Here is a 288,358-nt window from a genome sequence, read left to right as displayed (position 1 = left end):
AGTGTCTTCACTAGCATATTTCTCTACTCTATGAAATGGTTTTTGGAACTTTGGGGAAGAACATAAATATAGTTGGGTGAGAAAAAGTGGCTGTATTGGCGTCTACAAAAAAAAGATAGAACCTAATCAATTGATGGACACCCATCAATAATTGTGACCTCAGTTTCTTCAAAATATAGAATTGTTCCTGGAATGTGTTTTCATGCTCCTCCCAGGTGTAGCAGAGAGGAGTGAGTTTATGTCAGCTGTTCTTATTTGAATGCCTCTATGTAAAAACATGTTTTTGGCATGAATGTCTTGTACTTGTGACTGAACATGTTACTTATGTGACTCTTCTTAACACATAGATTGTTAATTGTGTGATGCTTTGAATAAAGTTGGCTGTTTCGTCAGACTTCAATGAGCCTCATTGTTAAGCCACACTCTCCCAGGATCATATATCATAGAGAGGCATACAATAATCTACTGGTAAAATCAGTAGCAGAACATGAATTCTAAAGTGACCATGGAGGAGAAACAAGCACATTACTTTCTCCCTCATCATCATCGTTGTTATTATTATTATTAGGATTAGGATTTTTGCATAAAGTCTGTGTCATCTAAAATTCTGAGATAATGAAATCCTTTGCTATGTTAGGCTTTAGGAAATGTAATCATTTGCTTATTACCTTATCCCCCTTTTAGCTGTAGTTTGACCCAAACCTAGGATAAACAGAGAAGCTTCATATTATAGCTTTTCTGTTTATTACTAATTAAATATCTTTGAAAAGGAAGATCCACAAATTTAATTACCATTGTGATGACCACCACACTCTGCTCTTTTAAAATAGGAAAATTCATAGTGTAAAATGTGGTAAAAAAAAATTAATCTTGAATATTTAAAAATTAGATCAGTAATGAGATAGGAGACAATACTGAGAGAAATTCTGCATAAAATTTATCTGTGACATATACTGGATGATAACACTAAATTCACCCTGAGTTCTCATTATTTATAAAAGAAAAAAAAGGTGATGAACAAAATTTAGCTAGGCATCATGTATGCTGCTATAGATTTAATGTGCTTTTTAAATAAAGCTTTAAAATTTTTCTTCCATGCATATTTAGTGAGTTATATGTCACATAGATCATCAGATTGCTGAGATATGTTATACATACATACATAATATTTGTGTGTGCTACCTACACATATATACACCTACACACACACTCATACATATGTCACTGAAGTTAAAGCCCCAAAAACCTTTCTTTTGTTTCAAGAACCGAAGCCTTCCAGGAAAAGGCATCATAGCAATTACATAGCAAAATGAAAGAAACAAAGTCTGTAATTGGCCAAGGAACGGATAACATCTGATGTACACAACTATGACGCTACACAACTCCCTAAACTTTCTGCGGTATGTGGCCTTACCTTTCCCAGTGAGATTCTCTTTCCATTCTAAGCAGAAAAGTCTGTGCTTGCAATAGCTAGACCTAAGCTATGCCTTCTGAGGGGCCTAGTGAGAGAAGGAAGAAATATGTTCTGGTTCTGGCCTCATCATGTGAACTAAATGGCAGTATCAGTAAGTAAGAAATTTTCGCTGAAATAAAATGTAAATTATTAGTTATTCTCATATTTCTGTGCTTTTTACTAAATAGAAATGGACACAAAGAATAAGTAAAGCTTGCTAAGTCACATGGATAGTTCTCTACAATTAAAAGACATTAAAGATTTCCTTATCTTGTTTTCCTAGCAGATTGTCAAGGTTTTCAGAGTTAATGACAGACAACCACAGCTGTTAAATGATTAGCTTTCTCATCACATGACAAAACTTCATTAATTTATATTAAATTACAACTGTCTTTCCATGCATACTTATCGCATATTCTGGTCTCTCTCTGCCTTTCTCTCTCTCCTCTCTCTCCCCCCCTCTCTGTTTGTGTGTGCGTTCTTCACCTTTTCTTAAAGTAGTCAAATAATCGGGACACACATTTCATTCCTTAAGAATACACACTCAAACCCTCAACCTGGAATTCTTGGCTTGGAGATGCCAGTAACATGGATCCCACACAAATTAATCTTCCTGACATCTTCTGCTAGAATTGTATTTCAATAATGAGCAACCTCAGTGAAAACTTTAACATTTTTTTTTGTTATTATGGAAAGAGTTTAAGAAGTCATAACTTTGAGCCTGAAGCATCAGTTTGTTTTCAAAAGTCAAATACGCTCTAATTTTTGCCATTCCTTTGCTCTACAACCACTAACTCCAGTGTGGTCAGGTTGTTGAAAGTCAAACATTAAAGCAGCAGATAAGTTACAACCCATAAATTGTTTGCTTATAATTAAAACTGCAAGCATCTTTTGGCTTCTTAAGATTCAAGATTATAAATGATGCCACTGTTAAACTGTTTGCTAAGTTAGAATATTTCATAGTGTCTGTAATCACACTGCTGATTTTATGTCTGTTAAACGCACACTCAGCAGATTCTCAGTAAGTTCACAGACTGACTGCTGGGTGCATAGCACTGTACTCAACACAGCACGTCTGCAGATGATTCATTTTGGAATCATTATTCTTTCCTAAGAGTGGCTTGATAACCTCATGGAGAGCTCTGCTCTGTTCAAAATCTTCCTAAGCTGGAATTGTCTGGCCGCCCACATGCACCAATGAAAAAGATCATTCTTTTTCTCTAATTCCTGTGAATTTTTGGTGAAAACCACAGGACAAACTTAGAGTAAGAAGACAGATTGTTGAGTAGACTGTGTGGAATAATGCTCTTCCAGATATGCAGATTATGCTTCTGAAAATATGAAGGGTTCATGTGTGTGTGTGTGTTTGTGTGTTTTGCGAGAGCTTTGCTTTATAATTCTTAAGTTAACTGAGAAGAAAAAAATAATGGTATAGATTTTCTTTCCTGTTACATTAAGGCATGTATTTTTCTTGCCCTGAACTTGCTGAAGTCATGTAACAAGGATGCATGTCTTTGTTGCCTTATATGATGTGTGTTGATTTCCACATAGACACCATCAAAGATTCATGGCCAAAAGCCTGTTCATTTGACAATGAAGAATTTTTTTAAAAGAATATTAAAGAACATACACATGTATCTAAAATTCTAAGACTGTCTCCATGAAGCTAACCATATGATCATAGAAAAATCTTTTTCTCCTAGTCACACATGCCAATAACACTGATCACCCATAATATTTAGATTACTAAACATGAAGATAATAAAAAAATTAACATTCCAGTTGTTCTATCATCTTTTATCACTATGAGCTTAGTGATATGAAAGATATCTCTAGAGCATTTTATTAAGATCAATAACATCAGGAAACAGAGCAAATTTCTCTGTCTCCATCTATTTTCTTCAGATACTCAGAGAAGTCAGCAGAAAATTTCAATATGAAGCAGAAGATTTATAAGAAAGAATTAGATGTGATCATTTTGAAAATTTTTATGTAACTAATCACAAAGTAAAAAATAAATAAAAGCAACTAATCGTCCAATCATGGTTCTACTAAAACAAAAACAATAAACAATAAATAAGAACTGATAGGGGTAATATGAACAAATATTGGTCAAAAGAATTACATTTCAACTCCATTTTCTGTATACGTGATAATCTAGTATTTTCTGAATGCTCTCTTGAAAATTACATCAAATAACATCTATCCATTTTTCTGATCGTATCTAAACTCCTGTACATCCTGGCTTATTTGATGCTGGTTTTGCCATCTAACCATACCCATGGACTTACTGTGTGTCCTAGATTGCAAGTCCACTCATCAGAAACTCACATTTGATTTTGAATGTTCTTATCTTTTTTTCCAACCAATCAATCCTGTTGTGCTCGGGAGTCTATTGCACATATTTGAAATTTATTGCATGTGTTTATAACTGCCGTAATTTTTGCCCCCTCAGTTCCCTTGTATAATATTCCATATATTCATACACATGTCATTGCTACTTGATTTTTCTAAAATAGTATTCTCAATGCTTTAAAATTGATATAGCATACGAAGCATAAGTTCTGTTACTGACTTTTGCATATCATTTGAAATTTTGTTCATCCTATTTTGGCTCAGTGACATCGTTGCTTTATTTTAAGCAGATTAAGAAACAAATTAGGCAACACGTAACAAAATCACAAATGCAGTTAGCAATCTTAATGTTTATTAATAACCATTGTATCAGCTCAGATACAAATACCAGTTTCCAAATGGATCCTTCCATGTGACCACAGCATCAGTTACACTACTCCTGGGGAACCCTCTAATCTTGTTCTTAGATCACTTGCAATGCACTGAACTTATGCCTTTACATAACACTATATTATAAATTTCCCTGGAGTGATAGTGTAGGTATTTATGAATTCAACATGACTCCTGGTACAAAGTGAACATCCAATAAATATTTGTTAAACACAATTGCACCTTTATAAAAGTGATCAAGAGGTTTTGAGACATCTTATTAATATACTAAAAGATGAATAAATGAATAAATATGTAAGTCAATTAATCCTTATTAAAAATGTTTGTGACAGGTACTATGCTAAATGCATAACAAAAGAAATACTCATGATTTTGGAAGTGATTGTTGTCATCTGTGATTTACAGATGAAATTCATTACAGTAAAAAAAAATTGCCTATAATCGTTAACAAGTCTAACTCCAGTTTTTAACCCCAAACTAAAATCGCATATTATGAAAGATGGAAGGTGACAAATGGCTATATCCCACTGTTCAGGATGTGCTTAGGCAAAATTATCACAAATTCAAGGCTACCCTGTTCTACATAGAGAAAAATAGTCTCCAAAACTTGAGGAAACATAACTGAGTTATAAGTTAAAGTCAAGTTGTTAGAAAAACCTGTCAATCCCTTCCTATGACTGATCACAAATTTTGACCCAATTCTGAAAATAGCCTTCAAAGTGGCTATGAAGCCTGTAAGCACATAGACAATTATGTTCTTATGCAATTACAGAACACACATCCTCTTATTTTATAATGGTCATGAAAAAATTCATAATTGGAGTAGGGGTGAGAGGTACTGTTTTGGATGATGATTTTTCCATTGCTCAAGATACTTTATTAAACGATGTTTTCTGCTTTACTGTTATTTACTCAGCATCAGGATATTTATACAATGAATACCAAAGATAAGAATACAAAAAAAAGTTGAACTGAATTTCATAACTATAATACAATTAATTAATTTGATACCAGTTTTTATAAGTGAAATGTAGCTATAAATATTACTTGGCTAAGTAATTAATAAATGGCTAAGCAATTTATAAGTGGCTATCCCAGTGAAATAAAACACTTGACTTCTAAGATTCCCTTATTTGTTCAAAAGAGATATGTTAAGTTTTATAACCTACTATTTGTTAAGACACATTTACAGTAATATGTTTAATAAGGTTTAGTTAATGGTTAATGTTAGTTAATTGGTAAAAAATTACTTAAACATTTTTATTTTTACAACATATCTCCCTTATTTTTTTTTTAAATCTCTCCAGCCCATATACCCCTTCCCACTGTCCTTCAAATTAATGGTCTCTCTTTCAACTGTTAATGTATAAATATTTGAGTATACATATACATTTTCAAATGTAACCTGTTGAGTCTACATATTACCTGAATGTATATTTTCAGGGTTGAAAATTTAGAAATGGGCAACAACTTTAATATGGTCTTTCCTGGGGTACACTACTTTTCCCATTCCCAGGTTTCCTCTATTGGCTATGTAGGGTTGAGCTCTATAGTTCTTAGGTAGGGTTGAACCCTCAAAGATTTTTTTTTTCTCATTAGTTACATTTTGTTAATTCTGTATCCCAGCTGTATCCCTCCTTCCCTCCCCAATCCCACCCTTCCTCCCTCATCTCCTCCCTGCCCCTTTCCAAGTCCACTGATTGGGGAGGACCTCCTCCCCTTTCATATGACTCCCTTTTGTCAGGTATTTTCAGGACTGGCTGCAAAGTCCTCCTCTGTGGCCTAACAGTACTGCTCCTCCCTTGGGAGGTGGGGAGGTCAAAGAGCCAGTCATTGAGTTCCTGTTAGAAATAGTCCTTGTTCCCCTTACTATGGAAAGCCAATTGATTACTGAGCTATCACGGGTCACATCCGAGCAGAGGTTCTAGGTTTTATCCTCTCATGGTCTTTGGTTGAGTGTCCAGCTCAGAAAAGACCCTGTGCCCAGATATGTTTGGTCCTTGTGGAGCTCCTATCCTTTCCACATCAAACTCCCCTTCTTTCATATGAATCCCTGCACTCTGCTGAAGGTTTGGTTATGAGTCTTAGTATCTACTTTGGAACACTGCTAGGTAGAGTCTTTCCGATGCTTTCTGCAGTAGACTTCTGTCATACGTTCAATGCATATCCCATTTGTCTTTCTAAATGAGGATTGATCATCATACCCTGTGTCTGCTTTCTTGATTATCTTCTTTAGGTGTATAGATTTCATTATGTTTATCCTATCTTTTAGGTCTATATAAGCAAGTATATTCCATGTTTGTCTTTCTCCTTCTGGGATACTTCACTCAGAATGATCTTTTCTAGATCCCACCATTTGCCTGCAAATTTCATGATTTCCTCTTTTTTGATTGCTGAGTAGTATTCCATTGTGTAAAAATACCACAACTTCTGTACCCATTCCTCCGTTGATGGATATCTGGGTTGTTTCCAGGTTCTGGCTCTTACAAATAAAGCTGCTACAAACATGGTTGAGCAAATGTCCTTATTGTGTACTTGAGCAAATTTTGGGTATATGCCTAGCAGTGGTATAGCCGGAGCCCTCAAAGATTTAAAAAATATTTTAATAGAGGTGGTTTTCCTAGCTAGCCTGAAAAAATCATTTACAGTGTGACTTTTTTTTTTTTGAGGTAAGGTTTTCTGTGTAGCTCCGACTATCCTGAAACTCGCTCTGTAGACCAGGCTAGCCTCAAACTCAAAGAGAGAAATCTCCTGCCTCTGTTTCCCAGTGCTGAGATTAACGGTATGTGCCACCATGGCCCAGCATAAAAAGTCTATATTTTAGTTCTTTATATATATTAAAAGGCAAAAAACTTTAACCAATTAAATGGAAATGTGCTCTTAAAAGAATCTTAGAGAATACTATATTCAGTTTGTTCAATAAAATATACCCATTTTACACTTACTTGACATTGATCTGCCTTTGAAAGGTCCTTTATACATTGTTCCCCTTTCTCAAGTCTGAGAAGCCGGTAATCACACTTTCTTTGAATGATAAATCTTCCCTTGTTTTCAAATAACCTCTGCCTTGGGAAGATTAGGGCAACACCCATTTCCAAAGCCATCTAAATTATTTCCTTCTATAGATGCTGAAGACATCTCACACCTCCTTTATATAATCCTGTAGTTTCTCTACCTTGCTCTTTGACTCTTCTGAAGACCCTATTAGCTGGCCAGCACCTCTTTAAGAGAGCTCCATTCTTAGTTAGTTATAATGGAATTTGTTTTCTTCACCTACTGTAGTTCTTACACAGGATACAGTCTCTTCATGATGTCTTGTACTCAGAAACAGAGGCACTTGAAGTCACATGTGTGCTTCAGCCTGCATGCTGCATGTAGGAGTTAAAATATGTCAACCATGAATAAAACAGTACTGTTGAAAATATTGAACCACTTAGATATGAGCAAAGAAAAGTGGTGTCTACACTTCACCACCTTTCTTCTGTTCACCTAAATGCCTCCTCATCTTAAAAATATGGCATGTGTCTGCCTTCATTGATTGCTCTTCTGGGCAAGTTCATTTGATTAATTCTCTCCATGAAACTAAAGAAAAAGCAGTACATGTCTCCTGATGTCAACGGCATTGCAAAGCTCTGCATATCTCTCTACTTCTGTTGGGTCTTCTTCTTTTTTTTTTTTTTTTTTTTTAGCACTGGCTATCTTGATATCCTGATACTCACTATGTAGATCAGGCTGATCTTGAAGTCACAAAGACCCACTTGCTTCTGTTTCTGGAGAGCTAGGAGCAAAGGTAGGTGCTTCCATGCTTTGCCCTTGTTGTTTTTAAATGGCTCTTCTGACTGCTGAAGTTTTCTTCAGAGAGCAGAGCTTAGTAACACAGTGCTGAAGCCTTCAGGTGCTCATCACGGAGGAAGAAGAGTGCTGTCTACCGGTGTCCTTCAGACCTGTAATAAAAACCTTCTAACTGTTATCAGGTCACAGCCTTGAGTAGCAGAGACTTCTAGCTTGGAAGTCATAGAACAGCAGTAGCCTTTCCCGTTAGGTCTGATCTGCCCAGACAGAAAACACTCATATTAGGGTAGAAAAACAAGACTAAATAAAAGTGCTGTTCCCAGACTGTGTCGTTTGGGTAGGTATCCAAAGCAGAGGAGAGTGAGATGATGCTAAGCAACAGAAACCCATCCACAAAGACTGACCAGTTCAAATTAGGTGCAGCAGCCTGACCTAAACTAGCCATCCCTCCCTAAATTAGGGTAAGGCAGAGGGATCATGAGTTGGAGGCTACCCTGTGCTATATAAGGAGAACTCATTCAACAAAGCAAAATAGAATGAAATAAAATAAAACATTTAAAAGTCTAGTCACTGTCAAGATTACGTTCTCACTAGCTGGTGTTTATGATGATAGGCACGCATAAAGAATGCCGGTGGCAACATGTGTTCTTAAAGCTGGGCAGGAAAAAGCCGAAGATCGTTGAACTGAGTGTGAATGGACTTTGCTCAGCTCTGTGGGAATGCTTTCAGGTTCATCTCCCACTGACTGTTAGCTTTACGGCTAATTGGTCTAGGCCAATAACTCCTTTGTCTTTCCACACAAGTGATTCTTTCAAAGAAAAGTAAGGAGCACAATTCATAAAGTCACCGGATCAACCAGTTTGGTTAAATGGGGGCATTTATACTGCCATTCAAGTGACTTCAACAAACATCATTGTAATTGCCAAGATGAACTTGACCTTGAGAAGCAAAGCCCTTGAGGATTACCTTGTGAATTGTTCAGTACTGTATCATCAGCCACCCAGACAGCAAAAGAAATAGGTTGTCATCATGCCATTTTTATATCCTGTTTTCAGGATGATCAAACATTTCTCTGTGCCATTTCAGAGGTGCCCCTTTCTTGGCTATATTATATCCCAAGAATGACTGTTTATTTAGACAAGTGTATTTTATAACTTGTCTGTTCAGTAAGTTTGGAACACGCTACCGTTCTGCCAACAAGAAACATTTTACTTTCTCTATACTCACACAAAAGAAACCATGGCCAGATCTGCCAACATTCTGTTCTCTGAAAACTTGCTGAATACAAAAGTCTTATTCAATGCCATAAAGAAGAAAAGACACTCAAAAACAACATTTTCAGTCTGTGGGATGGAAGCCAGGACAGACCAGAAGTGTTTATTCAAAACAGTGATGCATCCTCTAAGGACCTCACCTGAAAAATGCATTCGTTCCAGCAAGAACTTCAATTGACGGGACCTGCAGCACTTCAGTTTCCTAATCAAGACTAAGGCCTCTTTATTAGGAGCAAGGCAGCTTTCTTCTCTATCGTTCTACATCCATGCACCACAAAACTATGAGTTTCCAAAGAAAGCTGTGAACCATCACATTTCATTGAACTTTGTTTCCTATAATGCCCCCAGGTAGAAATTGTCATTTTTAACATACTGCAGTTGATTTAAATGTTACCTCAAGGAAGGCGTGTATGTCGGTTTCAAGCAAAAGTCCTTTAGTCATGACTTTTCCCATTATGGCTGATACTCACAGGTTACCTGAGAGCTGCCTAGGAATGCAGATTCTCAGGTCTTGGTCCCACACTTACTCAATCAGAATCTGTAATGTAACAAAATCAAGTGATTTGTAAATCACATTAAAATTTGAGCTCCAGACTAAACAACTTCATGCTGATTCCTCCACAGCTGACTGGCTTGTGTGTTCATTGGATCAATGACACAGAATCTTATAGAAGAAGGCTCCTAAGTGCATTAATTAATGCAATCAAAACAAGAGCAGTTCCCATCTGCTGGACACTCCGCCAGAATGCTCAAAGCATGCAAAAAATTTTGCTTTAGCAGAGCCTCAGAGTTTAAATGCTAATAGCCTTAAGCAAATAAGATGCATGCTTTCTACAGAAATGTTGACATTTTACTCTTGTTAAATCTTTGGTGGCCCTGTACAATTTAAAGAGTTGGGGAACTCTTGTAGCTGGCCTGCACACCACAATCTACCTGAGCTCTTCACCTGCTCCTTAGGTAAATGTTGCTATTCATAAGTAGTGTAAATCTATAAGGAATTACAGTCATCGTTTTTCTCTGCATACCTGTTTTCAGGGCAATCCCTAGAGAAACAGCATTAAACCATTTAATTAACAAAAGAGAAAATAAGAAAATAATTGAAAAGCTATGCTTTCTAGTGAAGACGATAAGTTCTAAGCCAAAAAACATGTAGTTATATTCTTTAAGAACTAATTTGTCACCTTCCATTGGCCTTGCATCTTTAAAAGTACATACATAAAGTAAAAGACTTGTGTATAAACTGTAAGATAAACCAGAAAGAAATCTATGATGACAGACACCTGAACTTAAAATGTGTATAATCTTAGTATCTCAATTACTAAGTATGTATTAGGTTACAGGCTATAAGTCTCAGTCTAGTTTCTGAAGAAACACACACATTAGAAAATAAAAGTAAATTACCCATACGCACACAAACATAAGATGCCTGATGTTAAGTACGTTGGTGATTATGATAATTATCAGAGAAAGAATTAGTTGTCCATTGACTATGAACCATAGATCTATATATTTTTTTAGTAATTTATAAACTAGCCTTTATTTCCCCATATCTGCTCAGGATAGCCTGGAACTTTCCTTAATTATTGTAAAGATCCTCAGAGACTATACTTTATTTCAAAAGCTCTGACTTTTGGAATCTACAAGGATGCATTAAATGTCTATATGCTATAAGAACACAAGGAGTATAAAAACACTTAAAACACATCACCTGAATTTGTTAATCACTCTCCTAGAATCAGTTGTCAATACCATTTGTATAAAACAGGGACAATAGCATAAAGATCACTGTTAAATTTGGTTGTAGTACAATGTAAATTGTGTTTGGAAAAGACAACTTTTACATTTATTAAACTCAATATGAGCCAGGTTATTTTCTCTAGACAGAGTAACTGATAGACCCTGTCATTCTTCAAATGGCATCAGCTGGCTTGTACTGCACTATTTACAAATCCTAGAACTCCGTGTTTCTTCCAAGCCCCATATGAATTTTTTATCCTTCATACGAGATTTTTGCCAGCCTATCTCACCCTGAGCTTTTTATTTCAAATGTTGAATGGTGGCCCAATCACGCTTTGCCTCTAGACAGCATATTGCCAAAAACTAGAAATGCACCCAGCAGCTCCCATAATGCTCTCTGCTGAATGATGGAATTCACAACCTAAGTCTATTTTGTAAAACTGAAATATTTTTACTCATGAACCAATTCCAGATGTGTTGACTAGAAGCTCCTGCATTCAGTTCTGTGCATAATGTGCAAGCATGCTAACATTGAAGAACCATGATAGCAGTTGCAGTATTACATAATACTAAGTGAGGACTTGAACTCTTGTACAGCCACCAACTAAATTCCACTTAGGTGTTGCACTTAACTCTTTTGCTACCGCTTCCAGTATGATGAGGGGAAGGATAAAGTACTTAGATTTTATAGATACTGTGAAGATTAAATGACATGGGATTTTGAAGCATCTATCCTGGCACTGTCAGGGCAGACACTTGCTAATTACATTGATGGCCATTAAATAGTTAAGCTGTACGTAAGTAGGGCTGGGAGAGAACCCAGCTGGTGAAGTATCTCACATGCAGCAATGGCAATCTGAGTTTCAACCCCAGAATCCATGTGAAAGTGCCAAGCATCTTAGTATGCACTTATAAATCCAGTATTGGTTAACAGAGGCAGGTGGATCTCTGATCTCTGGGGCTCATTAGCCAGCCAATCTGGTCTAATAATCAGGTCTCAGGCTAGTGAGAGACCTTATCTCAGAAAAACAAAATAATACAAACAAACAATAAAACGAAAAACAAGGTGGCTTGCTTCTGAAGAACAACATGAGATAGACCTCTCACCTCTCCATGCACACACATGCACATACATATAGACCCACACTCGGGAAACCATCTACAATAAGTAGCACATTTAAGTATGTACAAATTATTTACCAAAAAAATCAGTATTATTTTGTATGGCTACTTTCTCTGATAAATAATTATCCATAGTTAGAAAATACATGTTAATTACAAAAAGTTAGAGATCTTAAAGTAAGATTATATATGTTTAGAAATAAAGACCTAAGAAATGCCCAAATTATCCCCTGCCAGGATTTAATTTTATTCTGTTTTACTCTGTTCCAGTCTGTCTGAGGCCCATGTAAATTGTAAATTAACAGTTGAAGTGACAAGCAACAGGAACAGAAGCTAAATATAGCCTAGGCTGGTTTGCTTGAGCACAGCTTTAATTCTAGCACTCAGGAGGCTGAGACAGGCAGCTCTCCACAAATGCCATCTCAGATGGTTCAACCCTCCCCCACCAAAAACCCCAAAACAGCCAGGGCTAGAAACAACAGAGAACAAAATCAATCAAACAAACAAACAGAAGCAAAATGATGGCCTATAACCTGTTGAATGATAGGAGCTCACTGACATTTGAACTTTCTATTTACAACAGATACACTGATACTAAGGCCATCATCATGTATCAATGGGGGCTTCCTGATCCTTATCTGGTAAAGGTGCACAATGGGAATATGATTAAAAGCTCAAGTATTCACTATACCTGCAGCAGCAACACAGACATTCCCAGACTTTTGGCTGCTGCTCGTGTTGTATGCTCATGCTTGTATAGCTCCTTATTGTAAGCCCATCACTGGTTCTGTCCACCACTTTCCAGCAATCCATTGCTGATCCCTGTAAAGCTTCAGCTTCTGCTTAATCCATTTTTATCAGCATACATCAGACAGCCTCTGCTGTTATTCTTCTTTGTGCATTCTTTTACTTTAAGCTATCCTGAAAAATAATAGGTTGACTGTGAAAAATGGAGACAGTCATCTAAGAGTATTGTCATCTAAGAGTCAGTCATCTAAGAGTATTGTGAAATGAAAGCAACACAATAAGTTATACAATGTTATTTTAAGAATTTGTAGGAACTGTTTTTTAATCCATAGTTAGAGAACAAATCAGTTCTACCATTAAAAAGCGATGTAGCTATTCTGGCCATAGTTTCCATTTTTAAAGCTCATCACAATTCTCAGAACAGAGTGGTTGAAAATGGCTTGCTTTCCTGTAGCTAAATAAACTTTGCTCTTTGGTCTTTACATTGCTGCTGATATTTGCTAATTGATGATCAATGGCATCTGGTTTGACTCTGTCTGAAGCATTTAAATGTGCTTGTTCTCAGGTCTTTTTCTTTTCTTCTTGTACCTTCCTCCATGAAAGTCAACTAATTTACCTAGACTTTTCTTTTGCCTATCATTATGAGAAACTCTTTTCTGAGTACCACTCTGGTCTTATACAGAAAGTTCTTAATGAATGAATTCTCAATGCTGGCCTGAAGTCACAGCACCATAAGTAACAATATGTTTGTTTTTCATGTTTTTATTTTTAACTGTACAGGATCAGAATAGATCAGTAAGTGGCCTTTCTCCAAGAATTTTGTCAATGGTGTTGTCTTAGTTGAAGGGGCTTTAGCATGTTCTTACAGTGATATTTAAACATGTTTCTACAATCACCAAAGCAAGAAAAGCAACAAGGATTCAGTCATCAGTAACAAGTGCTTCCCAACAAATAACACATATCACCAGTTGTCACTTTTCAAGGTCTAAACAGAGCTAATTGCCATAGTTAATCTCATAGTGACAGGAAACTACAATCTTTGTGGATGCCCCATAGGCAAGGAAACAAGTTATCAATAAACCGAAGTCCTGCTGGCTTCAGTGAGTCACCTGTGTCACTGTCACAGTCTTTGTTGAAGAATGAACTTGTCTAGCACATAACATCTTTCACACAGCCTTCTCTGGGGCTCTCTGTTGTTCCAGTGTCCATTTTCTAACACTCTCCTTTCAGCTTCTCTTTCTCTGTCATTCAATCACCATGTTCCTTCGCACTTGTAGTATGCAGCATAACTGCAAGACAAGGTACTTGTCACTAACCTGCAGCTAACCATGGTTCCCTTGGGGTTGATAGAAAACTTCAATGGATATCAACACAACCTCATTTCTAAGGGAGGAGCAGCATACATAATCTTTTCCATGCAAATACTAGGGTTCATACTCTGTTATGGCTCATTAATCTACCCTTTGATAACTGTCACCATTACATCTCAGTCTTCATTGTTGTATGGTGTATAGTTCATAGTCTCAGTCTTCCAAAATCTAAAGTATAAAAAAAAAAAATGGGGACAGAAAGACATGGAAGGGACTGGAGTTCCACAAGGAGAACAACAGGACCAAAAAATCTGGACCCAGGGGTCTTTTCCGAGACTGATACTCCAACCAAAGACCATGTATGGAGAAAACCTAGAACCCCTGCACAAATGTAGCCCATGGTGGCTCAGTCTCCAAATTGGTTTTCTAGTAAGGGGAACAGGGACTGTCTCTGACATGAATTCAGTGGCTGGCTCTTTGATCACCTCCCCTGAGTGGGAAGCAGTCTTACAAGGGCACTGAGGAAGACAATGCAGCTAGTCCTAATAAGACTTGATAGGCTAGGGTCAGATGGAAGGGGAGGAGGACCTCCCCTATCAGGGGGCTAGGAAAGGGGCATGGGCAAAAAATAAAGAGGGAGGACAGAATTGTAAAGGGACAAGGGAGGGGGCTACAGTTGGGATACAAAGTGAATAAATCGCAATAAATAAAATAATTATAAAAATTAAATTATAGAAACCAGACAGAAAAAAAAAGTTTAATATAGTACACTTGGGCTTTAGATAAAACAACAAACAAGAAGGACAGCAAACCTTTACCTTAAAAATATGATTGTTAGAAGGGAAAGAATGAGCAAAAAATATTGCTGTCATATATCAGGAGGAAAGCCATTTGTGTGCCTATTCTATGTTTTAGCAAAGCATTTTAGACAAATCCATTAAAGCATGAAGTGATTCATATTTTCTAAGTTCTGCCTACTCTCCCAAGAGACCAGTACTAATAAAAGTTCTTCAAGGATATCTGAGTAGGGAAAGGAGTGTACTTTCTGAATAGATATTAGGAAAGTAGAGGGATGTGCTGCTATGGGTGACCTCTTATAATCCCTGTTAAACAGAGACATAAACAGATCACCAAAATGTAATAAATTTAACTTTGCTATCGCTAAATACTTGAAGGGGTTGTTTGATTCAGTTCAATAGCAGGCATTAATAAACTGTTTATGTGAATGTGTTTAAGTTATTTAAAAGGTCAATGCTGTCATGTATAACCACAGAATAAGGATATCAGATGTCTAAAGCTAATTTTGGCACCATTTTACTGTCTCTATCTCTTTCAAGTTGCCTTTTGAACACTGGTGTCTTTGTCCTTTTCTTTATTCAAAGTTAGTTTTTAACTTGCGATCTCCTATAAGTACTACGGGAAAGGTTGAGAAAGAAAATGGGAACTGCAGAGAACAGCCTTGAATCTGCACAAAACTGCCTTTGCCTTGAGATTTCCCCCACTGAAAAATAGGAAGGAAAAGAAACACAGTGCTTCACCTTTGCTCAGAGTCTTCTTACGTTTTTCACAGAAACTGGCAAGATTTATAAGATTTATAAGAGGTTGGAATTCTTTCTTCTGGAAGAAACCTAATAAAATCCTAAGATCATTATTTTTTTTATAGCAAAGTTTCATAAAACATGGTCAACACCTCACATGGATACACACGCATAAAGTGAGAACCAGCCGTAAGTTTACACAGATACCTGGTGATTGCCATGTTTTCCTTGGCTGTTTGCTTAACTCAAACCACAACATGTGGCCGTTTGCTTCTGTTTGACTTTATGATTATTGTAGTTCTAAAACACTGGCTGAATGCTTACAACAAAATTCCTCACCTTCTGTAGCCAATGTAAAAATTTGGTGTCTTTTTTTTTTGTCCTAGTTATATTTCTCAACAACTCTACACTAAAAGTCACATAATTTTATGACACACAAATATCATTATCTTAAATTGTCAAAATATTTATTGGGAAACATGAAAAAGTATCAAAGTATATATATTTTGATATTGAAAAGAGATTTTTCTCATACAATACATCTGACCACAGTTTCTCCTCCCTCTACTCCTCCCAGTCTATCCTCCACCTCCTATCAACCCTGAAACGTCTTCCCCTTGTTCCACATCCCAGCTAGCATGAGCTCTCATTTTTGTTATTGATCTTAGCTATTGTGACATGTGTAAGATCAAATTTCAAAGTAGTTTTTATTTGCATTTTTCTGATGGCTATGGATGTTGAGCATTTATTTCAGTGTTTCTTTGCATTTGAGATCGCTCTATTGAGAATTCTGTTTAATCCTGTGCCCATTTCAAAATTGGATTCTTGGGGGTTTTGATATCTAGTTTCTAGTTATTTTTAATTTTATTTATTTAATTACTTTACAGCCTGATTCCTTCTCTCCTCCCAGTCCTACCCTCATGCTCCCTCTCCCTCATTCTATCCTATTCTACTTCTCAGAGAAGGGGAGGCCCCTTGGAGGTACCAAACCACTTGGTACCTCAAGCCACAACAGGAATAAGAGCATTTTCTCCCACTAAGGCAAAACAGTGTAGGCCATCTAGAAAAAGAGAATCCAAAGGCAGACCACAGAGATAGGCCCTATTCCTGCTGTTAGAGGCCCCACATGATGACCAAGCAGCACATCTGCTATATATGTTCAGGGGGTCTAGGTCCTGCCCATGGAAGCATTTGATTGGTGGCTCAGTCTCAGTGAGTCGCCAATGGGCCCAGGTTAGTTTACTTTGTAGGTCTTCTTGTGGTATCCTTGACAACACCAGCTCCCTCAATCTTTCCTCCCACTCTTCCACAAAACTCCTTGATCTTGGCTTATTATTTGGCTGTGGGTCTCTGCATGTTTTCATCAGCTGCTGGATGAAGCCTCTCAGAAGACTGTTATGCTAGGCCCCTCTCTGCAAACATAGCAGAGCATCAATAATAGTGTCAATTGTTGGCTCTCTCCCAAGGGGTGGGTCTCAAGTCATTGATTTACCCAATACTCAAATCTCTACTCCATCTTTATCCCTATACTTCTTGTAGGAAAAACAAACTTTGGGTTGAAGGGTGTATGGGTGGGTTTGTGTCAACCTTCCTCTACTGGAAGTTCCACCCACCTACAGGAGGTGGCAACTTGAAGCTCCATATCACCTCAGCTGGGGTGATAGACTCCTATAGACTCCCAGGGGCCTCCCCTGTCCCAGAGATGCTCCTCTCATTCTCTCTCCAGCTCCTCCCCCTTATCCCCTAGTTTCCTGTTCTCTATAAAACCACATGATATTGTCATAAAAATAAGTTGATGAAGGAAATTGAGTTGAAGACCCAGACAAAAGCCATACCTGATTTTTTTTTTTATGAAGAAGCTAAAAATACACAGCGGGAAAAAGACAGCATCTACAAGAAATAATGCTGCTCAAACTAAGTGTCTACATGTTGAAAAATGCAAATATATCCATACTTATCACCCTGCCTAAACACAAATCCAAATCTCTCAAATACCTCAACATAAAACCAAATGCACTGGACCTGACAGAAAAGAAATTGGGGCATAAGCTTGAACACATTGACACAGGAGACAACTTCCTGAACAGAATACCAAGAGTACAGGCTCTAAGATCAGTAATTAACAAATAAAGCCTCATGAAACTGAAAATCTTCTCTAAGGCAAAGGACATTGTCAGTTGGACAAGAAAACAGCCTACAGAATGGAAAAGATTTTTACCAACTCCATATATAAGACGGGGCCAATATCAAAGTAGGTTCTCTATCTCAAGTGCTTATGCTTAGCTTACTCCATGTAGCTGCTATATCACAGAGCCAACCTCTCACGTCTACAGCCATTTGCCAACCAGTTTGGTCACGCAGTCACATGACCAATGAGAAAAAAAAATCCATGTTGTCCTACTGCCTTCCCTATCAGATTCCTTCTACAAGTTCATCATTCCTAAGCCTAACTTGAGAATGCTTTATGGATGAATATCACTTTGGGGATGCTCAACACTGAACTTTAGCTAAATTATCTCCAGCTTATCTGATTTGGTTTAAAAATTTTACATTATTACCAGCAAATAGAAAGCAGACTATTCTCTTTTGATTTGTTATTTTGTATACTTGGATACCAACTTTCTGTGACTCTGAGCCAACCACTATTCTCAGTGCAACAAATTTATAAAGTAATAGATTCATTAGAGCCATTCCCATCCTCAAGGAGATCAGAATGTATGTGAAAAGTGAGAGAAAGAGAGTTTGTATGTAATAGTAAACATAAATATAGCTAACTATAAAATAGCAAATATGCTTATATTAATCATATGGAAAATACCTTTCTGATTTATTCATTTGGTCTAATGAAATAGAGTATTCAAATACCATAATTTTCTGTTACAGAATCACCTCTCTTCTCTTGTCTTCCTAGTTTATTGACTCTTTGTCTCTTTAATTATCTCCAAGTGAATGAAGATGTCTGTGGTAGTTCAGTGACCTTTGTTAGTTTGGGTCATAAGAGTAACAAACCCCTTTCTATAAATATTCAAATCGTGGATGCTTAACATTTTTCTTCTCAGGGCTGAAGTTTCTTTCATTTATTTAATGCTATGTTTTCACATTTAAAAAGCAATTTCATAGTTTAAAAAAAATTGAGGCATAAAAACCTAGGTGCCTGGGAGAAGAAAGGAAGAACAGGGAAACAGTTTGAGGAAAGCATAGAGAATATCCACTGAATGCAGGTGGATCAGGGAAAATTCCCTCACAATAGTCAAACTTAAGAATAGTGTTCCAATTTGTACACAAATCTACTTTATTATTTTTTATTTTTTATTTTTTTATCAGTTACATTTTATTAACACTGTATCCCAGCCATGTCCCGATCCCTCATTCCCTCCCAGTCCCTCCCTCCCTCCCTCATCTCCACCCTGCCCCTTTCCAAGTCCACTGATAGGGGGGACCTCCTCCCCATTCATCTGATCCTGTTTTATCAGGTATCTTCAGGACTGGCTGCAAAGCCCTCCTCTGTGGCCTAACAGGACTGCTCCTCCCTTCGGGGGTGGGGAGACCAAAGAGCCAGTCATTGAGTTCCTGTTAGAAATAGTCCCTGTTCCCCTCACTTTGGGAAACCAATTGGTTACTGAGCTACCACAGGCTACATCTGAGTGGAGGTTCTAGGTTATATCCATACATGGTCCTTGGTTGAATGTCAGTCTCAGAAAAGACCCTGTGCCCAGATATACTTGGTCCTTGTGGAGCTCCTATCCTTTCCCCATCAGACTAACTCCTCTTCTTTCTTATGATTCCCTGTACTCTGCCAAAGGTTTGGTCATGAGTCTTTGCTTTGAAAACACTGCTAGTTAGTCTTTCAGATGCGCTCAGTAGACTCCTGTCATACGTTCAATGCACATCCCATCTGTCTTTCTAAACGAGGATTGATCATCTTACCCCATGTCCACTCAATTGATTATCTTTTTTAGGTGTATAGATTTCATTATGTTTATCATATTTTATAGGTCTATATAAGTGAGTATATCCCATGTTTGTCTTTCTCCTTCTGGGATATTTCACTCAGAATGATCTTTTCTAGGTCCCACCATTTGCCTACAAATTTCATGATTTCCTCCTTTTTGATTGCTGAGTAGTATTGCATTGTGTAAAAATACCACAATTTCTGTATCCATTCCTCCGTTGATGGACATCTGGGTTGTTTCCAGGTTCTGGCTATTACAAATAAAGCTGCTATAAACATGGTTGAGCAAGTGTCCTTTTTGTGTTCTTGAACAAACTTTGGGTATATACCTAGCAGTGGTATAGCTGGGTCTGGAGGAAGCACTATTCCTATTTGTCTTAGAAAGCGCCAGATTGATTTCCAGAGTGGTTGTACCAGTTTACATTCCCACCAGCAGTGGAGGAGGGTTCCCCTTTCTCCACAACCTCTCCAGCATGTGTTGTCGCTTGAGTTTTTCATCTTGGCCATTCTCATGGCTGTAAGGTGATATCTCAGGGTCGTTTTGATTTGCATTTCCCTGATGGCTAATGAGGATGAGCATTTCTTTAAGTGTTTTTCAGCCATTCGATATTCCTCTGTCGAGAATTCTCTGTTTAGCTCTGTTCCCCATTTTTTAAGTGGATTACTTGGTTTGCTGCTTTTCAGCTTCTTTAGTTCTTTGTATATACTGGATATTAGTCCTCTGTCAGATAAAGGGTTAGTGAAGATTCTTTCCCAATCTGTAGGCAGTCGTTTTGTTTTGATGACGGTATCCTTTGCTTTACAGAAGCTTTTCAGGTTCATGAGGTCCCATTTATTGACTTTCTATGCTTCATTTGATAAAGTTGCCTTTAATTTTTGTAAAAAATGTCATCAACAGCAAATAAGAAAAGTTTTTAAAATATATTTCATTACAGTTTTAGATATTCAGGAAGGAGTCATCTGAACCTCAGAACAAAGTAGATGGTTATGATCTGTGACACATTATACTCTGTAAATTATTTGTAATATCAGAAAAAAGAATTGAACAGATTGGGATGGATATATACTCCCATATACATATGCATAAGCGCTCCATAATGATTTAACCTATTTTATTTGTAACTTTGTAAATTAAAGCCAAAGAATGTGATAGGTGTCTGTATGTATGTGCATGTGTGCATGTGTATGCTTGTGAGCATGTGTGTGTATATGTGTGTGTGTTTGTGTGTGTATGTGTGTGTGTGCATGTGTGTGTGTGTTGCTGATGACAGAATCCAGAATTTTTCTTATATTGCTCAAGTGCTCCACCACTGCAGTACAGATTTCTTTCCAAAATCAAAATAATTTAAATTTTCTATTCAAATCACACTTTGTTTATGTTTAAAACAGCGAATATTCTTTCTTTTATCCTTAAAATATCCGTAGCTAGTCTAGAAAAGAAAGCTACTTGTGTTCCATAATCATTAATATGTGTTCACATTAATATTATAATTACAATATATCACATGCATACACCAGTAAAACAAGGCATGATTTTGTATGAAGAGTCTATTGTAATTTGGGACATCCAAAAACGTGAGGTTAAATGGAAGAGAGGTAAATAAATAAAATAAACCAAAACTCCTTTCTTAAAATGTGCATAGCTAAAGCAGAACAATTAAGTGAATCCTTTAGCAATTGACTTCAGCTCTCCTAAAATTCAGCTATCATTACTCTGCAATACTGTGTCTCCACCAATTCTGACTTTATATTATATATATATATATATATATATATGATATGTCTTAAAAGAAAAAGTTTTGAAAGTTTTTCTCAATTTACGTTCAAAGTGCAAAAAAGTGAAACCATTTTAGCTATGAACTAGTCTTGTTGCCATTTCATTTTCAAGTTAAAATACAGAAAAGCATCTTATGTTTCTATAGATAAATTGAAGAACCATTTCTGCAGCCACCTACATAAGTGCTTTACACTGAAATATAACCAAAGGAAAAAGAATTGCAGAACTTATGAAGTCAGATTTTTTTTTTTCATCATTTCTGCCATCAGCAACAGTTTAGGGAGAAAGCCTTTAACTCAGATTAAAAATACCAAGTGTTCTATTAGGTGATATTAAGTGTAGTGTAATCTCGGGGCTGAATTATTTCATTGCCTCTTTTATCACTCTAAAGAATACGACCTCAATAACTGGCATCAATACTCAATGTAAGAAGACAGAAATAATTGGTAATCAATCATGACAGTTGGGTAACCTTATTCTTTCCAAACCTTGAAACACAGATGTATTATTGAGAAAAAGTAAGTAGTGAAATACAGCTAACCTAAATTTAACTTGGGTATTTACAAGTATAGGCTAACAAGCATTGTAAATTGTTACTCTACTGTGCCAGCAGTACATGAGAATTTTACTGGTAAGATAACTAGTGATGTAGGAATGTTTCAGAATGGTTAACTGCTAGTCAAACAACATCATAAAATTCTCCAAGATAACACTTTCTAAAACTTGGACCACAGTGGGGGGTTACAATAATTCATCTCAATGAAACTTCAAGACAAGAATTGCATTTCTAAGTGAAGTAGTTTCATGTAGAAGTTACTTCATTTTGAAGATTCAAAATTGAAACAGAAGTTCACAGTAGGGAAGCATTCAACAAATTTTATTCTCAAGACCATCCTCTATAAAAATAAAAATATTTGCACATGTATTTGATCAGTGGCGCACAGAGTGGAAGCCATCTGGTCATTTGAATGAGTGTAAACCGCCCAAAAACTCTTGTCTAAAGAGAAAGCTCATCAAATCCAATGCTTATTTTGTTTTGGAGCTAAACAATTGTTCCAAACTGTAATCATAAAATCCACATTTGTAGTATCAAATAAACAAAAGCAAATCAGTGAAGAAAAGTTGTTTTATGTAGTAATTGCCATGGGGATTAGCATTTCAGTGGATCAGATTTCCTAAACCTCCTTATCATGATAACAGTTTCAGCAGTGAGGTGACAACACCAAAAGCATAAATTATCTAAAGCTGGAGATAAGCAGAGGCCATTCAGGGACTCTGAGAGTAATATAAATAGATACAAACCTTAGGAGAGACAGCCCCTTCCTAACCTCCCAAGGATTAGCAGTGTGAGCACTGACTCCTTTGCTCTGCTTAGCTGTGATTTATTATCAGACAGTAAAGGAGACTGCCTGATAATTCAGTGGCTTAATGGCTACACCTTTATCTGGAGGCCATAATTAAGCTGGCTTGTTCAGGCTGAGAACAAGCACCTAGCTGTGCTTTACCCCTAACTATCACATTTGATGTCAGGCATATAACGTAGTGGAACTATGACTAAATATGGTGATTAGTCATGTTCAACTTCTTGGAGTTTATTTCTCCATGACCAGGTTCCCTCAAATTGCAGAAAGACCACCATTCTCAGATTAAAATTTTGTGTGATAAAGAGTTTAAAATGTTAGCTGGCTTTGGTGTTAGGTGCTTGGGTCAAGACAATTTGAATATAAACCAAAAATGAAGAAATACTATTGCATCGCTTTCAAATAAATTTCAAAAACATGCCTATTAAAAAAGAAAATGAACATTTTGTTCATCTCATATTTGAAACACTTAGAAAATGCCACTGTTTCTTCAGAAGTAATAGAACTTATACACATTGGTTGAAATGGACCTAATAAACCTCATTAATCTGGAATTACTGATAGAAGTATCATTTGCTTTAAGAAACATCTGAACTATTAAAAATTGTAAAAGGCCTAGTTCGTCACCATAAGGTACCCAGCATAATTTGAACTACTTTCTAAATATTTATAAAGGAGGCCATCCCAGATCCAATTTAGTGAAGTAGGTTTGGACTTAGCAGTTCTAGTTTGGATCAAATGATGCATATGATAAAACATGGGACAAATTGGGTATTTGTAAAGGATACACTAATAGGGATTCACAGATTTCTTAGTTACATGTACATAAAATTTGCTGAACAGATGTCTCACTAATTAGAATTTATAAATTAGGTATAAAAATATACCACTTAATATTTGACTTCAAATTTGTTACTTCAGAATTAGCTTTTGAAGTTAAAAAAGAGCTTCTTTATTTTGTATTCACATAAATCAATATTTTTTTTCAAAAACTTAAAAAACATTTCCTAGGAATGGATACAGAAATTGTGGTACATCTACACAGTGGAATACTACTCAGCAACTAAGAACAAGGAAATCATGAAATTTGCAGGCAAATGGTGGGAACTGGAAGAGATCATCCTGGGTGATATATCCCAGAAACAGAAAGATACACACAGTATATACTCTCTTATAAGTGGACACTAGACATATAATATAGGATAAACATACTAAAATCTGTACACCTACAGAAACTAATTAAGAAGGAGGACTCTGGGTAAGATACTTAAACCACATTCAGAAAGGCAAAGAGGATGGACATCAGAAGAGGGAGAAAACAGGGAACAGGACAAGAGCCTACCACAGAGGGACTCTGAAAGTCTCTACCCTACAGGGTATCAAAGCAGATGCTAAGACTTATGGCCAACCTTTGGGCAGAGTGCAGGGAATCTTATGAAAGAAGTGGGAAATAGTAAGACCTGGAGAGGACAGGAGCTCCACAAGGAGAGCAACAGAACCAAAAAATCTGGGCACAGGGATATTTTCTGAGACCTATACCCCAACCAAGGACCATTGATGGAGATAACTTAGAACCCCTGCTCAGATGTAGCCCATGGCAGTTCAGTGTCCAAGTGGATTTCATAGTAATGGGAACAGGGACTGTCTCTGACATGAACTGATTGGCCTGCTCTTTGATCACCTCCCCCTCAAGAGGGTGCAGCCTCTTGAGGAAGACAATACAACCACTCCTGATGAGACCTGATAGACTGGGATCAGAATAAAGGAAAGGAAGACCTCCCCTATCAGTGGACTGGGGGAGGGGTATAGGTGGGGAGAAGAAGGGAGGTCAGAGGGAGCTACAGGTGAGATACAAAATGAATAAAATGTAATTAATAACAGAAACGAAAATGAAAAATAAAAAAATGTTTCTTATTGTTTAATTACTTGATATAAACCAAATATATCCGAGGGCTAAGTTGGATGATATGGATTTAAATCATAATTCTCTAATAAGTTAAAGGACCTCATCTATATCCTCTATATCCATCTATATCCTTGATAATTCTTTAGTGTTCCCGATTTAATACCATTGTCATATTGTGAGACTTTGAAAGAAGTTGACTGTCCACTAAACTTCACAATGAAAGCTACCTCAGGTAATTTTTCCACCTCTCTCTTTATCTTTATCCAACCAAGGCTGATTTTTAAAATGAGGAAAGTTAGATATTAAGAGTGACCATATAGACACTGTATTCAAGACAAGAGTTGAAGGTAACAAATTAACTCTACTGAAGTATCTATTTATACTGTATAAAGGGAGCATGGAAAATCTTCTTTTGCTGATATAGATCCTTTTTTACTGTCAAACACTATACTTGTAATCTTTTTAAACAATTATAGCATGAAAATATGTGTACATATTTATATATATTTTATCTGTGTTAGTACGTATGTATATATATATATATGTGTGTGTATTTCCAAATATAACCTTTTACACTCAATATTATGAGGAATTATCTAATGCTGTGTTAAGGATGACATTAAATCACCATTCATATACAATTCTGCGCTTTTAAATCTATTAATCATAAATCATGCAATGGAATTTTCTGAGTTCTGGTATAGAATTCTTACCTGGAAAACCCAAACTCAAGTGAGAGTTTCAATAAGTAAAAGATTCATCTTTGTCCATACTAAACAACTGAAAAAAAAAAAATCTAGAACTTCCATAGGTATACACAACCTCATCCAATGTTTATAAGACCTGTCTGAACATTACACATTTTTATTATATTTTGTTTAATTTATTATTTTTTATTAATTACAGTTTTTTTCACTTTGTATTCTAGCTGTAGCCCTGTCCCTCTTCCTCTCTTTTCCTCCCATGCCCCTCCCCCTGTCCACTGATAAGGGATTTTATTAAATTAGTCTAAATAAATTAACATCAGTATCACAAGGGAGTAAAGGAAAACATCCATTCTATTTCAATACTGAAAGCATTTTGCTTTGTGCCCCAGTGTGTAACATGTTTTTGTTGATCATTCTCCTTAATCGGAAATCAATGAAATGTTGTAACTGAAACAGTATTTGGGGCTATGTATTTTTTATTTTCTGGTTACCACCACTTCAGAAAGAAAGAAAGGAAGGAAGGAAGGAAGGAAGGAAGGAAGGAAGGAAGGAAGGAAGGAAGGAAGGAAAAGAAAGAAAGAAAGAAAGGAGGGAGGGAGGGAGGGAGGGAGGGAGGGAGGGAGGGAGGGAGGGAGGGAGGAAAGGAAGGAAGGAAGGAAGGAAGGAAGGAAGGAAGGAAGGAAGGAAGGAAGGAAGGAAGGCAAAACTCAGTCAGGAGTTCTTAGAAGCAAAATGAAAGGTATGGGGAAGGTCAAAAGGAAGCCTAGACATTAACTAAAACAAGCTTTTTTAAATATCACAGTTATATCACAATCATAGGTTATTTTAAAGTCATCTATTCCAACTAACAAGGTAATAACCTGATTCCTTTTTTTTTTTCTTATTTTTTTGAAAACCCTACCATAATGCTATTCACCTTCTGCTTGAACATTTATCAAATAAAGCTCTCCTGGACACCATTGCTTTTATGTCAGTAACATGCAAATTTTAATTAAATTTTTATTTTTTTACATTAATTACATTTTATTGGCTTTGTATCCCAGGTGTAGCCCTCTCCCTCATTCCCTCCCAATTCCTCCCTCCCTCCTTCATCTCCTCCCATGTCTCTCTCTAAGTCCACTGATAGGGAGGTCTTCCTGCCCTTCCATAATATTGCTCTGTAGTATAGCTTGAGATCAGGGATGGAGATGCCTCAGAAGATCGGTTGTTGTACAGGTTTGTTTTTGCAATTCTGGGTTTTTTTGGTTTTCCATATGAAATTAAAATTTGTTCTTTCAAGTTCTGTAAAGAATTGCGTTAATATTTTGATGGGAAATGCATTGAATCTGTAGATTGCTTTTGGCAGGATGGCCATTTTCATTATGTTAATTCTACCAAGCCATGAGTAAGGAAGATCTTTCCATCTTCTGATATCTTCTTCAATTTCTTTCTTCAGATTTAAAGTTTTTTTCAAACAGGTCTTTCACTTGCTTGGCTAGAGTCACACCAAGGTACTTTATGTTATTAGTGGCTATTGTGAAGAGTGTTGTTTCCCTAATTTCTTTCTCAGCCCTTTTGTCTTTTGTATACAGGAGGGCTACTGATTTTTTTTGAGTAAATTTTGAATCCAGCCACTTTGCTGAAGATATTCACCAGCTGAAGGAGTTCTCTGGCTGAATTTTTGGAGTTACGCATATATACTATCATCTCATCTGCAAAAAGTGATACTTTGAATTCTTCATTTCTGATTTGTATCTCCTTGATCTCCTTTAGTTGTCTTATTGCTCTAGCTATGACTTCAAGTACTATGTTGAAAGATATAGAGAGAGTGGACAGCCTTGCCTGTTCCCTGATTTCAGTGGGATTGCTTTAAGTTTCTCTCCATTTAACGTGATGTTGGCTATAGGCTTGCTGTAACTTGTCTTTGCAATGTTTAGGTATTTGCCTATTTCCTTTGAGAACATAAGAGTATTTAATCTATTTACCTGATCTTGATTTAATTTTGGTAGATGGAATCTATCAAAAATTGTCCATTTCATTTGGATTTTCAAATTTTCTGACATATAAGTTTTTGTAGTAAGACCTAATGATTTTCTGGAATTCCTCTGTGTCTGTCTTTATGTCTCCCTTTTCACTTCTAATTTTGCTGATTTGGATAGTTTCTCTCTGCCTTTTAGTTAGTTTGGCTAAGGGTTTGTCTATCTTGTTGATTTTTTCAAAGAACCAGCTCTTGGTCTCATTGATTCTTTGAATTGTTTTCTTTGTTTCTAATTCATTGATTTCTGTTCTGAGTTTCATTATTTTCAACAGTGTACTCCTCTTGGGTGTGTCTGCTTCTTTTTTTGTTTTGTTTGTTTGTTTGTTTGTTGTTTGTTTGTTTTTCCCCTAGGGCTTTTAGTTGTGCCATTAAGTTGCTTGTATAAGATGCCTCAAACTTCTTTCTGCTATGAACTTTCTTCTTAGCACTGCTTTCATTGTATCCCATAAGTTTGGGTAAGTTATGCCTTCATTTTCATTGAATTGTAGGAAGTCTCTAATTTCTTTATTCATTTCTTCCATGACTAAGCTGTCATTGAGTAGAGAGTTACTTAGTTTACATGTATATGTAAACTTGTTACTTCTGTTGTTGTTGAGGTCTAGTTTTAGGCCAAGGTGGTCTGATAGAATACAAGGGATTATTTCAATCTTCTTATATCTCTTGAGGCTTGCTCTGTGCCCAAATATGTGGTCAGTTTTTGAGAAGGTTCCATGAGGTGCTGAAAAGAAGGTATACTCTTTTGAGTTTGGGTGAAAAGTTCTATCGACATCTATTAGGTCCATTTGCATTAGGACCTCTGTAAGTGTTATTATTTCTCTATCTGTTCCGTCTAGATAATCTGTACCCTGATGAGAGTGGAGTGGTGAATTCTCCCACTATTAAGGTAATGTGTGATTTAAGCTTTAATAATGTTTCATTTATAAATGCACATGCTTTTTGTTTGGGGCAGAGATATTCAGAATTGTGATGTCCTCCTGGTGCATTTTTCTTTTAATGTGAATGAAGTGCCCCTCCTCATTTTTTTTGATTAATTTTGGCTGAACGTCTGTTTTATTAGAAATTAAGATAGCTACTACAGCTAGTTTTTTGGGTCCAGTTGTTTGAAAAACATTTTCCAGCCTTTTACTCTGAGTTAGTGTTTATCTTTGTTGCACAGGTGCAGCAGAGTGTTGGATACTATTTCCACAACCATTCTGTTAGTCTGTTTCTTTTTATTAGAGAGTTGAGTCCTTTGATGTTAATAGATAATAGTGACTAATGAATGTTAGTTTCTTTTATTATGGAGTTGGTGGTGTTACTGTGTTTCAATGCTTGTTTTCTTTTAATTTTGTTGTGACACGATCTATATCCTGTGTTTCCTTGGGTATAGTTGATTTCATTGGATTGGAGTTTTCCTTCTAGTATCTTCTATAGGGCTGGGTTGCTGTGTAGATATTGTCTAAGTTTAGTTTTGTCATCTTTTCCCCATCTATGTTGATTGAAAGCTTTGCTGGGTCTAATAGTATGGGTTGACATCTCTGGTCCCTTAGAGTTTGCATGGTATTTGTCCAGGCCCTTTTGGCTTTCATAGTTTCTGTTGAGAAGTCTGGTGTGATTCTGAATAGGTTACTTGGCCTTTTTCCCTTGCTGCTTTTAATATTTTTCTTTGTTCTGTAGATGTAGTATCTCAACTTTTATGTGACATGAGGAAACTCTTTTCTGGCCTACTCTATTTGGTGTTCTGTAAGCCTTTTGTATGTTTAAGGACATCTCTTTCTTAAAGTTGAGAAAACATTCTTCTATGATTTTCTTGAAAACCTTTTCTGGACCTTGGAGCCTGGATTCTTCTTCTTTTTTTTTTTTTATCTATTCCTATTACTCTTAGATTTCAACTTTTCATGGTGTCCTTGATTTCTTGGATGTTTTGTGTTTGGGACTTTTCTGATTTTATTTTTTCTTTGAGAAAAATATCAATTTCTGCAATTGTATCTTCAGCACCTGAGAGTCTCTCTTCCATCTCTTGTATTCTGTTGGTGATGCTTATTTTTGTGGTTCCTGATCTTTTCTCTAAGTTCTCCAGCTCCAAGGTTTTCTCTGTTTGTTTTTAATTTGTTGGTTCTAAATCTTTTTTCATGTCTTGCACCAAATCTGTTTTCATGTCTTGCACCATTTCCTTCATCAGTTTAAATGTAGATTTCTGTCTTTCCATGATGGCATCTATTTTGTTGTTGTTGTTGTTGTTGTTCATTTCCTATCTATATGCCACTACTTGTGCCTCTATTTGTTTGGCTGTAGTTGCCTGTATTTCTTTGAGAGCTTTGTTTGTTTTCTCTTTATGTGCTTCTAATAACTGGATAAGCACAGCTTTAAAATCATTTTACTCTGTTTCTGATGAATTTAGATATCCATTGATTTTGGGGGTTCCCATTGAAGCCATAATATCCTGATTTTTGTTGGATGTGTTCCTACACTGACTTCTAGCCATCTGCTTATCCATAACGTTTTCTTTTTTTTCCTGGAGTCTGTACTTCAGACTGTGACTGTCTGTCTCTGGTGTCTGGAGTATTCTTCAGAAAAATGAGAGAGATCCACTGGTTTGAGAGTGGATGTTGGAGTTTCAGCTGTAGCTAAGGGAGGAAGGTCACAGGCACAGGTAGGTGCACAAGTGTGGGTGAACAAGCACAGGGGAGCAAGCATGGGTGTGTGCTTGGAAGTCTGCCTTAAAGGACCGGGTGCTAGAGTGTATAGATGCCTGGAATGTGGGGCTTAAGTGCAGGGGGCGGTGTGGGTGCTGGCGCTGTTCATGGGGGCAGTGTGCATGTGCAGGTGCCCTAAATACCTCAGTGGCCTGCAGACCTGTCTACTGATCTTCTGGTGTTCAGATTTGTCTGGGATCCAGAAATTGTTTGCCTGGATTCCACTAGTAGACCCACAGAACAGTGGCTTCAGTGTTGAGAATGCTGTCCCAAACATACCTTTGTTTCCCAGAGTTGGGGTGTGGGTGGGAGGAATCAAGTTTCTAGCTGCTACAGTAGAGAGACCCTTGATCTGGGGCTCTGCAAGCATTCACTTAAAGGCGCACTCATTTGCTTGCCAGCCTAATCGGAAAGCCAGGGGTTGCCCCTGTTCCCTACTCTCAGATTTGGGCCCACAGAGGCAAATGAGAGTATAGGAGATCCATCAGCTCGATGGTGTCCACTGTTTGGCTGCCAGGCAGGGAGGTCTGTACGTGGGGGCAGCTGCCTCTGCAGTCTCAGTCACAGAGCACGGCGTCTCCTGCTTGGGCTAGCTGCCACCCTGCTGCAGCCACAGCCACAGCTCCCGGCGGGCCAATTCTACCTTTCCAGTCACTGTGCCTGGAGACTTGTGCTTGGGGCAACCACTTCTGCCTTGGCAGAGCAGGGAGACCAGTACTTGGGACAAGTGGAAGTGCAGGGAGTTTGAATATAAAAACCTGCTATCTAACAACCTTAGAAAATAATAATTGGAAGCATAGTAGAATACATCTCAAATAAAGTAGGAGGGGAAATACTGAGAGGTAACTGGTTAAATGAGAGGGCAACAGGGGTGTTGCGGACGTGAGAGGGTAGTCAGTAAGTTACCCAAATTATGTATGAATGAAAAAACCTTCAGTAAGGCCTTTTCAAGTTACAATGTTAAAAAAAATATTCAACTAGAATTAGTCTTCCTGGGTAGATGATTTTGCTCCTAAAATGCATGAATTAGTGAATGAAAGTTGAAGCACAAAGCCTGGTCTACCTATTTTTATATTTTTATATTAAGTGCAGTTTATTAACTTTGTGCCCCAGCTGTAGCCCCTCCCTCATTCCCTCCCAATCCCACCTTTCCTTCCTCACCTCCTCCCATGCCTCTGCCCAAGTCTACTGATAGGAGAGGTCCTCTTCCCCTTCCATCTGATCCTAGCCTATCAGGTCTCATTAGGACTGGCTGCATTGGCCTGGTATGAGAAAAATCCTTTCTAATTTTGTTTTTGTTTTTCTGGTTTTTATTACTACTTCAAGTTAGGGAAAAAAATCAAAGATTTGAAGGTAGGATCTGCTTATGGAGAAAGAACCTCCATCACCGTCTTTCTGGACCTGAGTTATCTCATTCAGTGTCTTTGTTACTGTCTATTGCTGTGATGAAACACTACGAGCAAAAACAACCTTGGATTTGGGGCCTTCATTTCCTCTTACAACTGTCATATGGGGATGCAGAGGTCTTCAAAACAACACAGACTACTGTCATTGCTGTGGGTTACCCACAACAGCTGCCTGGGACAGACACTACACACCCTGACTGCAGCACATAGAGAAAGCAACCTAAAACTAACCAGAAAGTGCCCTTAATCATGCTGGAAGGTGATCTACAAGTTCCTGAGGTAAAGAAAAAATCAGTGGTTTTACCCAGAGGCAGTTCCTGCATGCTGTTACAGAGATCTTCTAAGCAGGATGTGTGCGCTGGTGCCAAACCACATGACTCACATGGGTACCTAATCGCTTTCTGACTGGGAGGGGTCCATGCCTGCCACTGTAACCCCAGTCACAGGCCCAGAGCCGGGAGGACATATGCTCAAGGAGAAGATTTCCTACTGAAATTTAGCTAAATTGGCATATTGCCAGGTTGCCTTGTTCATGATTAAACCCCTAAAGCTCACCTACTCTCAATCTTTTTCAAAGAAACTTCACTTTCCAGTGAGCAGCAGTCAACAGAGAGACCCATAACCAGTAAAAATAGTGGGAAAAATATATTGAATGCTGCTCGGTCATAAATGGGACATCTATATCAACATCCCTGTCCTTCCAAGTTCAGGGACCATCACTGTAGAGGAAATGAAAGAGGATGGGGGTTTGGAAGAGTCTGACATGACTATTACATTAATAAAATGACAGCATCTCAGACTATTAGCACAAAACCTGCACATGATCAAACATGTCAAAAATCCTAGATTATAAATGGTATTAGACCCCTTACTAAAGAGCTGTCAGATATGAATATTTTCTTGGGGAGAGAGAGTCATTTCCTGCTCTCAGCACACCTGATCCACAGCTGTTACCCATTCCACACCCTCCCTAACCAGTTTCGTCCATCCATCTACTTCAGATGTCTATTTTCTTTCCAATTCTGACTGAGGTTCAAGCGTCTTACCTTGGGCTCTCCTTGGGTCTATGGGTTGTTGCATGGTTACCCTGTACTTTCTGGCTAATATCCACTTATAAATGAGTACATATCATGCATGTCTTTCTGGGTCTGGGTTACTTCACTAAGGATGATATTTTGTAGTTCCATCCATTTGTATGCTAATTTCACAAATTCTTTGTTTTTAATAGTTTAATAGTATCCCATTATGCAAATGTGCCACATTTTCTTTATTCTTTGGTGGAGGGACATCTCAACTGTTCCCATTTTCTGACTATTATGAATAAAGTCGCTATAAACACAGTTGAACAAATGACCTTGTTGTATAGTGGAGCATCTTATCTTTTTGGTATATGTCCAGGAGTGGTATGCCTGGATCTTGAGGAAGAACTATTGCCGATTTTCTGAGAATGTGCCAGATTGATTTTTCAAAGTGGTTGTACAAGTTTGCATTCCCACCAGTAATGGAGGAGGGTTCCCCTTTCTCCACATCCTTGCTAGCATGTATTGCCACTTGCATTTTTTGTTTAAGCCATTCTGACCAGAGTAAAGTGGAATCTCAGAGTCTTTTTAATTTGCAGTTGCCTTATGGGAAATTGACTAATGATGGATGTTGAGCATTTCTTTAAGTGCTTCTCAGACATTTGAGACTTCTTTGTTGAAAATTCTGTTTAGCTCTCTTCCTCATTTTATAATTGGATTATTTAATTTCTTGGTTTCTTTGCATATTTGGATTAGCCCATTGTCAGATCTAGGGATGGTAAAGATCTTTTCCCAGTCTGTAATCTGCCATTTCATTCTATTGACATTGTCATTTGCCTTACAGAAGCTTTTCATTTTCATGAGATCCTATTTTTAATTGTTGATGTTAGAGCCTGACCTCTAGGTGTTCTGTACAGAAAGTTGTCTCCTATGCTAATGTGTTCAGGGCTGATCTTCGCTTTCTTTTCTAATAGATTTAGTGTATCTGCTTTTATGTTGAGGTCTTTGATCCACTTGGACTTAAGTTTTGTTCAGGGTGATAAATATGGATCTATTTGCATTTTCTACAGTTAGACATTCAGTTTTACCAGTACCATTTGTTGAAGATGCTTTCTTTCTTTACACCAAGATACTTTATATTATTTGCACCTATTGTGAAGGGTGTTGTTTTTCTTAATTTCTTTCTCAGCCTGTTTGTCATTTCTATGTAGGAGGGCTATACTGATTTTTTTGTTGTTGTTGCTTTTAATTTGTTATTCGGCCACTGACAAGACATTTTCTAATGTTAAATAAATGATGAAATTTTTTAATGATTGGTATGCATTTACATTTAAATAGTGTGTTCTTTCTTCCATTCATCTCTGCAGTGAAAAATTCAAGTAATTAAGGTAAATTATTTCATTAGCACTCTGCTGTTCTTGATCCACTAATATTAATTTAAAATTTTGCATCTGTATTTTCAAATTTCCACATGACTAGTTTCTTAGCTACTTTACAGATTAAAGCAAGACATAATTAAATGATTGAACATTTTTCTCTATTTAATACATTGACTTAACTTACAGAAACATGTTGGAAAATAAAAGTAAATGATGTCAATGACTTTCTGATAGTATTTACTTGTAATTGTCATTTCCAGGGCTGGAAATACTTGTAGAAAGTGCCTTTAACTATATTAGGTTGGATATTGGTTGTTAGCCTATTTAATTTTATCATTTCTTCTTCTACCAGTTTGGTCATTTTACCATACTCCCAAATTTATTTGTGTTTTCAAGTATATTGACATATTGAATATAATATTTTTATTTTTTATCTATTTCACATGTGGTTGTTTTTCCTTTTTATTCAATATTTGGTCTATTAAATTTGTTTTATGAGGTGCTTAGTGTACTAAATCTGCTTCATGGAGCATTCCATGGAATTTTAATGTCCTTTTCGTGACACTGACATTTTATGTGACACTGATATTTCTTAGTTATAGCTAACGTTCTGCAGCAGCTTTCTTTTTATCTTGGCCTTTGGCCAGCACAAAAATACCACAGTACAAAGTATCTTCTCATATTAGGAATTCCGTTTAGAAACCAGTTCTCAGGAACCCATGGTTATCATTTATCTGTTTTTCAAAAGTGTGTGGAGAATTAAGGAGAAGTTCACCTTGTGTAAATGATAGCACTGATTCTGTCTGACATAACTCAACTTAATATTTGCCAAATGTTAATGTGGATCCACTGGTGTGCAGACATGTGCAATCCCATCTCCTGTTCCTACTGCTTTGATGGTTAAAATATAGGTATATAGGGTCGACTGTCTCAGTGGTTAAGAACAATCGTTTCTTTTCCATAGCTCTCAGGTTTATCCTCAGTACCCACACAGCGTCTCAAAACCATCTGTCAGTCTACTTACAGGATCTTATATCCTCTTCACAACTCTATTGTGTCAACCATGGTCCACAGACATACATGCTCTCAAAGCATACATATATATTTATTTGAGTAAGAAGGCCCCTGACCCCGCCATAGGAGCACATATTTTCATGATTAATCCCCAGTTGATGAGCTGTTAGAAAAGCATTAGAAATCATACCCTTGTAGGAGTGGGTGTGGCCGTTTTGGAGCAGATGTGTCACTAGGGTGGGGTTTGAGGATCAAAAAGCCCATGACAAGCTGAGTGTCTGCTCTCTCTCCACCTGCTCCGTGAGGGTCAGCATCTAATTCTCTCGGTTGCTTCTCCAGCATCATGTCTACAACATGTCACCATTCTCCTTGGCATTATGGTAATGGGTTCACCCTCTAAACTTTAAGCAAACTCCCAGTGAAATGCTTTCCTTTATTAAATTCTTATTGGTCTTGGTGTCTCTTCACAGCAATAGAACAGTGACTAAGCAAGACAAAGTTAACAAAAAATGTTTGAATTTGAAGTAGATATATGTACGGGGAACCTATGTCTGTAGTAAAGTATAACTCATTGACAGAACAGGACCTCATGTAGATGCTTTTAAAATTTTTAAAAACTAAATTGTACCAGACTTTTATATTCTGATTCATTGCTCCAGACCATATTTTTCTATTCATTAGAGATTAAGTACCTTATTGGTTTTTTTTCTTTTCATTTTTTAAAACAAGCCTTCTGATAAATGTTTAGGGAAATATGTCCTAGGAAAATATTTGCATTTTCATGTACATATAAATTTCACTTATAAACTGACAACTTATTCATCTAAAATTGTTAAATTATAGTTGCTTTTGTGAGTAATTCAGAGTATGCTCAGTCCAGGAATAGCTGAGTTACTTGCGTTCGTTCATTATCACCACAAAGCTGTGAGCCTTCTATACCTTTTCTTTCTGACAGGACTTTCCCATTCAGAATACAAGCTTTATTAACTGTATGTGCATTTCTAAAAGACATGTCCAGATGTGCATGTCCAAATCTGATGCCTGTTACTATAATGACACTGAGCAAACCAACTTAGTGAAGAAGAATGTTTTATTTAGCTTATACTTACACATTACAGTCCATCATCGAAGGATTTCAGTGCAGGAACTCTAGCAGGAACCTGGAGGCAGGGAGCATGGAAGAATCCTGTTTTTTAGCTTGCTTTCAGGCTCATGATCATCTAGCTTTTTTATATAGATCAGGATCACCTGTCTAGGTGTGGGCTGGTCCTCCCTCATCAACTGGCAAGACAGAAAACGTCCCACAGACTGTTACACAAGTTGGTGTGACAGAAGCTGAGGTAGCCTCCTCCCAAGCATTTCTAGTCTGTGTCAAGTTGACAAAACTAAACAGCAAAGATTAAATTATTTTGTACTATTAGTCAAAACCTCAGTCTAAGAAAAGATCCCTGACGGTATGTGTAGACAATCAAATAAACCCAGAGTTTCATTTTAGAAAACTCTATGGATCTAAACTATGACCCTACTGCTCAGCATACCAATACTATTTCTGATTGTAATTCAAGAGTAAGAGAAAAAATAATGTTATAGTAAAAGCTCTTTATTGTGTCAATTTTTTACTGTAATGTACAAACTATGTATCATAGGGTATTTCATTCACTTTTGTGGTTATGTCTCTAATTAATATTAACATTCTATTTCCATAATACATTATTACTCTATTAATTTAGTAATCTCTGCCATGACAGGAATAATATTTGGACATTACCAGAGGTGTGATGCCAAGGATGGTTTGAGAACACATTTATCTGTCATGCACCAGGTAGGCCCTCAGCACACCGCTATAATGCTCTTTGAGTCTTAAAGGTTTTGCTGGTTTCCTCTTTACCTCTAAGCTCAGTAACTAGGACTGGCCCTGGCACAATGACATTATTCAGCAAATACTTAGTCAACAAAGTATCTGTTGCTTTCCTTCTCTTGGCATAAGAGAATAGATTTCTGTTCACCCCAGATAAAGCACCATTACAAGATCAAAGAAATGCCCCTACCCACGTCTAGCTGAGTGAATCAATCAATAGTCTGAAGAGGAACTGCTTACAGAGACATGTGTATAGAAGCATGAGCAGCCCCATTACGGTCATAGCTTCCTCCAGCAGCTGCTAATGGTTTAAATGTAATGGGGGGTGGGCCTCTCCTGCCTGGGCAATGCTCCTATCTTCGAAGCCCACCACACTTGCCCCAATCTCATTCTCATGAGTAAATTCTATTGGGCTAAATCTTGTGATGATCTACAGCTTTTATTCTCAGGTGACAGTGTCATGCCATGATCAGAGGTCATAACCACAGCAGCCAGTTTGCTAAAGCTCCTTTTAAATTCTGATTTTTGATGCAATAGCTGGAAATCTGAAATTGGTCATATTGGACAATTTTCTGTCACTGGATTTGTGTCAAGAGGTGGGATCTTTCAGAGACGAAGTATGATTTTGCTTTTAATTTTCTTAAATTAATAGAGAGAAAAAGAACTGTAGAGCAGGACAGTGCTAACAGTGGAATGCATAATACCTACCAAACTCCTCTCTGGAAGACTCCCCTCTTCACTTATTATTATTCTATTGTTATTCACTTGTTATTAATCTATTGTTGTTTGTGTAATGGTTTTTCCAGCAAACATGCCTGTGTACCATGTGTTTGCAATGTTTGCAAAGGCTACAAGGATCTGATAGTTTCCCTGAAATTGAAGTTACAGATGGCTGTGAATTGCCATGTAGGTGCTGGAAATCGAATCGCAGTTCTTCAGCAGAACCCCCATCTCCTTAACTGCTGATACATATCTCCAGCCCCATTGGTATCTACTTTTGAAGCCATGAGAACTGTGTGGACAATTACGGTTGGATACAGTGACAGTGCTCATTCAAACCTATTAAAAGAGGGAGGAAGGCCTTATGTGTGTGGAGCACTGGGGATGGTTTCAGCAAAGCTCCATGCTTATCACATGTGGCCATTTATCACAAGTTTTGAATAAATTTCATGTATACAGACAAGGAAAAGAAATCAACTAATTCTTTTTTATTGATTTTTTTATTTTAATTTTTTTTATTAATTACACTTTATTTACTTTGTATCCCCCCTGTAGTTCCCACCCTCCTTCCTTCCTTCCTAATCCCTCCCTTTCTCCTCCTTCTCTACACATGCCCTTCCTCAAGTCCACTGGTAAGGGAGGTCTTCTTTTCCTTCCTTCTGATCCTAGTCTGTTAGGTCTCATCAGGAGTGGCTGCATTGTCTTCTCCATGGTGGAAAGAGTGTTGATTCTGTGAAATTTGGAAAAGATGATTTATGATTTATTTATAATTCATTTTTACTGCAAAATTTAGAAAGAAACAACAAAAAAGTGCTCATATACCCTTGAGAGAATAAACCTTACACAGTTTTACAAAATAGGTGTGTTAAAAGTGATCTACTACCAAACTTGCAGGCTTTTGACAGAAAGATATAACTCACGAAGGTAGAGAATGGACTTACTTGTTCAAGAAGATGCAGTTCCCTTTAGCAGGACAGACAGGATGACACCTTTGATCCCAGCAACATCAAAGTCATTGCCCTGAGAAAATATCAGTTACTTCTCAGAAACACTGTTAAATTTAAATTGATTGACATAAGAATTTTCATTTTATACCCAGCAATGTCCAATATTTTATGGGTCAAAGCAAAAGGAGCACAGGTGGAAATTGCAGTTGAGGTATTTCTGGCTACGCTGAACTTGAAGATGCTCTTTCCAAAATTTTCATTAAAAGAATGCTTTAAATTGTTCTGTGAATTTTCTTTGCATTAATCCCATTAATAGAAAACTCCATTTTATATCCTGATTTCGTAGTTCAATGAATGAAATTCATTGCAGCTTGAAGAATAATGAAGGGAAAGTGGAGGAGAGTGTAGTGAAAAAAAAGGAGTAAAGTCAAAAGAAATGGAGCAGGAGGCAGAGACAGCTTTTACGAAACAACCTGCTCCCAAGGCTCTGCTGTAAATATCAGGAGTGAAGGTAAGCCCTACTCAATAATAAGAATCAACCCAGGCAAATTAATTTCAGTGATAATATAAAACAAAATTAATCTTCCTCTTTTATAATGTAGGTTTAGACCTTTTTCTTCTGCAATTATTACCAAAAAGGAAATTATAATAATTAAATTTTCTCTTATTGTCTAAAGACTAATTGCAAGAGGTAAAAATGCTTCTTGGTATAGTCAAATTAAAATCTGAAAGAAAAATTTAATCATAAGATTATTATTATCATTTTATACATTCTATACAAACAATTCACAGTCTACATTGGAGTCTTATTTATTTCTTAGTAACTGAGTACTGTGAAAGAAAGGCTCATGAAGACTTTTACTTTAAATTTCCGTTATTCATGGCAGTGTTATGCAAGAAAAATATACATGTATCTTTATGTAAAAGGCTTGATTAATGGACAGAAGAAACCAGATCAAATCACAAATGTCCCATGCACTTCTCCCATGCCAGTTCCTTGTTGTAGTATCAGAACAGATCACCGTACAATGACTGCCTTTATTCCTCTCTATTAATACATAGACACCAGTACATATAGTATTCATAGTAACTTTGCTTAATTGATTTGATAGCTCTCCACTGTCAACTTCTTTACTGCTGCATATAATTCTATTGTGTTTATGTACTGCAATCTACAAAATCAACCCCATAAATTCACAAATGTATCACACTCACACATATATCAAACAACTTTTGGACAAAATATCCATCAATGATATTTGATATTCAGTGTCAACTTGACAGAATCTGAAGTCAACCAAAAAACAAGCTGCTGGACATAGCCCATGGGGGATTCTTTATAACAGCTTATATTGAATAGGAATGATACAACTAGCACACGTAAAATAAGGTTGTAGAAAAAAAAGCTTTGTTTTCACCTGTTTCATGTTATCTACTTTACTACTGCTATGCTCCTGCTGCTACCAACACCCTTTCTTTGGGTTTCCAATGTGGCTCTCAAGGAATCCTCCATGCCTTCGGCTCCAACCTCGAGATACTCAGAGTAGTGAACTGAGAGAAGCTATCCTGTTGTCTTTTCCAGCAGGAAAAGTATTTTTGGTGGACTGTATCTTGTATGTAAATCTAATAAACCCCTTTTGAGTATGTATCCATTCTGTCGGTTCTGTTCCACTGGAGACCGGTAACTACCACAGCATACTTGTACATATTCATTTATAAGGACATCAGTCAGTTTGTAACATTGAAATAAAGGTAAGCCTTGGAATAAATTATAAATACACAATTCCCATGTTTTATTTTAGAAGAAAATGCTAGCAATTTTAAATGAATCTTTTGTGTATTATAAAATTTTATTATAATCATAAGTAATAATTAATATTATTACTTAGGAAATGATAAGACATTATCTATACATTGTTTATTAATATTAACACATTATCGACATTTGTAGATGACTTATTCTACATTATATACTTTATAATCTACATTATATACTTTATAATCTACATTATATACATTATATAACACTTACATATAGACATATATACTATTAATTTCTAAAAGGGGTCAAAATATTTAAGTAAAAATGAAAAGATATGCAAATATCAGAAAAAAGAAGCCTGTGAGGGATGAGTAGAGGTAGTTCCAGGGCAGAGTGTACAATTGTTCCTTTACCCTATTTCAGAGGAAGAATTCCAACAGAAAAATGAGCTATGGATGGAATTCCTGCTGGAATCTTTGTTAAATGTTTAAATTATTTCAGAGTTTTTTTCTTAAATACTAAGTAATTGGCAGCTTTGTGTTCATTTATTATGCTTGTTTGTTTCTCAGTTTGCAATGGCATTTAAAAAAATTTTACTATCATTTATTACAATTTATTCAATTTGTATCTCATCTGTGGCCCCCTCCCTCATCTCCTCCCAAGCCCACCCTTCTTCCCTCTTCTCCTCCTATGCCCCTCCTCCTCTAGTCCACTGATAGGGGAGGTCCTCCTCCCCGTCTATCTAACTCTAGCCTATCAGGTCTCATCAGGACTGGTTGCATTGTCCTACTCTGTGCCTGGCAAGGGGAGGTGATCAGAGAACCTGCCACTGAGTTCATGTCAGAGAAAGTCCCTGCTCCCCTTACTTGAGAACTCACTTGGAGACTGAGTCTATGGGCTACATCTGAGCCTGGGTTTTAGGTCCTCTCCATGCATTCTCCTTGGTTGGGGTATCATTCTCTTCAGGACCCTCAGGGCTCAGGGGTTTTTGTTGTTGTTTTGTTCTGATTTGGAGGGGGGGGCTCTGTTTTTCTCCTTTTGGAGCTCCTGTCCCTTCCAGGTCTTTCTATCTCCCTTTCTTTCAGAAAATTCCATGCATTCTGCCCAAAGTTTGGCTATGAGTCTCAGCCTCTGCTTCAATACCTCAATCAGTAGAGCTGTTCAGAAGCCCTCTGTAGTAGGCTCCTGTCCTGTTCCCTGTCTTCTCCTGCTTCCGATGTCTATAGTATTTGCCATTCTGAATGAGGCTTAAGCATCTTTCCTAGGGTCTTCTTTGTTGTTTAGCTTTTTTAAGACTGTAGATTTCAGTATGTTTATCCTATAGTATGTGTCCAATAAACACTTACAAGTGAATATGTACTATGTGTGTCTTTCTGTTTCTAGGATACCTCACTCAGGATGATTTTTAGTAGTTTCCACCATTTACCTGCAAATTTCATGACTTCCTTGTTTTTGATAGCTGAGTAGTATTCCATTGTGTAAATGTACCAAATTTCTGTATCTATTCCTCCATTAAGGGACATCTAAGTTGTTTCCAGATTCTGGCTATTGCAAATAGGGCTGCTAAGAACATGGCTAAGCAACTGTCCTTGTTGTATAGTTGAAGATATTTCAGATATATGCCTAGGAGTGGTACAGCTGGATCTTGAGGAAGCACCATTTCTAATTGTCTGAGAAAGTGCCAGATTGATTTCCAAAGTGGTTATACAAGTTTAAATTCCCACCAGCAATGGAGGAGGGTTCCCCTTTCTCCACAACCTCTCCAGCATGTGTTGTCACTTGATTTTTTGATCTTAGCCATTCTGATGGGTATAAGGTGAAATCGCAGGGTTTTAATATGCATCTCCTTGATGACTAAGAACATTGAAAATTTCATTAAGTATTTCTCTGCCATTCTATATTCCTCTATCGAGAATTCTGTTTTACTTTGTATCCCATATTTTTAATTGGATTATTTGGTTTTGGTGTTTAACTTCTTAAGTTCTTTATGTAATCTGGATATTATCCCTCTGTCAGATGTAGGTTTGGTGAATATCCTTTCCCAATCTGTAAACTGTCATTTTGTTCTGACAACAGTGTTCTTTACTTCACAGAAAATTTCAGTTTCTTAAGGTCCCATTTATTGATTGTTGATCTTAGAGCCTCTGATATTGGTGTTTGTTCAGGAAGTCCTCTCCTGTGCCAATGAAGTCAAGGCTCTTCTCCTATTTTTCTTCTGACAGGTTTAGTGCATTTGGTTATATGTTGAGGTCTTTGATACACTTAGACTTTAGTTTTGTGTAGGGTAACAAATATGGATCTATTTGCATTTTTCTACAGGTGGACATCCAATTAGACCAGCACCATTTGTTGAAATTGCTGTCTTTTTTTTTCCTCTATATGGTTTTGGCTTCTTTGTCAAAAATCAAGTATTAGTATGTGTATGTATTTATTTCTGGGTCTTCTGTTCGATTCCTCTGTTCCACCGTTCTGTTTCTATGCCAGTACCATGCAGTTTTTATTTCTGTTACTATATAGTCCAGTTTGAGATCAGGGATAGAGATAAATTCAAAAAGATCTTTTATTATACAGGATTGCTTTAGCAATTCTGGGTTTTTTGTTTTTCCATATGAAATTGAGAATTGTTCTTTTAAGGTCTGTAAAAGAATGGTGTTGGTATTTTGATAGGAATTGCATTGAATCTGCAGAATTTTTTTGGTAGGATGGCGATTTTTACTGTGTTAATCTTATTAGTCCATGAGCATGGGTGAGCTTTCCACCTTCTGTTATCCTCTTCAAAGTTGTTCTTCAGAGACTTAAAAGGTTTTTGTTTGTTTGTTTGTTTGTTTGTTTGTTTTCATATAGGTCTTTCACTTGCTTGGTTAGAGTCACACCAAGGTACTTTATGTTATCTGTAGCAATTGGGAAGATGTTGTTTCCCTAATTTCTTCCTCACCCCTTTTGTCTTTGGTAAACAGGAAGGCTACTGATTTTTTTTTTTTTTGAGTGAATTTTGTATCCAGCTACTTTGCTGAAGGTGTTTATCAGCTGACGGAGCTCTCTGGTTGAATTTTGGGGGTCATTCACCTATGCTATCATATCATCTGCAAATAGTGATACTTTGACTTCTTTCTTTCCAGTGTTATTCCCTTGATTTCCTTTAATTGTCTTATTGTTCTAGCTAGGCTTTTAAGTATTGTGTTAAAGAGATACGTAGAGAATGGGCAGTCTTGCCTTGTCCCTGATTTCAGTGGGATTGATTTAAGTTTCTCTCCATTTAGTTTGATGTTGGCTATAGGCTTGCTGTATATTGCCTTTACTATGTTAGTGCATGTGCCTCATTTCTCTGGTCTCTCCAAAACAGATTAACTAAGAGGGTTAAGAATAGAGTAATAATTGTTCAGTTATTTTGATGTGAAGATTATTATTTAACAAATATAAAAGAGACTCAATTATTTGTGTAATAGCCAAGTTAAGAGAGAATCTAAGAGAAACAAATATAGCTTAATAAAAATAGCATTAACAGTACAGCAGGCTCTTAGATTTGAAGAGGTCAAGATAACATACAGGAAAGACCAAGCAGCTAGAGTTTAGAACAGAATTAGTCAAGATCATATTTTTTTCTGAGGGTTAGCTACATTTCTCAGAAAGTTTTTTCATAAACCTTGTAAACATATATATATATATATATATATATATATATATATTCATTCCTTTATAAAACTTAAAGTCAAGACCTGAAATAAACTATTCCATTTAGCTTGAAAATTTTCCTTAAATATACCTACAAAAATATAAAATATTCATAAAGCATAGTTCATAATTATTAATATTCACTAAAAACGATCAGGAATGCCAAAAAGAATATAAAACATGTAATGCAAAAAATAATCAATTAATAAAACATATAACTTAAATAGATGTAAAGGTGTAAATACTATAAAAAGTAATTACCATTGTAGTCCATATGTTAAAAATTATGTAGACACAAAGAGTTTTTAAAGTTCACCAACATTCTACTTTGAAAATGAGAATAGAAATGCATTGGATAAGACAAATGGAAAATTAGACATCACAGAAAAATATCAGTGAACTAAATATATATAAATTAGGCTCATCCAATATGAAGTATGAACATAGGCAAAACAGATTTATTTTTCTAAATGAATGCAATAAATGGTAATATGTGAGGACCAATCAGCCTATAGCTACATAGGTGAAAGATAAAGATGGAGATTCTTAAAGAAATGAAGTTTAGATTTTTCTCCAAATTTGATTGAAATTGTAAGTTGCACATATATACAATCTCTCAGACAAAAATGTATCATACTGACTATTATCAAATCACTTAAAACAAATGATATAGTGAAAATAAAAGAATCCATTTGAGAAGAAAGTATATGTCATTGCATAACAAAGATGATTAAAAACAATATAGGTGTGAAAAAATAATACTAACCATAAAATAATATAAGAAAAAGACTGCCAGCTTATAACTCAATGCCCATTCCAATGTGATGGAAAAATAAATGCATGCTCTCTCTTATAAAAGCAAAGAAGGTAAATAACATCAAAAGAAATTTGATTCTTCAAATGTAAAGAAAAACGTTGATATTTAAATGGCAACTTAATCAATTATAAATTTATAATATAGCTAAAAGTGGACATAAGCAAGAACTTTCTGAATAGAGTATTAATAACACAGGAACTAGCTCCAAATACTAGCAGGTGGAAAAATAAGCTTTTGCACCATAGAGAAAACTATCATCAGAGCACACAGCCCACAGAATAGGAGAATATCTTTACAGTCATATTTCAGCAAGAAGCAGATATCCAGAATTTAAAAAGAATTAAAGAAATTAATTACCAAGTAAATAAAACTGCCATTTAACAAATGAGCTAATAAAATGATACAGTTTTTGAAAAAGGGAAACAGAAATGGTAAATAACCATTTTAAAAAGTGTTTAGTATCTCTAGATAGAAGGTAAGTTGAAATTTAAACTACTTTGTTACATTATCTCACCAGAGTCAGAATGGCTTTGTTCTGGAAATCTGACAACTAATGTTACAAAGGATGTGGAGAGAGATTGACTTAGTCATCATTTTATATTGTCCTGAAGAGGCAACATGGCCAAGGTAACTCTTACAAAAGCATTTAATTGGACATTTGCTTACAGTTTGAGAGGTTTAGTGTATTATCTTCACGAAAGGGAGTGTGGTGGCACAGTAGTTGAGATCTCTATCAAGGTTCACATGTTGAAATAATGAAAAACACTAGGCCAAGTGTGGACCCTTGAAAAACTCAAAGCCCACCCCCAGTGACATACTTCCTCCAACACACTTCCTAATCATTCTGCTTACTAAGAGTTCCACTTTCTGCTTACTAAGCATTCATATATATGAGCCTATGGGGGGGGGGGTCATTCTTATTCAAACAACCACAGAAACCATGATCAAACCAAATCTTCCAAGAGAATTTAATTAGGAGCTTGCCTACAGTTTCAGAGGCTTAGTCCATGACCATCATGGCACAGAGCATGGCAACATGTAGGCAGTTGGTAGAGCCTCAAAAGAAGATGTGCCCAGTCCTACTTGATTCTCCACAGTGGACTGATATTCATGGGAGGTCTCCCCTTCTCTGAGAAGAAAGAGAGGGGGAATGGCAGAGGGGAGGCGATGTGAATGGTGGGACTGAGAGGAGAGCAGAGAGAGGAAGTTCTGATCAAGGTATAAAGTTAATTAATTAATTAGTTAATTACTTAAAAATGGCCAGTATAAAATATGAAAAACAGCTCCTGCTGTTTGGTGTTGAGGCTAATAAGAATGAATCATAATTAATTGTTTTAGAAGACAAGATTTTTTTCATCTCTTGATTGCTATCAAATATAACAAAAATTGTATACATTAAACACATAGGAATGTTAATTTATTTGTGTATATTTCATCTAACATACATTTTAAGCTCTAAGTTGTGTTTTGCTTCTATGACAAGTTTATACCACTGTTTCAGGAAATTATTTTAAACTCCTAACTTGAGGAAAATTAAGAGCATACAGAAAACCTCTACATACAGTAATCTCTACAATCAGTAGCTGAAAATGATCACTTTTCATTTTCCTTGGCAACCTGATGGTTATTTTTCTTTAGGACTAAGAGACATGACTCAGCAGCTAAGAGCAGTGCCTTCTCTTATAAAGGATCCAGGTTCTAGTCTTAGCACCCAAACAGCTGCTCTCAACCACCTGTGACTCCAGTTACAGTGATTCCACTGTCCTCTTCTGGCCTCTGAGGCACTGGGCACACGTGTGATACAGCCATGCAGGCAGCCAAAACCACCCACTGAGGACTAAAATGAAAATAAATATACAAAATGTCTTTAGAAGCATATGCACACGGCTATACTATATTTCAAAACATGAGCAGTAACTTTTCATAGGTGCTTGCAAACATCACTTTAATCTAGAAGAACATCATAGACTATATTAGGCCAAGGAAAGACTGAATTTGTCTCATTTGATGCAGTGATATTTGCATTTTTCTAATGTTTCATCGGATGTGAAAGAAATGACAGATGACAATGCTTCTGAAGTAGTAGAATGTATTGTTCACATCCAAGTCTTATTTATAAAATTAAGATTGTAAGTATTGACAGTGCCCAGCTGAGATTGAAAGCTGATACTGCATTCCTCAGGAATGGGTGCCATCACGCAGAAACAGTGTTGAATGTATGGATGGCAGAATTATGGTGTTTTATGAAGTGAAAGTTTTGACAGGACTCCCAAAGACAGGGTCTTTTGCTCTACCACACACATGTGCTATGAATTCACCTCATAAGCTATCTGCATTAAAGTGACGACATGGAACACAGTCATCACTAGAGGAGTTTAATTCTGCACTTCACAGGCTATGGTAAAATATGTAACCTCTTTGACTAATAAGCAGATGACTGCACTGAGCCAGCTCCAAAGACTGCCTCCATCTGGCACGGAAGCTTTTGCTCGCTATCTCTTGGAAGCTGTGTGCCATGTAGTAAATGGTATTACTGGTCACACCATGCCATAAAATGCCTTTGAGGCTGGGAAAGAACAAAGATCAAGAAGCACTGGGATACTGAGATATGTGACTGTGGTATATATATATCTTGGTCTTTGCAACAATTGCTCCACAAAATAACATGTGGGTCAGTAATAAACTTCCCAGCCAAGCTCTTCCCAGTTACAAGACACATCAAGTTGTAAGCAAAAAGTCATTAAGCTTTCAAGCAATAAATCTCTAAAAGTAAACCTATGTCTTCAAATGAAGTGCTGCTGTAAGAAAGCTGAAACAGCATTTGCTTGGAATGGGAAGGTAGACAGGAGACAGGAGGCCTGGCTGTGAGAGGGTTATTAATGAAAGAACATTGCTAAGAGCTAGAGAAGAGACACCACCATCTGCTGTGTAATGGAAGAAAGTTTGGCCACACTGTCTTCCACAATAATATAAGAGCTAAAAAAAAGAAAGAAAAAAAAAAACCACAAAAAAAAAAAAAGCTAGCTAATGTGTTTGGCTAAAACCACAACATATACTCATTTCTGGCTTCAATGAAGAAGGTGACTGGGTTTTAAGTGGTAAATGAAAAGGAGTGAAAAAGGGTTTTTATATGGAACTGCAGAAGGCCAGACAGCCTTTCCAAACAGGGAAATTAAAAAATAAAAAAAGACTGCTTTAGCATAAAGATAAACTCAAGCTAGTACATTCTAGGAACTTTTTTTGAGAAGTCATATGTAAGGACATGCTTGCATGCCACAACTACATAATCCATACACTTCTAATCATCTTATAGATAATAGGCCTTTTCAATAACTGGCTGGACCAAAGCTAGTGGCCATAGGGTGTGCCTCAATGCAACTGGTCTGGGAGGGACTTGTATGTGGCATTTCTAATACTCTGAGCTGTCTGAGATTTACATGAACTCATTAAGTTGACAAAGGAGTTTTATATAATAACTTAGTTTTTAAACAGTTCAAAATTGAAACAATCACCAATTTGAAAAAAAAAAATGTTCCAGGACAAGAAACAAGCTGAGAAAATTTCAAAAATAAAACTATAAAAATGAACCAAAAAACCTAGAGGGCAGAGTGTAAATCACAGTATAACTCCTAGGGAAAGTATCAGGACCAGATTCAAAGAACAGGCAGTATCAGTCTGGCTAGATTTCAAAACACTTCTCACATCCCAGTGAATCATTTATTGGACTTATTTTGGCATCCGCATTGTGTCAAAGTGTGACAGAGCAGATATCACATCTTCCACTTGGCAGTCCAAAGAATATACCTGAGAATCTTCCACCAAACCTGAACCTGATTTAGATGAGAACCTCAAATTTGGAACAATGTCAAACACAGATGAGAACATGATCTTGGCATAAGAATGAGAGAACTTTGCATGTGAGGCAATTTTGCATCTAAGCAGTCAGCACTCTAGTAGGTTATCTTACTCTCTGCACACCTGCTGCTTCTTTCATCAGGAGATTCACTCTATGGAGCAGTGACTTACCTGACTAGCAGAGCATGCTAGAAATGGAACTTGGGGATGGGGAAGTCAGTTCATAATGTCTTGTTATGTTCATGTTTTATTGTAGACTCTTTGCTCTTGGGACAGTACCGGTTAAGGCCCATGACTCTGCTCTCTGCCTTAGGTATCTGTTGCTGTGATGAACACCATAACCAAAAACAACTTGTGGAAGAAAGGGTTTATGTGGCTTATGCTTCCACATCACAGTTTATCACTGAAAACAGTGGGAGCAATAACTCAAAAAGGGCAGGAACCTTTACTCAGGAACTGATAAAGTGGGGGAGTGCTGCTCATGGGCTTGCTGTTCATGCCTTGTTCCGTCTTTTTTTGTATAGCACTCAAGACCACCAGCCAGTCATGGCAGGGTAAACAATGGGCTGGGTCCTCTTGCATCAATCACTGGTTAAGAAACTGTCCTTCAGGCTTGTCTACAATCTGATATTATGGTGGCATTTCCACCATTAAGGTTCCTTCCTCCCAGATGACTGAAGTTTGTGTCAGGCCAGCACACTGTCAAAAGTTCAAAGACACATAAAGAGCTCACTCAGCACTCATTAGACAGGCTCTCCCCCATCAGCCAGGCTAATTCAGGCCATGTGAGTAGGTTTCCTCAGATGTTTGGCTTAACTAAGACACTCACCTCAGCCACCACTTGCTCCCAAGGCATAACCCACAGCTGACACAGAAAAGAGCCACTAGAGGTTGGCATTATTTGCTGCACAACAATAGGTAAGTCATAAAAAAAACTTTTCTTTTGTAGAAAGGAAAACATTATTGTTGCAGACATACAGCAGATGAAGTGTGTCTATATCACAAGGTAGAACAGATACTGGAAATTTCTACGAATTTTCCACTCATTTTATTAAACACCATGACTAAGGAACTCCATTCTTTGAAGTTTGAAAGACAGCACTCTCAAATTAAAAAAAAAAAAACAGTCAAGAATGGTGAGTTATTTAGATAACCTGTGGTGTGCCTTATGCTAATATTTGCACATGCCAATACTCCTAACAATAATAGAATGTATTTTAAGGTCACTGCATTAGTCAGGGTTCTCTGGAGGAGCAAAACAGATAAACACAGTTTACAAAAGGGACTTAGTACATTGGTGTATATCGTGTAGGCTAGGTAGTCACAAAATGGCTATCTGCATGTCGTAATTCTGGTAATCCTTCAGTCCACAGTGATGGGTGACTATGCAGTCCCAATCTGGAAACCAAAGCCCAGAGGACAGTGGAGAACCACTTATCCATAGTCCACATTGGATGCTGTTGAAGCTGGCTTCCAATGGCAGCAACAGTGTCAGGGACAGAATAGCAGAAGCATTCAACAGCAGAAAGTGAAGGCAAAGCATCTCCCCTCCCACTCCAGGCCACCTTACATTTGTGATGCTCCTGGAAAGTGTTGCCCACTGTGAGAGAGACCTACCCAAAGTTGTATCTTTCATTTGATCCCAGACTTAATACAGTTGGCAACCAAGACTGCTATTACAGTTACCTCGTTGGCTTTTAAGTTAAACTTGAGATTTTTGTGAAGTTTTATGGGAAAATGTTTGCATGTATTCTAAGGAAAGTGCTTAAACAAAAAATGCTTCTGCAATCTCTTTTTAAAGCATTATAGATGAAAGACTTTAGAAGCAGCACATGGAGTTTCTGGTGAGGAAAGCAGGGCTTCAAGCAAAATTCCAACCCAGCCTGAGGTCTTTTATGTAGATTCTTGGGATTCTTCCTGTACTACACTTCCTGAACCTCCTGCAATGTTGCCAGTGCTCCTTTACCTTTTGTCTTTTGCTGAGTTAGTCTTGCTTGCCCAATGGTATTCAGTTTTCTTGTATTTTGCTGAGTTATGAAGGCTTGCATCTGGACACTGGTCTATTGTACACCAAAAGCAGCTACCAAATGACAACATTTCTTCCAAGTAGACAGTGAAAAGATGCATCCTTTTGTTTTGACAGTGGCCAGGGATTTCTAGCTGCTCTCTACCTTCTTCTTATCTATGGGCCTTCCAGATAAGCAGACACCACCAACAAGCACATTCCTCTGAAAGAATTCCCCCAGCCCAGCCTAAAGAGCACAAAAGAAGGCTACTGAAGGAGAATTGACAGAAAGAAGATTGTTTCACAAAAGATCTTTTGGTCACTCAAGTGAAGGTTAAAACTTATAATAAAAAAAGCCTGATAGGGCCTGCGAACTGAAGGTCCTAAAAGCCAAGGTCAAAGTGTTAAGATACAGGAAGGAATGAAAGTTAGAAAAATGCAGATAGAAAAGAACTTCCAGGGTCAGTCAGAACCACAGAAAACATAAACAGAGGCTTGGAAGAACCAGTAGTAACATAAGGCAGATGGTTTAAAGGAAATAAATTCACATGCTGCACAGATAGATGCTACTACATTGGAGACCCCATGTCTTTATGTGATTAGAGAGGTTATATAATCCAAATTAAAAGGAAATTCAAAAGAAAAGAATCCAAATAGACAAAACCCCATTCAGTGGTGAGACACCTCACATGGTTCTGCAAGAATGCCCTGACAGGTCCTCATGCAGTGTTTCATGCAGCCCCAACCAAGCAAAGATGCTTTCTTGTTGGCTCTCATTACCTCATACAGGAAATCATATACTCCTCATAAAATGACCATCAATACCATCTTCTAGAAACCCTTACTGGCACAGGCTGAGCTGAGATTAATGTATTAAACAGAACTCTCCAGATGTGGAACCCGAGAATGTGTATACAGCAACTGTAAATGATTCAGAAAGAAGGAAAAGGACAGAGTTGTTGATCTCTATAAGTTGACTGATAGGGGAAGTGCTCCTCTCCTACTGTCTGACCTCAGCCCAGAAGGTCTCATCTGGACTGCTAGGATCCTTCTCCTCTGTGGGCTGGCTAATTTGCCAGAAAGAAGTGATCAAGGAGCAGGCAACCAAGTCCATGTCAGAGACTGTCTCTTCTTATCTTACTAGGGAACCCACATGGAGACAGAGCTGTCTATGGGCTACATCTGAGCAGGGTCAGATATGATTTTCAGTAGGTGTATCATCTCTGCAATCCTTATTGTATGGTTGAGCATCTTTTGGATATATGCCCATGAGTAGTATAGCTGAGTATTGAGGTCACACTATTCCCAGTTTTCTGAGAAAACAAGTTTACATTCCCACCAGCAATGGAGGCAGTTTCTCCTTTATCCCCATCCTCTCCAGCATATATCATCACTTGCATTTTTGATCTTAGCCATTCTGATGGGTGTGAGATGGAATCTCAGAGTTATTTTGATTTGCATTTCCCTGGTGACTAAGGATGATGAGCATTTCTTTAAGTGCTTCTCTGACATTCTATATTCCTCTGTTGAGAATTCTCTGTTAAACCCTATACCCATTTTTTATTGGATTATTTGTTTTGTTGGTGTTTAATTTCTTGAGTTCTTTATATATTCTGAATATTAGCCCTCTGTCAGATGTAGGGTTGGTAAAGATCTTTTCCCAGTCTGTAAGCTGTCATTTTGTTCTGAGGACAGTGTCCCTCGCTTTACAGAAGTTTCTTAGTTTCACGAGGTCTCATTGATTGATTGTTGTTCTTAGAGCCTGAGCTCTAAGATATTCTGTCCAGGAAGTTATCTCCTGTGCCAATGAGGTCAAGGTTCTTCCCAACTTTTTCTTCTAACAGATTTAGTGTTTCTAGTTTCATGTTGAGGTCTCAGATCCACTTGAACTTTACTTTTGTGCAGTGTGGTAAGTATGAATCTATTTGCATTTTTCTACTTGTCGACATCCAGTTAGACCAGCACCATTTGTTGAAGATGTTCTCTTTTTTCCATTGTATAGTTTTCACATCTTTGTCAAAAATGAAGTATCCTTAAGTATGCGGCTTCATTTCAGGCTCTTCCATTTGATTCCACTGATCCTCTAGTCTGTTTCTATGCCAGTACTATGTCATTTTTATTACTGTTGCTCTATAGTACAACTTGAGATAAGGGATGGAGATACCGCCAGAAGTTCTTCAATTGTACAAGATGGTTTTAGTTGTTCTGGTTTTGCTTGCTTGTTTGTTTTGTTTTTCTATATAAAGTTGAGAATTGTTATTTCAAGATCTATAAAAATTGTGTTGCTATTTCGATGGGAATTGCACTGAATCTGTAGATTGCTTTTGGCAGGATGGCCATTTTACTATGTTAATCCTACCAAGCCATAAGCATGGGAGATCTTTTCATCTTCGGATATCTTCTTCAATTTCTTTCTTCAGAGACTTCAAGGTTTTTGTTTTGTTTTGTTTTGTTTTGTTTTTGTTTTCATACAAGTCTTTCACTTGCTTGATTAGAGTTATATCAAGATACTTCATGTTATTTTCGGCTATTGTGAAGGGTGTTGTTTGCCTAATTTCTTTCTCAGCCCTTCTGTCTTTTGTATACAGGAGGTCATCCCAGATCTATTGATTTTTTTTTTAGTTAATCTTATATCCAGCCTCTTGTTGAAGGCATTTACCAGCTGAGGTAGTTCTCTGGCAGAATTTTTGGAGTCACTCATGTATACTATTATATCATCTGGGAATAAAGATCCTTTGATTTCTTCCTTTCCTATTTGTATCCCTTTTATCTTCTTTAGTTGTCTTATTGCTCTAGTTAAGACTGCCAGTACTATGTTGAAGAGATATTGAAAGAGTGGGCAGCCTTGCCTTGTACCTGATTTCAGTGGGATTGATTTAAGTTTCCCTCTGTTTAGTTTGATGTTAGCTATTAGCTTTCTGTATATTGCCTTTATTATGTTTAGGTATGTGCCTTGTATCTCTGATATCTCCAAGACTTCATGCATGAACAGGTGTTGGATTTTATCAAATGCTTTTTCAGCATCTAAGAAGATGATCATGTGTTGTTGTTGTTGTTGTTTTTCTTTCAGTTTGTTTATATGGTGGATTACATCGATGGATTTCTTTATATTGAGCCACCCCTTCCTGGCTGGGTTGAAGCCTAATTGGTCATGGTGGATAATATCTTTAACGTTTTCATGGATTTGGTTTGTGAGTACTTTTTTGAGTATTTTTTCATCAATGTTCATAGGCAAAATTGGTCTGAAATTTTCTTTTTTGTGTTTTTGTGTGGTTTAGGTATCAAGGTAACTGTGGCTTCATTGAATGAGGTTGGTTTCTTCTGTTTCTTCTGTTTCTATTTTGTGGAATAGTTTAAAGAGTATTGGCATTAGCTTTTCTTTGAAGGTCTGGTAGAACTCTGTACTGAAACCATCTGGCCCTGGGCCTTTTTGGATGGGAGACTTATGATGATAGGTTCTATCTCTTTAAGGGATATATGACTAATTTATTTACATGATCTTAATTCAGCTTTGGTAAATGGAATCTATCAAGAAAATTGTCCATTTCATTTACATTTTCAAATTTTGTGGCATATAGGCTTTTGAAGTAGGACCGAATATTCTTTGGATTTCCTTAGTTAGTTTCTGTCCTTATGTGCCCCTTTTTATTTATGATTTTGCAGATTTGGATAGGGTCTCTCTGCCTTTTAATTAGTTTGGCTAAGGGTTTATTTATCATGTTGATTTTACAATCAGCTCTTGGTTTCATTGATTCTTTGAACTGTTCTCTTTGTTTCTGATTTATTGACTTCACCTTTGAGTTTGATTATTTCCAAGAGTGTACTCCTCTTGGGTGTGCCCGTTTCTTTTTATTTTATTTTTTTCTAGTGTTTTCAGGTGTCTTGAATTTCTTTATGAAGGTGCTTAGTGCTGGAGCTTTCCTGGTAGCATGGCTTTCATTGTGTCCCATAAGTTTGTGTAAGTAGTGCCTTCATTTTCATTGAATTCTAGGAAGTCATTAATTTCCTTCTTTATTTCTTCTCTGAGCCTGCTCTCATTGAGTAGAGAGTTGTTCTGTTTCCATATGCGTGTAGACTTTTTGTTATTTCTGTTATTGTTGAGGTCGAGTTTTAGACCTTGGTGGTCTGATATGATACAAGGGATTATTTTAATCTTCTTGTAGTTTTTGAAGGTTGCCTTGTGCCTGCCTATATGGTCAAATTTGGGAAAAGGTTCTTGAAGTGCGGAGAAGAAGGTATACTCTTTTGTGTTCAGGTGAAAAGTTCTGTAGACATCTATTATGTCCATTTGATTTAAGAACTCTGTGTCATTATTTCTCTATTTAGCTTCTGTCTTGATAATCTGTCCTTGGTGAGAGTAGGGTGTTGAAGATTCCCACTATTAAAGTCTTGGGATAGATATGTGGTTTAAGTTTTAATAATGTTTCTTTTACAAATGCAGGAGCTCTTGTGTTTGGGGAATTGATATTCAGCATTGTGATGTCCTTCTGGTGGGTTTTCCCTTTGATGAGAATGAAGTGTTGCTCCCCATCTCTTTTGATTAATTTTGGTTGAAAGTCTATTTTAATATATATTAGGGTGGCTACTCAAGCTTGCTTCTTAGATCCATTTGCTTGGGAAACCATTTTTTCAGCCATTTACTCTGAGGTTTTATCTATCTTTGTTGCAAAGGTGTATTTCTTGAATGCAGCAGAAAGTTGGGTCCTGTTTCTGCAACCATTCTGTTAGTCTGTGTCCTTTTATTGGAGAGTTGAGTCCATTGATGCAGATAGATATTAATGACCAATGATTAATAGTTCTTTTTATTGTGGGGCTCGTAGTGATTGCATGTTTGTGTGCTTGTTTTTCTCTTGCTTTTTTGTTGTGGAAGTGTCTTTATCCTGTGTTTTCTTGAGTGTAGATGATCTTGTTGGGTTGGAGTTCTCCTAATATTTTCTGCAGGGCTGGGTTGCTGAGAATAAATTTTTAAAATTTAGTGTCATGGAATATTTTGTTTTCCCTATCTCTGTTGCCTGAAAGTTTTGTTGGGTATAGTAGTATGTGTAAGCATCTGTGGTCTCTTAGTGTTTGCATGATATCTGCCCAGGCCCTTCTGTCTTTCATAGTCTCTGTGGAGAAGTCTGGTGTGAATCTGATAGGTCTGCTTTTATATGTTATTTGACCTTTTTCCCTTCCCACTTTTAATATTTTTCTTTGTTCTGTATATCTAGTGTTCTGATGATTATGTGGCAGGAGAAATTTCTTTTCTGGCCTAGTCTATTTGGTGTTCAATAACCCTCTTGAATGTTTAAGGACATCTGTTTCTTAAGGTTGGGGAAATTATCTTCTATGATTTTCTCAAAAAATATTTTCTGAGCCTTGGAGCCTGGAATCTTTCTTTTCATCTGTTCTTATTATTCTTAGGTTTTGTTTTTTTCATGGTGTCCTTGATTATTTGAATGTTTTGTGTCTGGAATTTTTCTAATTTATTTATTTATTTATTTATTTTGAGAGATGTATCAGTTTCTTCAATTGTATCTTCAGTGCCCGACTTTCTTCCATCTCTTGCATTCTGTTAGTGATGATTATCTTTGTGGTTCCTGATCTTTTCTCTAAGTTCTCCAACTCCTGGGATTTCTCTGTTTGTGTTTTCTTTATTCATTCTAATTCTGTTTTCATGTCCTGAAAGATTTTATTCATTTATTTCACCTGTTTGATTCTAGCTTCCTGTCTGTCCATGATGGCCTCTATTTTTTTGTTTGTTTCCTCTTTGTGTGCTCCAAATAACTGAATAATCATAGATTTGAGATCATTTTCCTGTGTTTCAGCTTCATTAGAATATCCATTGTTGTTTTTTGCTGTTTTTTGTTTGTTTGTTTGTTTGTTTTGAGGATTCTGGGGAAGGCATGCTGTCCTGATTTTTGTTGATTGTATTCTTATGCTGTCTTCTAGCCATCTAGTTGTCTGTAGCCTTGACTCTTTGTTCCTGGAGCCTGTACTGCAGACGAAGTCTACCTGTCTCTTGAGTCTGGAGTAGTCTACAGGAAGATGAGAGATGTCCTAGGGCTCATGAATGGATGGATCCTTCGGATTCAGATGCAGCTTAGGAAGGGAGGGCACTCTGCTGAATATACTATTTATGACCTTGCTAGGCCAGACAGTTGGTGCTTATGTGGGCAGATCTCCAAGCCTAGAGCTGCTCCAGTGCCCCACAGACTTCCTTGAGATGGTGGACAATGGAATTTGGGTTCTGTGCCTGGCTCAACTCTGCTGAGCACTGTCTGTGCTGGGCTGGCTGATTCTGACCCAGGTGAGCCAGGAAGCAGGCAAAATGGAGCAATGCTTCTCCCACAGTACTGGAAGGTACAGGTTGGTGAGAGTGAGTGCCACTAGCTGCTAATATCCAGCAAGGTGTCCACAGGAAGATGAGAGGGGCTCCTGGGTTTGGAACCAGGAGTCACTAGTACCCAGAAGGTGTCCATAAGACAGTCAGAGTGTATACACGGGTTTGGAGCCTCACCCTCACGACTGGAAGGTATTCACTTCAAGGACAGTGAGAGTGAGCACCCAAGGTCTTAGCTGCTAGCCACTAGTGCCAGAAAGGTATCTACTGAAGGTGGGGTTGGGAGGGTGGCCTAGGGTTGTGGACCAGGACTTTTTCATGAAGTTAGCCAGGTGGCCCGAAGATGGACCCTCGAGTATCCCCATGGATGGAGTCTCCTCTCACTTGAGAAACACAGATGTGGAAGTTTTGGGGTCCACAGTATGACCTGCCAGTAGCTCTGCTCTCACTACTGAAATGCTTTGCAGATACCTGGCTTCATTAACATAGCCATCTTGGATCTCTTGCCTCTCTAGAAGTAATAAGTCTCACCAACAAATGGGAGGCTCTATGTGTGAATCTGGTGTGCACCTAAAATGTCTTTCAGGTCTCACTTAACCCAGACATTATCCTGATCCTCAGCATATCACCACATGGACAAGTGATGTTTCTAGTGAAGAATTCTCTTTTTAAAATAAATAAATAAGTAAGTAAGTAAGTAAGTAAATAAATAAATAAATAAATGAATTGAGAAGGATGGGACAGAAGGAGGCAGGCAAGAAGGAGGGAGGGAAACCAAGTTTGCCTGCTATCATCCACTGGTGTTTTTCATAGCCTCATTTTACAACGTAGCTCCTGCATGTGTATTGTTTGGTAGTTGTTCCTTGTCACCAGAATACTAATGAAAAGCCTGTTCTTAACATTGAAAACACAATGAAAGAGTTGCTGAAATATAAAGAAGACATAGGGAGAGTAATTGTCCAATGCAAGAAAGATGTTAACTCGTGAAGTAACAACAACAACAAATCACACAACTTTTTTCAGACATCCTTCATAGCATATGTATATACAAATGTACTCTCTTCTTCCTCCTCTGCCTCCTCCTTGTTCTTTTAATCCTACAAAACATTTCTCATTTTGGGAAATAGTTCATAATTGAAATTTGAAGCTTATACTCAGATGTAGAATTGAATTTCATACCTGATATATGTGAGCTTTATGATTCAATCACTTTGTGTTTTCAATTTTATCATCCAAAAAGGGAAAAAACGATACTACTCTTCATAAAACAAAAATAAGTAAGATGAGAATGTGGGACATATTGAACCTGCAATAAATAATTTTTTCTTTGCTGGGTTGATAATTCCCAGTCTTCACTGTTAGAAAGTTACAAGTGACCCAGCAATAAGGTGGGTACTTGTTTACAGTATTTGTCATGGGCAACTTTTACAGCAGGTTCACCCTTATACACACTGTTAGAACTTGAATTTTGAAAAACAAAGTCTATGTTAATTCCAAACCATAAATGTCCAGTGGAGTTAGAAGTGAAGGTACTACCTTCTGAATTGCAAATCTTCGCTGATAACAACACTGGCAGATGCAGTGAGCAAAGCTCCCACATAGTGCTACCATCCTAAGTTCTGCAAGTGCTTGTGCTCCTATTCATTTCCTCCTTGCATGTCACAATTAATTTTTCTGATTAGTCACCAGGAAGAACTTTTAGAATCCAAAATTGTATGCACACATAAACTTATAACTATGGCAAAACCAAAAGAATTAGCTTGTGCTATTTTCTTCAAGACTTCCAACTAACACAAGTGGATAAGTATGTCATGAAGGTTGGAAACATTTGAGGAATGGATAAATGGAATGGAACAATCTCCTTGCTGCATTTACTTTTAGCAATTTGCAGTGTATGCAGCAGATCATGCTCAAGTCCATAAAGTTTTTAATTATACAATACTTTAAATAAAATCCACATTCACACACTAGCAAGGCTCTTAAAATATTTGCTGAAACTAAGCATGATTGTTGATAAAAACCAATAACACCGTCTCAGAGAACTAGAAAAGTAAGGGATACCAGGAGTCTTACACCAGGCCAGCCAGGTACATTTTGACCTCTGAGGAGCAGAAGGAGTAGGAACATGTTCTCAGGAGCACTCAGCAGCCTCACAGCCTCTGGGTGTCAGGGCTGCAAGCCAATTGAGCAGGTCTAACTGCTTTTATGCAGCAGACCTTGCCTAAGGGCTGTCTTTGTTTAAAAGTTATCTTTTTTGAGTGACACCTGCAGAAGCACAGCTCAGTCTGAGGGATTCTCTGATTGGACTGCTTTTTCATTTCCTCCATGCCAGCCACACTCTTTCTCTTATGTGTTCTCAACATAGTCTTGCATCCACGACTGAAGTCTTCCTAGGTGATATTCTTCATTCCTTTATCTTTCACAATTATTGAAGGTTTTCTTTTCTCCCAGTTCTGTCTCAGCATCTGATTCCCAGACATCCCAAATAACATGAGGTTCTACGAATGTTTAAGGTCTGAAATTTGGCCCCTGAAAGATTGATTTACACCTAGTGTTGTGACTCCTTTTTCTTTCACTGGTTAGGTTGTCTTTATTTTACTTCCTTACATGTTCATTGTCTTCCCCCACACAGTTTTGCTATTTATTTGTCAATAGTTATGCTTAATAAACCCTGTTTTCATCATAACTTATAGAGATTCTTAAAAGATTTGTTATTAAAATGCATTCTATACTGTATTATCATAAGTCTTAATCACCTTATAGTCCATCAGAAAATTTAAAAGATAAATACTTTTAAAAATTATTCAGTGAGATAATATTACATTTTTATTCAACTAGACATCTCTATCAAACACTGTTATTTATAGTTAGCCTTGACTACTCTCCTGAAATATAAAGTTACAATCATTATTGATACACTAAACTTCTAGTAAATGCAATGTGGGTCTTAGCAAACTAGATTATTGTACTACACTATGACATACATAAACCCATTGGTGCAGTTCACCCAGACACTTCTAGACGCTTTCAGTGCATTCAGGAACCTCAATTTAGAAAATAATAAATATTTTCAAGTTGTTGGTCTATGTTAAAAGGATTTTTAATTCTAATTTTTCATACAAACACATCTTACACAATCAATACAAGCACATTCTCTAAGCATGAGCCATTTAAGTGTTTTATTAGAAATTGACAAATTATAATTACATATTCTATGGGTTAAAAAATAATTTTATATATAGATAGATAGATATATATAATGTATAGTAATTGAAATAAACTGATTAAAGTGGTGTGATCTTTAATACTTCTTTATTCTTTCTGTTTGTCTAAACCGTTATTTCCTCTTAACCATCATCTATCTTTTTCTCACATGTAACACGCTGGTAATTGGACATTCTATTTTTTTTCTGTTGCTATTCTCTTTTGTAGGATTCCACTTATAATATTTGAGAATATATGATGTTGATTTTTGCTTACGTTATTCTCAGTTGACATAATGTTTCTTACCAATCGCAAAGTGCCCCTTTTGGCAAAGCTGAGCTCCCTTGCATGTGTGTCATACTTTCTTTGTGTACTCATTGTTAGGCCTGAATCATCTTAAATTAGCTGATATAACAGAGATGCTAAGGATTGTATTTGCTTATCCTTAAAAAACTTGTATATTGAAGTTCTGGTCCTCATTTACATATAACAACTATATTAAAGAGAAATGAGTTTATTGTTTAAATAGGGTAAGGCCTCATTTCCTGTGGCTGTTGTCATTTTTAACCTGGGGAATTCTAGATACAAACAGAAGCATGATCTTGCTAAGCTGAAGAAAAGAAGGAGGAGGAAGAGAAGGAGCAGGAGGAGGAACATAGCCATTACCAGCTCTGCCAACATCCTGCTCTAGGGCTTGTGGCCTCTACAAGTGTGAGATCAAATTTTATTCCTGTATAAGCCATCTGGCTTGTGATATTTATTGTGACAATAGAGAGTATATGGATTAATGTAGAACTACATAGAAATCGGTTTTCATTCTTTCTGTAATATTTAGTAATTTTCTTTGTTCATACATTCTTCTATTATAAAGTTATACTATTATAATCAGATGTAATAAATTATTGAAATATAATAATTATATATCTACTTAAATAATATGTGAAAGAAAGAATAAAGTTATTCAGTAATCCGGAGTCTTAAAATGAATTTTAAATAATATGTGTTACCATTATAACCTATGTAATAACACGCTTATCTACTAGTTACTATAATTAAAAGAAAACAAAAAAGTTAATGCTTAAACACTTTTGTGGGGAAAATAGTATATACCATTACATGTATATCATTGAAATCTACCTGTACTGAGTTGAAACCATGACAGTTTGTAGAAACACATCAACTAGAATAAATGACCAATCGTCATTCTTCTATCTGGTGAGATGCTAGACTGTGGATTATGAATGTGTGTCACCCAAATTGATTAACAATAGCTCAGCATTAGGCAAGACCCAGCATGGGACATCTTGGATGCCAGCGAAAAGGGATTATTGCCAAAGGAAAAAAGATTAACTTTGCCAGAGTCTCTGCTACGAACAAGTCAGGAGATCTGTACAAATGAACCTTCCCGCACTGGAAGGCTCTGGTTAAAATTTAGCACACACAGACACAAACCACACACACACACACACACACACACACACACACACACAATGTATATGGTTAGAAATGTTCCAGCTAAATTATTTGCAAATTCCTTAGTGGAAAGCAATTTACCAGAGATAGGCATGAACAAAGACAGCTCTCATACTGAAGAAAAATAAACCAGCTAAAGAATGTTCTTTACACACAAATATCCTTAGGACCAAATCCAAGGTATTGGATAACATTTTGGTTCAGAGATTAGGAGGTGATTTGATGTTGTGAATCAAAAAGTAGACTAAAAATCAGGAAGGCAAATGTTATTAAAACCTTTACTGTGTATTATACATCTCAATCACCACAATAGACCAAACGGCCCAGATGTTTTATTAGATCTTAAGAAGAAATTTATTAAGTTAATTGCCACATAAGTTATACATATTGTAAATGTCTCATAGCAAGTAAATCTTTCTAAAAAATTAAAATATGAGTTTCCTTGGTGAAGGATTAAGCTTGGTACTTGGTATTTCCAATTTCTTTTTCTCTACTCTCTCTTAAACATACTCCAGTAAAGTACCCTCTCTTCATTCTGAAAACAAAACAAAACAAAACAACAACAACAACAAAAAAAAAAACCAAGAATAATTCTTTGAGGACGTGCCTTCTCCTACTTGAATCAAGAGTGATATTCGCCAGAGTGTGTCACTCTTTATTCTCTATCCATGCAGCATCTCTGGACTTATATTTAGAGAACATTCTGCTCTGATTTTCTTCTCACTTCAGGACTTGCTCCTCCTCATCCCTCTTTGGTAGCTTCTTTTCATTCTGGACTCTGGAGGATTCTTGCTTTGTTGTTGGCCCATTTTATTTCTCTCACCACATATAGAATGCTTCACTTCAAAGCACGTCATATCTGTCCTAAACTCCAGCCATAATTAGATGATTGCCTGCCACATCCACTTGATTGGCTAATGGCTCCACAAAGGAATCGTGTGTACATATAATCCCATTGCAGTATGGAGTACAACATGGATCAAAGTAGGGCAAAGTGGTAGTAAGTAAGCTCAGACTAGATCGTGATTTGAGAATTCTGGGAAAAGAACGTATACATCAGGATCCAGCATTGTAACATTTACTTACATCAAAAGAACAAAGAGGAATCCCAAGATCCAGCCATTTGCAATGATTTGTTCCATAAGCAGATCCATTCCATAGGAAAGGCTGACAAAATGACTACTGAGGTCTCATTTTCTTTTGCAGTGAAAGGATCCTGATCTTGACATATAATGTGTGAAATATAAAAAAGTATGGGAGACATAAGAACATAGATAGACACATAGCTGAACAGTCCTGAGGAAGGTGTGCACATACAAAGAAGAAACAAGGGTGTACTGACAGTGCTGTGAGTTATCTATGTGAAATGTATCAGGATGTGCTTTATGCTCCCTGAGAAAGTTCTTCCGTTGTTCTTCTCCTTGTCTTAAGATATCTGAAGCTTGAGTAACCCAACTCTGTACTGAGGCACAAAATGTCTTTGTTAAAACATAAAGCTGACATGCCATCACACTCAAAACTCAAGTTAGAGCTATTAAGGCGGACCAGAGATTTCTACTTAAATTGTATCCCTGCTACTATTCAGATACACTACTACCTACTCCTTACTGTTTCTAAATTTCCTAGTTGCCCCAGCTCAGAGCTCTGATCTCACTCTACCTATAATATTTCTGTATCTGTTTTCTTGTCCTTTACTGCAACAAGGAGGTTACTTAAATACTACCTTTGTGCTGAGGTTTTCCCCCCCTCCCTTCCCCATCCTCTTATTTAAAATGGACACATATGCCCAGTACCTCAGTTAAGCCTTATTCTAAAACTCTGTGTTGAAATCTAACGAATGGTTCATTATGCTGAAACATTTTGATCAATTTCTACACCAGTCAAAAAAATATTAAAAAATGAATTGTAATGAAAGTTTTTCATTAATTTCTATATTGCATTCTAGAATAGCACCCTCTTCCACAGTCATCTTCCAATCAATAGTTATTATACAAATGCACATGTTTCCTAAGAATATGTGAATGTAACTGTTACTACACTCACTTCTGTTGTGTAGTAACATGAGTTATACCAGAAAATTTTCAGAATTGCACTTAAAAGAAAGGTATTAGTAGCTAGATGTATTGATTACTAAATATGTCCCAAGCCTATTCAAAGTTTATTATAAAAGTTAACTTATTTTACTCTTAAAATCATGATAATGGAATGAGCAAATTCTCAGAATTACTAGGTGACATATAAGAAATAGAAATCCAAATAACTTCATTACAGGCAGAGCTTGAAACACTGGGGATTATTACCCCTCTACCAACAAAAATTAAAATTCAAAAGGGTTATTTTCATTTTCTAGCAGAAATAATTTTATTTTCTGCAATGAATAGATTAAAAGTCAAATATAATTTATAAACAAATCAAAGGAATTCACTGTCAGGTTTAACAGGACTAGGAAATGCCAACATAACCCAAGGACATTATGGCTGTCCACTTCTAAACAAGATCTGTGTATGTTGGAGCTGTCCTTTGATGAACATAATCCAAAGACTTCGGGGACTCCTTTACTGAATGTGATCTACAGTCTTTAAGACCGTGATCCCTCCTCACTAATGTATGTTTGCAGATGCTGGTTTTCTCTAACTTGACTTTCTGCACAAAGCCTGGAAGGTTGGAGAACTTGTGAAAGGCTTCAGAATTACTGAATTCCTGGCTAACAACTCTGAGGAGGAAGCATATTCTACTATTGTTTTTAACTCTGCATCATCTTGTTGTGCTCTGGTCAGGACTCCCATCCTTGGTTTACTCACAGTGGGAATGCGAGTGGCTTGTCGTATCCCAATCCTTATGCCTAGTTGCATGAACTCTTTGTACTAGAACCTATAACAATCTTGAAAAGTGGGTAGAGATTAGATACTCAGAGGAGTGGTGTCAGTCAGGAAAAAGCAAGGGCTATTTGCCCACTATAGCATCTTTATCAGGTATTCAGGAGTTACTACCCCCATTTATTATATTTCTGACAAAAACAAAATGAGTAATAAACAGCAATATACTAGAAAATTCATAGTAGTTTATGCATTGACTTTTAATTAATTTATGCAACTGTTTAACTAGATAGATAGCTGAATATACAAAGAGGATCATCCTTGGATCAATGGGCTAGTTTATCAAGAACCAACAATAAGAAGCAACCAAAACTGGACTATATAACCTTTAAATAATAAAGTAAATTTAAAAATTCATATAAGGAATTACTCAGTTAAAGAGTGGAAGCACTTGTGTTGAAAAGGGGATATTTACCCGAAAACAGACATTTTAGCTGATAGTTTGACAAAATGGATGGCTGGAAGGCAATTGACAGATCTACCATAGCAGGGCATCATAGAAGTCTTCACAGGGTGAACTGGAATATTTAGGCAGAGAACATTGGAATTTCTTGTTGCTATGACCTGATCTTCCCTTTTCACAAACCTTGATGTATCTATAGTTAAGTAGGTCTGTCTCCACCTAGTAGGTCTAAATGTTAAGAGGAGTGTGGCTCACAGGCCTGTGAAATAAATCTACAGATTCATCCATAATTCTGAATGTGGAGGTGCTACTGGAGGAGTAGGTTGCTAGAGGCACATCTTAAAAGAATTTACTTTCTCCTATGACCCTTCCCTATTTCTGCTTCCTGGCCCTCTGAAGTGGGCAGCCGCCCTCCACTGAGCTTCTGTGCTCTGATTCTCTGCCTCACTCAGAGCCACAGCAATAGATCCAAACGGCTTGAGCTGAGACCTCTGAAGCTGAGTGAAAGCATCTCTCATCTTTTCAGCTGTTACCCTCAGGCATTTTGTCACAGTAACAAAACCTGACTAACGCCATCTACTTTGCATTCTTGGATGGAATCGTTTTATGAGACGCTATCAAGCAGAAGGCCCTGCATGAGGACTCTCTTTCACATTTACACTTATTATTTCAATGTTCTTCCTTCCAAGTAGGGCTGTGAAACAGACATAATAAAGAAAATTTTAGAATAAAGGCCTACACAGTTTTAAATTAGCTACTTTTCTTGTTGCACTGATAAGTATACCATGGAAAAGCTACTTAAGGGAGAAAAAGTCTATTTTGACTCATATTTTGAAGGTGCAGTCCGTAAGTTCAGGGAAGATCTGGTGGCAGGAGCTTGTAGGAGTGGCAACAGGCCATTCTCGGTTAGGAAGCAGCCGCTCAGCTAAACCTCTCCATGTTAAGCAGTCTAAGACTCTGGGTCATTCTTTCTCTTGAAGTATCTACTCACGAAACCCCCTGGCAGGCTCACACAGAGGGTAACCTAATTGTTGGTATAATGCTCTTGTGGCATGTATACAATTTACCCTTGTTCATTCAAAAACTTATTTCTTTACCCCACTGCCTGGTGTCAATCCAGATATTGCATTGTGATGTTTATTCTAAGCATCACCTGTCTTAAGTTTCTGTAAACATGCCACCATTTGTTCTCTGTATTGTCAATAAAACAAACAGCTGAAATGTTTAGCAATGGGGAAAATAGGGTGGGACATCCTGGTCCAGAGGGGAGAAGAAGTAAGTGAGTGAGAGAAGTTGGAGAGCAGAGATTGGCAAGAGAAGACTTGAAACCACGGGGAGGGATGAGCAGGACCTAAGACTAAAAGCAAGTATAATGGGTGAAATCTGCATGTTAGGAAACTATGAGGGCTTGGAGGTTTAGGATGGAGTAACTATTGCCCAGCATTGTGCTCTAGGTTAATTAAATAAATCCTAGTCTCTATGGTGATTTGGGTACACATCTGATTTAGGAATAACCACTAATTAACCAAAAGATAAATCAAATATAAAGATTGGTAACAACACCTAATCTAGATTACATCCTTATAGGTGTTTGCAAAGGCTTGTCTTTCAGGTGATTCCACATCTTGTAAAGTTGATGATCAATATTCACCACTTATGTATTGAAGAAGTAAAATTTAAAATACAGACTATCATAAAAAGCACATGCAGTGTACTCATGAGTACATGTAGCTAGATTCCTTTTCATATACAGGGATTAACTAACATGTAGAGTTATTTCCAAAAACAACAACAACAACAAACCTCATGCAGACCTTAGAAGAAATCTGTAAGGGTATTAAATTAGTAAGTTTATTCACTGAAGACTCTGTATTGTTAGCTTAAGTTTCACTGTTTGTTAGCATTTACAAAAGTATAAATGAAACAAAACAGTGTTTCCCACATGTCACATACGTAATGGTAACTTGAAGCAAACAGGAGGAAAACTATTATTATTATGGCAGAGCTCAGAACCTTCCGGACACTATAAAGCTTATATTTCTTTCTTCAAATCTCTAGATTAATGCCTGAAATTATCACCCACATAATATTTGTTACTTTTTTCATTACTTAGCATACCACCAATAATAAGAAACTTCTAATTGCCTAGAAGATATTGTGGTTTTTTTTTGTATTAAAGATAATGTGGCACATCCCAAATAACCAAATGTTAGAATAAAAATCTTAGCCAGTACCTAGCAGCCGGAGGAGAATGCCAAATTGTCAGTCAATGACAACATAAAAACTGTTGTTACAGGAATATTTTCTTACGCTAAGCTTACCTTGGAAACTAGAACATTGACTACCCTCCTCTTCTCTGCCAGCATGGGTGGCCCAGGATCTGACTAATGAAAAGACTCACCCTTAAGGATAACCTCAGGATATCAGAAAGGAATAATATACTCCACCCCCAATATAGAGATCTCAAAATTGCTCCTGTGCTCCAGATACAGGGATAATATACATTCCAATTCACACCAAATCTTTCTTGTTGATTGAGTAGGAAGAGGGAAGAATATATACTATTTCCTCATCAATCTACACATATAGAAAGACTAATTCAGAGCTGTCACTAGAAAAATGATCAGAACATCTCGAGTCCCATAGAAATTGAGAGAGAATGACCCTTTTATGCATAAGCCTGCCCTTGGATACTTCCTCTGACTCTTTGCTGACAATTATTTGCTAAGTATTGCAGGATGAGCTAGGTGACAGGAGAGCTTCTGAGATATCTGGCTACTCTATAACCTTGTCCCAGCTTCATGACTGCTAAAGAGCTCTTGTTGAACCTGTCTCTTTGAAAGGAAGAAAAAAAAAAACATTATAAAACTGATAAGTATAGCCAGAACTCATATCAAAGCTGACACATCAGATACACATTCAAACTGCTACGTGGGGCTGTGATCATAATTATTCTGACGGTTGGTAACATTCTGTTCACACTATTACCCAGAAAAATTGCACCTTGAGATTGTTGTGATGATTCAGATTTGAATCTATTCATGTCTTGAGCAGACTCAGATACTAAAATGATTCCAAAATACTTCTTTGTATGATACAATATCAGGCTCTTTTTTAACACAACATTGAACTAAAGGATAATTTTGATGTCTGAGAAAAGAACTTGAGTTAAGTTCTAAATTTTTCTTCATCAGTAAGCTCTGGGGAGGAGTTGTTTAATTTTGATGTTTCTGTTTTGGTGATTGTGGATAACAAAATAATAAAAAGAAATAATAATAAAATCAACAGACAACAGGCAGTAGGTTAGGTACTGGCTTTATTATTCTAAAAAGATACTGGAAAGTGTCTTTGCCTGTCTCTGGGTTTCTTTGTTCTTTAATGGTAGATGGATATGTTTATTCTATCACTCATGCAATAAAAAATCATAAAGATGCCCTTAATAGTTACAGTATAGAAGGACACATTGAGAATTTGCTTTGAAATCTCTACATGTAAAATGTCAAAACACTTGATACAGTTGTGACCTTCTGTTTTTAACTCAATCAGTGCTTCTCAGAGAATGACTCCACAGCAGCAGAGCATCACTTGGAAACTTGTCAGCACAAGAATTTTTGCTCCCAGCCTAATGTCCAGTAAAGCAGAGTCCTGGGGGTGGTGCCTAGCTTTAGCAACCCATTTGCTGCTTGAAATCCACAGACTTAAATCAAGTCTTCTTTGTCCCTAGACTCTTGCCTGAATTAAAAAAAATATTGATTATTTGTGAATTTCACATCATGCATCCCATTCCCACTCATCTCCCCATCCTTTCCTCTTCCCTTACAATTTTCCTCTATAAAAAAATTAAAAAAATAATAAAACATAATCAAAACAAAGCATAGGAAACATTTTCTTAAAAGCTGTAGTGTGTCAATGTGTATTCCACAGTATACTTTTTTTTTTTTTTTTTTTTAACCACACATCTTCACTTGCAAGTGTTCATTACAATGAATTTATTGGTCCGGCTTGAGGCCTCTGGCTTCTGCTTCACCATCAATACCACATCTTTACCAGGACTTCCTCAGTTATCCTGTTGTCCTGTGTCATGGGATCTGCCATTTTTGAATCTGTAGGACCTGCCCTTTCACATGCTCCAGCAGTTCATAGATGAGATAGATGTTGGGGTAGGCCAGCTCAAAGTCCTGAATCTGGCCTGGGTGGAAGCTGAGTTGGTCAGCCCACTGGCTCTAAAGCACCAGCCCCACTAGGGTGAGCTCCCAGCACTACCCTGGCTATCTGGCCCAATACTGCAGCCAGCAAGACATAGTAAGGTCAGATCTTCTGCTTTTGTGCCCTTGGGACTGGCTCACCTGCGTCCCTGCCACCAGAGCCAGCTCTACAGTGCTGTCCAGTTGAGGTGTGGTCCCCACTCTCCTGAGTGCTACATCTGACTCGGGTCAGTGCCAGCTCTAGTGCTCTCATGATCCCGGGGCCAGCTCTCTCACCTGCTTCAGGAGACTAAGGACAAGCAGGCTGAGGCCATCATCCCTGTACCCATGACACCTCATGGCAGACAAATGCCAGGGCCAACCATCTTGTGCTCCTACCCTCAGGGCCTGCTTACCCACACTATTCCAACCAGGGCTAGCTCTACTGTGCTGCCCCAGTGAGGTTCAGGGCTTGATCTCCTGAGCACTGCAGCTGGTGAGAAGTTGGGGGCAGCTCTGCAGAGCTCTTTGACATTTCTATGGTCACAGGTGGCAGTCCAGACCAGGGACATTTGCATGATCTTTAGTGATAATATGGACATCAACACAAACTCCTGCTGCTGCATGGCCAGGGGACTCAGACAAGCCTTCAGAGGCAGCTTGGGCTGGGACTTCACTATGGCCACAGGTGGCTGGGCAGGCTACTAACACCAGGCTATTCCTCTCCACCCTCAAGTCTACACCTCTCTTCAAAATACTCAGACTCTTCTCTTTCCTTTTTCTCCCATCTGTCCACTACATACTTGTACATTGTGGTTCTTGCTGCTTGCTCTGGGTGTCCTTCTCTGCTTGGCGAGACATCAAGAGTTGCATGAATACTTAAATCATAAATCTGGGAATATTTTCCTTTAAAGACGAGAGAAAATGGTCAAAGTCTCTAGGATGAAGTAAAGTGGAGTCACCAGCGTCAGCATTCTGCAGCTGTAGCACTCTAACCTTTGCTGGGAATGGAACTAGGTGTTAAGTTATGAATTGAAAGCACTAACAAAATTAACTGCAAATGTTAGAAATTCAAGACTATAAAATTACTATAGTTTTTTTCTATTTTTCAAGGTTCATTGTATGTAATTTTCAATTTTCTCTGAGTTAATGTCATTGTGCTCTTTTATTAAACATTATTTATTAAGCATTGACACTTAAAAACTAGGTTTAGGAAAATTTTCATATTTTTATTACATTTATTTTTTATCTTTTGTGGGCTGCATTGATTATGTGCTTATGAAGGCACACAATTAGAGGTCATTGAACAACTTGAAGAAATCAATTCTTTCTTTTCAGTATGGAGATCCTGGGATCCATATCAGGTCATCAGGCTTGAATGGAGGCACCTTCAACTACTGAGACATATTTCTGCCCTGAATATTTTATGATATATATCAAGAAAATACAGTTATTTTATTGATTATTTACACTTCAAAAATCTTCCCATGTTTCTTACTTATTTTATTGAAGTGTTTAAATTTTTCTATTTACTTACCTTAATTGTCTATTTGTTTTTAGATAAGGTCTTTTGTAACTCAGGTATGACCTACAGTTTTCTTTTTTGTTATTTTTAACTAATTCTTTTTATTATTATCATCATTATTTAAAATTTATTCATTTTGTATTTCAGTTGTAGCCCCCTCTCTCCCTTTCCCTTTCCTATTCCTCTTCTCTAGCTCACAGATAGGGAAAGTTCTCATCCCTAGCCTAATAGGTCCCCTCAGAACTGCTTGGGCTGTGGGCTGGCTAGGGAAAGGTGACTAAGGAGCAGGCAACAGAGTTAATGTCAGTGACAGTTTCTTTGCTCCTTACTAGGGTATACATTTAGAGACTGAGCTGTCTGTGGGCTACATCAGAGCAGGAGTTCTAGATCCTCTATGCATGATTTTTCATTGATGCATCAGTCTCTGCAGTCCCCCCTGAGTACAGCTATGTGGCTTTGTTGATCTCCTTGTGTGGCTCCTGTCCCTTGTGAGTTCTTCCATATTCCCCTTTTTATGTAAGACACCCTGCACTCTGACCAAAGTTTCAGTGTGAATCTCTGCCTCTGCTTTGATCCCCTGCTGGGTGGACGTCTATGGCAGGCAGTTGTCCTGTTCTCTCTTTTCTACCTATTCCAATGTCTAGCCTGTATTCCCTTCTGAATGAGAATGAAGCATCTTCCCTAGGGTCCTCTTTGTTTAGCTTCTTTAGGTCTGTAGATTTTAGTATGACTATCCTATATGGCTAATACCCACTTATAAGTGAACATATACCACACATGTCTTTCGGCTTCTGGGTTACCTCACTCAAGATCTTTTCAACTTCTATTCGTTTGCCTGTAAATTTCATGATTTCTTTGTTTTTAATAGGTGAGTAGTATTCCACTGTGTAAATGAACCACAATTACTGTATCCATTCTTTGGTTGAGGGACTTCTAGGTTGGTTCCAGATTCTAGCTATTACAAATAAAGCTACAATGAATATAGTTGAGAAAATGTCTTTGTTGTATGGTTGAGAATCTTTCCGTTATATGCTCAGGAGTGGTACATCCGGATATTGAGGTAGCGTTATTCCCAGTTTGTTGAGAAAATGCCAGATTCATTTACAAGGTGGTTGTACAAATTTGTACTTCCACCAGCAATGGACAAGGCTTCCCCTTTCTCTACATCCTCTCTGGCATGTGTTGTCACTGGAGTTTTTGATCTTAGACATTCTGATGTGTGTCAGATGGAATCTCAGAGTAATTTTAATTTGCATTTCCTTGATGACTAAGGACATTGAGCATTTTTAAGTGTTTCTCTGCCATTCAATACTCCTTTGAGAATTCCCTGTCTATTTCTGTACCCCATTTTTCAATTTGATTATAAGTATGACCTGGAATTTATGATCCGAGAAAGAGAAACTCCCACATGTAAAGAAATACAGGAGTGTGTCATTCTGCTTAGTTTTTTTTTTTTTTTTAATTTTTAGCTTTTCTTCTAATGTAGGAAACCATTTTTCTAAATGAAAAAAAATTAAGAAACAAGTTGTCACTAACAACTCTGAAATAAACATTTTGAGTGGAACTGTCTTGTAACTTGTTAAATTTTTTTAAAGGAAAAGGTAAGACATTCACACTACAGTTATGGAAAACACTATGAAATTCAAGAAAGAGATGCCTGTAGTCTCTGTTTCTCAGAGGGGAGAACATTTAGAATCAGGAAGGTCTAATCTTAGTGTGCAATAGTAGGGACTGTGTGACAGCTTCAGAGCCAGCTGTATGACCTTCAAAACTTCTAGACCTTCTAGAACTTGATTTTCTTGTGGTAGAGCAGAATATAATCATATCTCCCTTAAAGAATTATCATAATAAATAAAATAAAGCCATGTATTGATGTAGCAATTAACCTCTGTTGCAAATGGCTATGCTTTAATGTCTTACTAGCTCACTGTTCACTAAAGCTTAGCTATAACATGTACATGTACTTTTACTTTATTATCAGAAGGATACCTTTTCCTTGCTGTGCGCTCATAACAAATCTATGTGCTTTGTTTTCTATGCCATCTCTTTGCCCAGCATACTTTCAGAGTTTCCTTCAGTTTTTATCCTTGTCATTAATTTCTGCTTATCAATACTCGTGATACTTTTTCAAGGTCTATTGATAACACAGTGTAGTTTTGATAGCTCTTGTTTGAATTTATAGACAGTGGGTTTATTAAAATTCTACCTAAGAAGAACACAAATTTCTTTCTGCAATTGTAGAATGACAATGTTATGAAAGAACATGCTCACTTGTAGGCATTTTCTTAGAACATTAGAATGCATACCACTACGTGAACTAAACTACTAGAATTGCCTTAAGATTTCTTGAAGTATATGATAGTAGTTCATGAAAAGAAACAGACATGAGTTGATCCATTGGGATAGTGTGATTTGCAGATAATAGCAAGGAATAGGAGGCATGTAAGGGTTTAAATTCTCAACATAGCCATAAATTTGACACAAATTAGAACTTGTAGGTTCACATTTTTTTAAGTTTTCATTAAATTATGTACCAATAATTAATTGAAATTGAGTCTTGAAATACATGTGGATATGTTCTGTTTAAAAATTATGTTCAGTTTATTTTTAAGTCAACTTACATAAAAATCAATGTGTGTAATTCTCCATTCAGCAGGGGCCAGGATTTCAGCATGGGCCTAGAAAGTGGCTTCTGGATGGAGAACAGAGAATGGACTTTCTCTAAGGAGTGGCTAGAGTGCTTTAGGGAAAGGTCCGAGTAGGCTGGTGTGTGGAAAAGGTGTTTCACAGAGTGTTACGGTTTAGTCCTTTTAAAATGAGATTTCCAATGGCAGTGGAAAACTGAGCATTCCAAAGCCTATGGCAACACCAAAACATTACAACGTTTTGTTAAGCTGCAATTCGGAGCACAACAGAGGTGCAGGTGAAAGCCCATGTCTGGTCAGCTTGCAGCCGAGATGCAGGCCTGGTGAGGCCCAAGCCCAGTTGGCTGAAGGGCTGGTCCATTGAGATGCTGCCCAGTGAAGGACAATGACAAATTTCAGATGGCCATGGTAGAAGTCTGATGGTATCATGCAGCTCATAAACTTAGCACATTTATTTCAAATTAGGGATTTATAAACTTTTGCCCGTGGAAGGGATTTTGAGGATGAATGTGTTTGATCCGCTGGGGTCAGGTGCTCAGGCATAGTTGGTTTACATGTGCACTTTCCATGCAGTAGCATGGTTCTAACACAAGAAGGTGAACACAGTACTTAATTATCTTACAGGTGAGGGGAAAATCTCCAAGTACAATTGAAGGTCACAGCTTAAGACTAAGATCTCCTTATCAGGGTGGGACATTTCTAGGAATTTCCAGATGCTTTCTGGAGTGGTTTCCTTATCAAGAAAGGGTCTGACCTATAATCTGCCCTGAGGGATATGTGAAGCTCCTAACAAAACCTGGAGTCATCCAGATCAAGGGAGACCTTTAGAACTTTACTTGGAAAAGAGTCTACTACCATAAACCTAGCACAAACTAATGGCTATCCAGAAATGGCAAACTTCAACCTAATCCAGCAAAGTCCTACAAATATGCAGAAATATTCAAAATGTCCAGATATCATATCACATTGGATTTCAAACTTTAAGGTAGGGGCGCTATTCACTGCATTATATCAAATACAGATTCTGAAAATAGTCTGTTGTGACTCAGCTTAAAGAGTTCATTCTTTAGCCTCTGTATAAGCAAGGAAAACCATGCAATCATTCTCATTCTATTTTTCCATATTAAAATATGGGTAACAAAAATGCTCATTCTATTGAGCTTTAAAAAACATAGTTACAATTCACAAGTTATGTTAGCATATTATTAGCAAAATATTGTGATTTTTGTTTGTATTATCATTAATAATATTAACAGTAACTTATTATTACACATTTAGTTATGTTTTTAGAAGTTGTTTAAATATTAGTAAGAAAGGAAAACCAATTTTTATTCACAATCTTTTACATGTTGTTGATTCTCTAACTAAAGACAAATTTTTATAGTTAAAATGTTCAGGATCTAAAACCAGTTTTAGGACCTGAAAATAATTAAATCTTTTACTTTATTTTTAGATATGAAAAATGAATCTCAACATATTCATTTACCTCAAAAATCTCCAATAGAAAGCAATAAAACTTCACAATAACTTTCTGTATTTGTCCTGAGAGATGTTGCAAAGAATTTTACTACATGTCCAAAATGACTGTTTATGTTGAAATCTTTCTGAATTGATATAACCAAACATAATTTATGTGAAATGCAATAACTAACACAGTTAAAGTAATGCATTTTTTTGCATTTCCTTGATATTTTGAAAATAATAACATTTGAAATGTTTTCTTATTTTAGTTTTACTCTTTAATATTCTACACAGTATGGACCAACCCATGGGGAAATGAACTGGTTGTCTTTTTTTTTAATGAGTTTTTACAAGCCCAAAGGATGTATTCAGATTACCCTGAACAGTTTTGTGGTAATGATAAACATATCTATGTTGATCCAGAGGATGAGCTCAACTTCCCATTTCTTGCTGAGCAGGATTAGCATAATCATGATGAATATCCTTCCTAGAACATTCCCCCCACTGTAGATATGTCTAAAGTTTTATAAAAAAAATCATGAAGTAGACTAAGCTGTTTCTTTTTCTTTTTTTCCTGCAGTTATATGGGTGAAGACAGAAAGGAGATTTGTAAGAAATAATCATTTATGAACTGATCGAAGAAAGAGCTAGGAGAGAATTTTGTGAGTTATCCAAATCTGTAAATCTGTAGTCGAAGTCAGTACTTCTGAGATTTGACTGTTTTATGAAAGTATCTGGATTTAAAAAGTTAAATTCCCAGTGTGGTGCCTATATCCTAGACCCAGGAAATCAAAATGCTTATGAAAGAAGAAAGACATCAGTACTTTTTTTGTTTTTAAAGGAATTCTCAGTTCATTCAAATGTGTGCCAAATTTGGGGATCATTGTTTTAAGTATTGACTTGAAATCACAGACACAGACTCTTTATATGTAATATCAATTTTCAAACTGAATATTTTAACAACTGAACAGGCATTTAGAAGGAAATGATATTTGGCTCTTTTCCATGTAGTTTGAGTTTTGGAGAAGCAATGATGTAGCAAAGGAGGAAACTACAACAGTAAGACAAGATACTAGTAACTAGAGGGATTTTAGACTTTGTGAGGGATCTACATCCAGGATAAGGCCTTCTGGTGGGACCAATGCCACAACTTCCAGCAGCCAGTAGCAGAACTTGTAGGCCAAGGGTAGGGAGGAGTTCAGACACAGGGCAAGACCCACAGGACTAGAGAATCCTCATTCAAGTTGTAGAGCCACAGAAAACCCAATATTACTGAAAGCCTAGAAGATAAAGGGAAGTCTTTATTGCTTTTTCAGAGGATACCTCATTCTTTAGAACCCAGAGCCTCCATGAGGCCTATATTTCATTGAACTGAAAAGTGGTAGGTCAGCTGCCAAGGGAAGAAATAAATCAATAGTTATACCAGTTGAGGTATAACCACAGCAATGACCAGCACAGCAAGATGTTCCTAAAGGTGGCGCTTATTTGGTATTGTTAGCCAACAGTGTCTAATTGGACTTAAGGCCTGCTCAGTAGGAGGGAAATTATGCCCAGTCGATTATCCATGAACAGTGTGGTGATGAATCTTGCCCATAAAGAAGGAGGACTCTGGCTAAAATGCTCAATCCCCATTCAGAAAAGCAAAGAGGATGGACATCAGAAGGAGAAAACAGGCAAAAGGACAGGAGCCTGCCACAGAGGGCCTCTGAAAGGCTCTACCCTGCAGGGTATCAAAGCAGATGTTGAGACTTATGGCCAACCTTTGGGCAGAGTGCAGGGAATCTTATGAAAGAAGTGGGAAATAGTAAGACCTGGAGAGGACAGGAGCTCCACAAGGAGAGCAACAGAACCAAAAAATCTGGGCACAGGGGTCTTTTCTGAGACTGATACTCCAACCAAGAACCATTCATGGAAATAACCTAGAACCCCTACACAGATGTAGCCCATGACAGTTCAGTGTCCAAGTGGGTTCCATAGTAATAGGAACAGGGACTGTCTCTGACATGATTTGTTTGGCCTTTTCTTTGATCACCTCCCCATGAGGGGGGAACAGCCTTACCAGGACACAGAGGAAGAAAATACAGCCACTCCTGATGAGACTTGATAGACTAGGATCAGAAGGAAGGGGAGGAAGACCTCCCCTATCAGTGGACTGGGTGAGGGGCATGGGTGGAAAAGGGAAAGGGAGGGTAGGATTGGGATTGCAGAGGGAGGGAACTACAGGGGGATACAAAGTGAATAAATTGTAAATAATAAAAATTAAAATAAAAAATGATTAAAAAATTTCTTGTGCAGGCAGAAACATTTATCCCAGGGTTATAAAGAAGTATTATGGAAAAGAGTTCAGATAGCCATACAATGTAGGATAGAGCAACCCAAGAAGGATTATGAAAAGCTATATGGAAGCCTATTATATCTCACATGTTAATAAAAATATTATTGAAGGGATAGTAAAGTACATGTTTAATGAATGACAAGTGGGTGGTAGATATTAGGCATTAAATGATTAAGTTGGTATAGGATTGAGAAGATAGGGAAGATGACAGAATGGGGGAGACTAAACATAATGATGCATGAAAATTCACTATGGATATATACTAGTTAGTAAGCTAATCTAAAATATAACTTAAAACATAAATTGTTTGACTATAATTACTCTACATCTATGAACAATATCCCTGGAATTATTTAATGAAAATCATAGTGCAAGTCATTAGACTTATTGGTCAACATTACTGCAGAGGTCTCCAAAACAACACAGCATCTTGCCATTGTCCTATTGCTGAAGATGTCACATATTTTGCGCAGAGGACATAAAAACAAACAAAACGAATCTCAATTCAAATGGGAAACTTCTTCATAATTGGCTAGCTTTCATAGTAACAGAAAATATGTATACGCTGCTGGTGAGAAAGGACTGTAATCATTTTTACTTTAGGCTACATCATATCCTACCTACATTTCTGTGTTGCCATTTAAAAGACATTTATGTAAGACTGACAATTGGTCGGTCTCTCTTTCTAAAGAGGAGCAAGGTTGCATTTTTTATAATTTGCATATTTTGCCTATAGCTATTTAAAATATAGGTAGATAAAACTGTTCAACTTTAGAAAGACAGGTCGCTGGTACAGGTTCTTGAAAATTAACTGTCAATAAGTCCTGGTAGCAAAAATAAATGGTATTTGAATAAAAAATAACATTAAATTATAAAAATAATACTTTTGGCTTATATTTTTACTCCTAAATTATAAATTACAATGAGTTTTGTTACAGTGTTGAATTACCGTCTTTTAAATACAATCTGCTTGCTATTGGATTATGGTTGATTACAAATGTTAGGCTATTCTAATACTAACTAATAACCCATTTAGGGACTTACCTGTGGACATGTGCGTGTATGTGCTATATGTAAATTTGTATTGGGTATTCGAGTACACAGGCATATGTATGAATATGAATATTTGTATGTTTGTGGTGGAAATTTGTTTAGCTGACATGTGTATGTATTTGTGGTATACTTATATGTATGTGCATATGTATGTTTTGTGTGAACTCATTTGGCACATATATGTTTGGGGGTATCTACATGTTTACAAATGTGTATGTTTTTTGTGTGTATGTGTATTTCTATAGTAACTGTACATGACAGTTATGTGTAGATATGTATGTGTTATGTGTAGATATGTAGTATACATGTAATGTATGTATTGTGTGGCATTTGTATATATAATATATATATTCATGTATATGTATACATATGTATATGTTGCACTAACTTAGCTCAATCAATTCTTCCATTAACTACCTCTCTGTTCAATATACCAAATGACTTCTTATCTCTTTTCTTTACTTTTTTCCTTTTTCTATTTTGATTCTGTACATTTGTGATGTCAATTGGATTTTAGAACATGCTTACTGTTGATTTCAGTGATTCTAAAGTTTTTGTTATATCTTCAAAAATTCTGACATCCTAATGATAACCTGTTCTTCGTTGGGAAGGCAATGGGGGGAGTATGTGGAATGGAAATGTCGCTCTGAGCATCTGGGGAAAGATTAGCGGGTTTCTTGTGTGCTGTTGAGATGCTGTTATTACAGCACCTGCATCCACAGCCAGTTTTTTTTTTTTTTTTTTTTTTTTTTATCACTGGTGACAGACCTTGATAGACCAAAAAAAGAATATTCTCTGCACTTTGTGCATCTTGTCAAGACTTTGTTTCAATGGAGGAAATAAATGGTTTGTTATATTAGCAGACAGTGTGCTGGGGTAGCTCTGCCTTTTTAGTTTGTTTGTTTTTTTTTTTTTTTTCTTTTTCTCACCCTACTTACCCAAAAGCAGCACTTTGAGGCAATATATTTTAGCTGTTTTCTTGGTAATAAAGCAGGTTCAAAAAGTTTGCAATTTTTCTTGAAGTAGTAACTTGTGAATGACAGATTCTTTAAGAGCTAAATGCGCCTTTGTCTCCTATGTCTGTGCAGTTAATCTTGTTCGCATTAGGCCCAAAGGCAGAAACGGAGGACCCAACTTGCTTTTCTGGAAGCACTCGTTACTATGGAATCATGTATATTCACATAGCTGAGGCACTAAAGCATAAAGACGTTATGTCATTTGAAGACAGTCTCAGCTTAAGTTCTCTGAAACTTCTTCTAGACTCTGGACTTTTTGGTTACTTACTCTTTCATATTTATAGAGCTTTGTAGCCAAAGAAATACTTCATTTTTCACCTACTGCCAGTGAGTCATTTGAGTGTTTGGGATGAAACACATCATATTCAGCTTACTATTCCAACCCTTCTTTAATCTTAGTAGCATTTATAAATTCACTTATTTAGTAATTGTAAGCTTTGAAGTGGCTGTTTTTAAGGTACTGATATTTGGACATACACATCTACTTTTATTTTTCGTATTTAAAACCAAAGTCATGGTAAGGTTGTGCACTTTTTAAATTCAGTGTGCCAGTGACTATTCAAAAATTAACAACCTACCCATTAGAAGTCCAAAATTCCCAAGCATCCTACATAATGATCTTCTACTAACTAATAAAACAGTGAGAAGAGCAAGCCTGTCATGGTAGTGTAAAATGTGTATGTCTGTATCAATGTTCTAAACCACAAAAGCTTTACAAAGCTTCGAATAAATACTGTCAGCCTGAGCCATTCTGTTTCCATGTAAGCATTCTGCTATAAATCCTATTATTGAAATTTCCAAATGGGCATGGCACTGGTTATGGCCTTTCCTGTCCCTCTCTACACAGTGCTAGAATAAAGAAGATAACCAGACACTTATTTAAACATGATTAAAACAGAAAAATTGAAAGTTACCTACCCTAGAGCCCCCATAGAAGAAGAAAACATAATTTACTCTTACAGAAGTTAAAATAGTTAAATTTAGGAACATTTTGTAAGAGTTGGATCATACCTGCTTGTCATAGGCTAGGGTTCTGCACACAGAATATTGTAGGATGTGCTGTGAAGTAGTGACATGCCATTTGGAAAGTAGGAATTGTGATGTAGAGTTTATGAGCTTAAGAGAATCAAAAGGTACCAGCTGCAACATCAGTAAGCTTCAGTAGCTAAGAAAGAAAAACTTTGAATTTGAACCTGTGCTTAATTGGAAGCTATCAAAACAAAATCAAAGCAAAGTTCTGCAGAGACCTTTGGACTATTAGCATCCAAGTCATTATGCTTCAAAAGCCACAGTGAAGATGAAAATCCCTATAAAATGCCAAGAAAATATGCTGGAGCCATTAACAGATAATTTTTTATTGCTTCATAATACTTTGTAATTTAGGAGGCTGAACGGAGGCATATGAGGAAGCAATTGGAAAACAGATAACATATTCTTTCCAAAAAGATAACCATCATGTTATTTTAAATTTGCTTTATAATATTAAAGCTTATTTATCTTTTTAATTCTACGTATTCTTCATAATAAGCAAGCAAAGCTGTTATCTACAGTCTGATGAATGAGGAAATTGTGTTTAATGGAGTTAAATTGTTTGGCCAAATGTCAAGGAATCAGTGAATGTTGGAACCAGGACTGCTACTTCTGCTTCAGAGAGCCTGAACATTTCTCTTTGCCTTTGGTTCTTTTTATCCTGTCAAAATAGGAAGTTTCCTCTTTGATATCAATTTATATGGATGTACACATGATAATTTTAGCTCATTAGTCAAAACTGAGATTCTACCAAACAAGTGAATGATTGTATTTGTTACATGTGAGATGCACTTATTTTTTAGCATTAAAGGCAGCTACAAAATTGTTCATTCAGTTAAAATTATTGATAATGTATGTGGAATGTGTAGACTTTGTTCAGCTTCTGCAGTGCTTGATGTATATATGAAACTGAACACACATGAAACTGATGTTGTGATCATATGATATCAAGATAATCTTTGCATTACTACAATGGAAATATTTTTATATATAAATAAACATGGTGACAGAATTAATTATGGATGGCAAAAGCAACATGAAATTCATCTACTGAATGATTTGACTTTTGCCATTGATTCTGACTGTGTAAATTCTCCATTGAGGAAAGACAAACAGCGGGTTTGCTGATAGATGAGAGGAGAGGACAGGAGCTCCACAAGGACCAAATATATCAGGGCACAGAAGTCTTTCATGAGGCTGTTTGTCCAATCAAGGACCATGTATGGATATAACCTAGAACCCCTGCCCGGATATAGCCCATGGTAGCTCAGTATCCAAGTGGGTTCTCTAGTAAGGGGAACAGGGACCATTTCTGACATGAACTCAATGGTGAGCTCTTCGACCACCCCCCACCCCCCACCCCTATCCCGAGGGAGGAGCAGCCTTGCTGGGCCACAGAAGAGGACATTTGCAGCCAGTCCTGAAGAGACCTGATAAGCTAGGGTCAGATGGAAGAGGAGGAGGTCCTCCCCTATCAGTGGACTTGGAAAGGGGCAGGGAGGAGATGAAGGAGGGAGAGTGGGATTGGGAGGGAATGAGGGAGGGGGCTATGGCTGGGATACAAAGTAAATAACCTGTTATTAATATAAAAAATAAAAATAACAAATAAACACCAACAACAAAAAAGAACAGAGAACAGATATACAAAGTTATAGCGGCACATTTTTCTAATTTAATTTAATCTATATAAATGACATGAAATAATTAAAGAGTGTTAAACAGAAAAATGAAACTTCAATATTACATTTGATGTTGTCTTAGGTTTGCTCTGTGGGTACCTTTTCAAAGCATTGTAGGTACAAGATGAGAGAACCATGATTTTTATAACTATTTGAGGAAAAGAAAGGAACAAAAAAAGGATAAGAGAAAATTATGTACATGTAATTTTAATTATATGCAATGTATCACATAACTTTACATGTGGTTATTATATAAACTGTATTATATATATAATATATAAATGTACACATATATAATATATATTCCCAATCCAAAAGTTTTGTGAAGTTGACTGGAAATGACTATCAGGGCTTTAAATAAGCAGATATTAATGTGTGACTCTTGAATGCTGAGGTTATTTGGACTGTGTATTCTGAGAAGGGGTGGTGAGCAGTGTGGTATTGTGATCTAGAATATTGTGGTCTAAGTTAAAATGAGAACCATTCAAATCTGGGATAGTGCAGCCACTGATAGACTTCTGGGACATGGAATGGACATAGGCTTCAGGATGATTAGTTGCTGAGTCAGTTGTAGACAAAAGCCTATATTAACTTAGTCTAGGATATACTACTGAAGTGTGAGGGTTTCTGGCTTAGAAATTCACAAATCATAAAACCTTTAGAGTCTCCTAGGTATCTGCTACTGTGTCAGGATTTCAAAACAAAAATACAATTTGGAAAACTAAATCTTGTCCATGAGGGAACACAATTGACTATAGGGAAAAGAAACAAAATCCTGAGATATGGTTGGCTAATGAGGAATGACACAAGATCACAGCATACAGTGAAGGGGAAGTTTCCCCAGTCCCTCTTCTATAAATGTAATGACAGACCAAAGTTAACACATGTTTAGATAAGAGAAAATATAAATGAAACTTATACAATTAAAAGCTGTTACAGTTGTATTTCTATGCAACGATAGTTATATATATTTATTTCATATGAATTTCTACTGAACAGACAATTTTAATTTAAGGAGAAAGACCAAAATTCTTTCTTATCTTTTTATGAGTTTCTCCAGGTGACTTGAAGAAAGTTTGTAGTAGAACCAGTATAATACATTTTTAAGGCCTAGTGTAGATGTGCTTAGTTTTTCAAGAGCATGGAAATGGGAATCTCTCCCAAGGATTAGGTCCCAACTGTTGATGCCAATTATAAAGTTCAGTTTTCTTCTCAGCAATTGGTATCACAGACTTTCATGCTGGGAAATAGCACAATCTCTTATATGTAGGAGAAATTACGAAGGAAGTTGAACAAAAAAACAAGCCCAAACTACATTGGGAAGGTGATGTAAAAGTAATTTAGGGATGTGGCTGTGAGAATGGCAGTAGTTTTAAAGGACAGGAAAATGTTAACATCAACTGAATATACCAGAGAGAAAGCCTTTCATTTTTGGTACTCATTTGACAAATGTGGTTAATGGTACTAAAAAGAAGAAATTAAGAAGGAGTAAAGATAAGTAAAGATAAGGGTGAGTCAAACATGATTTATATCCTAAAACTCATTTGTTGGTAAATTGTTAAGAATTCACCTATGTTTCAAATTATCTTCCTTGGACAAGCAATATGCATTAGCAGTTAGAGGTATTTGCTTGCAAACATGGCTGCCTAGTTCTTCCTTTCATTGAACATGTAGAAGGAGAAAACCAACTTAAGTGTTCTTTCACCTCCAGTCTAATGCTCCCCCCATGTATAAACATACACACACACATACATGCATAATATGTTCATACATACATTCCTACATACATATATATGTATCTGCAAACACAGATAAATTTTTTTAGATTTAAAAACTTGTTTCTCAAGGTGCATTAAAGGGTCAGATGACAATTTATGGAGCTGGTTCTTTCCATTTATACTTGTTTTCAAGGATCAAAGGTCATCAGTCTTAGCCACAAATACCCTTACCTGCTGAATGATTTCTCTCACTCAATCTAAGAACTTTTTAAAATGGCCCCAGTATCACTCATTTTATACATATCCCTTTCTCTCTCTTATACATGTAAAGCTGGAATGAATGCCACATACTCTAAGATTCATTCATTCAAGTTTCTGTAATCATTTGTAAATGCTTCCTTTTATGAAATAAATAGGAAGTAGACTTACAAGTGTCCTACAAAATTTTATTATTATATTACTTTTTAACTTAACTATGGAATATATGTTTAGTTTAATATATGTTTAGTTTCAGCATTAAACTAAAGCCATTTTTTTAATCTTAGAATAATAAAACCCTGTCTCACTCTAGCTTAAATATAGTGAAGAACTATATATTATTGTTTCTTAAAATAAATCTCTGTTTTTGCCTCTTCAAATGAGATATTAGTAAATAACGAAAGATCAATGGATTCCCTCATCAAGTTTAATTTTCTCCTTTTGATTTAATTTTCTTTTAATCTTGCCCAGATGTTTACAGCCAATGGTATCTCCTCTTCATTCTCAACATCTGGAAAAGTCTGCTATTTAGAACATCCTGGTCTGTTTCCAGTTCCTTTCACCTTCCACATTTCTGTGCTTCTCTTCTCAGTCCCTAAGGGCATGCTAGCTGCTTCTGCCAGTCATAGAAGCGTCCATCCGTGTTCTGAAATTAGTTTTTCTCTCAACATCCATTGCTGCATCCCTTCACTGTACCTCACTCACCCTTCGGGGCACTGGATACCTGCTATCATTTAAGAAAAAATATATAATTTAAATTAATTTATGCTTCAAGGATTTTAAAACTTTTATTGAGGATCTACTGAGTATAAGAAAATGTTGACTTACATTTGGCTTCTACATTCAAAGAGCAATTAGTCTATTTAGTATAGGAGAGACACACCCAAATCATCTGGAGAACAGGATTGGGTAATCACAGTACTGGCAATGAGGCAAAGCACAAGGAGAGAATTAATTCTGACTCATGTTGTCAGAGAAAGCTTAGCAGAGACACTGTGTGAGAGGAGGATCCCTCTCATTTAACAAATTGAAGTAGGAGGATCGCTATGAATTTAAGGCCAGCCTCATCTACATAGTAAAACAGAAACAAAAAAAGTGTAAGGAACTATGATATAGGAGATTAAAAGTGTAGAAGTATACCTTGTACAGCTCTCTTACAACAAACTATCTCAATAGGCCTTGGAAACAGCAGTTGCCTCTGTTTATTTCTGGTACGGCTGAGATGGTTTGTATGTTGCCCTCTGCGCCTGCTATCTGTCAAGCTGAGTTCTGGCTAATGTATGGAGAGCTTGACATGGGACTGCCGAGGAGCTAAACAAAACATGGCATCACAGCAATTCTGGGTCAGCACATGAACAGCATCCCATAAATAGTAGAGTTCAAAGTATGTGTTTCTTTTACCCAAAGGAGTCCATTTGATCTTTACATTTATCTATATTTAATGTAAGCACTTCAGCATATTGACCAAGGAATTTGAGGTTTACCTTGCTTTTATAATTTGTGCAGGAGTCTATGGTATCTATGGAATGGGTATATTAATTTAAAGTACATAGAAAATTGTTTTGAGTCATTTGTCTTATTTCAGAAATTACTTAGCAGAGTAACACTTAAATAAATGGCAGTTCTGCATATGTACTTTAATTTCCTGTATGTTTTTCTAGCTTGTCGTGCAGGCTCGCATTTTATTTAGTTTGGGTTATGTGGCACAATGGTGAGACTTGAACATGTCATTTCCTTACCCTAAGCTAGAATGAACATCGCTTCAGACAAGTACGGCACTGTCTTCTCTGGAGCATTGTTAACTAAGATCTAGTCACACCTGTTTATAACCACACACTAAAAGTATCCTGTGCTTACTTTGGCCACATATAAAATCTATAAAGATACCTAATTGCAGGTGGTGAATTTTTAAAAGAAAAGCAAAAATAATTTTTAGAAATCTGGACATTTGAAGTAATCTAAGTTAATATCCTGCCTTGTGGACTTCAGTTATCCATGAAGGCTCATAATAAACCACAACTTATTATTTTGCCAAAGCTTCAAATTTAGGACTGACTGTAACTATTTTATATCTTAGGAATTCCTTTGATTGTTACCAACCTATGAAACACTAGACTAGTGTTTCTTATTCTTACCCACAAAACATTTGTGCAATAGGACCAATTAAATTGAATCAATTAATTATATTTATTTTAACCTCGAGGTCAATCAGAAGAGATCTTTTCTTGTTTAATTACAGATTTAATTACTTTCAATCATTGAACTTGAAAAAAAAATACCCTCTAGCACTTAACTTTAATGCAGCTCACAAAATTTGTACTGCAGTGCTACTATGCTCCTGCCTACATTTGTTAGTCTATGTTGAGATGCAGACAAAGAAGTGAGCACAGAAAAGCACTTACTGACAACACAGACTCAGGCACACTGCTTCTCAGTGGTTTTAAAATATCCCATGTGCTGGCTTTTATAACTTGTTAATGAATGTGGTTATGATATTTGTACGTAGGAACTTGATTCCCCCCCTTATACTTATTTATTTTTTATATTCATGTCTTCTTTCAGAAGCTTTCCTCAGAACTGATACTGAGTTTTAATTGAAGCTGAAAATACACAGCAAAAAGAAAAAGCAAAAATAAATGCTATACCAAAAGAAAACTGATGTATATAGTAAATAGTGAAATGATTTTTTGCTTCTTGGTAGTCACTTGCTTATAAGTTTTATCTTAATAACTCTGGGAAAAGCCATTGTGATAAGATGCTGCTTTTACACCACATATAAAGACAGAACTATAATATTTTCTCATATCAGGGAATTGCTCCCCTTCTGTATGGTGTTATCACTCACTATGTACAATTAATGATGGGCTTTTCTCTCTTTGTTACTGACATACATCTTTGATCATTATATTACCATTTTCAGTAGGAATGGGCAGGGTATCCCTAAGTTTCAATAGTCTGCTTGCTTTTTGGTTCAGACTAGCATAAGGGTCATCACAGGTAAGACGGCCTTGCACCAGCACTGGGTACCTCACCACAATGGCTATCTTCTTGCAACATCTGCTATTCATTTTTCATCTTTAGATGGTGATGCCCCAAGAGTGCTTGATTTTCTTACTTTCATTTGTAAACTGATCACTAAGCCAGGGTCTGTACTTCACAGCTGGATCAGAGAACCAACTGGGTCCCAGTTTCCCTTTGTATTGGTTCCTGTTTGCATTACCACGTAGTATAAATGCAAATGTGCCCTAGAGTCAGTTTGCTATGTCAGATGTTTAACATGTCTGCCAAGGGCCAACGACAAAATGCTTCCTTTCTTATGCAAATACTCTTGTTATTCTCATGTAGACGCCTCAGAAACAAACAAAAACAGGTTTTAACTGAAATGTTCAACAATCTGGCCCTTTGTAAACAGTCCTGTTATTTCATAGTCAGTGATTAGAGAGAAATTAGGTCATTATACAAGAGGGAGAGCAGGAATAATCAGTTTTATTCATATTCTGATCAACCCACTGGACTATTTTCACAAAATCTTATCTCCCATGATATTAGATAAGAAAAGAAAGGATACCGAATGTGAATGAACCCACCAATGACTGGAGACAGGAATTTCTTTACATTGTCTAATAGACTTGTTTATTATTTTAAGCTGGTAAAAAGAGACTTATGATTCTTGTTGAAGAAAGAGTTATTTGTGCTTGATACATTGAAGACACTGTTCAAAAGCATTTTGTCCTTATAAAAGGATGACCCCTGTAGTAATTTTTAGGCAAGGAGGGACAAAATTCAACCAACAAAAGAGCATATTTCGCCCCGAGTTCCCCGTGATTTCTCCACATATAGCAATAAAAAAAAAAAAAAAAAGAAAGAAAAAAGAAAAAGAATACACATCAGTAATTCATTGGAACATGCACATAAGTGAGCAGTACAGCTTTAAACTGCTCAGGAAACAAAAGGGGGAGGGGAGAACCAGCATGACCTAAATAAAAAGGAGGTGACTTACACCCTTTCAATTGTCTTAAAAACACCAGTAACAGGAGCAATTAAAATATAGTCCTAAATAGTACTAGCTAATATAGATTACATAAGTATACAATACGATTCAACTAATAGTGCTCTGAGAAGCATGAGCCACCAGTTTTAGTAAACTAGGCCCTGAGCCATTGCTGAGAAAATATTAGCTCCCAATGTAACAAGTTACTTAAGTACTGAATGCAAACCAGGTCAAGTGGGCGGGCGGTGTTCTGTAAAAGGTGGCTGTATTAAAGCAAGGAGGCCATTTTCTGTTGTATGTTTTATAGTTTTGGAATTCTCTGTTGGGCATTTGCTTTCTCTCCTTTTCCTCCCCTGAGCACTAATTATCAAAAAAGATTCAAGGTGCAGGTTGTACATTCTCATTGCAATAGCATCTCATCTCTTTCCGGGAGAGAGGATTACAATCAGGTTCACAATGTCAATTCTTTTTTCTCCTCATGTTTGTTTCATATACATGTACTTCAAAATCATAGTTTGACTAGGAAAAGAAACCTACAAATAAGAGAGTGCCATGCAGTCATCCCCTTCCTATTGTGCTGTGAGTCTTTCTCATCCCTTCTCCCCTTTCCCTGTAAATAGCTGTAAAAAATTTAAGGCAGATGAGGTATATTGCTGAAGGAAAAGGTTATTTTTGGAAAAAAAAAACTCAAAGAAACCCACTTTTATTCTGCCCTTCTATTCAAGAAAGACTACTCAACTATAAATCTATTACTAGAAAAAGCAGGAAAGACTGTCTGCATGTACCATATTGTGTCTTCTATTTCTAGAATGGCTTTTTGTTAATTTAATTTTAATAGAAAAAATAAGCACCTTAAGCTATGAACAAGAAAAGAACTTCATTATTAGTGAGTCCAGAATCCAAACGGAATTAGAGAACACTCGCTCAAGCTCTCACTCATTCGCACAAAGGCCAATGCTACTGATTAAACTGTAAAGTGCTGTACTTAGTATAAACACTTGTATACACTGCAGACACTGAAAAATAACCCTCAAGCACATTGTGTTATATTTCCAAAAATATATTTACAGTCTATTACAAAGATTACAAATGGAAGTGTCTAGGTGACTGGATTATGCTAATTAAAACCTATTTTTACAGATTATTTTTCCTTAGGGACAAAAACATTTTAGTGAAATTAAAATGAATTTTCTACTTAATCAAAAAATAAATTAAAATATCAAATAACACTGTACAGTGATAAAAGAAAAAAAAAAGGTGAGATATGGAGGGGTTTGGGAAGCAATCCATTTGAGTTTTCTATAGCCATCTTTGGTCCTAAATGTGGGAAAACACATTATGTAGCACTGAAAATACCTGTTTCTTTGTGAAGCTCTGCAAGTAAAATAGAAAAATATAGTGCATTTTCAATGTACTCAGAGCCACTACTGAGAATATGTGTATACAAAACAAGACGGTATAAATAAAATTTACAAGTTTTACAAAGGAACATTTACAGATTTTGCTTGTTACCTGTCTGTTTGTTTGTGGATGTCCACATTACCAAACACCAATTAGGACCGATCCCTGGGATCTTTCTCTATTAAGATCATTATAAACAGCCCAATTGTCTTTGGAAGTACAACAGTTCAGTTTGGGGTAGTTCATGATTTTTGTAACTTTTGAAAACATTACTCAAATATGTATACATTCCTGAAATATCTATAAAGACACATTTAATTATTGCTTATGAAATTCTAACACAGTAAGCAAATACTATGGTTTAATAAATAAAATGGAAACGGAAAAGCCAGACCCTTCTTCCTTCGGGGATAAGAGAGTTTTTATCTGAAAGAGGTTTGTGTGTCAGTGTTCATAGATAAAATACCTCTGTTTCGCCTTCTCACTGCAATGGTGGTAATTGTTCTGGCAAATTCATCTTTGAGTGGTGAGAAGTGAACTGTCCCTTTGATCTTTCTTCCAAGTAACAATAGAAAACTTAATTCTTTACTTTTGTATTTGGACTGCATTCAACAAGAAGGAATACAAAATATAGGTTAACTATTTCTCCTAAATTTCTTACAAGACTGAAGCTCTTGATGTGCTCAGATTGGATTTTAGCTAATGCTGGAGAACTCCTGCCTCCAGATCTGCCTTTCACCAGCATCTTCAAATGCAGCCTCAGCCTTTTACCATATACACATAAACCTAAAATTTGACATTTTTTATTAAGTTCTGTCTAGTAAATCACTCTATAAACAATCTGTTAAAAGTGCCTTATAGCATTTATGGATCATTATTGCTTTTTTTTTTCCATTGAAAAGTTAGTATGTTGTAGGATTTTTACAAAACAAAACAAAAAATCCCATTAAAAAATATCAGAGCTCTTGGCAACTTGCAATTCTGAACTACCTGCCAATCAGCAAACAATATCAAAACATCACTGGTTAAACAAAACAAACTGACACAGCAAGGATAGCAGAGCCATGAATGACAAAGTCATATCCTCAACTATGTGTGTAGTTTTGTTTTTGTTTAAGTTTGAGATTCTTTCAAAGGTACCCAGTGTAGTAACGTGTTGCAAATTTAACACTAAAAAGGTCCAAAGCTACAAATAACTTTCTAAAACAAAGTCCTTATGCAGAATAAACACAGATGGTTTTGGAAAAGAATAGTCTGAAATCACATATTTAAGGAAAATATTTCATTGATTTTAACAATAAGATCATGATTTTATTTGACAAATATATTCTTTCTTAAATTCTTTATGTACATTTTAAAAAGTCTATAAGATAAAAAGAGGTTCGAGAGCTCAAGGTGTTGGGATGTTTTTCAGGTAGTACTTTGTTTATTGTCACTGCTGTGTTCCTGGCCACCAGTGGTGGATCCTAAATTCCCTTTTTGTAAATTCTGGTGGCACTTAAGGAGTTCAAGTCTGTAGGTGCTTCTAAAATCTTCTCTTTATTGTAGGAAGGACCCAGTATATCGACTGTCTTCTAGCAGCATTCTATGCATATACTGAAGGCCAGAGCTGTTCTCCTGTAGTCATCAGACTCACATGAGGGAGACCTGCACGTCACACCTGGATGCCTGTTCCGTGTAAATGCAGCATTTGTGCTCGCATAGTCTGGATGCTGCTCATGATCTTTTTTTGATGACCAACCAGCGTGATCCCTAAACTCATCACATCACTGAAAAAGACAAAGAAAGGCATTCTTACTGATATATTAAAAACAAACAAACAAACAAACAAAAAAAACCACGACAATGCTTTAAGTGCTCATCAACTGTCAATAAAGTTTTCTGTTAACTTCAGGCTAACAGATACTAACAGTATTCTTGGTATTAAAATCTTACTCCAAAGATCATATGGTGACCTGTTTGTACAGTTTCATTTGAAAAATTGGATTACCAAGTCTGTCTCTTAATTTAGCATACTGGTGCTTTTTAACAAATCAGAAATTTTATACAAAAATGTTAACATGTTATATAAAAATGTTAAAATGTCATTCCCCATTTAAAAGGTAATAAAATGTTACTTGAAATGTTGAAGGCTTTAAATTATTTAACTGGAAAAAAAAAAACGGGATCTTCTAGCAATGAAGTATTTTCTAGAACCCAGTAGAAAGCTCAGGAAATCCGTCACACAAAAATGTACAGTGAGTTGGATTCTGTGAATAAATTTGAGTATGTATTCCTAACTGTGCATTCGCTTTCCTTAAATAATAAGGATAGGATTGCTACATTTATATTCTATGCCCCAGTCACAACTTAAATGTACAATAAATTAGTTATAACCATTTCTATGCTTTTGTTTTTCCTAATAGCCAGAAATATTAAGCTTCGATATTTACAAGTAGCTGAAATATTGCAACAATATGATACTATTGTATTATATGGCAGGTTCTTTCAAAAGCACAGACCTACAGAGACAAAGATTACTTTGAAAATCCAGGTCTAAACAGGACAGATTTATCCATAGGTTTTTGAAGAAACTGGAAGGGGACAGTGTGGATACGCGTAAGTTTATATACATGTCATTTCTTGGTGTACACCGAAAGGGTGTTTGATTGCTAGGCTGAGACGGCTTCCGGAAAGCACTGAATACCATTTAATCAGTGATAAACTAGAAAGAAAAATTTAGTTCTTTTGACTTCAAATTCATAGTAATTTTAAAGCTGATCGCAGAAATATTCCGCAATGAATAGGAACCTGAATGTTACAGTGGCTAATAAGAAGGAAGTGCCACTGTTCACGACCCAGGACCCTGGCCTAGGAGACAAGCTAGATGTCAAACTCTTGTTGAGTCACTGTAGAGGACATTTACATTTTCCGACCTTTAGCTTTATCAGTTACAAAATTAACACGTGACTACTGGTTTCATAAAATGCTGTTTTATAATATGCTGTTTAAAAGAGAATTTATGTCTATGAGCATTTCTGTTAGAAATGTCTTTTCCCTTTGATTTTGTGATTACAGACTTTTATTATAAAGAGGATAGCCTAGCATATGAATTGTGGATTGTACCTAATCAATTCTTAAATACAATTTAACAAGCTTCAACTTACTCAATAGTCATCCTGGCCACTGACTCGAGTGAGTTATAACCCGCTGCTGTGAAGTTATCCTTATACCTTTCCATTTTAATAGCTTGCAACCATTCTCCAACTGAACAAAAGGCAGTGAAGTCAGGGGTGCTCTGATCCAGAAGAGGGCTGATGGGCCTAGGTAAGAATGAGACACAGAAATATCCTCAGCAATTACCAAAGAAAGATCATCTTGGTAATTACAAGAAGGATTTAGGAAGCAAAGTACAATGTCTTAACTGGTCTATGTAATAACCAAAACCAAAACCAAGTAAGTTATCCAGAAGCTACAAATACCTGAATTTAAGTTTTATTTATAGGAATGCTCACTGTCTTCCACATGGTCATAAACACTATGTAGGTGAAGGTGCTTGGAAGAGTCATATATGTTCATTGGATTTTTTTTGAGTTTTTGATTATTAACAGATAATAATATGTTCATTTTCTTTATCTGAATGGTAATTACATATTTTTACAAAAGAAAATGTAAATAATTTATTATCACCTATGTGATACATGCAAAACATAAGTGTAATGATAGAGTTGTCCTGAATAAATTCTTTTCTTTTTTTTTTGGTATTTATTATTATTATTATTAATTACAATGATCATTCACTTTTTTTTAAAGTAGACTAACAATGAAGGAAGTTTCTGGCTGTATCCTAACACATCCAGGCCACCAGGTACTATTCAGAGCCTTAAAATTTATCTGTTTTGGTGACATGTTGAGAGTCCCGTGGAGATAACAGACCACGTGTAGCTCATAGCAGCAAGCTTACCTGTAGCTGAAGCTGAAAAACTACCGCAGCACCCTGTGCTAGGATGAAAGCACTGTTTTTAATGCATTTTGTGGGCAGTATATACTGAGATACTTCTTATAATTTTTAACTCTGCAGAAGCATTTTATTAAATAATGAAGGAAAACAACAAACTACAATATAAGAATATGCCTAAGCTAGAGCCACATAATAAAAGCTAGACGGCATCAATGCAGGCCTGAAAGCAATGTGCCTCCGCCTGGTCACTGAGACCTAGCCAGCACAGAACATATTCTGAGAAAGATATGTGTTGTTATCAAAAGTCCTATGAAAATAGAAGTCAAATAACAATGAATGGATATAGTTAAATACTAATTAAGATAAACCATCTAAAAAGGAAAAAAAAGCTAATAAAGCTTTGTAAACATACATTTTATTGTAGATTTACAGTTGAACACAGTTAGTTTGCTATTGTGGCAAAGCTGAGGAGATAAATGGTTTATGTGAATATTTTTAGTTCATTAAGTTCCATCTCACTGGAGATTTCTTACCTACTACAGGTTCCCAGGGGTGTTTTCAGACTACTGGGGTTTCTAATCATTTTGTCTAGAATTCCGACTATCTGCTCAAACTTTGGTCTTTCTGCCCGTTCTTTCTGCCAACAATCCAGCATTAACTGGTGTAGTCCAGCTGGGCAGTCCATGGGTGCTGGTAAGCGATAACCTTCTTCTATTGCTTTTATGACCTGAGAGCCAAAAGGACAGTGAAAATATTACCAACTGATGTCCAATTACAATGAAATGAACTGCTTCGAAGGCAAAATGATTTATCCAGACAAGAATAAGACATATTGCTTACAAAGTCTTCTTTTTTTTTTTTTAACAAAACATTCATGAATATATTAAGCATGTTATTTTGGGGTCCATGAGGCACAGGATATGATGACATTTCCTACTTAATTCAGCAATAGGGAGTAGCAATTAAGCTCACACAGGGTGCGAGAGATGGAAATATTTTTAATGCCACCCCAGAGGTTTTCAAAAGGGGACATGTTATGGAACTCTGTTAGCCGAATATAGTTGTAAGAATACACATGTGCATAGAAGTAAAAGATAATGAAAATGGAAAAGGAAATTGAGTTACTGAAAGTAAGCCAAAGGAGTTCACTCTTTGATGAGTTCAGATGACACTTTTAAAACAAGAGAGTATAAGATGTGAATGTGGCATGTCAAAACATGCTATCAAACAAACTTCTTATAACCTCCATGAAGGCTATTATTCTGGATCATGGGGTCATGGGTCAAGGTTGCAGGTTGTTCAGTACATGAAAGGTGGCTGGATTCCTTCCTGTCTCCACATTCACCTATCTTACAGTAGTAGGTGGAAAGCAACAAGGACAGAGAAAGCTTTAGAGGAGGAAACTGAGGATGACACCCCAACCAAGGACAATGCATGGAGAAGACCTAAAAACCCCAGCTCAGATGTAGCGCAAAAAATGGGGCTTTCTCTGACATGAATTCAGTGACAGCCTCTCTGATCATCTCCCTCAGCGGGGGGGAGGGGGGTGCAGCCTTGCCAGGCCACAGAGGAAGACAATGCAACCAGCCCTGATGAGACCTGATAGGCTAGGGTCAAATAGAAAGGGAGAAGGTCCCATCCCGTCTCCCCCTCCCCCCGTATCAGTGGACTTGGGGAGGGGCATAGGGGAAGAAGACGGGGGTTTGCTATTGGGAGGAGATTTGGGAGGGGGCCATAGCTAGGATACAAATGGAATAAATTGTAATAAATGATAATAATACAAATAATTAACTAAGTAAAAATATTAAACAAGAAATAAAAAGAAAGATTGTAAGAGACAGTAACAGGGAGTTTTTCTTAGTAATGTCAATAATTATACATAAAGTGTCACCAACATGACTACCCAAACATGAACTGAACAAGTATGGCACTAATGAACATGGCATAGTAGATGGGAAAAAGCCCATGAGTCCTCAAACCTACACAAAGAACTTCAGGTAACTGAGCAAAGTTAAGAGCAGGAGAGGCGATCTTCCCCAGACAAGAGCACATCAGTGTGTTGTCTAGTGCTAAGCTGTCAGCCGTGAAAGCATGCATACTGGTAGCATTATGTGGACCCAAAAGGTTATATTTAGAAACACATAAGTATAAATAATAAATACTTGCTTGTCATAACAATGGATAGAAAAAAAGAGGCCATGAATTTGAAGGAGAGCGGGAAGATTCATATAAAAGTATTTAGAGGAAGAAAAGGGAAAGGAGAAATCTTATAAATATATTACAGTCTCAAAAATAAAATTTAAAATGTATGATAAAATGACTTTCTGGAAAAGAAACCTCACAAAACTAACTTTTAGCTTTTAAATAAAAGATGATATACCCAGATGAAGAATTGATTTTAGTAAGTATTAATGACCTTGCCATTTGTAGGGACACTTTTCAATAAGATATATGTTTCCATTCAGGAATAGCATACTAAAACATATGTAAGATGGAGGGTGACATGAATGCTAACTAGCATTAACTCTTTTAGTTGAAAAATCTGTTATACATGTTAAAAACATTGTAATTTAACAGAAATGTGTATGAGTACAGTATGAAGTAAAAAGGTAAATAAATAAATTTAGTAAGATCAATATTTAAAAACTGTTAACTATAAAATCCTAGTGCCAAATCTTTTCAAATTACACAGTTTGTATTTCATTAGTTTATTACAAATCCAGCCAACAGTCTTCATAAGTACACCACAGTCTGTAAGTTTAAAATTGAATGTATCATTTTTCTTCAATCTTTTACTGTTTCTTCCAGTAGAATTTAGAGGTGTGCTGGACAGAAACCTGAGAATGGTACTCTATTCTTTTTTTTCTATACATAGGCAACTAGTTTCCACTTTTCCATGTTTCTAAGACATGATACCATATATTTTAAGTACTGGATAAAATGCTCACATCCTGTAGAATGCAATTATGTTCTTAGGGTAAGTCTTCACAAAATTTCAAGTTTGTTTCTGTAGGTACTGTTTATTTGTGAATAATAAATGGAGAAACAATATGTAGTGATGACTGTGAGCATTAAGGGAGGTTACAGGAGAGTTGATGATCCCCAAACTGTAAACATATATCACTGAAAACATTCCCCCACATCTCTATCAAGTTATTTATCCCATGAGCAAATATACATAAATAGCAACTTTATAAAAATTACAACTGTGTATATATAATATATATATATATACCACAAATATATTTATATATACACATGGAATCATATTTTTAAGTTACTTATTTTTTATTTTATGTGTATAGTGTTTTGCCTACATGTATGTATGAATAGAAGTGTATGTGCCTAATACCCACAGAAACTAGAAAAGGGTGTACACAGTTGTGTGGCATTTTTACTTAGAATTGAACCCAGGTCCTCTGCAACAGCTATAACTGCAATTAACCCCTGGGCCATGACAAAAACTTATCTAACATTTAAGCAAAATGCTGTTCTTAGATTCAAGTGTTGTATGTAAAATACTATAGAGAAAAGTAAATGTACTTTGAAAATCTTGGCTAAGTGATTTCAATACCGGCTTAGCTTGTGAAATGTAAATAACTTCCAAAATTTTATGCATTAAAATGACCACATAATAAACACTTAGAAGATACCCTCCAAATTGAAAGAGTGGCTTTCCTGATACCCACGTTGCCTATACTGAACACATACAATATTCTTCTAATGTGACAAATAGTCACTTCAATATCAACAGCATTTGCTCAGTTCTCATAACTTCCTGTACTTCCTAATTGGTTTTCCTGCCTGTACTTCTTTAGATCACATTATAGAATAATATAGGAAGAATCATCTTTCTATTTTTCCTTTTGTTTAAAATTATCTTTTAAAATAAATGATTTCCATGACCCTTCTGGCATCATACTCTTTAACAGGGTTCTATGTTTTCATGATGTCTTTTAGAATTCTTGATCTTAGAATCCCATGTAGTAATGGGAACAGGGACTGTCTCTGACATCTCAGTGGCTGGCTCTTTGATCACCTCCCCCTGATGGGGCAGCAGCCTTACCAGGCCACAGAGGAAGACAATGCAGCCAGTCCTGATGAGACCTGATAGACTATGGTCAGATGGAAGGGGAGGAAGACCTCCCCTTTCAGTGGACTTGGAGAGGGGCATTGGAGGAGAAAAGGGAGTGAGGATGGAAATGGGAGGGGATGAGGGAGGGGGTTACAGCTGGGATACAAAGTAAATAACTCCAATTAATAAAAAATAAATTAATTAAAAAAAGAATCCCATGTATTCTTAGAACATTGGATCAAAGAAGCAAGTACTGCTACGTACCATACAGGAAAATGAGAGTTAGTGAACTTTTTCAGGCTCCCCATTGCATTCTAGAAATTTATGAAGCCTTCTGTTGTAATAGACAAATGTTACTGACCTCAGTGGGAAACAAAATAATTTTCAATGTTTAAAGATATAGTGGGTGCTGAGCATGGTGGCACATGCCTGTAATCCCAGCACTCAGTGAGGAAGAGGCAGGGGGATCTCTGAGAGTTCGAGGACAGCCTGTTCTTCAAAGTGAGTCAAGGACAGTCAAGGGTATACAGAAAAACCCTGTCTCAAAAGACAAAAAATAAAGTAAAATAAAATAAAATAAAAATAGTGGGCTACACATTCAAAGCAGTGGCAGCAGAATATAAAACTTCAATATGTTCTAGCATAAGTCAGGTGTAGTGGCATATGCTTTTAATCCCAGCATTAGGCAGGCAGATAAAGGCAGATCTCTGTGAGTTTGAGGCCAGCTTAGCATATAGAGTGAGTTCTAGGACCACCAGGGCTACACAAAGAAATCCTATTTTGAAAAACAGAGAGAGAGACAGAGAGACAGACAGACAGACAGAGAGAGAGAGAAAGAGAGAGAGAGAGAGAGAGAGAGAGAGAGAGAGAGATCGGATGCAGAAGTTCCCATTAACAGTGTTGGCCCTGACCAGTGCCCCCAACCAGAGGAGTACCAGAGACTCTCTTTGGTAATGCCTTTGAATGCCTTTCCATTTGGAGCATCTTTAAGTTTTATCCTTTCATGATAAACTGGTCAACATATTGTCACCTTTTTGGAAAATAATGTTCTGCATTCTGTAGGTTTTGTTGTTATTAGTATACCAATTAAAGCCACATTGAAGAATTATATTAAATATTCATCAAGTTTCTACCATATGGCTTTGGATTAGAATTATTTTGATTGTTACAGAAACCATCTTCAGTAAATACTAATAGTAAACACTAATAGAATTTACTGCCATTAGAGATAGAACATTTGCAATACATAAAAAGTGCTCAAATCCTATAGTTGTTAGGGAAGATCGAATTGGAAGTAGGTGATCTGATTGGAGCCCATGGAGCTATAAAGTATGTTACATTTTCAGTGAAGAGACTAGAATGTGTTTTTCCCCCACATACTTACTTGGAAACAAAAGAGCATACAGGTTGACCTATGAATTCAGTGAATTTACTGCAAATATATTATCTGAAATTCCTAGAAACATGTTGCGTTTGCCTGCACTGATCTATCCTCACTCCTATCACAGAAACAACCTCTTTGGTATACACTGTTGATAGTACTTAGAAATAAAATTTACCCCATTAGTGTCCCCTTCTTACTACAGTATGGCCATCAGAGTTAAGAGAAGGAATAACAGAGGCCTGCTGGTGACAGGCCTATCTTACTTCAAAATGGGACATAGCATGATGGGCTCCTGTCACTGCGTTACCCCTGACAATATGACTCCGAATTCACGCTCCTAAATATACTGGACTCCACGTGTGGAATTTTGTTAAAAACTTCAGGAAGAAGGTGCAATTTAGTTTCTATATTAAAATGAGAAAAAAGCCATAAAATAAGAGGTGAGTTTTAAAAGGTAAAATTTGAAGGCTTATAATTCACTCCTCAAGTAAATTTAGCCATACATATATTGCATTTTCAAAGGTCTTTTTTTTTTAAAAAAAAATCATGTATATGAGTGTGTGTCTGTATGTACGTACATGCACACCCGTTATCTGGGAGGCCAGAAGACGGTGTCAGAACCCTGGAACCGCAGTTGGGGTTGTTTGTGACTTGTACTAGTTGCCTGTAGAGAATGAACCTGGGTCCTCTAAAAGACGCACGAGCTCTGGACCTCTGAGGCATCTCTGCATGTCCTTAAATGACCTCTTAAGTGATGGATTATATCACCTTTAGGTAAACTCATTCTTTTAAAAATCAGACAGCTTTGATTAAAGTAAAAATAAAACAAAATAATGAATCAATATTCAAGTACGATTAAAAGAAAAAGAACTATATAGTAATTTTAAAATTTTATCACTTGAAAATAAATTTTATTTTATTTTCACTTATAAACAATCAATAATAAATCCAATTAAAAGGTAGCTGCTATGGAGGCCAAGAAAATGTTTTCAAACTTTGCAATTTTTTCTTATTTTTGATTGAAAACACATAAAGATTTTCGTTTGAAAGGAGGACATTAAATAAAACAACTAAATATCAAGATGCTTTTCTGGAAAAAAATGACAGTTGGAAATGTATTGGGAAAGCTTCACATCTTAATATCATTAGTACAAGTTAAACTGCTTCCACTGCAGTTGAAACTCCAGATAGTTATAAGACTCTTAAAATAAAAAAGAAATGGCTATACAAATGTTTGTCATAAGCTATTTGCATATCACATGCATATGCCTATTTTCTTGTTCCATATTCTTGTTTTCTTCTTTTTCCAGAATTAAGGCAAAGCACTGGACAACTCTCAGAACTGCTGATGCCTTTGCCACTCACCCCTTTTTTATTTTCTTATTTTGAGTACAGACACTTCATCTCATACTGCATTCAGAGTAGATTTTTGTAGGAGCATAACCATAAATTTATATCTTGTTTTCATGGAGTCTTATGAAAAGTCTTTTAGAATCCAATGCATTTGAAATTTGAGGCCTTTCTAAAATACCTCACAGATGTCTAGCTGCTAACTTTAAACAATGCAAGGTGAACCAGTTCACTTAATAAATCAACCCAGAGGGTTGGGAATATAACTCAGTGGCAGGACACTTGCATATATGAGAACATCGGATCAGAGCAAACGTCTCTGGAAATGCAATATGTCCCTGTTCACAGAGAAGCCCCACATGCAGCAGAAACTCCACAGGTTTATCCACTGTGTATAAACTTTAGCCACAGTCTAGAGAGAACCTTCTCTTTTGATAAAAAAAGAAAGAAAAATTCATTTTCTTCCATTTCAACAATGAAAATGAAGCATAATTGCTTAAATGGTATGCTATACTTAGCTATAAAACAAGAATGCTTCAATAAGAATATTTATATACTTCAGGTTCCACATTTCTTGCTTCATATAACTGATATAACTGATGGAAACAGATGTAGAGATCACAGCCAAACTATAGGCCAAGCTTGGAGAATTTTGTGGAAGAGTGGGAGGAAGGATTGAGGGAGCTGGAATGGTCAGGTACAGCACAAGAAGACCTACAGAGTAAAATAACCTAGGATCATGGGGACGCGCAGAGGCTGAACCACCAAACAAAGAGCATACATGGGCTGGGCCATCCAGATGTAGCAGATGTGCAGCTTGGTCATCACATGGGTTTCCTAACATTGGGAGTAGGAGTTATCTCTGACTCTTTTGCCTGCCTTAGAATCCCTTTCCCCTATCTGGGCTGCCTTGTCTGGCCTCAGTGGGAGAAGATGTGTTTAGTCTTGCTCTGACTTGAGGTGCCTGGGTGAGAGGATACCATTTGGGGCCTCCCCTTCTGTGACAGGAAGGAGAGGAGAGAAGGAAGGGAGGGGGTGGTGAAGGTGGGACTAGGAAAAGAGGAAGGAGGGGGCTGAGATTATGCAGTAAAGTGATTAAATAAGTAAATAAATAAATAAATGGGAGAAAAGGAAAAAAAAAGAATATTGATATACATTTCTCTTCATAAACTTAGAACGTAGGCAATGTTTCATACTATACAAACCTATGCTCAAATCGAATTCAGACCTTCAAGATGAAAAAGTTAAAAGGCTGGTGTTAAACGCTAAAGTCAGAACTAAACCTCATTCAAGATATAGTGCGAGATGATCAACAAAAATATTTTTGTCATAATAATACATTTGTGATGTTCATTTTAAAAACAAAACAAAACAAAAAGGTAACTACCAAACTTAAAATTGTAAGTTTTTTTTTCATCCATTTCTGTTATGTTTGGAAGTTAAGTAAACTTTGAGTTTAAGTCATCTTACATTCCTGTCAATCCTTTTACTTTTGAAAGTAGAACGAAAGGAAGGTGTCAGAAGAGATGACACTCTCTAGAGTATCTGGGGATGCAAATATTCCCTTTCTCTGCCCCAAGGATCTGTTTGCCACATTTTGACAGTCCAGGAAATCTTTGACATTGAAACCTGTCAAATATTAGCAACTATGCCTTTGCCAAAAGGAAGCTTCATTTAGATTTTGTTTTTGAAACACTAAGAACAAACCAAAACAAAAAACAAGAAAAAAGTGCATCGCTCATTTCAAAACATCAAAAGCTATAAATGAGTATCTGCTCCTCCTTCCCAAGCATATGTTTTTCAGTTATTTCAGAAACCTGAAGCATCTCAAAGCACCCCCATGTACAGCACACACCTTTAAAGGCCACAGGAACTCATTAGGTAACTCTAAATTACAAAGATACTAACTTAATGAAAACTCCTGAATTTTAGCTGTAGCTGATTCCTATTCTTGCCTATGTCTATGTCATCTGAAGAAGTACAACTCTGCTTCATTTGCTATTGGCACCCTTTTTCTAAATGGCAGTGAAGACATTCCTACTCTGCTACATTTTTTTATGCAACTCTTTAATAGCATCCCTTTGCACAATTATAATCATTAAAGAGGAAATATCATTTTTGTTATCCTACTGTGCCAATAGAATTAAAATAAAAGAATACAGAAGTAATCATTCTAAGTAAGCAAATAAAAAATTTAGACCAGGAAAACCTCAAATTCATGATAATTATTATCATCATTAGCACTGATAATAACAGAAAACTATGTTTTTATAAATCTATAAAAATGTGTCCTTAACAAACCATCAACCATGTTACACTAGAAACAGACATGAATGTATCAAGTGTTGTGGTACAATGAATCACCTACATCTTGATTTGACATGTCCCAATAAGGTCGTTCTCCATAAGACATCACTTCCCACATGACAATCCCATAGCTCCACACATCACTGGCTGAGGTGAATTTCCGGTATTGAATGGCTTCAGGTGCAGTCCACCTTACTGGAATTTTTCCACCCTGTTATATAAAAAGATGTTGACATTCTAAGTAGGCAAAGAAGCTTATGCATCATTTATGGGCACACCCTCAGCTATGTTAAACGTTTCTACATGGGTTGGCAGCCCAGCAGCGACAGGTCTGTGAACCTTGGACTTCTCTGTATTCAAAGTTACCAATCTTTCCATTAGGCTTTCATTACATGTTCATTTCTAAGGCAACTGTACTTAATGGACCTTGTGTGGTGTCAGGGCGAGAGTCTAATGAATAGATAATGACAAATTAGACCACATTGCCAGCAAAGTGGAGTGAAAAATGGATATTTAACTAAATGTCCACATGCCTTCCTTTTTTGTCTAATATCATAAAAGTTTTAAGTATCATACTCATTTTTTGGAATCTTTATTTAAATATGATTATGCTGACTTCTGTGATAATAAGCTAGTAAGTAGATACTGTTGTATTTAACAACATAATATTTAAATAGCATAACTCCAGTGTAGTGAGACACCAGTGTAAGATGTGATATTATCATTCTTCTTCTTTCCTTTTTGGGTTTATGTGTAGATGGTAATAACACCAATTTCCTCAGGGGAAAGCCGAGGTCAATCGGCATGTCTACTGGTGCTTAATTTTACATTAACCCCTTCTTGCTTGCTTGGGATAGCCTAGGTATAAGAAGCACATTAACAGGTGTTTTCTTACTGTAGTTGTATAGACAGCTTCAGGATCATCCTCTATAACCCGGGACAGGCCAAAATCTGACACTTTACAAACAAGATTGCTGTTGACAAGAATGTTGCGAGCTGCAAGGTCCCTGTGAACGTATCCCATATCTGCCAAATATCTCATCCCGGCGGCAATTCCTCTCAGCATTCCTACTAACTGAATGACTGTAAATTGCCCATCATGTTTCTGCAGGAAGACAAAGTAAAGTCCCAGTTAATGGTACTTTAAAAGGAACAAAAATCACCAGAAAAAGAAAAAAAGCATGCATGCTTATAACTTACCGTAGTATAACGTGAAGTGTTAACTAATTTTATGTATAATATAGATAATTAGTGGGGAAAATAGCCCATGCTGGTTATCATGTTGCTGATAGCTAACATGATAGATCTGTAGTAATACCTAGCTATCTACATATATTGGTTATTTTCATGATAACTGATAATAACTGGCTATTATAAAATGCATGTATTTATATAGTAAATTTTCAGCCAAAGATAAAAAATAGAATTTACGAAAAATAAACTCTTATAGGTTAAGTGTCTCTTACATACCAAAACATGTACATAAGCTTTTTATTTTTATTTAAAATATTGAACAAACTTTTTATTTAAAATATTGAAAAATTAAAGATGAAAAATAATTAATGGTGGTTGATTTTACTTTCTTCCATCCCTCTAGCTATGCTGCTGGTAGCCACACTACTTGTTAATAACATTTCACTACTGTGTCCAGAGACCTTCCCAACCAAACTGGCCACTTTCTGGTTTTAAAGAGATGCAGCCATGCTACACGAATGCTACTGGTTTGAAAACATCGATTCCCTGGCTGTTACTTCAGGAAACCGGGTACTGTATATACTGAAGTCACACACCCATTAATTGCTCTTCTGGTTTATGACTCTGAGTTAAATATGTCATTGTAGATCACATAAAGAAGATGTCATGAGAACTCACACACTGTAATTATTTTGTAATTCCATTAGGAAAAATGTTAACATGCCCTTATTCTGAAAACAAAACAAAACAAAACAAAAAAAAAACAAACTTACTACAGTAGAACTATGCTTGTTCATAATTAAGAATTTACAAAAAAAAAACAAAACCACATACCACTCATTAAAAATTATTTGCTGCCCTGTCATAGATATTTAAATCACCCAGTTCAGAATATCATTTATAAGTCAGGTAAGGATATTAATAAACCATTTTATTAAAATGATAGTTTAACCCATTCTAGAACTGATTTTCTGCAAAAATAATTTTCTGACTTCATAAAGTTTTCACATGTACATGTCATACTGTGACACACATTCACAGACGTCCCCCTCTTGCACACAGTCTAGATGCATGGGAGAATGCTGTCGGAACTCACCCTGAGAAACGCATCCAGGGCTCCATTTTCCATGAACTCTATCACGATCATAACAGGCTTCCCTAATAATGAATAAAGAAATGGAGAAAATGGTATTTCACCAGCTATGGCCTACAATCAAGAATTTCTGATTCATTTTACCCCACCTCCCCAACCCATGGTGCTAGTTGGAGAAACTGCGGAGGTCAGAAGGGAGAGTTTCTAACAACAGGGCTAAGCTTAGGCAGACATGCAAGGCAGTGCAATGAAGTCACAATGCGCTAAGCATGGGCACTCCCTGCCCTCCTCACTTTTACTTTGTGAGCAACAATAAAAAGTGGAGCCTTATATAAAATGTACAGGAGTTATATCACTTTTATGGGTTTTGAAAATAAATACAAACATTATTCAGTCATCCTAGCTGTGAAATTCATTCTTCAAATCTAATCCCACATTTTCCTTGATTATATTCAGAATTAGCAGCAAAAATAATTGTTTTTTATTAGTCACACACCAACAAAAATCAGTTAGAAATGTTATGTGTCCAGAATTTGATTTTCAATTATATGTGCAATACTACTAGTTTCCAGCACATTAATAAGTGAAGCATATCACCAGAGTCTACCTCTTGTAACAACCCCTTCCAAATGGACGACATTTGGGTGGTCAAACTGCCCCATGATGCTTGCTTCGCATAAAAAGTCCCTCCTCTGTTTTTCTGTGTAACCAACTTTCAGGGTTTTTATGGCCACTGCAACATCTCTTTTCCCTGGAAGTTTCAAACGACCACTGCACACTTCTCCAAATTCTCCTGAAGTAAAAGAACAAGCAGGCATGTTTCAATTGCTGAAATAATTCATGTTTTCAATGAAAATGGATTAAAATATTTAAAATAAGTTTTAATTAATAAAGCTTTTGTTTTCTAAGTGAAAACAATGCATTCAAATTGATGGAGAATTTTTATTTCCCATATGCAATGAAACAGATTCTGACATAAAGGGTAAAATAAAATTAAAATTAAAGACACGTTTTTGTTCATTCATGGAAGCTAATCCTCACTAAACTGCTACAGAGGCTCTTACTTTTCAGTTGATTAACAGACACTCTTTCAGAGTCAGCCTTTAGATTTGAAACATTTACTCACTAAAGCATAAGGGCACATTACCAGATTTGCAATTGTTGCTATTGCTTTTAAAGTCTAAGGAACAACATATATTAAAGATTTTTAAAGTATGAGATTTATATGCATTTCCCTTCCTATGTATACTTTTTCAGCATCTTGGGCTGAAAAAAAATAAACTTATACTGCCCCATTTAATTTATATAAAATTTTCCACATTAATGTAAATGGTAAAATAGTTAATAGCTAGAGATAAAAGAGAAAATAAAGGAAGTTTTAAAGACAGGAATGTATATTCCAAAAAGATTCAAGAAAATTTGGATGTTGAAAATTCTAAGCTATTCTTGAAAAAGAGCAAAGAGTGACTATGAATTAGCTAATAACACAGCATCTTAAGAGCCCAGTTGAAATCACATATATTCAGACTTTACTACGTGTTCTCTTTTCATTTCTTTTTAAGATTTCATAAACAAGTACAGCCTCATTCCTTCCCATAGTTCAGGTAAATGCAAGAGTTCTATACTTGAAGTATAATTATTTGGCTGTCATTATGATATATGACTTTCGATCTTGGCCAAATAGAACAGCTGAATAAGGAAGCTACAACAGCCTTACCTGCACCAATCACACGCTCAATTTTAATACAGGAGGCATCTAGCTCCTTGGCGAATTGATGGACAGCTCTATTTGGGTCCTCATAGGTTTCAGGGTCAATGTAGGTTTTGGTGCCTGGAAATTTAACTGTAATGATGTAAGAAAGCATGACTGTGATGAAGCAAAGCACTTATTGTGCAGTCAGCCCAGGAATGTCATTATGCAGAGTGCTCCTTGGAACAGTGACCTTGCTTCCACATCACCTCATTCACAGCAGTTTTAACAGACTACTCCAGTCTGCTGGCGTCTAGGTATTATCTGCAAGCTTCTACAGGTAAAATAGGATCCAACTCATAGGCTACTAACTGAATTGCTTTTCCAGTAAAAAAAAAAAAAAAAAAAAGACATCCACCGAAATTTCTGACGTGCCTGTGCCTAATCAGAACGGAGGTTTGATTAAACTCAGAGCCATCATAGCCTATGTCAAGCCATACCGGGGATTGGAATGGACTTGGAAACACATTGATAAATCTATCAGCCAGTCAATCCATCAAATTAATACACCATGGAAATAAGACATTTCATTTACAGGTAGACCACTACACTGACAGCAATATTAAAAACATTTAGACATCTTACTTATTCTTTGATTTATTTTTAAAGACCAACCACTGTTGACATATACATAAAATTTGTACAAGATATGAGGGACTGCTATCACAAAATCAAAGAGAAATATTCAAAAGACAGTTTTATATTCACCTTGAGGGTAATAGAGGCTGGATATACAAAGTGCAGAGGAAATTAGAAAATTTACAATATTCCTGGGATCTGTTATCAAATATGACAGTGATTTGAAAGAGAAATGGTTCATATGAACTTTTCATTATAAGGCTTTGGAAGATCTTAGCTGATACGAGGAGGTAGCCAGTATGCCTCACAAAAGGTAGTCAAAATTCAACAACAGAGTTTCATTTCAAAAGTTAAAATCTTTAAATGCACCCAGAATCATGCAGGTAACAGATAATGCTAAGTCAACTTTATATCAAATTCAATTACAGTAAAGTATTCCAAATCTCATTTGGTTCAAGACAAAGATAGGTAGGCATAGTTGGTTATATTAATGCAATGAAGAAAATTACACTATATCCTTAAAAATTCTTTATTATTTTTAACAAAGCCACCAAACAATCTTTCCATTAAGTCTTACTACTCTCAGAACAATGCCTTTATTATATATTACACTGCAGCCTAACTGTGCTTATGTCATCACATTGAATTAAGATCAGATTTAAAAAATAAACATAGAACAACAAAATAAGCAGAATGTATAAAGGAAAATGGGATTTAAAAATCTTGATTTATTCTGCTGTAGTTGACTGTTTATCCAAAATTGATTGTCTTAAACAATTATTGTTGCAGTTTATAAAACTGACAGATGCTCATTTGTTACTAAAGCTGAACATGAAAAAAAAACACAAGAAGAAAAGAAAGAGAGGGGATAGAAAGAGAAAAAGAGGAGTACAGGGAAGAGGGGAAAGAGAAAGAGAGAGAAGGGAAGAAAACAATAGGTTAACCTCCTAGGTTGTCAGGCAGTTGGAGAAAGAGCCATCTTCTCCCTTTTTATTCTCTCTCTCTTCCTTTCATTTTTTGTTTGTTTTTGTTTTTGATAAGGAAGCTAGATTGGAAGTAGCCTTCTGCATCTCAAATGGGTCTCTGATGGTTCTTTATTCAAGCTGTCATAAAACATTTTGACAGGCCAAAGCTGTTTTGGCATAAAAACATGAACTACTACCCAGCTTGTATTCTAAGACATTGTTAGAAGAAACGGTAGGAGGAAACAAAATGTAAATTGGAATTGCTTCACTAAACTCCTCCATTGTATTTACATCTTAAAATTGTGAGACTTGGGGCCCTCAGAAGACCAGGGCACCTGCTACAAATGACTGGGTATTCTGCTATATTAGGGTCCCCAAAGCCAGTTAAATGGTTGCTTTCAAGTTCCTGTAAAAATGAAATCTGGTCTCTCTGCAGCTCCAAAGACTGCTTCTGTGCAGAGGGAGTAAAGGACACTAGCGTGTAAATAGCTAGGTCTTTTAGATAAAGCCATAAAATGGGATACAGTGTCCAGTTAACACTGAATGACAGAATATCTGTATAAAAACAATGAGTCAAAAATACACAGGATTTGGACAGAGCAGCTAAGTGTACTTTACTTTTTCATTATTCATTTAAAAGTGTATGTTTTAAGTCAATGGATAAATTGACACGATTCCTGAATATTCTAGTGTATTGCTTTGTCCAACCTAAGAGAATAAGTTTGTGTGTGTATGTGTGTGTGCATGTGATTTCATTCCTCATTTACATTTCTCATGAATGTTAAATATTTCAAAACCATTACAGATATTTTGCCACAGAGATGGAAACTGCTTGTATATAGCAATTCATCCTGTCTATATAAACAAGTAATACAGCAAATTCTGAATGATTCTGATTAAAAACTGGATGTAAAACATGAAAGAGGTGAATGGCTGTAAAATATTAAAACTGAAAGATGATAATTAAACACAAAGCTATACCATGAATTTTGATTTTGTTTCCATTTAAATTTTGCATTTTTCTTCAAGTTAAAAGCAAACAAACTAGCATATATTTGATATCTGAGAATGTCTTAGATAAATCCAATAAATGACAGAAAAGTTACATATTGACAGTGATGATATTTAAGCAACTATACCAATTAATTATCTGCATATGGGGATGGTGAAAGATTTCATTAATCTTACCCAGGTCTTATAATTATATTCTGTTGATGTTTTACAACACAAATAAAATTTTAGGCACTGAGATTTCAATGGTTTCTTCCTTGGTTTGGGAAGTGTTTTTTTTTTTTTTTTTTTTTTTTTTTTGTCTGTCTGTCACAAAGGAGGAAAACACTGTACCATCCTTTTCTTTTACCTATAAACTGGTTATGAGATTCTCAGTAATGATGCTTTCTATAACAAACTCACTAGCAAATTAGTCAGAGGACTGGAGTGAGAGAACAGAATCACATGGAGGCAGGGTGACTCAAGGCATGTAAGGTTTAAACTGTATGTGATCTGGATGCCAACTTAAAGAGAATACATACACAATTACATAGAGAAAGGCCTGGGACATCCCAAGCATAGGAAGGGTTCAATAAAACTGAGAGCACTTGAAGCTTAAGCTTCATGATAAAGTCATCCCTTCTCTTACTTTAGGAATTGTGAACATGCCCTTCTGGTTTCTGTGTTAGAATTCTACAGAATCTCACATTCATTTGGTGTCATTTTAAATCTAAAACCACCTCTATAAAAAAGTCAAAGTGACTGTGGCTTCAACAATTGCAAAGGAGTAAAATTTAGTGAAGAGTATTTTTAAATTTGATCCACACATTTCAGTTTGAATACTTTTTTTAAGAAATGTGAGGACATTCTAAAATGGTTAGAAATTCACGAATGCCACTTAGAAATCCATCACATTAGGGGGATCATTACAGTATCCTCTTAGACACTGTAAGAAGAATATGGTTAATTATACCATAAATAACTTTTATGTCATTTTCAGGAAACTTACATATAGGAAACATCATAAGTATAGCAATTAAAAAAAAAGAATAAATATACTTGGATTCTATACTTTCAAGGCTTAAACTAGGTATTGGTTTATGCTTGGTGTAGAATGTCATTAATTCAAGAACTGAAATAATTTGATTCTTAGGTTTTTAAATTTGCCTGTAAAAAGTATTAACATTATTCTCAAAGCCGTACTTCCATTTGCCATTCCTTTTGCAACAAAAAGTGATGTAGACGCACCCCTATTTTCTTTGGATTGATAGGCCTCCTTCAGAATTAATTTGTAACATGAGCTTTTAAGAACCAACTAGCTCACATTCCTAAGAAAACATCAGAGGATTGGATACTAATACTATTATTTATTTTCCATGACATCTTTCATTGGTATTTCATAGCAGCCTCCTGAGCTCTGTGATTCTTGCGAGTATCACTCACTGAGTGGAAGGGCCTGCCATACCTTAAAATGCCATCTTCACTGGGAAAGAGGGTCATGCTGCACTTATTGGCTCACTACTGAAGTGATGAAAACACCCAGGGAGGTTTTGCAAAAGGCAAAAACTGTGACTTGAAAGCAGCTGAATATTCGGGAGTAATGTGACATTCTGAATAGACTGTTAATTTTGAGCTCATTGCGGAATTTCAAGCATGATACATTAGGGATTCATTCATGCCAATAGGAACAGTCAGATTTCTGTTTGAATTTGGGAGTACTGAAAGAACGAAAAGCCAAACACTTACAATGAAAGTAGAGTTCTTCATCCCCTTCTTGGTCAGCCTTGCTATAACCACAGTGCCTGGGAGGAAAAAAATAAAGTTGTGAAAACTTTATTCACTGATTTTTCTTCACGGGTGAGATGCAGCATCAGAAGCAAGGCTAGCTAGAGGAACAAACATACATACACAACGATATTTGCCTACAGTTATGAACCACTTGGTAATAATGTGTCGATGCACATGATCAAAGTATGCACAGGAAATGCAGTTTCCGTGTAAGATCAAACAGCCAGAACGTTTTGTGGTGTTAGATATATCAGTTAGTATTTGCGTTTGTATTTTTACTATGAAAGTCCACAAGTCTTAAATGGTTTTTCACAAAAGTTGAAAATATCAACTAAAAGAGTAAATCTTTCCCTAGGTTTCTTCTGTATTTATTATGAAAAGTAACTGAACATAATCAATATACATTCATCCAGTATTAATTATAGCACACATTCACTTTAAACTGAAGGCAGTGATCAAATTCAGGGTGTGCTTTGATTTGGGCAAAAAAAAAAAAAAAAAGAAAAAAGAAAAAACAACAACAACAACAAAAAAACAGAAAACAATATACTGATCTTTTTAAATTAAATTTTTACTTTTTATCTTAATTAGTTTATTGACTTTGTATCCCAGCTGTAGCCCCCTCCTTCTCTCCCTCCCTCATCAACTCCCAGCCCCTCTCCAAGTCCACCAAGCTTTAGTAAGTGTTCACATTTACCATTACCATAGGGTGAGGGAACAAACGGTTGGCACATTTGAGAAATCAACATATTCTATGTCAAATATTGGAAGAATCTATGCTCTACCTTCTTCCAATGATGAAGCCAAACACCATGAACACCAATATGATGGTCCCTGCCACAGCCACCACTGCAATTATGATGACAGGATTCTGTTCACTGGAGACTGCTGTCGCTATGAACAGAAGACAGAGGCTTAGAACCACTCACTGCTAGGAGGAGCATGAGAGGCTCAATATCAAACAATTTACATCATTTACTTTACTTTTAATTTTAAACAAATTCATTTTAAGTAACAGGATAAATTTAAACAAACAGTATTTCATGCATTTTAAAGAAATGGCAGTATTAGACAGGAGATGGTATATTTATAAAAAGCAAACTTTTCCAACTAGTTAAAAAAATCTTACAATTATTGAGTCATAGACTTCCCTATATACTAATGATTTCTTCCAAGACCATTAATAAAAGCTCAGATGGACTCTCTACAGTCTCTGTGGATAAGTCCCTGAGTCATGATGCTCTCTAAAGCAGCTTGTAATTTAGGACGCTTCAAGAAACATGAGCGTATCACTTCCATGTCTATAACAATTGTGATATCTTCTCTATACCATGATATTTCCATTATCAACATAGATAGATAGAAGATAGATAAATAGATAAATATAATCACTAGAAGCAATTTATAATAAAAATGTACATTCAAAATTTACCCAGTTACAAATGTGTAATATATAAAAGTAAGTAAATATAAGGTGCCTATTTCTAAAACAGTCAAAGCTATAACCTTCAATACAAGGCATGTTGGAAAATATTACTCCTTCTTGTTGATGGCAAGGGACTGGGTCTCCAGGGCAGAAAATACTATATACACATAACTCCTTTGCCTCAGCCAGCTGTCCCCGCCCCCAGCTCTAGCAAGATTTTGTCTATTTACCCCTGTTTCCTCCTTTTGACAAGTTACCTATTACTTCCCTACAGAGATAGCTCATATATTATACAGAAAACCTCTGCAGATATCTAGTTATACAGTCTCTGAGAGCTCTTCTTAATTCATGACCTTGTGATCTGCCTCTAGGGAGAACCAAACAAAGGAAAGATTAATTCTTTAGTAAATAACTTTTGTTTTAAGTTCTGAGTTACAGCCTAACAGTCATATGATGAGGAAAGCACAACTTTTTAGTTTAGGTGTTTTCCTTCTTATTTATTTGTTTCTGTCTGGCTTTTAACATATACAGAGAAGACACAGAGTGCAGTGATTCTCATGAGAAAGGAAACAATTATACACTCAAGTGTAAAAATGCTTTGCATTCAGCAATCCCAAGGGGTCAATTCTATGCTTGTCTAAGGCTCAGTTCTTCCCTTAGTTTTGGAGACAGTGTTCCAACGGAAACACTGAGCTCAGCTGAACAGTGAATCACCATTCATGCTTATTTACATGCGGTTACTCAGTGTCAAACTCCAGTCTTTCAATAGCTGCCCTATATTATTAATAATATTTATCTATATCAAGGGTAGACATGTCAGAAGTAACTATTTAGATGATAACCAGAAGGCCACCTTTTAAAAACGGCAAAACCAGTAATTTGACTAAGCAGAAGGAGAACTGGGAATGGAAGTGCAATGCAATAGTCTGTTAATTTCTGTTTGAACAGTGCTTAAGTAACCTACTTCAGGGACAATCTTCCCTCCTATCTTGCTTCTGAGAAGAGTGTATCACCATTTCTTAGGTGGTAATATTACACCTGGAATTCTGCCACAGATAACCAACCACATGACCAGAATTCATACACTCGGCACACCCTTTCACTACGTGTAGACTAAGGACACTTACAATTCCTCACATGTATGTATGTATCTAATTCTTAGAGCAGCACACATGCTGAGTCAGCAAACATCAAAGGGACTAGTCTAGGCATCCATAGTCTAGGCAAGTCCTCAAGAACTCTGAAGAGAATATGAAAGACCAGCATTATTTTCCCATGGAGGAATATATTGTTGTCTCTTTACACTTTCATTTGTTTATAAATGCAGTGTTGAGTTTTCCAGAAGCTCAGTGACCTAATGATATCTCACTAACAGCTCAAGGAGGTGACAGGAGCATGTTGTGTTTTCACACAAACAGAACCTTTTGAGGGTTCCTAAATATTTTTAAGAGAAAAACTGTTTCTGAGAGAAAAAAAAAATGTTTAGAATAGTTTGGCTAAAATAATAAGCCCTTTAGAAACTTTTCAAAATATGTACTATCCATAATACTTTATATGTATAAATTCAATATGACTATTACTATCCCAGCCATAGGGAAGGAGGAGTACACTCAGAATCTCACATGGATATCCCAAGGTGGGATTTCTAAAACCTACTTTGGACCACTGTTTTATCCTGATAATCATGTATATATTGGTGTGATTTAATCACTTTTTATTGGCTGACAGATTTTTAGGCACCAAAAAGGAGAGTAGTCACTGGCAAGTCAATAGTTGAACAAAATAAATGATTCTGTCTTCAAATTTACATCTTAGTGGAAGAGAATATACTGATAAAAAATACGATCTAGTTTCTTTTTTTTATTTTTTATTTTTTTATCAGTTACATTTTATTAACTCTGTATCCCAGCCGTGTCCCGATCCCTCATTCCCTCCCAGTCCCTCCCTCCCTCCCTCATCTTCACCGTGCCCCTTTCCAAGTCCACTGATAGGGGGGACCTCCTCCCCATTCATCTGATCCTGTTTTATCAGGTATCTTCAGGACTGGCTGCAAAGCCCTCCTCTGTGGCCTAACAGGACTGCTCCTCCCTTCGGGGGTGGGGAGACCAAAGAGCCCTACTCAGCAATCAAAAAGGAGGAAATCATGAAATTTGCAGGCAAATGGTGGGACCTAGAAAAGATCATTCTGAGTGAAATATCCCAGAAGAAGAAAGACAAACATGGGATATACTCACTTATATAGACCTATAAGATATGATAAACAAAATGAAATCTATATACCTAAAAAAGATAATCAATTGAGCGGACATGGGGTAAGATGATCAATCCTCGTTTAGAAAGACAGATGGGATGTGCATTGAACGTATGACAGGAGTCTACTGAGCGCATCTGAAAGACTAACTAGCAGTGTTTTCAAAGCAAAGACTCATGACCAAACCTTTGGCAGAGTACAGGGAATCATAAGAAAGAAGAGGAGTTAGTCTGATGGGGAAAGGATAGGAGCTCCACAAGGACCAAGTATATCTGGGCACAGGGTCTTTTCTGAGACTGACATTCAACCAAGGACCATGTATGGATATAACCTAGAACCTCCACTCAGATGTAGCCTGTGGTAGCTCAGTAACCAATTGGTTTCCCAAAGTGAGGGGAACAGGGACTATTTCTAACGATCTAGTTTCTAATACAAAATACCATTTTAACATTAATTCCTTGTGATTACTCAGGATCTGACTCTTTACCTTAATTATGAAGTCTTAGTTCCTTTTAAATAGTGAAAAGGATATTCATAAGTATTCAAATTCAATAGTTTGTTTCAATTTACAAAGTTTTTAAAACTAAAGAAGGAATAACAAAACTTGATGTGACTCAATGAATATTAGAAAGCATAAAGTGACATTAGGAAAATGTTTTCTGTTCAAAAATGTGGCAATACCCTCCAGTACTAAACCACTTTTTTGTTTCAGTGTTGAAATATCTACTTCAATTGCTTCATAGCTTCTTGGAAGCCACTAAATGTAGATATTCTTAATTCTATTCTTATATATTCTATAAGAAATGATTCTGATGAAACTAAAGGGCGTTCAATACATATTATGGCAAGTTTTTCAACTGATACTTTTGCATGTACAATTCCACACAAATGACTGACACTTCATATTGATTTCATACATATTTTTGTTACTCATTTTAAAGTGAAACAATATTTTGAAAGAAGATTATGGTTAATCAATTTGCCAAGCCTCAGTTAATGCAAAGGTTATTTACCAATTTATTCTACCGTCTAAATAATATATAATTTTTTCTGAAGTCAAAATAATCCTGACAATAGCTGCATTATTTCAAAAAACTTTTTCAAAAGTGAAGAAAATAATATCATGGTTTTTATTCACTTTTGTTTAAAATTTTAGAGGAAAACTAGAATGACAAAGTACAATAGGACAGAGCCACTGGGTAAACTTCGTGTTTAAGCAGTAACACTGGGAGGAATCAAAAACTCCCAAATGTGGAAGTAAGCCAAGGTCTTAAGCCGGCTGATGAATAATCAGTAGCTGTGCTCACCACGCTCTGAGTGCAGCTGAGGAGAAACCTGCATCTCAAGATCTAACTGTTTATTTGTGACATGCAACAAAGCCATATATTTTAACTACCAACTTATTTTACATTGTGAATTATGAACAATTATTAAAGCAGCTTAAAACTCATTATGTTCTACTTTCAGGTTGAATGGTAGATTCCAAGATATTAATTTATGTTTTATATATACTTTCATAGTCTCTAGTATAACTGAAATAATTCATAACAAGAGAAAAAAGAATGGTCTAAATAAATAAGCACAAGTTTTGAGATCTTTCTGAACCCTCACTGTTTGTGAACATTTCTAAAAGCATAGATCTTTGATTAACTCAAAATCATGAATAGGACATTGCTCATAAATAATTATTTCTCCAGTTACTCTTTTGGGCTTTTCTATAAGGGAGTGTATTTGATTCACATGATTGGAATTACAAGTGGAGGTCTATTAAAAATATCTTGTGTCACACACAAACCGAAGGACTCTGACATGTGTTTCCAATTTCATTCTCAATAAATACATATAGCATACATTTAAAAGACTTTTCACAAAGCTTGAACATTATTGAATAGAGAGGACATTTAATACTTATTTTATGAATGACCTTTATAATGGATACACTTATGTTCATATAATATTCATCTATAGATACAAAAAATATCTTTGATGCAAAATCATTACCCTCAATATAAAAAAACAAACAACAAAAAAGCCAAAGGACATTTATAAAATAAAGAATCTGAACCAAAGATGGTAATTACCTTCAAACATTTTACCTGTAGCTTCCTCTAGTGTGGCAACATCAAGTCTGGGGCTATAATTCCCATAACCAGCGGCAGTGAAAGCTCGGATCTGAAAAACATACACTGTTCCCGGTTTCAGATTAGTAATGGAGGCTGAGGTGGACTTGGTTTTCAGTGTTGAGTAGCTCCTTTCTCTTTGATCCTGCAATGATATTTACAAGTAAAATTTATTTGACTGTTGATTGTTGTAATTGATTTTAATTTGCTGCATTGCTTTTTTATGGTTTTTCTTTTTTAATTAATTAATTAATTACTGTAATTAACCAAGTTATTGCAGTTTAATCACTTTGTATCCCTGCTGTAGCCTTTTCCCTTTTCTCCTCCCAGTCCCACCCTCTACCCTCCCTTCCTCTTCTCCCCTTATGCCCCTTTCCTAGTCCCCTGATAAGGGAGGTCCTCCTCCCCTTCTATCTGACCCTAGCCTGTCAGGTCTCATCAGGGCTGGCTGCATCCACCTCCTCTGTGGCTGGTGCTTTTCTTTAACTGAGGCTACACTGTTCCTTCTGGAGTACTGCAACACTGTTTATAAGATAATATAAAATGTAGTGAAAAATGCTTTTGCAGTATAATTTTAAAAGAGAAATAAATTACTACAAATAATAAGTGTTTGGTTTTTTGTGTTGGGACAGCACAGTGGCTCCAACTTTTTGGCCACATTTTATTGTTTAAAAAGCAGATACATCTGGGAAACCTCTGATTTTGTAGATGGCTTCATATAGGTATGTGGTTCTTGAAACTTTTTTCTGAGTGATATTTAGAAAAAAAAAATCCTATGTCAAATGATCAAGAAACCTATGAAATTAAGAAATTCAGCTAAACATGACAACCATAACGACACATCAGTTACTCTAAATAAAAAGGGAAGAAAACTTCATCCATATACTAGTACTTAGTAGAATATTTTAATTACAACTTTCAGTCTGAGAGTAAAGTGTATGAATTTGGTTGTAGTTTGACAATATTTTAAATATAATTTTATTTACTCACTTATTAAATGTAAATACCAAGTCTTGCAAAGTTCACTAGAGCAATAGCTTATATTTGTCTTCTCTTTTTAAATCGTATATGTGGTAAGCACATTTTTAATTTTTTTTTAAATTTTTTATTTAACTTTTATTAATTACACTTTATTCACTTTGTATCACCCCTTTAGCTCCCTCTCTCCACCTCTCCCAATCCCACCCTCCCTCCCCCTTCTCCACCTATCTCCCTCTCCAAGTCCACTGATGGGGAAGGTCCTCCTCCCCTTTCTTCTAATGTTAGGTCTTCTAATCTATCAGGTCTCATCAGAGCTGGCTACATTGTCTTCCTCTGTGGCCTGGTAAGGCTGCTCTCCCCTCAGGGGGAGGTGATCAAAGAACAGGCCAATCAGATTATGTCAGAGGCAGTCCCTCTTTCCATTACTATGTAACCCACTTGGACACTAAACTGCCATGGGCTACATCTGTGCAGGGGTTCTAGGTTATCTCCATGCATGGTACTTGGTTGGAGTATAAGCATTTTATATACATTTATGGCATTTTATGTGTATTTGTGAGATAAACTTAAGAAATAATTAAATATGAAACTTTAAGCACATAAAACTCATCAAAACAATATTTTAAAAAAGTAGCACATTACTCATTTTCATTAATGTGACATTCTTATGCTATTCATGAAGACAAGTTGAAAAAGTTATACTTTTTTAAATACACATTTTTGGATAGTTTATGATTCCTTCTATAAATACCCGTGTTAAAATTATTCACATAAATCTGAAAATATTACTTTTATTTATTTCCCTTTACAAGGCTACTTCTAAAAGTGGAAATAAATACTGAGACTAACTTTATGCAGTTGATTCATGACAGTCATCAGCATAATCGCTTATAAAGATGATCATGAGTATTATATATGTAATCATAGACAGTTGTTGTATATCTGAGCAGAACTAGAGAGAACTCATAGCCGGTGAGCATCAGCGCACAGATCCTGTGCCTTCACATGGCACAGCTACTCCGTTCCAGTACTGCATTCCTAAACTGCATATTTTACACATTACTGGCTGTAAATACATTCTGTTTCTTTCATGCAACTAAAACCCAGAAATTTGAATGTACCTATTTCAGAGAAAGAATTTGCAAAATATTGATGATTCCCCATGAGACACTATGCCACACTATACTGTAAAATATACTTTATTGACTTTAAAATTTGCCAATTTCTTGAGGGACCATAACTATTAGAGATTACGGTGAAACAAATATAACAAAAGCAGCGTTAAAAACAATGATCCCCTTTAAGCACATTTGATGGGACAAGAAATGTATTTTGTTGTTGTTGTTACAAAGCTGAGGCATAAAAATGCAGCTGAGACCAAGAAACCAAATCAGAATGAAAATAATAATTCAAAGTATTTTAAAGGTGAACACTGACACTTACTTTAGTTTAAACAATATCTTTTTTTCTTACTGGGTGTGGAGAGCCATTGCTATGAATTGTACACATTTTAATGAATTCCACTCAATCTCAAATTTTACAAAAGTGTTAGAACTTTATAATCATATCTACATAGTGAGGTGCTTCTATATATTGGAACATTCACCTAACTCAGTTAAATTGATATAGTAGCATTTATTACAATTAAAATCATAATATCTAATAGTGGTAAATTCTGTATTTTAAAATTTGAGTAATGTCTTTCTGTGTGGTAAAACTCAGATAATTGCTTATGAATAGGGTATATAGATTTTTTTCCTCTCTGAATAATACATGGATAGTCATGTAGACATATATTTCCTATTAATACTTGGTCATTCTATGTATAGTATAGAAAGCTTCAGCACATGAGTTTTAGATACTACTTTTTATAGAAAAAGAAGAATGAAATGTAATAATCTGGTATGTGTGCTACAACTTCAAGAGAGAGCCTAAAGGAATGAAATAACATCATCCGAATCTTAGTGTTAGAGGACATTATATACACATTGTGCACAATATCATTAGCTATTATATAACAGAATTTGGAAACAGCGATCTTATGAAAATCATAAATTAATATGTCATTAAGTGAACAAACAGACTGAAAGGAACACTTTTCAAAATGTACTGGGTCGATTAGTTTCTGTGTATCCTATGTCTAATTATTATTATAAAAACACTGAAGAAATATACTACAAATACAAAGTTCTCACTTGTGTGACACACAGAGTTAACAAATAGAGGCCTTGATTATAATCATGAACCAGAGAGGGTGGAGGTGGTTTTTAAGTATGGTGGATCACAAGTACAAATTCTGAAGTAGCTTATATAGTCTGTAGTGACCAGCACTAGCACACAACAAAGTCGAATGGTGTCAGACCCAGCACTGTTTGGAATGCCGCTCTCTCACACTTACCTTCTCATAATACTTGATTTCATATTCCGTGATGACTCCGTTGGGATGTTCTGGCTCCTGCCAGGAGAGCTCCACACTCCGCTGCAGCACTCTCTCCTTCATTACTCCACTCACTTGCGAGGGAGCTGTTTGGACAAGATGTGTCAATAAACAATGAGAAAATTCACTGGGTGCCTCAAATCACATGTCACAACTGATCAGTCCCATGCTGTGCCAGTTTCATTAAGGTAAAAGAATGCACCTTTTCATAGCTCACAATTCAAAAGCTAATGAATATTCAAACAGGACCTTATTACTGTTCATAAACCTTAATAGAAATTTAAATTAAAGTGCAAACAGCAGAAGATAGTATTGTTCAAGTTAGTGCAAGATGAAAATGATGGGGCTGAGGATGACAATTACGCAAATGAATGCTAATTATGGCTAGAAAATATGATTTCAGATTAATCTCCAGTGATAAACTGTGTCCAAATATTTATTTTACATAAAACAGAAATACACTTTTCAAATGAAATAAAAATCTGAATACTGTAGAGAAAAAAGTTTATGAAGTCAATCTTTACTTAACGGGTTTATACTTTAAAATGCTTTTATGTTTCATTTGTGTGTGTGTCTGCATAAATGCTTCTGTCCCTGTGTATGGAGTCTCAAAAACCAACTAACTTCGGTGAAAAGTTTTACACTTCTTAGGTGAAGATGCTAGAAAATGTCCAAGCATCTCCATGCCAAGCTGAGCACGGCTTGCTATCAGCTTATGTAATGCACAGTATACCCTGGCATATGTAGTGAACATTTATTAACCCAGGTCCCCGAATGCATTGGTCAAGGCAGTTCAAAGCGAAAGTCTCGCTTTTTCTTTCTATGCTGATAATATTATGCGTAGTGTTCCTTCATTCTAATTAGTGGCATATCCTCTTTCTGGTAGCTAAGGCTTTGGAATTCAGTAAGCTAATTTGCTCTGTCCAATTTGCTCGGTGATGATTAACTAGTCGTCTATTCTGCCTAAGTGAGTAGCTGCACTGGCTTGGCCAAGTTTCAGTGGGGTCATTATGTTTCATGTATCATGCTCTATCTCCTTCTGTAAAATATTTTCAGGCTGTTAATTTAATTTTCCAATGTCCAAAATTGTTAATAATCCTGCTGACAGAAAAGCAATTATATGGCACCAAAGCCGTTTAAGCAAATTTCTGATGTTTATCCCTTTGGCTGTATTTTGTTTCTTCTACTTCTTAATACTTTCTTGCATCAGTGTCTGGAAAACACATTTTTCATATCGTTCTTGTGTTGCAGTTTTGAAGGAAGGGCAGGGAAGATTCATGACTGCCATTTCTGCCCACATTACTAATAAAGAACTAGGCAGATTAGGTGGAAGGATTTTTTTTTTTTCTTTTTTTCTTGAAGGAAATTCGGGTGGAGTTCTCAGTATACTGTGTTTACAGGCAAATGCAGATATGGAACATTTGTAATGAAGCAAATTTGCAACAAGAAACCCATCTTCAGCAACTTTTTTCGCCTCCCAGCAGCTGTGAAAACTTATCTCTAAACTCATGAAGAAAGACCATGCTTATCCCAACTCTCGGACCAAGATGTGCGAACAGTCTCCACAGCTTGGGAAGCACGAATCCCAACCAATGAGAAGGTGACATTATATTTAAGAGTTTCTGAGAGTCTCAATTACTCTGAAGGCTAGAAGGCAGCCCAAGTGGAAACCCTGCAAAGAGCAGCACAGAGCAAGCACAACAGGGCTGCTGATCTCTCACTAGGGCACATAATTTAGGTGTGTGGTGTGAAATCAAGTTGGAAAGAAATAGGTGACATGGTTTAACACATTTAAGATTTCAGGCTGCTTTGAAATAGCACTCATCACATACTGTAGTTTTCAATAACTCTTCAAGCTCTGCTCAGTTTCTGTCTCAACACATGAAAGAGACAGGAAGCCTTGAATTCTCAGAGTTATGGAGAATACGTAGGCTATAAATACACCTCACTTCGTTTCTGCTACATAAGAGCAAGTTCTAATGTAAAACAAGACTTGATTTTTGAAAGTTATACTAAAATTATACTCAATATTTGAAACTGTAAAAGAACTTTTACAGATATAATTATGGTAATTGAGGATTTAGGGGAAAGGGTGCCAAAAAAAACATTTGAAATCTGTAATATTTTGAAATTCATCCTATTGCTCTAATGGTGCACTATGCTACAACACATTTCTCCTCTTTTGCAAGATGAAGCCATGGCTATAAGGGACTCATTGTTGTTTTTGTGTGTGTGCACTCATTTGATTTTGAAACTGTTGCTGATAGTAAATCCAGTCATACAATCTTAGAAGGCAGAGACAAAAGTATCAATGACTGACATTTGAGAATAGTGAGCAGTGGGGCAGAATGCTCCTTCAAATACAAAGTTTTGTTTCAGAAAAAAAAATGCTAATATTTTCCCTGAGTTTAAATATTTTAAGTCAGAGAGGACAGGTATCTCCCAAGTAAACTGTCTATAGACACAGCTATCTCTAAACTTGTCAGATTCCAAGAAGCTCAGTTTAAAATGAAAGTTATATATATAAGATAGTGGCATAGGTGTGCTGACGCTAAATCACGATGGACTCTATGGTTACCTTGTCATATCTGATCTACTTTATGAATCACAGTGGAGCACCTTCACCAAGAATCAACTCACAACAATTTAAAACCCATGTTAATTATAACCCACGGTTCATTTCTGAAATGAAATCTAAAAGCTAAATTACATAACATTTTACAGCCAATTGCATGGTATGCCACTAATTTATAATGTCCACACTTATTAAAATGAAATCAATATATAATTCGATTGGAACTGATGTGAAACTAATAAGTAGTAAGCAATAATATGAACAGGGAAATATTTGCTAAAAGTATTAACATGGCAGGGGCAATTAACATATTTTTTAGTAGAGTTTCTTTCAAATGATTAATAGGTACTTTTCTCACTGGTATTTCTAGAAATATTCAAATATGACAATATCAACTATAGAAATAGATACAACTTTCTTGGTTTTTAAAAGTTCTTCCAAATCATGGAAGGATATAAAAACTCCCATGTAAAATCCATGTAGAATATTGTTAATTTTATTTAGAATATTCACTAAATATTGGTTAGAATATGATCTTAGGAAATTAAGACATGATTTCCACAGATGAAATTGGTAAATCTCAACAAAATGGTAACAAAGTCCATAAGAGTTATGAAATTAAAATAAGAGGCAGCAAAGTATATTTTTGGTTTTGATCTGGTAAAATCAATCTTTGGACTTATAATCTATCCTGGCTGAACTATTGATGTATAAAGCTAAAGCAATTTTACAGAGATTGAACTTCTACACATCCATATACAATTTTTTATCTTAATCTCTAATTAAATTTCAAAGTTACATTTAAATTATAGAACAAGGTTTTCATTTTTTCCCTTGTTAAAATGTTAAGCATATCTATTTGTGTGTGTGTGTGTGTGTGTGTGTATAGATATAGAAAATTTCCTGCATGAAGGAGAGAAAAGAACTATTTCAAAACACAGTGTAGGAGGTATGGTGACACCAGAAAGGACACTGCAGATAAAAGAGAAACCACAGACTTTAATATGGAAAGATGCTAAGTTAGAGTCGGAGATGTGTGTTGGGGGAAGACAGAGTGATCTGAGTCCAGAAGAAGAATCACTATACCATTAGTGGAGGGCCCTATGGGCCACAATAAGTTAAGGATGCAGGCTTTAGGATTTAAGTACTGACCCTGGCTGACAGCAGAAAAATGGGAATTTCAGTCCTTTAGGAAGCACCAAAGCATCTTGGAAAGACAACTCCTTAAGGGCATGCAGAAGCAATGCCAGAATATTTCAAGCCAGGTAATATAGTAGAAAACAGAACTCACAACATGGCTGCTGTACCATTTGATCAGAACTCCACTAATTTAATGCAACAATTATGGAAATGATCTGCCAACATATCAATGAGAATCAAATTTTCTTCTCTAGAATCACTAGGTAATTGTTAACTACTGTTTAGATGTGCAGCAAAGCCTCTCTGTAAAATGTGTGAGGGTTAGTGTGGTGAGTTGTGAAGACTCCTGTTGGCGGAGATCTCAAACACATAATTCCACCAATCTTTTTTGAAGGACTGTTAAAGCATCAGTTAGTAATTTGTAATTCCTGGTCATTTTTAATCTGTAAAAAAATTCTCTGGGTATAAACTTCTGAAGATAGGCAGATATAAATCAGGCAACTTCCTTTAGTGAGACTTCCTCCTCACATAGACCTGTTCACAGAGGACATAGGAAACAGCATCAAAGGACAGTGAGGAAAGGTTAGGAAGCGCTATGAGAGAAATTATCTAGCTTTTCAATCAGTATATAAGGGAATTCTTTTCCTGGTCTAGCTGCTGTCAACCAATATTTGTTTGACATTTTCTATATGTAGAAAGGATTTTTCTTTGACCCTTAGGGACATGGAAAATTCTTTGCTCATATAATACAAACATCCACATAATTCTTAGGGTTTTCATTTTGAATCTCTTTTCTGTATTATGACACTACAAGGCAGATGTAGTTATTCCTACGTAATTTTGAAGAAGTGAGGGCACACAGACATCATGAAACATCCTATTAGAGAGAGACAGTCTCCAGGGAAGCCTATGCATTCAAGTCTCATTTCTCACTTTGGCCCCTACATGACTAATAATTCCAGGTACTTCATCTCCTGAGAGTAGGCAGCGGAAACATAATTAAAGCCCCATGTGCATCTCTGTCCTGGGAGGTGGTGGAAAGTAGAGAGTTGGGCATCTCTGCAAGAAGTACGGTCACTGAGGACATGCTTTTGAAGGCTACACCTGGTCCTGATTTTTTTTCTTCCTGTTTGCTATGGGGTTAGAAACCTCTGCCACATACATACTCCAGCCACTACAATTCCGTGCCTTTCCACAGGCCCAGATTCAACAGGGATAATCACGATGGGATGGAATCCCGAAACCATGAGCCAAAATATCCTTCTTCCTTTTAAGTCATTTATAAAAGATTCTGCCCCAGTGAGGAGGAAGTTTAAAGGGAATGGGGAAACACTGACCGTATCTGCTATTTAAAAAACAAAACAAAACAACAACAAAAAAACGGTAGAACCTGTTGGCACCTGAAGAGGTTAGAACAAGTAGATTTTTTTACATATTTTTATTTGTTATTTATTTTTTAATTACAATTTATTCACTTTGTATACCAGTTGTAGCACTTTCCCTCATCCCCTCCATATCCTGCCCTCCCTCCCTCCTTCTTCTACCCCTGTGCTCCTCCCCCAGACCACTAATAGGGGAGGTCCTCTTTCCCTTCCATCTGACCCTAGCCTATCAGGTCTCATCAGGACTCTCTGCATCGTCCTCCTCTGTGGTCTGGTAAGGCTGTTTCGCCCTCTGGGGGAGATGATCAAAGAGCCAGACACTGAGTTCATGTCAGAGACAGCCTCTGTTCCCCTTACTAGGGAACCCACTTGGAGTCTGAGCTGCCATGGGCTACATCTCTGCAGGGGTTCTACGTTGTCTCCATGAATGGTCCTTGGCTGGAATATGTGTTTCAGAAAAGACCCTTGGGACCAGATTTCTTGGTTCTGTTGCTCTCCTTGTGGAGCTCCTGTCCTCTCCAGGTCTTTCATCTCCCCCTTCTTTCAAAAGATTCCCTGAACTTTGCCCAAAGTTTGGCTATGAGTCTCAGCATCTGCTTTGATACCATGCTGGGTAGAGTCTTAATTACCTCTTTTAAAATGGCAAGGGCACATACACACTATATAACCTTAAAAGTCAAAAGTAAACATGAAACACTCTCCTTGACATGCTTTGTATACTCTATTTTGGAAGTTGTTTTTTTATTAATGTAACCACTCTTGACAGTTTCTTTGATATCCTTCAGAAAATAGATAAAGTAACCCCAAATGAATGGATTTTTTAGTCCTAAGGAAATTATTTTTCTTTTTATTATTATTATTATTTACAATTTATTCACTTTGTATCCCAGGTGTCCAGGTGTAGCTCCTTCCTACATCTCCTCCCAGTTGCACTCTCCATCTCTTTTCCTTCCCTATCCTCCTCTCCTAGTCCACTGCTAGGCAGTCTTCTTCCTTTCCTCTCATCTTTCCTTAGCCTATCAGGTCCATCAAGAATGCCTGGATCTTTTCCAGTTCCTACCATTTGCCTGCAAATTTCATGATTTCCTTGTTGTTTTCTTTTATTGATGAGTAATATTCCATTGTGTAGATGTACAACAATTCCTATATCCATTCCTCAACTGAGGGGCATCTGGGTTGTTTCCAGCTTCTGGCTCTTACAAATAAAGCTGCTACCAATTTGTAGGCAAATGGTGGGAACTAAAAAAGATCATCCTGAGTGAGGTATTCCAGAAGCAGAAAGACACACAGGGTATACACTCACTCATAAAAGGATATTAGATATATAATATAGGATAAACATACAAAAATCTGTATACCTAAAGAAACTAATCAAGAAGGAGGGCTCTGGCTAAAATTCTCAATCCCTATTCTGAAAGACAAAGAGGATGGACATCAGAAGAGGGAGAAAACAGGGAACAGGAAAGGAGACTACCACAGAGGGCCTCTGAAAGGCTCGACCCTGCAGGATATAAGAGCAGATGCTGAGACTTACAGCCAAACTTTCAGCGGAGTACAGGAAATCTTATGAAAGAACGGGAGATAAACAGTCCTTGAGAAGACAGGAGCTCCACAAGGAGAGCAACAGAACCAAAATATCTGGGCACAGAGGTCTTTTCTGAGACTGATACGCCAACCAAGGACCATTCATGGAGATAACCTAGAACCCCTACACAGATGTAGACCATGGCAGTTCAGTGTCCAAGTGGCTTCCATAGTAATGGGCACAGGAACTGTCTCTGACATTAACTGATTGGCCTGCTCTTTGATCACCTCCCCCTGAGGGAGGAGCAGCATTACCAGGCCACAGAGGAAGACAATGTAGCCAGCTCTGATGAGACCTGATAGATTAGAAGACCTAACATTAGAAGAAAGGGGAGGAGGACCTTCCCCATCAGTGGACTTGGAGAGGGAGATAGGTGGAGAAGGGGGAGGGAGGGTGGGATTGGGAGAGGTGGAGGGAGGGAGCTACAGGGGTGATACAAAGTGAATAAACTGTAATTAATAATAATAATAACAACAATAAAGAATGTCTGGATCCTTTTTCTCTGTGGGCTGGCTAGTCACTCTACCTTGGAGAAGTGATTAAGGAGCAGGCAACTAAGTTCATGTCAGAAACTGTCTTTTCTCCCCTTACCCACATGGAACCTACATGGAGACTGAGCTCTCTATGAGCTACATCTGAGCAGAGCGTCTAGGTCCTCTCTATGCCTGGTCTTTTGTTGATGCATTAGTCTCTGCATTTCCCTCTCGACCCAGCTTTTTTGGCTTTATTGGTCTCCTTATGTGGCTTTTGTCCCCTCCAGGTCCTTCTGTATCGCCCCTCATTCCATAAGATTACCTGTGCTCTGTCAAAAGTTTAGTTGTGAGTCTCTGCATTTGCTTCGATTTTCTGCTGGACAGCGTCTTTTAGAGGACAGCTGTGGTAGGTTCCCATTCTGTTCCCTGTCTTCTACGGCTTCCAGTGTTCATCCTGTTTGTCCTTCTGAATGAACTAAAAAAGCTCATCCTGAGTGAGGTAACCCAGAAGCAGAAAGACATGTGTGGTATTTACTCACTTATAAGTGGATATTAGCCATATAATATAGGATAAACATACTAAAATCTACAGAGCTAAAGAAGTTGAATGACTATTTTTGAATCTTGATGTTTCTTCCTGGAGATCTTCAGGGGGTGAATCATTTAACACACGCAGTCTTGCAGTATTTTTTATCAGTTGCTGTGTTCCATACAGAGATGCCATGTTTATTAGACCATGTTCTTACTAATAAGCATGGGCATTTCCTACCACTTTCTGCAATAGATTAAGATGGATAAAGCTGCCTTAGCACCAGTTAGCTAACATAAATTTCTAAGGAGAATGAAATATTTTAGAGTAGTCTGCTGTTTACAGGTGGAAAGTGGTGACCTAGAGACAAGATGGGACAAGGGTCAAGATTCACTTAGAATTACTGGTATGAAAGAAAACAGAGTAAAGTCATTGTTATTCAAAGAATTCTAGAGCATATGCCCTCTAAGACACAGATTGACTGGTTGTGTCAGATACACACCAACCATGCCATAAGTCCCCTTTTATGTGTTGCTTAACTGGTATTCTTTCTTAGCAAGGTTTCTTGTTGAAAGAAGCATTTATTTTCCTATACAGCTTCCTTGAATGCTTTCTTCTGAGAAAAGCTACTTATCTGTTCTATACTGACATTTTGAGTAGGAGCATCTTTTCAAAGAACTACAGTATTGGTCAAGTACCCTTCACTGTTACAGTAAAATGCCCAGAAAGCAGATCGCCATAACATTTCTATTGATTTTCTGATGAGGGCTATGTTCATTCAGAACTTCAGCATATAATTTTTCCACTAGTGATTATAGCGTAAATAAAGAATTCTACAGATGACAGAGATGATGGATAATGAAGTCTAGAAAACAGGGCTCTTTTGTGTGTGTGTGTATGTATGTGTGTGTGTGTGTGTGAGTGAGAGACAGGGTCTCATGTATCCCAGTTCAGTCTTACATGTCCTATGTATCTGAGAATGACCTTTAATTCCCCATTCTCCAGTATCTACTTCCTGAATCCTGAGGTCACAAGTATGCAAAGGCATATCCAGTTTATATATAAACTGGGGCTTGAGCCCAGGGCTTCACACTTGCTAAACAAATACTCCATCAACTAAGCTATATCCAAGCACCCATTAAGAAAATCTTTACTCAGAAAAAAGTAAAAATAGGAATGTAGTAATACACAGTTTGAAAGTAAAACTAAATAACAGATACAATGTAAGCCAGGTGCCAGCAAAACTTTTGGGACAGTGAAGAGGCAAACAACAAAATATTTTACTTTTAGCCTTATGAATTGTAACTTTATGTTTGAGCGGTACAATCTGCAGCCAGATTACTTATGTGGGGTGGTGGCATCATATATGTAATGTCCAGAGATATTTGTATATACAAGACAACTTGTAGGTAGATAATATGAATCCAGGTTAAAGACCATGATTTTTCTGGTCAACAGGTTCAAGTAACAACCAGTCAAAAACAACATTTCCCCCTACTTCAGCTATGATATTATTTTAGTTGCTAGGCACACTATGTATGTTTATACTTTAGCTCCTCAGTTTTTCTGATGTTTCTTGAATGTTGGTGTAGAGTGCAGAAGGGTGAGCTTAAGGGACAACCTACTAGCTTTGCAATGGACTTCACTGCATTTTTGCTGTGTAAACTTGAACAATAAAATGAACCACATTGGGCCTCACATTCTGAGATGAGGCAGAACAAAGCAAGGGACTCAGGAGAGAAAGCCTCACCATTTTTATGTCAATTAAAAAGACGAGTTGAAAAGTTATCATTTCAACTGCTCCATCTGTTTTTAAAAATATAAACTTACTAAGTTTATACTGTTCAATAGTAAGTCCTGAGTACCACACCAGATTTAAGACTCCTCTGAAGTACAAATGAGGAGATTAAGACAGCTTCCTATAGTGGCTGCTTATACCCAGGAGTGACTTTTGTGCACCTGGACAATACAGCTCACAATAAATAGGTAGGGAAAGGTACCAATTTCCAATAGGTTTTGTTTCAAAAATTCATTCATAATTAATCTTTTTGTCTTGGATGTCTCTTCCCTAAAAGAAACAATAACTCAAACAACTGATTGCTTGACTAGCTCACATACTCTTTGATAAATACTGTTAAAATATTGTGCACACCCAAAACATGTTGAAAATGAATTTATCTTAATACCAGTAGTAGTTATGACAAACAAACAAACAAACAGGAAGAAACAATGAATAAAAACCAATGATGCTAGAGTATACAGATGCACCAAAATAGGAATTAGGATTTCACTGGCTGCCCCTAAGTGTACCCTCCTCATTGGTTTCCCCTCTCTGGTTCCTTCTCTCATGCTCCTCCTCAGTAGGTCCTCCTTTCTAGCTCCTCCTCGCTATGCTCTCCACATTAGATCCTCCCAATAGTCTGGTATCTCCATCAAGAAACCTGTGCAGATCAATTTCTGCCTGTGACCTGGCCTGCTCCATTCTCTCTGTTGTATACAATGACTATTATTAAAAACTAGTTTTAGCCACAAAGAAATAACCACCATCTTAATAGCTAACTATGAGTTTGGAGAGATATCTCTGTTAAGAAAAATTGCTTGAGGACCCTCAAAATTGCTTCAAACCCCAAAAGCTTGATCAGAAAGCCAGGTGTGTTCAAACATGTCTGTAAACTTTTGATTGTCAGGGTGAGAGACAGAGCCTTACTGGGACTTGCTGAACACCAGCCTAGTTCTGGGTTCAGTGAAAGACCCCCTGTCAAAGTCACAAAGTAGAGTGTGATAGAGCAGCACACTGGGCATCTTCCTCTGGCCTCTGCATACATGTGTATCACTGTACATGCCATACAAGCAAGGCACACACTCTCACCCACAAAAGAAATGGGAGTGGTGGAAGTAGAGGAGATAAATACAAAAAAAGATGGCATCTTCATTTCTACTTTTATGAGATAACCAGGAGATGGCCCATTGGCCTACTGGATATGTCCTTTGACCCTCTTGTCTATGATGCCACTGTATTAACACAAGACAGTGATGAATTATAACACAGAAATGTGGTGATAATCCTGGGATTCATGGGAAAAAAAGATTGAGTTTATGATTGTCCAAAATAAAGCAAGTTGTATTTGAGTGTACTTTAATTGGCCTATGAATTGGAATATATTTATTACCTGGATATCCCTGTCTCTATATCTTCCTCTGTCTTTCTATCTACCTCTCAAGTGCCTTTTTCTGTTGTGGATATAAACATGTTTTTGTTTTGGTCCCAGGTGTGGGATGTGGGACTGATTCAGATGTTTTACAGCAGCAAACTATTTGCCTCATGCAGGCTCTGAGAGGAGCTCTTTGCCAGCTGCAGATATTTTGAGTCTAAGGACTCTGCAGAGAGAATAAATGCCAGAGCCCAGAGAGTATGGAGCTCCGAGACAGAGCAAGGCTGTTCTTGCTTCCCCCTGACTGCTCCTGGTTGCTGTTGTGAGACAAGAAGTTGGTGATCTCCTGAAACAAGGATTGGACTGGCTCCAAGGAACCCAAGGGCCCTAACCAGTAGGAAACAGCTAGGAGAACTGTGCCCCTACTAACCCATTCCCTCTCCTACCTGGTGTTGGGGTGTTGGAAGGGATTGGGGTGGAGTAGGGAGAAAAATATAAAAGAAATGTAAATTAAAACATTTTTAAAAGTATGCCTACCAAAAAAAAGAACAAAAAACAAAAACAAAAAAAATAAAATTCATAAGAAATTTTAAAAAAGTAAGCCAACATTTTCTAATGTAGAATTTGTTTGGCTGTAAGAACACCAAAAGAAACTGTATTTTCAGATTTTGTTTCTTTCTTTTTTTTCATAAAGATGTATTCTGCTGGCGGTTGATATGTTTGATGAACAAAAGAATATTAGAACAATATCATTCTAATTACTTGCTTCTTGCAGTTGTAATATGGCTGCCAGGAGACACCATCACACACACGCCGCTTGCACAAAGAATGGTGAGGCAGTGTGGAGTGCTTCAGAGTTAAGACAGAAAAGCAAATGTTTCCAGCAAACTTTGGAAATTTGTTTATTGCTCACTTTTTCATTTCCAGGCTGTGCAATATATTTTTAACATCAGGCTGAGTATGCTACACCCCAAAGTCAGGAGGGGTGTTAAAAAAAGGCAGAAAGGAAGCTAGCATTGTCTCCCACCACTAGGGAAGACAGAGGTGGTGATGCATTTTCTTAGACAACCTCCTCCAGAATCCTCAGTGTCACATCATGGCTGCATAGACCCAACATAGCTGTCTAAGACTGTTGAGACACATAAGAACCATGGGTCATGAATGTTACACAAAGTTTTATAAATCAGGACTTGGGAGCAGTTTTACAATTTTAAACCACAGTAGGTTTTCCTGTAGATAGGAACAATTCTTTCCTTGTTTTCTCCTTTTAGTGTTAATTTTAGGTTAAACATCCTTTTTTAGAGATCCTTTTCCTTAAACTGGCAGACTACTCACAAACTATGCCCAAGATTTGCCAATATCTGTTTCCTGGAATGTGAAAGCTGTATGCAGTCATTACATGCTCACAGCTAAGGCCTCTCTCACTGCTGCAACAGTTGCCTTGGACCCTCATGATGAACAATTTCCTAGATTTTAATATTCATGGTTTAGCAGAAACTAATATGAGCATTCAGGTAATTCATATTATATATCTGATCTTTATGTCCTTATTAGCAGAAAAATAAAAACAGAAACTTGCAATGGCACATTATAAGTATAGCCATGAAACATCCCAATAATGGCTGTTGCAAATACCACTCTGCAGATGTTCATTTCATCTGTCCAGTTCACTGACCAGCATGCTCAATTTCTCTTTCAAGTGAGTATATATTCATTCTGTCCAGACATAAATATTTTCCAGTGGTATCACTCTGTGAGAAATTCTGTAATACTTATGAAAACATCCTTCATTTCTGTTTTAATATGTCACAGATGGCAAACAAAGGAATACTGAAACATACTTTATTTAGAAACTGTTCATATCAATGAAAAATGAAAGTCATTTTCTGTGGTTGGTACTTATTAAGAATTTATTTGGAATAGCAAATTTTTATACTCTATTTTAAAGTAAGGGGTTCTGAAATTAAGAGACTTCTAGCTCATATATATATATATATATATATATATACACACACACACATATATATATATAAATTCAAAATCAAAAGATAGTTAAACCTTAAGCACATAATCACATAGCTAAAAGTACTTCTTAACATAAGTTGAAAAATATAATTCCACCACTACAAAACACATAAGGACTACTTGCTTTGGTGAGAGGCTACCGTCTTTAAGAAATAATCACCCTGACTATGGATGGCACTGTACTGATTAACTCAAAATGATAAAAGAATTAGGACTTTTTTTTAAACAAAAATGAGTTGTTGAATATATGGAATTCATATAGTCATACAATGTGAAGATTTATCAAATGTCATATAATATCCCATAAAGATTTGTATATAATGCATCATATATTTTGAAAACGACTAGGAATTATTGTTACTCTGCACGACATTGGCTAGCTTGGAGAACTGTATGATACATTATTCCTCACATAAAAACAAAACAGAGCACCCAGCCACCAAAAACACACACACACACGTGGCTACACACATATGAGCAAAGTATAAGATGAATAAAGAGTTGAACTGCATAACATCCCAGAGCGAACAGATTGCACTTTCAAGTCTGTCTTGACTGAAGCTGTTTCCTGCCTCCTTCACAGGACTTGAAGTCATGACCAAACTGTTCAGGCATTGCACTCTCAATTATTAATTATGATATCATACCCCAACTGCTAAGCTGCCATTAACTGCTTGTTTTAATATATAATATTGAAATAATACTTATGACAATAGTGATTCTGAAAATTAAGCAATGTTTAGCAATAACCTCAATAATTAAGAAAGGAAGAAAATAATGTGCAAAATTAACTTCTAATATACAACAAAATTTAATGCATTTCCATTACTTCATCCTGTTGCAAGCTAAAAGTTTATAATGATACTGATTTCAGTTTTTTCTGTTAGTAGTGAACATGATTAAAATTTTTTATATTTATTTGTATGTGTCAGGCATGCATATGTGGGCACACTCATTATATGACATATGTGTGGAGGTCAGAAGATACTCAAAGAATCAGTTTTCTTCTTCCACTATGTGGGTTTCTGGGACCTCAGAATGACAGAATTGGTTGCATGTACCTTTACCTGCTGAATCAACTCACTTAGAACATGATTTTTTAGAAGCTATCCAAACTTACAAATTACTCATAAAAACAAATTCTTATGTAAGAATAATATTTACTATAAAATGTATAATTGTGATTGCTGAATGCTTATTATAGTCTAATATTCTTGATTATAGTGAATTTTCTTTTCAAAGACTTATTTGTTATGCTAAGTGATAAAAATGTGACTCAAACCATTTTTATGATTTCTACACTAACTTTTCTAAAGCACCCCCCATGCTTTTGTTACTTGGATGCTTTAAAGTGCTTTGATTCAGCTCTCAGGAATTACAGGAAGAAACAAGCATGGTTGGCACACTTGGGAGGTGGAGTGAGGAAGAAAAGAATTTTGAGACAAGCTGACCTTGGCTGCTGACCTTGGCATCATGCTGTTAATACATATTGCTTTATCACTCCCCCCAAAAGTCCGGGATGTCATTATAGCATCTACACATCAGCTATTTCACAACGACCCCACGGAGAAGTGGCTTAATTTCTTAGCCAAAATCTTATCACATTTATATCATAAATATAAACATGCTTCATTCCTGCAAACATTAGCTAGATCAACAAATAGTTCACTGAGCCACTAGTGATAGAGGAAAAAGCCCTGATGAGGGTGTTCAAAATGAATAATCCTCCTTCCAATGTTCGATTTGTAAAGCTTTGCTCTAATTTTTGATGAGATACAAATTTTATGTTCATGCTGATTGTGGAAAGCAAAGATAGTAAGGAAGGTGTTATGCTTTCAAGTTCATACCTATGAATTATAAAAATGGCAGTGATTGAGATGAAATATTCATAGTAATTAAAAAATTGTTTTCATAATAAATTAAATATTTTAAAATAAAAAGGCATACATAAAGAATAGAATTGTTGATAAGTTGTGTATAATGTAGACAAGAATGCAAAATCATCTTGTGTAGCTAATGATTTGAAACCATAATTCAGTTAGTTAATTTAGTTTGCAAAGTACTCCATCTGTTATCATTTAAGTTTATGTACTTATATTTTTATTTTAAACCATCACAATTCTGGTGATAATTTAAAATGATTTTTTTTCAAATCACAAGGTATTTTAACATCACGATTATTAATGCATTCTAAAATTATTTCAGTTGTTTAAAATTGAGCACTTGAAGTTTAAGATAAACATTAGAAGAAAATGTGAAGCTAAGCCATTTAGGCAAATGAAACCTGAGGGATTTTCTGTCATGTTTCTGTGGTTTGTGCTTGCTCCCAAGATCATCTTTATAAAACACTGCTTCTTTGACATTTGAAAGAAAATATCATCGTTTTTATGTCTTTTAAAAACCAATCTGTCAACACTGGTATCCAACAACTTTGCGCTGATGCTGAACTGTGTAACAAGTGACAATATCAACTCCCTAGACAGGGCAAATGCTTGCTGCATGAATGTGTTCTGACAGGTCAGACACCAACCCGGTACTTAGAAATGTGCAGCAGCGCTGGGCTTCAACACAGTAAGGGCACTCTCATTTCCTCAGAAGTACTATTTCTATCCTCTGAAAACTGCTATGTGTTAATTGTCATTACTGCATCTTGTCTTCATTATGATTCAGCCCCGGACTGTGTTTCTGAGCAGGAAAATGCATGCCACCTGCTTGTGGATGCATACTCTGGTCTCTGGGTACCGCTGTTTGTAAATGACTCCCGCGGGCAGCAAGACATCGTTTTCCCAGGTGGGCCACTCATTTACTTTCTGTTTTCTTTCTCCCACTATTCATCTATGTTGACAAGTGTCAATTATGGACAGCAGATTTATGGGACGGGAAAGATAAAGCCCAATTTACAAATCATTTTCCGTGCAAGCCGACAGGTGCAATGACAGAGCTGACTTGCCGTAATTGAATTTCTTGCTGCTATCTGCTCAGTCACAAGACGATGTCAGCTTCAAGGATGTCAGCTGAGGAGAGTCTTAATACTCTAAGATTTTTAAAGCAGAGATGGAAATATATATGGGATTTTAACAATGGACTCAGAGTCACGTATATTATGGGGAGATATATCTGGGAAAACTAAAGTACCTTAATTTGAGTCTACTCATAATTTTGGTTAAGTATAGATATTCTGAAATAATAAATATTAACTTAAATATAGGTTCTAACATTCTAAAACTGAAGGATATTTTTCTTTCATATATATTCTAAAATATATATATTTTAAAGATATATTAAAAAATTAATACATTTTTCTATGTATATCAGGCTGGTCTTGGACTCATGTAATACTCATAAGTATTACAAGTATTATCACTATATCTAGCTAACAATTTTTAATTTTTGATGAATAATTGGATATTTATTAAAGTACAAAGATTTTAACAGAGCATCATTACAATGGTATGAATTTGTAGTAGCAGAGTTTCATTTCAAATACATTATATAAAATATATTATATATCATACTTTGAGTCAATGTAGCAAACTATTATATATTATTATCAGTTTTCATTTTTAATTTGTATCTATTAATTTTTCATTTAATAGCCTCTTCAATCTACCTTTTAAATGTATATTTTATATAATAATTATAATTCATATAAGGAATTATAAAAAATAACATTTAGGAGTTACAGAATATGGAATAAACAGAATATTAATCTTTACATCACTTTACTTGGACACAACTTATTGAACTCATCTGGAACATGAGTACTCATCTCAGGCTAGATGAGACTGTTACTGGTCATCTTTTAAAAGGTTTTTATTTAAAAGGTTATGATCTCACTTTTATTCTGTGGAATCAAAAACAAATTTCTAAATCCTACAGTGTTGATTACACTTTGAAACCGAGAAGAAGAAAAAGAAGAGAAAGGGGAAAACATTAAGATGAAGAGATGGCTGAAAGAGGAACGGAGGGAGGAGGACAGACAATGAGGATGGTGAGTAGATAAAAGTCACAGAAGAAATAGCTGGCTAACAGGTTACTCAGCTACCACATCTTCTTTTGAAACAGTCTCCTCAGTGGTGTTTATCTAAAGCTAACCTTTGTTTAGTTGAGGAGTAATATTGTTCATTCTTACTCAAACTGCAGATACTTCCTTTCTAAAACAGTAGAGAATCACATACAAAATATTAATACTGCAACATGATGGCTCAAATATATTTGACAGCAATGTATGCTGAAGTAGAAACTTCAGTGGCTTACAAAGCAATTAGCTCAACCTTTTGTAGTGTGCCTTGGTGCAGGCCTGGGGATGCAGTATATATGAGCTTCAATTACCGAGTTCCTGTTTTTAGTAAATAGCTGCCCTGTAGGTTGCTAAGTGCTATGGCTGACAGGCAGTATATGAAAAAAGCTTTTATTTTAATAACCAGTGGCAACTTGCACTTATAGAAATCCTTTCATTTCTCGAAATACTTCTTTCATTTAAAACCACTGAAGAGAATTGCAGTCACCTCTGGGAGAGTAGACCTAAACCAGTTATTAACCAAAGACCAAATGGGACATCAAAGAACAGTAGTTTCTAATCCCAGAGTCAGGGAGCAGAATACATCCATGACATGAAGCTTGGGGTCTTATGTCTCAGTTCCGGAGGCAGAAACCAGAATGTATTCATGAATGAGGCTCAGGGTTTGTATACCTAATCTTGAACAAAGAGAAGTTATATTTCAAAATGTTTTAAGATCACTACACAATAACCTGGAAATAAGCTAACTCATTTATCTCAGTGGAAAAAGCAAATGTGCCTAGTGTATGCAGAAGCTGTGTTGTGATGACAGCTTTTAAAGCCGTACTTTCAGTGAGCTTAGAAATCATTTTCACTCGTCTCTTAGGGGTGAAAATGGTACAAGTGCCACTGTTCAGATTAATCAATTAGGAAAATATTTTCAGACATTATCAGTGTGTAGCTTAGGGAAGTTGGGAAATAGTGATCCATAAAAACATAGTTTGGAATACATTTTTAGTTTTAGAATAGATTTTGTGTTTTAAATTTATAAAACATATTATGGATATAAAAATATAATCATTACTAATTATGATGTAAGTTGATATATTCAATTCTCACAGTTTCCCCTCTTTTTAAGGCAAAGAAAAATAAAATTTATTTATCTATGAGAAGCTACCAATACACTACAGTTTTGTTTTTTTATACATTTGTATATAACTTTGCATATATTGTATATATAATATTTTTCGTCCCTATAATAAATCAGCGATATAGTAGAGAAATACTTGCAAGGGTATTTAAAAGTACACCAAAATGTAGTTGGTTTATGTCATACAGAAGTGGGCTGGAATGCAGTTTTAAATGTGTGTGTCATATGCCTTAGTATATTATATGGACCTCATCTTCTTGATTTAGGAAATACTACAGATTCACCAGGAATTGAATTTCAATGATTATAGTACTTTGCATGATTAGTACTCATGGCTGGGTTCTTCCCAAGTATTATTTAGGTCACATAAAAACTTAAAAGTCTGTTGACCCTTTATCCAGTATTTTACTTCAGTTGAGGACTGGCAAGGCAAATTAAGAAAAATAGATGAGGACACACAGTCTTTAAGAAATAAAATAACTGTGAAGATTATGTCTCCTAGAGACAGCAGGTCGGTTATACCCAAGATACCACAACAAAATGGCTGCCTAAACAAGACCCAAAACAATAGCACTAATAGATATACTAACATTGGAAGGGGCAAATCTCCATGGAGTTTTACCCTTAGACAAAGAACTACAGGAAAGTAAGGGCTATCATGAGAGGGAGAATTAGACTTCCACAGGGATTAGTCTCTTAATTGGTTCTATAGTACAAGTGGTCAGCCCTGAAATCACATGACTACATGCAACACTAAATGCACTCAAGTGGGTTTACTTATATATTTATGTATTTATATCTTCAGCTATATCTATATCTATATCTATCTAACAATGACAATCAAAGGCCATGGATTTGAAAGAGAATAACAGAGGGAAGAAATGGGAGGGATGGGGTTGGAGAGAGTTTAGGAAGGGGAAATGATTTAATTAAATTTTAATTTAAATTAAAATGACTAAGGAAAAGAGAGAAAGGAATAAATAGAACTTAATTTTTCTTGTATTTGGGGCATTGGCTTTTCCATTCTGTTGAATTGTGATTACCCAGGTTAGTACCAGGATGATTTCTCCTTGTTGTAGAGTTTAAAAAGATAAATCACTAGGTATAGTATTAAACACTTGATATGGTACAAATGTACTCCAATGAAAAAATTTAGTGGGGAAGACAATATGACTGACTATTTATAGTGTAATTTTTTAAGATATTTAAAAGAAAGCAAATGATTGTAATTTTTGTCAATAGAAATTTTAGTTTTCATTTTATGAACTTCAGGCTTACAGCTTTAAAAGTTACAGCTATTTTATTTGTGTTTAATCATTAGGTCTTCTATAAAGAATATCATAGACATTCCTGGGACTACAAAAAGATGTATCTAATCAAACATAGTAATATCCTGTGTTCTTTGATGGGAAATTTGGTGTTGGACTGATATCAATTGTACCCAAATTAATTCATAACTTTAATAAGATGATAACTAAACATAGTCTCCAGGGTAAAAAAATAAATCCTCAACACAAAAAAGTAAAAACTCAGATGTAAAAAAATGAACAGTTCATGAAAGTTTATAAAACTAAGATAAGTATAATTAGGTGACACAAATTATAAAATATAAACATTTAAATCTTTGATAAATAAAACAATGTCATTTGGCAAACAAGACAAATAATGAAGAATTAAATAAGATCAGAAAGTCTGGAAATTGGCTTCATCTCTATATAGCCTTGGGAAAAAATTAGCATTTCAAAAGACTGTGGGAAGGAGGCATTTTACAGTAAATAGCATCAAAGAGCTTGAAAAGATTAGTGGGAACAGAGTCAGAAACACTTCCACATTATACAAATCTTGGTAAGTTAAAATTTTAACATAAAACAAGCCATTTATGAAATGAAGAAGATAGGCGTCAGGATTTCCTAACTTATTTATGAATAAGGTTTTCCCAGCATATCACAGCCATCAACCAATATGTGTGAAACAAGTTCATACAAATTTAAAACTTAATCCCACCTGAATTTTATATTTTAGTAGTGTATTATGCAAACATGATAAAATCATGAAATACACTACGAGAAAATTCTTAAATTGGTTAACTTATTCTCTCAGTCTCTGATTGTATGACATCAGCATATTCCCAAGTTAATGAGTTAAATCCCATAATTTAGACAGAAGGCCAGAAACTTTTTGGAGTCTATGACATATTTTCTAACATGAAAATATAAGCTAAAACTGGGCAAATGTGTGCAATATTTAAAGAGTAAAATTTTTTCATTGTTATTGTTAATAAATAACTTTATAATCTTCATTAAATAGATCAGAAGTCTATAAAAATGTGTCACTTTACAGTTAGTAATTTTGTTTGGTTTGTTTTTCAAAATAGAGTTCCTCTATCTTGCAGCCCTGGCTGTCCAGACACTCAGGCGGGTCTCTTGCGTTGGGGATAAAGGAGTGTGCACTGCTGCCAGCTTCCGGTAAGTACTGTTGAAGCTCTTTACCTCCACACAGGAAGCTTGCTGACTTCCCAGCCATGTCATTAGCAGGGCACAGAACCTGCAGACTGAGTAATTCTGTTCTTTAAGCCTTTCTTTCACAACCTCTGAATAAGATTTGAAGTTTACATACTAGTTATGGTAGTCATGCTGAGGTCATGTGACTTCTGTCCTAAATTGCTGCCATCTATAAACTCCAGGTCTCATAATTTTCCTGTCACAATCTTCCATGAAATAACTCCTTAAGAATCATGATTCCTTACTTTCTTGATCTCTGGTTTTCCATTAAGCACTTCTTTCAATATCAGATGGCATATCCATCTTCACCATTCCTACCCTAAGCACAATTTACAGCTCCTCTTTTGCTTTAACCTATTCCATTTCACTCCCTATAGTATCCTGATGGTGACCACTGACTTATAACTCTGAGTTAAATGGTTTATTTGATAGTTTTCTTGTAAATTGTAAATAACTGTATCCCATGTAGAAAAGCCTGTATTTGAAACAGGAGGCTGTTTCATAGGATCACTTATTATGAGTGTTAGAAAAGCTTATAAAATGAAGTTATGATCCTTGCCTTTTTATGCTTAGACGGTAGGGGGAAAGTTGTGTTGGGGGGAACAGAGATACTGGAAGGGAGTACTACACTGAGGGACTTGAAACCACAGAAGAGATGCAGCTGTAACGGAGAGCACAGCTACAGTGAAAAGAAAGGGAGATGATCCCTGACTTCTGTCGTCTCCTACTGGTTAACATTGCTTATATGCTGCCAGGTACCAGCAGATGGATTAGCGTGGACTCACTACCTGTACAGCTCCAGATCTCACACAGAGAGAGGGCACCACACAGAATGGATCAGAGATCACAAGGCCCCAAACTACATATATATCAAATATTTTTCTCAGACTTATCACATTTAAAACAGAACTGCACATGCCTGAAGGCAAATCTGATTTGCTTACAGTTAGCACTGTTTCATTCGAACTGCTGATTGCAGTAGCGTTGATTAGAAATGAGGAGCTGTACTCAACACCTTTCTATTTCTTGTATCCAAAGGAATATAGCTGTCTCTCAGTTTCAGAAACGTAGACTGTTTGTTTCTGTAGTTCTTTATATATTCTGGATATTAACCTTGTGTTAGAGGTACAGCAGGCAAAGATTACTTGCTATTCTGTGGGCTTCCTCTTTACCAGGTTGATTACTTCCTTAGCTGCGCAGAAGTTTTTCAGTTTAATGAAGTCCTGCTTTTCAATTGTTGCCTTAATTCTTGGGCAAGTAGAGTCCTATTCAGAAAGCTATTTCTGAGTACACACACACATACACGAATTTGAAAGAGCAAAACAGTTTATATGGGAAATTTGAAGGGAGGAAGGAAAGGAGAAAATGATGTGATTACATTATAATCTTAAAAGCACATTCTCTTGTTACTGCAGGAAACAGCACTATACCCTTTCCTTGCTTATTACAATGTCTTACTGTTACCAAATCAGCCTACACACTCTCTTCTCATAAAAGTACCCAAGCTTATGTACTAATCAAGTTCAGAGAAGATACAGAGAAGAATAAATAAGGCTGAATAGAGAGATAGTAATTATTAGTAATGTGTGCTATTTTAGATCTAGCCTATAAATCACTTTAAGAGAGTGGTTCTCAACTTTCCTAATGCTGTGACCCTTTAATACATTCCTCTTGTTGTGATCACCCCTAATTATTAAATTATTTTGTTGCTATGTTTTAGCTGTAATTTTGCTATGATTATGAATAATAACCTAAATATGTGATATACTGGATATCTGATGTGTAAACCTCCCAAAGGGGTCTCCACCTGCAGATGGAGAACCACTGCCTTAAGGTATATACGACTCGGTACCATATATTCCTCTTTAAACAACAGGAAAAGGACAACTACATGACCACATAAATTACTAAAAACAGATATTATTTATACCAATTTTAAAATTGAAATTAAGTAGGCTTTTCATAGCCTTTTTAATGTTTCAACTTCATCTGTATATAGGTGATTCATACTTCTGTTGAATTTTTAAACTATAACAAGCAAGGAAGGGGCCTCTTTTTATTCTCTAAATGTCCTTAGGAATGCCAACGGTAAACCACCCTTTCCATAAATCGTTCCCCTTGATTTTCTTTGATTGAATTGTCAAGCACTATCTGTGGAAACCTTACTTCTATTACCTGATTCCCACTTAATATGCTTCTCACATGCTGCAAGACATAAATGTCTGAGAAGAGAATAGGAGAAAGATGGTTTGCATCTGTTGTTTAAGACAGGCTTCACAGCATTCAAATGAAGAAGACAATGGAAATGTGCTGATAAAATCGGAGTGTCCGCTGAGTGAGAGCATGAAGGGAGCATTTTAATTGACTTCAAGAGGCATGTGAGGAAGGAGGAGTCCTGGGGCCTAAACCCTAAATTTTGCATGCTTACTCGATTTTCATATTTTGAAAGACAATAGAGGGATTCTGGGAATTTGAGAATTTAAGAATTTATTCTTAGTTCTATATTGAAGATAGAGACAGTTTTATTGGATTGTTTGCTTACCAATAAGTAAGCTAACAGGTCTGTGAAGAATTATTTCAAGATATGCCAGTGCTCAGAGTAGGACTTATTTTCAATTTCTCAAGTCAAATCACTGATTCTTTGCCAATGTTCCTGTCACTTTCTTTGTCCTAGATGCTGTGGGAGGCTGGAGGAATAGAGTAGGAGCAATTATACCTCTTTTCCTTGAATAAAAGGAACATATAGCCAATTATGAAAAAGACAGATCCAAGGAATATGATTACAATTGTCACAGTGTTGTGGCTCTAGAATCATATTATATCACAGCTCTCTAAGACCATTTAAAAGATTTCCAACTACCTAAGTGAAAAAGCACACTTTCCCATTGTAGATGTTAGGCTCCCCTTCCCGTGACATTCCCCCTGTGCCTTTCCCTCTTACCTTTTCAGCAATGGGGTAGTGACTATTTACAAGAACTCATAAAACAGCAAACATCATTGTTTTGAAATTCTTTCCTGGGATGCATACACGCTCTGCTCCAGTTGCTTAAAATTCTCAGTGAATTTCTATGCTTCGTTGCTTCATTCCAGCCCTCATGCCTGCTCATCATTCTCTATAATACACACAACTTATTAACGTATTTAAATGGTTAGACAACTGTCTAATTTCAACAGAATTTCAGTTCCAGGAGGAAAGTTTCCCTGCCACAGTTATGTCTACATGTGTACAGTCAGTGTATGATAGAAAGAGTTCATAGAGGAAAAGCTTAAAAATATCAGATTGGGAAAAAAAAGAAACACAAAGCATGAGGAGACTTAGGAGGTGAGAGCATTGAGAAAAAAACAGGAGTTAAGTAGAGTTAAGCCATGTGATGACACACAGAAGCAGACCTCATGCACAGCACTGTGGAGATTTCCAAGGTGCCTATGCAGGTCACTGCAAATCACATTTCAAAGCATCATTCTGTCTCCGTTTTTTGTTTGTTTGGTACCAACTTTAAAAAATAGCGCTTCCTCAAGATCCAGCTATACCACTCCTAGGCATATACTCAAAAGAGTCTCAAGTACACAATAAGGACATTTGCTCAACCATGTTTGTAACAGCCTTATTTGTAATAGCCAGAAGCTGGAAACAGCCCAGATGCCCCTCAGTGGAGGAATGGATGCACAAATTGTGGTATATCTACACAATGGAATATTACTCAGCAATAAAAAACAAGGAAATCATGAAATTTGCAGGTAAATGGTGGGATCTGGAAAAGATCATCCAGTGAGTTATCCCAGAAGCAGAAAGATGCACACGGTATATACTCACTCATATAGACATATAATATAGGATAAACCTACTAAAATCTGTATACCTAAAGAAACTAATCAAGAGGGAGGACTCTTGCTAAAATGCTCAATTCCTATCCAGAAAGGCAAAGAGGATGGACATCAGAAGAAGGGGAAAAGAGGGAACAAGTCAGAAGCCTAACACAGAGGACCTCTGAAAGGTTCTGCCTTGCAGACTATCAATGCAGATGCTGAGACTTATGGGCAACCTTTGGGCAGAGTACAGGGAATCTTAGGAAAGAAGTGGGAAACAGTAAGATCTGGAGAGGACAGGAACTCTACAAGGAGAGCAACAGAACCAAAAAATCTGAGCACAGGGGTCTTTCCTGAGACTGATACTCCAACCAAGGACTATGCATGGAGACAACCTAAGACTCCTACACAGATGTAGCCCATGGCAGTTCAATATCCAAGTGGGTTCCATTGCAATAAGAACAGGGACTGCCTCTGACATGAACTGATTGGCCTGTTTTTTGATCACCTCCCCCTGAGGGGGCGAGCAGACTTACCAGGCCACAGAAGACAAGGCAGCCACTCCTGATGAGACCTAATTGACTAGGATCAGAAGGAAGGAAAAGAAGTCCTCCCCTATCAGTAGACTTGGGGAGGGGCATGCATGCAGAGGGTGGAGGAAGGGAGGGATTGGGACGGGAGGAGGGAGGGAAACACAGGGGGAATACAAAGTGAATAAAGTGTAATTAATAAAGAATTAAAAAAAATACATGACCAAGCCAGGCGTGGTGGTGCACACCTGTAATTCCAGCACTCAGGGAGGCAGAAGAAGGTAGATCTCTATGAGTTCAAGGCCAGCCTAGGCTATAGAGTGAGTCCAGGACAGCCAAGACTATATAGAGAAACCTTTCTCAAAAACAAACAAACCTACAAACAAACTTTTTTGAACATAAAAGTGCCAATCTGAGCAAACACTTTCTGGAATACACACACACACACACACACACACAGACACACACACACACACACAGAAAAAGGCACATTCACCAAAACACACACCATATACACATACTGAAGAAAAGAGTTTTCCTTAAAGGGTTTTCTCTCTTATTCTCTAATAAATTTTTATGTTGCTTTAGAGTTACCTGACATATTTAGGCTTTGTGAAAGTACTACATATGCATTTCCAAGTAAATGGAAATCTCAGATAATTAATTTATTCCATTACCCATGAGAATGCAATTTGTTTATTTGTCAATAACATTAAGTGACATATTTGAAAACAATTTCAGCAGAAAAATGGAAAAAATATTTCCACTTATGTACCCAGAATGTTTGTACATATGTAACAGTATTTGATGGAGTTATTATTCCAATGAACTGATACACAGTCATGGTCTAGAATCTGTTGTCTGCAAATAGTTTGACCTGTATGGTATCACATTAACACAGCAGAACACAATCTCTTTTCATTTAAGAAAAAAAAAATACATGTCAATATATCCATGTTAATAATGAAAAATTCATGTAGAAATCACTATGTGGAAACTGCCCCTATTTGAACTAAATGAGTCCAAATCTGTCTCAGAGAGAAGAAATATGGGAGAACTACGTAAAACTAAAAAGTTTTTAATAAAGACATATGGAAACCTACTAATGTAGCAGGATATATTTATCTATGAAACACAGTTACCCCATCATGGAAAAGCATGCACTTGCTAGACACCAGATGCTAAGGAATAAGAGGACAGGTGCTAAGAATGGGTTACTTCTTTTGGAGTATTGATGTCCAAACACAACCTATTGTGACTGCCTTTTTCGCCCTCAGAACTTGATTGTAATTCCTTATTACTGAAAACACCACACATGAGTCTTTATACATGATGAAATAAAGCTGGTACTGACCTTAAATCTTCATCTCTCCTGACTAGCTTTTAGAGAATTACACGGTGCTTGCAAGCTATCTGAGAAGAACTGTAAGCATCGGTCACACCCACTGTGAAGCATGTAATGCACACCAGTGACTGTCCTGGCAAGGTGTGTCCGCTGGTGCAATAGTCTCAGGGACACCGTAGGAATAACCAGTTCTGATCCACAGGATAACACCTACAAGAGGCATGATTACAAGGCAAAGAACCTATGGCTACACATGTTTTAGGCCCTAAGGGAGAGCGTATTCCTATTATACTGCTAATGGGCATAATATTAAGCTAACTCCTAATGATTTATTATTATTGCCATAAAGAAACTTCTCTTTTAACTTTCATCTGAGATGATTCCATTTGTAGTAGCTGGTAACACACAGTTCCACAACTTGCCGACATGCAGGTAATAGGAGAAGAGACAATGCTCATCTCTAAAAGGAACATACATATTACACCATCCTCTCCAGGTTCAAGGATCATTGCATATTGTGGAAAAGGAGGAGGATAGGGTACCAGAGCCAAAAAACTAACACAAAGTAAAAATTAAAAAATATATAAAATTAAAGTAATATGTTTAGATGTTGAATTTCATAACCAGCTTATAACAATTTTCTACTGCAATAAATTCTCATGTAAATACAATTTGAATGTTTTATTTTATTTATATGCCAGAAATTCTATTGAAAACCCAAATATGATTTAATAGGATAAGAGAGCTATAACACTGAATATGGATTTTCTACCATCAAAAAGTTGTAAGCTATAATCCCATGAGCAGTTCTAATCAATTTATTGAAGAATATGTAAACACATGTTCACTAAAAACACAGCAATGTGCATTAGCCCATCTAAAACCAGTAATATTTTTATTACAATAAAAGCTGAGTTGAATTCTTTAGCTGACTATAGGAACGCTAGGTTTTTGCGAGTCTGGTAAGAGAAATGAATTTGATCATGAACTATAACAAAGATGAGAAATCTTTCTTGAAGATACACTAAATAAATTATTACAATCATATATAATTTATTTTAACAGAAAATAACATAATGGATAGGCACACTTACAGTTAGTCATATCTTCATTTAATTCTAAGAGAATACTATTTTTATATTAATGTATTCCAAAAAATAATGTAATATCTGAAAACAGGACCTAAAGATAACTAATACATATTAAATTGATTTTTAATTAGCAAGTCCATATAAGCTGTACCTACTATGATTATAAAAGTTAAATTATGAGAACATTGCACTGACAAATGTGAGGTTTTCTGTTAAAATTATTAAGCAGTGTGAGAGTATGTGCTATCAGAAATAACAAACTTCTCCATCATAGTGAACATTAGTACAAAGTTCTCATTAATAATATGCTGTCCATTCAACTCAGCATAGATAAAAGATAACATTTAAAGCTATCTTAATGAATTTAGATTTTATAACTCTAGTAAACATACAATTTTAGGCTTTTGGGCTATTATAACACTGGATAAAATTTTACAATAATATTTAGATATTTCTGGACAAAATTAGAAAATATTTCTACAAAAAAATTATGCCTGTTTTAGGAAGAGATATTGTGAAGCCAGTCTCTACTTAGCCCGATGCTTAGTTTTCTTCTCAAAAGAAGTTTTCTGTATGATTTCATCTATTCAATGGAAAATAAAATATGCCTTTCATATTTTCAAGCATACAACTTTGAGTCATTTATTCACGGTCAGAACAAACTGGCTAATGAACTAAATGTCATGGCTTCAAGATCAGTCAGCATGCATAAAATGGATGAAAAAGTGAATGAGAGCATAGGCTATCCACAATTGCAGGCGTCACCTGGTGACCGTGTGGCCATGGTCTGCCCTTTCTGTTTGCAGAAGGTACTTGTCATATATGTGTCAGTCTACATGAAACAAGATTTCACAGTAGCGAAATCTTGTCTTCACTTAACAGCGACAATAACAAACAACTTTTATTTAGGTCTCAAAAGGCAAGACTTTTCCCAGTGAATTTGAATGGGTGCATTTTTGTTCAGATGCCATCACCCGGAGAATAAGGACAATGTGATCCTAAATTATTTTCTTTAGTAGAGTGGATGGGGTGGGAGGTGTGCGTGTCAGCAGAATGAGTTAATTGTGGCAGAAAAGCAGCACCAGTCAGCATCCTGATGTAGCAAACTGAAGGAGTGGACCTCTAACAGGAAATATATAAACTTTCTCTGGTTTTACACTTTTAAAAGGCAAATGAAGAAAGTGAGTTCAGAGGAGTGGATTTTTACAATTTACTTATAAGTGAGCCACAGTTCTTAAAGTTCTTGATTGCTTTGTTGCTATATCAGGCATCTCAAATGCATTAAAAAATACTGAAACTAAAAGAGGTTATGACTTTTTAACATTCTTCAATAAACATGAATTATTTAACTGAAGTTAATTTATACGGTGATGATAAATTTGAGAATAAACTACATGTGTTGTGTCACAAGTAAAGCTCACGTAAATTCAGTTTATGGTCTCAATGGGGAAAATGGCAGTAATTCTCAACTAAAACCAATTTTTTACCTTCCTGGTGACAGTTTAGAAAAGTGATGAGAAAAATCTTCCAAATGGATGGTATATTTTTAAGCAGTGGTTTGCTTTATACTCTCAACGTATAACCAATAAAACAAAAAGCCTTCTAGAAGGTTTTTTCACAAACTGCTCACTCTAATGTGCAGAGAGCCGCTCTCATTATAAAGCCAATTAACACTATGGACCAAGTCTCCAACTAAGCACTTCTTAAAGCTTCTTAAAGCACCCTGAACAAAAAATCTGAATTGTAAAAAGTGTGCATTTAAAAACTGAAGGGGTCATAGGCAACAGCTTAAAAATCTTATCCTTCAACTATTAAGAAAAAAATAGTGCAAGTTATATTTTAAGAACTGTTTTAATCCCATAAGAATATAAGACTATATAGTACTGAGAAAAATAATGAGTTCAACCAAATATGTAAAACCTGATGAAAAGTTCTGACTACTTAGCAGTTAACAATTTTCTTCTCAGTTACTGGCTCTTTGATCGCCTACCCCTGAGAGGGGAGCAGCCTTAGCAGACCACAGAGGAAGACAATGCAGACAGTCCTGATGAGACCTGATAGGCTAGGGTCAGATAGAAAGGGGAGGAGGACCTCCCCTATCAGTGGACTTTGAGAGGGGCATGGGAGGAAATGAGGGAGTGTGGGATTGGGTGGGCATGAGGGAGGGGGGCTATAGCTGGGATACAAAATGAATACATTATAATTAATAAAAATAAATTAATTTAAAAAACTGTTTTCTTTCATGTTTTAATATGATACATATCTGAATTTTCTATATCCTATGCCAAATTAATTTTATCTACATTTCCTGAAATCAGAAATTCTAACATAGGAGAACCCCATATAGTAAAGCATCCTTATTTTGGATAATCTGACATGACATTCATCTTACTTGTTACCAAATAAGACATGCTTTTACATTGCTGGGCTAGCTTTAAGACACTTTCCATCAGACTTCTGATTTTAATCAAACAAAGTAGTCCTTTATGTTTATTTATTTGTTTGTTTGTTATTACAATTTATTCCCTTTGAATCCTGGCTGTAGCCCCCTCCCTCTTCTCCTCCCAGTCCAACCCTCCCTCCCTCTTCTCTGCCATGCCCTCCCCTAGTCGTCCTTAAAGACATAGCTCAATGTCCAAGAGGGTTCCCCAATAATAGGAACAGAGACTATCTCTGACATGAACTCATGGGCTGGCTCTTTGATCAACTCCACCTGAGGGGGAAGCAGCCTTACCAGTCCACAGAGGAAGACAAAAAAGCTAGTCCTGATGAGACCTCATAGGCTAGGATCAGATGGAAGAGGAGGAGGACCTCCCCTATCAGTAGACTAGGGTGGGGCATGGGAGGAGATGAGGGAGGGAGGTTGGGATTAGGAGGGGATAGGGCTACAGCTGGGATACAAAGTGAATAAAATGTAATTAATAAAAATAAAATAAAAAAATAAAAAAGAGATAGCATCAGGATTAAGAACTCAAAGACCTTGTTAGGAAGCCCGCCAGGAAGGAGGAGACCCTAACAAGGTCTCAGTCCTGGATTGAGGAAACTGAGACAAGAGGAAGATGACTATCAACCAGCCAAAAATGGCCTAGAATACACTAGGTCTAGGCCTAGAAGTACTGGGTGGGCTTATCAGCCTTTTCTTTCTGTATTTTGTTTTCACCTTGCAATCTACTAACCAATAAAAGCATATCATGACGGTATTCACATATTTTATGATCTGTCCTTATTTCAAGGGGCCTAGTCCATGTAAATTGGAAACAAGCTTAATGGAAAGTACTAAATCTTTAACAATTTAAATGGCACACAAAAATTTCCTGTCTCCCTCCTGGTGTAATCTGCTTTCTCAGGTTGTTATAACAAAGGGCAGTCTATTTTTTGTTTGAAATTTTAACTCTAGTTTTTCTTCTATATACAAATAGATGTGACTTCTGCATGCCTTCCATAGTACCCACCCTTGACTTCCAAATAGGCACTGACTCTTTTTCCTTAATCAAGTCATAGCCATGAAACACACCTGTTTTGTGATACAAATTTCAGGATACAAAATTTGTTTAACTTTTACTTGCAATAATATGCTAATCATTCTGTCTTGGTTTCTGATATTCTTTAGGGAACTTCACCTCTGCCTCAAAACACACCTGAAATGGTTAGAAAATGTTATTGGTGCTCGTCTAGAAATAGAATTGCTTTAAGTGAATTTAATAATGTCCAGGTTTTTAAAGTAATAAGAAGGTTCAGTGAGGAAACATGGTTTAAAAGAAAGCGATTGGTTTCAGTGTGATAACATAGGAAGGCTGAGCCTGGCTACAAGCAAGTCAACAATAGCATGATGAAGACAAACACATGAAACAAGCCAGCCTTACCAAAACCAGTAAGACATCAAATCTGAGGACCACATGTCCTGTGATGCCCTTTTCCAGTTAAAGACCCTAGATTCATGCTGCCAGTTACACCTCTACAACAGTCTTGCCCTGCAGCATCCCTACCACAGAGGAGAGTTTCCTGGCTTTCATGGAAGACTGGCATCACCAACTCTAACTGCCCCTGTTTGTTGAGAAGTCTGAGTACCCACTAATACTGCAGAGAAGTCACTTTGAGAACAGCTGAATTCTTCCAGAAATGTATACCTGGGGTGATAAACCTCACTTAGCATGAGTATAGCCTAGATCACTACTGATATCCTATTTAAACATCTGCAATAAATTGTCCCAAGACTCATCCCCAAGCCACAGTCACCTGGTCTAAATCATGACATGTTTGGGTAATAGAAAACAGAGATTTAAACACTCACTCAACAAAGCATATATAAGTTTCCTGTAAAAACAAGCAAACAAGCAACAACATCAAAAAACCAACTCAATTCTTTACAGACCTTGAAAAAAAGATTCTCAGCTTCATATGGAGAAAAAAAAACCCAGAATCTCCAAAATGATCCTGTACAACAACAGATCATCTGGAGGTATCTCCATTCCTGATCTCAAGCTGTACTACAGGGCAACAGTAATAAAAACTGCATGGTATTGGCATAGAAACAGAAAGGAGGATCAATGGAACCGCATAGACCCAGAAATAAATCCACACACCTATGAATACTCGATATTTGACAAAGAAGCCAAATCCATTCAATGGAAAAAAGACAGCATCTTCAACAAATGGTGCTGGACCAACTGGATGTCTACATGCAGAAAAATGAAAATAGATCCATATTTATCACCCTGCACAAAACTAAAGTCAAAGTGGATCAAGGACCTCAACATAAAACCAGATACCCTAAATCAATTGGAAATAAAAGTGGGGAACAGCCTAGAACTCATTGGTACAGGAGACAACTTCCTGAACAGAACACCAACAGCACAGGCTCTAAGAGCAACAATCAATAAATGGGACCTCATGAAACTGAAAAGTTTCTGTAAAGCAAAGGATACTGTCATCAAAACAAAACGACTGCCTAAAGATTGGGAAAGAATCTTCACTAACCCTTTATCTGACAGAGGACTAATATCCAGTATATACAAAGAACTAAAGAAGCTGAAAAGCAGCAATCCAAGTAATCCAATTAAAAAATGGGGAACAGAGCTAAACAGAGAATTCTCGACAGAGGAATATCGAATGGGAGAAAAACACTTAAAGAAATGCTCATCCTCATTAGCCATCAGGGAAATGCAAATCAAAACGACCCTGAGATATCACCTTACACCCATCAGAATGGCCAAGATGAAAAACTCAAGCGATAACACATGCTGGAGAGGTTGTGGAGAAAAGGGAACCCTTCTCCACTGCTGGTGGGAATGTAAACTGGTACAACCACTCTGGAAAGCTATCTGGTGCTTTCTAAGACAAATAGGAATAGTGCTTCCTCCAGACCCAGCTATACCACTGCTAGGTATATACCCAAAGTTTGTTCAAGTACACAAAAAGGACACTTGCTCAACCATGTTTATAGCAGCTCTATTTGTAATAGCCAGAACCTGGAAACAACCCAGATGTCCATCAACGGTGGAATGGGTACAGAAATTGTGGTATTTTTATACAATGGAATACTACTCAGCAATCAAAAAGGAGGAAATCATGAAATTTGCAGGCAAATGGTGGGATCTAGAAAAGATCATTCTGAGTGAAATATCCCAGAAGGAGAAAGACAAACATGGGATATACTCACTTATATAGACCTATAAGATATGATAAACATAATGAAATCTATACACCTAAAGAAGATAATCAATTGAGCGGACATGGGGTAAGATGATCAATCTTCCTTTAGAAAGACAGATGGGATGTGCATTGAACGTATGACAGGAGTCTAATGAGCGCATCTGAAAGACTCTTAACTAGCAGTGTTTTCAAAGCAAAGACTCATGACCAAACCTTTGGCAGAGTACAGGGAATCATAAGAAAGAAGGGGAGTTAGTCTGATGGGGAAAGGATAGGAGCTCTACAAGGACCAAATATATCTGGGCACAGGGTCTTTTCTGAGACTGACATTCAACCAAGGACCATGTATGGATATAACCTAGAACCTCCACTCAGATGTAGCCTGTGGTAGCTCAGTAACCAATTGGTTTCCCAAAGTGAGGGGAACAAGGACTATTTCTAACAGGAACTCAATGACTGGCTCTTTGGTCTCCCCACCCCCGAAGGGAGCAGCAGTCCTGTTAGGCCACAGAGGAGGGCTTTGCAGCCAGTCCTGAAGATACCTGATAAAACAGGATCAGATGAATGGGGAGGAGGTCCCCCCTATCAGTGGACTTGGAAAGGGGCATGGTGGAGATGAGGGAGGGAGGGAGGGACTGGGAGGGAATGAGGGATTGGAACACGGCTGGGATACAGTTAATAAAATGTAACTGATAAAAAAAAAAAAAAAAAAGAGAATAGCCGAATTCTTCCAGAAATGTACACCTGGGGTGATAAACCTCACTTAGCATGAGTATAGCCTAGATCATTACTGATACCCTATTTAAACATCTGCAATAAATTGTCCCAATACTCATCCCCAAGCCACAGTCACCTGGTCTAAATCATGACATGTTTGGGTAATAGAAAACAGAGATTTAAACACTCACTCAACAAAGCATATATAAGTTTCCTGTAAAAACAAGCAAACAAGCAACAACATCAAAAAACCCACAACACCCAACAACCTAACTTCAGCTGCTTAGGTATGCTCATAAGAACATAAACATAAATAATAAAATAATAGGTCTCTTTCAAGACAATATTCTCATAGTAATATTCCCCAAAGAAACTTAGATTTACAGTACAAATATTTAATACTATACTAATACTCATATTAATAATATATATGATCAAAGAACTCATAAAGGATGAATAAATGCTAGAATGAAAATCAAACACAACCATACACACACGCAAACACACACTCACACAGACGTGTGCACACGCATACACACACACTTATAGAAAAACTAGTTGAATAAAAAGTAAAGCAATTCAGTATTAAAAAAGAATTCAATAAAGAGTATCTTGGAAAAAAAGGTTAAATGAAATAAAACTTATAGTGAAGACTTTAAAAATGGAGGAAAGTTTCACTAATGTTTGGCTCAAATGGAAGATAAATTATTAAGTTTTGAAGACAAGATAAAGAAATTAAATTACCAAGTCAAATAAAATATTACCTCTACAAGCCAAAACCAATTAACAGAACATTCAGGAACTTCTGAGACACTATAAAAAGTCCAAATATCCAAATAATAGGTATAGAAAGAGATGAGAAGCAGGTCAAAGACATAGAGAATATGTTCAATAAAAGAAGAAAGCTATCCTAATTTAAGGAAGTTGCTTAGATATAATCTAATCTTAGGAAAGAGATACTTGTAATGGCCCAAGAAGCAAACAGAAAACCAAATAAACAAGACCAGAAAAGATTTTCCCCAAGCCAAATCACAGTCAAAGCACTAAGCACACAATGGGATGGGGAAGGGGAGGTATTGAAAGCTGTAAGACAGAAAGATTAAGTCACTTAAAACAGGAACGAGCCCACAGAGGAAGAGGAGCCAGGCAGTCCTGATGGGACCTGATAGGCTAGGGTAAGAGAGTAGAGTCAGAGAGAAGGACTTCCCCTCTTAGTGGACTATGGGAAAGCGATAGGGGAGGGAGATGGAGGGACAGTGGGAACTGGAGATGAGGGTGGAGGCTACAATCTAGATACAATGTGAATAAATTATAAAAAAATAATAAAACAAAACAAAAACCCCCAGCAGTCCCATTGTACTAATGTGTGATTTTTCAATGAAGATCATAAAAGCCAGATAAGTTGGGTCCAGAGTTCTACAAGTTATAAAAGAGCACAGATGCCAGCCCAGACTACTACACTTGGCAAAACTATCAATAGTAATTTAAGGAGACATGAAAATTTCTCATGATTAAATAATATAACATTATTTTGTATTTAGTTAGATATTATATACTTTCTGGAGTGTATATACAACAATTTCACTGCAAATACCTACATCTTAAAGTCTACTGTTTTAAAAGTCTTTGTATCAAATCCAAATTATTTATGCCAATAATTTTACATAAAACATAAACTAATAAATAATATAATAAGCATTTTATATAAAATATGAATTGTGTCCCATCATATACTAGTATGTGGAACTAGATAAGCCAAGAATTAATTCTTACTATATATGATTATTTCCTTGGGAATTTATATATTTTCTTTTTTTTATTTTTTATTTTTATTTTTTATTATTTTTTTTATTTTTTTTATCAGTTACATTTTATTAACTCTGTATCCCAGCCATGTCCCGATCCCTCATTCCCTCCCAGTCCCTCCCTCCCTCCCTCATCTCCACTCTGCCCCTTTCCAAGTCCACTGATAGGGGGGACCTCCTCCCCATTCATCTGATCCTGTTTTATCAGGTATCTTCAGGACTGGCTGCAAAACCCTCCTCTGTGGCCTAACAGGACTGCTCCTCCCTTCGGGGGTGGGGATACCAAAGAGCCAGTCATTGAGTTCCTGTTAGAAATAGTCCTTGTTCCCCTCACTTTGGGAAACCAATTGGTATATTTTCATGAATATCTGATTGTCAACTGTACAAACTGATAATATTCACTGAATCTCCCACGCAGTTTCTATACACATGGTCTCTAAGTTTAAAAAAGATATAGCTACAGAAACAAACATTAGATTTACTTAAAGGCTAAGAGAGAATAAAGATGATTCTTGACCAGTAGAACACTCAGTCAGAGTCCTATGGAAACAGTAACTTCATTTGGGGATTTTCCTTCTTTGTCCCCACCACCACTGTGTTCTAGGGGAATGTCTTTTTATTCTTTTCAGTTAGATAGAAAATGTTTAGAAAAATGTCCCAATTAATTGTCTTTGAAATTTATAACAGTAAATGGAGGCATGTTCAAGCATAAGTAGTGAGAGTAACTAACTTAACGGGAAAAATGTGTTCTTAAAGTCACTCATTTAGGGAGCACCTTTCATAGGGTCTAATATTATGATAGCTGAAATCCTTTTTAATGCATGAATCGATTATCTGACATATATTTCAGGCATTTCCTTTTACTATTAGCCAACTGATTAATTCAGCTACAAACTGTCTTTTAGTAAGGCTTTGCTATAGATTTAATCATAAGCAGCATTTAAAATTTGTCACAGAATTATACATAATCATACATTTAAGTATGAACTCCTTAAGAAGATCCATCTTCAAACTCCGCCGCTGTTGTTGGGCAGAAATCTTTGACCTTGTCTACCACCTGCACAGTGTGAACCTGGCTCCTGCTGCCTTCACAGCCAACCAAGGAAAGCCTTGGTGAAACACAGGGTACAAAGGGAAGGCAGCTGATCTCAGAAAGATACATAGAAGCTGCAGGCCTCCATTTTCCTGCAAACCCTTGTTCTAGTTTTAACCTCCATACCTTCTCCATCACCACATTGTATAGCTGGAATCTACCCTTACTTTAAGATTGAAATATCATACAGCATGAAGTCAGAACAATAATGATGGCTGGGCACTTTTAAAAATTAGTCTGATAAGACATTCTGTACCCTTCCTGTGTGTTCACACGTGGCTCCTGCTAATGCAAATATTTCTTCAAAAAACATATATGTATGAAAACATGAGCACAGTGCTTGGTGTGTAATATGCTTCTTAAAGGTGTTAGTTTCCTCCTCTTGTTTTTATTTTGCCCACAAAATTCTAGCGCAGTTTCCAGTGTGTGACAGAATAAATTGGCCTGCATGCCTGCATAGCTTGCCATTATGTAGCCATCTGCTTCGGTGAGAAAGTGAAGGTGTTTACAGACAGAGGCTGCTCAGAAGCAAGCACTGAGCGCAGAAGTGCCCTAACTCAGGGCATCTATGCTCAGGTTTACATACAAGCTCTGTTTCATCTTTCATTTCCCACCAGAAAATTAAGAGAAGCCAGATGAGTCAGTAAATGGGTGCATTTAAAGAGTAGGAGTATGTAGCATCAAATGCATCTTTAACTTTAGAGTTACAGCCCCGGCTTACACAGTTTTAAACATGATGGCTCCGAGAAACCTGTGACCTTTTTATTTTGCTTTTCTTTACGCTACGCATCACTAGAGTTTGGTTCTTCAGGCTTCCCGTAATTTTCATGGAAATGTTAAATGGAAATCTGGCCACTCATTACATCTGCTGTTTTTAAAATGTATTTTCTTAATTTTAAATTTGTCTAAATTCTAGAATAAGAAACTATGACCACAGATGCAGAAAAATATATGGTGGTCTTGTGTCATAATTATAACTATATTTTTCTGACACTTTAGCCTCCCACTCAGCTGTTAATTAAATGAGATTTGAATTACAGATACAACTCATATATATATTAAAAATATTATTTCTTAGTCACGCCACGAACTGGAATCCAATTCAATAAATACTTACTGTGAGCTTCATATGTTCATAGCTGCCTTGAAGTGTTAAATAAGGGAAAACAAGAAGAAAAAAAAAATCTCCTTTCCTGATGGTGCAGACATGGTACTGATAAGGTCCATCAGTACAAAGGGTGAGACAGCTGACTAACTCAGTCAGTGCTAACTTACAAAGTGTGCATTAAGAAAAGGCTGACAAGACAGAGTTTTGTGGAGGCAGGATCTGAACAATTACCTGAAGGACATGAAATAGCCAAGCAGATATTCAGTGGAAGATAGCTGTAACAGAGCGGTAAGAGCTAGAGCCAAGGTCCAAACATGTGAAGCTTGTTTCATGTGTTTAAGATCAGCAGAGAAACTGGCTTTGTTAGAATACCTGAGTGGGCAAGGGATATTAAGTCGTCAGGCTCAATGGGTAGGACATTTGGCAACTCAGGCAGTAGACTGACTGTACCTTCGAGGGAGATGGGACTCCTAGCAGGTGGCTGCCAGAACTGAGGGGCTGTACAGTCTAGTCTTTATAAAACTGTTCAGAACTGGGAGTAAGGAACTAAGGTCTCAAATGGAGATCTCCAGCAATCTAAGTAAGAAATCCTAGCAGTGAATAGTCATGGAAGGAAAACGTCATCAGGTATTAATATCAATGCCCTCTACATCTATATTGTAAATAGGTTGAAGCTAGAGTTAGCAGAACTTCACAGGAGAGTATACAGTTCGACAAGGAGACGGTGTAATAATAATTGTTACTGGTTAAAGAGATGGCGTCCTCTGTGAAATGCTTGCCTTGCAAGCAGGAGGCTCTCAAGCTGATTCCCAGAACAGAAGTAAGAGAAGTGAGGAATAATGTGCAGGCTAGTGCTGGTCACCCTAGTGACACTGCTGAGTCAGCCTTGACTGCTTGACAAGCTTCAGGCCAATGAGTGACTGTATCTAAACAATGAGAGATAACTTATGTGGACCAACACTTGAGATTGTCCTTTCACCTCTGCACATATGAACAGACACACACTTTCCTACCTGAACACATGTGAATATAAACACACATGAACATGTTCCCATATATAAAAGCAGCAATCAGTAATTGACTATTGCAAACTAACATGCAAATAATGTCTATAAGCTAAAGAAGTAGTTCATGATGCAGGATGTTTCAACGAGGGGGTTAAGGCTTCTCATAATATTTCCTATAAGCCCACACCTGTTTGTCTATATCCCCCATTTTTATTCATTATTAGCCAGATAGAGCCAAGTAATTGTGGTAATGATACTTGCTTTTTTGCCCAATGCTGGAATGCTAGTAAATTTAGGTATGCCCTGGTTACTCGCATGCCTCACTGGGTGCCTGTGCCCGTTGATGCCCCTCACGCTATGACTCTCTTCAGACAGAAAAGGGATCTTGGAACTACAGCCACCATTGTTACTACCATCTCATTGGCGGCTGTTGGAGCTACCACCGGGGCATTAGCCATGAGTCATACTGGGCAGACTGCTCAGACCCTGAATAATCTTTTAGCCAATGTAGCTCATGCCTTAGTTGTACATAAAGGAATTAATGCTCAACTAAAAGGAAGCTTGATGGTGTTCAATCAGAGGATTGACCTCGTGCAGGAGCAAATTGATACCCTATGGCAAATCGCTCAACTTGGCTGTCAATGAAAATATGCTGGACTTTGAGTCACTAGCATACAACATGAGAATTTTCCCTGTGCTGCAAATCTGTCTAAACAATTGTCGAGCTATATTTTAGGTAATTGGACTAGAGAATTCGATACTACGATGGAGCAGCTGTGAGTGGCCATTGTCACGGTAAATTCTACCAAAGTGGACGCAGGACTAGCCACAGGATTATCATCATGGATTGCTGCAGCCATGAATCATCTGAAGGAATGGGCGGGCATGGGAGCATTAGCAGGCCTTCTGGTGTTGGTCTCCTTGGTTTGCCTGTGGTATATATGCAAGATTAGAGTCTCACAACAGCGTAATGCAGCCATGACCATTCAGGCCTTTACAGCCATTGAAGCAGGACATTCTCCCCAAGCATGGTTGGATACCATAAAAACCTAAAATGTTATGCTCAGGATGCGAGGCTAAGCACTGCACTCAGGGTCAGCTGCTTTGGACCCAGAGAAGAGCATGTCTGATTGCATGCGGGTTGATACCCCAGGTCCCGCCTATGAGAAAAAGGTATCGGACGGGTCTGATGCTCTTTGGGTGGATGACACCTAAATGAACATCGGTACAAAGTCCCAATTGATTTCTAATATCAGAGATCAGACCTCTACTCTTGCCTGATGCGTCTAAAACAAAAAGGGGGAACTGTAGAGAGCTGCGGAATGCCGTGCCTTAAAGATGGAGCTGGTTTCCGCCTTCCACCTTCCCAATGGTGAGTGCTCTCTGTCACGAACAACTCCACATTTGGCTAAGGCTGAGGATCTGGCTTGCTTCCATGTATGTGGACCTATCTGCATTGCCCACGTGGCACGCCTGGGTTGGCTACCCAGAGGCTATTTAAGCTGTGGGCTGGCTTTCCCCAGGGTCTGAGGATTGTTCAAGGTTCCTGAATAAACTGCATTGAAAAAAAAAAAAAAAAAGAAGTAGTTCATTTTTTTTTTTTCATTCTGTGGTACACTAAAAAAATTCTAAATTTTAACACAACCAGCAACTTTACTGCATACACATAAGGAGGAATGGGGATATAGGCTGTGAGCAGAGCATGCAGAGCATGCTAGAAGCCCTGGGTTAATTGCCAGCACGACAGAATTCGGATGTGTTGGTAACTTGCATATATACTAGAAATTTAAATCAGGTGACATATTGTAATAAGAAAACACAGAGTCGATAAAAATTGGCTAAATCTCTAGAATAAATTTTGTAGTTCTAGGGAATTTTTAATTTAAAAGAGAAACCATGGACCCATTTCTTTTATTAGCTGATCTTGAAAAATATAGAAACTACACCTGATGGAATATATTTGTGGCACTTACATTTCACACAGTCATGCTTTGATAAATGACATGATTAATCACATGAACTTGTTGGAATATTAAGCAGACTTAACAAAAGCTTAGAAAAACGTTCTCTGTGTCATTAAGGAAATGTTAATTTATATTTTATGGGAAGGAAATATCTGATATGTATAGTAAACAATTAGAATCATAGGCATACATGTAAAATTGACATAAATGGTTCTAACCAAATTTACTAGCAAAACCAGAACATACCGAATGTGACTGCATAAGCTCCACATTTGTAACAAGTAACTAACATGAAATTTGTGAATAAACTTTTGCAAATCAAGTAATTATTTAATGGGCAAGAGTAAGAGATTAATTATTGGTCATGTACTAGAATCACAATGGATTGGTGTTGATCCTACAATCCCCCAAATTAAATTTGTGCCTACATATCTGCCTGTCTCAGCTTTCAGATTGCCAGAATTGCCTGTCTGATCTCACAAATGAAAATAACTATTTTTCCTTTATATCAGTTTAACACAGTAAGGACACTGTTTGTTTTAAAACTTACACATCACAAATGGAAAACCTGAGATTTCAATGAAAAATCCTGCCTTGTCTTTTAGAATTCATATACCTAGCTTCAATAGGTAAGAAAGCATTTTCAGAAAGACCACAGAGAAATCCATTTCTTACACAGCAGCAATCCCCTCAGGCCAGCATAATCCACATAGCTCTACCTTTGCTTCAGCTTACTCAGCCAGCTATTCACAAATTTGTTAAACTAATTAGTAGTTAATTCCTTGGGTAAGCATCTGGACATATCCCTTAATTTTTTTTTTATGAAACAGAAGTTAATAAAGAACACAGTATATACATTCAACTAAAAACAAATTCCATAAAAATAAATACAAATAAAAATTCAAAGGACCACACTTCTTTATTGTACTCTTGCTTCTGTGCAAATTCCCTAATGCTTTATTTCCGCATCCCTAAACTTAGTCAAATTAATATGAAATAATGAGGATAAACGAGACATAGACTCTAACACTAGGCTCAGTATGGTATAAACTTAAGTACACAGGTTTACATACCTCACAAATATATGTAAACAAAAATATATGCATATATATCGATATATAATTTAGACTGCACATAATTCATATTACTTACACTTATACTCAATAATATTTTTACTAAAGGAAATTATTATAAAACAAATGTAGTTTAAGATGGTATTTGAGAAGCAGAAATGTGGTATTAAGCCTCTTTTTAAATATAAAAAAAATAGTTCAATAAAGACTTCCTTGGGATTCAAAACCTATCATCATTTGCACTCTATTGTTATATTTCATTTTTGTTTATTCTATAAAATATGAATCTTCATAGGAAATCCAAAAATTTGTTATTTCTAGAGAGATGCTTTTCTGATAAATATCTGTTGATTCAGATATACATTTTTGATGAATAACTAGTCCTAACTCAGTCAGGTATGCTTTTTAACAAAGCATGCATCTCATTGCTCAAAACTTTGATAAGATGAGATTTTAGAGCAGTGCTTGTTAATATCAGAGACTGAATCAGACACACATTAATAATATCTTGTTTTTATTATGCCTTAAATATTTCTTCATGAAGCCATTGGATAATATCAGTATTAAAAAATCTGCTTGGATTCAGTAATATAAATAGACTGTTCAAACTCCTAAAAACGTTCTACAAACATTTTAGTTTGATGCTGTAAGGAGGTTCAGAATTCAGAGTGGTGAAGAATCTTTCACCACAAATATATATAAGACTCAGACTACAGAAGTGAATAATAGTGTAGGATATAGACAATGGTGGAGCATTTGTTTGCCTTGAATACAGATCTGGGTGCCACCCTCAGCACTAAGTAAAAGTTAAAATCCAACAATAGTAAAACAAATTGGCCTTTTGTACTAAGTATAATTTAAGGGCTTGAGTCATTGTTTAACTAATAAGGAAAATGGAAACCAAAACAAAAACTTAAGGTAAATTTCTTTAATTAAATGGAGTTATTTCCTTTGTCCAAATGCCCTAAATTTAAACAATTTCAATGCCATATATGTAATACATTACACACACACACACACACACACACACACACACATGCAAAACCCAGTAGTAAAAACATCATTTTCTAATGAGTTAGACCCTCCATTTACTTCAGTAGTGGTTAAACACTAGCATCCTATTGGGTAGGAAACTTGAAAACATATTAGGATGCTCACCTTGCTTTTTTCACTATTTTATTATCATCTACCACTTCTTACAGTTAAGCCAAAGAAGTCAAAATACTTATTTTCAGTATACAGAATGCAAAGTCCTGGGCCGTGCACATGTTTGTTGTATACTTAGAGATACAGACTATTGATTAAACACTACATTTCAACCCAGGGTAGCATGTTTTTCTTGGCCTACGAAAACCAAGAGTTTGGAAAGGCAGCTGTTTGACAGTTTTATTTACATTTTTCTCAGATTTTATTTTTAAAGTTGAGAACTCCTTGTGTGTTAAAATGTATCCTTACAAGGTTAGGAATCAGAAATGAAAGAACTCTACCCCCGGCTGATCACACTGGCTTCCACACAGCGCTGCTCTTTAGCGTCTTTCAGTTTGATAGCATTTTTGGATGTAGCTAAATGCCAGTTACCCTGACAAACATATATTCTACCAGCTGGATCTCCATCTGCTCCACTAAACATTTTCACACCAAATCTGTATAAAAAGCTATGTTTTCAAAGAGAGCTCCCTACAACTGAAATATTAAAATCTTAACTCCAGGAGTCCTTCCACTTAGATCCTTCACATGTGTTTTATCAGAAAACAAAACTACCTCCAGCAATCCTTGGTGGTCTGTTTTTAAGCTATCAATGTTATCTTAGATCATCCATGAAGGAAAAAGATGACTAGGATACAACAGATTTCAGAAATTTCACCCCAGCAAAACTGTCAATAATATTTGTTGATATGTTTCATTAGAACTATAAAATACAAAATTAATATAATGGTAGACTGGTTAAAAGCATCTATATTGTTTGTCCTGGAAAAGATGGACATGTTAATAGTCACAAGATGTTTGTAATAAGTTCTTAACATCTTAATCAATTAATCCCTCTGTAATTATGGACCGTCTATGCAGACAAATCAAGGAAATCTCAAGTAATTAAACAATCTTCTAGTTCAAAATCAAATTAGTCTAAGTGCCAAGGACTATTCCATAGCTCAGTGGAGAAGAATCATTTTAAAAGGAATCACCAGTCATCAGAGTAGATGAGTGCATTGACACAGCGGGAGTGACAGGCTCACTGGCCCCAGAAAGCGCAACAAAGTCCTAAGGAAAAGTTGATTTGTGCAAGAGACTTAGGGAACGGAACTCTATGGAAAGGGCAGTTAGTAACAGCAAAGAACATTGGTGAACACCTTTTTTAATTGCCTTAAAAGAGATGGTATTCTAGTCGTGGGCAAAGCACTCGCCTCATGAGCACAACACTCGGGGTTCAGTTCCCAGCATTGTTAAGAAACATCATGCACAAGAATATCTGAGCAGGTCACCATGTGGGTCGTTCTTCCAGACTGGGGAGCAAAGCCAGGAAAGAAGACATCAATAGTGACTTCATCATACACACAAGGAAACATACATCCTTACTTCCTGTCTCCCACACAAGCAGCCAAGGCATTCCCAATGATGTTAGACACCTAAGCTGTAGGAGGCCATAAGCACAGCTGACAAAGAGAACTGACGTAAAAGTGCTATTCCAAGGAACAATTATGTTAAATTTTCTATAACTACAAAATTGTTCAAAGCACTGGAAAACAGAACACTTCCCGAGTATGCTTTTCCTTCCCACTCTCCATACTTTGTCTTGCCCTTACAACACTACTTAAAGTGCTCAGGTAAAAACAGATGGGGAGGTGAATAAAGAGAATCTCTGAGACATTTAACAAAATGAGCTATCACTTCAAACATGGTTTAATCTAAATCTATATCTATTTATCCACTCATATATACAGATAGATAGAGATAGATGGCTACAATGAGATTTTTAATCAAGAAATTATCAATGAGAAAAATGTGTTTAAGGTATATCCCAAGAAAAGCACTTGTTATCAAATATATAATATTAAACAATGTTTTTTTTGCTAGCTCAAGAAAGATACAGTTATATTACCTGTATTCACTGAGTAAATGATACAATGACATATCTCTCCATCTATAGACATACAAACGGCTCAGGAATAATGTATTTAGGTTTATTTACCACCTAACTTCGTCACCAAATACTAGCAAATAAAACACTGTATTCACAAACTTAATTCCACGCAATAGAAATCTCACAAGACTCTTAAGGAAAACAGAGTAACAGTAGACATTAAAAGGCTAGAAAGTGGTATCTCTGCCTCCCATTAGTAAGAGTATGACAGAATCCATGTCTGTTTCTCTCAAGGATTGCCGTACACCATGAGAATACAATAAACATTTCTCAAATGAGTAGAACCAAAATCTACATCTGAATAAAGCAAGTGATTCAGTGCCATCTTGAACTTGTGCAGTGCCCATGGGGACCAGAAGAAGGCATCATGAGCCTGGGGAGATGGCTGAGAATGGCCATGTGTTGCTGAGAACTCAAACTCCGTCTTCTGAAACAGCAGGCAGCGCTCTTAACCACTGAGCCATATGCCTGGCCATCAATAAAACTTCAAATAAATTTTCTATTGATATAAAATAAATGGATAGAGTTTCTTATGCACCTTAGATATATAACCAAACACGCAGCTAAAATTTACCTAGAATAAAATCTGAGTAGCAAGACAAACTTCATCTATATACAGTGATTTACAATAATTTACTGCAAATTACAAGTGGACAGAATAAAAAGTATTATTTAAACTAAGAAATATTTTTTTCATTGAGTTTTTCAGACTGCATTCTCTCCTACCTACCAAAAAAAATTTGTTCAGAAAAACAAACATAGATTCTATGGAACTTAGACTACAGAGAGATTCAAGAAGTAATTTCTTTCCCTTTACATAATACAAGTGTCTTGTGAGACTATACTGTGTGGTTCTAGCTTATATTCCATAACTGGTACTTGGTGAGGATTTTTAATTCCTGATAATTCAGAAAACCTAGGGAACCCAGGATATTACGACATTACATCATAATTCACTACATAACACAAAAGCCCTGTCTTTCTTGACTACTGCTTCATCATGCCTGCTTAAGAGTGTTCCACTCATCAAAAGCACACAACAGGTATTAAATCAACGAGCAGGACAGATGGGAAAAGCTGTAACTGTATGCTAGAATTTTCTTAGATAGAGGCTTCAGAAGTTTTAGAAGATACTTTAGAAGATACTTCCTCTTTTCCTGGTTAGTCAAAACATTTTTACTAGTTTCAAGGTAGATAACTGTCAATTGTTTCACATAGCATCTAACATTAAGATCTATTTATCTGTAATAGTTAACATGCTATGTCTATTAACAGTCCAAGTTCTCTGTGAAGACTGTGACACAGAGGTATCAGCTACATTTATTCTCTGGATTTTTACAGACAAAAGAGACATATGACATTTTGATGACCTCCAGAATTCTCTTTTCCTTGCAAGTTTCCCTCATTATCATTGGGCACATCACTGTCATCTGCTTACAGTATCAATACTTTGCTTTGTGGCATCAAACTCTAAATTTCCTTCCTGTTTGTCTTCTCATCATTGCTCTGATCCATTTTCCAGTTTTGTCCATCACCCTGGGCATTCTCACTTGATCTGATTTTTTTTTAATGTATTTGTACTTTTAATCTCTTCTTACATCCCTTAGTTTTACGATTTAAACTGCAAGACTATGTTATATCTCTAAATAGATTTCATATTTGCCTTGTAAACTGCAGTACCAATTAAAAGGCAACTATTGCATTTTAGACTTAGCATACTTTCAAGGGATTCTCCAAAATCCTTTGCACCTCTGCCTCTGTCAAACATCAACATATAACATACTGGCGCTTTAACCATTCAGCTTCTCAGGAGTCAGTTCCTGCCCTCAAATCATAGCCTGTGCTCCTGCCTCATTGTAGACTGTGGCCTGAGTTTTGTAAGTTTAAAACAAATTCTTTCCACCCAAAATTGCTTTGGATTATGGTTTTATCACACCAATAGAAACACTAGCTAAGACATCCACATAGTTAAAGGGAACACAGCAATGCAGTATTTACTATATTAAACTTTTAACTATGTTAAATCAAATGAGTAATTTTTCTTCTGAAGACTTATGAAATCATAAATAACATATAATTAATATAAATAACTGTAGAGTACATTACACAAAGTCAGAAGGAAATTCAAGCCAGAAAGCATTTATCTTACTTTTCTCAAACAGCAGTAATGAGCATGCTGATTGTCAGTCATTAGCAGTTTTTACTTTAAACATGGTTGAAAGGTTTTTTTTTTTTATTATGATTTAAACTATAGTATAAGTAACATCAGTGGAAATATGTATGTTCTTTTTATGCAAGTTAGCAGGGCCAAAACACATGTTCTAAAACCCTTCCAAAAATTATACTCCACAACTAATGAATAAAGAGCTATACCAAATATCAATACTAATACCATTAGTTGCAAACCTTTAAAATAAAAAGATATCCCTTAAATAATACATTACACCCTCTAAAAAGTATGAGTGAATGTATATAAGCATTGGACCACTTTGTATTTTTCTTAAATAATAGACTTCATCTCAAACATTTTGAAAATGTGTACAATAATTTTCTGTATATACCATCCTTCATACAATACAAATGTGACACAACTGGAAATTGAAACCTGGTCTATTGTTATATGTGCAATCTTCTCCCTAGTGCACAGCAAGTGAAATGAAACTTAGAAATGATAGAAACATGTGCTTGGATGTGAAGAAACTGAGCAATAATGACTACTGTTAGCAATAAAAACTCTCTCTACCACAGAAGGCATCTGAAAGACCCTACCAAGCAGTGTTTCAAAACAGATACTAAGACTCATAAGCAAATCTTCAGCAGAAGGGGAGTTAGAATGATGGGGAAAGGATAGGAGCCCCACAATTCAGTTGTTTCTGAAATAATAAAAGGACATATTTGTGAAACTTTTCAATGGTATTATAAATGCTAGAGTGTTAAACTAGCACCATGTAAGTCTGTGAGCCTGTAACACCTAGGATATAACTGCCAACAATGTACAAATGACCCTACAGAATGGATATCACCACTACATATTAGGAATAAAAGCAATGAACAGAGATGGCCTAAAAGATGTCCCCTAGTTTTAATTTCCACATGCATAATAACACTCTAAAATAAAACTGCATATTCAAGGATCTCCACTGATAGATATTCTTCTAAGAAATCCAGAGGATTTTTCTTATCTTCATCCTTAAACCCATTCTAAGTTAAACCCATTCTACAACTGTTAACAACACATCTTCCTAAACTACACTTTATATAGTTAGAAGACACAACAATCAAGTTCTGGAACTCCTCATATCAAATACAATCAGGAGCCTTTTAAAATTTTTTTTTCTTATATTAATCACAGGTTATTTACTTCGTATCCCAGCCGTAGCCCCCTCCTTCATTCCCTCCTAATCCCACCTTCCCTCGTCTCCTCCCCACCTTTCTCTAAGTCCTCTGGTAGGGGAGGTCCTCCTCCCCTTCCATCAGATCCTAGTTTATCAGGTCTCATGAGGACTGGCTGCAAGGTCATAATCAGGAGCCTTTTAAAAAAAGACTTACATAAGAAAATATATCTTTTTTTTTCCAGAAGAGATGGTAAACTTATTTCATGTGTGGAGATAATGTTTTCTTTGTTCTGAAAATGATTATGGAGAGTTAAGGAAATGGTGAGAACAACCAGGGACAAGGATTGTTTCAAATGAAATGTGTAATGAGGCAACATTCCCTTATCATCCAAGACCTTCCACAGTGCAATCTTTATGGGCATAGAAAACAATTTTACACTGTATATGCTGTTAATCAATAATTACTTTTTCAAAGGTGCTGTTTTTTATTATTTGGTGGCTATCATAAACCATCCTGTCATTTTTCTGCATCCTGAAGCCGACTGAATGCACAAGCTTTGATTATACATTGCTTGAAGGCAGACAACATTGTGCTTCACTTCTTCACATAATTGAAGAGAAATAATTTATCAATTTTTTTTCAAGCATTCCATAGTACACAACTGAATTTTCAACTGCTCTGTGAGGAGCCTGGCTTTGAAGGCATTTTCCTACACGTGCATGTTGGCATATAAAGGAAACTGCGCTTACGTTAGGTTAAGATCAGCTGACCTGTGCAGAAGGCATGGTGGAAGCCGAGTAGAACCGAACCAAACAGGCCCAAATAAGCAACAGGTTTGAAGAAAATCATAAGCGAACAACAGTAATGGAATATGATATGCATAATAATGAAATATAAGCTCCTTTTTAATGGAACTGGAGTCTGATGAGTGCTATGAGCCACAAGGCCAGCCCGAATGGGGCATTCCCACTCAAGTGTAGCAGTTATAGCTGTCACTTCCTGTAAGAGAGAACACCAGGAATCTCAAACCTGCAAAACCAGGAATTTTTAAGTTTGTAATCTTTAATCAGCTATGAACCTAGAGAACACCAGATCAATGCCATTTCTTCCTTTGCTATGTAGCTTACCTTTTTAATTATTTTCAGTTTCTTTGTAGGAGCACAGCTGTCAATGTTAATAATGTTTTATTCTGTGCTATAATATGGCACTCTTGTTTATCACAAAAAGTAAATTCGTCTATGTAAACATTACTATTGACTTTGTGTTCTTCCTGCCAACATGGCTTAAATTCTGAAGGCAAAAGTAAAAGATATTTTATAAAGCAATTGAACATTTATTATAATTGAATAAAATATTATTTAGAATTTTTTAAATAAAAAAATTTAAAAAACTGGTTTGATCATCACTGTGGTAGAAAAATAGTTCAAACAATTAAATTAAATATAAAAATATGGATCATAAGATTCCATGCACTCTGCCCAACAGTTGGGCATAAGTCTCAGCGTCTGCTTTGTTAGTCTGCAGGGCAGAGACTTTCAGAGGCCCTCAGTGGCAGGTCTCTAGGTTGTTTCCAGTTTTCTTCTTCTTCCAATGTCCATCCTCTTTGCCTTTCGGGATGAGGATTGAGCATTTTAGTCAGGGTCCTCTCTCTTGATTAGTTTCTTTAGATGTACAGATTTTAGTAGGTTTATCCTATGTTATATGTCTATATGAGTGAGTAGCCCATGGCAGTTTAGTGTCCAAGTAGGTTACACAGTAATGGGAAGAGGGACTGCCTCTGACATAATCTGATTGGCCTGCTCTTTGATCACCTCCCCCTGAGGGGGGAGCAGCCTTACTAGGCCACAGAAGATGACAACGCAGCCACTGCTGATGTGATCTGATAGAATACGATCAGAAGGAAGGAGAGGAGGACCTCCTCTATCAGTGGACATGGGAGGGGCATGTGTGAAGAAGGGGGAGGGAGGATGGGACCGTGAGGGGAAGAGGGAGGGGCTTATGGGGGGATACAAAATGAATAAAGTGTAATTAGTAAAATAAAATAAAGAAAATATGGATCAATACATAGTGTATATTTCCATTGGCAAAATTAAATTTTTATAAACAAAACAATTAAATAACCTGTACAATTACAGTCAGGCAAACTTAATGTACATAGTCTAAAGATGCACATTAAGTTGTCATTTCTGTTGTTCTGCAGAGAAAGCTGAACCTTTGAGGCTTTTCTATGCATTAAAACAAGGATATTCTGAATCAAATCTCAGATATCAAGGTTAAAAGTGTGATGCAAATTCATTTCCTTCCCTGGTAACCATGAATATATTTGCATGTTTCATGTTTACACTCAATACAACACAAAACTAGTATAAATTGTGATATGAGCCCTTATTCAAATGCTTTCCATTATAACTAGCATCATATTTATCAGAACTGACTTTCTGCAGACTTAGGATAACCATGAAATACAAAGAAGAAAACGATAAATCACCTGGGAATGTTGACATAGGCCAGAGGCTTATGGCCCTTCCTGTTGTACTTCCACCAACCACTTCATGGGCCGTCTCATCCTTGGCAATTTGGTTACCTTCTACCTACATTTTTTTCCAAGACGGGGTTTCTCTGCATAGCCTTGGTTGTACTGGACTAACTTTGTAGATCAGACTGGCTTTGCCCAGCTCTACCTGTATTTTTTTTTAATTTTATTTTTCTGCAATTTATTTATTATGTATCTTGATTAAAGCCCCCTCCCTCACCTCCCACCAGCGACATCTTCCCTTCCTCTTTCTCTCATCCCAGTCCCATAGTCCACTGAAAGGGGCGGGGGTCTCTTCCTCTGCCATCTGCCCATATCTTGTAAAGTCTCATCAGGAGTGCCTGGATCCTCTTCCTTGGTGCCCTAACAAGGCCGCATCACCGGGGGAGAGTGATCACAGAGCAGGCAACCTAGGAAATCATGATAAAGGGAGCCCCTGCTCCCCTCACTCGGAGATCTACATGGAGACTGACCTGCCAATGGGCCACATCTGAGCAGGAGGTCTAGTTCTTCTCCATGCATGGGCCACCATTGGGGCATCAGTCTCAGGGCCCCCTGGGCTCAGATCCTTTAACATTGTTGATCTCATTGTGGGACTCCTGTCCCTTTCATGTCCCTCTTAATCCCTTCCCCCACTTCTTCCATAAGAGTCCCTGTCCTCTGCTCAAAGTTTTGCTGTGAGTCTCAGCATATGCTTCCTTCCCCTGTTGTGTGGAGCCTTTCAGAGGACCCTCTATGGAAGGCTCCTATCCTCTCTTCCACCATTTCTGGCATTTATCCTGCTTGCCATTCTTAATGAGATTTAAGCATCCTCCCTAGTGGCCTCCTTAGTGTTTAGCTTCTTTAGGTCTGTAGATGGCTATCTTATATTATTTGGCTAATATCCGCTTATTATAACTGAGCATATACCATGCCTTTCTTTCTGTTTCTGGGTTACCTCACTCAGGATGATCTTTTTTAGTTCCATCCATCTGCCCGCAATTTCATGATTTACTTGTTTTTAGTTCTACCTGTATTTTAAATAATATATTTCCAACAACAACAAAAAAAAAAATTAGCAGGTTTGACTGCTTGGTAGTGGGTCATTAAAGTGTTAACATAAGGACTGACTCCTCCATAAAACTTTTTTTTATAACTCCAGGCTTAATTTCTTTGTCTTCAAGAACATATGGGGATACTCAAGAAATACTGAAAAAAAAAATCCTCTTCTGGTTTTACCATTAGAAAAGCATGAGGTTTTGAGCTAATATACAATACAATCATCCACACATGTGATGTATTATCTGTCTACAGTTGTAACATAAGCTTTTTGCCCTGATCAATCCTGAGACAGGAATTCTATTTAAAATTTAACAGTTTCTTTGGCATTTACATTATAATTCCAAAGAACTTATGAAAGTTCTGGGCATGGTGAAGGGCACAAAGAACTCCATTTTAAAAAGAGAGAGAGAAAAAACACAATGAAATAAATATGTGTTTAAAAAGCACCCGTAATTTGAAAGATATGCTGCTAGATTAGTTATGGAACAGTAAGAAAGAGAATGGCACAAAAGGAAAAAGAGTATTGAACCTGAAGTGAGCCAGGTGAGATAATAATTATGATAGACATATCTCCAAGAGTTGGAGTTTAAAAAAAATCACAGGCTTTCTAAAATGTAGACTAGCAAATGATCATATTTTCTAATTCTTTTATAAAACTATTTTTATTAACACATAAAGAGCTATGGATTAATTTATTTCCCTTGATACTTTGTGAAATTTAAAAAAAACATATTTTTATTTAGTAATGAAATTGAGATTATTTTCATTCAAATCACAGATAGTAAAATACTGTTACTTCTTATTGACAGTCTACAAAGATGGCTTGTTGGAGGCTGATATACAATGCATGTTTATTACTATAATATAAAAAAGGAATGTTAATACTATTCTTGCTATCCAATACAAACTGGATGTTCTGTTAAAACATTTACCTTTCTAAAGCCCATATATGGTAGGCGATGCAGTAAAATGTTTGCACCACAGCATGAGTACCTGCAACAATCCTTAGAACACACTTGAAAAGGCCAGGTAAGCACAATCTTGCATTCTAGGACTAATAAGGGAAAAAGAGTTATATAGTTGGGGTTCTCTGCCTGTCATGGTAGCCTGCTATGCAAGCTCCAAGTCAAAGAGACTCTGTCCCCAAAACAAACTAAATGTGTTCTGAGGAAGGACAACTAAGGGTTGGACTCTGGCCTTCAAATAAATATAATCCTGTGGGTGTACACACACAGAGACACACAGAACATTCTGATAAAAAATTTAAAGTTACTTATTAAAAACAAAGCAAAACAAAAATGATTCAAGTATTGAACAAAACCTTCAAGTTGATCAAAGAGCAGGAAATCAAGTCCATGTCAGAGACTGTTCCTGCTCCCCATACTAGGGAACTGCCCTGGAGACTGAGCTACCCATGGGCTATACCTGAGCAGGGGGTCTAGGTCCTCTCCAGGTGAGGGTCAGATAGTAGGGGAGAAGGTCCTCCCCTACCAGTAGACTAGGGGAGGGACATAGAGAGGGAGAGGAAGGGGGGTGAGCCTGGGAGGAGATGAGGGAGGAGGCTACAGCCAGGATACAAAGGGAATTAATAGTAATAAATAATAATAATAATAAATTCAAAAAAGATACAAACCAAGTTTTTCACCTACTATAAACCTTTAAAATATAAGAGAGAAAATATGCATAATTGTCACACAATTTTCATCCAACACTATACTTGACTGCGAAGGGTAACCAGAGGAATACTCCTTAAAGTCTTTTTGAGCAATTTAGTATCAGTACACTGAGCACATATAGAATATATATGAACATTCTGGTTTCCACTCATACGCCCTATGTTACAGTGGCCTGAACATAAGGTGCCATCATGTTGAAAGCCACAAGGGCAGCTTGTGCTGCTCTCACAAATTTCAGTGACCTTATAAGAACAGAATGGAATAGCTTCACCCCAACAACCGGTCCCCAGTATTCTCAAACACACAATAGCAACTACTTCTTTTGTATTATTTCCTTCTCCCTATTCAGGATTTTTAGGATATACTTGAAGGATGCTCACAGCAGTAAAACAAACAAACAAAATAGCATAAGTAAAAAATAACAAAGAGATGTAAATCAGCTCACTTGTTCTTTGTTTTGTCATTTACAGATGTGTAGGTTTGGAGTAGCTAGATAAAAAGATATGAATGAAGTTTAAATAAGAACTTAAAGGAACCATGATATCATTTACTGAATTTGGATGAAACACAACCATAATAGGGAAAATCATCACAGAAAGCAGCTTTAAAACGTGAGTGTAATGTTACTGCTATCAAATACACAATTCAAAGCCTCACTTTTCTCTTATGAGAGAAGCAGAACATTAGAGAATGATTATTCACAGATAAGGTTGAACAATAATGACAAAGATTAGCAGTGGTCAAAAGCAAGGTTCTAAGGACTACACACCATTTTCCAAAGGTCAGAGTCACGAGGTCTTTCAGTAAGTGAACGTATTTACACACTGACTTAACATGGCAGTCAAAAGAGAACATTTCTATTCTTTGGAATATAGATTAGAAAGGAGACCTATTTTTCCATAAGTTTTTGACCAATTGTACCTATAAAAATAGTGGCTTTTCCAAATATAAAAGCAGTTTGGCCATTCTGTTGCACTGCGTTATTTTATGTTGGAAGATAGGAAATCTGATTTAAAAGTCTCAGACAGCTATTTTTAAAAAAGTTTTCAGGTTTATATGAATATGTTCAGTAAATGAGAGATTTCTCATAGTGAACTAGTAAAAAGAAAATAGTCCTTTTTCTCATATTAAATAATATGAGTGTATCACAGTCAGGCCTGCTCCTACTCTTAGCACTGATCTCAAAGATGCAGCTCTGAGTTGGAATCAACTCAGGAAGGGAAGTAAATGTCATTGGACAAGGCAGAGGCTACAATCCAAAATATTCTGGCCAGCAAGATGGCTCAGAAAGTAAAAGTACTTGGGACCCAAGTATGGTAGTCCAATTTCAGTCTCTGGAACTCACACAGAGTAGGAGGAAAAAATAGACTCCAGAAGAGTTCTCTGCATATCTATGCAGTGGTATGCTTTTTTCTCCTTCTCTCTTTCTATCTCTCAACAATGATAATAATAATAACAATAAATTTTAAATATTAATTGACAAAAAGAAAACAAATTTCTGAGTAACACTGGTTTTGTGTTCATTCTCCATGAGACCCGGCTGTGTTATAAATAAGCCTTTCCCTCTGCACTTAGTTGTTCTCCACAAAAACACACAGCGAGGAATAAAAGGAGGAAGAAAGAGAATGGGAATGTGGGACAGAAGAAAGGAGAGATTGGACTGAATGAGAAGAACTGGTAAAATACCAAGAAAGAAGAGAATGAATTATATCCTGTGAAAAACAAAACAAAACAAAAGCAAAAAACAACCCTGCCAACAAAAAGTCAGGGGAGTAAATGAAAAAACAGAGAAACCGATTTCCTATGTAAGGAAGGTCTGAACCCACTGCCTTTGTTATGCCCTGGTAATCCAAACAGCTCATTGGAATCCATATCTAAGTCTTCCTCTCTCTTAGCATGTTGCACATTTTAGCTTCATAATTCTTGATTAACACACTAAAAGTGCAAGAAATTTACATGTGGATAAATATGCAAATGAAAGATTCATTTCGGTAAACAGATAAAGAGTAGAAACCAACTGAATATATTAAAAGAAAGAAGAGATTTTAGGTACCTTGCAAATTCACATAAAACTAGGGAAGTGAACATTTGCTTAGGGGAATCTGCATCAAATCATCAAAATCCAATTCTCTCTCCAGACTAACACTTTATCAAATAATAGTTCTCGTGGTCTGGCTATGAGTGGGATTTAAATTCGAATATGTATGTTTACAAGCTTATAAAACTTCTCAATGATGTTCACTGTCGGAGTATTCAACAGGAATAAAAACAAAACCAAGTAAATTCAAACGATCAAACTGTTTGAAGGGGAGAAAGAATATTTGGTTACGAATCTAAGCAAGTTCAGATTATTCATCTTCAGAAGTTCAATTTTACTTTCTGAACAGAACAATTTCCAGTTCTGTTCTATTGTTCATCCTATAAAATCCTTATCATTAAATGTCATTTATCTATCCTCCAAAACATAATGAAAATTGAGTAGAAAAGTAGAACATTTCCTGTACTCCGTTGTCAAATTATACAGTTATGATATGGCATAACTCATAAGTTTTCATAGAAAGAGACTAATCAGCACGGTAATAAATGACATAAGTTTTCATAGAAAGAGACTAATCAGCACTGTAATAAATGACACAAATTTGAAAATGTACACACATGTGTCCACATCCTCATGCAGTATAATGACTCAACCTCTGTCACAGAACTCAATTGTCAAGGTCACGAAATAAAATGCATGCATTCTTAGAATCTTTAGAAAATCATTACAGAAAGCACTTTATTGAGAAATAATGCCATTTTTTTATAGTCAGTTATATCTAATAAACCTTCATTATTTCATGGAATTAAATGGACTATGAAAGTTTTGTTCAAATACCAGGCAAATATTAGCATTATTTGCTCAAAGAATATTAGATAATTTATAATTCTTATATAGCCCTGGTTACTGAAATTGTTATGCATTAAGACTGTAAAGACAAATTTTAAGCATAAATAAAATTATCAGCATTATCTTACTAATTTTTAACAAGATTCTGCTTTGCTACAGTTACGTTTATGCCACAAATTTTCAAAAAAAATTACTGTGGCACATTAGTCCTACCAATGTATAACTGCTTAACAAATGATTAAAATGGATTATTTGCCCAAACTCAAAAGAGCAATTGATTACCTAAAATAAAGACTTATGATTCTAAATCCGGTGGCTACTTTGTCTACTGTGTCTATGTGGTCTCTCTTGTCTTGGATCTACTACTACATAGAAACTGACTTTATTTTTCTGTAGGAACATAATCTCAGCTCAAGATATTTATTGCCTCACTAACAAAACTAATACTTATTTTAGGCAGAAAATACAATGAAAAAATATGTCTAATGGATGTACAGAAGAAAAGAACTCAGAAGGAAATCTCCTGTCTCTTAAATCGTTCATAAATATTAATCAAGATCCCGTTAACTCACTATATAAAGTCTCTATTATTTAACTTCAATTCCTTTATCTCTAAATACGAATGAAATGTCCATATTCTAATCTAAATGGTTTCTAGGGAATAAAAACAACTACTTAAAGATATATGCTTCCAAAGAGCGGGCCTCTCTTCCCGCTGGCAGGCAGCCTAGTCAGGCCACAGAGGAAGAGGATGAAGTAGTCCTAAAGAGGGTCAGAGGGCAGGGGAGGAGGGCTCCCCCTTTCTGAGGACTAGAGGGGGGGATAGAGTAGAAGAAGGAGGGAAGGTAGGCCTTGAGAAGATGAGGGAGGAGCCACAATCAGGATATAAAGTGAATAAATTATAAAACATTAAAAAATAAAAAAATAAAGATACACTTTTATTATTCGAAGTTTCCAAAACAGATCATCATAAGGAAACACGTTTTAAACGTATCTAAAATTGTGTATTTACTTCTGATTATTACCTGTATAGGGTAATAATACATTTTAGGGGAATAATTTTTATCAAAATGTATAACACAAGTTCATTAGATATATGTGCATGAGTGTGAACATGTGGGCACACACGCCTACTGAGAAATTCATAGTAGTAAATAGCCTGGAATGATTCCTTCTGTCCAATTTCAGCTGTATTTGGTTCTGCTATGCAGCTTGAAAACAATTATTATGATCACATTTAATGAAAAAAATTAAACTTTTTTTCTCCAAAAATATTTCAGATGGTAAATATGCAATTAAATTATGGCAAAGAAGAGAACAATTGTCTCCTAATGTAAAAATCCAATGCTTGGATTAAGAATAAGATTTTTATAAAGAGATATTAAATGTTTTAAGAATACATGATTATATGTTAAAATATATTCAATTGTTTTATTTAAAATAGTCAAATTAAAGTTATGCACACACTAAAAGATTAAAATAAAATTATATTTTAATGATGTGGTATTGGCTCTTATAAATATAATCATAATCTGTGATCTTGTGGCAATACATAAATGGGACATCATGAGCGAGGTTAGGGCTGCCGATATTTACATGGAGTCATTAAACTTAAATGTTTTAATTGTACTGTATATATAAACTGCAAATAATAGAAGTCCAACCCATCTATTAACGAAAATAATTTAATTTTCAATTTTTAAATGAGTTCACAGCTGATTAAGGATTTCAAATATACAAAGCCCACATTCTGTAGATAACTGTGCATGTGGCGGGAAAGTACTCAGCTTTCCCCCACTGTCATAATCGCTGTCTTCCAAGGTATTTTTCTGAGTGACACATTAACCTCTGTTGTGCACTGATGATCAGACGGTCTTCCCTTCTGCACAACTGACAAATCCGCCCCTTAAAATTCATCCAATAAATCCATCATGTCATGGATTTAGAGCACTTTCAGTAAGCCAACCTATTTTTGTCCATACTCTCATTTATTCCCAAGGAGTTCTCCACGTTTTTGAAGTGTGCTGAATAGAGAAGTAAAATACTACATAATTCCCAACTCTAAAAGCATTTTGGGCAAAAGAGCAATTGAATATTTCAAAATGTTAATGCGTATATGCACATGTAAACTAAAATGTTACAAAAAAATCTGTGTCAGATGTAAACTAAAATGTTAAAAAAGTCAGTGTGGAAATTAAGCAGTTAAGTACAAATTTAGGCTAAAGGTGAAGAACATAAATTCAGAGAAGGAAAAACTATAGAACATGGAGTATGAGAATATAAACTGGAAAGGTAATTTTGTCTTTCTGATTTTGATTTATTTTCAATTCAATTATTTAAATTAATTCAGAAAAAAACTAATTCCTAAAGAAAATAAACTACTGACAGTTATTATCTAACTTACATCAGCAAATGGATATGTGTTAGCTACATTTACTAACTTAGGACACATCCTCCCCTGACAAAGAGGCAAACAACATGGGTACACCAAGGGAGCAGACAGGACCTAGTTTTATCTTAACTTTAAGAATAACAATAATCTGTAAGTTGTGGATGTACATGTGTGATACTAAGTATAATTTATTCAGAGTGTCTATCTGAAAAAAAATCTAAGACAGAGTTTTGGGATTTGGAGCGCCTCAGATCTCTTTCAGGAGCTGCTTGGTGAAAAGACCCAAGACCCATTCAAGCACACATAATTCAGAAGGTCTGCCTGCCAGCAATAAAGGCCGAAATTGGATACTTGGTGAGATTAATTACCTAGATAGGGGTTGATAATGCAAGTCAAATGGGAATGTAATTAAAGTGCACCTTCCATGAAAATTATTCATTGCTGATGGATCAAGTGACAGATAAATCAAAAGGCATTTACAAAAAAGAGCCTACAGGTTAACTTGAGGCAGGCCCTTCCTCTTTTTAAAGCTCTGTAATTGCAGGTGTGCAATTCACTCTTGCTGTTCTGTCTCCATCGAGATACCAGAAGACAAAAGGGTAGATTGTAATGTAATCTAAAAGAAACAGAAGCCAATAGGAAAACCATTAGGATCATGGTTACAAACAAAAGGTCAGCTAGACTGGAACCAGTTGGTTGGCAGCCTTCAGAAAAGAGTGTCACTGTCTGCTCATACTATAATGGAACTTACAACCATAAAGAAAGGCAAGTGATGAATTAATAAGTTGACTACTCCCTAGGGTGCAATTCTTACAGATGAAAGGCATGCTGTGGCAATCAAACAGAGTTATAAATTAGATAAATCGAACGGCATAAAACCATTTGCATCATTATTATTAAATAAAGTCTTCCTGGATGTGCTGTTAATTCTTTACTGTCAATACATTTATTTACACCCAAGAACAGTTAAAAAAAAAAAAACCAAAAAAAAAACCCAAAAAACACAATGTGTTATACCAGTAGCAGTGTAATTTCAGCTACACAGAGGAATGCTAAATCTAATTTCCACATTGAATTCTCCTAGATATGTTTACTATACTACTAAGGGTAGATAGATTAAAAAAAAAAAAACAATTAAGTGATAATCATTGAAAAAAGCAGTTTTATATGCTACTTATTTTCCTGATCCAAATAATAGATTCATTTTTCTTTTACTGACTTCTATCAAGAATGCATATTACACTTTTTTTGTCATCAAGACCAAACTTGATGATGTGTAGGAATCCTACCGATGTGGTAAAGGACATAATTCATTAAAAACATGCTTTTAATAAAAATATATATTTTGAATGGAGACAACAAAAATTACTATTGCTTTACTTTTATAAGCATATCATTGTATGGCTTTCTAAAATTTGATAATTTAAATTACAACTTGCAAAAATCTGAATTCAACTACATTAAAACACCATCTGTCGCAAATATAATATAAAAATGTTTCAAGTTTCTGAAACATAATGCAATCAAAATAGGGTTTGCATTAAGATGATCAACCCTCACTTAGAAAGACAAACGGGATGGACATTGGATGTAGGAGAAAACAAGTAACAGGACACCTACCACAGAGGGCCTGTGAAAGACTCTACCTAGCAGTGTATCAAAGCAGATACTGAGACTCATAACCAAACCTTTGGCAGAGTGCAGGGAATCATATGAAAGAAGGGGGAGTTAGTATGACTTGGAGAGGATAGGAGCTCCACCAGGACCAAATATATCAGGGCACAGGGGTCTTTTCTGAGACTATATCTCCAACCAAGGACCATGTATGGATATAATCTAGAACCTCTGCTTGGATGTAGCCCATGGTAGCTCAGTATCCAAGTGGGTACCCTAGTAAGGGGAACAGGTACTATTTCTGACATGAACTCAATGGCTGGCTCCGTCCCCCAACCCGAGGGAGGAGCAGCCCTGCTAGGCCACAGAGGAGTACTTTGCAGCCAGGCCTGAAGATACTTGAGAAGCTAGGGTCAGATGAAAGGGGAGGAGGTCCTCCCCTATCAGTGGACTTGGAAAGAGGCAGGGAAAAGATGAGGGAGGGAGGACAGGATTGAGGGAGCAGGATACAGCTGGGATACAAAGCTAATAAACTGTAACTAATATTAAATAAATAAATAAATAAATTTGAAAAACTAAATATAAATATTTAATTTAGTTCTAGTAAAGATATATTCTAAATTGTTTTATATGCTAATAAATTTGATAAGGTTCTAGTTCCAGGAGTAAGGAAGTTCAGAGGCAGACAGACAGACAATAGGAGATTTCAAAAAGGGAACATAGGCTGAAGGTAAAAACATACAAGCAAGTCCTTAGAATCACCAGTCTATAGCTCTCCATTCCTAAAGCTGATATAGCAAAGCTGAAATAGGCTCAGCCAACTCCCAAAGTATTTTTTTTCCCAGAAGACAGTGTTCTTCACATCCACAGAAGGCCCTAATGAGTAACTTAATTCCAGACAAAATATAAAGTCAACTGTTCTTACATCAGAAGATTAGTTGAGGTTTGCCTAGAAAACAGACTGAAGAATCACCAGGATACAATAATTACTATCCACTCACCATTTGAAAAAGTTGAAGAAAAAAAAAAAAAAAGAAACTTCAAAAAGTTGGACAGCAGTTTAAAGAAAGTCTGTCAGTATCACTTCTAACATGACAGCATTTAGTGAAGCACGTGTGCCATAAAAAATACATTAATATCCAAGGGGTCTTGAAATACCTTCATGGCATTCTGGGTAAAATATTTTTAAACTAAAAAAATTACATAATGAGAAAATGAAATTTGATCAGTGTTAAGAAATATAGACAATAGCAAGAATAATCTCAAAATATTTAGGCAATTTTATGGTTTTGTGTGTGTATGTGTGTGTGAGAGAGAGACCATGTGTGTGTTTGTATGTGTTTTTATGTATTTGTGTGTTTGTGTATGTGTGTACGTTTTTCTAAAGATCAATCCCAGAGAGCAGCAAGTAAGTACTACCACACAAGTATGTAACCAGTTCTATGACTATCACACAAATATGCACCAAACAAAATCTTCCACAGTTTAAAAAAGGTGAGCATGTGCTATGGTGCAGTTTATGACACAGTTGTAAAAAAGGAAAACAAAGGAAAGGGGAAAAAATGTAAAATATGACACATTATATAACTACAAGGGATATTAATGTCCACAACAATATAAGTATAGCTACAGACCATGGCTATAATTATCTATGAGACATATACTAAATTTCTAGCAGTCAACATTAAGAATGACAACATATTACAGGAGAGATAGTTCTACATCTACAGGTTTGCTTTCTAAAATTAACATCTCTCCTTTTTATGACCTCTATTTGTGATAGTATAGGTTCTCAACAATAATATTTATTTGAGGCTAAATTTGGGTTCTTAGTGATGTCACACATCTAAAAAATAGAATGAAATGTCAAAACAAGGAGAAAACAAGGTTATGATAATGCATTAGAAGAGAACGACAGCCATTTCTTTCCAAACAAAAGTCAGACTCATTTTCTGTCTCAGTCTTTAGCAGTTTGATAAATGTTGTATGAAATCAGCATAAAAAGCAATCTATTACAATTCATTTCAGCCAACCCCATGCATGCCTGCTGCATATGCCACAGTGTATTTGTTTCTGACCATGGAAATAGGATTATGATATTTTCTACCTCAAATTCTCCAGCATAACTGTTTTTCATAGCTTCAAATGTTTAACTCCAATGGATTTCCTGTCTTCATTCGAATGACCTCCTAAGACATTTGAAACTATCAGTTCTTGGCTGAAAAAAAAAAAAATCCCTTCCTAGCATTGCTGTGTCATCCTTGCTATCTAACTCAGATGCCATTCCATTCCATTTCCATCCAGCAATGCTGGTATTCTACTAGCTCTTAACCTTGGGAGACCTAAAAGAATTTTTGTCATGTATATATAGCTATTGCTATTTATGTTCACATCTGTACAATAAATTATATATTATATAGCCTGATACAACCAGAGTTAATAGTTGTGCTTAAAAGTACTAAAAAACACTTGAATAATACACTAGTGGTAATACTAAACCAGTGTTTCCCTTTTATGATGTATAAATGTCTTTGTGGATGCTATGCAGAATATTCTGCATCTTTCTATATGTTGAACTTAATGACCAGATATTATCAAAATTTGAAATGCTAATTATCTAATGTCAACATGAAATGAATAATTAAGAAGCACATGTCTTCAACCTATGGTTACTGCTTTCACACACCTCTTCTATGCTCCTTGTCTGCAACAGGGCAAGTATTACAGGTTTATATGTGTATCTCTATCACGTATTTTGTCACAGAGCATACATCATCTGCTCTTGGTGTCTCAGATTAATTTTGTTAGCATGGAGCAATTATCTCTTCCTTTCTGATTGACCTCTTTGTAAATGAAGTACAGGAAAGTTAGATAATTTTTCATGGATCTTTCACCTCTTAATTGATTCTGTCCATTGCTTCTAAAAAAACAAAGTCATAAAAACAGATTTAAGCAAGTAAAGATCAGCCTATTGCAGTTATAATTGACAGATCTGAGAAGAAAGATCTTGATAGTGTTTTCTCCTTTACCCTATTACTTGGATCAGTTGGTTAGGGCTGTTAATGATCCTCGTGAATCAATGTCTTTTCTAGGTACCTCTAATTTACTGCATTGGTGGATAAATACAGATGTTTTCTGGATAGCTCTGCATCATTCCACTAGATTGCTTGTCTGAATCAAATTTGCTTCAATTCATCACCAACAAAGCAAGGAACAAAATAATCAACATTTACTCTCTATTTCAGTAGACTGGTACTGAAATGGAACAACTAAATGCTGATCAATGTTAAGACCATCTCCTACTGTTCTCAAGGTGATGCTACTATGTAGGTACAGAAATTCATGTGCATGTATCAGTGAGATAGGTAGTGAAACTTGAGCTGGCAAGAATTGTGTTCCACTAATACATGAGTCAAAGTGTTTATTATCATCATCACTACCTGTTCACATGTATATTAATTCATACAGAAACAGCTTATGAAGCTCTATTCTCTAGTTTTTCATTGTCTGCAATGAAGTCTGTCTCCAGAGTGCTCTTATTTTAGTAACAGAAATGGTTTGACAATTGGACCCACAAGAACAGATTAATGATCAAAGCTGTCTGTGTACTGGAAAGTAATCACTGATATAACTGGCTTGGACCAAATAAAGATTTAAAAACTTTTGTGCATCATAGTAATCAGTTTGTTACTTTTATATGTTTTGTATCTCCAGAAAAAGAAAATGAATTCAACAGATATTTACCAAAGATTATATTCTGAAAATTTTTTTTCTTGCACATTTAATTTAGGTCCTTATGTAAACATGGTTTTGGTATTTTCTCATCTTTAAAGAAAATAGCACATTTTTGTTAAACCAATCTTCTATTTCTCATTTAAATGATATTTTTAAAAGTGAAGTGGTTATTCTTTTATAAATATTGTTTTATGAGATGCATTTAAGTTGGCTAATGCCTTGACTCAAAAAAATTTCAGTAGCAAAGTGAAAGACCTCTATTAAGGGTAATACATAGTGTAAAAATTACTCTACATAATACTATCATTATGGACTATTCAAGGGTAATAATCCAGCATTTATTTAAAAGAAGGTTTTAAATTTAGTAGTTACAAATTTAATTCTCTGAAATAGTTATAAAACTTATTTCACAAGAATCCTATATACAGCACTTACTTCTTAATTATGTGCAAATTACTCTATTAAAATTGCCAAGAATATGACAAATTTTTTCAAGCCTGAGAAACTAAAACAAAAATATCTAACTAATTTGTATAGAATTTTATGGCAGCATCACTGTGCAGCCTCTACATCTCATTAGATAATTAATCATCTTGCCTTAAGTAAAGAAAAAAAAAAAAACATGACTACAGGTCACTTTTACTAGTGCTCTTACTAAACAAGTGCAAACATTTTAGAGGAGGAAAATCACAAACAATATGAGGCTCTACAACCCTCACAGTTTTCCCAGTACACAAAGGGGTAGATTTCATACTTGGCCTCATGTTCACAGAAAACAGATATTTTCTCTCAAACTAAGGTGAAATCCAATTATTTCACAGGTGAGTAATTGTATTAAATAGCATGGTCTGCTAGAACATATACACAGCCTTACGTAGAGTTGTTTTCTTACAGTTTTGGAGACTTGATGTCCTGAAACAAAGCCCAGCAGCGTTCAGTTTTACCAAGGCTTCCTGGATGAGGGATCATTGATTTTTGTCTGTGTGCTCTTCAATCTGTCCTCTCGTAAGTGGAAGGTAGGAAAAGTGGGGGAAAGAACACATTCTAGGGTCCTTATATGATCTTAGATTGTGAGGAGCCAGATTAGAGTAGGGTGTCATTTCCCTTTTCCTCCTTGTATACCCCATCACCTGATATGGGACACATTGGGGGTCATAAGCATTTAGAAAGGACAAAGTCCAGCTCTTCTGCTGTGATAACATACATGTGTGTATGCTTACGAAAGCATATTTTAATAAGACTAACACTTTTTCTAAAAGACATTCTATTGTTTTGTTGTACTTGTAGCTTTTTGTTCCTCACGGTGAGCTAATTAAGTCTTATAAAAATTGCTGATTTTAATATTACTTTAAAACCAGTAAATATTCTAGAATAAGAAGACATATTTTCTCAATAGCGTATTTCCTTAAAACATAAACCAAGGTTATAGATTTTCAAGAAATATAAAAATTCACCACTTTAAATGGAATGAATTTATTTTATTTATCACCCATGTAAGTTGATTTGTGTCCATTTTAATCATAAATGATGATAAATCATAAATGATGAAAGAGATGTTTTGGGTTAATTTTTGAGAAAAACATTCATAGTTGAATTACATTAATTTATGTGAATAAGGCTATTTCTGAAAATTAAAAACATGATGTGCTAACATCTTTTTGTATAGCTTTGGCTATGTATTATACTTTATAATATGATGTTACTGATATATTTTATTTGGAACATTACATCAATATCACAAATCACACTAAAGAGAACACTCAAATAAATCTTAGGAATCAGATCTGGAAATTGAAAAACATAAAATTAATTAAACTAAAATATGCAATTCTATTTTTCCTTAAAGAAAGAGAGTGAAATGGCAACCAGAGATAAGAGAATGTTTATCAAAGTTATTTCTCAATGATATTTTGTCAGTAATGTCCATGGGACATTATTTGATTCCCTTTTCCTCCATAATTTACCTAAGAATTCCCATGTAGTGATTATATAACTAAGCAATTTAAGAAACAATGTTTGATATAACTACATACACGCTTTTGAAAATTCTGAGATAGTCGATATAATTAATTGCCAAAATTAGGATCAAACAATTTACTGGTGATCCTTTAAAGTCAATGTTTTACCTGTAAAATGTCACAAAACCACTCAAATTTTTAATGAAATGATATTAGAGTGCTATAAAATAGTTCATCTATATAAAATAAAACATACTGTAAATAAGGGAAAAGAGACTAAGATATCAGTGGATGTTAGAATGTCTGTCCTACACTAACTCATGCCCAGGCACACCCTAGTGTCTTTAGAAAATGTTTGGTTCATCTTGTTCTGTTTTTCCAGAACTAAGTTTAGAGAGCTGTTTAAAGCAATTTAACTGGAATCACCAAATAATGGGGAGACAGAGCCGCAATTGGCCATCTCTTTTTAACAAATAATGCTCCCAGTAATGGGAGTAGGAAACATCTAATAGAGTTGTCAAAGTGGTCCCATGAGAACCCCTAAATAACCCACGCAGATGCCAAGACTATAGGTTGTTCTCCACAACATGCTAGCAAGGCCCATGACTGAAAACAACACCTATACAAGTTATTGAACACAGAGATGTTGAGCTGGTGACCCTGAGTGTTGAAAGTACTGGGGTCCCTGGTTCTTGTGAATTCTCTTGGGCTTTTTTACTTCTTATTGCTTGTTTTGTACAAATCTAATGTGTAAGCTCTTGGTTTATCTTATTATATTTTATTTTATTATTATCCCTTAGAAGCTGTTCATTTTCTAATGAGAGAGAGACAGAAATGGATGGAGGGTGCGGGGGAGAGGTGCAGAGGAACTGGTAGGAGGAAAAAGAGGACACACTGTAATCAGGATATATTATGTGAGAAAAAAAGTCTTTTTTCACTAGAAGGAAGAAAAAGAAGTGTGTTGTGGATGATATACACAAATGAACAATCCATCACCAACAACTGGCTTACTCCAAAACCCAGCTCTTCTCACTGTATCAGGTCTGATTACCCAACAGCAAGGCTCGCACAGCCCTTCAGGGAAATCTTTACTGAGTCAGCCCAGATTGCTGTCTTTCTCTAAACACAGTCTGAACTTTGCACCCTTATTATTTTTTAAATATGATTTAATTTTATGTAATGGATCTTGTGATGTGGTGGTCACAGTCTCCTTGGTGAAGGACAAAAGAAATTATTTTACCAGCTGCTGAGATAGCTGCCAAGAAGCAGAAATCACTTCCCTGCTTCCATCAGAATTTTTTTTTTTTTTTTTGGTCTGAAAAATGACACCATATTCTTTCCTAGTGAAACTTACAGTCAATATCTTGGAAACACTGAAGTGTAAAATTCATTTCCACAAAGGATAACAGAGATGTTCATTAAATGGGGATCATTCCCCAGAGACCGCAGAAGATTCCAACAGGACTGTCTCACAGCTCAATTCCACCCCTTCTCCACTTGTGTTTGCTTCCCTCCTCCTTGACTGTCTAGTCTCAACTCCACCCCTCAGTAAGTTTCTCATACCAAACTCTATCTTGCTGACTGCTTCTTAGTGAGCCCGGTTTGAGAGACAATCCATTCCTTCCTGAAGGAGTTACAGTTTTTAATTCATATTTCTTCCTAAAGCTTTCCAGAGCACCAAAGCAGTCTAAAGACCATATTTAAAAACACAGTGTATAGACTTGTGCTAAGAAATGTGCCCAGGTACTAAAATTAGCAAAGAAAGGAAGGCTAGATCAAGCTTATTGCAATGTTCACAAAACTCCACCATCTAGTACGGGGTCACTTTTAGTACTGTTGATAACCTAGTCCTTGGCTACACCTACTGAATATCGACTGCACAGCACCTTTCAACAGAGTCAGCCGAGCAAAGCTCGAATTTCTGAAACTTCTTCCAGTAATAAGATTTTTCTGGTGATTTTAGAAATGTCTGGCTTCTCAAACTGACTTCCTGTCATACATTTTTCTGAACAGATTACCTGTAACAAAAGCTGACTAAGGAAGGCATTTAAATTATCAGAAAGAAAAAAAAGAGTATTAGCCTAAGCTACAAGTTCACAATTATCATTTCTTTTTGAATACTCATTAAATTTGTCAGTATGTGTTACAAAACTATGGACAATCACAGGATCCCATTTCTACTGATGACACTAAAACACTCTAATGCAAATTTTAAAAAGCAAAGTTTTCAGATATACAAAAATCATTGTAGTGGTTTGAATAACAATGGCTCACATAGGCCCATAGGGAACAACACTATTGGGAGGTATGGCCTTGTTGGAACAGGCGTGTCACTAAAGGGTGGGCTCTGAAGTCTCAGAAGCTCAATCCAGTTCACCTCCTGCTGTCTACAGTTCCAGCTGTAGAATTCTCAGCTCCTTTTCCAGTACCATCTCTACCTGCATGCTGCCATGCTTTCCATATGACGAGTATGGACTGACCATTTGAAACTGTAAGCCAGCACCAACTTGCTGTGGTCATGGTCTCCTCACAGTAATAGAAACCCTAACTAAAACAATAATCTTCTATGCACTAAAAAAAAAAATGGGTTAAGAAGTGTAGGATAGATAGAGCTGGGTGGGGTGGTGCATGCCTGTAATCCTATCACTTGGGAGACAGAGGTAGATGGATACTTGTGAGTCTGAGGCTAGCCTAGTGTACAAATCAAGTCCAGGACAGCCAAGGCTACACAGAGAAACCCAGTCTCAAACAAACAAACAAAACAAAAAAGAAATATACAAGGCACAACAACCAAATCCATTAATTTTTTAACTGTGATGTAGATTACAGTCACGAGAAATACTATCACTACTTGGACCACTAACTTCTCACTCTTCTTTTAGAGCCTTCATCAAAACTGTTTGAAGTACAGCAGTTTAAACTGGCTTAGAGTATATACACCTTTACTTCCTTTGCCAGAAATATAGAACTATTAATAAGCATGAATGTCATTTTACAGATAACAGGAGAAATAAGTAAGTTAATAATCAATAAGCTGGAAAAATATATTTCTGTGTAGCTGTGTAACCTACATACTCAAGCAAAACCACATTATGAACTCAGTAAAAATGCACAGCACATACCTGCTTGACCAGTGGTGATGCTGACAGCTGCAAAGAGCCGCTGGGACCGGCTTAAGTCAGAAACTCCATTCACGGCTTCAACTTCGAAAGTGTAATTTGCATGGGCAAGCAGGTCCATGACAGTGACATAGTTATCCTCTAACCCCGTCTGCTGGGGCATGTATCCAATGTTACTTCCACAGGGTACACATTCTCCTTGCTCCCAACTGCACCGCTTACACAGTATTCTGTAGGTGACATCGTTCCTTCCACCATTGTCTGCTGGAGGACTCCATTCCAAACTTACAGTGGTTTGGTTGATGTTGAAAATAAGGTTCTGTGGTGCAGAGGGAGGCCCTTTGGAAGCCAAAAATAAACAGGTATGCAAAAACAAGAAAAAATGTATACAAACTAAATGAACAATAGAATCTATGTAGGATATTAAAATTGATAAGTAGGCTATGAGCCAGAAGATGGCCTCCCATGATTTCTTTCACATAAACACTGAACTGTCTTGTTAAACAAAATCACCATGACTTCACTTGACAAGAAGTTTTACTTATTTTTTTCCCTTTCATCTTGAACAAGAAGAGGATAATGACTGCCTATCTATTTTTACCACAGTCATTCAGACTGTTTCTTCTAAGCAATTAAAAAAAGTTAGCACACCCAAGGGAAAAAGTTGTGTGATTGTTTAAATAGTTTTCTTTTGAACCAAGTTATAGTAAGCACACTTTTTTCATTCATAATGTGCTCAAGAGTGAATGATAGCAATGAGTAGGGCTGCTATCTACTGGGCCTCTTAAATATTCATTAATTTTGAAGCACCAAAATGTAGGATTGGTTTATCATCAGGATTTTAATTCATAAAACACTACTGCTTAGTCACATTTCATGTACCATATGGCCAATAATTTGTAACAAGTTCTAAGAAATACCATATGTAAAATGTTATTACATACATCTTAATTTGGGGGAGATAGGATTATTCTAACATTACCACTTCACTGAATTTGCTTATGAAAAAATTTAAAAAATTAAAAGCTAAAACTTATAGCCTTGAAGCCTGCTTTGGTGACACTATGCTGAGTGTTATAAATGAACGGACAGGAGGTGAAAGCTTTTCTTCTTAAGGTTTGAACTTACTTGTGCATGCGACATATGGTGGGTCAGAAGGAGCTCTGTAGTAGCCATCTTCACATTCACATCTCGAGGATCCTTCTCGGTCAGAGAAGCTGTGGGTTGGACACCGGGAACACTGAAGATCTTGAGAGGAAGATTTGTAGAACCTGCGGCCACAGGCTGGACAGGAAACAAGTCATGAGAGAGTAGGAGGAAAAATGAGCCATCTTTTGTGAAAAATAAACTTTCCATGACCAGATATAGGTTTTGATGTATTCCAACAAGTCAAAATCATGATACAGTTTTTAAAGAAAATAATACAAACAATAGAGAAAGTTTGCACCTGCAGCTGGGCTCAGTGCAATGTTAAATAGAAACCTGGAGAGTTGGGTGACTAACTCAAGAACAATCAAAGGATGTTTGCATCAACATTTGAACTGAGTATCAGCAATAAACTTTTATATGAATATGGCTGAAATGCTTTGCCCCAAATTTCTCCAAGCTTTGTAATGAGCACATGAAAGTCATACAGCGGGCTCCGCTCCACAATAGAATCTTTTTTTGTTAAAAGAAATACTTAAGTGCTAAGAGCAGGAGATGACAGATCATTAGCGAAAAGAGGAGCTGTGACTTGGAGTGCTTCCTGTTTCTCCTCTGCTGAGAGGGTCTAATGCTCAGGAACTAAGCAGCTGTTCTAGACAGTGAGAGGGAGCCGCAGATACTGCAGGTACTTCCCAAGCTGACTGCTACAACTCACTCAGACTCACTCATGACTGTGGGTACTCATGTGCCACTTAATATTCTTGGATATTTTATATGCTTATTTTCATCTTCAATTAAAAAACTTTTAGTATTTCAACAATGTTGTTATTGAGGATACTCTATAACAGGTATATTAAACAGACTCAATTCATTTTTTATTAAAACATACCTGAATACTTTAATTTTGAAAAACAACTATATCTCTGAAGAAGAGTTAGTAGATATTTTATATAAATCTATTTTAGAAATTTTAATCTTATCCATTTTGGGGGGATATTTTAAGGCAGGATCTCTCTTTCTCTGTAGTCCTGGGTATCTTTGAACTCATTATTTTAACCACGCTGACCTTGGTATCAGCCTTTCTCTGCCTTCCAAGTGCTGAGACTAAGCACAGGTGCCACCACACCTACCTCTTCTAAAATTTTAATCTCTTACTTGAAAGTTTAGTTGGCTCTCTTTGGGTGCTATTCAGAAAATTAATTAAAATCTCACTCTCTGGACAGAGGAAGGTAGGAACTATCCTACTGGAGTGTCATAATTTCCAGAAATGTTCAGTCATCCTTTGCTATTGTCTACACATTCAATATTTTGTGTACAGCTTTGAAATTTGTGAAGGTTTATTTTTATTTAGGTTTCAGGATTAAGACTGTTTACAAGATCGGTATATTATATAACATAAAATTAATTTATAGATGTTCTATTCTGTGACAGATAGATCATCAGGAGCACGACAGTCTCACTGTGAATGTAACATCCACTGCTGCCCTCAGAAGCTGACCCAGTGGATAACTGAAATAACCACATCACACAAAGACACACAATACAGACTTACATATCCTCAGTAGCAATCATTACATGCCCGAGGTGCAGAGAAAACAGGGGGCGCAGATTCAGAATCACAACAAAGCTAACAACACACACAGATTCGAGCTTTTCCTATTAAAGGATGTCCACTGTTAAGATAAAGTCTAGTTTACACTTCTCTATGCGTGCACGCGCGCACACACACAAAATGTTACTTTATAAGTACTCACTAGGTCTTGCTTCCTGTTCTATCTGTATACAAAGATCTGGAAACAGTAAAGGTCTCTTCATGACACTTAGTTGTTTTTAACGGATTAGAGGAAAGAGAAAGAATTATGAGAACCACATGGCACCATGATTTGATGTTTGGCAGGTACAGGCTTTCAGGTAGAAAACTGAACCAAGATAGTGGAATCCCTAAAATATTTTCTCCAATTTTTCTAAACCCCAAAATAGAAAGTGAATTTTTTTGATGAACACTCATGATGTTGAGAATGTATCTATACTATCTAATGATGAAAAATTTTAAAGTCTTACTGCTCATCTTTCAAATTACATTAAATTCTATTTCCCTTTTAACAGATGGGAAAACAGATTTGAAGCAAAAGAAATCTGAGTTCTTCAAATAATTCCATTTGCCTAAGTGAAAACCTGATTTAGAACAGAGGTCTGCACACTGCTCACTACAGGATCCTCATCGTGATGCAGTTGCTCAACACTTTCAGTTACTCTAAGTGATTTTCAATAGAGCTTTATCATCTTTCCTGACACACTACTCCTAAATTTCCACTATTGTTTTAGTTTAGAGCTCTATGTAACAACACTCTGACACTTTTTAATGAGAGATGTTAAATAGACCGTCTCAATTTTACCCTGAGTTCTGGGCTGCACAATTATGGAGAGCATTCATGGCTGTAATTAAATACGGTAATACTAGAAAAGTGTTCATAATTTTTTCCTTTGAAGTAATATTCGGTTGTAGTGCAGGTAACACTGAAAATTATAAGTTGCAACAAGTGAATTCACTTAACCTCAAAGGAAACTATCAATTTAGTGCTATTAAAAGTAAGTACAAATTCTTTAGAAGAAGGGTATTAAAATAAAAGCAAAAGCATGTAAAAGCAAAACCTTTATATCTTAGGATAACGTAAGGAAGTAGGTGGTAAAAACCCTGGGGAGGAAATAACAGATGTTCTTAAAATTAGAAACTGAGATAAGAAATCTATGTAAAATAGCTAAAGTCAAATATTCAGTGAGATAAATTTATAAAGTAGCCTTGTCTAGAATACACATGAAAGAGAATTAAGTGTCCCAACTACTACAAAATGCCTGCACAGGAACTCTGGCAACTTTCCTGTAGACAAATGGATATGGTTTTCTAAAACGCACAAGGAAAAAGATTTCACAGATAAACATATTGCAAATGTGCAAACATACATTCTCTGTACATGTAAGTATGGCCTATACAAGAAAACCTTCATAGGAGCTGTGAAATAACCGCTTAACATTTTTCTTGCTTTGTGTTTGAATTTCTTTAATGAAACTTGAACTCAAAGCAAACCTGAATGGTGTGCAGTCCTATGGAGAAATAAATTACAATAAGAAACCTACCAATCTAATGTCCTGCCTTCTCAAGTTTTCACGTTTTGTAGCAATGTAGGTTTCAAAGTAGTATAGTGTTGTACTCCGAAGAAATGAGGTTAAGCATAAAAATTGTTTCAAATATTTATTGCCTATAAAAAATAAACTCTTACCTATGATTTTTATTTTCATTTTCTGGGTTATAGCAAATCTAGAACTGGATTCTTTTTATTGATCTTTCCATCCTTGGGCTTTTAATGAAAAATAAGTTTACTATCCTAACTCAATTTTTGTATGCTAAGTGAGTTTTGCTAATTTTTTCTGTTCCTTAAACAGAAAGCCAGAATGAGAAAGAGTCTAGGAAAGTTCCATATACTAGACTAGAAGAATTTCCCTTGTTATAAAGCACCTACAAAATTTTATGATAGCATACAATAAGATCTGTTGTTTGCTGCCATGAAATAACGAAACTTTAATATTCAATTATTTTTAATGACAAAGCACAAAAAAGCCAGTCCAGTTGCCAATTCATAACATATTTACATAAGAATGCTCCAAAAAGAAAATATTTAAGAAAGTCGATTTTGAAGCCTTATATTTGGTTCTACTTCTGCATTCCTACTAATCACATTGCCATAGTTGCCTTCCCTTGATTCCAGGTGTTAGAGCAATGAGAGCTCTGGCCTCTGAGTTGATTTCTGTCTAATGCAGTCAGCAGAACAATCGTAGCTCTGTTTTAAAGAATGTGTGCTCTAAATGAACATTCTTTAAGTCCACAGAAAACCACTCAGCATTGTTCTCTGCTCCAGGCTCAGTATTAAGGTAAAATGGCTCCTCTTCCTTCTAAAGTAGATTCAAATGTCAAGACTTGGTTTGGTTCTTTTAGTTTATGGCACATGGAAGTAAAATAGGAAGAGTCCTGTTCAAGTATTTAGTACATATAGAGACTGGAACAATGCCGACATCAATGGACATGTTAACACAGGAGGACATTCCATGATGTCCTGACCCCTAGACAAAGAGCCACCAGTAGCTAATACACTGCGAGGAGAAAGAAAAGCAGGCTTTCACAGGGATGAGCACCATAACTGATTGTCCAAAGTAGGGTTCTCAGCCATGAAACAAAAATAGACTCAGTAGGTTGTACTTAGATATCTGTGTGTGTGTGCGCGCACATGTGCGTTATGGATAAAAATCAAAGAAAAGAAGGCTTTCAAATAAAGGGGAAATTAATTGGAGGGGCTTAACAGAGTATATAGCGAAAAAAAGGAAAGGGAGGAAGAGGAGTAATGTAATTCTACTTCATTTAAAATATACTGAAATAAATAAATATCTTCTTTATACAATTTTGTCCTAGGAACTCCACAGAACTCAAGGAGCCTTTGTGGTCAGGAAAGACTACCTGCTTGGGAGTGGACACATTCACCTATCCATGCATACTTGATGTCCCCCTTGACATTAGACTAGAAATCCACATGTTTTGTGGGGGGGGATTCCCACCGACTGTACATTGAGAAAGCTATGAAAAGACACAATTGCTGCGACTAAGTCACAGTTATAAATCATGATTGGGACTTAGATATATTTGTGTTTGCAATTATTAATGTATATTCACTCTAGGAAATTATGATCAAACATGCAGTCCTGAAAATCCCAGCGCAGTGGCATCCACCTGTAATCCCAAAGCTGGTTGCTGGAAGCAGGAGGACCACAAGAGACTTGCTGACCTGTAGACCCAGCCACACTGGTAGGCTCTGTGTTCAGTGAGAGACTTTGCCTCAAAGGAAAAATGCAGAGAGCAATCCAGCATGATGCTAGCTATTGACTTCCAGCTTCACACACACACACACAGACACACAGACACACACACACACACACAAGCACACACATGCATATACCACTCAAATAAAAGCTGAACACCAGGGTGAGTTTCATTTATTGCAGTTTCATACATGTCACAACCATTGCTCCTATTGGACATTTTTGTTTCTAAAAATAAATCAAATGTTCATTACCAGCATACTGGTAGGTCCAAAGTGGTTCCTAGACTTATAGAAGTTCATGTAAAATGCAAGATAAAAATAATCTTATCTCAAATAATAAGATCACAATTTAAAATAAGATACTACCTAAAGCATACTGAGACTTTTAAGAAATATTACAAAATTAAGACACTCATATAAGCCAATCAAAATCATATGTAAAGAAATAAATATTATGAAATAAAACACATATAAGCAAATCACAAATAATAAATATTTCTTCACAGAAGATATATGAAGGTTAATAATAAAAGGATGTAGAACAGCATTCGCCACCACAGAAAAGTAAAACAAACATATAATGAGACCCATGTATACTGAAGAAGATGGCTACAATTGAAAAGGCTAATTAAAAAAGAGAACTGTAAAAAGGTATGAGGGTGGGAAAATCCACATGGGATGGGCATCAAGTTAAAACACATGGGAATCTGGGTAGATATGATATTAAATTATTACAGGGTAAACATAAAAATAAAATTAAATATTTCATAACCACTAGGAGAAAATTAACACAAAACAGAGAATTAGAAGTAGAGTGAATGGCTCTACCAGTCAGTTCCTTAAAAGCATAAATGTTACCATGAAATGCAATGGAATATTATATATTTATCAGAAAAAAACCCTAAATACTGACACAGAGGACAGTACAAATAAACCCGACACTTAAAAGAACAAAGCTACAGAACATTACATATCTGAATCCAGTCATGTGAAATATCCCTAACAGTAAGTGTGCAGTGACAGATGTGGACTTATAGTCACTGCAAGGATAAATAAGCAGAAGCAAGCGCTGCTAGTGGGAATTGCTTCATGATGGTGGTGATGCCAGTAGCCTAAAAGTAATGTGAAGTGGCTGTGACGATACTAAATGCTTAAATTCTGAACTTCAATGGTTGCTCTATATGGTATGTGAACTGTATTGTATTATAGCTACACTAATAAAGTCCAATAATAATACAACTTTACATGTGAATGTTCAGCAGGCAAACTTTAGGAAAGACACTACGTGTTAATTGTTCACATAATTCTTTTTCAACAAATATACTCTGTATGCAAGCATTTTATAACGTATTCATATGTAAGAAATTACTAACGAATCACTGAAAACTTAGAGCATCAGTGTCTCCCCACATATGTTCACTCAGCGCACAGTTTACAGTTTCATGGTTTAGATCTCATCTGTACAGAAACTTGTGATGTAACATAAATAATTAACAGTCCAAATTTAGAGTTTATAATCTATTTTTAATTTAACTTTTGCTCATTTGTTTTGATATGGTATCTGATGGGGAGCAAGCTAGCCTCAAACACACTAAGTAGCCGAGGCTGTAGTAACCTCAGGCACCAGGCATCTGTGTCCACTTCTGATAGGATTACAGTCATGGACCATGATTCCTGACTGCAGGAGAGACCTTGACCGCATCATGCAAATTCTCACTGTTACCCTTGTTATTTGTGAGGCAAAGGTTGTCTGCTTCCCCTGATCATCCACACTCCAACTCCCTGTGAGCTAATTGAATAAAACTGGATTCTTCTTACTCCATTTCTAGACCTGTGATTTTAAGCACAATTGAACTTCTTCTGAAGGAATTGTGTGTGTCTGTGTGTTAAGTATGAGGCTTTGCAGATGTTTCCGGCCACAGAAACACAGCTGCAAAGAGTTTATTAATTATGAACTAAAGGATTGTTCTGTAATTGAAACTTTCTGGACTTTAATATTATTTTAGAATCTATGTTGCATACATAGTCGACACTCTAATGAATGCCATCATTTTATTTATTGCAGATGGGTATTTTGCTTAATTCAGGACAAGTGAGTTTGTTTCCATAGGAGCTTTCAAATATTTGTGTCACATTAATATCTCTCCTTCCACGAGCAGAGGGGAAGCACAGCTTGCAGAAATAGTACTCCCCCTGCTCAATGTGCTGACCTCATCTGGGGGAGACAGTTCCAGAATCTGTATTTTAATCCTATTGACAGGCCCGCAGTGGGAATAATTACAAAAGTCAGCCTGGAATCCAGACCTCCTGTCACTGATAGGCTATGTTTTTTCACATTGAGAAAGAACAGCGGGCAGGGAGGATAAAAACAACATGATGTAATGAGTACATTACAGGCTGTGAAGCACCATGCACATTAACCTATAACTAACTTGCAAAAATGTAGAAAAGAGAACATGAAGACTATTCTGTTCGGGAAAGCAGGTACTCAAATGTCTGGAAACAATTTCAGATTTTTTAGACTGGAAAGAATAATTCATTGCAGGGAATTTAGTAAGTAAATGAATGCCTGTTATTTATTTTGGCTATTTAATTGAGTATTTAATGTATGCATGTTAGAAGGTGGAAATAAAAAACTAAAGCCTTAGAAGCATTATTTTAAAAACATATAATGTAAAATGAAATAAATCTGTATGTAAAGTTTTTAAATTGTCAATTTTGATGTGTTAAGTTTTCTAAGTTGGAATGTTTAAGCATTCCTGTACTAGAATACCATTGTAATTAGGCCATCGTTATCAAAATGGTAGGAAAAGAGAATAAAAAGTGTGGTTTAAAGGTTCTAGTTCCTTTTTGTCTTCTGCATTTTCCTCTATAAATGCTGGGACATGATAGAGAGGTAATGTGATACAGAGAAAGAGGATTTGATTTTAAACACCTGTGTTCAAATCTTACTTGACCATGAGAGAACGTGCTTGAGGGGAAGTCATTTAACAGCAGTTTTCAGTTTCTTTTGTTGCTTTGTTATTAACTTTAAAATACTAAGTACAAAACATTTGTGGGTTTTGTTGTCTTGTTTAACTCATTTTTATGGTGTTACTTATTATTTTGGAAATGTTTACAGGTAACATAGCAATCGTTTGCCTAGCTGCCAAGTGACCCAACAACTAATTTAATTGAAATGGTGTCTTTAAAGCCATGCATATCTCTACATCTTCCATAGCCTTCACAGAAAGTGGTATGCAAATGCAGGGCATTCATTCAGTCTTTCAGCGAGAGTGTGGAAGAGGAAGGGATGTCTTGCAGGTACACATCAGTTTCTCTTACAGTCCCAGCTGCCTATCATTCTGGTCTATCACATCCAGCTTTCCTCAGCCACTATTTAAAGCCCTTTGCCAAGATCTGAATAATCTTATCAGCTCTCATACGTAAAGATGCAGAAATGTCGTTAAAAATCATATAAAGAAGTAAAAAAAAAAGTTCTGTTAAGAAATATTGAAAGCAACATACCCTGTCCTTTTGAGTCTCATTCAATACTATCTGTATGTCATGGTCGGGAACTCTACATTCTCTGTCTGGCTGTCTGCCCCCTCTTTCTCACCCTCTCCCTCCCTCTCCCTCTTTATTTCATGTGTGTGTGTGTGTGTGTGTGTGTGTGTGGCATACTTGCATATATATGTTTAAATTTAGCTAACTAGGAAATCTCAAGATTTTAGTAACTTCACTGAAAAATAATTTAACCTCGAGCAATGATACCTCTATACAGAGTCTATAATAAACTGCATTATTATGGTTTCCTTGTGAGGTAAAAATGCTTAAATGAGGGCGACTAGTTTAGCAAAATCAAGTGGATTCATCTGTAGCAATTACACAGCACGCTGTGCTGGAGACACAACTTCATTTTAGTCACTAGGTAACGTTCTTTTCTGTGTTTTGAGTGAACAGGAGGCTGCAACAAAGAGCCTCCATTATAGTAGCGAGGATTCTAGTCAGGGCCGCAACTTATTTGTACTCTAGCCTTAATGGCACTGCCAAGGTCACCTCCAAATGCCTTTCTTGCATTCACTATAATGTACACCATATACTTGGCAAGTTCTGTTAAATTATTCCCTCCTTTTATTACAAAATACTGAGAAAGGTCACACAGTGTAGACTACACACAAAAATACCTAACTTCTTATGAGTGAGAACGTCTCTTTTTAAAGATCAGTACACATTATAACTTTTATAAAAATATTTCTCAAAAGATAATATTTGTAGTTTTGGACCATGAAATAGCTCAGCATGTAAAGGTCCTTGCTGCCATTTGAAGACCTGAATTTGAGCCCTCGGAGCCCATATGGTGGAAGAGAATCATGTCCTGAAAGTTTTCTCTGACCGCTATGCATATGCCACAAAGTGATCGTGCACACATACACACACACACACACACACACACACACACACACACACACACACACTGAATAAATGAATAATAAAATTTTGAAAAAGTTTAAAGGACTAACATTTTAAATTTTAAAATAATTATTGTTTCCAGGGCTGAAATGCAGTGTGGGCTGGAGGACTGACTCGGGGTTGAGCGTGTGCCAGGCTTATGTTAGGTTCTAGCATGCCTCACTCCCACAGTGAGTTTGCTTTCTGTTGCATTTACTATCTATGTGAACTTTACAAATTTGCTCAAGTTCTTGCAGTTCAATTTTCTAATCTACAGTACAAAAATAGTAAGCTTTCAAAAGATCACTGTAAATTATAAAAACTAATGAAGTGAAAGACAAGGCACAGTGCTTGACATGAAATCATGGAATAAGCACACAATAAATAGATAAAAATTATAACTTTGTAATGTCAATTTCTATATAATGCTATGATCCCACTTACATTTCTATATTTGATAAGTGTGAGGCATGTCTTCGAACAGGTGTGCATTTTGTACAGCAAGAAATGCAAATGGCTATCCAAATACAGCCAACTGATTTGTTCTGTTTGAATAATTACTGTGCACCACCTGTGTAGCCACCACCATGCTAGGATGGAGATGAAGGATGTCTCTAAAGAGCAAATATGACCTGTAAAAATAACATGTTGCCATACTGACTACCTGCTTTGTAAGGTATGGACAATTAGATAATGAATTTATGTGCACGGAATTTCTAAAAATCACAAAATGGCTTCCATGAATTATATAGATTGCAACTTAATATGCAACTGCCTAATTATATCAGACTTCAGTGGTGAGCAGATGCAATAAAGTCACCTTTTGTGGACAAAGCCATATCATTTCATCATTGTGAAATGCAGATAGACATGCAGATAGATACACATGTAAAGACTATTGTTGACCACTTATATTTAAATAAGAGAGCTATTTCTGACAGCTATTCGCTTTCCTTTCAAAGAGCCTCTTTTTGGGTCTTGGAACAGTACAATGATCTGTAATGGTAGATTACCTCAAGTTTATAAATATTTCAACTCAACAAGAAATGTACAAATGAACACAAACATCTGTAATTTGCTTAAGTTTAAGAAAATGAATATTTTAACTCTAGAAATATTTAAACTATTTTGAAGGTATTTATCAATAATACTTTGGTCTCTCATTATGTATTTAGATTATACATATTTACAGAACATACTTGCAGGATACAAAGTCAAAAAGACAGCAATTCCTTCTTAATTTCTCAATGAACACTCCTTCAATGGAAAGCAGTTCAACATGGCATTTTCATTACCAGTTTCCGAGAATAATTTCAAAAATGAATAAAACAAAACATAAGTGAAAGCAATCTTCACAGCTATTTTCTGGAGTCTATGTTTGCCTTATTTAGTTGGTTATAAAATGTGAATCAATGCTAAGTCTTGTGAAGCAAATAACCCTAAAGCAGTTTAAGGCCGTTTGAACATGTGGAGAGATAAATAATCATTTCTGTTATGTCAGGGGAAAATTTCTGGAGATCATAAAGAAATCTGTTTGCCCTGAAGCAGGACATTTTAAAAAGATGCATCAAGATGGTGAAGAGGTTCACTCATCCTTAATTCCTGAAAATAAAAGGCAGAATAAATCTTTACAAAAAAATTATGTACCTTGACTCAATACTTCTTTCTTTTCTTAAAAATAAAAAAAATGAGCCCGCTACAACATTTTTCAAAAATAGAGAAGGAAAGGAAGGAAGGGAGGGAGGAAAGGAGAGACAGAGGAAGAGAAGAAAGGAGGGAGAGAGGAAGGAAAAGAGAAATAGATAGATACAGAGAGAGAATATCCACAGACCCGTGCACATGAAGATTTGTGAGAGAAATGAAATGAGAAACAGCAAGTGTCCTCTGTCTACATCCCACACTTGCTAGAGTGTAATAGCAAACTAGGTAATTAATCGCTGGTTTTATCTCCACATCTAGCAAATACCTGGGCCATTTCTTTTCAGTTCCTTTGCACTCTGTATCCACAGTGATATGCACACAGAAAATACAGGTACTAGTAGGATATCATTTCATCTTGCTTCAGAAAAAATACCTACATAAGATACATAAAGTGGCACTCTGTACAGCTTCCTTCTTTAAGACGTGAGAATTTCATATCATTTAAAAGGAGCCTCTCTCTCTCTTTAGCTTCCTGACACTTTTCCATATAACTTATCAAAATCACAGAATTCACTGTGCCATAACTAGTCCTCTCATTCACCATGTGTGCTGATGGTGTGATTATGACACATGTATCTATGCATTCCTGAATCACAAGCTGTTTAACCTATACTCATGATGGACCTGAGCTCTTACCACAAATCTACTCACCAGGCACCTTCAAAGGCTACTTTACTGACTGGTTCAATCAAATGTTTCATAAAAGTCCAATCACAGACTGGCAGGTGACATTCTGAGTGGTGGGGAGGGAGACTTCAGCTACCTCAGGCAGGGAGTCAACCACTGTCCAGGATCTGCTTCTAATCAAACTCCCTGATACACTGTACAGGCCAGCCATAGCAGAGCTTATGTATTACATGACTCCTAACATGACTCTGTAAGCACATTTAATAGAACAACATAAATAAATGTGAGAATGACAGGAAAAACATTTTAGAAATGTAATTGGAACATCTTCCTTCAACATGGAAGAAAGATCAAAAGATGGAAACAACTGAGTTATAAATCATAAGTGAGAAGAATGTCACTGCCTCTGGGCACTATTTAAAAGCCAAATAGTAAAAGAGTAATGTCTTTTGGGGGGGGTTCTTAAAAAGACTATTTTCCCACAAATATAATAGATCAAATTATAAAAGGGAAATAATCTAGTTTTAGATTACCTGCCATTGTCACACAATAAAGTATAAAAAATTTTCATTTTTGAATAGAAACTTGGAACTAGACAGGCCACTATTAAAATAAATTCATATAATTAAGGTTTCTATTAGAAACTGCAAAAAAAAATCACTAAGGCCCTTTGTTATGGAAACCATTTTGATTTATTTCTTACTGGCTCTCTTTAAAGCAATTATTGTAGAGTGAACAAAAACTAATTTAAGTACAATGGGACATTACATCTTTTGTTACTATTTATTATAGGCATAAACACATATACATCAATTTGCCCTTATATATATTCACATTTTTACCATTATGTTTCTGGGGTAAACAATTAATTTGAACTCTGACCTACAGTATGGATATGACAAAATATGGGTGTACTAAAACCTATTTACAGGCCCATGTGTTTCTCATTTTTTGCAGGGTTATGCTTGAACAAGGATCACATAAAAACCATAAAACACTATACATTACTAGTGAGCGCAGAGAAGGCAATGGCTAGCCCTATAAAGCAATGTGCTCAACAGCAATTAGAGATGGGGATCGAACTGACAGGTTTTCTCATGGGAAAGGACAATGATGCATACTGTTTATGTCCAAATGAAAAAAGGATCAATCATTCTTATAATTAATAGGAGAAATAAACAGATCAACTTGTTTTATCTCTGTACTAATGGTGCTATAAAATAGTATTATGGATAGAGAGCTGAGAATGTATTAAATTATCTTAATTTAATATGGAAGCAATTCTAAAAGCTGACAAAAATATAAACATATCTATCAGTACTGACGAAGAGAGAAGATAGGTTAAAAGCAGTTAAGAGAGTACACTCCAATGAAGAGGTTAAGATTAAAAAGTAGATGATAGATTATAAGTACAAAATTGTCACAGGCAGATGCTAGGTGGAATGGGTTTTAGAATAGGTTTTATAAAATGCTTAACCTGAAGTTTGCTTTTGAGTCATTGTCCAACCAAATGCAGAAAAAAAGAGTTAATAAATATGTCTAAACAGATTATTAAAATGTTAAGGGATGAATGATTTGGTTCTGTGTAACTTTAGGGAAAAAGTCAAGCATTGTGTAATTTTTGAAATAAGCTCTTTGTGACTGACTGAATGGACATTACAGGAAAATAAGGAAGTTAATGGTAAGGATTTTCCACTCTGCTTTGATCTCACTATAGTGAACTGAACACCAGCACCAAAGGGTAAATCAGCTTAAAAGCAAAGGTAACAAGCATCCTAAACTCATGAAAATGCAGAATTCCCTCTACCATTTTTAACATGATTATTTTGTAATTTACATTAGTAAATTTTAAATAAAGTTCTTAAGAAATAAGGTAGAGGGTGAATCCTTTCAAGCTATAGACGTTAAAGGACTATGTCTAGACATGATGTCAATAAAGGTTGCAAAGTTCTTTGTTCCACAGACTTAAATTCTTCTTTTTATACAATATTGAGTGTTAAAAATATTTCACAAAATTAGAGTTCAAAGAAAATAATGTCATTCAAATAAGATGTATTGTCTCTGTTATCTGCATGAAACACTGGCCTTACGCTAGGTCCATCTAAGTTGCTAAGTTATTCAGTTATGCGTACTTTTCCCAACTTTTCTTTTTACTTACGAAATCTCTCATGCCCCTAATACATGGCCCTGTCCTTGCAGCTCTAATGGCTTCAGAGTTATGTGTATGGTTAGTTGAACATTCTTCTTTCCACATAGAAAGTTTACTACTTTGATTGTTTATATAAGATATGTTTATATAGTGACCATGTCCTGATAACTATGACACAAATTCATTAATTTTTATTAAGTCTAGAACCCCTTTAAATAAATTATATGCTCAAGACAATTGCAAAATCTCAAAATATCCTGGTGTCTTCTGTATTATCGTATACATTTTACTTATAATGTATGAATTAAAACAATTAAAGCTTCTGAGGAGGCAATATATTATATCCTCTATTTAAATGGCTGTGATACCCAAACATATGATATACATAGAGGGATACATACATATGTCTTTGACATGTATTATCTGTAGTGTATATTACACTTAATTTTATTATTATAATTAAAATTGCTCTACTTTGATACAAAAAGACAAAAAAAATTAACAGATATCTTTACGACTAATCATTTTCAACCTTTTCTTTAAATCAAAACCTCTGATGCAAGAAAGCAACAGGCTCTCTGATCACCTCCCCCTGGAGGGTTCAGCCTTGCCAGTCCACAGAGGAAGACAATGAAGCCAGTTCTGATGATACCTGATAGGCTAGGCTCAGATGGAAGGGAGGAGGACCTCCCTATCAGTGGGCTAGGGGTGGGGCATGGGGGAGAAGAGGGATGGAGGGTGAAATTGGGAAGAGATGATGGAGGAGGCCACAGCCAGGATACAAAGTAAATACATTGTAATAAATAATAAACAAACAAAGAGTAGACCAGCCAGGCTTGGTGGCACACACTGTTCAAATTCAGCACTAAGAAGAGAAAGGCTGAGATCTTTGAGCTCCAGGCCAGCCAGTCTAAATAGTGAGGTCCTGTTTCAACTACAACAAAGAAAGAGAGAGAGAGGAGACCTAACAGAGACAGACGGGGGAGGGGGGAGACATAGACAGAGACAGAAAGAGAGAGATACCTAGAAAATACAAATGAGTCAAACAAGACACAATTGTCAGGTGTGGAATAGAACATTTGGCTTCTTCAACCAACACCTTGAAAAAATAGGAAGGCTTACCTTACTATGTTTAAACCACATTTAATTGTGTTTCTATTATTCTGCATTATTTTGGAAACAGGGTAGAACAGATTCTCATTCTCACCAATATCTTGCATTGTGCACTGGAATTTGATATTTCTAGTTTGTAGGATATTTACCACATAGAACTATCACACGGCATTATGTGAATGATAATGGGAAATTTATGTTACTGTCTTAAGATTCATCAGATTCTCCAAAGGAATTTTTAATGTATGATAATAAAAATTAATCCTATATAATAATGTATAACATACACATATATTTATATTCTTTCAAACATTCTTTGTGGCTAGTTTGTTATATAAATCATATACCTAACTAAAAGCACAACTGAAAATTCCTTAATAATTCAATATATATTGATTTAATATATATTGGTTTTGATTTCCTTCAATAACAGCAAATTAAGTTTAAAAAGTATATAGAAGTTCACACATTATTCCTATTGTTTTCATGAGAGTCTTATTTGTCCTGACCAAAATTATTTGGCCTAATACACTGTTATATTGACAACAGAACAATTCTACTTATTATTCCATAATGGATAAAATATGTCAAATGCATGTTTACATTTATGTACTTTGCCACACATTGCTAAAACAGTTAACACAACAAAGTTTGAACGATCTCATAGAATTAAAACTCTTGAGATACTCTAGCATGTAGACAATAGTACAGATAAAACATTAAATTAACTTTTGTGAGGACATAACTTCTATTTAAATCAGCTGAGCTTCTTCATTGCTGGTAAAAATGATGAATGACAGCAATGCATGGGAACAGATGCATTCAAACACACAGTTCAACAATAGGCAGGTCCAGAGGAGCCCTCAGAGAAAGGAGAGGAAGGATTGCAGGAGCCAGAAAGGTCAAGGACACCATGAGAACATGGTCCACAGAATTAATAGAGCAGGACTCATAGGGGCTCACAGACCCTGTCTGGGTCTGACCATGGTCTCCGGAACATATGCTGTGGTTGTATGGCTTGGTGTTCTTGTGTGACTCCTAACAATGGGAATTAGGCTGACTCTTTTGCCTTGCAGGTGGGACACTTTTCCTTCTACTGGGTTGCTATGTCCAGCTGTGATATGAGCGTTTGTTCCTAGTTTTATTGTATCTTGTTCTACCATGTTCAGTTGAACTGCAGTAGGGATTTAATGCATGAGAGAAAAATAAAGCATCTATTTTTTTAGAGCAAAGGATGATCAATTTACAGATGAATGGGGAGGAGGTCCCCCCTATCAGTGGACTTGGAAAGGGGCACGGTGGAGATGAGGGAGGGAGGGAGGGACTGGGAGGGAATGAGGGATCGGGACACGGCTGGGATACAGAGTTAATAAAATGTAACTGATAAAAAAATAATAATAAAATAAAAATATAAAAAAGGATGATCAATTTATATCATTCTATTTTCCAACATTTTTGAAGAACATGTTTTTGTTTTGTGTTTCTTGTTTTTTCTAAAAAAATACTAGAAAAAAAAATGAAAGTTTCCATTATTTTTTTTTCAAAGATAGGGTTTTGGCCATTGTTTTTTGTCTTTGCCAGTATGCTCACAGACATTTCAAGAAAAATGATTTATTACAAATAAAAGATATGTTGAAGAATAGACAAAATAGGAGAGCATTATCTTATCAGCAGATGCTGAGACTCATAACCAAACTTTGCACAGAGCGCAGGAAATCATATGAAAGAAGGGGGTGTTAGTAAGACCTGGAGAGGACAGGAGATCCACAAGGAAAGCAACAGAACGAACATATCTAGGCACAGGGGTCTTTTCTGAGATTGATTCTCCAACTAAAGACCATGCATGGAGATAACCTAGAACCCTGCATGATGTAACCCATGGCAGCTCAGTATCCATATGGGTTCCCTAGTAAGGGGAACAGGGACTGTCTCTGACATGAACTCAGTGGCTGTCTCTTTGACCACCTCCCCCTGAAGGAGGAGCAGCCTTGCCAGGCCACAGAGGAGGACATTGCAGCCAGTTCTGGTGAGACCTAATAAGCTAGGGTCAGATGGAAGAGGGGAGGACCCCCCCCATCACTGGTCTAAAAGAGGGGCATGGGAGGAAATGAGGGAAGGAGGGTGGGGTTGGAAGGGAATGAGGAAGGCAGCTACAGCTGGGATACAAAGGGAATAAAATGTAACTAACGTAAAAAATAAAAATTTAATTTAAAAAATAGTGAACTTAAGACAAGAGTTAAGAGAGGGGCCATTTTCTAGAGGACAGTCATCTAGTTACCACCAGCAACCAGGTGGCAGAGTCTCCTCTCAGTCTCAATTTTAGATACTAATTTAACACCGGTATTTTACAACCAAACAACTACAATGAATCATTCAAAAGGACAACTTATCAATCACAGTTCTTGAAAACATAAATTACAAGATGCATCCCTATATACAATTTATTTTCTAGAAAGATGTATGTTTTACTAAAAATAAACATAAAGGACATTTATAGTCATAGATTTAAAAAAGTTAAAATCAGAGCACATGTCTAAAGGCACATCAACAACAGAAGGTCCACATTTAGGTCTCCAGGGCTCCCTTCACTCTTCTATTCTGACTCCCTGTATCAGATATTCAGGCATATCCCTATACCTCTTCTTTCCACTCTTAAGTAGACTTGAAAACTATGGTTCTCAACTTGTGGGTCATGACCCCTTTACATTATAAGTCATAACAGTAGCAATGTTACAGTTCTGAAGTAGCAATGAAATAATTTTATGGATGGGGGTCACCACAACAGGAGGAACTGTATTAAAGGTCACATACAGCGTTAGGAAAGTTGAGAGACTGCTCTAAAATAATCTAAAAATTAATTACCTTTCTTAAGTTTTCTTCACCTCCTCTATTCCTTAGCTCTCTTTGCATCCTAAGACAAGCTATCCACGATCCTTAACAATTCTACATTCCTGACAGTACTGCACAGTAATTATGCTTTACATTCCAATTACCATGAAGGAAGTTACCGAGAAGTCTTCCACTGAAACAGTTTCTATGTGGGTTAATTCTAACACTGCCTGGAAACACCCGTAATTGCATACAGTTTTGGTAAAGGGGCATGAAGGAGATACTGTTTTTCATACCAGTATAAAAAATCCTAAGTACTTTGTACTTAGAATTATCATATATGGAGTCCCAATATACCATTGTTTAGAAATCTATCTTTACTGACAATGGGTGTCAGTTTTACTTCAAACACTGAGCTATCTCCTTGTAAATAAAGCCTAGGGCTAACTAATAAAGCAAAGAAGGGTAACATCTTAATTTTCCAAAATATTTAAACAGAAACAACATAGTATTCTTTGAAAAGATAAGTTTACCTTTTAAGTTCCCAGATTATCTGCTTAAAAATAAATCCTGTTGGAAATGTAGGTAGAAGCCAGAGAATTACCTCCATTGTCATTCTTCAGTGCTTTCTACCATCTTGGAGGGAAAGGGAGAGAGGTCAGATAAGATCTCTCACTGACTTGAAGCTTGTTAATTGCCAATGAGGCTAGACTTTCTGATCATCAAAGCCCAGGGATCCACCTGTCCCTACCTCCCCACCACTGGGACAATAAGCACAGGTTATCACACCTGACTTTTTTTCTATGTGTGTTTTTGTGCTTGAAATAAGAGTCTTATGTTTGGTAGGAAAGCACTGTGGTGTTTAACTATCTTTCAGTCCAGGGCCATTTTCATCACCACCTCCCTTACCTTACAACTCTATCTTCTGTTTCAAATTCAAAAAGGAAAAAGAAAAAAAAAAAAAAAACAAAACACCTTTTACTTTGTCATTTCTTCAATGACAGTGAATTCTCTCCTCCACCTCCAATATCATGTTAAATAATTTCTTTTCATCATTCCTTTGAAACTTCAATTATATAGCTTCATCTAGTATTACAACTTAACACAACTACTTTCTTACATTGCCAGTTTTTTAGATAATTTTTTAATTATTCAAATAATAAAAAGTTTCTCCTGTAGTCTTTAGATTAAGAACAAGGCACACAGTGATAACACAGAGACAGTCACTGCTGTTAGAGTCCTTCACTACAGACCCTGAGCAATCGAACAAGCACTTGTAATAAATCATTCTGTGCTACAAAAGGGGATCATTGCAGAAACAAGGGTGTTGGTTTTTCACTGGTGTAAGTGAAACCACAAAGAAAGTAAATGATATTCAAGAAAATAAAGACACAAAAACTATCAGGCAAAAAAAGAAAAAAAAAAAGAAAGAAAAAAAGCACAAACATTGTAAAGACCAACACACCCAAGCCGAAGAAGCAAGAAACCAGACTAAAAAGAGGGCAAGTAGACTCAGGGGTTTCAACAGAATCAGAAAGCAATCAGTGCCTTTTAAGACACTGTTAGCAGAAACAAGGAAGAAAATGGGGAAGGGAGAAAAACATTACAAAAATGCACACAGGCAGAGAGATGAACGCAAAAAAAGAAAAAAAAAGGCAGTGACTGCTTTAAGAGCGCAGGACACGCAGAGTGTTCAGAGAGAGAAAGAGCACTGCAGTTCTGACTGCATACATCTCAGTCCCCAGCATATAATCTTTCCAAGTGCACATTACACAGCTGTGGATCCAAATTAAAACTAGTGGAACATAGAGTGCAGCCTGACGTACAACAGTAAATTGGATCTCACAGCATCGTTTGAAGTACACGGTGAGAGCCGGGACTCAGAGAGACAAAGGAACTGCACAAATCTGAGATGTCTGTAGGAAGTTAAAATTGGTTTAGAAACCAGGCATCCATTTCTATATTCGTTTATTGTTCTATAAAGTCCCTTGCATCAGGATCTAGAATACTGGAACCTGGATTCTGCTTCTGAACAGGGGCCAGTTCTATGTTGCTTTGTGTTTATTATGCAATCTAGTATCTACTTACTGAGTGAAATTTTCTCAAAGTTGCTGAGATGAATTTGCTTACTAACAAATCATTCCACATAGAAATTGCAGATAAAGCATAAATGCATATCGTATATAACTAATATAAAATCACACTGTAAATATCACAAGAAGAGATAAAGATGGATGCAGCTGAGAATCAGAGTGCTTGCCTAGCATGGGAAAGGCCCGACATTAAATCTTCAGTGCCATAAAATAATAATATGATCAGCAGAGAAAAGTGATATTTCTAAGTATTGTCAGATTAAAATTACCTGGCAGTGTATCTAAACATAAACATGTACCGTGTAAACCCAGTATTTATCAGTATGGATGCATTCTAAATGTGAGTCCGTTCTAGATGGCTAAAAGACACATAAAACACTTGAGTTATATTTTCTTCTAAAACCTTTCCGTTTTTTTGTTGTTGTTGTTTATTCAGTTTCATTTGCCAAGTAACTATACAATCTTTATATTCTCAGCTCAAAATTTGATGAAAATATTGTAATTACTCATTTTCCTATTGAGAAATATGAACACTTGGCTTCAGTTTAGGAAATTAACTGGGATGTTTAATTTACTTTTGTGACTGGACACAATTATCTATTACACGTAGATAAACTGGATTTTGGCTATGATAGGTAGATGCAATATTTTTATTGTAAGATAAACCTAAAGTATGCAAGAATATATATCTTAAAGCAACTATTTTAAGTAATACTTTAAAGATAATTATTGTGAAAAGACAAATGTTTGGGTGGAATTCAGATGGGGTATGTGGGAGGTAATTATATGATTTATCAGTCGTTTCCAGGGTGAAGGAATAGCTGGCTATTCATAGCTGCACTCGACTATCATTCCATCTACTACAATGAAATAACAGTAAGAGGTCAGGGCTTCCTAAAGGTTCTTGAAATTTCCATAGGAAGACTCTCAGTACCCTTACTTTACTTTATGTGCCCATAATCTGAATTTTGGAGGTCTTATTAAATTTTAGTAGCCAGTACATGTACTGCTGGATTTGGAATTAGAATCAGCACATTCCACAGAAGCATTTCCCAAGAAACTGAGCTTAGAACCATGTGTTTTCATTAGTTTGAACATTTCCTCATACTAACTAAAGTTATTCTTTAGTGCTAAGCATCTGAATTCCTTGCCATAGTTATTAAAAAAAAAATCAGTTTCCAGCAACATTTACAAATACCAATTTCACTTAATTGCTCCTTAACTTTAACTTTGGGAAGTTAAGAACAAAGGCAAAACAAATCCAATCCAATTAAAAACCCCATGATACCTGCACAACACTTTTAAACTGTTGTAAGATAAAGTCAATATTTTGATAGAAAAAGAAAATAGTTTTAAGTAAATTAAGAAAACTGAGATGTGAATAACAACTACTAACAATACAAAAGCAACATGTGCCTACATAATCCATCTTGTAGGATAGTAGACAATCCTAACTATTTTTGTAAAGAATGAGAAGCACTAAGGGCCGAAAAACTATAACAGAAATCTTTAAGATGCCTGGGGAAAGAAATATCCATTAGTAAATGGCATTCTCACTGGGATTGCATTTCTTGAATATTCTCCATCAAGTAGATGTGAATATCAGTCCTTACACTTTACTCCAGGAAAGTGATAGGCTGAAATGAGAGCTGCTAAGAATATGCAGGCACTGTGAAATTCAAGGAATTGTGCATCAAGATGGTAAGGAACAAAACACGGATAAAATTCTCTTCCTCCTTAGAAAATTGGCACATTATTCCAAGTGAGGTAACAGGCAGAACCCTAGAGCAGATTAAAAGGAATTTTAGGACAAATGTTTCATTCAGCGGGCCTTTCTATATACCAGATAACTTTCACCCAGTAAATAAGTGCCTTGTCTTTCAACTACATTCGAAGGTTTGTATTACTATATAAAGCCTCTCTTTTTTTTTTCCATTTATTCATGAATGTACTGCCAATCACTTCTGCATCACTCACAGTTACAAAATGCAACATGGTAAGTGGTCCTTAATTTTTCTCTAAAACTATTAAAGGTTCTGCAGAAGGTGACTGCATTTCTCCACCTCCCTTGCATTTATTTTTGCTGTTGTCAGCCAATGGCTTCTAAACATCTTTGGAAAGTCTCTAGAAGAACAATGATGTCCTGTTTGGAAACAATATCTGGCATGGGTTTCTAAGATTTTAGTTCAGGTATGTATTCATCTCAAAGGATTACATCCACTAGTTTAACATCGCTCTACTTTCTTCATTCTGTGCACACCTGCTGTTGGCAGCATAGTTCCAAGCCATCCTCTAAATGCAATCCTCTAAATCCCGAACTTGAAGGGAAAAAATACAAAAACATTTTATTGTAAATTATTAGGTATTCCAGAAATATTTAACCTGTAGCTAAGGAGAATGGGTGGACAACTTACATGACCAAATGCAATGCTTTTAAAAGAGTATTTTATTTCACTACTCTTTGTGACATTTTATATCACTGCTTTCTCTGATATTTCGCATCTCTATTTCTGTGCTATTTTGTATCATTACTTTCTGTGATATTTTGTATTACTTCTTTCTCTGAAAATAATGATTTCAGAAAATTGTTATCATTTTAAAATATGTAGTGAAAGCATTTTCTACAGAAAAAAAACCACTTCTGTCAGTATTGTTACTGTTCTCACATGTATTTGGGGATAATTAACTAGATAGTTAACAAAAATCAGCAAGCTAATTGCAAAATAAATTAAGCAAAATTTGTTACAATTTAAGCACTCAGAAACTTTCTGTATTTATATGGTTATTGAAACATGAAATCATTGACCTAATACAGGAGAGGAAATGGGAATCTTTTGACAAAGGGTTCTTTGATTTTTTTAATTTATTTTTTTCTTAATTACACTTTATTCAATTTGTAGCCCACCTGGAGCCCCCTTCCTCATCTCCTCCCAATGCCACTCTCCTTCCCTCATCTCATTCCATTCCCCTCCCCAAGTGAAATGATCAGGGAGGTTCTCCTCCCCTTCCCTCTGACCCTAGTCTATCATGTCTCATCAGGAGTAGCTGCATTATCTTCCTCTGTGGCCTGGAAGACTGCTCTCCCGTCAGGGGGAGGTGATCAAAGAGCAGGCCAATCAGGTCCTGTCAGACAGTTCCTGTTCCCATTACTAGGGAACCCACTTGAAGACTGAGCTACAAGGAAATCATGAAATTTACATGCAAATAGTGGGATCTAGAAAAGATCATCCTGAGTGACTTATCCCAGAAGCAGAAGGACACACACGGTGTATACTCACTTATAAGTGCATATCATTTATAGAATATACAATAAACATACTAAAATCTGTACACCTAAAGAACCTAAGCAAGAAGGATGCTGGGTGAGGTAATCAATTCTCATTTAGGAAGGCAAATGGGACTGAAAACAGAGACCAGGACAGGACAGGAGCCTACCATAGTGAGCCTCTGAAAGATGCTACCCAGCAAGTATCAAAGCAGATGCTTAGACTCATAGCCAAACTTTGGGCAGAGTGCAGGAAATCTTATGAAATAAGGGGGGGGGGGGGACAGAAAGACCTGGAGGGGACAGGAACTCCATAAGGCAAGCAACAGAACCAAGAAGTCTGTGCACAGGTTTCTTTTCGGAGACTAATACTCCAACCAAGGATTATGCATGGAGATAAACTCTTTGGTTTTTTTGTTTGTTGTTCTTTGGGATTTAATACCTGTGATCCTCAAAGCCATGTACCTGTTTAGTGTTTTCCCATAATAAACTGATAGCTTGCCCATCTGTCAACACACACAACATATTTAAGCCTGTAGCAGGAATCAGAATTTTCATTCCCAGTCAGAAATTGAAATCTGCCTTTTTTATTTCAGTTTGGAAGCTTGTTTTCTTCCCTATTAAATACTATTTTCTATACTCTTCTCCTTTGAATACACCAGCATTTCCCTAAAGATATTAAAAAACGTATTCCAAATTCCTAGAAACATCTTAAAAACATGTGTTTAACTGATAACAGTTATCAGGGAAATGTTTGGAAAACTAGAAAGATTACTTAAAATGGCCATTTCTCAAGCCATTGTCTCATATTTTAAACCCCACACACCCAAAAAAGTAGTCTTTATTTCATGGATCATACAAATAATTAAACTTCACTCTGCTGAAAGTTTCACTGGGTCAACTTTCTCTTCAGGACAAATATGTACTCTCTGCACAGGCTCTCCATTTATCACTCAAACGTTGCTTCCTGTGAATCTCCTGCTGCCTTCAACACTTCATAGGTGTTGAGATGAGGCTCTCCTTATACCACATACATATGGAAAACTCCACTGGGATTCAATTTTAGCATATCTTCCCATTTACTTTTCTCTACTAATACGTTTTTCAAAAAATACCTCAAAAAACCTCAGTCTACTCAAGTCATACCTAAGCCTTATCTCCATTTTATAGCCTCACTCTTTCAACACTAGACACTGAGAGGCAAGTCATGAACACTGAGATCTTTTAGAAATGTATTTTGGAATGAATTCCTTTACTCTTTCCTTATAGCATGAAATGAGAAATCTGAAACCTAAACTAGAAGGCATCATTAAAATTTCTTGGTTAACAAGGGTGTTTCATTCTTCACTACTTTCCTACTTTTATGGAATTCAAATATCGGCTTACAAACAGCCTGATACTTAAACTAACATTTGATTATTTTCATCAGGAGGGATAGTTAGTTATATATTTGCATTATTTAACTCAATATTGAGTATCTCATAGAATGGATTCTATCTTAATGCCTCAATTAAAAAAAAAAAAAAAAAAAACTGAAGTCATGGGATTAGGTAATTTGTCCAAAGTCAGGACTAGGCAATGCTACAGTAAGACTTATTCCTGAGTTCTTAGGTTTCATCTCCTAATCAGAGAAATGTAACCTACAACGTGCATTAAAAGATTGAAATGAAATATTCAGAGACTTCCAAGTAGCCAGGTATCGATGCCAATAATGACAATCAAAGAAAGAGCCCTCAAAAAATGAACACATGAGCATTCAACACAAAGACAAAATCTACGATATACACTAGGAAAACACAGTCTGAATTTTAACATCATTGCCAAGGCAGCTTGGCTAACACAGCAAGCTTAAAAAGAACAATAAATGAAAACTGCAAATCCTAGGGTCACGAGAAACCCGTCCTATCCTACCATTTTCCTAAGCACTAGTTCTGTCTCCAGAACATGAGTCTAATGTATCCTACTTTCAGCAAGACTCATCTCCAGTGTCTTTGCCTCAAAGTTTGCTTGTGTTAGTTCCCAATAGAACTGCTAATCATATCTTATACTCTTCTTAAAATCTGCATCTTAAACTAAATGCCATTATTAATAATTTTCAATGAGTCTTCCAATGAAAACCAGCCAGAGTATAATCTAGCTTATGAGTATCCTTTTTGTACTTATTTTTAACAAAATAAAATATAATAAGGTAAAACAAAAACTGTCATATCAAAGTTGGACAAGGCAAGCCAACAGAAACATAAAAGAGTCTCAAGAGAAGGCACTAGAGTCAGAGAACCACTCACTTACACACTCAGAAGTTTAGTACAAAGGTACTAAACTGAAAGCTATAATATATATGCAGAGGTTCTAGTAAGACTTGTGCAGGGCCTGTGATTGCTGCTTCAGTTTCTGTGAATTCATACAAGCCTTACCAAGCTGATTCAGAGGACCCTGTTTTCCTGGCTCTATCATTTATGGTTCTTACATTCTTTCTGCCTCCTCTTCTATGGGCTTCCCTGAGTTCTGAGGAAAGAGATTTGATAAAGACAAGACATTTAGAGCTATGTATTCCAAGGATTTTCTGCATAATGTCTGCCCGTGGGTCTCTGGATTAGTTTCTATCTGCTACAGGAGGAAGACTCTCTGATGAGGGCTGAATAAAGCTTATCATTCTTGTTAGTATTAGTAGAATAATTTTTCTCCCACAAACCCAGCTATCTGGTACACTATCAATTTTGTGGTTAATACGCATTATGACAAAAAAATGTCTTTACCAGCTCTCACATTTGACTAATGAAACTTATCATAACATGTTCTGAGAGCTTTTATTTTTCTCAAGTTGAAATTTACTTCCATATAAAAATTAAAATTCATAACCAGTTTATAATCTCCTAATATGTCTTGCATTTTGTTACTTACACACGCATGCTCTGATGAAAATACAAATTCCAACAGAGGTGTGCAGAATACATACATAGTGTATTTTCTGGTTTGGCTGTGTTTTTCATATAATGGATAAAGAGACAAACTTGTGAAGAGTATCAATGGGAGCCAGAGTTTTCCTGATGGAAGTTTCCTGTTGGGCAACAGCTGTAGTGATGGGAAAACACAAGCTGTGGGCAGAATTCTCCATCTCTTCTACTAATCACAAGATCCTTGTGCTGCAGAAGCTGCTGGGACTCAGATCCTAAAATAATTCCTACGTCATGAATATCTGGATAGAAACTTCTGATTGGCCAAAAAGCACGCAGAGCTAAGCAGGGCTAGAGGCCACAGTTCCTACATCCTTTAAAATTCTGCAACCTATTAGATTCTAATGTATAATTCAAAGGTTAGAGTTTACTTAAAATATGTTCTGTAGTCTAATCTGAAAACCAGTGTTAATTTATTGGAGTAGAACAAAAGTTAAAATCTAATTTTTTGAGCAATAAACAATGGTAGAGATTGTGATATACATTATCTGACAGGTATAAATTAGTTGTACTATAGATATGAATACATACATAATACAGCAAATATGGCAATATTAAGTACTCAGCGACAATTTAAACACTTATGTTTATACTATGTCATATAATTTTCTAGTTTTTCTTTTTAGAACTTATATGCAATTGTATCCCAATTTCTTCTTTAAGGAATAGTGCCTTTGAGAAACTAGTATATAAAAGCTGTTAAAATGTCTATAACTCATTTCGGCTTACTCTATGAATGATATCAACTGCCATAAAACAATTTAACTTATATCAAAATTATAATGGCATGTTACTGACATGCTGAAAGGCCACTAATATAGAAAAGTTACATATTTACATGCATACACATATAAGAAAGTATCTTATATAAAAAAGTTTTTAAATTATTCACATTTCTCTATTCCATTTTAACTGCTAAACTGTATCATGAAAAATGAAGTGCTTCTTACATTTAACTGTACAAAGCTCAGCTCTCAGGGCGGCATTTTTAAATTATACTAAAATGTGCCTTTATTAACAGCAGTAGGAGTCCACATTTGTCAAATGTGGCAATAAAAAAGTGCACTTAATTTATATGCTAACAGAACTAAATTAAACAGAATTAAAGGATGTGGTTTCTGGTTTCACACTTTATTTTTGTGACCTTATTTTTACTTGAAGTTATAAGTAGGAGGCTGACTAGATGTAAAGAGATGTACATGGCATATATTTTTATACATCGTCCACAAAAGAAACAAAGATAATATATGGTAATCCATATGGTTCACTAGCTGCCCACGAGCCACATTAACAATGTTTCCATCTTTCCATAAAAATATCACACAACTCTGTAAATCATTTCTTGAATTAGTTTAATGTTTTGATAGTTTTCTTATGTAAATATATATAATTTAATAACACGATCTGAAAGTCTGGAATACCTCATGGAGATTCATAATCATCTCAGACCCTCATTCTTGTACATTTAATTGAAATGTCCTTTTAAGGGTCAACAAGCTTTTTTAAATTATCATCTGAATTAGTATCATCACAATTTCATGTAGACACTGCATTTGGGATAAGAAAATATAACCTCACTTTCCTGCCTTAGCTAATAATTTCACTTATGTGTTTAATTGTTCCACTTGTAATAGGCCAGACTGGAAGAATGTCAAGTACAAAAGGCTCTAGAGAAATAGTAACCTATAATCTAATGATGTTAACTGCAAGCCCATCTGACTGGCAAAACTGTGGCCTTGTTGGAAAGAGAGCAGAGAACACAGGAGAAATGATATAATCCAGGAGAAAACTCCAACATGTGAAAATCAAAAGGGGAAACAAAGCGCTGAGGATATCAGCATCAGGATATGGCAAAAAGGTAAGCAGGGTAGGGAAAAAGGATTCAATCAGACAGTAAGAAATAGCTTGATAATTACATGAGGAAATGGTGCATTTAAAGTAAGTGACTATTTAACTTACATTTAAAAAAGTATAAGGACAAGACTGACAAGATGACTCAGTGTGTAAAGGCTCTTGCCACTAAGCCTGATGACGTATGGATGAAGACTAACTCCTGTGAGCAGCACACACTCCCATGCATACACACACAATGCAACATACACAACTGTACAACAATAAATATAAAAAGAAGCTGGAGTAGAAAAAAAAAAAAACATTGGTGAAGAAGAGGGCACATGCAGACTAATAACTGAGAGGTTATCGATACCGCCAAGCTACAATACAGACTGGAACAAAATATTGGCAGCAGGAGGGAGAGAAGCTGATCAGACAGATAGGAGAAGTTTTGTGGGGGGGGGGAATCAATAAGATTTATGGATCATTTCCAGACAAATTTGTTAAAATACAAACATAGAAAGCAACTCTCAGAATCATAACAGCAATAGCTTGCATTTATCAACAGCTCACCATGTGCTCAAGAATCCTTAAATGCTTTACAAACATATTAATTTCCATGCATATTTACGTCCCATATGCTACTGTCACATGTATATTAGATCATGCAGTTCACTCTCAATGTCCAGAAAAGAATACTGTAAATGTTAAAAATGAAGGCTGTCAGCAACTAAGTCACCATTCAATCACATGGCTAACTAGGCAAGTAATTCTAGACTGGTTCTTCTACTTCTAGTTTAGGTTAAAAAAATAGTTACTTCCATAAGATAAGATGGGAAATCTGAAAGCCATCTCAAAAACTTTCCTGGAAATCAAATACCTACATATTACAAAGTTTTAATAAAAAATAAAATTGTATTAAAAGAGGACAACAAACATAAGATTGAAATGAGCTACAATGTAGTCCTATTAGGAGGTAAATTATGAAATCTTAAAAAAAAATAAATAAAGTTAATACTCAGATTCACTCTTCTCTAAATGGAAATTAGGATTTTTTAAAAACTTCCATGCAAATGTAGTTCTTACCCCTCATCAAAATGCTTCTTTTTTTCAGCAGAAGCTATTACAGAAATCTACAACTGCTTGCACACAATAAGTGATTGTGGGTGTCCGGTCCCAGCTGGTACACTTATAACACAATCGCTCCACCTAAGGCTCAGGGAAATCCACAGTAATAGGCAGAAGACATGAATGCCTACTTCAAGATAGTGTCTAGACAGGACAGGGATGCTGACCCCAGGTAATATCAGCATAGTGTCCTAAACCAGACTTGCAGAATGAATACACTAGTCGCCATGTCAACATGGATAGGGAAGGTTTCTCAAGGCCTCACCCTACATGAAGAGCTACTGGAAATCAATGGCTAATGAGAGTGAGTTCACTTCGGGTACCAGTCCCCTCATTAGGTTATCAATTTCCAAATTGTCAGCTCCAACGGTATGTATGTATAAGTAACCATAAGCTGAATTCAGACACAATAATTACAGAATAGGTGAAGAGTTCAAGAAGTATTACTGGGAAGAGGTGGCATGGTAATAGTTGGAGGCAGGCAAAAAGTGGTGGGTGGTGATTGGGTGTGTGTGGCTTGTCTCTGCCAAAAAGTTTCATCTGAACCTAATGATGAAAGACTTAGTAATGAAAGGCAAACAAATATAGAATGGAGAATATCATAATAGGCAATTTGTCTTAAAAAAAGAAAAAAGGCAGAACAAAAGCAGCAGGATCTTCATTACAGGACGGTACAACCTCAAGATACCTTAGAGCCCAAGGAGGATCCAGTATTGGTGTAGCAGAAGCCAGGGGCCTTGGACCAGACCAATACCTCACTGCAATGAACATTTTCAAGTAAAGTGCTTGGGCAACCACTGCAGCTTCTACAGTGAGACTATATATACATTTTTTGTGTGTATATACATATATAATATTATATAATTATTACATGCATATTAAATATTAAATAATTAGTAAATAATATATTATAAAAATGAATACATATATATAATAGCTCTCTAGAGAGAGGGAAGGGTTTGGGTTTTTTGTTGTTTTCTTCTACGGGAGAGGTTACAAAAGCAGAGGGTGGATACGGAGGTATGGGATGGGTGGGATTGGGATAGGGATGATGTAAAATTCACAAATAACCAATAAAATGTTAAAAACAAAAACAAAGGTTTTGAAATGTGCAGCTCAACTATGTGATCTCAAAGCAAATCTTGAATTGAAGACATAAGGAAATTGTGAGGCAGCTGCAAAACGAACTGTGGATAACAGTTAAATCATTTGTGCTTAAAATAAAATTTTGTGTTTGTACAGGAGAGGTACTTAGGAATTAACTGTCATTATGTTTGTAATGTTGCCCTATTGCTCACTCACACACACTCATGGATGGGCAGTTTGATTACAATGAAGAAAAACTTAAGAATTAGGAAGTGTGATGATATGAGTATGTACAATATTTTGTTCTTTCTAGGTTTTATATTTGATACATTTATTACAGTGTTCTATAGACAACAGGCTCTGAAGAAGCGCTTCTTTAGCTAAACTGAATTGGTTTATATTCTAAGCATCTTTCCCCAACAGTCTCTTTAGTCTAATGCTCGTTAATGCCTATATCTTTGCTGTATTTGATCTTTAACTCTCAATGCAGCAAGGAGGAATCCCTAGCCCCTTCACATATTATATTCTTGTCACTTTCAGCATTTTTCCTCAGTAAAATCCATTAAATTCTGATAATAATTTAAATTGTCAGAAACTATTTCAATCTAGCCAAATCATCCTTGCAAACGTGTTATGAGTATATCTAATGAAAGCAATCTCTCCAGAATATACCACCAGGCTCTATCTCCCTGGAGGTTCAAACAGATTCTGAAACATGTGTCTCTACATTGAGAGAGAGAGTGGGGGGAAAAAAAAGGTCATTATAACTATAAAAATGTGCATGGAAACCAGGATCATCTTCTGGAAAGTTTTTATGATATCACTCTCTAAAAAAATAAGAAAACCCAGCTACAGAGAAACCTTAAAACAGGCTTCCTGACAGCTTTAAGGTGAAACAAAATTTGATTTTACTTAAAACAAACCACACTATGTTGGTCTTTCTCATACCAGCACTGTACTTTCAGGAGGAAGGATGAAGAATGACTTATGGAAGGCATCTTGGACAGGCAGAATGCAAGGGAAATTTTTTTCAGTTAAAAGGAAAAAGTGACACAGATCACAAGGGACTACTGCAGCACCAACAGATCTCGAAATACTGTGCATATTTATGAACATGCCGATATGCATATGAGCTACCTGCTTCCATTTATAAGCTTAAATGACAGAAAGGAAGGAAAAAGATGTGAGACAGAAATAAAGGGGAAGGGTGTTTTTTAGTCAACTAGCCAGAAATTAAGAGCTTAGAAAGAAATTATTGGCTTTCTTTTAAATATATTACTTGCCATTTTATCTTCCAGCTACTTAAAAATTAAATCATTTTTGTGGTTCCAGAGGTAGAAGAGACAGAGTAGAAAATATCCACAATCTGAAACACATTTGATTTTTCATTCACTCTATGCTTATACTTTGGAGCATAACCGACAGCATTAGAGTTGATTTCTTTAAATATAAAATGGCATGAACCAAATTTTAATATATATGTGGAACAATGTAATACACACACACATATACCATAATCTCCTGCTCTCTCTGCATCAGGCAATTTTTACGTTTAATTCCTTCCCTCACAGTATTTTTTGACAACTGTCAAAGAAAGCCAGAGTTATGCTGACAAAGCAATGCAGAGTAAAGTCTGGTCTCCACATCACCTTGGAGAGCTGCAAGTTGGAAGGAGAAAGTCACTGCCTTTCCCACACCACAAACACTGGTTAAACTTCTCCAGAAACCCTTGACCCCAATCGCACAGTGAGAATCAGAACTGAAATCAACTCTGCCCTAAAGGAATGGTCACATTTCAGTCAGTGTGTGCACTTTTGCCTGGCTATCTGAATAGGATAAGGGGAACAGCACTGCAGATAGATGGAAACTGCTACTGATTTCCCCTCACAACTGTCACCAAGGGGGAAACAGCCACTTCTTAGATTTCATTGAGGTACTTCGCCATTCCCTTTATTAGTATTCTCCAGGAGATTATGATACCAAATGCTATCTCACAGTCTTTCTCTATGCTTTAAATCAGAAATGCAAAACTTACACAGACAGAATGCTAGCCATTACCTTGTTTTCCCAAAAATATTCCTTGAAGATATGAAGTAATGTTTAATACACATTGACAGGGAAAATCTGCACTGAGGAACAAACACATTTTACTTACATGCAAAATAACATTTTTCGTATTTAACAATACAAACAATCCAAGCCTATTTGCTATACAGTATAGCATTATTATTGTAAAAACAATAAACACAAGGCTTCATTTCTTCCCTCTTTCCTTCCCTCCTCCCATCGATCAGTTCACCCCTCACTTCTTCCCTGCAGCTTTCTCAGCCCTCCCCCTCTGGTGCTAAGTATTGCTCTAGCACATCACTAAGCAATGTCCCTACCACAAACTGTATCCCTAACCCTATAATGTCTACTTTCATAACATAAACTTGCTAGGTGAGAGCTTAAAAATAAAAGCTCAAAAGTTAAATTAAAGTTTAATTTACTTCCATTATTTTTATCATAAATTATTTAAAGGATAATGAAAACAAAGTATTGGTAATATTTTTAATGTTTATATAGATTCATCTTCTAAGTAAACGTTAATAATCTAATTAATAATAATACTAATAATTAGTATTAATTTCAGAATCATGAAATTAATACTAGTTAGAATAAAATGTGATTTCTTAATAGATGATAATTATAATTGGCACTGAGTGAAATGCTTTGTTTCTAGTCTGACCAAATTTAAAGATATATGAAGCATATTTTAGGACCTGCCTAGGAAGCTACAATTCATGTGAAAGTTGCAGGATTTGAAAGGCATCTTTAATAACCTTCTATTGACCCTTTTGCAAATCACAGCTGTCAGCTACTATGGCAGCATGACCAACGTCTAAATGACCGACAAGTGCTAGCAATCATGAGTACTGTACTGCAATGACTGTTACAGTAAGATGTGAACTATATACTTAGACTTGGATTTCTTTTCTCAAACAACACGTCTAAGAATAAGCCAAGAAGTTCCACGAGATGATTACACTAGTTCAACAAAAATAATTCTGGAAATCTATCAGAAGCCGTTAAAACATCATCATCCATTGATTTGCACTTTAAAAAGCAAAACAAACAACACAAAGCAACCCTATAGTGGGCTATCAGTACATGATGGACTAAAGGCAGTGCATGAAATGACACTTTGGTTTCTAACCCTTAGTGTTGATAATCTGAGAAGACATGGTGAAGGAGAGTTGATCTTTCACTGCTAAATCCACTAACTAGCATCTCCATGAAGCACTAAGGTCTTAACCAATACTGATCTTCTTCCTCTTCTTTTTTTTTCTATTGTGGAACTCTTCCTATGATACTTTTGCAGACATGCAGAAAATCCGTGCAAAATAATGTAAAATTTAATATATAAATATATTTACACGTATCTGTATGCATATACCGTGAGTGCACAGCAAGCACACACACACACTGAAAATGACTTATACATAGTTTTTATGAAGTGACATTATGTCACTTATCCAAACCTACCTCTAGAACAGGAGGTGCTTATCACTTCTGCACTGTTTATTTATATCTGAGACTTTATACAAACTGACAATCATTCAAAATATCTGAAAACCAGCAATACTACCATTGCTGCCACTAATGAAAACACTTTTATTTGTCGTGATATAACTTCAAAAATAACTGCTTCATTGACTAAATGTACTCTGTTTCTGTGCAGACATTAACAAATGGAGCAGGTTGCATTTATGTATTTATGTGTATACATATATGTATGTATATATACAGTTCTGGATGTGACAACCAATAAAAAAAAAGAGGCAGGCTATATTCGGAAAATCAAAGTCTGCTATGTAGAGGGTCTGGAGGGAAGAAAGAAAAGGGAGAAGTAACATGATTATCTCAAAACTAAAAGACACACTGAGAAAAAGAGAACTACTGGTCAAAGAAAAAAAAAGCTATAAAATTTTAATATTGCCACAAAAATACAGGCAATACACAGATAGATACAAAGACACAATAGGTAAATGTTTTACACCATAAGCAACTAATGAGAGAGAAATGCCAGATTTCAGTGAAATTATATTTTACTTTGAAGGATATTTTAACTAAGACAAATATTGAGGGGGGGAAGGAGTGAGTAACCGCATGTTCAGTGTCTTTGTATGTGTAGGTTCCGGGGTGCTAGGAGTGCTGCCAGGAGCAAAATACACGATAGCATCTGATTTCAGTTACTTTATGAGAAAGAGCTGAAAGGAAAATATCCAGCTGATTTGATGCTGCCGTTTCAAGTCGGTAGAACAAGAAACATGTTCACTCCTTTATAAGTACAAATAAACAAGACTGATGAGGTGAACCAAAATCAATCCACAGATTCCAAAATGTTACAGCTGTTTATTTTCAGATCAGACGTGGAAGATGTCAGTTCGATGAAGATCGGTCCTGGTGATTCTCACAAGTCTACGGTGCCAGAGAATCACTTTCCCTGAATCAGAAACCCTGCGTGATGATTTACCTTATCTTTACCAAAATTCTCAATTTCTACTCTTTCTTGGAAAATGTTTTATTTTTTTATAAAGTTCTCTTTCCAATTCTGCTTTTTTTGATAAGAATTCTGCTTTCCTTTTTTTTGAATGTGACCTCACAAATCAGAATCATCTTCAAAATACTGAGCTTTCACTAGCAGAAATGAAATCCATTGTGAATAGTGGCTGGATGTAAAGACAAAGGGAAACCAAGCAAGGCCTTATTCTGCAACATGGTCAAGCTCTGTGAGAAATATCATGCTAATACCATGAAAACACAGCAGCTGAAGTTGTGTTAAAAACAGCCAAATAAACATATAGGTAGCTGAAACAATCAATCAAAAATCACCAATAGCTCAAAACAACCAATCAAAAATCACCAATAGCTCAAAACAACCAATCAAAAATCACCAATAGCTCAAAACAACCAATCAAAACTCACCAATCCTTTTCACCCCTTTACCCTTTCTGCTCCTTCCCCATACCACTCACTTCCTGAAGTGTCACATAACATTATTTCTCAAATGACACACAGGCCTTCATTGCTATGCATATGGTCAGTGAATATTATCTTCATTTACACTTGGCTGACAACTGGTTGGTATCAAGAGTAGACTCTTGGTTCTTCCATTAAACAGAGCAAGAATCTGACAGAAAGCTGCCAGGGAAGATGACAGATGACCTTTTTTTTTTTTTTCCTGACCTGCTCCCCACCTGTCACAATTTGCTTCTCTTTCTATCTCCGAAGCAGAACACCATCCCTGAGCTTTCCAATGTCCTTCAGTTTCATTTGTGCTAGCAAGTCCAGACATTTGCATCAGCTGGGTTCTCTAACTTTCAAACTCAAGATCTTGCCAGTTTTGGCCAGATAAATGTGGGCACAGATGTATTCTGTTTTAATTGTATCTCTATTGTCTTTAGAAAGGATTCAATCATAGAGGTAAAAATCAGGTCAGAAAATGCTGAACTGTGTAACTCAGTTTCCCAGTGTCATTGTAATAAAGCCAATGTCATTTAGCTGCTGAATGTAACCCTTATATGATCTCATAGCACATTTCTAAATGAATAATCAAATTCAGTGCCATTTGGTGAATAACTAGTGTAAAAACGTCTATAAAGAAACAGTAGATATATGGAGAATATGCTTCAGTGTCATTTTATATAACTAATATTCAACAGCTCTATTTTAAAATTCATGTACTTGAAAAAAATTCTACGTAATTTCTAGAACTCATGTTTGCTTTTTCCCACTTAATAAGTCTGTAACCTAGAACCGTCCCAGACCCTCCCCAAAGCAAACAAATAAAAAGTGTTTAATTCCTAGTGAAGACATTTTAACAGAGCCATAAATTGCTTGTTACATTGAGAGTCTGGCCATGGACAATTCTAAAATGTTGAGATTTGTTACTGAAACTTGAAAAATGTGAAGAGAATTATAGATCTATCAACTCCAATATTCAAAACTTAAACTGTAGAGATACTACAGAATTTTTTGCAAATAAATTTACACATAGCATAGTTTGAAGAAATTACTAGTTTAAATCATACATGTAGTTCTGATGCCAGTGTTCCAGAATATTATATTTTTGGTACCTAGTAATTATAATCATATACAAAAATACTCAAACTCAGTATAAAATAAAATTGAATAATGATTAGATTCTGCTACAAATGATAAATGTTAATAATTCTAAGTTATGTTAAGCCTTTTGTTAGGTTACAAAAATATGTTAAAAACCAGTTTTCATTGCTTGAAATAAAGATATTAAGCCTAGATTAAAAGATTCTAAAATTCTGTATGTTTCATTTATGTTCAAAAACTTAGGAAATTATTATTGAAAATTACCAATTAAAATTCTTATACACACTTTGTTCTATATTAGCTATAACTACAACCTAAATTATAAGTGTGGTCATCATAATGAGGCTGTCTTATTCAAAAGCATACTGACAGTTATTCAAAGAGCAACATATGATCAAAATTATTTTCAATGACAGAGTATATAAAGACTCTCCATTTTTTAATTAAATAATATTTCCTCAGAAAATTCTAAAAGTTTTATGTATGTATGTGCAAACCAGTGTAAATTTTTATTCTTAGTAGTCTTGATAGTGAACAAATCAAATTTCTTCCTTAAAATATGAGTCAGACATCAGGGACCTGTGTACCTTAAAAAATTACACAGTCATTTCTCTAATTTATAATTTGTGTCTAAAATCTAAAGTTAATCTTGTGAATCAATTGAGATATTGATAATTAATATCAATTTAACTGATAAAACTTAGAGACAGGGAGATGATGCAAACTTCATCTCCAAATTTGGACCAGGGTGGTTGATTGTTTTCAAGTGACCTTAGCAGTCTGCCAATATATATTCTCATGAATATGTCAGTCAATGGCAGCAATCTATCAGATTACACTCTTACTGGCAATGACAATCAGTTATTAATTGACACTTATGAATAATAAATAATGGAGCTCTGCAGATTTACACAAAAATATGTATTATGTTCAGTGCAGTTACCTATGTGCAAAAGCTTACCCGATTTTTTTTTAACCTGAGGAAATAAGTGATAAGAATAAGAGGAGGCAGAGAGGAATAAGGATGGGAATGTGAGCAAGGAACAAAAGAAAAATTAAAGTGGCTACAACAGAGAAAACTCACACTTCATGTGAATGACGGCTTACACTATTTCATTTCTCAACAAGTGATCCTGTCACAGTTTATATGAATTTAAACGAACTATTTTTACAGGCTCTTGAATATTTATGCTCTATTAAAGAAATAACACTGCTTGCTGTCTATACTAGGTAATATAATGACAGAAACACCTTAAAAATGAAAGATCAAAAAAAGCTGTGTCAGTGTTAAAAACTTATTTTGTGTCTGTGTGTTTGTTTGTTTGTTTGTTTGTTTGTTTTTTGGTCAGGAGAAAAAAAGCCCTCTCAATTCATAAAAGCTTATTTATTGTTAGCATCTATTTTTTCCCTCAAATTTAAACATAAGGTGGTTTGAAGACATAAGGCTCAGAGGACTGATGATCAGGCACTCATCTGTGCACCTTGATGGGATACCTGTTCTGACTAAAGATGTCGATCCTGAGCTTACACGAAACAGCAGAACACTGCTACTGTTAAATCAGGGACAGACAACCTCCAGTGCAGAGCTTGGTGTCCTCATAGCTTATCACTCTAAAACAGGTTAGAAGGTAAGTAATAGAAGGTTTTCCTCATGCTGATACAATGGGTAATTTTTATTTTCCTTTATTAAACAGTTTTTCTAACTTTAGCATCATAAGGTTTTTTTTAAATAAAGAATAATATTAATGACATACAGAAGTCATGAATTTTATGAGCAACCTAAGGAAGTGAGCTACTTTTCACAACAGAATGACACAGTGCCTTGCGTGACAGCACCAGCCCAGAATCCCAACTTTCAGGGAGCAGAGCCACTGCTATTTTGAAGTCAGCTCAGTGACATGAAAAGACTCCATCACAAAACAAAGATTGGTAATTATCCCTAGCTCAGCAGTGATGCATGTGCCTAGAACATACAAACTTCTGAGTTCCGTCTAAGCACTTTAAAGAAAACATAGTAATAACTGGAGAGACACATAACCACTACAGCAATACTTTGGAAAGCACCTAAGCAATATGCTCAAATAGAGTCTAGGTATTTTATTTAAATACTAGAATGTCCAGAACTGTGCTATAGTAAGCAAAATTATTGGCATTGAAAAAAAGCAAAAAGCTAAAATTTTTTCATATTTATGTGCAGTTATAGTCTAATAAGCAAGGACGCAATGAGAAAGGAAGGTGTACTTTTGCTATTCCTATCCATTTAAAAGATAGGAGAGGCCAGCTCTGGTGATATACAGCTCTTATCCAAGTACTTGAAAGGCGGAGCCAGGAGAATCTCATGATCAAAGCAAGGCTAAGCTACATGGCAATGTTTTAGCTCCAGTCCAACCTCAGTCATATAATGAGACTCTGCCCCACAAAAATAAAAAAAAAACTATCTTTTTCTATATATGTTGGATAGATATTCACACTCATACTTATGATAGTAAAGCACATTTTTTTAGAAGTTTTAAGCCAAATGATACTGTAAGAAAATGAAAAGCAACTGCTAAAATATGAGGCATTGAAAAGAAATATGCATGAACAAAAGAAATAAAACGTGGGTGAGGAAAGATACCATGAACATTCACTTTTTCTTGATGAAGAGTGCAGTATACTAAAATGAGGTTGAAAACGCACACAGTGTTATTCAGCACAAACTGAATAGAGAACAGCAATGTCACCTTATTGGGTTAGAACACCAACTGGAGAAAGAGAAACTAGAAAAATGCAGAGCTCCCGTGCTTAACTTTAAACAAAATAAATGTTAGGCACACTAATGTGTATATTACCTCTAACAAAGTAAAAGCATTAGGGGAGGAGCAGGCTGTGCATTAACATTGGTAAACTTTTGTTTTCACCCAGAACATTGCCTGTTCACAGGGCCAAAAGATTCTAACAGTCAGTTTTGAGAAAGAGATTTTCCAAATGCACAACTGACTTTCTGCCTCAGAAGTGCTGAAGGGTAAAGAAGAAAGCTTTGCAGAAGGGCATGTAGTGTGAAAATCTGGCGAAAAAATGGCAGGTATCTAACTCTGCCCAAACCGTTGGTAACTGGTAGTATAAAAGATACCCACTTATTTTACATACAACATATAATAGCCAAGATGTTAATTGCTAATATCGGTCTTCTTCTGATCAAAACACTAAGAAAACGTGTAGAATGTATAAGCATGAAATTTCTTTTCTCTTTTATTCAATACCTAGGGAGCTCTGATCTGTAACATATTTCCTAGAAAACCACAAATATCTACTAGAAAATGAAGAAACCATTTATTTTATAAACTTTCAGCTTGGCAGTTTATATTACTGAGGTAGTTCTATTTTGTTTTGTTTTTAAAACATGCAATACTTAAAACATATCCCAGATGATTTTTTCAATTTCTTTGTGATTGGTAATTGTGATTTCCACAGAGGAAAAAAAATAAAACTATTCGGTGCTTATAAATTAAGGAATCAGTGCAAAACAATTTAGACATCTAAAATCCAAAAAGAAAAATCCTTTTTTCTTGTTCCTTTATGTTGAGTTATGCTTTTCTTTTCTTTTAGTGTGGCATAAGTGAGCTATGAGAGTATACGTATGTATTTATGACTATGGGTTTATGTGTGTACTATCTGTCTGTGTGCACACATTCACATTTATGGCATAATCATTTATAGACTGTTTATAAGACACATTTAAACAAACAAAAAAAAAACAAACAAAAAAGGAAAGGAAAGGAAAAAAGAAAGCTCAGTAGTAAGCTATAACTTTACCTTTGGAACACTCCAAAAAAAAAAAAAATGTTAACACTGTGAATGAGGATTTTATTTGTCCCACTTTAAGATCTTCTCTTAATTTATAGTTGATGATCTTCAGGACATACACTGCAAGAATTTATTAGTTTAATTGTCTTGTCAGATACTATGCCATTAGAGTACAAAATATTCATAAAATCATTATGTTAAAATGTATTTTATGTGGGTGAGTAAAGGTTATATCCTCCTCATATTTCTTTTCCAGGAGACAAACTCAGCAAAATGACATCTAAACTTAGACAAGCTATGAAATGTCAGTTATTCCATCTTGTTAAAAGTAAGAGATACAAAAAAATATTTAAAGAATCCATTAGGTTTATTTGTTTAACCCAGCTATTAGTTTAAATGAATGTCATTAACATCATTAGGTGTAATTGTCTACATGGGAAGTGGTTCACTAATAACAGTAAACTACTATTTAAATAAACACAGAACACTTAAAGCACTGGAAATTTACTAATTGTGCCTAATAATTCATCTATTTTTTCAGAGAAAAACACTGTCCTGAATGTATTCTTTCAAGACATTATACCCGTCTATGTGTAGCTGCGTCTCTACTAAGTCTCTTCTGTTTTTGTTAGAAAGACTGATCTTACAAAGCATTGTAAGTTATAATAATAGATTATCCAAATTCAATAATAAATGAAGGTATATAGTTAAATATTATACCAAATCAACTTCCTAAGTTCCCTTATCCAAATTTAGATTTTTCTACAAAAATAAAACAAGCAAAAACTCTTGCAATTAATTGTTTCTGGCTCCAGTCCAGCATAACAGGACAGACACTGCACCCTGTGGGTGAGGGCCAAAACGTGGTGCTGATTAGACGATGCATTACGTAGAATGTAGCACACTGGATGCTTTCAGAGATGCTATAATTTTTAAGACATTAGCACTGATACATAATATCATTAACAGTAAATCATTTAAATGCACAAAGAAAGCTTTGGTTCCTAGAAAATACGGGTACTTTAGATGTAGTCTGTAATTTACTTTTGCATATTCAATAAATTTTAAGTTTTATTGAACGTAAAAAGTAAAAATGTCTATTTGAACTAAAATTGCAGTTGATGTGCAAATTTAAATTTTTTCAGAAATTTTCTTACTAATACATTATAATCATAGAGAAAAGTAAGATTATATAGTTGTGTCAAATTTTTTTCATGAAATACTATGGTCACAGAATAGTTGTCAGAGAGAAATCATTAGAAAGAAAGTATTTTATAGGTTAGTTATAATTATCGTAGAGAAAAAGGCTAGGAGTTGTATGGAAAAGTTACCCTAAACAGGAGATCACTGAATTATAATAGGATGCTGCCTGACAGAAATTCATGGCAATTTAAATTTCTACCGAAAATATAAAATGGTATCAAGTATTTGCTAAAACGCACTTAATTAAAAATGTTTAAAATTTATAAGCTAAATGCACAAATCATTAAAATCTGAAGCAGAGAAAGTAACCTCATAGCCCTGTCTTCCTGTCATTATATTCAATTTTACTTACTTTTATTTTCTATGTATTTAAAACTTAACATTTCATTGTACAATGAATACATATAGAGACGGCCAAAGATAAATAAAGTCCTGTATGACTTTAAATAACATCCCACAGGTGTTCTAATTTTAAATTGTGACATCAGGCTAAATTTAAGTGTTATAATATTTATCCACAACTAAAAAAAGTTTCATCAAATATCTCCACAAAGCACAAAAAACAATTGTCTTTACAAAAAAAAAAAATAGCTAAGGACAATAGAGATCTTTATTCCATATTGGTAGGTATTGTTTATTTTAAAATGTATTAAATAGGAATTACAGGTTTCTTAATGTGAAGAATTTGAAACAGAAAAAGCATGAGGTAAAATAAATAGAAAATCCAAAACAAGAAATGATCTGACATAATAGGGACTCTAGCTATCTTCCCTTTTACCGGGCTCAGAAATTCATTATAGATTTTATTTCTTTTGTTTGCTTTTTTTTTAAACTAGTATTTTAAAAATATAAATTGAAAACAAAACAATATACCTTTAGAACATTTCTCAGTGTATAGTACCTATAAACACACTCAAGACCTTAGTATAGGAAATATTGAAAATATCATTCAGGCTCTTAGAGCCCTTTCCTTCTCAAGAGGATAACAATAAAGAAGAGGAGGCCAGGCCTCTATTTCATCAGGAGAATGAGATGAGGAAGCTGAAAGGGAACAGGGACTATTTCTGACATGAACTCAATGGCTGGCTCTTTGACCTCCCCTCCACTTCCCCACCCCAGGGAAGAGCAGCCTTGCCAGGCCACAGAGGAGCACTTTGCAGCCAGTCCTAAAGATTCCTGATAAGCTAGGGTCAAATGCAAGGGGAGGAGGTCCTCCCCTATCAGTGGACTTGGAAAGGGGGAAGGAGGGTGGAATTGAGAGGGAATGGGGGGGGGCGCTACAGCTGAGATACAAAGTAAATAACCTGTGATTAATATAAAAAATAAAATTTATATAAATAAAAAAGAAAGAAACAAAAAGACTGACAGAGAATGTGAAAGTGAAAGGGAATAAATAAATAGCTGTTTATTTATTTTTTTAAAAAAAGGACCCTACATAGTTAAAAGCAAAATACTGTAAGTAGTGGGGTGTGAAATACTATCAGAAGTCATAAGGAGAGCCACAGAAAGAACCCCAAATGTGTTTTCAAGGGTGAACAGGACTTCAGTAGCAAATCAGTGATGAGAACTATGTTTGTTTTTAAGGAAAAATATTAAATCATGAGACATAGGAGAAAAATGAACCAGTCTATAGGCTGAGACCAATATGAGGCAAAGGAAGGCAGTACTTCAACAATGATAAATATGCACTGAAATTACCAAAAATGGCCATGGCTAAGATGAAAGGATTTAAGTGCCAGCCTGAAAAAATAGGGAACTTCTCTAGTTAATTAGGAGCATGAAGCTTCTAAATATTAAGAGAATACTGTATTATCAGCGTATCACACACCACACACTGGCTGCCATTTGAAGAACTGGAATAAAAAAAGAGATGAAAAAGAACTGGACTGTACAATGTGCTTAAGAAAACAGAAACAAATACTTTGAAGTCATCAAAATATAAGAAAATGCTATGTTTACATTACCTTTCTAAATATTCTGAAAGTCAAATTATCATGATTTTGCAACTGGTAAAACTGACATGGTCCTCCGTAATTACTCAGGTACTCTGGGAATCCTGATGACAAAGCAATCTGATTAAAGAGCAGCCTTCCATGCTCTGTGAGTGTGGGTACTTGTGCCAGCATCACCATGATGTCATTTCTTTACATGAAAAAATGTGTCCGAGCTACTAAGACTGTTCAGCAGGAAAAGATACTTGCTATCAAGCCTGATGGCCTGAGTTCAATTCCCTAACCTGTATGGTGGAAGTGGGCTGATTCCTGCAAGCTGTTCTCTGATAAACTATGAACTGTGGCACTGACAGGAGCACACACACACAAAAGTGCACAAAATAAATGAATAATAAAATGTATATACACATCATGCACACGTATGAGATAAAAAAGATAATATTGTAGAAATGTTATTATTTCAATTATATGTTTTGCTCTTCATATTAGATGATAGCATCTACTGGGCTGAATGATTCAGCTCTCTACATTACTAAAATAGTACATGTGAATTGCTGACTATTACTAACTAAAAATTAAGTTAATAAAATATGTGAGCTGTTTTACAAAACAAGAAAGAAAAAGAAAAAAAATCACCCCCTTTTGCAGCATTTAAAATACATGTGCCATTTACCAATGCTGTATTGTTTTTGCAGAAGCTAATAACTATTTAGGACCTTATTTTGAAGATAGGATTCTAGTTAATCTTGTGTGAATTATATGATTACCTGTGACTAATAATCTTGATTAATTATGGTAAAATTAAGTACACTAATTAAAATATATTAAGTTAATGTTGTAGGTATCTTTAGTGCAGAGAAAACAAAATGTCACCTCAAATTCCTACTACCTAACAAAATCATAGTTACGATTATAATTCCAGCTATTTTCTCTAAATATCTGTATATAAATTTTTACTTGAGTTTTCATTCAAAATTATAAAAGTACACATCAAAATTTCTATATAGAATAATTTACATTTTATAGACTAAGTGCAATTATGGTGGTAAGGCTTAACTTTGGCCATTTGAGTCATTTCTAATAATTCAGATGCATACATTGTTTGAAATGAAAATGGTGGAGTAAAATTTATTATATTTTATTTAAATGCCCTTTGGTGTGTTATCTGAGTTAGAATGCTAGGTTAAAGGACAATTCACCGGCTGCAGCCTGCATGATATAAATTTACTCATTCATTGCCATAAGATTTCTTTACCTAGAATACATCATACTGCATTATTCATAATGACGACAGCACACATTTATTGATTATTTTCTATGTCCCAGTTATTATTCTTAGCATTGAATATGCATTATTCCATTCAATTCCAACAAGACCCCTATGAGGGAAGCACTATTTTTATTAGCCCTAATTTAAACTTAAGGAAATTAAAGTTTAGAAATGTCCTACTTTAAGTACCTGGAAAGGTGTGGATCCAGAATTTCAGAATTCTATAATTTCTGCATCACAGCAATTTACCTTGTACTATAGACAATATTTCTTTTAATATTTACTTAGCTATAGGGGAATATTTCAAAGAATCATTGGCTATCATGGAAATTGATGGCACAAAGCATGTCTGTGAAATTAAAGTATGGTCATGGTTTTCAGAACAGTAAACAAGAAGCAAATTTTGAATAGTTTTAATGATTTTAAGCCAAATGAATGTTTTAAGTTCTACGATGGTATCTGTTACAAGTTTAAAAATCATAATACCACTAAAATGATGTCTATATTAACTTACCAAATGAAAATAATACAAATGAATAAAATCCTTATAATAAAAACTATGCCTATAATTTGAATTTGTTTTATAAATAATCAGGAGGAAATTCCTAAGTTTTCTTTTCAGAAAATATAACTTAGCAATATAAACAAAGCAAGCAAATCACATCTACAATATCATCATGTTATTTTAATTTTATGATATATATTCTATGTTTCAAGTCAGAAAGAACATTTTAAAAGCAAAGATGAATGGATGTCAGACATCCTCCATAAAATAAAACATGATTAATTCTGCAGCAACTAAAATCTACACACTGAAGTCCAGAATAGATTTTAAGGAAGCATGTGGTATAGCTGAGGAAAGACAAAATAAGATAAAGATCCAATGTGTTTATCTAACTTTACCAACTTAGTACTATCTCCGAGCTTCAGATTCTTAGTGAAGTTCCCATGATTAAACGAGAAAATGAACGGCCATTTTATTTTAACATCTGCAAATTACCCACAGTAATCTAAGAAGAAACTCAGCTACACATGTGAATAGTGAAAATTATTTTTAAAAATTATAAAATAATGTAAATATATTTCAGAATACAGTTTTAATAACCTTCCCACATATATTGTAAAATATAACACTCTGTATTTTTAAATAAAAAGCTATCATCCTCACTTATAAAAATCTATTAGTTAGTGTTAATTCAAGTGGCAGTTTAAAGTCAAATTTTCTTTTTTGAAAATTTGACAAGAAAAATCTTACAAATTAGAATCATGTATCTTAAATTAACTGTAAGGATCTGCTTTTTAAAACCATAATTTTTAATTATTAAATGGGAGGAGACCAAGGAGGGAGGGTGGGGATGGGAGGGAATGAGGGAGGGGGCTACAGCTGGGATACAAAGTAAATTTTCTGTAATTAATATAAAAATTTAAATTAAAAACAATAGAAATTCTTCATGTATTTATAGATTTAAGAGACATGTAGCTTTAGAAACACAATTACTTTTTCAAGCTCACAAAGTAAGCTCTCATATCAAGCAATAATATTGTGATCAGTTTTCAGTTTCTCAGTTTTCACATTATCCTGTAACAAACATCAGAATGACCCACCAGACAGCCCTCAGATAAACTAGGCTTTAAGTGGCTAATCAGTCACATTTGGCTAGGGACATACCAGCATCCCCTCTCAAGACATCAGTGTTCCTCAATACGGGACTGGATTTGTTTTCCAACTCTTAACAGGATCATTGAGAGGGAACAGGAGGAATATTATAAAGGCAGGCCTGGATCAAATCCAGAGGCAAGCACCCTCACAGCCATGGGCTGGAATCTTGCCAAGGAGCAGAGTGCTTCCACAAATGAGCACAGTTCCTTCCTCAAGGATATCACCAATGCATTAAACCAAAGAACAGTTTATCATCAACAGTATCATTGATTTATAAGGAGGCAAACTGGGGCATATATAAGGACATATAGAGGCATCTTTATGCCCTTAAAAAAATGGAGTGGCCACTATAAATACCCAGTTCTGTCTACTACACTGCAGAATTTCATGTAGACAAATATGAAGGGATTTTACTATAGTTGTAGGTACTGAGCTGTAGTTCACAGGTGACAGTAATTTTTGGTCATCAAATGAAGTACTAATTCCTTAAAATGAAAAGAATTATTTGCACTTGCACCATGTTTCACAGAATAATTTTACTCATTTGGAACAAATTGTAAAATAATTTTACTCATTTGGAACAAACCTTTTCTTCATGGTAAACATATCTGTAAACTATGGATAAAAATATTTGTATTAAGTTTTCTATTAAAATGTGTACAATTCAAACATTTCCTATTTGTTTCTTTTCCACACTAATAATTGTGTGAAATGTATTTTTTTCTTTCACATTAAGATAGTAGCGTTAGCTTTTGTTTACAGAAAAAAATAATTGTACTATTGCTGTCAAAATCTTTAAGTGGCTGTTTCAATTGGACTCAAAGTTATCTTCCAGTAACAATAACTTTTACTGGACAAAAACATCATCATTCATCTGCTTAGTTCATTAGGGAAATTATGGTATTTACAAAGTAAGACTGCATTCTGACAAAGAATGGAGGAGGCATGTCATTACCATTTCATTAGTTCACATATATGGAATTGTTAAAATTTTATAATTGAATACTATAATGAGGAATGAGGGAGGAAAGTGCATAGGGGTTGGGGCATAAAAGAATGCTGTGTTTGCTAAGGGAACCTAAGCCTATAGAAGCTCCTTCTGTTTGTTCAGAGTTCACGTCACAGTGTTCTCTACAGTGCAGATAATAACCGAGTGCTGGGGGAATGAGTACTTGATATCCATCCTGGTAATCCAAATCATGCATTTAGCTCCTTAAATGAGGCTGAAAACATAATGCCTCAGCTTTATCCTCTAAACGGTGTGTCCAGTGAGTGTAGATGTGATTCATGAATTTAAATTTAAAATATCTTCTAGCTGTGTAAACGAATACTTAAAAAAAAAAACAAAAACAGTTCTTATTGTTCAGTGTGGAGTGCTGATGCAGCTCACACTGGCCTCAGATTTGCTCCCAGAAGGCTTGGATGACAGACATACACTAGTACACCCTGCATAAAGTTTGTATAGTTTTGATGCAATGTTAAATTTAAGCCAACACAACTAAACTATTATTTCAGGTTATATTGAATACTAATGATTTTTAATTGTATTTGTTTTCTTATTCCTCTGAAATTCAGTATATAATTGGAACTTATAGTAGGCCTAAATTCAGAATACCCATGTTTTTAAAAACCGAAGAATCATAGGTAATTAAATGAATTATCAGAAATATATATATATATATATATATATATATATATATATATATTTTTTTTTCCTATCTGTTTGTTTCAAGACGGGATTTCACCATGTAACTCTGGCTGGCCTGGAACTCACTATATAGACGAATATGTCTTTGAGCTTGACTTATAGACCTGCCTCTGCCTCCAGAGTCATGGGATTAAAGGTGTGCACCACAAATCTTGTTTCTGACATCTACATTTTTTAAATTATTGTTTATTCTTTAAGTAGTCCCATAAGTTTCTTTGAGGGGTGGGAATAATGTACATACAACATGGGGCAACTGGCTACACAAGGGAACATTTAAGTTCAACAATAAAAAATAATATTTGTTAGGATTCTTTTTCCTTTGTGAAGGAAACTATAATAGTAATGTTGCTAAAAATGTAGGCCCAAGATTTAGAATATGTTAAGTTTGAGTCTAGACTAATACAGGTATTATTAACATAAGTACTAACAGCAAGTGATGCTTTTCACAGACTTCCATTTTCGTTGCGTAAAACAGATAGGTCAAGGACACCTACCTCAGCAAACAAGCATTAATATATAGAAAACACAAGGATGAGTACCCAGAGTAGCTAACAGAAAATGAAGTTAGTTATAACAATTATTAGGTATAGTCATCTTTAAACTAACTAGTCATTGCAAACATTTGTGCTATGCTGCCACCTTAGCAGAATACAAGGAATACATAAAAGTCATTTTACAGAGTATATTATGCTTTGTAAGTTAATATTAACATAAGTAATATAATTGTATATATATTTTTTTCAGGACCTAGATTGGAAAAGATGGTCTTCAGGATCATATTTTAAATTAAAAAATTGGCCAATCACATAATGCTAATTAAGAGAAATTGTTTTAAAATAAAAGGATTCCTGAAAATATATGCTATTGTTGTTTAAAAACAAACATGAATAACTCAATTGCTACATTGTGATGACTAAAACTTTACTGCAGATCCCATCTACAAAAATATGATCCACTCTAGCATAACGAATCAGAAGAGCATCCATTTTATTCTTTACTCTAGAAAAGAATGACATTGGCAAAAGTAACTACAGAGATAACGTTAAATGAAATGGTACAGTCACATCAAAATTCCCTTATTTATGAGTGGTAATTCTAAATACATATGGTATGTTTGTTAATACTTTGAGAATTACTAGGATTCGTATCTGCAAGCTCCTGTTCCTTTTGTGCTAATCAAAGGCTTGAAAGATCAGGGTTAAGAAACAGGAAGACTCATATCCCATAGAATCCCTAACGACATTCCCTCAGGCCTCTATGTACAAAGTCCACTGGTCTGGTTGCCTGTTTTAAACCTTACAGGCCAGTATGAAACTGCTTTCTTCCATATTAGCAAATGTGTTAAACGGGACAAAGAAAACTCTGCTAACAATTGCTATTATCACCAACATCTACCACATATCATTAATAGAGATACCATGCACTCTAGGCAGTGACTGTATTCAGCAGTGACTGAAGAAAAAGTGAGCTGGGTAAACGGCATAGAAGATTTAAATATCTGCTAACTAAAAACAGTCAAAGAATTTTAAAAGGGAATTACTTACGTTCACAAGTGTCCCCTTTTTGCTGATAGCCTGCTTTGCAGATACATTTTCCAATGGGTACTAACCACTCTCCTTCTGCACTGCAATGCATCCTGGGTGAATTTTCTGCCTCTTCCTCGGCACTGCTGACACATGTCCCACGAACCTCAACTAAGGAGGAAAATTCTGAACCAGTCACTGTATCTGGAAAGACAGCTAAGTTCTCAATAATGGACCAGCACTTCTTGTAGTACACTTTGACAGAAACCAATGCTATGCATGCCCCTACATCCTGAAAGGCAAGATAGAATCCCTTTTTGGACAAAGGTCCAATCTCTCTCACCTCAGTGTTCAGCTTCATCTTTCTTTCACCAAGATCACCTTGGGTAAAACTTTCATCTGCAGCAATGGTGTCTATTTTTACGTAAAGGTTTTCTCTTATATTCCTGCCGGTGTCGTAGTCTGTTTCATAGTAGTACAAATTAAAGGTTTCCTTGCAAGTTCCCAGTACTCCGGGAAGACTATTACAATCCCTCAAGGTGAATTTCAATTCTACAAAAATCCTTTGTGCGTTGCCTTTAGAAATCCAGTTAGTCCGCAGCCAGTTGTTCTGGTTGGGCTCCATGACCTGGCACACCTGGTATGTTCTTATCGGAGTGTAGTTCTCATCCAAACCACTAATTTCTTCCCACTGTAAAGTGAAAAGGGGGGTCAGGGGGGGGTGTTTTATCAGTCTTTCAGATAAAAAAATAACGCATCATATTTTTCATATAATGTGAATAATCATAGTGCCACAAGTATGGATGTCTAGAATTCAGAGGTGGTAGGATTCCCACTCTGCAGTATCATAGTGAGCATAACTTGTTGTTTGTGTGTTTGAACATACAATAAACATTTCATTCTGTTTCTCATCTGCTGTGAGTACTAGCATAGTATCTCTTTTCATGCTTTGAAGTTTGTAGTCTCTAGTGAGATTGCAACTGGCTAGAGCTAATGATTATTTAAATTACCCCTCAAAGCATACAGACGCAGAGCAGAACAACTGATAACTCAATTGACACTTTAAGGGTCTGAATTATCCTTAAATCCAAAGATGCCTACAAACATTTGAAACAAGACTCCAAAAATATTATAATGTAAAAACATTCAACAATGTATTACAATTTATACTGTAGAATATTTTGCAATTTTTTGAAAATGAGATGTAAGTAAGAAACATTTTACAGAGCTACTTATTTTTCTAGCATCACATTTAAAATTGTACATAAAACCAAATATAATTATCAAGGAGTTCTAAAAGTAAAATTCACTCTGATGAACAAATTGTTTTCATTCGACAGCCAAATATGCGTGTCAAATTAGCAAGCTATGCATGAATTGTTTTTAAATGCCCATTTATCTTCTGATAGAATATATACTACAAGTAAATTAATTTATACTTCTTCACAAAAAAGGGGGGAATGGATACTTCAGTAATAAATTCAAAGATTATTGAATCATGGATATTACTTACTGCTCATGGCAAACAAAGTCAGTTTTAAAGGCTTCAGTAATAGCTAGTTATGTCTTCTCTTACTATTATTGCAAATTTTTCCAACTCAGAGTAAGATCTTAATAATGAAACTGTCATACACTTGTATTCACTTCCCCAATTAAAAATATCAGATGTAAAATATTGTGCATTCTAACTTTGTAGTCCTCTAGAATATGATATTTAAACTATTAATTCAAATAATGTAGGTGAAAATATATATATATATATATATATATATAATATGCATTAGGTAATGATTTTCACTTGCAAAGCCTGACGAAAGTATCAATTAATTTAAATCTACTATATCACCTTATATGTATATTTAAAATCATTCTTATAAAAAAATGATGAATTACAGAATACTGCAATTAGGAAATGTCCCATAAAAGAGTTAGTTACGTTGTATTTACTACATTTTTATTATAACAGCCTAATATTGCCAATGTCTTCAAATAGAAAAGAATTGATTTTCATGCTATGTTTCTTGGCACACATTTCTTCACTGCATAACACTGGATATATTTTCCATTTATTTCTTGAGTTATCTGTTTACAATTTATTTGTATATAACTAAGGCAAATATCTCAAATTATCCCATCGGGAGATACATTTTTGTCTACTAAGCTGATTGAAGTTACTAAAGGAAGGAAAAACAGTTATGATGTCTTCCAAAAAGCAAAACCTCCAAAGTAAAATGTTTCACTGATCATATGTCAGCTTGGAGAAATCAAGGCTGATTATTTGAAGGCCTAATCTGAAGAATTCACTCATTTAATTTCCAGAGTAATTATATCATTCATATATGAGACATAAATTTTGTTATCCATGAAACAGATTTTTCCAAGAAATCCATGAAAGCAAATAGTATCACTATTTGTTATTTATGTCATTGTTTCATTACATACTTTTAAAAATGGAAAGCATTCCACAAATGATACTATTGGGATAGATGTCTCAATTCAGACAGTGGGTTTTATAAATATTATACAATATTTTTTATAAAATTAGAAAGTATTTTCTCATTACTCAGTAACAATATTGCTCTACGTAAGCACATGTGAATAAATCTGTGTCATATGAAAAATGTTGTGGATCCTATTTTATTACACAAACTATTGATTTTTACACACACTCACACAGTTAAACTTTAACACAAGATTCTCTGGACTGATAAAATACTCATTGGAGTCCAAGATAACACTGACAGTCATAATTTATCATGTTGTGAATTACATGGATGAAGTACTGCAATCATTTATCAGTTTACTTCTTCTCACAGATAAAACCATCTTCTGTATCTATTTATTTTAATTGATGGATGATAGAAAATGGGCTGCATCTGTCATTGGCAAGAAAGGTATTTATTTTTTTAAACTATGACTGTCTTTCAATGATGTACATTTTCTAATGGAAACAATTTCACATCCAGGGAGGTACCTCAAATTCTGTGGACTTTTGGATTAAATTGATAAATTATTTGTCGCTTTTTCACAATTTCCTATGGCCAATAAAGATAACTACAATAAGATCTCAGAGAAAATTTCTCTGGTTTTAATGTAACAAAACACTGAATACTTTACGAATGTTTAAAATTCTCATTTTACTATTATGTGAGTTTTCCCACTGACTTTTCAGCTAATGTTATATCCATTCTATTATTTTGCTCTTGTACTATCATTCTCATTGTAAAATCAGTTGACAGTGTTTATATCTTCATTGATATTTCATGCCCCTTTAACCCCAGATTTCCTCATGCGTTAAAGATAAACTTAAATAACAATGGGGGCTCGTCCTTTCTCAGAGTCCACTGGCACTGTCAAAATTGAAGAACTTCTCCTATCTCACCATCAGAAATAACTCATAAAGATGATACTGAGCTAAATTTAAGTAATGTATCTTTTTGAAAATACGAAAAATGGTAAAAAAAAAAAAGGTCTACTTTAATACTTTGACAGGTTTATTTAATATGCAGTCATATTTACTGCCTCTCAATTTTGCTGTAATATGGATATATTTCTGCCATCATTTTTGATTAATAACAGCAGATAATACAACACAAATGTTACGAAGCTAATGTTTTACAGCAAATCTTACATCTCAATATTATCTTACATTTTTAGTTACCCTCTGGAGTCTACTTTGGACAATGTTAAAACTATTTTTAAAAGATGAAAACAGGTTTCCTACTGTTTAAAAGAATTGCACAGATTCTACCTGGTGATTATTATACAGAAGCATAAGGCAACTGCAGAGGCTTAAGTGAGTTAGTGAAAGAATGTTCTCTGTAATTAGTAAGCATTTATATCCTGAACACACAGGCATGATTGATACAACTCACAATAAGAACTCAAATGTTATGGGTTTGGTTTATTTTTTTCCCCATTTTGCAAAGTTCTAAGTATACTTTTTATACTCTGAGAATCCAATATCTCATGAGAAAACAAAACATTAAACAATGTATTGGCGTTTTAAGCATTTTTAATGTATGGATGTGAACAGCTCTCCTAGGAGGAAGCTTTTTTGTTTCTTACTCTAAATAGACACGATCATACTGTAAGAAAGATGTACCTACCCCACTGGGTGGAGAGGAAATCCATTCCAATTCTGTTTGTTGTGCTTTAGAGTCCAGTAATAATACTGAAAAAGAAAGTTTTATTTCCAATGTTACAAAATATTTTAAACACATCTCTAAAAACTTTTAAGATAAATCTAATTTTTTATAAAATTGCTATTTTAAGAGTCAAGTCATTTGCATTAGTGAACTGAGCAGTGAACAGACACATTATATAAGCATATTACACTTTCTGGAGGGACTTTAAAATATCCATGCATTTGATATCCTTCAATTGAAATACAAAAATAAATTTTCAGTGAAATACTAACATAAAAGTGATTGTAAAGAGCTAAAATCAGACATAGTGATGTGCAGTAATAGCATACAATAGCTCTGGAAGTCAGTGAGTTTGCTACATTTCAAGACATGCAACAACATGAACATAATAGGATCACTCTTCAGCCAGGCTCTACTTTTTAATATTCTGCCAGCAACATTTCCTATCGACTCTTGACAACTGAAATTCAGTGTTTAAAGAAGAAAACCCTCATAATACTTTGTCTTCTACCAACATGAATATAGAAATGCTAAGTCCATGTTAAACAATGTTACCATGGAAAACAAGTCCCTGTTACCTGCAAGTTGTGCTTTGGAGTTAGCCAAGCATCAACTTTCATCGATATATATATATATCGATATATATATATATATATTAACTGGAATCATTTCCCATTCTAGCTATTCTCTAAACGGTTTAAACTCGAAGCTGACTTCTACAAACAATAGTATTGCATCTTTAGACTATCAAAAAGCATGATTAATATTTATGAAAAGTGTAATTAAAGTATTATTAGTATTAATGGAAGAATTCATTAAAATATTATCTGTTATAACACATTATACTTTCGTTGGATATGTTGTTGCTCTAAGATAATTTTCACTGTTTATACAGTTACACAGCTTTGGAGCTTTAAAACAATATGCCTGACTCTAAAGCATTTTCACAAATAATCTATTGGTCCAGAATCCATCATGAATATTCTTTACTTAATATTATCCCCAGGAAAATGTTTAAATTTTGACTTGAAAATATGTACTCACATAAACTTCTTAATATTGAAACCTTTTCAGACTCTAGTTTTAAAAGGTGTGTGCTTTGAAAGGTAAAGAAAACAGCCGTGCTAAGAGAGCAAAGAACAGTTGACTATGCGCTCAGATCCTTCACCAGGAGTCAGAGTTATCCCCAGTAACTGGAAACAGATAAATACAAAGACATGAGGTTGCGTTGCTTGGTTTTTCTGTTGTACCTTTAAGATTGTCAGGGAGGAAAATCAACTGCCTTTCAATTAAAAACACGGGTCACTTATAAAATTTCAATTTGTGTTCTCACTTTGAACACCAGTAAGTCATGAAGAGTAATTGTGAAACGTTCGTTTTACCCTAACGAAGAGATGAAGCCCAAGGAAACATATTCAAGCCACAAAACTCTCTTTTGGAATTCGGTATGGGGGAGGGCGCTTCTGTGTTGACAACACCCAGTGGGTTTTAAACCTGAAGTGACCTTTTGGGGTTGGTTTTAAGAGTGAAATAAACACTACGATTATCCTTTCCTGCTGCGCCTTTACCCCTCAGCTACCTGCCGGCCAGCAAGTTAGCAGAGAAAGCAGCAAAGCAAGAGGACACGGAAAGGTGGTCACCGAGTAGGTGATGATTTCGGCGGCTCTGGGGTGGAATGCAATCGCCCGGGTGCGAGTCCTCCCTCCGCACGGCACTGGCCTCGCTGAGCACTGGAGAAGGCGCAGGGCCGCTGGCCGCTACTCGGGATCCGGGGCTATTGCTCAGCGGCCAGCCGGGTGGCTCAGTGCCTCCCGAGCATCGGGGCGGGGCGGGGCGGGGCGGGGCAGGCAGACGGCTGCTCCCGCCAACCTAGCATCCATTACACTTCCAGACCTGTTTCTCCAGGGAGCCGGTGGCGCCCAGCCTGGGCAGGAGTCGCAAGGAACAGACGGGCTTTCGGGAAGCGCCTCCTCTGAGGGCGCGGCGGCGGTTGTACCGTCCGGATGGAAAGCAGCAGCCGCAATTAGCTTCCACGCTCCCCAGCCACTCCTCCGGCGCTGGGGAAGCGGAAAGGGGACCCCGGCATCGGTTGCCACCCCAGCCGCCCTAGAAGCCGCACACCTGCCCGCGGCGCTGCGGGCCACGCTCCTGAGGAGCCGCGATGCCGCTGGCCACCCCCGGGTAGTAGCGCTCAGGGAACGCCATCGCCGGATTGCGCCTGAGCGCCCCGAGCGCCACCGAGACGTCGGGCGCGCTCCCCAACACCTGCCTCTTTAACCTCTCCTCTGCGTCTAAAGAACTCGGGCTCCGAGCATCAGAACCCTCTCCACGTAGCCACGGAGGAAGAGAGCAAGGGAGGCCTGCTGGCTGCAGGCACCTCTCCCCCTAGTGATGCAGTTATTTATAGCTCAAACTCCTGCTGGAGTCTGCCAGAGCTCGCGCGCGCCGCTTTGCCATACCGGGCAAACTTTTCCTCAGATCCCGCTATTCGGAGGAATTGGGACAAGGTGGCGGGGTGACTATTTCGATCCCCAAAGCGAAGAGGCTCGAAATGTGTGTTTTACGGGTGGGTGGGTGTTTCTCTCAGACCCTGGCCCACCTGCAGACATAATCACCAGCACTAGGCACGTTTTTCTTTGAATGGATTCAGCGTCAACACAGATTGCAAATGTGCAAAGTGGGGTCAGAAGGTCAGGCTATTCGAAAGTAGGATATTGCACCGGGTTGAGGACGTAGAGTGAATGAAGAAGGGTGGGCGAAGAGAATAAAGAAAAGCTGTGTGACATTCTAAGTTTTAGAGATGAAAGAACCGAGGACCAATATGTCCCCTCCCTTAGTATTACCATGACCTAAATTTTAATAGATTTCTCTCCCCCACACCTCTGAACCGGCTTCTAAAGTATCCAACAATCAACCTTAGAGAAGCAGCTCCTCAGATGGGTACCGGTATTGTGACACTGCTTAGCAGCAAGACACTTCCTTTGACAGGATTTATTTTGCCCCAGCTCCAACTACAGGCACCGAAAGGTATTTTACCTTTTGCCAATATTTGAAAGGAGACGCAGGGAAAAATACCCACGTACAGGCGTAGCCTGTGGTCAAAAGAAATCTCCCCCCCTCCACCCCCCGAGCATCACAACTGGTCCCCAGAGGCCAGGGCTTTCGCCAGGACTAACCGCCCGGACTCCCTGAGTACCGGACCTGGGCCAAGTGACTGGCGACTTTTCCCTCGGTGGCCTCTCCTTGCAGACAGTTGGCTGCGGCCAGCCCTCCCGGCGGCGGGTCGAGCCCGGCCCCGCGCGCGCTGCCTCCCCTTGCGGCCGCATTGTTTGGAGCGGCAGCCGAGCGCCCACCGCAGGCCCTGGCCGCCGCCGCCGCAGTGAGCGAGTCGGCGGGCGCCCGGGCACTCGCAGCCACGGAAGTCTCGGCCCCTCCGGGAAGGCTGAGGGCGACGCGGTACGCACTCCCCAGGTTTCGAACCAACTCTGACCGCGGCGCCCAGGGCAGGCAAGAGAACGTTCAGGCACGGAGGCTGGAGCCGAAGACCCGGGACGCCGGATGCAAAGGAGACAGCTCGCCGGCCAGCCTCGCCACCCTAGCCCCGGCGGGCCGCCCCGGCTGCAGAGCGCGCACCCGTCTCCCGCCACTCTCGGAGCTCAAGACCCGACTGGTCCCGGCTTCTCGCCGCTAATCGCTCGGAGCTGCAGGCGGGCGGTCGAGGGAGGGTCGCCCGGCGCCCTAGGCGAGGCGAGCAGCGCCGCGGACCCGTTGGCTCGTTCACGTAGACAGCGAAATAAATAAGTCAGAACAAACTTTGCTTTTCCTCTGGCCTTACCTTCCTTCGCAGCCTGCGCCTCCCCCGTGTGTGCAAAGCCAAGCAGCCAGATGTAGCACAAAATAATCCACGAAGGGTTCCGAGTTTGAAAAACCATGGTGCATGAGCAGGTTTGATTTTCGGGCTGCAATTGGGTCGCAGCTCTTTAGATGCGGTTTGCTCCGAAGTACGTTATTATTGTTGTTTTTATTGCGCTCCTCGCATCGATCCCCTTCGGGGTCCCAGGCCGGCTGCTCCACGCTTAGCTGTTTGCTTTCTCTCCCCCCTCCGGTTCGTCCGCACCGTGTTTGCTGCCTGCAAGTCTCCGACTGCAGACCGGCCGCTTGCTCCACACTCCAATAATATCAATTAGGGGAGAGGGGGCGGGGCTCCGAACCCAGAGCCTCCGCCACTCCGACTGAGTGGCAGACGCAGCCCGCCTGCCAGGCGGCAATTCCCAGGCCCGGGGAGGGCGGGCCGCTAGGAAGTGGCCGCCTCTACCTCGGAGGCGGGGTTCGGAGCGGCAGCCAATCCGCGCCGAGCGGAGTCGGGCTGCGAATCCAGGATTCCCTCCCAGCTCGGTCGCCGGGAAAGCAGGGACTAGCCGGGTTAGGCCAGCGGCGTGCAGCCGGGAGCTGTTGCCTTTCAGCTACTGCAGCTCCGCTGAGCTGGATCAAGCCTAGAAGAACTCTCCCGACTCACACCCCTGAATATAACAGCGCAGCTCAACGTCTTCCAGGCGGCAAGGCGAAGCGAGCCGTTCCTAACTACCAATCAGAGACCCTGACCCTGCGCTCTCAGAGTGGCATTTACTTTTTTGTTACCGACCTCTGCGGGTTGGATAACTTTGATCTTCTGTCATTTTTTAAAAGTTTGAACCTCTCGTGTTCTGTAACTCAAGAGACATTTTTAGTTACCAATCCCCGCAATCTCTGGAAGAATAAAATTAGGCAAAAGTATGTTCCTTTTCCAAACAATGTTTGCCAGGGTTTGCAGGAACCTATGAGGAAACACTGAAAGTGGGGCTGGAGAAAGGAAGTCTTTTGTTTTATGCTCGCCTCTTTCCTCGCCCTATCTTCAGTTTCTTTCCAGGGCAAATGGGACCTTAGAAAGCGTTCACTATCGTTTGATCCTCATTTTCTGGGGTCTTTCATGGGATGCCCCACTCATTTCCCTCTCCGCTGTGTAAACAACATTTAGCTTTATAGAAAGCCGCCAGGTACTAAATTCACACAGCCGTTCCTTCTACTTGGGTAAACATTTGCTATTTTCTGTAGTTAATTCAGAATTATTCTATAATTATCTTTCTGAGGAAAGCTTAGACTAAAAATGTAACCAACATTTCCACTTGATTTCATCCAACCGGAGTAGCAAGGATAAGTGCGTAGGGAAATCTGTTTTCGATTAGGCAGTTTTGCACACTTCTCAAGCAAGAGGTGTTTGGCATTGTAAAATTAAGAACTTCAAAACATACTGGCCACATCATCTATTTCAAAAGTCACATTGAGTAGATAGGTAGCTCATATATTTAAGGTGAACATTTTGTTATTATTGTTATTAACCTTGTTATATTTCTTCCTGAAGAAAAAGAAACCTCATTGATGAACAGTTTTTATTCCTGACGGACAAAAAGTTCAACCTCCGACTGAAGAATGACTGGTTGACCCTAGATATGTGCGCTGAGTATACTGTTGTATACAGTAAGAACTTCTAAGAGATAACAGCCCCAAGACACTTTTCTTTTTTCTTTTCTTTCGTTTTTATGATTTCTTCGGTTGTTTTACTAGTCTAATATAATTATACCAAAGACAGAAATGAACTTTCCTTCTTTTCCAACCACTTGGCTTCTATAGATTATATATTAAATGTTGCTTATTTCTAGCCAGTAGCTCTATTAAATATTTTAGAAATTATGCTTAAGAGCATCTTAAGTACCCTTTAAAGATGCCTAGAAAATGTAAAAGGGCTTAATAGATTAACAGAGGAGACAAAACAATGTAGGCAATGCACAGTGGTTGCAGATGCAATCAGGGTAAAAGTTGGAAGCTCAAATTCAGAATTAAAAATATAAATCTCTACACTTTAAGCTTTAAAGCCACAGACTCACAAGCTCACAAATGTTAAACAATTTCTAATAGTCAAAATAAATTTTCCAAGATATCAACATTTTCTGAGGTCTCATCCTCCTAGGGTGCCACCGAGACACCCTTGACAGTTTAAAATGTCCCTTTCATCTATTGAATGACTCCTACTCAGTGATAGGAATACAAATACTTTCCCATTAAACCAGGAAGCTGCAAAAGGAATGTGTTGTTTCCTCTGAGGAGTAAAGGCAGTGTGAAGACTCCTGTTAGTGTGCTCCTCTTCCCATCAGGCACAGGCACAATTAGAAACACTCTTACTTTTGGAGATGAAAGTTTCAGATTAACTGCTCTTGTGCTTGGCTGCCGACATTCTCCTTGCAGAGCAACGTAAAAATGTTCATTTCTAGGATCACCAACCTTTCTTTTGTAGTATTAATAAGAAAGTCAGGATGTTGGAATGGAAATGCATGACAGTCAAGAAGAGACTGTTCGATGTATAATGTTTTATAACATATGTTAATACTTAAATTTATATTAGAATATACTTATATTCTAATGGAATATATTTATGTTTATAAATATATTAGAATATATATATTAGAATATTAATAGTAAAGCATACATAAGTCTATTTCTATTTATAACTACTGAAATTAAATAGTAACAAAGATTACATGTTTTAAAATAACAAAATAAAATTTCTCACATCTTTTAAAAACATTTAAATTTAGTTGGATACCTATGTTTCATGAATAGTAGTTCTTGAACAAATTTTAGGAAGTAATTTGTACATTTGTACATATTCAAAAAGAATTAAAAACAAACTCATTTTATTGAACATAGCAAATGATATATAAAACTAGCATGTTTGACTAAAAGCAGAAATTTTGAAAAATGTTTTTATTTACTCGTTGCGAATTGTTGTTGCTAAAATAATTTATCTCAAGTTATAAATTTTAAATACAGAGGAATGAGTAATAAAACTTTCTTTTTTATATCCTTTTTTAAAACATCTACCATAAAGGCAAAGTAGAAAGGTGAAAAATGTATGTTTTCAAACACAGAAACATAGTGAACTTTCATTTACTTTGCATCATTTCTCTAATAATTTACTGGTAATTACACAATTTCAAGTATAAGAACTTGAAAATTTATGCCAATTTAAGCCAAGTATTGTGAGAGTCAGCTGTTACTTTCTTTTAACTTTCTACAATACTGGTCTTTACAGTCCTTACAGTAATACAGTATTTACAAATGTTAAATCGTTTAGGGTTTTAAGAAGAGAAATACTTAGCAGTAAAGTATAATAACTTCAGGCAGTAAGGTTCATGCATTTTCTAGTAGCAAAAGTGGCTCTGTATATTCCTGTGTGCATGTCTAGTAACTGCAACTGTGGCTGCAGGAACTCCTGGGGAGCTCCTGCATGACCATGCCAAGGCTGCCCAACTAAACACTGACCACCAATGAGTTACTGAGCAGCCTCTGCCGCATCTCTTCCATACATTCCGTCCAAACGCAAGTTCATCACAGAAGGGGCAATACTTAAAGGAATTTTAAAAAGCTACCCTGTACAAGAAAAACATAAAGAAAAAAAAAAAAAGCATGGTATCTGGGTTAATAGACACTGAAAACAGTTTTCAAGATTTTGATTTCAATCAAAATGTAAACACTTTTTCCACTGCATAAGAAAATCATTTATATATTTACATTAGCATGATTTATGTGCTGTATACAAAACATTTATTTACAGTATAATAAAAACATAAAACACAAAAAACTAATTTTACCTTGTAGTCTCAGCCCCACACTGAGCTAACAAAAAGTCAAGAATATACTTTGCATCTTTATGAAATTGTATTCACTGGGGGGGGGTGGCTGAGATAAATGGTGAAATTCAAAACATTACAATTGTAATTTTTCACCTGCAGCCATTGAGTTGATTTAATACAGATTAGCTGGAAAGAATTTACTGGAGTATTGCTTAAGTGTCACTGGAGTACTCAAATCATGCAAAGCATGCAAAAGTATTTTTAAAGTACAATTAATTGAGTAATATTAAGAGAACAGATTGTTGCAAAAATGTGTCATATTACTCAAAATCTCTTTGCACATGGTTAATACCTTTAAGAATAAGATTTTCATTGAAAGTAATTTTCGTGAGGACCTTCTTCTCATCCATTACTCACACTCTTTTTTCCATAAATCACCAGTGTGGATATGAACATAGCTTAAGTTATGTGAAATGCTTGTCCACCCTTTCATGGTTTCCCATCTTAAAATTTGTTATCTCTATCCAGAGAGTATTTAGCTGTCAAGGACAGCAGTGATAATTCAGTGACCACCAGGGGGCATCAGGTCCTCTGGGTGTCCTGGCCAATCAAGTTCACCTTAAGAATTAACTAATATATATGAAATTTGAATATAACTCTATTGATAGTTTTAGGTTTCTTCTTTATATCTGTATCCATCTACTAGAAGCCTTCACAAAAATACTGTGATGACCCAACTTCATTTTATACAGGACAAGTTAACTGAACAGGCTCAAATAACCCTTAAAAAGTAAAATATATTTCAGAAAAATCTCTCACTGATTTTTAAAAATAAACAGCTGAACCTGATAAGCTAGGGTCAGATGGAAGGGAAGGAGGACCTCCTCTATCAATGGACTCAGAGAGGGGCAGGGAGGAGATGAGGGAAGGAAGGTGGGATGGGAGGGATTGAGGGAGGGGGCTACGGCTGGGATACAAAGTAAATAAACTGTGATTAATATAAAAATTATATAAAAATTAAATAAACATCTTTGCACCTAAGAATGAAGTTGTGGGTAGTATTTATCTTCATTCCTTTTCACCTAGTTATCTGTAAACCTTTTAACCTAAACATAGAGCTCTCTTTCCTCCCCCGAAAGAGTGTTCTGGTCCAGGACTGCTCAACAGGTCCTCAGCTTTTTATTTTTAATTAAATTTTATTTTTTATATTAATTACAGTTTATTTACTTTGTATCCAAGCTGTAGTCCCCTTCCTCATTCCCTCCCTATCCTACCCTTTCGCCCTCTTCTCCTCCCATTCCCCTCTCCAAGTCCACTGATAAGGGAGGTCCTTCCCTTCCATCTGACCCTATCCTACCTGGTCTCATCAGGACTGGCTGCATTGTCCTCCTCTGTGGCCTGGCAAGACTGTTTCCATTTCAGTTGGGGGTGATCAAATAGTCAGCCACTAAATTCCTGTCAGAGATAGTTCCTGTTTCCCTTTCTAGGGCATCTTCTTGGATACTGAGCTACCATGGGCTACATCTGAGCAGGGGTTCTAGGTAATATCCATGAATGGTACTTGGTTGGAGTACCAGTCTCAGAAAAGACCCCTGGCCCAGATTTTTTTGGTTCTGTTGTTCTCCTTGAGGAGCTCCTGTCTTTTTATGATACTCCAGGTCCTCAGCTTTTAGCCTCAGCTTTTAAGGGTCCCAGGCTATTTAACATGAAGAATGTTAGAGACCCCTTCTCATCCGACCCATAGGCCACACTTAATACCACAGCTGAAATTGTCAAGAGCGTCTGGCTAGTCAGAAACGGTGCTGTGACAAGGTCGAAATATCTAGTAAGGGACTGCCACGTCTCATTTTAGTTCAGAAAAGTTTCTGTTTTGAACAATACGTGGTGCCCCCTTACCGCAAAATTGAAAATCTAGTAGTATGATAACCTCTAAATATTTCTTCTTTTTCAAGATGTAGCACAGTTTTACTGAATGTAAAAATGTTGACATTTCTAAGCACTGCGGAAGGTTGTGCTTTCCACACAGTATGTGCTGACTTTGTGTCTGTCGTTTGTGAAGAAAACGGTCGTATTTGTACAAGACAAAAACATTCCTGAAAGGAGAGGACTCTGCCCCAAATATATCTGACTGTCAACAATGGTTAGAAGTGCCAGAAGATCAAAATTGTCTGGCTGAGATTGGAAAGATCCCAAAAACCTGAGAAATGTACTCCTGTCAAGGGAAAATACAGGACTGAGCTTGAATGTTGTTAGCTTAAAGCCCTAAATCTTGGTTTCAAGGCCTCAGAACCTAGCAACTTGTCTGATCCCCTTTTCCACATTCAGAGGTGTCCAATGTTGCCAGAATTAGAGGCCAGAGAATGCTAACCTTCAGATTTTAGAACTGCATTCTGTAATTATGTAATAAAACAAAAATGTCTGTTCTTAGAATTACTAATTCATAACTTACTTATTTCTCTTTTATTCAAACTTTTCTTTTTTAGTCTTCTTTATTTATTTGGCAAACAAAACATGACAATGAAAAAACATTTCAGAAGTCTTTATATACTAAAACTGACAATAATAACACATATTTTAAACCATGAATACTCATATATTAACAGCAAGCCCATGGATACAAAATGATAAGCTTATGAAGTGTGTTCCTATAGAAATAAGTCAATGAATAAAAATTGTCAGTGCATTTCAGGTAATTAATTGCATTTATCAACTTAATAAAAACTATAGGCATGAGAAATACTATATGAAACATTCAAATCTTTTTGACCAAATCCACCAAGAAATGACACTGGATCACTGCCTTATTCACAGATGCCTAAAGAACAGAGATCTTAAGAATTAGAATGTACAACAAAAACATATTCTTTTTTTTTTTCAGGATTTCTTAATTTTTTTATTTTTAATTAAACGTAGATGTTTTTCACACAATACATTCTGATTGCACTTTTCATTCCCCAACACCTCACAGATGCCTTCTACTTCCCTACCCACGCAAATCCAGACTGTTATCTTTCTAATTTTAGGTGGCAATAGTAATTGTACAGTAATAGACACAGCAACAATGTTGGTAGTAGTTGAGCAAACACTATGTGAACATTTCCATTCTGAGTGCTGTACATGCTACGAGGTGAATGCTGAAGCTCCGCACATTCTGTACAGGAGTAAAAGTAACTTAAACAACTCTCTAGTCACAGCTAAAGCTTATAGTAGAAGGAGAATTCATGGGGGTATCAGCATTAAATTTTAATTAATGATTGGCTCTCATATGGTATTATAGAAAAAATGTAGATCAATAGTCATAACACAGTCTTTTGCATACATGCTTCATTTGCATATATCTACTCATCCTTTATTGTTTCTAAAACAATACAAGTATCTAATTATTTGCTTTTAAACTAGACTAAATATTTTTTTTCAAAAACATATTCTTTACTGAAGAACTTTTAACGTTTTCATCTAAATTCACAGTGTTTACACACCAAGTTAATATTATGTGCTGAGGAGTGCCTAAGATGAGGTAAAACATGTAAGTCTTCACATAGTTCTTTCTGCTCTTATTAAATATGGTGCAATAATGAAAGATATAGCAGTTTAAGTTGGAAAAGACAGTGCCCAATTAAAATTTGGGGCAAAAACTTAAAAGAATATTCAACGCATATAAAAGAATACTTTAATGAAACACCATAGGGACAGATACAGTCTGAAGAGATGGCCCTCTCCATGACAGCTAAGCTTTGAAGTCTTGACCTGTGGTGAATAAGTATCTCTCTTTCTCTCTCTCTCTCTTTCTCTCTCTCTCGCTCTCTGTCTGTCTCTCATACCTCAGAGAATATGTTCACATTCTTGTTCTATTGACATTTCTCCTCTGCCTAGTTTAGTGATATACACTAATTTCCTTTGGAAACAAACACACACAGAAACACACACACATAACAACAAAACCCAGTACCTTTCCAGTTTCTAAGTGTTCTTTCTGCCTGGCATGCTGCAACAACTGTGCCCACAATTGAAAACACAGTAATTGTTTCTGGAGGTTCCTCCTATTCCTTTTCTAGAGCCTTTTGTTGCTTTCTTCCAGCAGGAATTACAGTTTGTGAAATTTCAGCTTTCAGGATTTCGACGTTTGAGGTTTTAACCTTTCAGGATTGTAAATTTGGGGTTTTTAGGCCTTGGGTAATTTGAACATTACATATTTTGATCTTTGAGGATTTACTACTGTTTTTTGAGATTACGATTGGCGCCTCTTTCTTTCACCCCTCAGTCTATCACTTGCCTCTGCTTGCTTGGGTTTGCCTTTTTGGGGGTTCCCTTTTGTTCTTTCCCTCAGTTTTCAGAGCCAATCAACATACCTCCACTTTATACCATTCTCTACCCTGAAGGTCTGGCGAGACACAAGAATCTTAATTTAAATTCTGTGGTACCTACATCACTGCTTAAATATGCACTAAATACTAAGTTGTTGAATAAATTAATAAACAATTTTCAATTAGTTTCCCCACACAATTTATCATTATCTCTGAAAGGTTGCTTCTACCGAAATGTTTGGCAAAGACATTTCCTCCCATTTAGATTATCTACAGGCAAGATTTTTGGCAGCACCATTAGTAATAACAATTCAAATCTACAGATTACTGGAATCTCTAATATGCAACATTCAAAGGAGGAAAAATATATCCGAGGATGTATATTCATTTTTTAAGAGAGCTATAAATATTAAAACAGGGAAGATAATTATTAGGGAAATGGGAGAATTAAACAGGATAAGTTCTCATTATAAATGCTTGGTGCATTAATTAAAAAAAAAAAATCATCCCTGGCAGTATGAAGCTCGCTCATCCCAGCTCAAGATGTTCTACTTAGAAGTGAAGGGTGATAACAAAGGCACAAATCTTAGTTCATAAAACTGTCCTATCTCACCCAATTTAAAAAAAATAAATCTCATAAAAGCTCTAGAGCAGGAGCTCTTTAGAAACTTCTAGAATGAGCATTGTTCTGGTACATTTCCCAAATCCAACCCTCAGAAACATCCTGGCTGAAAGCTGTCAGATCTATGCTTAGGTCCATGATTCTCACATGAGCAGCACATAGAAATCCCCCAGGAAGCTTTTTAGGGCTTCACGATCAAGCAATTGATTTACTTATACATTTAATCATCATAATGTACCCAGAAAATTGCTATTGAGCATCATTGTTCAATATACATACAATATGAATTTTATGCATAATTTAATGTTATAACAGCCACATTAAGATAAAAATTAATAGGCATATTTATTTTAACACTTATTTTTGTCTAATCTAATATATGAAAATTGTAAATTCATTGTACAGAAATAGTCACATTTCTAGTTCTCTGGATCACATGTGGTTAATGTTTTTTTCTACTGGACAATATATGTCACAGTATCCCAAAAATCTTCTTAAAACATGTCTTGCATAAGGAGAGGGGCATGAAAGTTTGCTTAACTAACCTACTTCAAAGTGATGGAAAAACTTCTGATCCAGGGCTCACATCAAGGGAATGGCTGTTGGGGAGCACTACCTTTCAGTTTTAGGTTTTAACAAAAATACATGACAAATTTTCCCAAGAGGCTAATGGGATTCCACACTGTATTCTTATTTAAGTCATCTGAGGTAAGGCCTAGGCTTATGCTTTTAAAATGACTATTAAATTCTGAAACTTAAGCAAAAATAAAATCATAACCTTTATTTTGAAATCACAGAAATTTCAAATACAATGTACATTAGATACATTTTATTTAAATACATTATAATTATGTATACATATATATTCAGGGAGAGATTATACAACAACCATCTTATTTTCTTTATTGTTGATATCTTACCAAACTCTTGCACAATGTAAAAAAAAAACATGACATCAATATTGGTATAATGTTTTCAAAGATTCAGCTGTCATTAGCTTCACATACACTGCAGCAATTTTATCCCATGTCTAGACTGATGTGGCCATCACTACTATCAATATACAGATTATGGCAAAGATCCCAAATCCAATTTCTTCATTACATTTACCTCTTCTTTTTAAAGTCCCGTGCTTCTGGCAACCACAAATAACTTTGTCTATTTTTTTTTTTTTTACAAATGTAATGAGCAAATGAAATACTATAATATGTAGCTTTTAAGATTTGCTGTTTTTGTCCACAGTATTCTTTGGGTTAGTACAAGTTGCTGAGTGCATTGATAGCTCATTCCAGTTGAAAAATGACATTGCATTGCAAGGATGGATCACAGCTAATCAACCCACTTATACACTGAAAAACCCTTGGCTACTCATGCACTCATTAAAAGCATTTAATAGTTTCCTTGAAACATTATTTGTTAATTTATTATTACTATTTTGCTGTTTGGGATTTACTCAAGATCTCATATATTCCAGGCAACTGTTCTACCTCTGATATGCTCCCCAGGGCTCCATGCTTTGATGATTGCAAACAATGCTTCTGTAATGTTTATAGAGGCTTTGGTAGGATCATATATTTTTATTTCTCTGAAATAAATCTCTATGCTAGTTTTCTTTCAATCACTGTGATTAAAACACTCTGAGGAAGGAAAGGGTTTGTTTGTCTTGTACCCTACAGGTCACAGTCCATCAGTGACCAAAATCAGGGCAGCAACTGAAGCAGGAACTTGAAGCTTGTTGACTCAATCTTGCTTGGCTTATTTCCTTATACAACTCTGTACCACATGCCTAGGGAATGGAACTGCCCAGAGTGGATTAGACCTTCCTGTATCAATTAACAATCAAAACAATCCCCTAAAGACATGTCTTCATGCCAGTCAAGTCTAGGTAATCCCTCATCTGAGACTTCTTTCACAAGTGACCCTAAGCAGTATAAAATTGACACTTAAAGCTAACTACAACATCACCCAAGAACATAATTGATGTTTCAGACAGTAAAAAAGTGAAATTATCACCAAAGTTATGATCACATCTGTCACATTCTGTCCAGCAAGTCCAGTTTCTTTGTACCTTTGTTGTTATATTCTATCATCACTGTTTACTTTCCACCACTCAGTTTAGGTGATTTCTTACCATGGTGTTAATTTCCATATCCCGACTGCTGAACAATGGTGATAACTTTCAGTTTGATATCTCCCCATTTTTACACACTCTTTGTTGAAATGTCTCTGTGTATTTTTGTCCCATTTTCCTATTAGATTGAGATTTCTAAGTGTATTATAGATTTGTGTGCTTTACAAAGATATCCCAGTCTCTAGTTTTTCATTCCCTTCACTAAATCTTGTAAATGGAAAAAGAAAATTGTTATAGCTCAATCTGATAATTTGTTTATGCTTTGGTTGGTAGTCAACTCTTCACCTTACGTGATACAAGTTTGCTTCTTAGGTCTTTACAAAATGTTGCTAGTTTCACATTTGCCATTTAAGTCTTTTATCTGCTTTACATATATGAGATATAGGTATAGATTTCTCTACCACCCCAGATACCAGCTCATCTAATGCCATTAGCTTAAAACATTGCAAGCACACTTACTACCCTTGTGTCTACCTCTTCTTTCTGGTGCATTCTGCAGATTACCAAGTCACATTTCAAGTGCCTTGGGATCCATATTCGCTAAACACAAGTAATCAACTAAGTTGAGGTTTTGGTATGCAAACATGTTTCTTTACTTTCATCTCTACTTTCAATGCACTATTTTTTCTGCTCCCCCCTTTTTCCCTCACAACAATTATAGATATTAGAGGAATGGCAATGAGTGAATAAAGTTTGTTTTCATAGACCTTAAATTCTGCATGAGGGGGCAAATTCTGTGAAAAATTATATAATGTAGGGTCAGAGAATCCTTCTTGGAAATAGTAAGTTTTGCTAATATGATAAAATTGATTGGAAAATTATTTTAAATCAAAGTATAAGAAAAGTCCCTTTAAGAAATCATATTCATTGTTAAATTCTGAATAATGAGATGAAGGAAGTAACTAGGCTAAAATCTGGAGAAAGATTGTTCAAGGTCAACAGTACTATCATATTAAGTCCCTAAGTTGTCACTGAAGTTGATAGTTTTTAAAGAACACATTCAAAGTCAGTGCAACTAAAGTTGAAAAGGAGAGTTTAATACTAATTGGGGGTTAATTGCAAGAGGCCAGGTTAGGTGAATCTTGTAGGACCAGGCAAGAAGTTTTTGATTAAATTAGAAAGCTTCTTAATTTGAAGCTCTAAAAAAGGAAGTAACATGAGTCTCATTTTAAGCTGTGACTTTGGATAATGCCAAAACATGTGGAAACAGGTAGAGGGTTTTTAAAGACATCTCAGTGACAGATAATGGAAACATAGATCAGAATAATGGCAATGCAGGTAAGGGGAACTGCCTGTACTTCTACAAATACTTTACAGTACAGTCAATGTGACTTATAATGAAATGTAGGGAGAGACTGGGTTGTAAAAAGATGAAAATAAATTAATTTATCTGAGGAATTGATTGAATTTCTAAGAATGGCAAAATCATTACAAAATAGGTTAGTTGAAGTGATGAGTGTACAGTGTCCATTTTAGAAAGAAGTCTTGTAATCAAGGAAGAACTACATGCATAACCATACATACTATAGCAGTTGGCTGCATTGAACTAGACAGAGAAACAAGAAGAAAGCAAGTACATGGAATCCCACTATTCAGACTTTGTCAAGAAAAAGAGGGAGAAAACATCAAACAGGAGAGCATGGTGTCTCAAAATAGGATAAAACATGCTTCAAGGAAAGAAGTGTACAGCTCTGCCAAAGGCTCACCAGCAGTCAGTCAGGCATGAGATTTTGAAGCAGACAGATAAGGGAAGGGTTTTACACTGAAGTATTAGCAAAAGCAACTTGTATAATTATCCCTATGTTACCTGAAGGAAAACTAAAACACAAACGTTTATGTGACCTTCTGGAACAATATTTTTCTTAACTTCCCTTTGAGCTGAAAATCCAGTCCAGATCTTCACATGTGCGCTAGGCACACTCTTCAACTGGCCCATCAGTGTCTCTTACCTAATGGGGACATACAAACAGAAAATAAATGACTGATTACTTGATAAGTTTCATGATGTTGTGGAATATATAATATTGAGAAGTAACCATGGTAAATTTTAAACTAGTTGAACATATACTTACTTATATAATGGTATTTAAGATCAGGGCTGCCTTGTAAATAAACTGGGGCAGGAGAATCAACCACTGGGAGACTATTGAAACTAAGCCTGAAATGTCAAATTTCTAGGTCCAAAAATCCCTTCAAGATTTTTTTTTTCAGGACAAAGGTTCAGAACCCTAGGACCTGATGCAGAATGATCTCAAGAGTAGAAGAACTAAAATTATCCCATAAAGAGGACCTCAAGAATGAGAAGGAGAGTATGGACATACAGAAGAGAGCATCAGTCAGCAGCTACCAGATATGTTAAGATAATCTACAAAGTTCCATCTATACCAGATCATTCCACAAAACTCATTATTACAACCAATTAGCCTTATATTTCCACTTACCTCAAGTCACATGAATTTTTTTTTTGTTGCTACTGGCATATCATGACACATAATGTAAGTAAGCTCTTTCATTCTTGGTGAACCTAAGTCTGTCTTATGTTCTATAAACTTTTATGTAAGGCAGTAGGTGAGCAATTACTAGATTACCAATGTAGTCATGGTAATATTTTTCTATCCATGCTTTGTTGGATGGTGCATGTTTCTGGGATTATTAGAATATCTGCATTCTCCAGGTGTAAAAAGGCAGATGTATGATTATAGATGTTCTACAAGGGTAGAGACAAAATCCGGGTGCCATGGGTTACAAGAAAGTTATTGTTTATTTATTTAACATTCAAACTAGTTTTCTCTCCTTACTTTCTTCCAAGTTCTTCCCCTTTTCCCCAAAGCTCCACTCCCCCTCTGTTTTTCTGCAGAAAACATTTTTTAATATCCCATGAATTTCAACTAGCCATGGCATATTAAGTTGCAGTAAGAGTAAGCTTCCCACTTAAAGAAATGCTCAACCTCATTAGCCATTAGGGAAATGCAAATCAAAACAACCCTGAGATTTCACCTTACACCCATGAGAATGGCCAAGATCAAAAACTCAAGTGACAACACATGCTGGAGAGGTTGTTGAGAAAGGGGAACACTCCTCCACTGCTGATGGGAATGTAAACTTGTACAGCCACTCTGGAAATCAATCTGGCACTTTCTCAGACAACTAGGAATAGCGCTTCCCCAAGATCCAGCCAAACCACTCCTAGGGATATATCCAAAAGAGGCTCAAGTACACAAAAAGGACATTTGCTCAACCATGTTTGTAGCAGCTATATTTGTAATAGCGAGAAGCTGGAAACAACCCAGATGCCCCTCAACTGAAGAATGGATGCAGAAATTGTGGTACATCTACACAATGGAATATTACTCAGCAATGAAAAATAAGGAAATCATGAAATTTGCAGATAAATGATGGGACCTGGAAAGGATCATCCTGAGTGAGTTGTCCCAGAAGCAAAAAGACACACATGGTATATACTCACTCATATAGACATACAACATAGGACAAACCCACTAAAATCTGTGCATCTAAAGAAACTAAGCAAGAGAGAGGACCCTAACTAAAATGCTCAATCCCCATCCTGAAAGGCAAAGAGGATGGACATCAGAAGAAGAAAACAGGAAACAACCTAGGAACCTTCCACAGAGGGCCTCTGAAAGCCAGAAGAAGAAACCAGGAAACAAACTAGGAACCTACCACAGAGGGTCTCTGAAAGCCTCTGCCCTGCAGACTATCAAAGCAGATGCTGAGCCTGATGGCCAACTGTCGGGCATAGTGAATGGAATTTTATGTAAGAAGTGGGAAATAGTAAGAACTGGAGAGAACAGGGTCTCCAAAAGGAGAGCAAGAGAACAAGAAAATTTGAACACAGGGAACTTCCCAGAGACTCATACTACAACCAAGGACTATTCATGGAGATAACCTAGAACCCCTGCACAGATGTAGCCCATGGCAGCTCAGTGTCCAAGTGGGTTACATAGTAATGTGAAGAGGGACTGCCTCTGACATAATCTGATTGGCCTGCTCTTTGATCACCTCCCCCTGAGGGGAGAGCAGCCTTACCAGGTCACAGTAGAGGACAATGCAGCCACTTTTGATGAGACCTGATAGACTAAGATCAGAAAGGAGAGGAGAACCTCCCCTATCAGTGGACTTGGGGAGGAGCATGCATGCAGAAAGGGGAGGGAGGGTGGGACCAGGGAGGAGGGAGGGGCTTATGGGGGGATAAAAAATGAATAAAGTGTAATTAATTAAAAAAAAAAGAGTAGGCTTCTACCTCCTGAGGCCCCCAGGTGGAGGAAGAGGTCCTAAAGGCAGGCAACAGAGTCAGAGACAGCTCCTGCTCCCACCATTATTTCTGCCCTTCTACTCATCAAATAAGCTGACAGGGAGCAAGAGTTGGCTGTATCCCTTAATATACATAAAAATGTTCATACTTGTGCACAAATGTTATGTACATTATTCTCCCTGTTAGTATATGTAGGTTTCTATTAGAGGTAGAGATTTTGAGGCTTTTTAAAAATAAAAACATAGTGTTTCGGAAAGTGGCTTAACTATTATTCAAGTACGTGCCTGTATTAGTTACTTTTCTGTTACTATGATAAAACACCATAACCAAAAGAGATCTATAAAAGACATAATTTGTTTTGGCTTATAGTTTCATAGGGGTAAGAGACCATGATGGCAGGTGGAAAGCATGGCAGCAGGTGGCAGGAACAGGAGCAGAAGCAGGTAGCTGAGGGATCACGTCTTCACCTCAAACACAAGGCAGAAAGAGAAACTGAATGTGGGCTAGGGCTATACAGTTCCGAAACTGGCCACCCAGTGACATATTGCAGTGACAAGGTTGTACTACTGCACCAAACAGGATCACTAGCTGGTGAGCAAATGTACTGACACACAAACAGTTGGGGTAACATTTCTCAGGACCAGTGGCCCTTCCACTCTGTTCCTCCCTCATCCTCCATCCCCTCTTCCCTGACACTCAAAAAAAGAGAGTCTCCCCCTAAACCCTTCCCAGCATATCCAGTTTCATCAGGACTGTGCACTTGCTCTTTCACAGTGTCCTAGCAAGGCAGCCTCACCAGGGAGAAGTGATTGAGAAACATGCGACAGAGACCATGTCAGAAACAGCTGCCAATCCCCTTTCTGGTGCCCTACATGGAGACTAAGCTGCCCTTTGGGTATATATGTGTAGAGAGCCTAGGTCTAGTCCATGCATGGTCCTTGGTTGGTGCTTCAGTCTCTGAAGTACCCTTTGGACCCAGGTTAGTTGGGACTGTTAGTCTTCTTATGGAGCTCCTGTGCCCTCTGGGTATTTCTATCCTTCTCCCAACTCTTCCATAAGGCTCTTTTAAAATATATATGGCTATTGCAGGAACACATTTGAGGCCAGAATTAGAGGCCTCTTTGAGATAGGTTTTTTTCCTATTCATGAACATCTAGCATTAACTCTCATTGATTAAATTGGTCTCCATAATGAACTGTCTTATGTCTGTGTTCCTTGCTCAGTATTCTCAATATGTACTAGAAGAAGTTAAGAAACAGGAAGAGCCTTGAACTCATTGGCAGAAGACACAACTTCCTGAAAAGAACACCAACAGTACAGGCTCTAAGAGCAACAATCAATGAAACTGAAAATCTTCTGTAAAGCAAATAACACTGTCAAAACAAACTGACTGCCTACAGATTGGGAAAGGATCTTCACCAACACTGTATCTGACAGAGGGCTAATATGCAGGATATATAAAGAACTCAAGAAATTAAACAGTAACAAATCAAGTAATCCAATTTTAAAAATGGTGTACATAGCTAAACAAAATTCTTAACAGAGGAATATTGAATGGCAGAGAATATACCCCCCATCAGAATGGCTAAGATAAAAAACTCAAGTGAGAATACATGCTGGAGAGGATGTGGAGAAAGGAGAACCCTCCTCCACTGCTGGTGGGAATGTAAACTTGTACAAACTCTTTGGAAATCAATCTGGCACTTACTCAATTAAGAATAGTGTTTCCTCAAGATCCAGCTATACCACTCCTAGTCATATATCCAAAAGACACTCAAGTATACAAGGACATTTGCTCAACCATGTTTATAGCAGCTTTATTCATAAGACCCAGGAGCTAGAAACAACCCAGATGTTCCTCAGTTGAGGAATGGATACAGAAATCGTGGTACATCTACACAATGGAATATTCTCAGCAATAAAAAACAAGGAAATCATGAGATTTGCAGGAAAATGGTGGGGACTGGAAAAGATCATCCTGAGTGAGCTATCCCAGAAGCAGAAAGACACACAGGGTATATACTCACTCATAAGTAGATATTAGACATATAATATAGGATAAACATACCAAAATCTGTACAACTAAGGAAGCTAATCAAAAAGGAGGACTCTGGCTAAGTTGCTCAATCCCAATTCAGAAAGGCAAAGAGGATGGACATCAGAAGAGGGAGAAAACAGGGAATAGGAAAGGAGCTTACCACAGAGCACCTCTGAAAGGCTCTACCCTGCAGGGTATTGAGGCAGATGCTGGGACTCATAGCCAAACTTTGGGCAGAGTGCAGGGAATCTCATGAAAGAAGTGGGAGATAGTAAGACCTGGAGAGGACAGGAGCTCCACAAGGAGAGCAACAAATCCAAAAAGTTTTGGCACGGGGGTCTTTTCTGAGACTGATACTCCAGCCAAGGACCATTGATGGAGATAACGTAGAACCCCTGCATAGACATAGCCCATGACAGCTCAGTGTCCAAGTGGGTTCCATAGAAATAGGCATAGGGACTGTCTCTGACAGGAACTGATTAGCCTGCTCTTTGTTCACCTTCCCCTGAGAGGGTTGCAGCTTTACCAGACCACAGAGGAAGACAATGCAGCCACTCCTGATGAGACCTGATAGACTAGGATCAGAGGGAAGGGGAGGAAGACCTCCCTTATCCGTGGACTGGGAGAAGGGCATAGGCTGGGAAGAGTGAGGGGCAGTGGGTTGGGTGGGGAACAGGGAGGGAGCTACAAAATCAATAAACTGTAATTAATAAAAATAAAAATAATTTTAAAAAGTTAAGAAACAAAAAAGATAAAACCAAATTGGAAATGTGTTCTTATTTAAAACTGCATCAAGTCCAATTCCTATGTCCTTGCTTAAGCCATTCTCTACTTATGGTCAAATGACATGGCAAACACTTCCATTTTTGCCATAAAAATTTGAGGTTCCTTGTAAAAAATGTGATTCTGATGTTCTCATTAGAACAGCCTGCCAATACTTCACAGAACCATGTTTTTATCTTATCATAGTAGCATGACCTAGGAAGACATAATCTACTTTCATGGGCTTACACATATAACTATTTGCATATATATGTATATAAGTACATATGCACAAATACACACACACACATGCACATATGCACAAATACACACACACATGCATACAAACACACACACACACACACACACACGCTCACTCACACACACTCCTAATGTATATGTAGTTGACCAGAGAAATCTTTTCAACATACTTACACTAGGTTGGTGGCTCTTTACTTTCAAGGAGTTAATTGATAATCTCTATTTACATATTGCTTATCAACTAAAACTAGCTGAATCACTTTAACTTCATTTTCTATATAGTAGGACTGCTGGAATACAGTAAAAGTCTATTAAAACCATATTTATTCTTTTGGTTATTTATTTAACAATAACATGTATTATTAAATATTATTTATAAACAAATAAAAGTATGTTAAAACCCTGTTTATTTCTCTTTAAAGGCAAAGATAACAAGAAGCCTTCTTAACTTTTGCAGAAATGTCTGTGGTGGGTTGTGTACTGATCACATGTATATGAGATCTGTCATCTGGAGAAACAGTATTTATTTCAGCAGGGCATATGTCATTTAATATAAATTTTGTTTTAGTATGTATGACATTGTTCTCCAGAGAAAATATACTTCTATGATCAAGTCCCTTTTCTACGTAATCAGGTATGAATTGCAGTATAACAGTATAACATAGCCTAAAACACTGCTATATTAAATTCTACCTTCTTGGTTTCCATTGTGCTACCATATAAAAGTTCCTAATTTTCTCTACTATTTCACCATTTGCTTTCTTCTACTTTCCTTAAAGATTTTAATAACTATAGCTTCAATATTTTGAATCTAAGTTCTTATATTTTGCTGTTAGGAAAAATGTATGAAAGGAATAGAATTAATGCTACCTGATCATTAACTGGACGTGACTTTTTGCACTTAGTCAAGCTTTTAACCTAGACATAAATCTTTAGAAAATATTCTCTGGTCTTTCCCTCCGGCTTTTGGTCACCAAGAATTTGACAGTAAGATGGTATTCTTAAGGACAGCACCACATGCTTTGTCTGTAGGACATAGAAAAATCCCACTGGCACTAACTTGGAGAATCTCTCCAATGGCTACCTTCCATAGTGACAGAATGTTTCACAGAGAATAACTCTGATGCTACTACAGTGACTAGACACGGCTGTTCTCCATGGTGTCTTTAAGCCTTCAACCAGTACCATGTGGGAGAGCCTTACACATGGACGGCCCAGCCATGCTGTGCAGGTGTTGCTCATCTTTGGATCACAGCCTCCATGTGCTGATGAGGAAATACTTCTCAGAAGATTTAACCTCCGTGATGCTGGTACTTTAATAATTATAGCTGACTTTTCTGCATGAACTAAACAGCATTCATTGTCCAAGTAAAACAAATATTTCCCTTGAGTGGTGCTGCCTTTTGTCCATCACACCTGATTCATAAGCCTTAGCCACCCAGAAACACAGATTCACAATTTAAGGTATCACAAGAAGAGACAGAATCTTTGAGGAACTCCCAAACTTCCTTCTGAAACTTCACAAGCCAGGATTCCATCATCTGCTTTCCTCTGAACTTTGAAGTGCCTAAAGAACAACACATTAAGCTCATGGCACTCAGTGGCTTTTGAGTACCAAATGCTTCTACAGTCTGTCCCAAAACAGTGTGGTCAGGCCCATTAAAGAAACCAACTACTCACTGGCACTTACTCCTATCCTACTTTGCTATTTTTTTCTGTGAAAAACACTACGACCGGGTGCAAGTTTAGGAGAAGAGTTTATTTTAACTTACAAGAAGCAGTATGTAATCAAAGAAAGCCAAGGCAGGAAGCTGCAGTCAGGAATGAGGCAGCTCCATGAAGGAATGCCTCTTCCTAGCGTGCTCCCCTTAGATTCTTAAGCTTACTTTTTTTTTAATTAAATTTTTATTTTTTTACATTAATTACATTTTATCCGCTTTGTATCCAAACTGTAGACAGCATTCTTTCCCGATCCCACCCTCCCTCCCTGATCTCCTCCCATGCTCCTCTCCAAGTCCACCGATAGGGGAGGTCCTCCTCTCCTTCCATCTGACCCTAGCTTATCAGGTCTCATCAGAACTGGCTGCAATGTCCTCCTCTGTGGCCAGGCAAGGCTGCTCCTCCCTCGTAGGGAAGGATAGTCAAAGAGCCAGCCACTGAGTTCATGTGAACCCATTTGGATACTGAGCTGTCATGGTTCAGCTAACTTTCTTACATGACTCAGCAACTCCTTACCAGCCACATTTTACAGTTGAATGGGCCCTCCTGTATCAATTAGCAGTCAAGAAAATGGCAGTCTGACATGCCCGCAGGCTAATTGACAGAGGCAAGTCTTCAGTACTCTCTCATGCCAAGTATTTCTAGGTTTGTTTCAGTTAACCAAAACTTCATGATGACAACTATCAAATTAGTAGTCTTTGAGCCAGTTACCTTTAACCATATATATTTCTTACTCTTGTGAATGACTCCTTAACCTAGTTTAGTATCTAAACAACAATATCTAAACTATCTCATTCTGTTACTTTATCCAATAGTTTCCTTTCAATGTTGTATGTATCAAAGCTTCCTGTATGATTGAAGAGTTTCAATTCTTGTAACAGGTTTTCCTATGACATTTTATAAATTAGAAAAAAAGTTTAAATTCTTTGTTGTATTGCAACTAAGGAATCTAAGTAATACAGACATTTATAAAGAAACATTCTCTCCCCTATGTTATAGCCTAGGCTGACCTCAAACTCAAAGAAATCCTCCTGTCTCATCCACCTAGATACTGAGCTTACAGGAGGATACCACCACACTTCACTTTTCCAAAATTTACAAAATTGTTAATAGTCACCTAAATTATCTGCCTGCTTAATGACATAGTAATTCATCTCTTCAAATATGAATTATATGTGTAAAATATGTTCCAAATTTTACTTATGTTTATTATTCAAATATTTACTTCACTTAAAAATAAATCTTGCATGTAGTGATTAATCAGACTTCACCTTCAGTTTGTATTTGACTCTGTGAACAGTTATACACTAGTGTGAGTCTTCCAATTTGTCTACTTTTGAATTCTCTGTTCTATTTCACTGACTTGTTTTTCTCTTGTTATGTCAAAACTAGATTTTATTAGAAATGCTCTCTGCCAGGCAATTTTTATAGATAATCTAAATGTTATAACATTTGTTTTGTTGATCTTTGTTGATCTAGTCATGATCTTAAGTGTTTTAGTTACTGATGAGTTATGTAAATACAAATGTTTTGTCACTTTAAAGGTTGTGTTGGATAAACGGGAAGACAGTTCAGTGCATGAAGTACTTATGGTGCAAACATGATGACCTCAGTGCAGACCCGCATCATACATGTAACAAGCAGATGCAGCAGGATGCCAGCTATCCCACCAGTACAAACAGAAACAGAAACATTATGATATCAGGGGCTTGATGCCCATGCAGTCTAGCTGAGAAATGTGAACTCCACATTCAGAGAGAAGCATATAATAAGGTGGAGAGCTATGGACAATGGTACATAGCATCAACCTCTAAGGATTGAGCTGTGTATGAATAAATATATTCACCTACACCACAGAGAGAGAGAGACAGACAGACAGACAGACAGACAGAGACAGAGAGAGCAAGAGAGACTCTTGGGATTTTGATTGACCATGTATTAACTTTTTAAAATTGCCACCTTTTAAAAAAAAAATTGATACCCTGGTTTATCAGGTATCTTCAGGACTGGCTGCGATGTCCTCCTCTGTGCCCCAGCAAGGCTGCTCCTCCCTTGGGGTGGGGGGCAAAGAGCCAGCCATTGAATTCATGTCAGAAATAGTCCCTGTTTCCCATACTAGGGAACCCACTTGGATACTGAGCCACCATGGGCTACATCCAAGCAGAGGTTCTAGGTTACATTCATGAATGGTCCTTGGTTGGAGAAACAGTCTCATAAAAGACCCCTGTGCCCAGATTTTTTGGTCCTTGTGGAGCTCCTGTCCTCTCCAGGTCATATTAACTCCCCCTTCTTTCATATGATTCCCTGCTGTCTGCCAAAGGTTTGGTTATGAGCCTCAGTATCTGCTTTGATACACTGCTAGGTAGAGTCTTTCAGAGGCCCTCTGTGGTAGGCTCCTGTCCTGTTACTTGTTTTCTCCTACATCCAATGTCCATCCCATTTGTCTGTCTAAGTGAAGGTTGATCATCTTACTCCGGGTTCCTCTTTCTTGTTTATATTATTTAGATGTATAGATTTCAGTATATTTATGATATTTTATAGGTCTATATAAGTGAGTCTATACCACCAAAGAAGTTTTAAATGAAGTTAACCATGAGCCATACAAATACAAATACGCTGGGCATCCCAATAAGAACTGACAACGTGTCCTTAGAATTTCACAGACTTTCAGAAAAACCTCAAGGTTTATGTCCTGTTGTTATGTAAAAAAGAAAATTGTATAAGAGTTTATCATTTGAGTCAGTGATATTCCAGAATAAAGATAAAACACTCTCTTTCCTCCACCTGTCTTCTCTCAAACACATCTGTAATTCAGGACAATTTTGTCAACAAATACCTTCATAGGCTAATTTCTCCAATATTAAAGACTCATTTTTTTCTAGTTACTCTGCTTATTGCCTCGGGTACATAGAAGAAAAGCCTTTATTCTACAGCAGGCTAGATGAGAAAGAATACGAGACAACTGCCAGAGAACCAAGTCCATGTGGGAACAGACAGCAAGCATTGTGTCTATAGGGGTCATTTGGAAAATTCCATAATTTATACTTAGTCATCAGAAGAGAATAATTTTCTTGCTCAGTTCATTTCCACCTGAGCGAGAAATTACCATAAGTTTCATTTGCTACAGTTCTTATCTATGGATGTCTAGCCTACATTCCTTTCTGATGCCTAAAGGGATTAATAACTTCTTTTCAGAATCTAAACCTTATGATACAATTAAACAAAACATGTATTAATTTGATTTCCAACAAATCATATATTCAAAAGGTGTATGATAACATAGACTGCTATTTTCTTTGGGAGCAAGATTTTATTTCTAATTTAAAATTTTAATTTTAGATCACACTTTAAATTCTAATCTCAAATTAAAGTAACAGAAAGAGCATCTATTATCAAGTCTATGAACATCATGGGGTATAAATTCATATTCAATCAAATTCAATAGAAGTTTACAAACAAAGTTATATTTAAAAACATTTGTAAAGCATACTTTAAACATCGTGCAATACTACTCATATGTATATATGATTAATATATGGTATGATATGTATACAATCAGTGTATGCATATGAAGGTTTAATTATGATCAATAATTTGTCTTCACTTCAGTTTTTGAGGATGTTTGTGAAAATATAGGCATTTTGATTCAATATGCAAAATCAGTGTTAATCCCACAGTAATTTACAGAGCTGGACACAGGGCTGTTCTCAATGTAAAAGATTCAATTCTTTGAAATCATATCTATGCTACATTTACTATTAGATAAAATTAATATATAACAATGAAAGTTGGATCAATATAAACTGGAAAATAATATCGGAGACTGAGGCTCAGATGAACTATTTAACACAGCCCAAAAAGGCAAATCCCAACTCATTATCAAACATGAAGAGAAAGAAATGAGGGAAAACTGAATGATTAAATGCTTTCATCTGGAAATTTGATTTCAACATTCAGAAACCCTGCAATTCTCCTACTTCATCATGGTCTTTGTTTATTACTAATAAATTAATGCGCTGATGGAAGGATTCATTACCCTTCCTGCACACTTCACTAGTTGCAGGTCATTTATTAATCTGTGTTATCTGGTGAGACTAAAACAGCTGTAATTACATTGTTAAACATTGATTAATAAGCAACTCTCATAACTAATAAAAGAAACATGTAAAATGTGTATTCTTTAAAGCATTTAGTTTAAAGTTTTGCTCTCCTCGTGGGAATGAAGAATTTCAGAAGGCTATTAATATTCTTTCTGGGCAAACTCCACTTGCTTTTGCAGCTGCTTCTAGTCACACCTATGAAACCTGATTACCAAAAAGAATTCAATTACATCAGGGAAACTCATCTTGCTCACGAGACAATATTAATTCTTCCAAATTAACATCTAAAATTGAAGCATATTTTTATGATTCTCAGTTATTTTTCTTTAATTTAATGTTAAAAGCCAGCACAGTCAAAGCTGTGTTTTTATTTCCTCTATTTTGATTATACAATTGAATACACATCCATTTGCGGTTTGGAATTCAAATATTTTACAGATTGGCAGCACTTCAACAGCCAGAAGCATATTAAAAAACGCCGTCGTTACCCTTTATTAGATTTCCAGTATAATCAGTTTGATTTAAGTGTTACCAGAACATTATTAAACGTCAGCTATTTTGATTATCATTAACAGTAAACAAGCAGACTACCTCTGACACATGAGCAAATTATACAATTTCCTTTCTGTCAATACCATAAAAAATAAAATGCTAGTTTAAAGGGAAGGGGTTGTAGTAGATGTTTAAAGTATAATCCAATCAGAGTCATGGCTTCTTAATAAAGCACCTTTCCTGATGTCAAAATCTCATCCTAAAATTTGAGGTGCTGTGTACTTTCTTGTCCCTTTGTCACTGAATGACTGCTGCCGTTAATTTTCTCATGTTCATATCTGAGCGTGGAGATCTGTAAGGAGGTAGCTGTCATGTTCAGACAGTGTAGTGTGGCAGGATCTGAGGGTGGAAGCTGTCTGTCTTGTCCCAACCTTGTCACCGAATAGCCGCTGTTTGGGGAAGTTGACTGAACATTCTTTGGGTATGAACCAAAACAGGCATACACAGAGCTGCTGACTTGCGGTTGGCTAGTGTAAAATGTAATTTCCCCACTTATCCTAGCATGAAGACTGGTGGGCAGAGCAGTCAGTCATCCAATGCTAAGAATCTTAGGCAGAGTATCCTCATTTTCCAAATAGCTTAGAGAGTATCTGCTTCCTTGGAGATAGGTTTGTCTTCCCATCAAGCTTCTATCCATTACTCACATGTAAATCAGTTTGTTAAAATACTCCCCAAAAGGAAATTGGAGTGTTAAAAATGCTGCTAATAAATTTTTAAAAAAGCAAAACTGTAGAAATGAACAGATGACAGAGTCAAAGGAAAGGAAGGTTTGTGTAAGTGGCTGACAAATGAAGAAACATCCAGTTCACCAGTTCTACAGCAAGGCTTCACTTACTGGGTGTCATGGAAATTGTGCTTACGCCCTGCAAACAGCCCCTGCAGGTAAGATTCTTTCAGGTAAAAGTAGCAAAATATAACAGGAGTATTCTGTGGGACAACTTGCAGAACCTGAAAAGATAGTCTGGAGAAATAGATTGCAGCAAATGCTCCCTGGCATTAAAAGAAGTAGCAAAACATTTTTAGCCTGCTTATAAGGCAGGCTGCTGCATTAAAAAGGTGTGTGTAGGGGAGACACTCTCTGAAATAAATCTGAGCTCTGTACCTATATGCATAATTTTGTTTGCATTTCTATTTTAAGAGGGTTGAAACGGACGCTCAATTTCTTTAACTAATTAGTTAATTAAGTAATGCATCCTTGATACAGGAAACCATGTACCCTGAGCTGTCCTGGAAGTTACTGTTTTGCCAAAACTGACCTTGAATTTCTGATCCTCCTTCCATGCACTACCTCCCTAGTGCACGGGTAATGACCTTGAATGTCTGACCCTCCGTCCATGCACTACCTCCCTAGTGCACAGGTAATGACCTTGAATGTCTGACCCTCTGTCCATGCACTACCTCCCTAGTACATGGGTAATGACCTTGAATTTCTGACCCTCCTCCATGCACTACCTCCCTAGTGCACGGGTAATGTGTGCACTACAACCTCTTGTTTACAGGGTATTGGAAATCAAACATAGAACTGCATCAGTGTTTTGCTAGCATACCGTTCACTGAGCAACATCCCAACCATAATGAGTTTTTGAAGTCTAGAGAATTGACATATAGGGCTGGTGGTAGAAAGAGAAGTTTATTTCTCCTCCTTGTATAGTCAGAAGAAAGAAGGGGCCTTTCCTTGTCTGTGACTGTGAAGAGGGCGGAGTCTTCAAACTCAAAAAGTTAAATACTGAGGAAACAGAACATAGTTCAGCAAATGGCTACAAACAGCAATGCAGTGTAAATCTTTCAAATAGTAAGAAAGAAAATGAAGGACTACCATCTGAGTGAGACATACATAGCTATCCCACTTTAGTTTGCTTTAATGTAGGCTACTGACCAATGGACAGTGGGTTTATGTTCTTACTGGAGCATATTTTTTTCTTCTCTTTCCTATCTTGCTTGGTGCTCAGGTAAGCTTACGTCTATGTTCACAAACTTTTGTACCCTCTTCGTTTCTAGAGGGGTTCAGATGGGAAACAAAGTCCAGATGACACCAGGAAGGCAATGAGTCTAAGAGATCTGTCTCCTTGGTTCCCTGGTTGGGTTCCGCAGCAATGTCATGAAGAGCACACCTCTGTCCTACTCCCTAGTCCCTACTTGCTTGCACAGGGTTTGGCCTTCCCAGTATCATGAACTCTTGAACAAACTGTCACTGTTGAGTGCTTCCCTTTAACCTAACTTTACAGAATGCCTGTCTGCATACCACCTCTCAATCACATACTGCCTTTAAATAAGTTTTTTTGGCTGTCCCAACTGTGATAAACTGAGTGTTGTAGGTAGGCCACTGGATACGAAAGAAAGTGTTTTAAGTTAGAAAAATCATTTGATAATTCCTGGCCATAACATAGCCTTTCACTATTTTTTAATTCTCCAAAAATAATGAGAAATCTATATTAGGAATAAGTTAAAAATTTCTCTATACCCTTATCTGAAGTCAGGACCATCAAGTAGTTATCCATCCTTATCCTCAAACAATGTTGGGAAAGAAACTACCTCATTTTTCTCTTGATCCAAAATTTCTCATTATGACATATGCACTGAGAAAATAAAATATATTTAAAGTCAAATTTAGAAACTAATGTGGTTGCACATACCTGAAACCCAAGAACTTGGGAAGCTGAGCCAAGAAATAACTTATAGCTATCATGGGCTACATTTGGAGTTCAAGGATAGACCAGGCTACAGAGTAAGACTCTATCTTAAAAACAAACAAAAAACAAACAAACAAAAACAAACATCAACAAAGCAAGTTTAAGGAAAACTAATGTTATTTGAGAAATAGATTTCTAATGTTTTATATACTTTTAAACTTGTAACATTGAAACTAATGTCTTAGGATTCACTGTGCATTGTGAACTAAAGGTCAAAAATAATAATAAACCCTTTATTGTAAGTTTTTTTTTATATATTCATACACTTTAATGCTTTGCAGTTTCATAACTGTATTGAAGTCTTCTTCAAAGACAGTAATTGGCCTCTCCCAAATGCATTTGAACAGACCTGTGACAGAATGAGACTGCTTATTTCTTAGTGACTTCTGTCACAGCACAGAAAGTATTCTCATTCTTTCTACTGGCCCTCTCTCTTTTTAGTTCTCTCGGTGTTGGCTTCTTATTTTGTTACACAGTTGATTTTTGTCTTTCAGGGATTTTACAACTATGAAAACAATAACACTACAACAGAGGCTTTGAATCAAAATATCAACAAGTATCCAAAGGTAACACAAATGAGTAAGGCAGACTGATATAACAGGTAGTGGATTAAAGAAGGAAGACTTCACATGGCAGCCTGCCCTTCCTAAGAGGGGCATTTATTATGCAGGACTTGCTCACTGGTTATCTGAATGTAATGTACTTTAAAAAGAGTTCAAGTCTCCAGATGTTTAGATGTTAGTTCATACTGATTTTTAACATTCTGAAGGCCACACAAGATAACTGCACAGGCCAAATTGAGTTTAAGTGTATCTAATTTTTGACTCTAAATTTAAGCCTTTCTTTTTAGAACTGTAGACTTGATTTCATATCATTCCTGCAGAGGCTGTGTTTCCAATGTCACTTTCTCTTCACATGTGAACTATACTCATTATTTATTTCTAAATCTTACTATTTTCGCAAACAAATCACCAACAATTTCCTACCAACACTGAAAATACCATTCTCTCTCTTCCTTTCCCCTTCTGTCCCAGCATTTCCAGGCACTAGATATTACATGTCAAGAACCAGATATTTACTGCCCCTATATATCACTGCCCCTATTATGAACCTAATACTATAATATGATCCCGGGTTGCCTTCCTATCATCACACCCTTTCTTTCTGAAAAGATGTATTTACTCTATCTGTTTGCATATTTAAAGTCCTTTTGATCCTCTTCTGTCTCTTACAGAATTTGACAAATGTGCTTTGCCAACCCCTTGGGGTAAGGAAATGCTTAGATTTTTCAAGGGGTTTTTGAGTCCTTTAACTGGGTGTGGCTAAATTTTCCTTAGTATATATTTTACTCCATTCTAAATAGATCAAAACATCTCTTTTATGTTGTTACGTAGAAAAGCATTGAATATAAATGCTTCATTAGTTTTGCAACAAAGTACAATCCTTTAACTTTTTGGGGAGGGGGCACTGGAGCAGAATTTCTGAGGCAGGTGTTGCAGACAGACCCCATAGGTCACTAACCCACCTTACTCTGTATTAATATTTTGTCAAAAGCTTCAAAATAATCACTTTCAGGGCAAAGCTTCCACTGCTTTCACAACACGAAGCGGCAGCTCTTTTGTCTCACTGCCTTCCTCCTGCAACATCTGTGTCTTTGTCTTTACTCACAACACCCTGTGTCCTCTGTGGTTTCTGATGTAAAAGTTCTCATCCTCTCCAGCATAAGGCTTCTTAGAGCTGCAGGTCAAAAGTTAGCATTTGGTAAAGGTTTCCCAGTTTTGAGGTCTTTAACTACTTTTCACTTATATTGTATTCTAATTACTTGCTAAATTTGTCTCCTTCATCACACTCTGACTTTCCCTCCATTTAAATCTCTAGTGTCTAGCGGAGTGCATGTTAATGATTGAAAGAATGAATGATGAAACTAGCTGCTGAATATATTAATTTTTAAAGTGTGTGTATATGTGTGTGTAATTATCTTTCATGATTATGATCCAGTGATGAGACAGATTTCTGTTAAACCAAATCGTGGACTTTATTAACCATGATAGTGAAACAGAAAGAATTCAATCAAGCTAATTATTGGCCGCAATTAGTTGAATATTTTTGATGATGCAAACACCTTACACAGGACTTCAGTAGAAAAGTTTTAGCCATGTCCTTTGGGTTCACTCCTTCACATGCTCGGCTTGCCCTTCTTACTCTGCAGTCTTCTGAAGAAATGAACAAGTACCACTGCCATAAGCTTGAAGTCTGTGCCTGGCTGGGGAGGATCTGATGGAGGGAAAGAAGTGTGCTCAGAGTAAGTCTCTCTCAGTCCTCTCCTCACAGTGCTCCTCCCTTAGGCTCAGCTCTCCTCTGCCACTTTACAACTCTTTTTTTTTTATCAGTTACATTTTATTAACTCTGTATCCCAGCCTTATACCGCTCCCTCATTCCCTCCCCGTCCCTTCCAGTCCCTCCCTCCCTCCCTCATCTCCACCATGCCCCTTTCCAAGTCCACTGATAGGGGGGACCTCCTCCCTATTCATCTGATCCTGTTTTATCAGGTATCTTCAGGACTGGCTGCAAAGCCCTCCTCTGTGGCCTAACAGGACTGCTCTTCCCTTCGGGAGTGGGGAGACCAAAGAGCCAGTCATTGAGTTCCTGTTAGAAATAGTCCTTGTTCCTCTCACTTTGAGAAACCAATTGGTTACTGAGCTACCACAGGCTACATCTGAGTGGAGGTTCTAGGTTATATCCATACATGGTCCTTGGTTGATTGTCATTCTCAGAAAAGACCCTGTGCCCAGATATATTTGGTCCTTGTGGAGCTCCTATCCTTTCCCCATCAGACTAACTCCCCTTCTTTCTTATGATTCCCTGTACTCTGCCAAAGGTTTGGTCATGAGTCTTTGCTTTGAAAACACTGCTAGTTAGAGTCTTTCAGATGCGCTCAGTACACTCCTGTCATACGTTCAATGCACATCCCATCTGTCTTTCTAAATGAGGATTGATCATCTTACCCCATGTCCGCTCAATTGATTATCTTTTTTAGGTGTATAGATTTCATTATGTTTATCATATCTTATAGGTCTATATAAGTGAGTATATCCCATGTTTGTCTTTCTCCTTCTGGGATATTTCACTCAGAATGATCTTTTCTAGATCCTACCATTTGCCTGCAAATTTCATGATTTCCTCCTTTTTGATTGCCGAGTAGTATTCCATTGTGTAAAAATACCACAATTTCTGTACCCATTCCTCCGTTGATGGACATCTGGGTTGTTTCCAGGTTCTGGCTATTACAAATAAAGCTGCTATAAACATGGTTGAGCAAGTATCCCTTTTGTGTACTTGAATGAGCTTTGGGTATATACCTAGCAGTGGTATAGCTGGGCACTTTACAACTCTTAGGGCAGGGTTACTGTGCTGGATATTGAGGCTTTCCTCTGACCCGTGTGTCTGAGTAGTTTAAACCGTCTGCTTTGACTGTGCATATGCTTCTTGTTGAGATTTTGACTCACATAGTTCTCTCCTCTATTCATGATTTCCTACTTTGCAGAAGAAATCCAAAGTCATGATTGTTAACTCTGGTTTACTGTTTCTTACATAGTGAAAAGTTTAGTTTCCCTGAGGCCAGTGTGTGTGCAAAACTAAGTTAAAAGTAAAAAGGGTGCTTTTATAAAATGTAAATTTATTTCTGAGTTACAATCTATAGTTATGTACAATGAGGTTTTTAGGAAGATCTCGTTAGGTGAGACTATTTATTCAAGAATATCAATCAATTAAAATACATTGGGATATTTCCGGGATGACTAAATTTATGGAAGTGGGATTGATGATGCTGACGATGCACACTTGTAATGCCAGCACCATGGAGGCTCTAGGCAATCTGTGCTACACTCAGAGGTCCTGCCACATAAAACCAAACATTTTTCTACAAAATGTTTTCATGAAAATGTTGTACCTAAAACACATAAATTTAAAACTTCCTGAAAATATAATTGATATCAATAGTGAGAAAGATATAAATAACCTGCATATATTTTGAACATTTTATGTCGACTCCAATAAAAGAGGAAAACATGATATCATAACTAATAGCTACAGTGTTAACTTGTAAGAACAGCGAATTGAAAAATAAAGAATATCATGAGTTCTTACATGAAGCAAAATAAATACACATTAAACTTTTCTGTACTCAGATTTTCTGATGAGACACTACAAAGAAATAAAAACAAAATTGCCAGTTTCCTAAATAATCCTTCTCAAAATGAAGCTCAAATAAAGTTACTTCTGCTATGCCCTATATAAGGAAGGGCTTTTTCAGTGAAATTTTCATGTGTAATCCCTTTATGGTAAAGGGATCATGAAAAACTGTCAGGAAAATACACTTTTAACCTCCCTATTTTATATATTTTTCTATAATTCTTGAGCCTCATTATTGTCACTTTTCACACAACAGATCCTTCCCATACACTGTCCCCTTTTTAACTATTCCAAGTGATTGACTATATTCCTGTATCTCAAGATTAGCAAGCTGGACTTGTCAGCATTTGCTTCAGCATGGCTTATAGGTAAAATAGATTGAGTTTTTTAGACACAGGTGTTTTTTTTTTCTTTTTTTTACTTTTTTTATTAATTACACTTTATTCACTTTGCATCCCCCCTGTATCTCCCTCCCTCTTCCTGTCCCAATCCCTCCCTTTCTCCCCCTTCTCCACACATGCCCCTCCCCAAGTCCACTGATAGGGCTCCCCTATTAGGGGGAGGTGTTAAAAAACAGACCAATCAGTTCATGTCAGAGACAGTTCCTGTTCCCATTACTTTGTAACCTGTGTTGGACACTGAACTGCCATAGGCTACATCTCTGCAGGGGTTCTAGGTTATGTCCATGCATGATACTTGGTTGGAGTATTAGTCTCAAGAAAGACCCCTGTGCTCAGATTTTTTGGTTCAGAGACAGGTATTTTTGCTTGTCTGTTTTTGCTTTTGTTTGTATGTTTATCACCTTCAAATGTAACAGTAGGTTTATTTTTAATTTTATTTTATATGTATATTCTTCTTCAAATATGTATGTGAACCAAGCACATGCCTGGTGCCGACAGAGTCCAGAAGAGGGCAACAGATCACCTGGAACTAGAGTTACAGATGGTTGTGAACCAATATGTGAGTATTTCAAATCAAACCCAGGTCAAATGAAAGAACAGCAAGTGCTCTTAACTGCTGAGTCATTTCTCCAGCTCCACACAGTGGCTTTGACAGCCCTGGTGCTTGTATGTTTTTAGAAATGCTTCTATTAATCATAGCCCAAGCCTTTGAAAGCAATGTGACAGATATTCTGATGAATGTGACAGTGAAGTCCATCTGGAAGTAAATATAAAACAATGTCTACAAATCATTTGGTACCACTTTGGTTGAGAAAGACCAACAAAAAATTAGAAGACAATCAGACAATCAGTCATAGATAAAGAACCTCATTAGTTGAGCGCCCTAAATTCTGACGCTGTACTAGACCCAATGCCAGCCTAGTCTCGTCTGCTACACGCCTCACAGAGCCTACCGCAGTTTTCTCACATGGGTGTGTGGCTCATATGCATACTCTGCATTGCTACCCAACTTCTGAGACCACTGTCAGCTCTGCAAGAGCTACTCAACAGCTCAAGACTTAGTCTGCAGACCTTTAGCCTTAGCTACCGGAGTACCCAGAAGCTCTGGAGGAGAAAATTCAAGAGTCAAACTCAGTGTTATCTCTGCAATTCATTTCCGGAAGTGCTAAATAATAATTAAGTTCCTTATAGCTGAGTATAAATGTGTTATTTCTAAACACCCACCTACTAACTGGACCCCTTTTCTCTCCCACAGACCAATTTCTGAATAGTGACTTTTTTTTTCTTTTCTCCTAAGTTTCCTGGCCATTAACCAGATTATAGCCATGCCCAGCCTTCCTGCTGGGATCTAACACCTGCTTTTAAAAACTCCCTTTTGACTTGTCTGAATCCAAATAGAGTTTCTCACATCCTTTTGTCCACTCTTCAGGGCTCATCCTACACCCTTCTCCTTTCAATTGCTCTTCACAATTAGTCTCACAATAAATTTAACTATTGTATTTAAGCATATTCTCCACACCTGTTCTTTCCTGGTGAGAGTAGATTAAGTTTCTAGCAGTTTCATTCTTTCCACTGTTTTGTTTCCTTGACTGGGACTTATCACACCCTTATCAAATGTGACTCCTCTCAACACACCATTTCCTTGCTCTCAGGCCACTCACTCCACAAAGTACTCTGATTTCTGCCCATGTAGCTTGCTGCTCCTATCAGACCACTACCACTGCTAAAAGAACCCCACAAAGAAAAATCATGAGATCGAAAATGCACTCAACAGTTGCTTCTTTGCTTCTCTTGTGGTCGACTTGGGTAATGATTTCTGTGGCCATTAGAAGCTACACTACATTTTTCATTTCCTTTCCATTTCTAGCAGCAATTCTGCCCCATTTAGATTTACTCTTTTAGTGCTCAACCATTTCACACTGCTACTTTCTCAAAAAATATAGGCTATATCTTCTATTTTTCTAAGAGGACTTCAAACAGCCTAAGGAGGCTTGAAAGAAAGTGTAATATTTTGCACAATTACTTTTTTGCTAATTGTATATGTGGATGAAGTTATACATATGCATATGGATGCAAACTTATCACAATTCACTCTTTGATGAACACAGAGAAATACGCATTCCCATGCATGAATGTGTATATTTGGAGTGTAAATGTGTATATGTGTATATAAGAAAAAGAAATGCCTGCTATGATTTTCTAAGAACACTTTTGTTCTGCAATGTTTGTAGCTGCACTTATTGATATAGTCATCATCCTTCAGCTTTCAGCCAATTTTATCCCAATCAAGTGATAAACTGTTTCCTTGTTTACATTCTGTACCCACTGAATTTGGTTTTCTTCTTCTTCTTTTTTTCTCTTTATTGCTAAGAGGAAATAGAGTTTTCCCTCATGTTCTTCCTGGTTCTTTTTAAGCATATTACTGATCCTCTGAGAATTCAGTACGTTGATCATGTTCATGCTCCTCTTCTAACACCTCCAAGATCTACTCCCACTCTTTTACCCACTCAACAGCATGTTTCCTTTCTCCTTTTTTCTTCTTTCTTTGGAGACAGGGTTTCTTTGTGTAGCCTGGATGTCCTAGACTCACTTTGTAGACCAGGCTGGCCTGGAACTCACACTGATCTGCCTGCCTATGTGTCCCAGAATGCTGGGCTTACAGGTGTATACCTGGCCTCTCTCCTTTCTCTCTCTTTTAAAGGAATGCTAACTTAGATTTCTATTGTCCAACTACTCCTGGGAGGGCCTGCCCGGAGATGTGGGCAATCTGCCAGGGTTTCCTTTAAGGAAAGTGATGGCTTTTCCTGCATCAGCTAAAAATTGTAAATAACTTTTCAGCTAAAGGTGAAACCTGGTGCCTTTACCTACAGGTATGCTTTGTCTAGCTTGGGCTCACACAGGTCTTGTGCATGTCATCACAATTGCTGAGTTTACATGCTTAGCATTCTTGTTGAGTTTAGAAAAGGCTGTTTTCCTGAAGTCACCTGCCACCTCTGACTCATGCCAGCTTTCTGCCCCTCTTCCTCGTAGATACACAAGGCATGAATAGAAGGGTATTATGTAGACATACATTCAGTCAATGGTACTCAACCTTCCCAATGATGGACCCTTTAATATCATTCCTCATGTGTTTGGGTAACCAAAGCATAAATTTATTTTTGTTGCTACTCCATAACTTTAATTTTGCTGGTGTAATGAATCATAATGTAAAAATGTCTGTGTTGTCCAGTGGTCTTAGGTGACTCCTGTGATAAGGTCCTTTGACCCCCAAAGGAGGCTTGACCCATACGTTGAGAAACACTAATGAAGCGTTTATTAAATAAATCATTGATTTTCTTAGTTAGACATATTTCAAATAGGCTTATATGCTATTATGGATATTATTTTCTTCAAAGTATGTTTGATGTCTGTATATATGATTTTTGTGTGTCTTTATTTGGTATCCTTCTACTTAGTGAGTGTATTTATCAGCTGAAAAAGTTTTTGGTGGCATCTTTATGGTCTTTTATGGATAGAATATCATATACAGCTACGACTTCAAGTATTGCATTCAACAGAACAGAGTAGAAAGGATATCTTTGTCCTGCTACCGATATTAGTGGAAATTTTGAGATTTTTTTTTCTTCTGAGTTTAGCATGATGTTGGTTGTGTGCTTATATCACACTGTTTTCATTATACTGAGATATGTCCACATATAGAAAGTCTCTGGAACTTTTATCATGAAGGGTTGTTGTATTAGGTCTAAAGATTTTTCCATATCTAATGAGATGTCCCTGTAGTTTTTATACTTTAGTCTGTTTATATGCTGGATTACATTTATTGTTTTATGTATTTTGAACCATCTCTGTATCTCTGGGATAAAGTTGACTTGATCATGGTAGAAATTATTTTTGAAGCGTTCTTAATTTTCGTTTGCAAGTTTTGGTTTCGTTTTGGTTTCAGAATTTTTTTTTTTGTCTGTCAGGGAGGTTAGCCTGTAATTTTCATTTTTCTCAGGTTTTTTGGTATTGGGGAAATACTGGATTCATGAAAAGAATTTGGAAGTGTTCATTCCTTTTCTACTTAATGGGATAATTTTATGAGTATTGTTGTTAGTTCACATTAGAAAGTCTCTTAATGTTCTGTACTGTATCCATCTGGTTCCTTTAGTTGTGGGAAATTTAATTAGTGCTTCTGTCCCATTGGTTGTTATGTATCCACTTAAATTATTTACTTCATCTTGATTTACTTTTATTAGGTTGTGTGTGTGTGTGTGTGTGTGTGTGTGTGTGTGTTTGTAATTTCATCATTTATTTCAGAATTTCTAGTTTTGTTGTGTGCTGGTTAGTTTTTGTCAACTTCATAATAACCTAGACATATATGTGAAAAGAAACTCTCAATGGGAGAATTGCTTCTTTGGGGCAATTCTATGCCTGTGGGGCATTTTCTTGATTAGTGATTGATGTTAGAACACTCAGCTCACTCTGTGCTCCTTCTGAGCAGAGGGTCTTGAGTAGTACAAAAAAGCCATCTGGGCAAGCTCTAGAGAGCAGACTAGGAAGCAATACCTCATGACTGCTGCATCCATTCCTGGCACCAGGTTCATGCCCTAACATCCCTGTAAACAGCAGGATGAAATACATTGCCTCCTCCACAAGTTGCTTTTTGTAATGCTGTTTGTCACAGAAATAGAAAACATACCAAGACAAGTGGTATGTACTATTTTAAAGTATGGTTTATGAGTTTCTGAACTTTTACAGAACTTTGGTGTCTTCCTTCTCTTTCTGATTTTATTAATTTGGGTACTCTCCTTCTTTTGATTAATATAGCCAAGTGTTTGTCAATTTTTTTAATCTTTTCAAAGAACCAGCTCTGTTTATCCAAGCTGTTATATTTTTCTTATTTCTATTTTTTAATTTCTTCTTTGTTCTCATTTTTTTTCCTAAGGACTTAAGGTCACCACTAAATTATTAATATCTCCAGTTGCTGCTTTGTTGTTTTTTATACGCACTTAGTGCAATAAGCTTACCTTTTAGGTCTACCTGGACTGTGTCTCATAGACTTTAGTATGTTGTGTTTTCATGTTCTTTCAAGTCTAGGAATTTTAAAATATCTGTGTTTATTTTTCTCTTGTCCCAACCTTTATTGATTAATCTCTTGTTTTTCTCTTTGACATCCTACATTTTCTGCCATTTATATTCCTATTGATTACGGCTTCTCTCCTTTGTTTCAAACAGGAACAAAAGTTGTCCTAAATTTGGTTAGACTTGCTTTGTGTCCTAGTATATAGTCAGTTTTAGAGAGTTTCATGGACTGCTGAGAAGATGGTGTGTTCTTTCTTTCTTTCTTTCTTTTTTGGTCTGGATGGCCTTCTTTTGGTGAAATATAGATACATATATGCATGTATGTGTATAGAAACATATATGCATGAAACAATGAATGCAAAAAGAGGCCATGAAATTGAAAGAGCAAGGAAGAATATATGGGAAGATTTGAAGATAGGAAAGGAAAGGAAGAAATGTTGTATTTATAGTATAATCTTGAAAAAAGTATCTTGTAAGAAATAAAAAAAAAACTAAGAATCAAATCAAATCAAAACAAACAAAGGCTTTCTCCATAATATAGTACTAAAAAGTGTTACACAATCTCCTAGTGAAGAAAAGGCCTCAATGGTCTTACCCTATAAAATGCCTTCCTGGCAAAGTGTCCTCACTTGTTCAATAGTGGCATGAAGGTTATGGGTATGACTATAATAATGACGATTAGTCTCACAATAGATTTTATATGGAGGTTTATTAGATGGAGGTGAAGAGAGAAAGAAAAGAGAGAGCAGGACATTTTGGGGGGAAAGAGAGGGACGCCCCGACAGAGAAAGGGGAGATGGCAGGGAGCCAAGAGAGGACAAGAGAGAGCAAGACAGCAAGAGAAGAGGAGCAAGAGAGAGACTTTGTGTTGGGTTGTTCCCTTTAAAGAGCAAGGTAACCACGCCTTCCAGGTGTAGCCACCTGGCCAGCAACACATGATGACATTATAGGTTGCTAGGCAACCCAGAAGCAGGTGCCCAAATACTAACATTCCTCCCTTTTTCTGTAATTAAAAAAATGAGGAACTTGGGTCGTTTCTCCTGTAAGGTAAGTTAAAGTATATACATTTAGGTTCATTGGAAATGGCTCTTGGTTGTCGTGCAAGGAGTTAAGAGAGAGAAGAAATAATAGCAACAAAATGGCCAAATTACATGGTCAAGAGGAGGAAGGGAAGCCTCTGCTCTGGAAAATTTAGGGTAGAGAGTTGCCAGCCATGCAAGGCAGCAGGTAGGGACTGAGAAACACTGGGAGAACTTGGAGCTGCTTGTCCTGGTCCTGAAGCACATCATTCCAGCCTTTTGTTAAAAATAAGTGAATAACGGGCTTAGATTCTCTTCTGGCTACTTCCTGCTGACACTGAGGGTACTGTAGGGAGGTCAAAAGGCTGAAATGCTGGTCAAGTCCAGGAAGAACCGGCTGCTTTGATGCTGTCCAGGGTCTGCAAGAACATCTATGGCTAAGGGGGAAAGTGCAGATCCAGCTTTATGGAAGTCTGCGAGGTCAGACTCAAATACTTGTGGTAGCTGCTTTGGTGCTGTTATGGATATAGGAAACATCTGGGTCTGTCAGGATACTGAAACATATATATGCAGATGATAAAGTTAAGTATGTTATGGAGAAAATTATTTAGGTGTACATTTAAAACTTTTGGGAGAGCAAACATATGTGGAAGGCTTGGATCAAAGAGACTTGAACATGGGAACCTCCATTTACCTGAGGGAACCTTCATTTATCCCATCACTGGCAATAATTAAAAGGCTTTACTTTGGATCTGTCATCTAAGGAAATTGAGGCCATGTTTGGCTACAGAAGTGTGTAAGCTTAGAGGCCCTTAAAGCAGGCACTGGATTTAGAAACCTGAAATTCTCCAGAAGACATCCTAGGAAAGTCTGGAGGACTGGACAAATGGACTATTCCCATTGGGAAGGTAGGAGTCAGTGATTTGTCAAGACATCCCAAGAGCAAGCTTTGACCCAGTAGATATGGTACTACCTGATCCAACAGCTCGTCAGCTTTTGGCCAGGGGTCAGAGGCACAGCTGCAGGAGGAGACACAGTTTACTTAGCGCTAGGATTTTTGTAGGCAAGTGCAAGGGGATGAAACTGTGCATGTGGAGGGAAAAGATCTCTCCCAGGGGAAAGAGAAGGCCTAAATGGAGGTCAGCAGAAAGGGTCAACTGTAGCCAGTGAAGACTATGGATGGCGGGGGGTCCCTTAGTCTCAAAAGATAGTAGGAAGTTGCTGGATGCTGAACGGTCAAGCTTTCTGTACTGAGAGAGGCATTTTATGCTGATAAATGAGGTGAACTCACCAATCAAGTGGCTGGTCAATGAGAACTCACCAATCCAGCTGGTGTTGCATGTAGAAAGTAGCAATCTGGTAGCCAGGAAAGAGAAGTACCAAAACCAAAGAAAGGGGAGGAATTCCACTTTTTGAGATGAGATAGGCAATAAGTACAGTACTTTTCTGGAGCCCATTGACCTGACAGGTGGATTCAGGTGGACCTCCTGCAGCTTACAAGAATTACTTTTAAGTTTTAGGAAGGAGATAAAACTTCAGACTTGTTAGCATCACAGCTGTAATCTGCACTGAAATATACTTTGTAGAAAGGCAGTGGACATACACATTCGTGTTAACAGCACAAGCATTCTTTAAGGTGAGCTCTGAAGGGAAGAAGCCTTTTGTGAAGCAGAAGTGGAAGCTCACTTGATCTTAACCTTTAGTATAAGCACACAATATGGAGACTTAAAATCTTGAGCTTGGAACCATGACAGTGGGTGGTAGAGTGAAATGTTTTTGTATTAGACTTAGATTAATAAATCAGAGCTCTATTGATTAGGGTGGAAGCTCTAGATGGTCAATATAACAGTAGCATAGCAACAGGAGGAACTATTAAACCTTTTTACCTATTTAGGATACCTTAAATCACCTTAGACCTTGTAACCTTTATAACTTGCATTTACCAACCTTAAAACAGTTTCTTAGACATTGTAACATTTATAACTTGCATTTATCAACCTTAAGATGCTTTCTTAGACTATCAAACATGTATAACTTGCATTTATCAATCTTAAGAAGTGTTTAAACTCTCAAACATGAATGAGTTGTGTTTACTTATCTTAAAACACTTCTTAGACCCCCAAATAAAATTTTTTGAGGGGGGCCTTTGTATCAAGTTATTTACCACAAGACATAGGTGAGACTATTATGAATATTTATTGTCCTTTAATTAAATAAAGGATGGTAAAAGGTTTCATTTAGGACAGATTTTAGTCTGGCAACAAGGTTTATTGTATCTAGGCCTGACAATAGGACTCTAGGACTCAGGCTTAAGGCCTGGTCTCCTGCATATGAAGTGAACTGAGAAGACATTTGAAGTCTCCCAAAATAGAAGTTGGCAAAATGTCTGTGGGACCCCAGTGTGAGGCCAAAAGAGACCTGCAATGTTACCCTGGGCTGGGAGAGGGTGATGGATGTCACTGAATAAAGGAGCATAAGTCCTCCACCAGGCCAAAGAGCAAGAAGGCTGGAAGTGTCTGTGGCTCTAGTGCTGGTTGAGCATCCATGGCTGGGCACAGAAGACAAACCTGCATGGGAGCATTTTGACTTCCAGAGGCCAGTCTGCCAGGAGGCAGCCGTGGCTTGTTAAGGCAGCAGCGGGATCAGTGTGCCCTTTGGCTGCATTTAAAAGAGTTACCTGGCAGAATTGACTTAGGCTATACCCTGGCGTGATGGGATATTGCAGACCTCTTGTTTTCTGTACACAAATACCAACAGCCTCAGAGCAGCAGCCAAGGTCTGGAGCATAGTTTTTGATGTAGGTGAGCCTGTTGGGAAGCCTCTTCTCTTATTATTTTTACCAACTCCTGTATGGTGACATAAGGACCATCCTCAACTGTTTATTAAAGATGGCAATGAGACCTTGTTTGCATCTGTAGGACTATAAATATATATTTGGAGTTCTATGAGATGACTATTAACTTGCATTCGTTAACCATTAAATGTTAGGACTTTAGGTTTTCTCCCTGTTAACTTGGAGCCTTAAAAATCATAAAAATTCATTAAAGTGAAAGTATAACAGTTTTTAATATGATTTAGT

At 36.4% G+C, this 288,358-nt stretch overlaps 1 protein-coding gene across 7 annotated transcripts; it reads right to left on the bottom strand.

Annotated features, from left to right (window-relative positions):
- Nucleotides 1-86,019: 86,019 nt before the first annotated feature.
- Nucleotides 86,020-247,720, bottom strand: Epha7 (EPH receptor A7). Of its 7 annotated transcripts, XM_060373415.1 has the most exons (18): nucleotides 245,379-245,746; nucleotides 244,530-244,678; nucleotides 243,447-243,511; nucleotides 239,359-240,028; nucleotides 190,033-190,188; nucleotides 188,908-189,243; nucleotides 119,732-119,856; nucleotides 116,314-116,497; nucleotides 111,341-111,449; nucleotides 110,514-110,569; nucleotides 106,201-106,326; nucleotides 105,091-105,276; nucleotides 104,487-104,548; nucleotides 103,092-103,301; nucleotides 102,258-102,407; nucleotides 93,614-93,807; nucleotides 92,287-92,442; nucleotides 86,021-90,909 (listed from the first exon to the last, which is right to left on the bottom strand). In XM_060373415.1, the coding sequence occupies exons 4-18, from the start codon at nucleotides 239,960-239,962 to the stop codon at nucleotides 90,795-90,797; spliced, it is 2,769 nt and encodes a 922-aa protein (XP_060229398.1). In that variant the 5' UTR covers nucleotides 239,963-240,028; nucleotides 243,447-243,511; nucleotides 244,530-244,678; nucleotides 245,379-245,746; the 3' UTR covers nucleotides 86,021-90,794. The 7 variants fall into 7 exon arrangements, with proteins under 7 accessions (XP_021518176.1, XP_060229397.1, XP_060229398.1 ...); XM_021662501.2 differs by lacking the exons at nucleotides 244,530-244,678; nucleotides 245,379-245,746 and adding an exon at nucleotides 247,321-247,720 and having other exon boundaries at nucleotides 86,020-90,909; nucleotides 116,329-116,497; XM_060373414.1 differs by lacking the exons at nucleotides 244,530-244,678; nucleotides 245,379-245,746 and adding an exon at nucleotides 247,321-247,720 and having other exon boundaries at nucleotides 86,020-90,909; nucleotides 106,201-106,314; nucleotides 116,329-116,497.
- Nucleotides 247,721-288,358: the final 40,638 nt, after the last annotated feature.

This window comes from Meriones unguiculatus, chromosome 20, assembly GCF_030254825.1.
Source record: "Meriones unguiculatus strain TT.TT164.6M chromosome 20, Bangor_MerUng_6.1, whole genome shotgun sequence".
NCBI lineage: Eukaryota > Metazoa > Chordata > Mammalia > Rodentia > Muridae > Meriones > Meriones unguiculatus.
Note: the sequence above shows the minus strand (reverse complement) of the source record. Positions and strands in the feature narration are given on the sequence as shown.

Coding starts and splice junctions, on each gene's coding strand:
- Epha7 (XM_021662498.2), bottom strand. CDS start 247,417: ATGGTTTTTCAAACTCGGAACCCTTCGTGGATTATTTTGTGCTACATC. Junction 189,244..190,032: donor ACCATATGTCGCATGCACAA/GTAAGTTCAAAC, acceptor TGGCTTCCAAAG/GGCCTCCCTCTGCACCACAG. Junction 105,277..106,200: donor TGAGCGTGTGATTGGTGCAG/GTAAGGCTGTTG, acceptor CTTTTACTTCAG/GAGAATTTGGAGAAGTGTGC.